At 51.0% G+C, this 285,848-nt stretch overlaps 2 protein-coding genes, 1 long non-coding RNA gene and 1 pseudogene across 29 annotated transcripts; 2 read left to right on the top strand and 2 right to left on the bottom strand.

Moving 5' to 3' along the window:
- Nucleotides 1-8,926: 8,926 nt before the first annotated feature.
- Nucleotides 8,927-54,002, bottom strand: BTBD16 (BTB domain containing 16). Of its 3 annotated transcripts, none has more exons than XM_086681076.1 (15): nt 53,954-54,002; nt 52,007-52,155; nt 48,471-48,544; nt 46,145-46,288; nt 42,408-42,497; nt 40,414-40,528; nt 36,881-36,950; nt 35,573-35,703; nt 28,416-28,535; nt 16,178-16,269; nt 15,195-15,277; nt 12,892-12,969; nt 11,652-11,750; nt 10,156-10,329; nt 8,927-9,075 (listed from the first exon to the last, which is right to left on the bottom strand). In XM_086681076.1, exons 1-15 carry the CDS (start codon nt 53,969-53,971, stop codon nt 9,007-9,009), a joined length of 1,506 nt encoding a protein of 501 aa, XP_086537202.1. In that variant the 5' UTR covers nt 53,972-54,002; the 3' UTR covers nt 8,927-9,006. The 3 variants fall into 3 exon arrangements, with proteins under 3 accessions (XP_086537202.1, XP_086537203.1, XP_086537204.1); XM_086681077.1 differs by having other exon boundaries at nt 8,927-8,963; XM_086681078.1 differs by lacking the exon at nt 12,892-12,969.
- A 9,496-nt stretch (nt 54,003-63,498) lies between these two features.
- On the bottom strand, nt 63,499-277,165 carry TACC2 (transforming acidic coiled-coil containing protein 2). Of its 25 annotated transcripts, XM_086681074.1 has the most exons (26): nt 277,014-277,165; nt 276,043-276,143; nt 261,181-261,258; nt 254,184-254,243; nt 239,264-239,376; nt 211,173-216,374; nt 210,497-210,610; nt 173,076-173,201; nt 162,204-162,338; nt 115,572-115,708; nt 103,590-104,886; nt 101,977-102,012; nt 99,548-99,608; nt 98,194-98,392; nt 90,844-90,905; nt 89,291-89,406; nt 87,979-88,150; nt 86,547-86,687; nt 85,563-85,652; nt 79,009-79,152; nt 78,471-78,547; nt 73,987-74,030; nt 68,379-68,539; nt 68,084-68,190; nt 67,560-67,680; nt 63,499-64,041 (listed from the first exon to the last, which is right to left on the bottom strand). In XM_086681074.1, exons 3-26 carry the CDS (start codon nt 261,211-261,213, stop codon nt 63,976-63,978), a joined length of 8,814 nt encoding a protein of 2,937 aa, XP_086537200.1. In that variant the 5' UTR covers nt 261,214-261,258; nt 276,043-276,143; nt 277,014-277,165; the 3' UTR covers nt 63,499-63,975. The 25 variants fall into 25 exon arrangements, with proteins under 25 accessions (XP_086537200.1, XP_086537177.1, XP_086537181.1 ...); XM_086681051.1 differs by lacking the exon at nt 101,977-102,012 and having other exon boundaries at nt 115,563-115,708; nt 210,485-210,610; XM_086681055.1 differs by lacking the exon at nt 101,977-102,012 and having other exon boundaries at nt 89,291-89,403; nt 115,563-115,708; nt 210,485-210,610.
- LOC147576207 (uncharacterized) lies at nt 213,664-218,876 on the top strand. Its single transcript, XR_015241895.1, has 2 exons — nt 213,664-213,970; nt 218,543-218,876. It is a non-coding gene; the product is annotated as an uncharacterized LOC147576207 (long non-coding RNA).
- LOC112854914 (U2 spliceosomal RNA) lies at nt 253,095-253,269 on the top strand (annotated as a pseudogene).
- Nucleotides 277,166-285,848: the final 8,683 nt, after the last annotated feature.

The following is a 285,848-nucleotide window of genomic DNA, read 5'->3' as shown; positions in this document are numbered from 1 at the left end:
CACACACGATGTTCCTTCTTCCATATTCTGTTGGCCAAAGAAAATCCTGAGGCTAGCCCAGCTCCAAGAGGGTGGAGAAACAGGCATCATCTCTTGATGGATAGAGACTGCCAAGGGGCAGGAACATGGGGAGGTAGGATTTACTGGGGCCATTATAATGATGATCTACCACAGAAGTTTACCTCCTAGGCTCACTCTTCCTCCCTCCCTCCTTCCTCCCTCCCTCCCTCCTTCCTTCCTTCCTTCCTTCCTTCCTTCCTTCCTTCCTTCCTTCCTCCCTCCCTTCCTTTCTCTCTCTCTCTTTCTTTCTTTTAATGTTTATTTTATGAGAGAGAGAGAGAGAGAGAGCGTGCGTGAGCATGAGTGGGAGAGGGGCAGAGAGAGAGGGAGACACAGAATCAGAAGCAGGATCCAGGGCTCCAGGCTCTAAGCTGTCAGCACAGAGCCCAATGCGAGGCTTGAACTCACAAACTGCGAGATCATGACCTCAGCTCAGGTCGGAGGCTACACTGACTCCCCGCTACCATTCGCTCCCCGCGAATAGTTATTTTTAAACAAACTGTTGCACCTGTGCACCCACTTCTGAAAGAGTGCACACGATATCTGTCCCGTGGCCACAGTCACACCCCTGGGTGGTGCCAGGGACGTGGCCCACGGTGGACATTCATGCAGGGCAGTTAAGGGATGGTCATTCCCTTTGCACAGAGCGGGGGTGAGCTCAGCCTCTCTCCCAGCCTGTCCTTGGGGCACCATCCCCACGGCTGTCACCCCTGCCCACGCCCCTCCCCTCTCCTCAGGTCACCCACCACCAAAGCCTCTTAAGTGTGCTCGGTCCTGCTGTGCCCCCACCCCCACTCCTTCTGCCACATATGATCCAGAATGACACTGTTTTCAGAATGCAAATTTCATCGGGTCAAGCCCAGGCTTAAAAACTCTCCAATGCTCCTGGCTGCTGTCTGAGAAAAGACCAGAATCCCTCATGTGGCTTCCAGGTCCGACTCACTCCTGGCTCCAGCCACTTCTGCTTGCTCCGCTGACTCTGTGTCGTCTGGAGGCGCCAGGCTCCCCTGCACATGTTGTCGTCTGGGCTTGAGACTTTTCCCGAGCCCCCAACTCCTCCCCTTTGCCTTTTTTAACAGCTTTATCGACATATATCGTGTATCACACAATTTACCCAGGTACAGGCAGTGGTCAACGATTCATAGCATATTCACAGAGCTGTGGATGAACACCATCAGTCCATTTTAGAACATCTGCATCACCCCAAAGAGAAATCCTGTGCCCCTGGGGCGCCTGGGTGGCTCAGCTGGTTGAGCGTCCAACTTCGGCTCAGGTCATGATCTCACGGTTTGTGAGTTCGAGCCCCGCGTCGGGCTCGGAGCCTGGAGCCTGTGTCGGATTCTGTGTCTCCCTCTCTCTCTGCCCCTCCCCGCCGCTGACTTTCTCTCTCTCTCTCAAAAATAAATACACATTAAAACAATTTTTTTATAAAAAGGTGAAAGAAATCCTGTGCCCCTTAGCAGTCTCCCCGCATCCCCCCAGCCTCAAGCACCCGCTAATGTACTTTCTGTCTCTGTTCCGGTGTCTCTGGCAAACCTGTTCTAACTCCACTCTTATTCTGCTCTCAGCCTAAGTGTCACTTCCCTGGGGAGGGTCCTTCAGGGGCCTCACTCCCCCTCCTGGGGTCTCTGTCGGCTTTCTCTGCTTTCTGCATTCACAGGACTGGGCTCCCTCTCCTCAGGGCGCCCAGGCACCCATCCCCACCGTCTCCCCCCACCCTGTAGGCTCCGTGAGGGTAGGGCTTGCGCTGTTCACCTTTGAAACCCTAACCCAAGCCTGACCCACGGCAGCAGCCGCTAGCAGTCTGTGCAATGAACGAATGAGTCAGGGAATGAAAGCACATGACTCATTCAAGGTCACCAAGCGGAGCCCGTAGGAGCCTTGTGTCCTGTATCCACCCTGCCCGGCAGGGTAGCCCCTAGCCACGTGTGACCACTGAGCGCTTGGGATGGGGCCCGTTGGATGGAGACATTCAGTGGTTAATTTTATTTCATCTTAACTTATCTGAATTTAAATGACCGTCAGCGTTGGTAGAAGAAGTCGGGGGTACCGTCGTTGTATGTACCCCCCATACAGAGCTGAATTTGCCTTCCTGGCATGAGAGCCTTTCATTCCCCCCAGCTTGGCTTCTTCCTGCCCCCCGCCCCCGCCCCGCCCCCCCAAGGTAGACTTCACCCAGCAGTCTGTAAATGTTTGGGGGGGGGGGTGGTGCCCAGGCTGAAGTTACACTCCTGGGGCCTCGGGGAGAGGCCAGGAGGCTCAGTACCCTGGAGGGTTTCCAGAAGCAGGAAGGACTTGGGGGTCCCTCCTCGGTGGGTGCAACTGTCACTTCGCTCCCACTTGCACTTGTGGCCATTTAAATACATTAAAATGACCTAAAATTAAAACTCAAGTTCTCAGTCCCACTAGCCGTATTTCAAGTGCTCCGTGGCCACACGGGGCTAGTGGCTACCATACTGGACAGGGTGGATCTAGGGCATTCCCATGATGGCAGAAAGTTCAGTGGACAGCACTGCCCCGAGGATTCCCTCACAGAGGTTTCTCCGTCTCTGTTTCCTTCAAGAGAATCTGCCGTCCCTGCCCGGTTTCTCCAGGGCTCAGGGTCCGTGGACCAGCCCCCACCACCTCCTACACCAACACCCGGCGTGCAAATGCAGCTTGGGACTTCCCCCACCCAGTCCCTCGGAAGCCCACCCACTCCCGGCAGCTCAGCAGCCCCCCGCACTTCCCCTGCCCGGCCTAGGCTCGCAAGAACAAAAACTTCCTCTCCCCTGTCCGCTCCCACAGACACACCAGTCTCCAGGATGCAAAACCCTCCAAAGAGGAGACAGGAAAAAAAAGCTCTTACTCTTTCTGATTGGTCCTCCATCCGATGAGCCTGTGGAAAGGGAAGGCAGTTCATTTCTTCCCCAGGCCCTCCTTCTCCTGGCTCCTAGGTTCATCTATCCACTTGGGTTCTCCTCCCCCCGGGGAATCAGAGGACTCAAAAGATTGCGGCTGGAAAGGTCCACCCAGGGCACCTAGTTTCACCTTGTCATTTTGTATAGGGGAAAGCAGGCCCAGAGAAAGGAAAGGAACCTGCTGGAGATCACACAGTGTCCTTCTTAACCTTCAACAGGTACAAAATGACCTCAAGCGATGAGGGAAAAGCAAGAATAAATCGTATTAAGTTCCTGCTATGCGTTGGGGGCTTTGTAAATCACGCATCGATTTATTTAACACTTACCACGGGATTACTTGCCAACTTCAGATTAGGGTCTGAGGCTCAGGGAGGTTAGGTGATTTGCCTAAGGCTACACTGAAAGTAAAGGGCAGAGCCAGGACCCAAACTCTTGACTTTAAGGCTTCAAGGTGTTGCTGCACGCAGAGCGCCTTCTGTCCATCCCTCTTGGATGCAAGGTCTGGAGAGGTGAGCCAGCTGGTGGGTGATGACAGAAGCAGAGAGGAGTTCACGGCCCTGGCACACAACAGGTTATGTTGACCAGCACTCACGGTCACTGCTGTGGGCATGTGACTGTGAGTTTTAAAATTCACAGTCTAGGGGCGCCTGGATGGCTCAGTCGGTTAAGCGCCCGACTTCAGCTCAGGTCATGATCTCGCGGTCGGTGAGTTCAAGCCCCGCATCGGGCTCTGCACTGACCGCTCAGAGCCTGGAGTCTGTTTCGGATTCTGTGTCTCCCTCTCTCTCTGACCCTCCCCCGTTCATGCTCTGTCTCTCTCTGTCTCAAAAATAAATAAATGTTAAAAAAAAAATTTAAAAAAATAAAAATAAAATTCTGTTCTAAGTTCTCATGAAGAGAAGAGCTTGTAAGATCATCCCCAAAATTTTTTTTGGCTCAAGACCCACGCTCCCCAAGTTCAGAGATTTTTCTGACGTGAACACTGTAGACGTTCAAAGGACCAGCGCCTGACGTAGGCTGTGCAAAAGTTCACTTTCAGCCACTAAGCAAGGGGGACTCCGCAAGGTGAAGTTTTGGGGTGCGAATTTCTGCGGCGAAAATCCCGGTTCCCCTTTTGGAGGCAGACCTCGCCCCCTAGTGGAAAGGGGTGGCGCCTCCTGAAAAGTTGTTTCTTTCATAGGACAGGAAATTTGGTTGTGAAACTAAAATCAGCGTGGCGAAATAGATTCACAGGTCTGGCGGAACTGTCAGATTTTCCCCACTGGGCAAGGAAGGCAGTCGGTTGTCTGTGTGGTGCCGCGGGGAACCCTGTGGTGGGAAGGACACCCTCAGGGTGGAGTCTCTGGGCGCAGGGGGTGGGGGGGTGTGCGCGGGAGGGGGGGGGGCAGACGTCCTGCGTTTGGACCTCCCAAGAAGCCTCTTAAAGCGCAGGTTCCTAGGCGTCCCCTGGACTGCAACGTCAGCCTCTGCAGCTGGGGCCTGGCCACCTCCTCTTGCACCAGCTCCCAGGGGATTCAGGTGAGGCCTTCCATCCAAAAGCCCTGGACCGGGAGACCCGCCTGCTCCCACCAGTGGGCCGATACTGCCCGCCCTCCAAGGCCCATGTATGTGCTACCTTCTCAGTGCGATCACCCTCACCCTGTCCCAAAGCCCCAGTCAGAATCGCATGGCCTTTCACATGGGACACCGCCCTACGCGGCATGGTCCTGCATGCCCCGGATGTTCAGGGCACAGTTTTATTGAGAATAAGGTAGGCGTTCATTCAATACTTGAATTAAGTACCCTAAAACATTTCGCCTCTTCTCATTGGTCATGGAGGGAAGTGGAAACACATCGGCCCTGTGGCCAGCCCTGAGTGGCCCCCAGCTCTGTCACTCTGAGGAGCCTTGGACCCCTCAGTGCCTTACTCTCTGGGGCTCAGCTTCCACTCTTACCAGATGTGGAAGGTACAGCTAACTCATGAAGGGTTAGGAGAATTCCATGAGAAGGTGGGTGGCAAGTGCCTAATGGGTCAGAGGTGCTTGGTAAGCATCTGCCAACCAGAACTGTCCCTCCAGCTCGCTGGGCCTCGGTTTCCCCCACTGTACAATGAGCAGGTAGAAATGACATCCAAGGGCCCCTCTCGTTGCCAGTCAAGTGCTTCTTCCTCCTGCCCTTCTGTTGTTGGTCCTGGAGGCAGGAGATTCCTACCCTTTCTTTGGGGGGCTGCCTTCCTCCTACATCCCGGGCTTTTGGACCCTAACGGCTTGGCTATGCACCTCAGGGAGATAGTTTTGGCATTGCTGCTTTGCGAGTTTCTCGAACTCCTGCGGGGTCCGGGATCACGAGTTTGCACGTTCCGCAGGGCTAAGCTGGCACCGTTGCATCGTTTAGATGGTGGGCGATCATCCCTGTCTCAGCAGTGTTTCCAAACAGCCTCTTCTCTCTTGGACATCTGTAGACTCACACTCGCTTTTCACAAGGTTTTAGTTCTTACGTTCGCTGTTATCCCACAGGACTCCGGAAAAGCGCCAGGAGGCCATTCTTTTTCTAGAGCCAGTATCATCACGCCCCCACACGGCTGCACAGCGGCCGGCTGTAAAGGGGCTGTCACACGCAGCAGTGGCACAGACTCACGGTCCCAAGAGGAACTGGCAATGCTCACTGAGGGGAAGTGACAGGTGACTTTTAAAGTGACAGGCAACTTGTACAACTTGGCACAATTAGTTTGGAGGTGACGCAAATGACACCATTCGCTGTCTTCTTCCCCAAATACTCGCTCCTTGGTTAAGGAAATCATTCTGTTTCATCCTTAAGAATAAAATCAAGGTTCTAAGGAAGAAGCACGGCATAGTCCCATTTTGAATGGGGAAAAAAAAAAACCCACAAAAACTGTAAGTGCACCTACAACTGATTCCAAAAGGTTGCCTGCCAGACTTGTGAGTGATGGAGATAACAAAAAATAAAATCTAATACAATAATAATGTTATATAATAATTTTACAATAAATAACATTTTATAATAAATAAATAACTTTATAATAAACATAATAAAATCCCAGCGGACTTTATTTTCTTCTTGGTATTTTCTTCTTTTTCTTTGACAAGCCTATATTATTAGAAATAACATTTCCTGTTCTAAAAAAAGAAAACTGAAACTATCACGCTTATTTGAAGACAGACCGTACCTCCCTATGAAAACATAAGTGAATCTCTTAAACAAGATGTTGAACACAAGAACAGGAGTGCACTGTGTGATACTGTTGATTGAATATTGCAACTAAATGGCCAAACTAATTAATGGTGACAGTTGGGGCAGTGTTTACTTTCGAGGCGTAGTGACTGGGAGGGTAGTAAGCAGGGGTGGGGGTGTCTGGGGTGTGGATGATGCTCTTTTGGGTTTTGATCTCGGAGCTGGTTACATGTGCGTGCTCACCGTATGTAATTCATCAAACTGCATCATAGATTTTTAGCATTGATTTTTTATTTTTTTTCAAATATCGCATCAGAAGGGTGCCTGGGTGGCTCATTCGGTTGAGCGTCTGACTGCGGCTCAGGTCATGATTTCGCAGTTTGTGAGTTCGAGCCCCACGTCGGGCTCTGTGCTGACAGCTCGGAGCCTGGAGCCTGCTTCAGATTCTGTGTCTCCCCCTCTCGCTGCCCCTCCCCTGCTCCTCTCTGTCTCTCTCTGTCTCTCCATAATAAATAAATGTTAAAAATTTTAAATATTGCATTAAAATATTATTTATCTGAATTACTGAGTACTTGGGTGCGAGGGGAGCCTCACCCTTGCCCCAGCCCTGCAGGGATGGGAAGAATTATCCATATGGGGTTTTCCAACCACCTACCCCACTGGGGCACACTTACCAACTAATCAAAAGCTTTCCTATCAGGGGCTTGTCTGGAAAGCACACAGTACTCCAGGGATTTCAAACAGAATGAATATAATACAGAGAACTGATTATGGGGATGAAGGAAGAACTAAGAAGGCAAACAGAGGATGAGATAACCCAGAGACTCACAGCAGAAGGAAGCGTGCACTGTGGCCTCTTGGCCTGAAGGGACACAGAACCAGAAGCAGGGCCATTTCATGGACGCTGGGACCATGGCAGGAGGCAGGCAGAAGCCGCTGCTGGAAAACGCCTGGCTTCTCCTAGTCTCTTGTCCTTCAAGCCTCTGTCACTACTTCCCATGGGCGGGACTTGGCCAGAAGCAAGCTGGTGAGGGAGACGGGCCAGGACTTGCAGACGGGGGGCAGGGATACCCTGGAAAATGGATCCAACTCCCAGTTCTGTGCTCCAAATCTCCCACCTTCCCACCAGCCTCCCTCCCTCCCTCCCAGGTCACTCTGCACGGGGCATCAGTCCTCTGCTGGGAAGGGGGTCCCTTCGGCCCATGTCTGATACTGAGGTGATCATTAGACAAAATTTGCCCACTTCGGTATCTGCACAGCATCAAGGATGCTCCGTCACTTTCCCAAAGACACTGGATAACATGCTGCAGTGGGTACACTTGAGATGACTCCTTGTATAACCCCATTCCCTTGAATGTGGTGGAACATGTAACTCACTTCTAGTCCAAACAACATGGGTGAGATGGTCAGATGTCACTCCCAAGATTACCTTGGTATAAGACGCTGTCTTAACAGACTGGCACAAGCAACACTCTCCTGTTGGCCTTGAAGGACAAGCAGCCATGCTTTGAAATTTCTATAGAGAAAGACTCCCAGCAGGGGACTGCAGGGGGGCCGCCAGGACCTGGGTGACCTTCTCCCAACAGCCAGTGAACAGCCAGGCCCTCAGTGATGCAGCTACAAGAAAATGAATCTGCCAACACCGTCACGAACTTGGACGTGGGCTCTCCCCCGGTCATGTCTTCAGATGAGAACACAGCCCAGCTGCCACTAGACTGCAGACTTGTGAGACCCTGAGCAGGGGACCCAGCAAAGCTGCCTGGACTCCTGACCCACAGCAGTTGTCAAACAATACCTGTCTGTTGTTTTTAGCCACTGAATTTGTGGTCCTTTGTTACGCTGCAACAGAAAACGAATCCGCAAAGTGGGGAGAAAGGCTCTCTACCTCACTTTCTCCAAACCAGTGAGCACCATTTGAAAAGGCAGATGGGAAATAAGTCACCCTGTACCTTGTAACGGCTCCCTTCCCTTCCTGCCGCCTGTTCTGGCTGAACCAAAGCTGCAGGGACAGTGGTCTGGTATGTGCTGTGTAGCAGGCAGAGACGCATCAGTGCTCCCAACTGGAGTTTGTTGTCACTGCTGATGCGCCCGTCACAGTGTCCCAGCTCAAGCAGCAAGTTAGGGCTGACCTCCGGCTGCTCTGAGGTCAAGGATGGTGAATGGACTCAGTCTGGTACTTTCCATCCACAAATGATACAAATATGGTGCTCTGGTTTGAAGGTCTCCCCAGAACCCCTATGTTGAATCTTAACCCCCAAAGGTGATGGGTATTTGGAAAGTGATTAGGTCGTGATGGCCCCATTCTAACCATTATAAAGTGACCCCACGGGGCTCCTGAGGGGCTCAGTCGGTTAAGCATCTGACTCTTGGCTCCGGCTCAGGTCACGATCTCATGGTCTGTGAGTTTGAGCCCCACATGGGGCTCTGTGCTGACAGGGCAGAGCCTGCTTGGGATTCTCTATCCTCTCTCTCTCTCTCTCTCTCTCTCTCAAAATAAAGAAATAAATTAAAAAAAAAAAAAAGTGGCCCCAGAGGCCCCCTCGCCCCTTCCACCATGTGAGGGCCCAGCGAGGAGGCAGCCGTCTGTGAACCAGGAAGCAAGTTATCACCAGCCCCCACCCTGAACGTGCCAGCATCTTGATGTTGGACACCCTGCAGAACTGTGCGCAGTAAATGTCTGCTGTTTGTGAGCCCCCCCGGCCTGTGGTTCTCTGTCACAGCAGCCCGACAGGGGGCCCAAGTTCTGCTGAGATCGCTCGCTGCCCACTAGGAAAGTCACCTGAATGCTTGAGCAGTCCCTTTAACGCCGTTTTATTTTCTTTTATGTAGACCCTGGCGAAAGAAAGAAAAATCCCACAGGTTCTTCTGGAAACTGTCAAGACATTGGGAAGAAGAATGAAAAACTTGCATAGATTGGAAGGCCCACGGTGTGGATTTTCAAGGCCTAGAAGATGAAACGGAAGAAAGCAAACGGGGCTTTTAGGATGAACACGATTGCTCTCTTGAGGCGGTGGGGGGCGGGGGGGGAGGCCTTAACAGTGGTGTAAGCAGCCATTCCCAACTCTGGTTGCACATTAGAACCGCCTAGGGAAGGTCTGTAAAGCAAACTTTAAAACATTTAAGTATGACTTAGATACAATAAAGTGCACACATCTTAAGGGTTTGGCTCGGCGAATTTTCATGAGTGAGTACACCTGGGTGACTGCCACGCCGATCACCACGGAGAACATTTCAGGCACCCCCTGAAGCCTTCACGTTCCCTCCTGGCCAATATCCTGGCGCCCCCCCCCCCCCGCCCCCACCTCCACAAAGGGAAATCGCGGTTCTGATTTCTGACATCGCAGAGAATAACTTGGGAAGCTTTAAACAACACTGATGTCGGGCCCCACCGCGGAATACATCGCCTCAGGAGCTGGGTGGCGCGCGGGCCTGTGGACCTCGCGAGCAGCCCAGCGTGCTGATTTTTGATGCGCAGCCGGGACAGGGAAGGACCCCCTGGCTTAAAGCTGAGTCCCACTCCCTGCGGGGCACCCAGGGCGGCCCCTGGACCTCCTGAAATTCACGCTCAGAGTTCCTCCTAGGACTACAGACAGGCTCTCTGGCAGACTTTGGATTTTACCCGTCAGGAGCCAGGCCAGGTACAGAATCTGCCCGGATGCTCACGCCGGCCACTGAGGCAGGTGGGCCAGGCCACGGATCTTGGGGCACGTCACAGGGGATGTCCAGGCAACAGCGGAGGCGATGGTGGCAGGCACACTCCACCAAACCTCCCCTCCTCCCAAAACAGGACCCTTTGACATTTACAAACTGGATCTGGTGTGATAGTGAGAGCTTTCCGCATCCTCGGCTTTTTATTCTAGGTTTCTCTTGAGCGTGACGTGGAGCTGTGACCATCTTTTAAGAAAGTGAGCAAGCTTCCCCTGTGGACCACTGGAGATGGAAAGCCAGTGATCGCCCAAAAAAAGGAGTGGTGGAGAGAAAGTGCAAAAAAAGACACAAAAGAGAAAAGAAGTCAAACACTCACGTGGCTTTTGCAGGACGGCTTGGAGAACCCAAACTTCTGGGTGATCTGGTTGGTCCTGAACTCCTGCCACTGGCCGTCCACCAGGGTCTGGGCTCTGATCTCGTACTTCACCAGGCGTTCCGCCCGCAGGCTGACGGGGCCGTGCTCGCAGACCACGTCACTGTGCCTCACTCTCTGCAAGGAGGGTGACCCACCTCAGGTGGAACTGAAACTGGGGTGACCCAGAGTTAGCAAAACGTGGTCCGTCGACTCTCCCGTGTAAGGTGTGCGGAGAGCAAGGGGGTGCTCCCCGCAGCCCCACCTCCTGAGAACGGCTGCCACTGCTGAGTCAGCTCGCATCTGACCCCCCCCCACCTCAAACCACCGGCGGACAGACTGGGGTCTGGCGAGCCCAGAAAAATGCCACTAAGTCAGGCTGTACCGAATTGGAACGTCTTCACTATCGCCTTGCCAGGATTTAAAAACCAATGGAGTGTGCACACGGGTATTTCGAGGGGTGTTGTTACATAATTCATCTCCTGCATCCAGTAAATTCCATCATGTAGGGAAATGCCTGAGTCACTAAAGACAAGAACTGACCCAAGGAAGAGATGTGACTCACTCAAGGGCATGGAAGGAGGTAGCGGCGAAGCTGGGGCTGAAGCTCAGGTTTCTGCAGGTGTGCATGTATCCATTTACCTGCTCACAATACAAACGCACCTCCCCGTGTTCCGGGTACTGTGATTAGTGGTGATAACAAAAAGACTAATGAGATACGGTTTCTCAAGGAGCTTGATGCCTTAGAGACTTACAAGGCAAATCCTAAGGGGAACATAGCCGTCCCTGATCATAGTGGTCACTGTCATTGTCGGCATCATCATATAGTGCCTTATGCGTCAGGCCCTGTGCCACATGCTTTGCACAAATGAACACAGTAATATTGCCCACAACCAAGTCAGGTAGGTCCTATTACCTTCCCCATCTTAAGGCTCAGGAAGCCGGACATGGGGAGGCTCACGGGCTTGTCAACATCATGCGGCTCACCAGGCAGCTTGACTTCGACTCTGCTCGAAAACACAGCACTCCTCCAAAAGCCTGTAGCAGGAGCACTGAGGCGAATCCCTCTGTCCTCCTGAATTCACCGGTGTCCTGTCCACCGCCCTGCTTTGCCTCTCTAAACAAGACCGTTCCCTCTTCCCTCCACTGAAGAATGATCATCTGTAAAGCATCGCCCATCACGCAGGAACAGAAGACGAACTGGGCCCCAAACGTAGAGTCGGAGTCTAGAATGGAACCCCAACTTTGCCAACAGGGGCCATATGGACCCTCAAACCTCCCAAGGTTGTAAAAATCAAATGGCCTCACAGGTATGAGCATAATCAGCAGTAGGCTTATAACACATTTCGTATTCGTCATTAGCTAATGATTGATCAATTATTATTAATTTCGTATGAATTGACTCTGGATCTAAAAGACTGTTTCAGAGACACAACTTTCCTGTGCGCTGTCCTTCTTACCTGCATGTAAAAACTGTAAGAGGTAGTATCATGTCTGACTCCCTTTATCTCGAAGAAGAATCCGTATATGGCGATCACTTCCGAATGAGTTGTATACTCCTAAGTTGGGAAGGATAAACAAACAACACAGTGACAGGGAAAGAAACCTTCTGTATTCAAAGGCGAGAGGACACAGAAAAAACAAATTCTAGCTGGAACAAAAGCGACTAATTTGACACACAAAAGTGACTAATTAAAACACAACGGCAATTTTAGCTCAGGAAGGGCCGAACAAACTGTAGTGACTTCACAAACCCCATGGGTTGTACTCAGTGATGATCTTAACTGCTCTGCACATCCTCTAGTGGGGAGAAGGATGCGTTAGGCATGTTCTTAGATAATCTGTGGCCTGCAGACCTCTGAAGCAAAGCATTTGCTCCAATTTGGATGGGCCTAAAAGATACTCCATATTCATGGTATTGCAAGGTGTCCTCCTGGCCCCTGGGTGTGCAGTCTGTCCACTTAGGCAGGTGTAGGCAAGCGAGGTGTAGACCCAGCCCATCCAGGCCTGACCCAGAGGGGAGTCTTTGATGATAGATTCAGAGCCCCGAGTCCCTGAAACACAACTTCTTTTGAGATCACTACTGGAGTGGCTTTCAACAACTGGGTACAGCAATTGCTTGGAGAACTGTGCCCATCCCAGGGAACCCAAGACAGAATGCAGCCACTAGCCCTGCATACACCCCTGGTGGCTGAGTGCCCACATACCTTGCAGCCAAGTTCCCTGACCCACTCTGCTTTGACCTGGGGGACCCATGAAAATACCCGCCCAGACTAGCTTCCCTTTTGTAACTGCCAACACAGGCTTGGAGTGGAATCTCTCCCGGAACTGTTGGCAAGTCTTGATGTTTGCGGGGAAGAGAACGACCCATTCATCCCAGCTTGCCCAGGCCCTTCCTGGTTTCAGAACTGAAAGTCCTGCTTCCCAGGGAAACTCCTCCATCCCCGAAAAACGAGGACAGTTGGTCCCCCTCAAGGAGAAATTTTGGATGTGCACATCAGATAAATAGATGGCCTGTCCCAGGCCCCTGTCTTGCGAATTGTTTTTCCCAGGGTGTGGTGGGAACGTGCAGAAGAGACATGACTATTTTCTTTTCTTCCCTGGCCTTCCTAACAGAGGTAAGAAGCGATTATACAAATGTCCTTAACCGAGCATGGGAGAAAACGGTCCTTCCCCTTGCTTGGGCCCAGGGGTCTGTACCTGGTTAAAGAGCAGCCCGAATCTCACAGCCTGGGTGGTAAGATCTTTAACGTGGGCCATGTCACCCCCACTCTCCAGCTGAAAGACAGGTGCACACAGTTCACTGGCAATCTGACCCTGGGACACGAGCATCTCTCCCCATCTCTGCGTCGGTTCATTGATCCCACAACCCCCACCGTGCTTGGTAGATAGCTCTGTCTCTGGATCCCACACTTGGCCATGAATCCAGTCTGCAGTATTTGTCGACGCCGACTATGTGCCAGGCACTGTGCTTAATGCTTTCAGAGAACGAGAGATGAGAACAAGAAACATTCCTGAGAATTTTCCCCGGGTAAATAAAATGTGCATATAAATAGCCTGATTGTGATGCAGAGAACGATCACGCCCATAAAGTCACAAGCGTGATCCCACATGGCGGGCTCCACGACATGGCAGGATCCCACAAGGGGCAAAAGGAAGGAGGTGGGCCGGGTCAGAAGAACATGAAGAGGGTGTGTGTGGGGGTGGGGAGGGGGAACTTCCTGAGGAGTCCAGCCCCAAGGACTGTTTCCCGCCTCCACTGTGCTCTGTTAGAGCATAGTTCTGAGTTACGTTCCAGAGAGGCTCGGTTCCATGGAGTCATTATCTGTTGTGCAGGGGCACTGGGTGCTGTGGTTTGCACATTACAATAGGTATTTGTTGGGCTGAATTGAATTTTAACTAGTGACTCATAAATCTTCGGAACTCCAACACTGCCCTACTTCATCTCTAAAAATGCACAATTGGAAACACAAGAACTACAACAGTTGGCAGAGGACAATTCACAAAGGGGGAAATGCCACTTGCAAAAATATCCGTATTTCCTAGTAATAAAGGGAATGCATATTGAGAAATGAGATTTCGTTGTTTGCCTCTCATTTGACAAAAGGGATCCGAGATAAAAACGCCCAATTTGCTGAGCGTGTACGAAGTGAAGCAAGCTCATTCATTACGGGGGGGAAGAGCGTTTTGGTCCCAAACTGTTATTACGTATCAAGAACAAAAATGAACATTCCTTTTTTGGGCCAGTATTTTCTGTTCTTGACAATCTCCTGCAAGAAAGTAATTCTAAGGATAGTAAAATAAACCATCACGTGCAAATATGTTCAGCCTACAGCCATGTCTAATAGTTAACAATTAGGAGCGTGGCACATTTTCTGCACTAAAAGAGAGGCAAAGTAGTGTTGTTTATATAGCAGATGTTCTTGGTGGAAGAGTTTGCGGCCAGTAAAACACAACGAGATCTTAGTAGTGGTTGTAGGTTGTCTTTGGGTGATGGGTCTGAGGGGTATGTCTTTTCTTTCATTCAGTTTCTCTGCATTTAAAAAACGTCATGGGAATGCAAGCTGGTGAAGCCACTCTGGAAAACGGTATGGAGGTTCCTCAAAAAACTAAAAATAGAACTACCCTACGACCCAGCAATAGCACTACTAGGCATTTATCCACGGGATACAGGTGCTCTTTCGAAGGGACACATGCACCCCCATGTTTATAGCAGCACTATCAACAACAGCCAAAGTACGGAAAGAGCCCGAATGTCCGTTGATGGATGAATGGATAAAGAAGATGTGATTTATACACACAATGGAGTATTACTTGGCAATCAAAAAGAATGAGATCTTGCCATTTGCAACTACGTGGATGGAACTGGAGGGTATTCTGCCAAGTGAAATTAGTCAGAGAAAGACAGAAATCATAGGACTTGACTCATATGAGGACTTTAAGAGACAAGACAGATGAACATAAAGGAAGGGAAACAAAAATAATATAAAAACAGGGAGGGGGACAAAGCATAAGAGACTCACAAATATGGAGAACAAACTGAGGGTTACTGGAGGGAGGGTGAGAGGGGGGAGGGGCTACATGGGTCAGGGGCACTAAGGAATCTACTCCTGAAGTCATTGTTGCACTGGATGCTAACTAATTTGGATGTAAATTAAAAAAAAATAAAATTAATAAACAAAATTTCAGTAACAAGCACAGGTTACGTGTGTGTCCATGGCGGGGGGGGGGGGGGGGGGGGGGGGCGGGGGTTGGGTCAGGAGGGCGGGGCAGCCGGTGGTCCCCAGGTCAACAGTGCACATGCCCGAAGCACCTGGCTCCGCCCAAGCCTCCTCCCTCTGCCCCGCCAGGCTTGAATCTCTCCACTCCCCTGAAGGAGGAGCCAGAAACATCCCGACCTCAAAGGCTCAGAGGTTTCAAATGCAAAACACGTCTCCAGAGAAAGCCAGGTCAGAAAAGCAATAAATTTCAATAATTGTTTCCTTGCTGAGCTGGCAACTCACTGCGTGGTAATGGTTGGCTGTAACCCGGATCAGCCAGGACTCCGGGAAGAAGTTAATGTGCCTTAACTCCTCCAGATTTTTGCCTTGGAAGAAACACAAAGAGAACATTTTTATAGATTTCTTCATAACAGAGCCGCAGAAGTCTGACTTGCAGAGAGAAAAAGGAAGACGTCAAGGGTTGAGGATTAGAGGGCCTGGCCAGGGCCCCCCCGGGGGTCACAAGGTGCGTGGGGCCCAAATGGACCGGCACAGAGCACTTTCCCCCAAAGTGTTCACGGCCCCCTGGCTGAAATCCTGCCCAGGAACGGAGGGCTGAGTTCGGATCATCAGTGTCTTTGGGAGCGTCTAGAAGCAACTTGGACAAAACTACCTGGGGTCCATCAACCATTCCTGGGTTTTAAAGCTATGCGTTTTATCTGGATAATTGGAAATGGCTTTGAAAACTTTCCCAAATGTGCTTTCATTCACAAAGGTCTGGGAGCCCCCCCCCCCCCCCCCCCCCCCCGCCCCCAGGCAGCCCCAAAACACACTCCCCAGGGGGCTTCCTCCTCTTTCCAAGTCACAGATGCCTTCCCCCAGGCCCAGCGCAGGAGGCTGAGAAAGCCAGGTCTGGCGCACAGACCCGGAGTCTCCTCCCCAACCACGGAGCAAGTGACCTGGAGGGGACGCCGCTCTAAGATGCAGGGCACGTGGCTGGATGACAATAACACAGCCCTTGGAGGCTGCACATACTTTCACAATCCATAAGTCCCTTCATCCAATATCGTATTTCACGGAAGCTCTGACCATCCCCCATTGTACAGACAGGGACACTGAGACCAGGCAGTTATGTGACTTTCCCAAAGTCACACAACTTGGAGGTGACCATGCCATATCCCAGCTGATTCCCTCGGAAAGGCCTGCGGGGTCTTTCCTGGGAGTTGCTGAGGGTGGGGCGGGTCCCCAAGAGCCTTCCCAGATGCACTCACTCAGGCAGGGCTTACCTTTGATGATGCCGTGCAGGCGCAGGCAAAGGAAAAGTGGCACCAAGCTCTGTCCCGTGTCCTGATCCAGAAAGGAACACTTCCTGGAGAAGCTGAGCCGAGGTGCAAAGAGGAACAAGAGACTGTCATTAAACCTCCTTTCTGGAATTGGCGAGGGCTAACGAGAGTCACGTCAAAGAGACTAGTGTTTTCACCAGTCAGGGGTAGATGTGCTTGGTTCTCTCTGGATGGGTGAGGCGTGCGGACGCAGAGGGCAGCTGGGACAGCCTGGGTGAAGGCTGACCGCACAGGTGATAACGAGACACTGGTCCTAGTCCCTTGCCATCCGTTGCCACGCTACGTACAGAGCAGGTGCACAGCACATACTACTGATGAAGTAAGTGACTGGCGGTAACATATGTTACTTTATGGAGGGTTTCTTTTTTTTTTTTTTTAATTTTTTTTTTTTCAACGTTTATTTATTTTTGGGACAGAGAGAGACAGAGCATGAACGGGGGAGGGGCAGAGAGAGAGGGAGACACAGAATCGGAAACAGGCTCCAGGCTCCGAGCCATCAGCCCAGAGCCCGACGCGGGGCTCGAACTCCCGGACCGCGAGATCGTGACCTGGCTGAAGTCGGACGCTCAACCGACTGCGCCACCCAGGCGCCCCACTTTATGGAGGGTTTCAAGATACATTTTCTCACTTGAGTCTCACAAACTTCTTGCGGGCCAGACAGGGCAGGTGTCATGGGCTCCATTTTGCAGATGAAAAAACAAAGGCTCAATTAGGACTTGAACGCAGGACTTTGTATTCCTCCACTACACAAGCTGCCCTTTCAATAGTGGCCAACTTAGGTCCTTCAAAAGTGCCTTCTGGTAGGGTTAAACAGAAGGAAAGCGGGTGACGAATTTCAGTAGCTGTTCTGCAGTTACCGTCGGTACTAAGCTCCAGTTAATTTCCATCCATGCTGAAAGTCGGGGCTGGGTTGAGATCAGATTCCCTTTGCGAACATGCATACACACAGACACACATCCACCATTCTTGTTTTGCAACAACTTGTTTCGTAAAAGGGTCACGTTTCATCAATGGGGACAACGGGAGTAATTTTTCCGAGTCCCTTTGGAAACTCAAAGTCATTCCCTCAAGGCAGATCCGTATGAGACCAGCCAAGGGCGCCCGCAGATTATTTTTCCATGAATCAAGAGTGATGTTCAAATCACACCCTGTCTCAGCCAGACTGAACGCACCGTTGGCCCCGTGTCCCGCTGGAGGTGCCCGCCAGCCTGCTAAGGACCATTTGCTTTCAGAAGTCCTAGGAATTTCTGGGACCCTCCGTGTCCGCGGTCCCAGGAGCTAGTTTAGGGATGCTGAGGCGCGTGGGGTGGGAGAGGGGCACAAAGACAAATGAGTTGATTCAATTCAGTGATTATTTGTTAGATGCCACTGGGTGCCAGTCTCTGGTGGTAGACAGATCAGGCGTAAATAAAGGAATGCTGATGCTTTCAGGCACAGTACAGTTCTGCTGATCCCGGAACCCGCCCTCCGTCAGCCTGCGCACATGTAGCTGGGCTAGTGTAGGCCAGGCTGGTACCCAGAGAACGTGATGTCTTAGCTGGACGGATAACACTCGCTTGTTCCCTTTCCTGCCTGTCTCTCACCATTTAACGGAGGAACAAGCTAGGTGACATCATACTGGGTGTAGGTGTCACGGAGGGAAGAAGGGGCCGAGCTGGCACAGTCCCCTCCAGCCGAGTGCTCTAGGGAATGAGCCTGCGTCCCCGGCAAGGGCACCTACGTTCTGGTACTGCCCTAAGAAGGGAGCACTTGCTGGAGCTGCCGGTTAGAGACACTTTCAGCCCAGAAAGCTGAACGGTTGAGGACAGCACGTCCCCTGCGACTCAGAAGCCCCCAGGCACCAACTCTGCAGCTTTGTGGGACGGCTACTGGGAGGGTACAGGAAGCCAAGCCGCAGAGTCTCCCTGGAAGAGGCGCTCGGACCCGACAGCCCATCAGCCAGGAACTCTCCCGACAGACCTCCCTTCCCAGAGGATTCGGGAAAGAGCTTTGCGGAGACAGGTGATTGGACTTTAAGATGCCTCCGGGTCACAGGAAAGTGGCACCGATGGTGGCTGACTTACGAGGTCATGAGTCTGCCCATCCGTTGTCTAATCATGCTTCCGTGAGCTTGGACTAGCTTCCGGTCCTGGACCAGCTGGCCATCAGTCACGTGACTGAGCCTCCCTGAGCTCCAATCTCCTTCTCTGTCAAGTGGGGACAACGGCCACGTGAGCCTCCGTGGGTATCAACGAAGAGTAAAGGTGATGGTGCTGGCACAGCTTCCGATGCCCCACAAGCACTCCGTACCGCATGATTACCACCACTGTCCTCGCGTCCCTGGGAAAGTGACCTGGACTCAAGCTGTCCAAGGGCCTGGAGTTGTTTTTGGTGGCATTCATTGTCACTGCCAGCCTCTGAATTACCCAAGCCTCGGGCCATCTCAGAGGAAGAAGATGGTGGCTTCAGCTGTTGCTTTTCTAAAATCTGAAAGCATCGGAGGGACGTGGTCCAGCACCTTGAACCAATGCACACAGCCCTGCCCTTGGAGACGGGTGAGGCCGACTGTTGCAGAGCCAGGACTCTACCTAGGCCTCCTGAGAACAGCTCAGTGCGTTTTCCATCGAACCTGGCTCCTCTCCACCGTCTGAAGGCAGAGGCATCCTCTACTCTCTGGCCCGATGATGGGCTCATTACCCCAACCCAGTGTGACAGGAAGCTAACACAAAGCTGGGGGGCCTCTTTGCCCGGCTCTGTTGGTGGGATCAAATGCTGGCCTGGCTTCCCCTGGCACTCGATGCCATCCGTGCAAAGATCCCTTTGGGTTTAGCACTGACTTTTCTGGAACGAACGTCAGGCCATGGTGTCTGCCTCCTACAGGTCTTCAAGAAACCCTTGGGGCATGACCCCTTTGGGGAGGACAGTTCATAGGTCCCTGAGACTGAAAGACAAGCCCAGGTTGGCTCTGGGTCCTGCTTTCAAGGGCCCCGGGGACAACCCCCCCCCCCCCCCCCAGACTTCCTGAAAGGCAATGCCCAGGACAAGTGTCCCTTTGACTGGCACCAGTCGTAATTTTAGAGCTGCTTTTAGCCACAACCTCTCACTTCCCCCATCCTGTCATCCGTCGGAGTCATTTATCCTTCCTGTGTGTCTGACTCAGGGCCCCATGACCCCAGCACCTCAAATTTTAGCCTTAAAATATCCACTTTGGAATTCCGACACATGATATTCCATGGATGAGCCTTGGAGACTTATGCTCAGGGAAATAAGCCCAACACGGAAGAACAAATTCTATGTGATTGCACTTACATGAGGTTCCCTAGAGGAGTTGAATTTATAGAAGCAGAAGGAGTAGTGTGCTTGCCAGGGGCAGGGGGACAGGGGAATGGAGATCCGTTAATTGTTCAACGGATAAAGTTTCAGTTTGGAAAGATAAAAACATTCTGGAGATGGAAGGCAGCGATGGTTGCACCACAGTGTGAATGTACTTAATTGCCACTCAATGACACACATGAAAGTAGTTAAAATGGCAAATTTTATCTTTTTTTTTAATTAAAAATTTTTTTTCAACGTTTATTTATTTTTGGGGGACAGAGAGAAACAGAGCATGAACGGAGGAGGGGCAGAGAGAGAGGGAGACACAGAATCGGAAACAGGCTCCAGGCTCCGAGCCATCAGCCCAGAGCCCGATGCGGGGCTCGAACTCATGGACCGCGAGATCGTGACCTGGCTGAAGTCGGACGCTTAACCGACTGCGCCACCCAGGCGCCCCTAATTAAAAATTTTTTAATGTTTATTTATTTATTTTTTTTTTTGAGAGAGAGTGCCAGTGGGGGAGGGGCAGAGAGAGAGGGAGACACAGAATCGGAAGCAGGCTCCAGCCTCTGAGTTGTCCGCACAGAGCCCGACGTGGGGCTCGAACTCATGAACTGCGAGATCATGACCTGAGCCCGAGTCGGCGGCTTAACCGACGGACGGAGCCACCCGGCGCCCCTAACAAGGCCAATTTTATCTTAATACTTTACTATCATAAAAAAAAATTAGGATTAAAACATTACTTCATTTCTGTGAAAAAATATTTGAAATAGTAGTTTTAAATTTTAAGGTGAAGCGTGAAAAAAAAACTGCACTCTTTGAGGCAATACCTCGTGATGAGAAGGGCACACGGCTTTTTTCCAGCCGTCCCTCAGTATAGACCTGGGTGCCTTCAGAAAGCCAGCAAACACAAGCCCATCCTCTAGCCTCTTAACCCCATGGTGCGGTAAATGAAACACTTCTGATGGCTGCTCCCACTGTCACCTATCAGATGTCACTGCCTTTCAGCGCCTCCCGCCAAGGGCCTTTTCTTCGAGTCCCAACGAACTTGCACCTGATGCATGGGTCTTGCTAATGTCCCTGCAGAAAGGTTAGGTTCTCGTCCAAAGACTTCCAGCCGGCTCGTGGCAGGAGCGGGACCCAGACTCAGGGCCACCATCTGCTAACATGCATCTTATTCACTGAACGTATTGTCTGTCTCTGCTTCCGAGGTCATAAACGCCGCGAAGCTGGGGCTTGGCATCTGTGTTGTTTGCTCTTGTCCTCTCGGCGCCTCTCGCAGGGCCTGGCGCTCAGCCGGCTTGCAATTTGTTGAGTGAATGAATTGGATGAGGAATCGATCCCGCCAACTCAGCAGCCTCCGTCCTGCCATCCCCTCTCTCCATGCGCCCATGTGTCTGTTCAAGGAACGCCAGCTGTCTTGCCCCAGCGCATGCACGCACACGTGCACACATGCACACACACACACACACACACACGTGTGCACACAGACCAGGCTGCTCCAGGTTGGGTTTCCTGTGCTATGGGCCTCCCTGCTGTTGCCACGCTTATTTGCCGGGTCAAGTCCTACTAGACATTCATTGAGACCCAGTTCGATGTCATCTTGACAAGAAAGTCCGTCCTAACCTTTGCCCAACGGCAGAACTGGGTCTAGAAATCCTGTGTAATGATAACCTTAGCTGCCCTCTGGAGGGACCTCTTACATCGGAGGCTCTACACTTCTTGGGCTCCTTCCACGTCTCTACTCTCATTGAAGATGACACACTGGGTCCGCCCCGTTTGGGTGGCAAGCCAAGAAGCCATGTGACCTAAGTGAAAAGTTAGTAAGGAATGGGGGTAATATTTAGGGACCTTGAAAAGAAAGGAGATTCAGCTTCCAGAAAGCCAGACTCTAGCGGAGCAGAGGCAATGTGGTCAGAGCAAAAGAAGAAATTTTAAAAAAGGCAAGAAACACCAAAGTCCAGCGATGGGAAACCCCGTTGTCCCCAAATATACCTACCCCCCTCTATAGGGCTTGGCTAATCTGAGACCAAACAATTTAATGGCGCTCATGTCCGTGACTCATGGGATATTTCAAAATGAATGTTCCGGTTAAGAGATGAGAGTTCTCACACCAGGGGTGCCCAGTTTCATGATGACTCTGTTGCCACATTTCAAATGCCACTAATTAATCACAGTAGATGCATGGCTTCTGGCCGCCCCAGCACATAGGATCACAAAGCGTCTCCCTGGAGACATCAGCAGGCTCAGGGGTCAGGGGTGCAGGCCGTGGCATGGTGGCTCTCCTCCAGGGCTCCCCTCACAGGGTCTGGGGGGAACATGGTGCTGGGTTTGTCAGGTCAGTGCCCACCCACCCAGTCAGCACATGCTCTTGTTCCCTCTGCACAGAGGAGCTCAGAGGAGGAATCTGTCCTGTGTGCAAGTGAGATCTGGGAAGGCTTCCCGGAGGAGTCCTTGGCTAGTGCTGTCAAGGTTGAATCAGATTTGGATAGGCCCCAGGAAGGAGGGGAGACTCAGCAGCAGCAGCCAGGGAAATCCAGGCGTTGGGATCATGCGGAAACTGGCTTCACTGACTGTTTTCAGTGACCTCCTTCAGGAAAGGTTGTAAGCCCATTGCTGGGACCCATCCTTGTGTCTAAGAAGGACCCACTTAGTGATTAACAAATCAGTTAAGGGCCAGAATTACAATCTGGAGAATCTTAAAATAAAGGGATGTGGGGGTGCCTGGGTAGCTCAGTCGGTTAAGTGTCCATTTCTTGGTTTCAGCTCAGGTCATGATCTCACAGTTTCATGGGTTCGAGCCCCACGTTGAGCTCTGTGCTGGCAGCATGGAGCCTGTTTGAGATTCTCTCTCTCTCCCTCTCTTCTGCCCCTTCCCCACTTGTGTTGTCTCTCTCTCTCTCAAAATAAATAAATGGACTTAAAAAAATAGAATAAAAGGACGTGTCCAAAGATCTAGAAGACCCTCCACCAATTCATTGCAGAAGGACCCTGAGCAAGTCCCTTGCCTTCCCTGGCTGTCCCTCCCTGGACGGATTTTATAGATACGCTATTGAGTGAAAGGGAAGGCAGACACGAAGAAGTGTATATCGTAAGATTCTGTTTATGCAAAGTTCAAAAGCAGCCAAGACATCTTGAAAGTAAAGGAAGCCTGGATGTTGTTTTCCTTTTTCTGGGAAAGGTGGGGACTGAGATAAGACACTTTAGGTGCCTGGTCGAGTTGGTCCCTCAGTCTGGGCCCTGCTGACACAGATGTGTGAGCTTTGTGGAAATCCACAAAGGTCTGTGCACTTTTCTGTATGTATTTTACACTTTGGTTAAAAATGTACCTTTGGGGCGCCTGGGTGGTTCAGTCGGTTAAGTGTCTGACTCTTGATTTCCGCTCAGGTCATGATCTCACAGGTCGCGGGATTGAGCGCCCCCTCCGGCTATGTGCTAACAGCTGGGAACCTGCTGTCTGCCTCTCTCTGCTCCCCACCTTCTCGCTCAAAATAAATACATAAACTTAAAAAAAAAATGCAGTTTTAAAAAAGTGAAAAACTTGCCTGCCTCTGGCCCTACTCCAATTGATGAGTTTTTACAGTTTTCCTGGACTTCTCAGACCGCTAACTGGAAAGAAATGATGACTTCTCCTCTGTGGATGGAGTCTGTGTGAGCTTTGCTTACATTTTTTGTTTTTCCTACAAGGAAATGTTAAATTTAATTCTGGCCGGTCTATTTGTTTTTCTAAATTAACCACTGCCAGAAAACAGACTGTGGGGGCCAAGGGGCGTGTGCGTGCGTGTGTGTGTGTGTGTGTGTGTGAATGCTCCCCTCCTATGCCGTTATACTCAGCCATGAAAAGAAGTTGCAAAGTGTTTGTACGTGTCTGGCTAGGTAGAGAAACTTCCCCTTCAGCTTTCTGTCAGGGTCTCTGGCATAGAACGCATGTTCTAGAACTACCGGTAGGATGAATAAAAACTTGAAAAAAAAAATCAAAGAATGAAAGAACCTGGGAGAATAAACAAGGCTTGGACCTATGTCTTTATTTGCAGGCATTGCTGGTACTGGGGTCAAGTGTTCAAATACCTTCACTCCTAGCGTGCCTTCCAGACCTTGCTAAGACACGTAAGAAAAGGGGCATCTGATCTATTTAAAAACAATTTTTTTTAGTTTATTTATTTATCTTGAGAGAGACAGAGAGCTCCAGCAAGGGAGGGGCAGAGACAGAGGGAGACTCCCGAGCCGGCTCCATGCTGTGAGCGCAGAGCCTGATGCAGGGCTCGAGCTTTCGAAACCGTGAGTTCATGACCTGAGCTGAAATCAAGAGCTGGATGCTTAGCCGACTGAGCCACCCAGGCGCCCCTACTTTTACTCAATTACTGTTCCAAACCCTCCGATGCGGGCGCCAGGCCGGCCAGGGCCACAGGCACAGCTGCAGCGTGGCCTTGTTTCCAGTGGCTCACAGATCCCCACTAGCTTGTGTTCGGGCCACTTGTCCCACTGGTGCACGTTACAAAAGTACGGTCCCATTTGGGAAGTCCCCATGTTGTGGTGGCCTCAAGATGTCCACTCTGACCACTGGGAGATCCCTCACAGATCACTCTGTCATTTACATTCTTTCATCAATACACGTAACTTTAAAAACTGGGCCAAAGACTCAGCTTCCTTGATCCTCATTCCGAAGCCTATGTACTGTCTCCCAGGGGGTCTACTCCTCTGCCTCATCTTTTAGCGTCCCTGGCATGTCCCGTGGCCACAGGGACCTGACCAGCTGTTCCCCTTGGTGCCTCATTGAGCCGTGAAGGTCAGCTCCCCTGGTGACCCGACTCTGGCCCACGCTGGCTGTGACTCCCGGCAGCCTCCCTCCTCCACTAAGAGCAGAAGTGCCTTCTCGCAGCTGCAGCCTTCAGGCCACCAGCTCCTCTGGGCCAGCAGCCCCAAGACCCTGCCCTGCTGCGGGGCAGCCCCGGGGATCTGCAGGAAGGGACAGTAAACACGGAACAAGGCACCCAGTACCCACTGCCATGTCCGGGGTAGACATCACTAACCAACCGAGACGTTATTTCTCCCCGAGCCTACAGAAAACCTTGGAACCCTTCCTTGTCTAGAACACCAAGCAGGCACCCGCCATCAGTCATCTGTCTACAGACCCTGTTATAGACAAAGTGTTCTCTGAATTTTGCATCAGCATATTACAACCCACTTCTGTGAGGGGAACCAAGCCACACAAAAACGATTGTTGGGGGCGCCTGGGTGGCTCAGTCGGTTGAGCGTCTGACTTCAGCTCAGGTCATGATCTCGCGGTCTGTGAGTTCGAGCCCCAGGTCGGGCTCTGTGCCGACAGCTTGGAGCCTGGAGCCTGCTTCGGATTCTGTGTCCCCCTCTCTCTCTGCCCCTCCCATGCTCATGCTCTGTCTCTCAATAATAAATAAATGTTAAAAAAAAAAGCGATTGCTGGAAACTCATCCTTCAGAAGCTCTTCCATGCACAGCACGGTGCCAGACAAGCTAGGGGTGTGATAAAGGCCCACAGACCCTTCCTTGAAGCTGCTCATGATGTCCCCGGGGGACATCAGTGGTCGTCAGGCTCTCAGGGGTCAGAGAGGCTCTCAGGGTAGGCCCCACCGTGGACAGACTGGCAGCGGGGGCAGAACGGGTGGGAGTTACATTAGCAGGAGAGGCAAGTGCTGATCCCTAGGCTGAGTCTGGAGACTCGGGGGACACACATTTGGGAGGTGGAGGCCATGGATGAGGGAACACCTTAAAGGTGCCACTGTTCTAGGGCAGAAGAGCGAGCTGGGATGAGAGGAGAGTCGCCCACAATCCTAAAAATGGGCACGCGGTCCTCAGAGTCGGGGGTGCGCCTGGACAGCTGCAGGGGAAGAGCCCCGAGGCCCAGACCATCTGTCTGTTCCCTGGGGCACCAAGCTTGCTGGCGGGGAAGCGGGAGGGAAGGCAGGCGCACAGGCTGCTGGGAGTCCCCCGCTGTGCTGCAGTCAGAGAACACGGGGCCCCCCAGTAGAAGATACTGGGACCAAAGGGAAACTCACAAATGGTTTCCAACAAGGAACAATGTAGCATCGGGGGCTTGGGAAATGTAGCCAGGCGTGGGAGGTGTGAGGTCAAGAGGCAACCAGCGTAGGTTCAAGAGGAATGGAAAAGCTAATGATAGTGAGGAGGAGCCCTGGGACTCCAGCTCAGGAAAACCTAGCGCACCCTACTCTCAGCGGGGGGCCACCCCCCTGAGAGCCTCATTCCCTCTGTTTCTACCGCATTAAAAACAGTTTCCACATTCCAGCTCATTTCCTACCTCCCGGTTCTAAGACATTCCCAGTATGAAAGCTAACCTGGAGCCAAAGAGCAAGTTTTCCTGGTTGTGCATGACTCACTGGAAAAAGTGTCTCTTGGGCTATTAAAAGAGTGGGGGGTGGTTAGTAAAACATTTGCGCTCAAAGCAAATTATATAGAAACTAAGCAAAGTGCATATCATCCTGGCACTGAATACCGCTTTCCCCAAATAACGAGACAGGAAAAATGGGCTCTTTAGTTAACATGGTGCACAGATGTTCCAGAAAAGGATTCACTGCTTCAGAACAATGCAAACGGAGCTTGGCTTGATCAGGTCAAGCCACTGACGAATAGGTGGAAGATGTGTTTATCTGCTAAACTCACACGTGCAAAAGGAATGGGGCCTCTTCGCTCCCTTGAACACGCCTTATGGTGCCTGGAAACCCCATTCCTGCTGAGGTGGGGAGCCGAAGCCTAAACCCGACAATGAAAGTGATGCCCGCTGTCACTTCCTCCAGGCAGACCCCCTGCGGCCCGCCTGGGACTGTCTGTAGCTGCAGGGCCACCACACTCCACAGCCAGCTTGCGTGATGTGAGCATACATACAAAGTTTTAATCGAAGCTTTATAAATTTTTTTTTTCAACGTTTTTTATTTATTTTTGGGACAGAGAGAGACAGAGCATGAACGGGGGAGGGGCAGAGAGAGAGGGAGACACAGAATCGAAAACAGGCTCCAGCCTCCGAGCCATCAGCCCAGAGCCTGACGCGGGGCTCGAACTCACGGACCGCGAGATGGTGCCCTGGCTGAAGTCGGACGCTTAACCGACTGCGCCACCCAGGCGCCCCAATCGAAGCTTTATAAAGAGGCATGAAAGGGAGCCCATAAACTACCAGTTTCGCCCTGCCCCCCACCCCGCTCCCCTGCGCCCAGGCTGCCACTGCTAATGGGGGCACTCTTGATAGGACAGATGGAAAACACTCATAGCAGAGGGCAGCACGGGGAGGGGAAGGCGCACTCCAAGTCCCCTGCTAACAACAACACTGAGCCTACAGGCAGCCTCAGGATCTTTCTGAACACAGCGCCCAGGGAGCTATTACTGAACCAGCTGAGTGGACACAAGAGAGGATATCCAATCGGCCATTCTAGGAATGGGCAGCAAAGTGTCTTGGGATTTCCGCAGGCCGGGTTCAAGTCAGACCCCGTCCCTTACCGCGTGTGTGATCTCTGACAGGGTAGTTCATTTCCACCTCAGTTTAGTCATCTGTAAAATGGGAATGACAAAGCAAGCCCCGGAGTCTTTTACAGATGAAATGAGATTATGAATAGAAAGTGCTGTCGTCGGGGCGCCTGGGTGGCTCAGTCGGTTAAGCGCCTGACTTTCGCTCCGCTCACGATCTCACGGTTCATGGGTTCCAGCCCCACATCGGGCTCTGCGCTGACAGCTCGGAGCCCGGAGCCTGCTTTGAATTGATTCTGTGTCTCCCTTTCTCTCTGCCCCTCCCCTGCTCATGCTCTCTCTCACTCTCTCGCTCACAAAAATAAACATTTTATTTTTTATTTTTATTTAAAAAAAAAAATTTTTTTTTTCAACGTTTATTTATTTTTGGGACAGAGAGAGACAGAGCATGAATGGGGGAGGGGCAGAGAGAGAGGGAGACACAGAATCGGAAACAGGTTCCAGGCTCTGAGCCATCAGCCCAGAGCCCGACGCGGGGCTCGAACTCACGGACCGCGAGATCGTGACCTGGCTGAAGTCGGACGCCAACCGACTGCGCCACCCAGGCGCCCCAAAAATAAACATTTTAAAAAAGAAAGCGCGTATCGGAATTAGTAAGCATAATTAAATGGTGTCCATTAAACTGTAGGTATTTTTTACTGAAATTTTGAGATACGCAATTTTTAGAACTTATAAGTTTAGAGAGGATAAGAAACTTGAGTTAATTCTATGAAACTTTTGTACATTCAAATGCTTTTTCATTTGTTCAGAAAATTCAGAATTTTATATGCTGTTGTGAAATATAAGTGAGGACAACCTGGTCTAATTTAGGTACCTTTTTTAAAGTTTATTTATTTATTTACTTAGAGAGAGAGAGAGAGAGTGCAAGCGAGTGGGGGAGGGGCAGAGAGGAAGAGAGAGAATCCCAAGCAGGCTCTACACTGTCAGCGCAGAGCCCGATGCAGGGCTCAAACCCAAAAATCGTGAGATCATGACCTGAGTGGAAATCAAGAGTCAGACCCTTAACCAACTGATCCACCAGGCGCCCCTAGGCACATTTAAAATACGATGTTTTTAAGGTCAGTGTGGTTTGGTAATACATTTTTCTAAATAAAAGGAATACCTCGTATAGCATGTCTTTTGCTGGACAGAACGTGTTCAGAAGCACATGAGTATCTCTTATGATCGCACCTACATGTTATTCACGTTTTCAAGTACGTGAGCCATTTCCAGCGGCTTGAAGATACCCCATAATCTTAGGCCCCATAAAGAAAATTGCATTCTGTGCACTCTAGATGATGCTATCAAAAATCATGTCATTGATGCTTTTCCTCCATGATATTATGAGTACAGAAACCCAGCGTATGTGCGTTTCATCAATCAACACAAAGTCGTGTTACCTGGTAAAAAATGCCAGCACTGTTTCCTGCACAGGAACTGTCTGCACTTTGGGGTTCAGTTGCAAGAAGACCCACAAAAGTAGCGTTTTCAGAAGATGAAACTCATTAAAAGTGAACAACCTGGCCGAAATAAGAGAAGACATTTCAGGAATAGCAAAATCTCACACGATTTGTAAGAAAACAGAAAGTCAAAAGTGAGTTGAGGTCTGAGGCAATACGACCCCCGAGTCTGTCGGTCACTTCAGCCAGAGAGAGATGAAGTGACCTTCTCAGGGTCACTGGGACAGTGAATGGCAGCGCTGGGATGTGACCCTCAGCAGCCTGACGCCCACCTGCTGTGCCACCAAAGCCACGGGCAGCATTTAAGCCCTTACCACAGACAGGTGTGTGTGAGACGCGTTTGGATGTTTCTTTCGTTTGATTCCACACAGCAATCCTGCAAAGTTGCGATACATTCCTTATATGGATATGTGAATTCAGACTGGCCCTATGTTTACTTAAAATTTTAATATTTTGTTCAGCGTGGGTTTTGAGTGGGGAGGGGCAAAGGGAAAGGGAGAGAGAGAGCATTGCAAGCAGGCTGCATGCCCAGCATGGAGCCCGACTCAAGGCTCCATCCCGGAACCATGAGATCATAACCTGAGCTGAAATAAACAGTCAGATGCTTAGCCGACCGAGCCACCCAGGCGCCCCATTCGTTCATTGTGTTTTTTTGCATTACTGTCGATTTTGAAGTATCGCACTACAATATACTTTACCTGAAGACTGAGGGTTGTTTTGTGTCCCCTTAAATTTTGCACCCGAGGTTAGTGCCTCACTCATCACCTTCTAGTCCCAGCCCCGACTGAGGGCTAAATAGCTTATCCAAGGTCACAGGATCCTGGGGTCAGACCTGGCGTGGCTCCGTTCGGCCCCACGCTGGCTGTGGAACCTCCTGCAGGCTGCTGGGCGGCCCCCCAGCCACTACGCCCTCATCTGCAGATAGTGGTGACAGCCAACGCTCAAAGTCTACGTGAGTGACAACGCTGAGTTTTCCTGTCGCTGCGGTAACAAGCTATGAACCAAGTGGCTTAAGACAACACACATGTATTATCTTACGGTTGTGGAGGTCAGAAGAATAAAAATCGATCTCACTGAGCTAAGATCCAGGGGTGGGCTGCCTTCTTTCTGGAGGCTCTATGGAAAATCATTTCCTTGCTTTTTCCAGCTTGCAGAGGCCACCCACATCCCATGGCCTGTGGCTCCTTCCTCCACCCTCAAGCCAACAGCACAGCGCCTTCCAATCAATCTCCATCTGGTTCTGATCCTCCTGCCTCCCTCTTCCATGTGGAAGGAGCCTTGTGATTATCCTGGGCCCACCTGGGTAACCCAGGACGCCCTCCCCAGCTCAAGGTCATCCATCCGCAATGTTTTTCCTCTTTGCCATGCAACCTGACAGATTCACAGGCTCTGGGGGTTGGGATGTCGACATCATCGAGCTGACCACACACGTACAGCTTGCTGAGTGCAGCGCCTGGCACCTAGGAGCGTGCTAGTGAGTGGCCGCTGGGACTCGTAAGTGGCAGGGCCAGGTCCTGGCTGCAGAACCCACGCTTGGCCTGCAGCGGCATGAGACTTCTTATCAAGAAACAAGTGGTGAGAAGGAGCGAGTGTCGCTCCCCACGGTGTCAACTCTGTAAAGGAAGGGTGTTTCCCAAAGAAGTTCTCTAAACAGCCTCCCAACAACTTGATTATCTGAGAAGTCATTTCGGTGTTTCTTAAACCCCTCGATATTTCCGGTCTTGACCACAGGAATGGCACACTGGCTTCGAAACCTGTCACGGCCTCTGCACCCGCAACTTTGAGTGGTCTTGGTGGGTGGGACCCAAGCTAAGTAGGGACTCTAAAGAACAATGGAAATGTCACCCACCCACCTTTGACACTATTTCTGATCACAGAATGTCTCTTTGCTCTGTTTTCAGGTTACCTACAGATGCATGGGCTTTGACTCTGGCCAGACAGGACCAAATTTGTCACTGTCTGGGCAATGACAGTGAGGCAGGAGGGCGGATGTCACAGCCACTTGATATGATGTGCCCACAGAGAACTCCACAGGGACACCAACCACCTCTGGGCTGGGGAGCTACATGACTCCCGGTGCAGAATCCAAGCCCAAGGTTCCCAAGCCCAGAAGGTTCTTTGGGACGTCTCCAAAGAGGAACAGGCAGCAACACAGGAGGAGTAACTGGGGCTCCGTGAATCAGGATTCTGGTTTTACTTTCATTGTGAATGGTAATTGTTCAAATAAAGCCCTGTCTTTAGACCAAGTACCAGTAAAGTATTGGCTCCTGCTCAGGACACTCAAACATATTTTCATTTACATAAGAGCCCTGATGGCCTCAATCAAAACAGAACTTACAGAGTTCTTAAACTTCCCTCGGGGAACATCTGGGCTGTTCTCCCTGTGTTTACTGGGGCTCACTAATAGCCATTGGGAGGCAACTGGCATTTGTTCTTTAAGAGAAGAATGCTTCTAACAAGGCACTGTTTGTCTTTTTTTTTTGAGAAAATTGTATGTAAATAATAAAGGCCCCCCTTTGAGTATAGAGAACGCCGTCTCAACGCAAACAAGAAACCACGAACAAGGGTACCCACGGCAGCATCGATTGCCACGACAAAAAATGAAGCAAAATAAATCAAAAGGCCATTAAGAAGGGAATGAAAAATTGCTATCTATTCATTCTATGGAACCCTGTACAACGTCAAATTTAAAATGCTAATCAGATATGTAAGTACCAATACGGAGAGAACACATCGCATCATGTTAGTGAGTAAAGTAAGCGGCAGAACATTAAGGTCACTATGAGAACATTTATTTGAAGTTTAAGCCTTTGCAAAATGTTATTTATGGACACACATATGTGTAGTAAGAATATAATCACACGGATGAGTTCATGCGAGCCCGTGACAATGGTCTGATTGTCTTTAGGGAGGGAGGGAGGGAGGCAGAGAGAATGGAAGGAGAATAAGGCTGGGGAGGGTGCACAGTCGAGTCCTGCTTTATTGGTAATGTTTTCTTTCTTATGACAAAATGTCACTGTTCATTTTGGGAAGTGGGCCCAACTGTGTTTTCTATGATCTTCCTACATTTAAAAGTTTTTTCTACAATGAAAAATAGATCCATCAATATCCTTATTGATCTTGATTATCAATAAGGAGAAATGGGCTAGGCTGGTAATGACCTGGGGTTTTGAGGTCACCTGGACCTGCATTCAAATCCCATTTCTCATGCTGCATGGAGGGAGCCTGGGTCAATCTTTGCACTTCCCGTAATCTCCATTCCACAGGTAAGAAAGCAGGTAACAGTACCCACCTCACTGGGTGGCTATAGGAATTAGGCTGATGACCCACTCAGAGTGCTCTGTATGCAACAAGTGCTCAATAGTTAGTAGGTATTGTTGCGATTAGCCAGAGAACCACCAGCTTCAGGAAGTATTACTTTTTTTCTTTTTTTAATGTTTTACTTTTTTGAGAGAGAGAGAGAGAGAGACAGAGTGCAAGTGATGAAGGGGCAGAGAGAGAGGGAGACACAGAACCCGAAGCAGGCTCCAGGCTCTGAGCTGTCCGCACAGAGTTTGACGCAGGGCTCGAACTCACAAACTGCGAGATCATGACCTGAGCCGAAGTCAGACACTTAACCTAAGACTCAGCCACCCAGGCGCCCCAGGAACTATCACGTTTGAGAGCCATGCCCCGTTCCAGATGTTAGTGGGAAAGCTGTTGGACAGGCCTGATGTGGAGGACAGGGGGGGCTTCTCTTGGGAATTCTTGAACCCTCAAGATGTGTGGTGTCCTCGACAGGAAGCCAGGGAGAAGCGGGCACACCCCCGTTGCAGGGGCGGCAAGGCAGCCTTCCTGCTGATAGGAACCAGACGGCTTGCCAAGTTTTCCATGTTCCTGAGTCTACAAGGAGCTTGGCTTCCAGAAAACTTGGAATGAAGCTTTCATAATATTAGAGTTAGTGGAACAGGGTAACCTAGTGGTGACCTCTAAAGACAAAATGAACTGAAAACCCAAGGCCCAGGCAAAGAAATTAAAACCAGAGGCCCTGGAGGCTAGTAAACCGGTGTGTATTTTATGCGAGGTCATTTATAAAATGGAGAGCAAAACCCAAAGGGAGCTGAGGTCAAAGGGACTTCAGAAAGGGAAGGTGAACAGCCCAGAAGTTGAAGCACCTGCTGAGAAGGATGTTATTCCGATGATGCTTAGAAACCCAAACACCAGGGGGTGGGCCACAGTGTACCTTCCTGGGCCCCGGGGATGCTCCATCCCCGACCTCAAGGGTTGGCGTGGCCACACGGCTGCTCTGGCGTCACGTGACTTGCCAGGACGACCCAGATCTGGTGGAGTTCTGGTTGCCGGGAAGCCTGGTCTCTGTGACGAATGAAGAGACGTTGCAGCATGGAGGGTGTGAGCCTGGACCTTGGAGCCTGAGTCCCAGGTTGGAGCCCAGCCCTGCCTTTTACTGTCCCTCTTATCTTAGGGGCAATAACTACCTATCGCATAGGGTTGTGGTGGTTGAAAGGCACAGCGCACAGGGCTGCGCACATACCCCAGTGTGCTCGGTAACAGTGAACTCGTCCAAGGGTTTGTTCTTCATTAGCTGCGGTCCAAAGTGCCAGATCCACCAGCCAACAAGTGCGCCCAGATGAGGAACCTGAGCCTGGGTGAATGTCTAACAATCCCGCCGGGCACGGGGTGCGGCCAGGCCCTGTCTTCCAGCACCCTCTGCTCCCCACCTCCCTCCAGCTTTAAAGCAGGCGGTCACTGGACATCAACAGGGCGGGTGAGGAGAATGTGCCCCGGGGAACACGAACACGAGTCTCGGAGCCGTTAGCCCAGTCTCTCCAAGGCACACGGGCCCCATGACATGCTCAAGGCCACACAGGGTCTCCTCCAGCTGCCGGGATGGCTCTGGGTTGTGTGGACACAGCTCCTGGGGGAGGGGCCCGAGGAGCAGGACCCAGTTCCCAGCTCCGTCATGTCTCTCCAAGCCTGTGAGTCTAGACGCTTGACGTGGAAGGTGCTTGACCTCTTTTCCTGCCTAGTGGACACTTTGTAAGGCCTGTTCCATCACCAAGGTTCTGGCTGTGGTCAGACAACTTTTCCCTTTTCTTGGTCAAATACTACCAGGGTGCGACAGCTCAGTCTTTCCAAGGGAGGGACAGTGTTACGAAAAGTCTAAGGGATGCCTTGTTTACCTTTTCCTCCACAGTTGTGTAACCTTTCCTCTGCCGGAGGTTGGGGAAAAGCATCAGGGAGTAGGGCAGAATGACACCAGGAGTGCCCCCCCTCCCCCAGGGCCCCAGAAGTGTTCCTGGACTGGGTTCCTGAGGTCTTCCTGCTAATATGGTCTCCTTCCACACCAGAACTCTGTTCTACCAACTGCATTTCTCTGTATGTGCGAGGGCATCACAAGCCACTTAGTAAATTCAAACCAACGGTGGAATGAATCTTTGCAGATCTAATTTCTGATATCAGAATGCTTTCCGCCACACGACCACGAGTAAACATTCCATTTCTAACATACGGCTAAAATGTTTAGTGGAATTTACTTCTCACTTTTGAAACCTACCCAAAGGGAATACAATCTCGGTACCTTGGCAATGGGTATCGAGAACCTTTTCAAGAGTCCCAAAGAGTCATGGCAAGTAAATGCAATATGTGATCTAAACCAGATCCCGCACTGGGGGAAGAAATGTTATAAAGGACGGCGCTGGGCTAATCATGTCAAGGCATTAACATCAATGCTAAATTCCCTGAAGTTGATAACTGCATTGTGATTACATTAAAAGGTTCTTTCTGTTAGGAAATAAACACTGAAGCATTTAGGAGACAGGGTACATGATGTGTGCAACTTGCTTTCAGAGGGTTCAGGAAAAACTATGTGGGTACACAGTTACACCTACAGATGCAGATGATCAAACAGACAGCAGAAACTGAACAAAATAGGGCAAAGGGTATAGAAATATTCTTTATACTGTTCTTGCCATCTTGATTTGTTAGAACTTATTTTCAAATAGAATATTTTTTAGAATGCTTTTTACCTGTGACAAAACCAGAAAGTCCTGTTGACTTAATAATGTCACTTCTAGAAATTTCATGTGGGAAGATAATCTGGGATGAAGATGGAAGGAAGTACATGAAGGAGGTCACCAAGGTGCTATTTTCATATTGATAAAACACTGGAAATAAACCTAAAAGGCCAAGAACTGGGGACGTTTCTAGGAACTGGGCTGGAGGGGAGCAGACTGGTGGGTACCAAGGAGCTCGGCAGGGCTGAGATCCAAGGTAGCCCCCGTGGGTGCCTCGTGGCTGGTGAGATGTGGGCATGCCAAAAGCTCTTTGGCTACAGATGTTCTTGGAGGGGGTCAAGAGCTGACACAACACCCTGAGTCAGAGGTCCCTGCAGTGGTCCAGACAACAGATGATGGAGATCTCTGGCTGGTGCCTGTGGAGAGAAGCCCTTAGAGACGGGCTGGGTCTGAAAGTGCTACTGACGCAGTCGGGGCAGAGGGCCACGTGATGTTCAGAAGGCCCCCCAAGATTCCAGTTTGATCAGCCGCTAAAGGAACACAGGGTGGGGGCCCCCAGGGTTGGGTTTTGTTTTAGCTCGAGTGTCAAACAGAGAGTCTGGTGTCTGGGTCACATCTGTTCAGGAGAGGGCTCAGGGCTAAAGGCAGGAATCAATTTAGGACGAGAGTGCTTATTTTCTGTTTTCTGCGTTTCCCTGTTCTCCATTTTCCACAGCGGGTGTATATTAATGTTGTCAGGATTTTTTAACATTATGTAGGCAATTACTGAATGAACCACCATGTGGGTCACGGGACAGCGGGCACCCAGAAGGTCCTCACCCCAGTGAAGGAGCGTGAGGGGTCTTGTCCCCCTCCCTACCCACAGTGCCCTGCGTTTCAGCCCCCACCCTGGCCAGCTGTTCAGGATGGTGGGGAGTTTGGGATGGAGGACGTGTAGGACACCTGGCATGGCCAGCAGGGGCATGGATGCACCCCCCTGGAGCACCCCCTTCCCAGGACCGGCCCTGCTGCCCCAGGCAGGGTGGTGGGGGCTCCTGGTACCCCCCCACCCCCAGCACAGCACCCCTGGGCACCAGCTCTGACCTGGGGGACCGCAGCACTCTGTGAAGCAGCTCCTGCGGGATTTTCCGGAGGTGGATCTGTGTCCCTACCAGAGGGACCAAGTTCATTTCCAGCCACTTCTCGCAGGCCGTGGTGAGTTGCTCTTCCTTGTACTGCGAAGGCAAGAAAAGCCAAGGATAGATAAAGCGATCCCTGAACTCTTGGCGCCCTCTGCTGGCCTGTGACGATGCGGCCTGGTGGTCTGACCACAGGACTTGCACACTGAAATCTCTGGGCTGAAGTCAGTCACAGATCATGGAAGGGCCTGCAGGGTGTACCCCAGATGGAGTGCTGAGGCTGGTGGGGGGCACATACCCTGACATCAAAGTCCAAAGGAAGTGGGAAGGTTCTCCCAGGGCCAGGGACCTTGGCAGGGTCTCAGTACGCTTTGCACGTCCTGGGGGCTACAGTCCTTCCCAGGCCAAGAGTGGCCGGAAAAGAAAATGTTGACCAGAATGCAAAGACACTGCCCACAGAGTGACTTTCTAGTTACTGATGGACGGTGGGGACACTTATTGTCTTTGACAAAATAGGCACTTCGCACGTTCTTAGCTGCCATTACGAGAGCCCTGGGACCAGCCGGTCGTGAGTGAACCAGACGTCACGGTCAGACGGGCCTGTTTCACGGGGTGAGTGCCCATCCAGGTCAACGGTAGCCTCACAGAGGAAGGCAGGGATCAGATGGCCTGGGGTTCGAGCCCAGCACTGCCACTTAGAAGCTGTCACCCTGATCAGGATGGATCAGGTGGCGTTCTCCTCTGAGAATGAGACCATTAGATGACATCATTTATTCCCGATACTGACTGTCTGCTATTCTGGTGAGAAAGACTGTGCTCGTATTTTTTCCCCCTTAGTTTTTAAGTTTTTGTTTACATTTATTATTATTATTATTATTAATATTTAATTTTTGGCTTTAAAATGTCCTTTTGTTTTTTAATTTTTTAACACTTTATTTATTTATTTATTTATTTATTTATTTATTTATTTATATTTTGAGAGAGTGAGCAAGGCGCAGAAAGAATCCCACACGGGGCAGGGAGAATGCGGAGCCCGAAGCAGGGCTCGAGCTCACCTGAAGTAGGGCTCGAACTCACGTACCAGGAGTTCGTGACCCGAGCCAAAGTCGGATGCTTAACCGGCTGAGCCACCCAGGCGCCCCTAAAGATGTCCCTTCAAAATAAAATTATTTTTCATAATTGTTTGGAGCTGGGCCTGGCGGGTAAAATCCTAGAGGCTGGGGTGCTCCCAAAAGTCCCCAGGTGCCGTATGCTCTGTCCAGGTTGTTCTCACCTTGCAGCCGGCCAGGTAAAAGCTCTTGACGGTGCTTGGCGTGAGTCCCTTCATCATCACGGCCACACACCTGCGGAGAGAGAAATGCTGTTCCTGGAGGGTCCCGAGGCTGCTTTCAGAGAAGGGGCAGCCCCAGAGGTTTCATTCAACTCCAGGATGGTGGGAGAGCTGGAAACCGAGAGTGCCAGAGGTGCGAGTCCTGCCGGCCACCAGGCACGGTGTTCTTTAGGTGCTGGCTCTTACCAGCGACAAACGGGAACAGAATTAGCTGGGCTTGGAGTTAAGGCACAGAAGTTAGTGTTCTAAGAGGCTGGCACCCTCAATCGTGCTCCCCCTTTCTCACGGTCAGACTCATCGGCCAGGCTGAACTGGAATGGCCAGGCTTCCCCAGACCAGGGGACACCAAGCAAGCCTGAAACATGCTCATATATGCATGCACGTGACAGCCCTGAGCCCAGCTGGGCCAGTGCACATATCTGATGCACGAAATCAAGGAACCGTACCAGATGGAATCGGCACACACACTCCGCATCCCCCGAAGGGCAATGGCTTCTGCTACGTGTGATTCAGACCAGGGCAGCCATCTGGGTGATTCTGCCCTTGGCTGGGAGCTCAGCCAAGATGACCTTTGAGGTCTTGTTCAGCACCTGGATTTGTGATGCTATCAGAGTGACCCACACGACATTTCTGTTCCCCTATACAAACACACCCACACGCACCCACGTACCACACACACACACACATATACACACACTGAGGCTTGTGCTGCCACATTGCGGCCAAATGTACCATCAGCCTCTTGAAGGCAGGTGAGAGCCAGCCCAGCTGTGTGCCAGGCCAACCGGGATCTGACCTGTAAGACCTGGCCACGGCTATCTGGAGAATCTTGAGCAAGGTCCATACGCCCCCGTGCAATGACGGGTCTGGCTCATTATCCCCAAAGCCCTTGCTGCTCTGACCTTGAACCAAGTTGGGGTGGAGGAAGGAAAATGAAGAACCTGTCGTTCTTGGCTTAGCCCCCAATAGCCAGGCTAGGGTTCCAAGGAAGCTGGGCCTGAGGTAGGGCAGCCAAGGCTGACAGACAGCGGCTGGAATCCCTGCTCCATGAGGGAGGCTGGCCTTCCGGCTTTGGGCCCAGAGATATTAGAGCACTAGGAAAGAGCTGCTCAGAAGTGTCCTGAGCAAGGAAGCTGGGACTTAGCAGTTTTATGAAGGCTGTATGGCACGGAACATGGGTGGTATATACAATACGAGGGAAATCTCAGCAAACCCCAGACGATCAGCCATCAACTGCAGTCTAGATTGGACTCCTTAGTCAGCCCCAGACCCTACACAATCCGGCTGTACCTACACCTGCTGGTCTCCCACCTCCCGCCACGCACCATCCAGGTCAGGCCATGCCGACACGCTGGAGCACCTTTTCAAGACTCTGGTCCCCTCAGTGTGCCCTCGGTTGTCACGTCCAGGCCTCCAAGAGCCTGCATCCCTCAGTTCATGGGACGTCTGCATCCCTCATAAGGCTTCTTGATACTCTTGATCGAGCATCTGGCCTGAGTCATTTCAGGTGCCCCAGAAATGAGACTCCTGCTCAAAAGTGTCTTTGGGGTTGAAGCTGGCTGTGTGGACTCTACGAAAGTGAATTGAAACCTGCAAGATCCTTGGGAGAGATCCTACCCCTGCCCTCTACAGAGCAGCTGATGTCCTCTCTTGTCTTGGATGGGAAGTTCATTCATCCATTCATTTCCTCAAAAGAGGATACTGAGGCGTAGAGCAGAACAAGCTTGGTGGACCATCCTTGCCCTAAATCCCCTCTCTATGTTGAATCCCAGAAGGTATTAGGAAATCAAAGACTATAAGACACCAGCTCGATGTCCGGGACATGACTGCAGGAGGCACACATCCCCGAAAAAGCCCAAGGGAAGGGACAGAATATTCTAGAAGAGTGAATCCCATCAGCAATTTTCCACTCGGTTCACCTACCCTTTCGTAAGTTACTGGAATGGAGCAGTATTACGGGATACGGAAAAGGGGGAGGTTCTAAGAACTGTTCTTGTTAATCACTGGGCCCCGTTTACTTGAAATTAATCACACATAACACAAAATGTTCCATCTGGGAATCCCCATCCTTCATTCCACTTTATTCATTTCCTGTGCCCTGGAGACCGTAGGGCAAGAAGCTTCAGAGGGCAGGGCCCTTGCCCCCTGGTCCTGGTGTCCTGGAGACGCCCAAGACGTCGTTCTTAAAGGAGCAGACAAGTGAACGAAGGTGACGGAATGAGCTGGCAGGTGACTGGCCCCAAGCAAACCTCACCTCACCAAATGCCACTGAAAGTCAGTGAAGCCCTGAACGAGCAAGCGACACTACCTCCTCAGCAGAGCAAAGCCGAAAAGGACAGTGTTAGGGGTACAGGTTCCGAGACCCCTGGCCTCCTGCGTGTTCTGGCGGCTCTACTGTGGTCTTGTGCAAGCTGCTCACCTCGTGAGGCCTCCGTTTTCTTGTCTGTGAAGTGGACATAATGATATACCACCTCTCTGCAGGGAGGATAAAGTGAGGTCACCCTCGCCAAAAGCTGAGAACCATGTCTGACCGGGGCGAAGGCCCCACCTCAAAGCCCTTCGTGCTGACATCCCCTCACCCTGAACAAAGTCCCGCGAAGTACTCAGGATGAATGTAATGAGCCCCATTTCACATCTGAGAACACTGAGGCCCCGGGAGACCAAAGAGCGGCTTATAGCAGGGCTCAGCACAGGCCCTGCTGCTCACGTCCTAGGCTGCTTCTGGCTTTGCGGAAAAAGTCTAATGAAAACTGGGAGCCTCTGAATGTCAGCCCCCAAGGCTGCATTGCACTCTTCTGCTTTCAGTACCCACACGTTCTCTTGGTGCCCATGAACCCAGGCAACCCTTAGCAGGATGAGCAGGCTTTCACATTCGATGTCCATTCCCTTGCTCGGCCCCCCCGTTCCCCTGCTCGGCCCCCCTGACAGGCAGCCCAGGTGGGTCAGTGGGGTCTGAATCCCCAAGAGAAAGGCTGTGCCCCCAGTGGGCAGCGGGACTGGTGGGCAGCTGACTTGGATCTTTGCATTTTTCTCTCTTCTGAAAGATCTACCGTGACCGTGTGTAACATTTGTAAGAATAAAAATATTACAGGGGCGTTTGGGTGGCTCAGTTAAGCGTCTGACTTCAGCTCAGGTCATGATCTCACATGACTTGCATCAGGCTCTGTGCGGACAGCTCAGAGCCTGGAGCCCGCTTCAGATTCTGTGTCTCCCTCTCTCTCTGCCCCTCCCCGCTAGCACTCTGTCTCTCAAAGATAAACAGAAAACTTTAAGAAAAAGACTGGTTTTTTTTTGAAGAATACTGAAAGAGACGGGTGGATTCGTGCCTCGGTCCCTCTGCAGACCCACAGCTCTGTGCCAAGAAACCCGGATGTTCTAGCCCATGGACAGGGGCCATTCTATGAATGGGCCAGGGGGCCCCCCCCTCTACCTTGCCCAGGGCTGGGCCTGGCCCGAGCCTTGCTATGTTTCCTTACCTTTGAAACAGGCTGCTGATCTGGAGAACGTGTGCGGAAGCCAGCACGGCCAGCACGTCGTTGACGTTCATCTCCACCTGGCTCAGGTAGAGGCTCTTCAGGGCCATGGCGAAGGCTGGGAGGAAGCATCCAAGAGAGAAAGCTGTCAGCCCGGGGCTCTGGACCCCGCGTCCCTCCCTTGCAGGTGCCCTCCTGGCTGGATGCTCAAGGGTCCCCTGGCTGTGTCGGCAGAGACGCCCTTAGAGGAAACGCACGTGCTCGGACCTGAGCACAGCTACAGCCCGGGCTCCCAGCCTCCACCAAGGAAGATGAAGCCAAAGAGAAGTGAGTTCCTGCTGAAAGAATGCGGTTTTTTTTTTTCTAATATGAAATTGTCAACTTGGCTTCCATACAACACCCAGGGCTCATCCCAACAGGTGCCCTCCTCAATGCCCATCACCCATCACCCACTTTCCCGTCCCCCCCTCCCCATCAACCCTCAGTTTGTTCTCAGTATTTAAGAGTCTCTTATGGTTTGCCTCCCTCCCTCTCTGTAACTTTTTTTTTCCCCTTCCCCTCCCCCATGGTCTTCTGGTAAGTGTCTCAGGATCCACATAAGAGTGAAAACATATGGTATCTGTCTTTCTCTGCCTGACTTATTTCACTTAGCATGATAAGTTCCGTCCACATTGCTACAAAGGGCCAGATTTCATTCTTTCTCATTGCCAAGTAGTATTCCATTGTATATATAAACCACAACTTCTGTATCCGTTTGTCAGTTGATGGACATTTAGGCTCTTTCCATAATTTGGCGATTGTTGAGAGTGCTGCTCTAAACATTGGGGTACAAGGGCCCTATGCATCAGCACTCCTGTATCCCTTGGGGAAATTCCTAGCAGTGCTATTGCTGGGTCAGAGGGTAGATCTATTTTTAATTGTGTGAGGAAACTCCATACTGTTTTCCAGAGAGGCTGCAACAGTTTGCACTGAAAGAATGCTATTCTAAACCTATCCCGGGGTCTGCGCCTCAGGGGTTCTCTGCTAACCTGGGCTCCATGGCCTGTGCAGGGAGGTGACTGCCCAAATATGTACAGAACGCTGTGTGCGCGTGGCTGTGCTTTTTTCCTCAGGAAAATCTTGTCCTCAGAGTCTGGGGTCTCCCAAAAAGTTAAGGATGCCTGGAGGGGCACCTGGGTGGCTCAGTTGGTTGAGTGTTCGACTTCAGCTCAGGTCATCATCTCACGGTCTGTGAGTTCGAGCCCCGCGTCAGGCTCTGTGCTGATGGCTTGGAGCCTGGAGCCTGCTTCAGATTCTCTGTCTCCCTCTCTGTGCCCCTCCCCACTTGTGCTCTGTCTCTCTGTCTCTCAAAAATAAATAAATGTAAAAAAAAAATTAAAAAAAAAAAGGATGCCTGGAAAGAGCCCGGATATTTTCATATCTAAGAACTAAGGTCCGGGGACCAGGGAGCAGAGGGACTGGGCTATTCCAAATTTTCCTCAATCCCAGTCAGCACTGTGTGGGAGCCAATGCACTCCGGGGACAACTGGTCTACCCGGTGCTTCTGCGGATGGCTTCCTGACCTGCACATTTGCAGACCATGACAGCATGCGACAGCATGCGACAGCACACGTGCTTCATTAAGACTGAAGTCCATTTCCAGGTGGCCAGGGTGCAGTGGGAGAGGGTGAGCTCTCTGCTGCTGGCAGCCAGCCAGGGATGGGAGTTGGTGGGAAGGGGCACACGAAGTGCTCCCTGAGGGAGGACGCACCTGAGCCTCCCTGCCTTTGGGTCTAATGAGCCTGGGACTTCCTTTCTCCTCTGCACCCTCCACACCTCTTTTCCAGGGATGAGCACCTCTCTTTAGCTGCATTCCACCGTCTCTGCTCTGCTCAGCTAGTTTTAATCAGGAAGTACTGAACACTGCCACTCATCTGTAGTTCTGTTGTTTGTTTTTAAAGCCGGGAGGGCCGTTTGTTCAATGGCATTCTTAGCCTAAAACGACAGGGGTACATTACCAACTTTAGTGACCACGGGGTCATTGATCTTCAAGGAAATGATCATCTTCTTCGTGGGGGGTCTTTCCTTGATCTTCCCAGGCAGCTGAGCTGGTAAAGGAAAAAGAAGAGGGAATGTAGGGACCTGATAGCTGCAGCAAATTGTGCCGGGTACAGGGGGAGGTCCCACGGCCCTTTTGCAACCATGACCTTGGCATTTAGCGCACCAGGTTTTGTTTCTGTTTGCTGGTTTAGAAGATGTATTTCTGAAGTGATTATTTATTTAGAAATAGTGGAAGAAGTATAAGAAGTTGTAAAAATCGTTCAGAGCTCCCGTGCACTCGTCGGCTACCTTGCCCCCCGCTCTTAAACAGCCACTGTGACGGTCAAAGCTGGGAAACCATTGCTCTCACTGCACGAGTTATTTTTTACTAGCTCCTCCCGAGCTCACTCTCTCTCCCTGCCGCCTCCCTTTCTCTCTTTAGTCTGGGAGCAGTTTGAGGGCAAGGGGTGGGCCACTGTCATCTCTGCACCCAAGCACCCAGCCCAGACCTGGCACAGGATGGGATCACAGTGACCCCCTGCTGAAGAATGAGCGTGGGAAGCAGGCACCCACCTTGGCTGTTGAAGCTTTGCCCCACGGGTGTCCAAAGAGAGGACCCCTGCCACCTAAGGCTTCCAGGAGGCAGGGGAGGGGCAGCCCGATTCACTGCCAGCCTCCCCCCGCCGCTCAGACTTATTCTAAGACGTGAGTTACACACGCCACTCTCAGCTCTCCAGCGGCATCCCACACCCTTGGTATCAAGCTGAAGCCCCTCCAGTGGCCCCAAGACGACCAGTCTCCGGCTCAGTGGACCCCAAACCTGCCTCTTTGTGGTTTGTTCCGCAGAAGAGTCGCGGGGCTCCATCCCTTCCCCATCAGGCACCCTCCTGCCTCCATATGTAATGTAGCACCCCACCCTCACCTTCCCCCCAAACTGGCTTTACTTTTCCTCCTAGACTCACTGTTACCACCACCTGCGATTACGTCACGTGCCTGCTGGTTTTTCACCCGCGGGGCCGGCACACCGGACGGTTTACTCGCCACTCCATCCCCGGGACCCGACACAGTCTCGCCCACACGGGTCCCCAGTAAATGAGTGGATTCCATCCCCAGAATCCTAAGCCTAGTGAGCTCAAGGTTGTAGGTGATGAAAAATGACACGAGTCAGGATCCAAAAAAGGATGCCACGCTGTTCAACTACGAAGACCGCAGAGAGAAAGGGAGAATAGATTCATTTTCCTCAGACGTGCAAGGCCCCCTCACCACACTCACGGCACCTGGCTCTGTTCAGGCTCTCATTTGGCAAATATTTATTGAGCCTTGTTCTCTTCTCTGAGTCATTTTTCTCCAGGATTTCAGCACCGCCTCTCGCCTGCACGCTGCATTCTGTCCACCTCCACTGGGGGCACTGACTGGGATGGCTGCACGGGTGCTGGGCACCGACGAGGCACTCCGGAAGTGGCAGTTCGTATCATCATGGGTCATGCTATTTATTGGGCTTTATCGTCATTTTGGGTTGGCTTGTCTGTCCCCCAACCTCCTGACAGAGTTCCTAGGACCATGCTTAGGAGGGGTTAAGCACCCGACATTTGTTGAAGGAAGAAAGGAATATCATTGACTGGGTCAGAGTCAGTGGAAGACAGAACTTCAACTTTCCCTCTGTTTTATGTAGAACCTCAAAATCGAATAGGAAAATAATAGCTGAATTGTGTGCTTCTGAGGTTCTCTGAAACCAAGGTGGTTCCTTTTCAGGAAAAGAGCACTGTTTCTTCCTTGGGGTTCTTCCTAGAGAAGAAGCATGTCCTGCCAAAGTACAGCTAATCCGGGACTCTCGGTGGGACAAAAATGGGCAGCTGGGGGCGCCTGGGTGGCTCAGTCGGTTAAAGCGTCCGACTTGATTTTGGCTCGGGTCGAGATCTCATGGTTCGTGAGGTTGAGCCCCGTGCCAGGCTCTGCACTCACATGCTCTCTTTCTAAATAAATAAATAATTTTTTTTTAAAGCGAGCAGCTAGGACAGCTGTGTGTGGCCGGTACAGGGGTGCTCGCAGGGGGCTGCCTCTCCCCATAGCCCACCACTCCAGGATGCAGTGCGGGTGTTCTCAGGAACCCAAAGCAGGGGTCATGAGACCAGCCATGTACTGTGAGATGCGTCCTGCTTTCCCAGGTGCACAAAGGCCGGTAGCCGTGTCCGCTGAGCATCATGCGAACATGGTTCCCAGGGCCTGGTGCACATGCTGGTGCCTGGGAAGAGACCCCGGAAAGTTGTGACAGTCCGGGCAGTGGGGATTCATCTCTGCACCTTCCCTGACGTCCCCCCAGTCAGGCCCAGCCTCTAGCAGGGGGCTTGTCTTCGCAGGGCCCAGTCTTGTCAGCGAGATCATTCTAGACATATCAAAGACCACAGCATTAACAGTCATTCCATTTTCTCTTTCCAATTCTTTCTTTTTTTTAAGCTTATTTATTTTAGAGAAAGAGCCTAAGCAGGGGAGGGGCAGAGAGAGAGAGAGAGAGAGAGAGAGAATCCCAAGCAGGCTCCACACTGTCAGCACAGAGCCCCACACGGGGTTTGAACTCCCAGACCATGAGATCATGACCTGAGCGAAAGTCGGACACTTAACCGACAGAGCCACCCAGGCGCCCACGTTCTCTTGCTTTTCAATGCACTCATGTCTGGGTCTCCATGGTCTTTCCCCGGGTGCCTCGTGAGTGTTCTGACTCGGACACAGGGGACACGGAAGGAGGACTCAGTCCCTTTCTCGAAGACACCGGGACAGACATTTGGGAAGAGTAGGGAAGATTGTGAGTGCGCGTGAGGGACGTCACCGTCCTGGGGGAATGCCGCAGCCTGCTCTCAGCTCCCAGCTCTGCGAGGAAGGACTGAGTCAGAGGCCTCCTGGCCAGGCCCTCTCTCCAGGCTCAGGGTGCGGCAGCAGCTGGGGGCTCAGCCAGCCTGTCCGGCCGGAGAATAACAGAACTTTGCTGCCACATCCTGGAAGTGCAGTCCCGTCCTGACTGGCATGCTGGCTGCCTTTGGAAACCTTGAATTTTTCCATGGTCCCTGCTTATGAGTCGTCCTGAAGTGATGCCAAACTTTATCGCCCAAAGAAGGCAGTGCATCTGGAGAAGGACTTAGGGGGCACAGAAGGGGAGCCTGGGGATTATGAGGGTTGAAAAGGACAAAAAGAAAGAAAGAAAGAAATGGCCTGAATACGTTATGGAATGACGTGAAGTTAGGAAAAGAGAAAGCAAAGGAAACATAACATCGACGTACAACATGTAAACCTCTAACCAGCATATCGGGCCAGATGTGACAACTATGCCTTCCTTCCAGAAAACTCATCAGGAGACTCCACACCACTGTTTGTTCTTCTCAAAGAAGCAGGGAGAGTCTCCACCTCAGCTGGCCAGAACTGGGTTGTTATGAGAAAAATAACTGACATTCACTGAGTGCCCAATATATGCCAGGCATTGTTCTAGAATTTCACAGGTATTACCTTCTTTTCTAGGCTTCAAAGGAACATAGTGAGAACTATTTATTATTCCCATTTTATGGCCAGAGACTGAGGTTAAATCCTGTGATGAGGTCACACCACGGGCCTTGCTCTTATCTGCCAGAGTGGCCTTGGTCTCGAAACAGATGACCAAACTCAAAGCTGGGGAGCCTCAGACCAGAGGGCATTTGGGGCTCAGTGCTGGGTGCCAGGGAGAAAATACCTCGCAGAAGACTCTCCAGTTCCTTTGTGGGCCTCTTGGTGCTCTGGGCCAGCGCCATCAGGTAGAGCTTGCTCAAGGTCTCGGACTGGAAAAGCTGGGGCTGATGGAGTTCCCATCTGGAGCCCAGACATTCGAGAATCACGTCTGAGGAGAGAACACAGTACTGAGTAAATGCTTCCACGGCGTCCCCACCAAGAGACGTGTCAATCCCCCCACCTTCCATTCAGTCACAGTCACTGAGCAGATGGGCAGCGGCTTTGCTGGGCCCTCCAGGAAGAAAACAAAAAGACAGCGCGGGCCTCAGGGCACTTGCTCCAGGGGGATATAATAAGCAGAATTACAAGGCAACACAGAAAGAGATAAGTGGCTAAGAGCAGCTGACCAACAGCTGTAGGACTCCAGAGGGACATGTGCTTTCCTCTACTTGGGGAATTGGAAAGGCTTCATGGGGAAGGGACACTGGCTGGGATATTCTTGGGGGCCTCCCCATAACTTCTCATTATGGTATGTCTCACCCTTGGCACTGATCATATTTGGGGTCAGATAATTCTCTGCTGGGAGGCTGTCCGGTTCACTGTAGGTTATTTAACATCCCTGGCTTCTACCCACTGGGTGACAGTAGCACCCTCCCCACCCCCCCCCCCAAGTTGTGACAACCCAAAATGTCTCCTGACATTGGCAAATATCCCCTGGGAAGCGATCTCACTACCCAGTCCCCTGTTGAAGCTACTGGGTATGGGTGCTTAATTTTCACCCACTTGAAAGGCGACAGCAAAGTGCAGCTCAAAGTCCTGTCACCAGGAGGCAGAGTCCTCATAAGCCTCCCTTGGAATGGGGACCACTGGAAAACCCCGCTACAGGGGTGGGACAAGATTATAAGGTAAAGGAGGCTTTTGCAAACTGTAGGGGGCTTTTTGCAAGGGGCTTTATCTCATGCTTATAGTATAGGTGATTAAAAAGAGAAAGGCTTTGGGGCGCCTGGGTGGCTCAGTTGGTTGAGCGTCCAACTTCGGCTCAGGTCACGATCTCACGGCACATGAGTTCGAACCCCACGTCGGGCTCTGTGCTGACTCAGAGCCTCGAGCCTGCTTCAGGTTCTGTATCTCCCTCTCTCCCTGCCCCTCTCCTGCTCGCACTGTCTCTCTCTCAAAAATAAATAAACATTTCAAAACATTAAAAAAAATTAAAAAATTGAAAAAGAGAGAGACCTTGATGGGAGGGCAGATGGGGGACCCAAGGATACCCGGCCAGGTGAGGCATGAGAGGCTGTGGGCAGGAGGCCTCTGCAGGCTGGACTCGTGTTAGCACAGAGCTGGTGAAAGCTCAGGTCTAGACGGGACCTCGAGGGCCATGAGCCCCCATCGACTTGTTTCTTGACTTTGCCGTTATTTTGACTGTGTGAGCTTGGGCACCTGTTTCCTCTCCTGTCACTAACATTGTCACTCACCAACTTTATGGTATTGTTTTGTGCTGCGGTTCAGAATGTGGGCTCGCATCTCAAATCTTGGGTCACCTTGGGAAACGGTCTGGTGGTGCCGGGCTAGAAAGAATCCTACTCTGTTTTGGGTGATTTCAGGCAGGAGCAGACTTGTGGATAAAGCGTGTGCCCTCACTGGACACCACTTTTGCTTTCGCGATGGCCCACGCCTGGCAGGCATCTCACTTCACCCCAGAACTCTTTTCTCTGAGCCAGGAGATGGCCCCAGACTACTCCTCAGGGCCTCAAGTCAACCAGAACCCAGAGGTGAGAAGAAATCGATTGGCCTGTCCTGGGGCAGGAGTCTGGCTCTGACCTCAGGCAGCTTTCGTGTGGGGTGGGCTTTATCTAAAAAAAAACCAAAAACTCCTTTAAGGACCTGACCTGTCCAGGCCTGATGAGGCTCAGTGAGCCTTTTCCCAGCTGGACAGACCTAGCCTGGTTCTTGATTCTAAATCAGAAAAAGTCCTCTTGGACCCATGCAAATGTGATGTCCAGGTCATGACTGGTTGGAGCTGAAAGGGACAGAGAAGAAAGAACTGTCCATCCTTGATGGAGTTTCTGTTTAGTCTACCGATCCAAAGCCTATTTATTTACACCGGCATGTCTGTCTCGACTGTGACCAATTAGCATATGAAAATATGTTTGCCAAGCCTGGTTTCACGCATCATTTCATGGCGCATTTGACAAATATTTACAGAACCTATGTGACATTAGACAGTGTGCAATGGGCAGAAGCTGAAACTCAGAGACCAGGAACCTGGCCTATCAGCGGGTTTCCTTCCGTAGAAACCACTTGCCCTGGGCGCAGCAGAATTCTGATGGAGTCCACTGGCGACAAGCACTCACCTGCCTCCCTGCTTTGGACAGGCTTGTTCTTCGAGGTCTCAGAGAAAATTTTCTGAATTTGTGAAACACATAACCTCAAGGGAAAAGGCAAACAAAAAATTCTGGAGTTAATACTGACGGTTTTCTCCAGCTGCAACACGTATCGTTCTAGTGTGAGTGTCCTCAAAGCACCTATTAATCTGTCTTATCATATCTTGCCCCTCGAGAGTTTCCTTCGGTCACCATTTCGCTGCCGGTTTGGCAAACGATAAGCTGTGTCTGATGGCTGGCTCCGAATTTCGATTCCTGTTTTCAGTTTGCGGGGAGGCTTTACCACGAAGGTATTTGAGGTTATATCTGCTTGCCTGCATGACTCCTCTTTCACTGAGGGTCTAAAATAATGTCCAGTAGCATAGAGTAGGTGCTCAACAAATATCTGCTAGAGAAAGGGAGGGAGGGTTCTGGGCATTTCTGGGAAGTCACTTACCAATCACTTACCAAGTTACTTACCAATACTTCTGTTTAGGGGTCATGCATGCCCCAGTCTCAATGTGTCCAAAAACCAAACTCAGGTTTTACCCCAAACCAGCCCTGCTCCTTCTCCGGCAAATGGCACCACCAGCCTCCAGCTGTCCAGGCCCGCATACTGAATGTTGTCACATCTGATCGCTTGCCTAGATCTGACAAATATCTTGTGAATTCATCCCTCTCTCTTTCCCCTTATTGCTGTGAGTTTCGCCCAAGCCATGATTATCACCCTGTAATCCCCGCCAGTCTCCAGTCTCCAGGGAGCTCCCCTCGGGTGTAGAGCTGAGGCTGCAGCCTGAGAACCGCGTGAAACGCACATCTGCTCTTGCCTGTCTCCTACCGAGAATCCTTCAGTGTCTCCCCAGGGCTCTCGGGGAAAGCCCACGCTCCTCGGCATGGCTAAGAAGGCCAACCAGCCAAAGGGCACATGATGACCGCATAGGGTCAGTGTCACTTTTGCCATGCTGTTTTTCCAATGGTTCCAAGAATCCTCGTGGGCCAGGGTTCACGGAGGGGGCTTGGGTGGGGGAACCTGTGTCCAGAATAATATTGACCACATGCTGCCCTTTCCAAGTGGGGAAGGTGGCTTCCGGTGACTCAGCCCCAGGAAGGCAGTGAGAGCTTGAGGTATTTATCCAACAGGAGTAGTGGACCTGACCCAAGCCAGCCTCGATCCTTCTGGTGGCTTTGGTCACACGTCTGGGAAGCGCTGGTCAAGGTCGGGGGTTCAGACTGTGATCTCAAAGTGAGGCAACGGACTTTGGAAACTGTGGGCAATGCCCATGATCTCACCTACTCTCACAGACATCACTGTCGTCGGCTGAGCCAGACAACAGAAGTAACCACATTGCCTTTGCCTGGTGTCATGGGTGCTTGCCAAGGTATACCATTTACCCTGTGGGCTCCGCAAATTTTAAGGGCTAGGTTGATTTTAGGACCATTGGAAAGTTAATGGAATAAATGCATGAGTTGTCCTCGTCACCCTTCGGGACTAGACAGCCCGGGATGAAGTGGCACATGGAAATTCTGGAGATGCGCCATTAGGCTGAGGACTCAGTTCCCCCAGTCGTGATGAAGAAATAAGAGAGTAAAAAGGGGAAATTCTCCATATATCTTATGGACATAAGGACTTCTTGCGGTGAACCACTCAAAGGGCTTTTGGCTTAATACTTGCAAAACTCCTGACGTCCTGCCCCTTGACTTTGAGTCTGGCCACGCGTCTTGCCTTGGTGTTAGTGTACGTGATGTAGCTGCAGGTCTGGAAAGCACTTGTGCACCTGGGCTTGCCTCTTGTCCTCTGTCATCACCAGCACGAGAACACACCCAGGTGAGTCCACTGTCTCTCTGGAGGAGGTCGAGAGGCTCATGGAGAAGAGCCCGTCCGCCCATGTGAGCTGAGCCTAGGTCAGCTGACCGCCGGGTACATGAGTGATGAGCCTTCCCGGAGTGCCTCCTTGCCCCAGCTGGCCTCTGGACCCACAGCTTTCTCGCATCACCAAGGAGAGAGGCCCGCCGTGTCGCTTGTGTGTGGTAGGCATGGTGTCTTGCTTTGGGGAAGGTGGTAAAAGGCAGAATGAAAAATGGGGCTGCTGGCTGGCAGAGCACAGGGCTGACACACCCCAGAATGAAATCACCAGGACCAGTAACCAAAACGGTTGCTCGGGCTATCGAGATAAAACTCCATTAATGGATCATCTAGCACGTGCTAGAACCGTGCTAGGTCTGTTCAGTGCACTGTCTGATTTAACACCCAAGATAACTTTTCAAGGAAGATGCTGTGGTCACCATTTCACAGATGAGGAAACAGGCTCAGAGAAGTTAAGCCACTGGCTGAAGGTCACACAGCTTAGTAAATGGAAGAGAAGGAATTCTAACCCTGACTGATAGGCTGTTTCTCGTAGTCCTAAAACCCAGCAGCAACCGCCATCACCCTCAGGCTTCTGTGCCCTGCCTCTCAGGCCACCACCTGAAGCTGAGCTCAGCGACTGCACAGACCAAGTTCTGGAGACTTCTGCTCCTGCTGCCCGGCTGCCCTCGTCGGTTTTCAGGATCAGTTTGCTTATATTCCCAGACCCAGCTCCACTGCCTGCTTCCCCAGCCTGGCCTTGGCACTGAGGAACACAAGGGCCTGTGACTCTAAGACTTCTTCAAACGCCTACCCAAACAAAATATGAAATAAATACAAAATAAGTTCAAGATAGCTGAAGGCTAACGCCAAACACAGCAACGCACAGCACTCGATTTTTCTAAGCCGGGGTCATCAGAGAATCGAGGCACCAAACACAGATGGATGTGATTTATCCAAATGTGTGTAATGTATGGTCACCCGTGAGGGGCTGGGGTATTGGAGCAGAGCTGGCCTGGGGGGCCTAGAAAGGGAGGATTTGGCCACTCGCTCGGCAAAGGTGGAACAAACAGCTCTTCTGTGCCAGGTGCCGCCCAGGGGCACAGGCCACGCTCAGGAAGATTCGACCGTGTGCTCAGAAGGCAGGTACTGTCAGCCCAGGGAGGGTAGTGGCACATTTATGTCCAAAGCACCAGGGAAGCGAAGTATTCCCTCTGCAGTAGGGTCCAGCTCCATGGCCCAGGCCAGGCCGGAAAGAACTTGTCACATGGAGAAGTAATGCTCCCAGCCTGCTGTGAGAACACCTTGGGAACGAGGGAGGAGCCTCCTTCTCACACATGGGGAGCCAGGACCCGGTGGAAATGCCCATTCATGAGTTCGGGTCAGACCCGCAGCCAAGACTAGCTAAGTTTCCTTTGTCAACAGCCCCATTGATAAACACAACAGAATCCTGTTAGGGTCCAAAGCTCCCAATATAAAAGAAAAATCTAGAAAAGAAAAAGAAAAAGGCCCGTGTCTCTCCATACTTTTGTCACACCGACGGACCTCCTCCGAGGAAGTCGTCCGTCCTGAAGGATGGTCCCAACGGCAGCCCAGATAACCCAGCGACCCACCTGTGGGGCACTTCTCAGAAACGCAGTTCCCCCCCAGGGCATTCCCGGCCATGATTCTTCCATCTCCCTACCTGTCTGGGTTCTTCAGAGCCTCATCAAGGTCCACGCTCAAAGCCTTGCACCTCTGCGAAAGCCCCAGCAGGTCTCCGGAGAAGGGCTTTGAGGGAAAACGCCACCGGTTTGTTGAGCCAACCATCCGGCGTTCCAGCCGAGCTCTGCGCTGCTGTCGGAAGCAAAGGAAGGGAGAAAGTCCTTTTTTAACCTCACCCACGCGCCACGTTTTCCAAATTGTGCAGCAGAAGGGAAATCAAGACACATGTGAAGACACTGGTCAACTTTCAAACGTGGCCAGGAGCCATCCTCTCCAGGCAAACATCGCATTCAGGAGATGGAGGATTTCCAGGTACCAAGTAATTTGGAATTTTAGAATCTAGGCCAGAAGGTGCCAGAGGCAACGGGGAGAGAGATGCTTTCTTTGCAAGTAGCTCTGAAGAACCCGCAAGCAAGGACAGGATGATGTGTCCAGAAACTTCCTTAAATGCTCATCCTCACGCGGGATTCTGAGAGGTTAACAAACTGAGGGGATCCGAGGTAGGGACTGCTTTTTATTGTGGCAAAATACACAAAACAGAACCTTCACCATTTTACGGCATACACCTCGGTAGCAGTTGGTCTGTTTACGAGGCCACGCGGCCCCCCTGCTATCCAGTTCAGAACATGTGCATTCCCCCAAAAGGAAATCTCATACCCATTAAGCCGTCACTCCTACTTCCCCTCCCCCAGCTGCTGGCCACCCTTCATCTGCTTTCTGCTTCTGTGGATCTGCTATTCTGAATATTTACATAAGTGGAATCATACACTATGTGGGCTTTTAGGCTTGGCTTCTTTCGTAGTGTTTTCAGTGTCGATCCCTGCTGTAGCAGGTGTCAGAATTTCACTCCCCGAATGGGAATAATATTCCGTCATATGTAGAGACGTAGAGACTGCATTGCGTTTATGCATTCGTCACCTGATGGGCACTTGAGTTGTTTCCCCCTTTTGGTGACTGTGAACGATGCTGCTGTGACCATTTGTGTGCAAGTTTCCGTTTGAACACCTGTTTTCAATTCTTTTGGGTGTGTGCTCAGGAATGGACGGCTGGGCCACTGGGAAGAGACTTTTACTGAGACATTTCCTTGAGGTCCTAGGGCTTCAGCAGTTTCCTTTATTTAAAATAATTTTTTTTAATGTTTATTCATTTTTGAGAGAGAGAGAGAGAGCATGAGCAGGGGAGGGGCAGAGGGGCAGAGAGAGAGAGAGAGAGAGGGAGACACAGAATCCGAAGCAGGCTCCAGGCTCTGAGCTGCCAGCACAGAGCCCGATGTGGGGCTTGAACTCACGAACCGTGAGATCGTGACCTGAACCGAAGTCGGACGCTTAACTGACTGAGCGACCCTTTCAGCAGTTTCCTTGGGGGAACAGTAGAATATTTGGAATATAACCTTAGACGTGGTGGCTCAAAGAAACCTCGCCAGGAAAAGTGGACCACGAGGGACCCCCCCCAGGAACGGATACAGTTGTTCCTAAGCCACGCCAGTCACCAGCAGGGTGGGGGGTGGGGAGACCAGGGGCCATGGGATGGAGAGTTTCAGGTCAAATCTTGTTATCGCCACTAGCGGGTTGTATGGCCTTAAGGCAAGTCATTTAACCTTTGAGTCTCTTGGTTTTCATATGATGACGGTGACGGTGATGAAGTTAACACGGTCAGATGAAGTTTGGGAAGGACGCTCTAGTGCCTGGAAATGGTGGGCGATGGGACAGGGTGGAGTGGGGATGGAGAGGCAGTCCCGCGCAGCGTCAGACGGGAACAGTGGCCGGCTCGGGCAGCGGGACTGCTCTGACAGCGGGGTCAGCCGGTAAAGCTGGGGGGTCCTCGGTGGTGCGACCCATCCCCCTGTGGCAACGTTGGCGGCACAGCCGCGAGCAGATGCCTCCACTGCTCCCCACCGCCTGCCCCCTGGGGAAATTCGTCTACTCACCGGATTCAGCATTTTCATGAGCGGTAGTGGCAATGACCCTCGGGCGTGCGGGGGGTGGGGGGGGGGAAGAAACACCTGGGAGAAAAAAGAGGTGAGGTTTCCATTTTCAAGAACTTTCCCAAGGGTCTCTTCTAAACCGGAGATTAGCCCGGAGATTCTGTATTCTGCCACAAGAGTAATCACGGGGAAACTTGGAGGGTGGGTTATTCAGCAAATCAAGAGAAGAATCTCGGACTTTTTAAAGGCCGCCAGGAGACTGACAAAGTTCTGCTTGTTGTGCTGGCAACGTGGCTCCAATAAGGCCAAACGGGAGAGAACCCACAGTTCTTCGCCCTTAACTAAGGGATAGGAACCGAAGGAGGTCTGTAAGTAGGCTGGTCACAGAATTTGCTATTTGTGCTGGTCCCTCGGCTTCCAGGCCTTCCTGCCTCCCAGCCTGGAGCCCCCGAAGCCCCTCCCTACCAAGCCCGGGCAGTGCCGGTCGCTAGGGACCCCCTCCTTCTCTAACGGGGATGGAAAAGCACCAGCCATACTTACTGCTCTCAAGCCCCCTCGCCGCCACGGGTGTGTTTACCGGAGAAGCTTGTGGAACAGAGACACTCTCGTTGCACCGGTCTCTGAACTACAGGCTTGCTGCGGGCCGTTCACCTTCCGACTCTGAATCCCAAGAGCGCTCATGACATCTGGGGCTCACCCTTCTCTTCTTAGGGGCCAAGGTGCTTTGGCAGGGAGAGCTTGCCCTTGGTTTCCGGGTCGTGGGCGCCATGGCAACGTCAGGGAAGGTTCCAAGCACTTCCTGTTCCAGGCCTGGTTGAGCACAGCTGGGGGCTGTGGGGGTGGTGCTCACCGAGGGGCTCTGGGAAGGGTGGCAGGTCCTAGGCCATGCTCCTCAGGGGAGCGGAGCTGTCCCTGTTTCCACGTCTCTTTACAGCAGCCGGGGTAACCCGGAAGATCCGCTAAGAGGGCCTCCGTGAAGAGTCCACCCCCAAGTCCTCAGGCCTCGTCTGTCAGAGGAGAAGATTGCACTGGAAGCTTCTCAGATCCCTCCCAGATTTGGCATTCTGGGGTGCTCTGTTTTCTAGCTCGAGTGTCCAGGAGTGTTTCGACAAAAATATTTAAATAACAAGTGGAGAGTCTGGGGGTGCCTGGGAGGGCTCAGTCAGTTGAGCGTCTGACTCCTGGTCTCGGCTCAGGTCATGAGCTCGCGGTTCGTGGGTTCGAGCCCCAAGTCGGGCTCCATGCTGACAGTATGGAGCCTGCTTGGGATTCTCTCCCTCTCTCTCTCTGCCCCTCCTGCCCTTTCATGCGCGCACACACTCTCTCTCTCCAAATAAATTTAAAAAATTGGAGAGTTTTACATTATTAAAACCATGCCTGATGATTTGTTTTGTTGATACATGATTTTTTAAAATGTTTTATTTATTTTTGAGAGAGGGAGAAGGAGGGGCAGAGAGGGGGACAGAGGATCCAAAGTGGGTTCCACACGGACACTAGGGAGCCCAATGCAGGGTTTGAACTCCTCCTCATGAATCATGAGATCATGACCTGAACCGAAGTTGGACGCTCAACCGACTGAGCCACCCAGGTGACCCTCTTGATAGATGATTTTTAATCAGCTCTCTCCGACAACTAAGAACTGCCTAAAAGTCAGGGACAAAGTCAAGAGCTTTCATTCCGGGGGCCGTGGCAGAATCTTGCAGTGCACTCCGTGACCTCGTCTGCAAAGCCCAGGCCAGAAGCCAGGAGGTGGGGTGGCGGGGCCACATCCGTCATGCCTGGGAGTCTCGGTCCATCAAAGTCCTGGACCTCCACCCCAGGGCTCACAGAAGTCCCAGCTACAGTAAGAGCAGCCTGGAGGCAGTGCAGCTCGTAAGACCCGAGACCTGTTTCCTCCAGGGTCTTCACGTGTGGCCTTTCCTGAGTCATGCAAACTATAAAGTGAAACAGGAAAGTAACTGATCTGCCTACTTGTAACGGAGTTCTAGAACTATATAAAACTCTCCACAAATAGGAGGCACCTCTAAATGTCCCTCCCTCCTCACCCTCAGATCTGTGATTCTACCTCCCCTGACCCCCACATTCTGCTCGGGAGAGTAGTTGGTTTCTGTGGGGTGTTCTCCGGTGCCTTTCCCATTCCTGTATCCCCACAGGACCCAGCAACCAAACTCAGCCCTTAGGAAGTGCTCAAAAGACATCTCTTGACTCGATAAATGGATGTACCAGTCCCTACCCACTGCTCAGCCTATGCACATGGGTGAGCACTGTGTGTGTGTGTGTGTGTATACACACGTGTTCACGTATGCATGTGTGTATCTGTTTCTGTGTGGGTCACCATCTCATGTCAGCAGATATCTGTGCACAAGTGGACAGATTTCTGCTTTGCCGCTTCTCTCCCTTCACCCCAAACTTTTCTCAGCTACCTGTCCCTGGAATGTAGGTCCCACGTAAGGTTCCAGTGAAAGAGTTTGAAATACCTTGTCCTGGACCATCTTGTCCATCATGGGCAAGCCTAGAAACACCCTCCAGGCACCCCTTCTGGGGCACAGCTGGGAGCTGGCCCTTGGGCGCTCTCTAGTGGCCACTCTAGGGAAGTGTCCCAGAGTGCCACACTCCCCAGCGCCCCTAAGCAGGACCCTGGCTTTGGTTGTGTCTATCACCCCCCACAGGCCTTCAGCTCATCTCCAAAGCCCTCTGCACATACAACCCCATAGAGCTCTGTCAAGCTGAGCTATTAGCCAAAGGCAAAGACAACTAATACAAAGAAATGGAAACAGCTCCCAGCAAGTTTCTCTGAAGGCCTCTTCCCGGTGGTGCCCCGTGTGCTGGGATATATGCCCCATGGGCCCAGCCAAGCCAGACACCCCAAGAGCAAAGGCCTTTGGGGGCTCAGACATCGAACTCCAAAGAGCACAGCTCTCAGCTAGAACCACCTCGTACCAAAATCTCCCATGCCCGGTACAGGGGGATTCTGGTGGCTTAGCCATTTTCTCGAACACCCCAGGGACAAGTTTCTCCCTCGCTTCCCAGGGAGCCCATTTCAGCCCCCTCCATCCAGTCACCCATGTGGGGGGAAGTGGGGTACCCAGGAAAGAACATCCAATTCCGACTCTGGCTCTGGGACTAGTTGTGTGTGACCCCTGGACATGACCTTAACCTCCCTAAGTGGAAAGTACACCCAGAGGCCCAGAGTCCTGGCCGTTTGGAGTGTCTTGACCTCAGAGCCTGAATGCCAGCTCTAAGGAACCTCATTCTAGAAGATTCAGGACCCAGTGGGCCTGTGTGTGCACAGTGGGAGGCTGTGAGTGCCCAAATCAGGACTGCCTGGCTCTCCGGGGTGGGGGGCTCTCTGTGCACCAGGGTCCAGGTTGCTGCAGGTGGGGTGCAGCCTGTAGACCAGACCTCTGGCTGAGGTGGCATATGAGCCAGAAGACAGGCAGGGGTTTCCACCAAGAAGCAGAGGGTGGGTCCTGCCCTTGAACGGAGTCCTGTATGGCCGGGGTGGGGTGGTCTCAGTGCTAAGTGAGGAGCCCTAGACTGGGTCAGACCCTGGCCACTGACTTGCTGTGGGGCCTCGGGGAAGCCTTCTTCTCTCTGGCTCATCGGCTCAACAAAGCTCAGACAAAACAACCGCTCAGCTCTATCCCGGCCCATCCTAGTATTCCCAGACTTCCGGGAGGGTGGGGTGATGACAAACTGGGTGGCCTAGGGCTTGCCCCATTCACACATTTAAACAAAGTTTGAGCATCAGGTTTGTGCTGGGGGTTGGGGCTAAAGGGGGAGCAAAGTAGAGGATGAGAACCACCTGTGCACTTTCAAATCCTCCCCCAACCTGGAATGTTCTTTATTTAGCCATCTTCTCTAAATTTATTTTATTGATGAAATAACACATTGGTATGCTGGTTTATTTCTAATGCACATGAGCACAAAACGTTGTCTGTGAGCTGCCCCCCCCCCCCCATCATCTTTTGTGCGCAGACGCTTTGCTTTGGGAGGTTTACCTCTGCCCTTATGACAGTACAGCGTGACGGACAAGTCAAGGGTCAAGCTCGGTGAGCTGCAGGAGTTCATGGCAGGGGCAGCCGACTACAGAAACATGTCTTTTTATCCTGATGCTCCGGCATCTTGACGTCTTGCTGACTGACCCAGGTGGGACCGTCCCTCTCAGGGTTAGTCAGTTCCTGGGGATGGTAAAACACGTGTCTATGAGCGAGACTTTTCACTTGCAAACCAACCAACCCAGAGCCCATATCCCATCACTACCTTTATTGGACTTTCACCCTTAGGACCACTGTCCCCCTATGTGAATCACCCCAGGGCCAGATATTAAACAAATACAGAGAGCCCCAGTGGCCCAGAGCCTACGGAAATGATCCAAACTAGCCGATCCTAAGCCTAGTTACCCCCCTCACCCGTTCCTTCCCTCGGAACCACAGTAAAGGCTCTTGTCCACATCCTACCCTTTCCTTGCTCCCCTGCCTCCTGACCAACTGGGATGCCTCACTCTGTGGTCTTACCCGGCATGGCGTGCCTTCTCGGGAACTGTGGGTAAGGAACGATGTCTTCAGTGGGCACTTGTCTCCCGATCTGACGGCCTCATTATGCCTGAATAATTATAAAACTTACATTTGAAAACACTGACCCAGGCCTGAGGGTTCAGAGAGGGTTTCTTGGAGGACGTGACATCAATAATGAGCCTTAAAGGGGCCCCTAGGTGGCTCAGTTGGTTAAGCGTCCAACTTCGGCTCAGGTCATGATCTTATGGTTTGTGAGTTCAAGCCCCGCATCAGGCTCTGTGCTGACAGCTTGGAGCCTGGAGCCTGCTTCAGATTCTGTCTCTCTCTCTCTCTCTCTCTCTGCCCCTCCCCTGCTCATGCTCTGTCTCTCTCTCTTTCTCAGAAATAAACATTAAAAATAATCATAATAATGAGCCTTAATGGGGCAGGGGTGGGTGTCCCGGTAGAGGGGTCAGAAGCTACGGAAGGAATGACCACGCGCTCTGATTGCACTGTAGGGCGGGAATGGGGGAAGGGGCTTTGTTTAGTCCTACCCCTTTGATCTCCAGGTTGTGTTTCCCAGTTCTTGAAAAACCCAAAAGGCAGATACGTGAATTCTCTGTGTTCTGCCATTGCTGTTCTGGCCTCGGGGACCTCAGAAGCCCAGCCAGGTGCCACCAGCCTGGGGAGATGTCACGGGTCCACCCACTGCAGAGGGAAACGTGGAGGCGAGGCGGAGCAGAGCCACTCACGCCAGCCTCACAGGGCACACGGGGGGAGCCCCGCAGCCATTCCCATCTACTGAACGGCAGGGCTTTCATGGTCCATAGAAATAGCAGCAGAGCCAGCCCAGACTCAAGGCAGGGCCACCAATCGGTCTAATTACAGGATGGATGTGAGCACCCCTACCGGCCCGAGGGCACATCCCCTTTCCGGTACCTTCTCTCCACTCCTTTTTTTCTTTTTAATATATTTTTTTTGATGTTTATTCACTTTTGAGGGAGACACAGAGAGAAACAGCATGAGTGGGGGAGGGACAGACAGAGAGGGAGACAGAATCCGAAGCAGGCTCCAGGCTCCGAGCTGTCAGCACAGAGCCTGATGTGGGGCTTGAACTCACGTACCGCGCGAGATCATGCCTCGAGCCGAAGTTGGACACGTAACCCACTGAGCCACCCAGGCGCCCCTCTCCACGCTACTTTCGACGGACGTCTTACAAAGGATGCTGTCCGCCTGGGGAACTTGCAGTCACTGGAGAGCTGAGATCCAATCCTGGCTGGCCCTTCTCCTGCCTGAGCTACTCCGTCGAATCCCCAGGTTTCTAACCCCTCTGAGCCTCTGTTTCCTTCCTGTAAAACGGAAATAAAAATAGCTCCCATTCACCGGATTGTTTCAGGGCTAGAGAGCGCAAACCCCGAGGGAGCCCTGTGGGCCTCGGGTGTACACAGCTTTCCTCCTGCCAGCCCTTCCCTGCCCGTGCACACACCTCCACCCTGCCTTCGTCGGAACACCCGCCCCCTGCCTAGTTCAATTTGTCAAGTGGAATGTCCTGGAAAGCAGAGAGGTTGGGCTAAAAAACCTGAGCATCCTCCCAACGCCGACAATTAAGTAGAAGAAGCAGCTGGAGAGCCTGAGCCCCCACTGGGGCCCATCACCTCTTCCACCTGTGTCATGCCCCTGGCGTGGCCTTGGGCCCCTCAGATCTCACACCTAAGGGGCTGAGCGCCAAACCTGAGAGAAAAAGAACCTTCTCCCCGTCTGATGGCAGCCCCCATCCCAGTCATCAGTGACCACCTGCCTCGTTTCTATCCGCCCCCCCCCACTCTGTCTTCATGGGTGATCTTAGTATCCCCGTCACACCGCCTTCAACTTGAGAGCCCTAAGGAAATGCTGACCCAGAAACAAAACGAAAAGGATGTTCAGAGCCTGAGATTTCAACGGACTTGGCAAACCGAAATTCTGAGAGGTGCTGAGCATCTCCAAGGTGGTAATGCTGGCTGCCGGGGGAGCACTGGACGGCAGGTCAGGTGCTGGCTTCTCGTGGTCGTCCCACTCAGCACAGCAAAATAATTGAAGTCCCTAGCAGCCATCACGTGGGTGAACATGTGCAAGCATGTGTGCATTATATCAAGTGAGCAAAGGACACAAAGCAGCTGATCTCAACCCATAGGGGTTCCCAAGGCCAGGCCCTCTGCACGGTGGCCCTGTGGGTAGGTCTGGTGAAGCAGCCTAGCATGCAGGTGCCTGAGGCCAAGGTAGGGCCAGGCCTTTCCAAGCTAGACCAGGCTGACAGGCAGAGTAGCCTAGCGGTAGATGTATGCCTCAAAAGGTATATACTGAATATGTGTGCGTGTTGGGTGTGTGTGTCGTGGGGGGGGCATAGTAAAAAAAATTTTTTTTAATGTTTATTTTTAAGAGAGAGAGAGACAGAGTGCGAGTGGGGGAAGGTCAGAGACAGGGAGACACAGAATCTGAAGCAAGCTCCAGGCTCCGAGCTATTAGCACAGAGCCCGACGTGAGGCTCGAAATCACAAACCGTGAGATCATGACCTGAGCTGAAGCCGGACACTCAACTGAGCCACCCAGGCACCTCCCGGGGGGTAAATTTTACTACAACCTCAGTGGAAGCCTATTTGGCAATGGGTTTCCCAAACTTTAAAAATGTGTATAACGTCCAAGAGGGGGAAAAACAGCTTGTGGTATCTGGGAGCTGGCCTGGCCCTCTTGCCGACGCCTTGCTGTTCTCCTGTCGAACGCAAACAATTTTGCCGAAAATCAGTGTCAGACTAGCTGCGCTGTGATGGGTCAAGAGAAAACAAGCCCCACCCAGAATCAGTCTGAACAGACAGAACCTGAACATTATTCAAACCCCAAAAAGGACCAAATATCCTTCCATCCTGGCTAATGCATATGAGCAACTACTGCTTCTTTACCAACTACAGCTTTGCCTTGGTCTAGCGAAGATATGAGATACCCAACCTGAGAACTGTCTCTGCCCCGAGAGCATCCAATACGCAGCAAAGCCCTGCTTCCTGCCGTCTTCCCCAGAAGCAGCTGGACCAAGTCCGAATCCTGTCCCACCTGCCTCCCAAGACGCCCTTCCGGCGGTGCCCTACAGCTCCCCCTGGTGGCTGTCCTCCCTCACCGCAACGAGCCGTAAAGCCAACTTGGACTTGGGCGGGAGTAGTGACGATGTTCACCCAGGTTATTCACTTTAAAAATTCAGCCTAAGGAAAACTCCTGTCCACAAACGTGTATGCGTAAGGCAATTCAATGCAATGTGCGTGCATAATGACAGCAAAACAATGGACACAATATGAATGTCCAGTAGCGGGCGGCTGGCTGGTTAGACACATTTTGGGTACCACGGAATACATGCAGTCATTCGAAATGATGAGAAAGAGCTGTATTTATTGATATAAAAGTTTGCATAACACGATGGTTACATTATAGTATTACACGAAGAAAAAAGGTTTACAAAACGGCACGCAGGGGGCTGCAGAACTCCAAATAATCCCGCCTTTAAAAAGATAAGTTAATAAATATTTCATACACTGAGGAAACAAGGCATAGAAAAATAAATACAAAAACATCAACAGTGATCACTTCTTGGTTTAGGGATTATGGTGCTTGCTTGTTTGTTTGTTTCATTTTCTTACCTGCATTTCTGGACTTTTTAGCAATGGAAATGTTTTGCTTAGGTAATAAGAAAAATAGAAACTTTCAAGAGCAAGAGGCTGGGCTGTTTTGAGAACACAGCTGAGATCAGAATCTGGGGTGAGGGTGGGGGAGGGGTTTGGCCTGGACAAGTGAGACTGGGGGGGCCCGGCTGAGCCGTGAGGAGGGGAGACTGGGAGACGGGACCGGGCGGAGGTGGCTGGGCGGTGGGAGGAGGCAGACCCCTGCCCTGTTAGGGGGGTTGACGGTGGGGCCAGAGGCTGGGACTCGCTTCTGGAGAGGCGGGCCGTCTTTCCTTCCTTGTGATGCCTGTCCTGTGAGGCGTCGGGTGGTCCCATGCGAGGGGAACAGCCCGTGGTCGCTGCGCCTGGGCAGGACGAGGCCGGGGGCTCGCGGCTGCTTTCCAAGCTCACACAGCACACCACCCGTCCCACGGGCACACTCGGACCCCACAAAAATGCCCACCGCAGCTGGGAGTGTGCCCTTATTTGGACACAGGGTCTTCGTAGATGTAATCGGGAATCCTGAGAGATCATCCTGGGTTTGGGGTGGGCCCGAAATCCAATGAGTGGTGCCCTTACCAGAGAGAGGAGAGGGAGTTGAGACACAGAAAAGAAAGGCTCATGAAGACAGACGCTGAGACTAGAGTGACACAGCCACCACCCAAGGGACACCAGGGACTGCTTCCAGAGGCAAGGAACAGACTCCACCTCATAGCCCCGGAGGGAAAAAAAACCCCACTGATGCTCAGATTTGGGACTTCTGGCCTCCAGAACGGTGAGAGAATACATTTCTACTGTTTTAAGCTGCTAATATGTGATGTGGTGGCAATTTTAGGAAACTAAGATACCTTCCCACCCTCTCGCTGCCCAACCTATAAGCTGGGAGAAAGTCAGGAGCCGTTAAAGAATCTACGGCCGGTGCATCCCGCCGTCATCTCCCAACTGGCCTCACTACCTGTCTCCTGTGGGTAACCGCTCGCCTGGGGCTGGTCCTTTAGAGGGAACTGGGCCATGTTTCAGGGTTGATGGTCACACACTAAAAGAATGCATAAGAAGAGGGACAGCGTGCAACTTCCCCGAGCCAGTAAAGGAAAATAGACTTTCCCGCCAAAACTCAGAAAGCGTTTGTAAAAACCAAATCTAAGCTAATTCAATACACTCCCATAAGCATTTAAAAAATAGCAAACCAATACTTCTCCTTAGCTTCCAACCTACAAACAGCCACGATAACGAAGGAAATGTTATTTAAATCTATGGACGAAGAAGTGAGCCAGACAGAGAGGAGGAAATGGCCAGATCTGATATGATTTCTAACAAAGGCGAGAAAAGACCCAACCCTTCCCAGAAAAGAAATCATAGCCACGCTTACTGCCAAGATCCAAAGAAAAAAATTTATTTACAATAGAGAATTTTATTTGAAACATGCATTTTTTTTTTAACACAAATCAGCAAACGCAGATCAAGTTTACACTCCTTAAGGCAAGAGTCCCTGTGCAAGCTGTACAAGTTCATATTAAATCCAAAAGCCGCTCACCCTGGGAACTCATGTACAGAGGGCAAGGCCAAGGTCAGCGGTTTGTCTTTTATTAGAGAATCAGACAATCTCCCTGATACAGGAACTCTGAGGTCAACTTGCTATGAATTTATACTAAGAAAATGCAAACCAATAGCAAGAAATTCTGATAGTCTCCTTGGTACTGCATACAATCAAATCAATGTCGTTTAGAAAGGAAATACAGTAGTGCATACGAAAAAGTGAAAACAGAACCTGTCCGCGTCGCTGGAAGGACGGCAGTGTGCCGACGGTCATATTGCACGCAATGGTCAAGTCCAAACATTCGGTTCAAAGTTAGCTTTTCCCCATTTTGGCAATCAGTTCATCACAAATCTTGGTGAGTTCCTCTATCTCTTTATTCTGAAAGCGAAGACAAAACAGAAAAGAAAAGGCTGCTGAAATCTCCTGGCTGTCTGAAATCAAGCCCAGCAGAATGGTCTCTGGGCTTTCCAGGGGCCCGGGTGCCCCAGGCTTCTTGGTCCCCCTGAAATTCTCCAAAGCGGTACGAGGGATGAATCAAAGCACACATCCGAGCGCTAGCTGTGACCCTGAGCAACTCACGCAACCTTTCTGAGCCTTGGTGTCCTTATCTCTGAAATGTGGATGATAACATCTGTCTGAGAAAGGAATGCGGTCAGAATGCAAAGCTCCCCAGCAGTGACCGGCACGCAGTAGGGGCTGAAGCAAGCATTGGTTCTCTTTCTTTCATTTGCCTCTGAGGGATGCGGACATGAAAGGACGGTCCAGGCTGAGCTCTTTGGTGGCTTTTTTTGAGAAATGTCACCAGGAAGCATTGAGCAATCCTACTTGAATAGGGTCTCTAGCATTTAGAGGTTGCAAAACGAGGGGGTGCTGCGGATATGGGGAGGTGGGGAGAGGGGCAGGGGCAGATGCGAGATGCTCCAGGTTCCCTCGTGCCACGCACGCTCTGCCCGTGTGCCAAAGCCGGTGGGGGGGGGGGGGGGCAGGGAGCTGACCACATGCTCAGCCCGCACCGACCAGCAGACAACACTGTCCGGGGAACGGGGATCCGACGGGATGAGTCCGTTCAAAGGCAGGTGTGGCTCTGCCCTGATGCCGACCTGCTTCGGTGGCCCATCTCGAACGGCCCTCGCCAAGGGGGCTGGATCGGTATCCCAGCAACACACCACAGCCACTTTTTCGAGGTCCCCGTGGACGGGGAGCCTCAACCTCAAGCCTCTCCCCTGGGGCTAACCCAAGACCCTTCTTTGGAAACCTCAGAACCTCCTGGTCCAGCTCGGAGCCGCGTGTCCCGTGCTTTCCGGGATGGGCTCCAGGTGCCACCCCTGAGTGTCACTACTTGGGAAGAGCCGGGCCTTCTTAGTGGAAGAGGAATTCAATCCTCACTGCAGTTCAGCCACCAGCCCCCGCCGGGAGACAGCCCCACCCGGAAGGTCACCCCGGCTCACCCCCTGCTCGAATTCACAGCCCTGAGAGCTCCGTTCGGAGAGGCGCGGAGATGCCTGCGGGAAGAGGGGTGCCCTGCAGGAACGCAGCACTGGTCGCTCATCCTGAAATTACTATTCTTGCCAACCTGTGGCTGCTGGGGCCACCCAGGATAACTTTTCATCTTACCAGCACGCTTCCTGTGTGCCAGGCACCATGCCAAACACACCCCGGGCAGCGGCCCCACTTGGTTCCCACAACAGTACCTTCGTGGGAGCCACTGTTACTTCCACTTTTCAGTGAGGAAACGGAGGCTCAGAGAGGTTACGCGTCGCGCTTAACGGAAGGTCACACAGCTGGCCAGGCTCCAAGCCTGGAGCACAGACTGAGGCCGGCCTGGCTCCTAGACGGCTTTGCTATCTCACTTATTTAGCGTAACGTCCAGCGACTGATGGCTGAGAGGCACTGGCGGACCCGCTATGGACTCCTGGAGGTTCTCCAAGCTCCGTCTTTGCAGCATCGGCCCACTGCCTAGCAAACAGCCACCATGCAGCTCAGCTCACTGGGCACCAGCCTTTCCAGCACCCTGACTGGGCAAAATGCCCAGCACCCTCACTTCAGAACTGCCTGGTGGGGAGGTGGGGGGCGGGGAGAGGATAATGCTTCTGAATCTCTTTAAAACAGAGACCGTCCCTTCTGGATCTCAGAGTCCCGTAGGGAAGAACTCAGGGGATAAATCCGTGTCTCCTCGGTTTTAGTCTCAGATGGTTGCAGATCTATTTGTATCTTTTCTGTTCTCCAAAACGGTGCACCCCACCTCGCCGTCTTCCGTGTTTTCTAGTTTGCCAGAACGTTTATCATTACCTTCATTTGGCAATGGAAGAGTCTCAACAGGCCAGGTTGCCTAGAAAACATCTATCCTGACTCGGGTTTTACCTCTACTGTTTTAGCTGACACCAGGATACAGTGCAAACACCATCGAATCCTGATGCAAACAGAAGGGAACAAACATATTGCTGCATTTTCCACCTAGAAACATCTGATGCCCAACTGCCTTAGTGCCCAAAATGCTGGGGGGAATGTGGTCTTTAACTTAAAGGAGTATTCCACTTTTCAGGAGTCACCCAATATGCCACACATGGATTATCAACATTCAAAGAATAAAAAATAAACACCCACTCGGGGCGCCTGGGTGGCTCAGTCGGGTAAGTGTCCGACTTCAGCTCAGGTCACGATCTCATGGTTCGTGAGTTTGAGCCCTGCATCGGGCTCTGTGCTGATGGCTCGGAGCCTGGAGCCTGTTTTGGATTCTGTGTGTGTGTGTGTGTCTCTCTCTCTCTGCCCCTCCTCTGCTCATGCTGTCTCTCACTCTCAAAAATTAATAAACATTAAAAAAATTTTTTTAAATCTTTAAAAGTAAACACCCACTTAACACTAACAATGCAGTGCCGCTCAAAAAATACAGACAGAATGAGTAAATGCTGGACCTGACTCTGTGCTTACTGCTAGGAACGCGGAGCAGAGCCTGGAAAATCGAGGCGGTTGAACAGACTTGGGGTATTTGGCACCGTCCAGACTTTTTCCTTCTTTCTTTTTTAAAAATACAATTCTGTCTGGCGGCCACTTGTCTTCATCCCAAAAAGAAAAGGCAAAGAACAAGAACGATCTGGAATGTGGGTTTTCTAGTGCTGAATTCTGGACAGCCAGGAAGACTGTGGACCCAGCACCATGCGATGGCACTGGTGCCATCGGCCCCCAAAGGACACCCCCGCCCCAACCGTGACTACCCATTAAGGCCCAAATGCAGGTGAAGTGATGCTACCCCAGGCCACTGGGTTCTCGGATAACCATCCAGGGGACTCCGAAGGCTCAGTGGATCAACCATATGGGTTTGTTCTGGAAACACACTCAGGGAGGGAGACTGCCTGGCCCACACTTACCCAGATTCGGACTCTTGGGCGGAAGGGGCTTCTCATTTGGACACCCGGGGAGAGGGTGTGTGCAGTGGACTGAGTGCTAGACCGGAGATCAGGACAAGCTAAGGGACCTCAGGAGGGTCCCCCCCATCCGTGGAAGCAGGCGGACATCTGGGGGACCTTTCGACCCCAACGTGGCCCGTTTTCTGCATCTGCCCCTGGCCTCTGGTGGTTACCCGATTCCCCCACCGGTAAGCGTCTAGATGCAGGGCGAAGTACAATGCCCAGCACATCGAGATTTTTCAGTAGATGTGTGACAAATGAATGGATGCTGAAAAGGGAGCGAAAACCAGCAGCAAACACCCAAGCGGACGGCAATTCCAGGAAGAGCAGAGAGGACAGTAACAGGGCTGGCCTCACACTGGATCTTCCGGATGGAGAACAAGCGTATGCTCACGAGGCATACACCTGTCCCGGGAGCCGCGGAGGCCGCAGGAAACCCCAGCCTCTGCTGATCTGAGGGTCTGACCAGCCCCACCGGCCGTCGGCTGTTACCTTCTGCTCCAGTGTCCTCTCCAGAGCGTCCACACGAAGCTGCTCCTTCCGCAGACTGGCCTGGTAGGCAGCCTGCTCCTGCTGGGCCTTGCCTCGGACCTGCGCGATCTCGGCGTTGGCCCTACGGACACAAGGGGGGGGGGGGGCGGCGGTGCTCAGAAAAGATCACCCTTCCCCGGAGACCCTTCCCACCTTCCTCCTCTCAGCTCTGGGCGGTGGGAACGGTCTGGATCCAGTTCCTGTACCAGCGGGGGTCTGCTTAGGAACCCAGGAGCACCCCCACCCTGCCCCCAACCCCCATTCCCATGAGGCCAAAATGCTTTGGGTGGGTGCCCTGGAGATTACAACAAGCACGCTCCACTTATCAAGATGCCGAGGACACTGTTATCACAAGTCACACTGGAAAAACACAGAGGGATTATCTGCTTTTTCTAAGCCAGGGTCCGTGGGGTGATTGGAGCTCCCAGCCTGCCTCGGCAGGGGGTGCCGAGAGGTCTTTGGGAGCAGACCCGAGGCCGCATTACCTGTCCAGCTTTTCCTCTGCATGCACCTTCAGGGCCTGGTACCTCTGCTCCTCTTTCTTCACCCGGGACAGGTACTCCTGGGCACATTTCTTCAGCACTTCTTCATTCTGACACGACAGAGGACAGAGGTCGTACCCACAGAAAAGACAGCCCAGGTTCTGGGAACCCCAAGAACTCCCTGATGCGCGTATAACGCTGGACAGCCAAGTCCAGTTCCCTGTGCCTTCTCTCAACCTGCGCCTCCTCCTCCCGCCCCGCACGTCCGGCCACCTGCTCGGCCCCGACACACACACACCTTGCGGAAGCCTTCAAGGACCTCCTTCATCTTCTCGTATCTCCTGAAGAGATCGGCCAGAGATTTCTCCACGGAGTTCAGGTCGGCCAGGGCTTGCTCCTTCTCCAGGACCAGCTGCTGGACAGTCTGGTGGGAGACTGACTTCTCCCTCTGCTCATCCTCTGGCAAGAGACACAAAGAACAGACGATGGGACCGGTGCATCCCAGCCTGGTCTCAGAGGCAGCCGAGGCCTCAGATCGCAGGTCAGTCTAAGCACGGGGCATCCCAGACTTGGGACGGACCCGCTCCCCGAGCCCACCCAGACCGTCTCTGAAGGCACAAAAACCCCCACAGCTCCAGCACCGCAGACCTGGGCCTTTGCAGTGTTAGAAGGGGTGGAAACCAGCCACCGTCTTCAACCTGATCAATGCAGACCCCTCAAAATCGACATTCGAGGCCCCAGGGATGCTATGTGGTTGATGGTGGCCAACAGATCCATAAGGTGGGAAAAAACTCACTACTGAATTTTGTGTTGAGCAAGATAAAAAGGTACAGGAGTCTGGGCTCCGAGGAACAGGTCTTTCTATATATTATCGACATAAAGACATGGTTATTGGAAAAGAAAAAGGTTTCACCCTTAAAACATCCCATGAACCAAGGCCCACATAACCACCAGCCCTGAAATTCTGCTTCGCACAGAAACGGACATTTCCTTGGACACAGCAAATGTTTTAACTCCGACAAAAATGGAGCTCTTTCCGTCAAAGTGACTTTCTCAGTTATGTACCTAAGAATTCTGGCCCAGTTCAGAGTGGCTGAGCCTAGTAAAAGGAACTGCTCTGTCCTCCGACCCCCACTACCATTCTACCGTGAACGTCCACGGCTCCCCACTCACTCGGGTTCCTGACACCAGGCCACCTCCCCAGAGGCGCCTTCCTGAGCATCTGCGGGAAGCGCCTCCTCCCTACTCTCCAGTCCATTCTCTTCCCAGCAGCGGTCAGACATGCATGCACACCGGTGTGCACCAGCTGTCTGTCTGCCTGGAGTGCACGCTGCGTGAGGGCAGGGTCTTAAGTCTTGCTTTGTCCACATCTTTAATCCCAGAGCCTAGGACAGCGCCTGACTCACAGGGTGCCTCAACACATCCGTGCTGTGAATGAACAAGCAGAACCTGGCAATCCAAACCCCAAAAGCCATGCTCATAACCATCTCTCTCCGCGAGCCTGTTAGTAACAGACCTGGAAGGAGGAAGCTCCCTTCCAAGAAAGGGGTGCGCTTGTGATGAGCACTGGGTATTGTATCGAAGCATTTTTACACCTGAAGCTAATATTGCACTGTATATTAACTAACTGGAATTTAAGTAAAAACTTAAAAAAAAAAAAAAAAAAAAGCAGAGGGATGCTGCTCTGGGTTCTTTCCCTTGTGTTCCTGGCGGATCGGCACTGTCCTGTCTCCTAAAGCTAGGTGTATTCTTGTTGCATGCTGTGGAGGGAAAGGGCTCAGGACAGGGGAACCACATCCTGGGTTTTAGCTTCGGCTGTGAGACAAACTCATTCAAAAGTCCTGACTCTCGGGGGCTCAGGGCCTCATTTCCAAAATGAAGGGGTTGTCACACATGAACGTGCACCTGAATCAGCGGGGGCTTGTTTAAACACAGACAGCAGCGCCCCACCCAGTGAGTTCTGATCTGGCAGGTCTGCGGTGGGGCCGAGAATCGGCATCTGTGACTAGTGCCCCGGTGATGCTGAAGCGGCTGGTCCAGGGGTCACGCTTGGAGAGCCACAGACCCGGAAGATGTCTGATGTACCTCCACCCCTGCCTCCAGAGCCCCCGCTGCCGGGGCAGAGAGGAAGGACCCAGGCGCCAGACTCTCGACTGCCCAGGTTCCGTCCTGGCTCTGACACTCACCAACTCTGCTGCCTTGGGCAGGGTTTTTAACCTCTAGGAGTCTCAGCCTCCTGAGCTGAAAGAGGGGTTCACATTACTTATCTCGTGGCATTTCAGGGAAGATTAAGTGAAAATGTGTATGAAGCCTGTGACATAATAAGAACCCAGGATCAGTGACCCATCATCAACAGCATCATGGGCACCCCCAAACTGGCGTGATGTCGCATCAATCACTCACAGAGGGGGAGCTTTTTAACACTCGGCGAGAAAAGAACCGCCCGCAATCTTGCTGCGCCCAGACTCCTAAAAGAAACGATGCTCCAGTAACCGAACACTTGTTTTTATTACGTTTTAGCTGCTTCCTTAGTCCTCGGCACATGGTACAATGCACATTCCGGGGCTGATCTGAGGCCACGTATACATTTCACTTGGCTTGTAAAAAGCCATTTATCAAACAGAGTCCATCTGATTTCCTGGATCTGAGACTTAGCTTGCCTCAGGTTTCCTGCCCTCCCCCCAAAAGGCTTGTAAAAATAGAAATTTCCCGGTTCCCAGGAGACGGAGGAGGTGAGAATGCGCCACAAATCTTCTTGCAAATTACACACGCAGTCAGGTTCTTCACATCAGGAAATCAGCCCCAAACTCAAAATGCTCCAGACTCAACAACAAAACAATGCCCTTGGAGATTTTTCTGTTTTGTTTTTCTTTTTGCAGGCAAAACACTATTAAACCATGTTTTTCGGGGGGGGGGGGAGGGGGAATGCGGCAAATACACAATAGCAAAAGTAACAAAAACAGAAACAAACAAACAAACAGACACGGGTTGCAATGGGCAGGTGTCACGTTAGGTGAAGAAGCGTTTACTTACCAGGCTTGCCTGTGTGTTTTGCAAGCAAAGGGCAAGAAGCAACAGAAAATGGAAGCAAAACAGATAATCAGGGCAGTTGTTAGGAAAGCAGAAAAAAAATCAATTGCAACAACCTGGAATGCAGAAAAGCACAGAGGTCTTTTTTTGGTTCTGAATCCTAAGTATGCAGTCTCTGAACTCAAGAGCATATTCTCTTTAGTAACATGTGACGAGAACGGACGACGATGGCAGGACACATGTCACGCTGGCGTGGAACATTTGTGACGGTTACATGGAAGCCAGAGAGCCGGGCTGCAGCCAGGAGGGGCTGGCGCAGGTGGGGTGAAGTTTTGACTTCAAAACGCTACCAATGTTCATTCTGCCTGAACTGCCAAGCTCCTGGAGCTTGAGTTTTTCCCTCCCACCAGGGATGGTGGGTAGGCGGGTGCAAAGGAGAAGAAGAGAGAGAGGAGGCTGGTATGTTTCCACGTATGGGGACCCACAGCCTGCCCAGCAAGAAGGCGGGTCCTGCCCGCAGTGACAGGGAGTCCTGGCTGTGCCTCAGCCCCACGCCATTGTCTGCAAGGACACAAGGACCTGGAAATCTGCGGTGGCCCTCATCAATGCCCTGCAGTAGTGACTGACAGGTGGCAGCCACAGACGTGCCAGCTGATGAACAAGGTCTGAAAAGTGGCTGGTGAAGGTGCCCGAGGACGGGGAACCAGGACGGGACATGCGTCACCCTGGGTGACAGTGCTGCCTGCAGCTAGGGACACCGGAGGGCGCTCACAGGGCCTCCGGCAGCGCTCAAACACCCCCAAACAGGAAAATGCTCAGAGGGGTGAGATTGAAGAGAGGGACCCTTTGGCCAAACATACCAGGTCTCCCCGGGGGAGGGGTGTGGGGGGCTGGGGGTGCGTAGCCTTAACGCCTGCGGTCTGAGCTCCACCCACTCAACCTGCCTAGAATTGAAATGTTCTCCGAACTACTCCCACCGGCAAATAGGCTACAAGGAAGTCAGAGCTGAGTAACCTTTCTGTCCAGCAGGGACGGACCACTTGCGCCAGGGAGAGAGATTCTTGCTCTTCGGTGTTTAAGAGGGAACGAATGTCTACTTGTATCAAAAATAGCCAGCCGAGGGGCGCCTGGGTGGCGCAGTCGGTTAAGCGTCCGACTTCAGCCAGGTCACGATCTCGCGGTCCGTGGGTTCGAGCCCCGCGTCAGGCTATGGGCTGATGGCTCAGAGCCTGGAGCCTGTTTCCGATTCTGTGTCTCCCTCTCTCTCTGCCCCTCCCCCGTTCATGCTCTGTCTCTCTCTGTCCCAAAAATAAATAAACGTTGAAAAAAAAAAAATTAAAAAAAAAAAAAAAATAGCCAGCCGAGTGCTAGCAGGTGGCTCCGGACGGCATTCTCTCAGGGGCAGAGGCTCCTGCCCTTTTACCCCCTCTCAACCTTGGTCCAAGTATCGCACCAAGGGCAAAAATAACAATGTAGGACTCTGAGATGCAGAAGGATATTTCCAGATGAGCCACGGTAGGTCTGGGTGACGTTTTCACAACCTAAGACTCCAGGAGGCCACACTGTGCTCAGTGTGTCAAACGCTGTATATTGGAAGACATAAATCCTCCTTCCTGACCACTTTTACAGGCAGCTTTGGTTCCAAGAGGTTTTTTCTTTTTTTAATATCTCACCCATATGTATTCATAAATTCGTATACCAATTTAATAAAGAGGTTTCATTCGATAGAAACCATACGCCACGAGCTGATCCTTAGAAACACCCAAATGGACTCTCCCTGAGATCTGGGAGAAACGGCCTCTGTTGTAATAAGTCAAAATGAAAGCCCCTTTGAATAGAAAGCCCTCAGTTGTCACCTCTTCACCATTCCCAAGGCTGCTCCCATATTTATCTTGGGACAAGCTAGAGGTGTGGTAGCATGACTCAGACCCAAACGTTTGAGAGAGAGAGGAATCATCTGTTAACCCAGCGTCCAGCTTCGACACAGAAACTGGTGTGCAGTGAGCTGGGGCTTTTACTCCATGTGTCCTCAGGAGTAAAAGATTTTTTTTTTTTTAAACTGGTATCCTGGACCTAAGCAAATAAAATAAAATAAATAAATAAAAATCTCCCCCGCCCCTGCCAAGTCATAGCATCGTTTTTGAATAGTGATCATTAGTGTGAAAATGGGCTTAGCGCTTCTGTGAGCTCTTTTCCCATTCTTCTTCTTCTTCTTCTTCTTCTTTTTTTTTTTTTTAAGTGCCAGGGGGTGTAGAACTGGCCACTTGAGGCCATTTTTTATTGGAGGCCAAAGCAGTGTCAGGACCGGCTGCCAGGGGTGGGAAGACGGATTCTGAGTCAATGCCCATCCCCGTGAGATCAGGTAACGCGCAGGGGGGCGGGGGGGGGGGGCAGGCAGGACTGACACGTGTTCCACCATCCTTGCCCTAGAACCCTGCGTGAAGGCTGAGTATCTTGTCCCTTGAGTCTAAGTTAGAGTTGAGGGATTTGATTCTTCGTCCCTCTCATGAGCCAAGAAATCCCCCAAACACCCTAGGAACCAACCCAAACCTCTTTCCCCATGAAGTGGGCAAGTCCTGGCTCGATGGTGGCCATTGAGGTAACTGCCATGGCTTCCCACAGGCACGAATGGTGCTAAGGAACATTCTAGCAGGTGTTTCCAGGAGGCCCCTAGGCTCACATTCTGGGATGCTCTGGTCCCTCGGTGAAAAGCGGTCACTTTAGCAGCACACACACTAACATCGGTCCCTCCCTGAAGGACTTCATGTTCTAAGAGGGGCCGAAGATGAACACACTCGGAGCGTCTAACTTCAAAGCCCTCCCCCCGTGGTTCAGAAGCCTCGGGGAGGCTTGAGGCCGCCAGTCAGGACACCTACCTATCATCTGAGCGATGGTCTTCTCATACTCAGCCACTATTTTCCTGTAAGGGAAGTAAAAATACGTTGGAACTGTGACAACAGAATGGCTTCTAATTGACGCTAGGGTCCCCATGCTGGACTCAGCAGCCTGACCGAGTCTTTTTTTTTTTTCTTAAAGTTTATTTATTTATTTTGAGAGCAAGGAGAGAGAGGGCGTGCGAGTGGGGGAGGGGCAGAGAGAGAGAGAGAGAGAGAGAGAGAGAGAGAGAGAGAGAGAGTCGCAAGCAGGCTCTGTACTCTTAGTGTGGAGCCCGATGGGGGGCTTGAACTCACAAACCGTGAGACCATGACCTGAGCTGAAACTGAGAGTCGGATGCTTAGCAGATGGAGCCACCCAGCCGCCCCTAAGGGACAAGTCTTATTTGTCACAGTTGGTTCACACCTCTAGGTGCACCTCTAACCCCGCCCCTCTTCTTACATACCCAAATAAGTTCATTTTCCTAGTGCATGACTCTGAACACAACATGCCCCTGGGCAAAACCTTCGATGCATCCTTACTGCTCACTGAGGAAAAAACATAAGGTCGACCCTTCAGCCTGACAATCAAAGCCTTCCAGAACCTGAGCCTGATCGCTTTCATCAACCTTACCTCCTTCCCTGCCATCTCATGAACAAAGTGGTTCAATGAGAACAAATGAGTTTTTGCCGGCTCTGGGATTTTCCACCTCCATGACCCTGCCCATGTTGTTCATTTCGCCTCTCTACTTCCACCTCTCATAGTCTTGTCTGCTTCTCAAGGTCCAATTCAAATGCCATCTCCTCCAGGAAGCCTTCCCTGATTTCTCCTCCAAACTTCAAGACATTTTATCTGAATCTTCTAAAACATTTCACACATCTGGCATCACAGTACATGAGCAGAAGCCCCTCACGGCCCAGGGGCCAGTACTTAGTCACCTACGATGGGGATGGGGGCAGACGGGGGAAGAGGAACAGCAGCACTTCTTGGATAGCCTCAAGAAACCTCAGCTACACAAAAGCACGAAGATCCCCGGCTTGTAAGACTGTCTCACTGCTGCCCCCAGGTGGAAGGACCCAGGAGTGAAGAAGCCCCCCTCTCTCTTGAAAGTCAACCTTCTGGAAGGAACCTCTCAAAAAAGACTTGAGAGTTTCACCTACATTATCCAACAGTTAATCTCCACAGGAGAGCCCAGAACGGCCCTGATTCCAGCTGGCCCTGCCTCTCCCAGCTGAGTGGCTCAGACAGGTTGGTCACAGACACTGGGGACTCAGCTGACTCCCTGGTATGGTTGAGGGTTACCCTGGACCCTGACTTTCAGGGCCGTGGGAGAACTGAATGAGGTTAAAAGACCAGTGAAAGCAGAAGGCATTCTGCAGAGTCTAAAGGCGTCGCAGCTGCTGGGTGTCTGTCCCTGGCTTCTTGACCTTGGCCCCAAGGACAGCGCCTCGACCAAAGCCAACCCACAACAAAAAAGGTGACCGCGACATGAGCCCACATGGGTTCTTTCTGAATCCTACCTACACAGAAGCACTTTGCGTTTTCTGTAATTAAACAATACCTCCTTGTACCCCTGAGTCACAAAACAGCGATGGACCCCCTGAGGCTGCCCCACCTGAACCCATCACTGGACCACAGGGGTGCGGGATGTGTCCTTCCAGAGGTGCAGGGAGACCAGGGGCCCGAAGCCGCTTCGGTGGCACTGTATTTGCAGCTCTTTCTTCCTCACAGTGAAGTGGTGCCTGATTGCCGCCAGGATTGCTGATGGGCATACTGAGGCACAGGGTGACGCCTTTTCAGAATCCCAGGGCTACAAAGCGGCCGAGCTTGGCTCCGCATCCAGACATCCGACTCTGGAGCCTTTTCATACCCCTTACTCCTCGAGGTGCTGTGATTCACCCTTCTTCACAGAGGTGGAAAGTCAGCTTACAGAGTTAAGGAACAGGCCCCAAAGCAGCTAGGAAGCGGAGCCTGACTGTCACCTGGTCTGGTCTGGCTCCAAGGTGGACAGCTGGGCCTTCAAACACGAGTGAGGCTGTGTCGGCGGGTGACTCCGGAGTCCCGCCACACTGGTTAGTCAGCAGCACTCCCTGGAGCCCCCAGAGGTACAGCTCCTCCCGAGGACGCAAAACGAATCAGGGATGGAGCTTCTAGCCTTCCCAGCATGCCCTGCTTTCATTTTCAGGGCAGGCAAAAAATGAAAGCCATGTTGTTCCCTCCTCTACTCCCCTACTGGAAAAAAAAAAAAAGAGAGAGAGAGACATAAAGGAGAGAAATTTTCAAATGACGCCACCGCAGGGCCTCAGTGTGAATGTGTGAAACAGCACGCTCGGATTAACCTCCAGAAGCGGTCACAGAAAGCATCAGTAGGAAGAAGGGACTAATAGGAGAATTTCCAGGAAGATGATATTTGACCTAGAAAACAGGGGATCCGACTACCCTAAATAATTTGCTACTTAAAACCGTAGCCAGGAATGCAGCCGATTCTGATAATTAACCAGCAGCGACTATTGCAATCAAGCGCCCTCTAAATGAACTAATCCAACCAATTTTTAAAAACTCATCTATTTTTCCCTTATTCCCAAACTCTGAGACTCAAAAACGAAGCAAGCCTATTGAGGATTTTCAATACAGCACCAGATCTTTCATCTCGTTCAAAACGATCTCTCATCTCTTCCCTTGAGACTGGAAAACCCATGTGTCAGTTCAGCTTGTGCTGAAAAAAGGCTGGTGTGTGGAGAGATGAACTGTGTTCCCAGGAGCAGTTCTCAGACCTGGCAGCAGCTGGAGCCCCGGGCAGTGCTCACTAACCTGGGATGGCCCTGGCCAAGGCTTGGGTCCAAGTTTCTTAAAAACGCCACTTGGCCATACCATTTTTAAGATCACATCCCAAGGGTAAGTTCTAGCCCAAGACATGGTTTCCTAGTCTCTAAGATGACGATGAATCACGAAGGAAAATGAAAGGCAAAAAGGTCCGTCAGACATGACGAGGGAGGCAGGCCCCTGGGTACTGTGGAAAGAGTTGGGGTTTTATGACCAGAAAGGTGGATTCAAAATCACATTCTTCTAACTAGAAGCTCCGGGACCTTGGACAAGTCACCTGACCTCGGACAAGTCACCTGACCTCTCTGAGCCCTTCCACTGTCAGATGGGGCTGATGATTGCTTCTTGAGGGGTCCGGGGAGCAACAGAGACCGTGTGCCAGAGACACGGCACATGGCACGTGATGTGATAGGCACTCAAGATGTGGTGGCTGTTACACTTCTAATACCAATGCAGCAAATGGAAATAAATCATTCGGACAAAATTCCGGAGGTAACCCAACTGCTTATCCACGGAGACTGGTGAAGTTCACTTTGTTAGAACCATACAAGGACCATTAAACCTGTTACACAATAAGGTCCAGTTGTATAAAAATCTGTCCAAGATTTACAATGTTAAAAGAGAGGGGCGCCTGCGTGGCTCAGTCGGTTAAGCGGGTTATGACTTCAGCTCAGGTGATGATCTCACAGTCTGTGAGTTCGAGCCCCGCGTCGGGCTCTGTGCTGACAGCTCGGAGCCTGGAGCCTGCTTCGGATTCTGTGTCTCCCTCTCTCTCTGCTCCTCCCCTGCTCATGCTCTGTCTCTCTCTGTCTCACAAATAAATAAAAACATTAAACAGATTTTTTACAATGTTAAAAGAGAATACAGGATAATGTACAGTTCTACTCCCCACTTTGGAAGAAAAATGGAGTCTGTATAGACACATTCACACATTTGCAATCAGAAATAGAAAATTCTTGGGGCACCTGGGTGGCTCAGTCGGTTGAGTGTCCGACTTGTGATTTTGGCTCAGATCATGATCCCAGGGTCATGAGATGGAGCCCTGCGTTGGGGAATTCTCTCTCTCCCTCTGCCCTTCTTTCTCCCCCGCTCTCTCTCTCTAAAATAAATTAAAAAAAAAAAAAAAAAAAAAAGAGCGGTGCCTGGATGGCTCAGTCAGTTAAGCATCTGACTCTTGATTTCAGCTCAGACCATGATCTCACAATTTCTGAGATCGAGCCCCCATGTCGGGCTCTGCACTGACAGCCTGCTTGGGATTCTCTCTCCCCCCTCTTCTCTGCTCCTCCCCTGCTCATGCTCTCTCTCTCTCTCAAACTACATAAATAAACTTCAGAAAAAAAAAAGGAAGAAATGGAAAATTCTTGGAAGGATATACCAGAAACGGTGGATAGCAGCTACCTGAGGGGAGTGGAATTGGAGACTGGGTGGGAAAGAGATTTGCTTTTCATCGCACAGGTATTTATTTGTTTGCAATATTTAGCTCAGGTGCATGATATTTTCATAAGAGTAACATGACGAAAAATACTTTTGCGAAAACATAAACTTTGTCTCTTAAAGAACAGGTGACTCTTGGGAAGACCTGGTTCATGGGCCACAGCAGCTCCAGCTGCTATGAGACCACAGGTGGGCCATGCCCCAGGTGCCAGGAAGCACCACAACTGACCTCATTTCCATCACCTCCCGCCTGCTTTCTTCGTATTTAGCCTTCCACTCCGAGACCTCGCTCTCCTTGGTTATGATCTGGCATCAGGGAGGAAAGAGAAAGGTGAGCTCCAGAGGAGTGAATTCAGATCTGAGCGATTCGCAGACCAAGAAGGAAACACTGAATAAATGTAGAATTCGAACTTCCCACACCAAACAATAATTGGACTCCGAGAACTTCCCCAGAGCGTGAGACAGAAATAAGCCAGATATCAGACTTCCGCAATGCCCACCAGGGAGCAACTAAAAGGCATATGCTTTTTGTTATAAATCAAACAAGGCCATAGAGGCTCATTAAACAATGGTGTCCAGGAAGATCAAAGCCCATCTGCTACCCGCCTCTGTCTGCAATGGTTGCAGAATACAGTCTGTGTCCAAAGATGCTGGCTTTGTGGACCATGGGTGTAAACATAATTTTATTTACGCGTGGCAGAGACTGGAGCCTTTCCCGGGGCGACCAGAGCTGCCCTCCTCCGAGCCACACGCATGCCACACAGTACCTCTGCTCTGGCGATCCGGAGTGCGGAGTCCAGGTCAGGCTGCTGGAATAAAAGGCCTGCGGGCTTGTCCACCTCGGCCGTCCCGATGCGGGAGTACAAGGCTGTTTTAGAGATGGAGACATCTGTTGGGTGACCAGCTTCTCTCTGTGGGATGGTTTTTAATTAGAAAAAAAAAAACACGTTAGTATCACGCATAGGACAGAGGATTTGCATTCACCCCCTCGTGAGTGGGTCAGTTGTATGGTTTTGAAACAAAGAACATCAAAAGTATGAGAAAATGCTCAGACTGATGAGTGGGGAAAGGCCGGATACAATCTATGGAAATCGATCGTTTTGCACCTGCACAGGCAGACAAAGGGGCTAATGGCAGAGGCCTCCCCAACTCCCAGCTTTCGGAGTCAAACATGTCTGGTGCCTGCTTATCACTGCCATTTATCAGACGCAGAGGCATTTAGGCACAGCGCTTAAGAACCAAGGCTGTTTTCCGGCGGGCTCCGCTCCCAAAATAAAAGCCTGATGGCGAACGATGCTGAATTCTAATCTCCATTTGCCTAGTTTTGAATAACTGCAGATCTGATCAGTGTTGCAAGACTGTCTGCATTTCAATTCGGGGAACATTCGTTCAGCCCCGTTTGAAAGGATATGTTCACACAAAGCTTAGGGCCTACCGTGGCTATCAACCAACATCACCTTCGAAAGCTAGTTTGCGGATGCCCCAAGGGAAGGGTTCCTTTGCAGTTACATCGCCTGAAGTCTGCTGTGTCAACGGCAAAACCGAAAACCGGATCGCTGACGATATCCCCACTGGCTGGTAAGACCCTCGACAGGTGGTGGGATTCCCTGCCCTCTCCCACAACTGACACTGGTTTGACTGGACAGGGCAGTCACCAGCCTCCTGGGAGGGAGGGGAGGACCACCGTTACTCTTCCTCCCTTTGCACCAAAAGCTCAGCCATTTCCAACACACTTGAGATGCGGAGTTAGGAGCATGGTCAACGGTGCAGCCGGGGCTGGTAGTCTAGTTCTTTTGTCAGAGACACCAAACCAAGCAAGCACACTCTCAGTCCTATGCATTAACCTCCTGACACCGTCATGGATGCCCAGGCAAACCGCCACCCCTGGGGACTAGAGTCCAACGCGATGTGAAGTGTCATGGTGGGGAGCCGGTCAGGGTGGGACTGCAGGTTCCTGGGGAAATTCATGAGACGTGGGCAGGGAACACAGCTCTACCCTGCTGGAGTCGAAAGAGGGATGTGCAGAAAGTACGGGGAAGACTGGTCTTATAAGCGGAAGCAGGTAAGGTTAAAGACCCGACGGTGCGGGGGGGGGGGCGCACCCGAAGGCTCTCTCTCTTCCATCCCACGAACAGGCCTGCTTACCCCCCGCTAGAGCATCAGAGGAAATGAACTTGAAATAACTTAGAAAACTCAGGCAGAAATTTAATGGATAGGACTGGAGATGACAGAGTTAGGGCCAGTTAGTCATATACATGCACAGCCATGGTTTTGGTTGTCCCAGAAGCGGGCTTGGGTTTCGCTGCCCCTGCCTGGTGTTGAGCGTTTGGGCTCCCTCTGCAGTGGGCCCCGAATGATCACTCAGAGAGGGGAGCACACGGCCCCCTGTTCCACCAGACCCTGGTGATACTCTGGTGTCTAATGGGATGCCACGATCTTTCCTTCCTCGGGTCCTAAAGAAGCCTCCAGTGCAGGACATTTGAGCAAAACCCAGGAGCTGGCAGGCTGATCTCGCAGAAGAAAGCATGCCACCAGATCAGAGCTACGGAGCCTCTCCCGTGCATGGGTTAATCTCTGCTGTTTGAAATGTTTTCAAGTCTCTACTTGTCACATGGGAAACTTCTCAGGAAGTAAAGACACAATTACACCTAGACAATAAGACTCTATTTGTATTTACGGAGAAAATTCATAAACACAAGATACTGAAGACGATGAAAAAAAACCTGTTCCTGTCACTTTTTAAGTAAAGTGTCCTTTGAAAAAATAATTAGAATAAAATTTCAAAATGGAAGGAACACTGGACAGCATCCACTCATCCTGGTCTTCTGGAAGATGAAAAAATGGGAGGATCGAAGTGATTTGGCCAAAAGGTTTCCCAGAATGAGATCCAGTTCTGACTCCAAGTAAGAGAGCTCTGTGAAGCACGAGGGGAAATGGACTAAAACTAACTTCATCGGACAGGGCAGAATTGAAATCTGACTGCTGCAGGAACTGATGCTCTTGAAGCTGCCTGAGTCCTTTGTACAACAAGGAAGGGAATGAAATATAAATAAATTGATGAGCTTGCTAAGTAAACACAATGGTTAGCACCACATACAGTGATTCACTATCACCTTTCATCCCGGCCACCTGGTGTTTTCAATAAAGGAACAGATGACTTCAGAATCCATTTGAATTACTGCCTGCGGTATCTGCACGTTAATGAAATCCAAGGTACACACTCCTGTTTTCTCTTACAACCAAGAACTATTTCTAACTGAAATAGGCTTGTGTCTCGCTGATATTTTAACATCGGGCTTAGATTAAGCTTTGTTCCTCTTGCAGAGACCCCCACTCACTGCAGCTTTGGAGAAGCCCCAAAGCCAGGAGAAATCACAGAGTGGTAACATGTGAAATGGCCCCAACTCAGAAAAAGCAGGAGCCTTTGGAATCAGCTTGCGGCCCCTCAATCCACTCACTCAGATCCTGGTTCCTGATGGGACCCTCTGGGGCACTGCCACCAGTCAGACCCGCAGACCTCATGCCTGGGGCCCTTCTGGCCTCACGGTCGTGCCACACACCCAGGCTCACAGTCCTTGTGGCCGGTTCCCTGTCTCCAGGCCTCAAGGGAAGCAAGGTGGGATCCCTGTCTAGGAGCCAGCTGTCCCCAAGAGCTGTGGGAGACGCGTGCACAGGGTGGGGGCCAGGAGTGTAGGTCAGGCTGGGAGCCCAGGGCAAGCTGGGTCAAGGTCATGGAGAGGGGGCACAGGCTGGGACGTTGGGGGTAGAGCCAGGTGGGGCCCCTCGTTGGAGCTGCTGCATCCAAATTTGCAGGCTTGGAGCTCAGGATGACACTCAGTGTGTGCCCTCACCCGCTCCCACAAGAGGTGCCACCAGCCAGTGACTGGCCGCTCCTTCCCACTGAGTCAAGACGTGGCCTCAGCCCCTCTCCACACAGGCTGCAGGCGATGACCGCAAACTCCCCAAACTGGCAAATACGAGGTGAAACCCCAGGCCAGCCCTCTGTCTCTGCTCTCCAGACTGTTCTTGCAGCTTTCGGGCATCGTGCTGGTTATTAATGTCGGGGGTGGTGGGTGGTTTCCGGACAAAGCACGAGAGAAGGAGCCTATGAGGTCAGGCCATTCGCCCGCACAGGTTGCCCCAGACCTGCCAACTTCTCCTGCCGACAAAACCCAGGCGTCTGCCTTTATCAGCCAGGACTCGTGGAGGAATCCAACGCTGCACTGGGGATCAGCACCCTTTGCCTCCCTAAGGGGCCTGTTTCTAGGACTTCCTCCGGTCCTGAAGCTTGTCATTTACATGATCCTTATTCCTACGTTACCCACACACTTCCTTCGGTCTTCGTATTTGGGTCCCCTCAACCAGAAAGGCCAACGGCTTCAGGGATCGCAACCAGTATCCGTTACGCACAAAGATGAAATCCACCCCCTCGCATGCCTTGTATCGCTTTGCAAAAGCCACACAGACAGGCCATTTATGCTCTATCTATCCTGGTTACACTCGGGGCGGCTGTACCGCACAGCTGGCCACCCTGGTCAGATTAATAACCCCAGGAGGTTACGATCGAATTCACTTCGGCCAGAAGGGGGTGGAAGAAAAACGCTAAGGAGCTACAGCCCCACACCCCGGCCCCAAGGAGTCTTCCCCGTTTCTAACATCTTCTGACTAATGAGACAGGAAACCCCACTGCAGACCTTCGAAGGTCAGCGCAGCTGGCTTTTGGTCTAAAGGGAAATGTAAAGTGAAGCTGCTTGAAGGAGCAACCAGAAATCACCGCCACCATATTTCATGTGGCTTTTCATCCCTCCAAGTGATTTCTTTTCATTCCAAGTGATTTCATTTTTGTGTTAGCAACAGTTTAAGACCATGCTGCCAAAAAGACTGGGCTATGTCACCTGCAGCTGAAATTTATGGGCAGGAAAAAAGAGCAAATTGGATACACAGCTGCTGTTTCTCTTTCTATACATCAGCAATTTCCAAAGCAGTAAAGGGGCAATCAAGCGTCTACATGAACGAGAAACCCACAGAAACCCAAAAAAGCGGCACAAGTTACTACAGCAGAGAAAAATGTTCCTTACGCTCCAAGACAGTTCTACCCCCAGGAATGTTTCTTTTAGCATACTCTTCTGAAATACATAAGGAGGTGGCTGGGGCCATCTCTCCGACCCACACGCAGTAGAGTCAGGTGACAGTATTTTCTATATGGAAATCAGGACACATGGTCTGAGACTAGGCTGTAATTGACATAAGTCAACAGCCAGCCAATCAATTACTTGCCGACTGTCATGTCTGATGCACCCTTGGAAGAAGGAGGCAGGGGTACGAGACTTTCCAGAACATTTCACACTCAATCTGAACTCTTACTAGAACATGCTCAATTCTGCCTCAAACTGCTGGACAGGAATATACTACATTTACAGTGGCCAAACTTGAAGCAATTCATTCTGTCCTCAGGCCACTACCCAAGAATATCAAGAAATAAATCTAATGGGGAAAAAAATCATCACTGCTTAATGCTTTCTAAAAATCTTTCTCGTGGAAATTAAATCCAAGCTTCTGGGTTGACCATGAGAATAAGGACATCAGCAATGTGTGTTAACATTCTCGTCCCTGCCCTGGGTCCCAGTGTTCCCAGTCTGGACACACACAGTATGACCACTTTCTCTCAGTGAGCGATGTCTCTGGGAGGGAGCCCCCCTCCTTCGCTCCAGGGAAATCACACGTGGGAGGCCCTGCGGGCAGGAGCACCACATGAACTTCTGATCCTGTATCAAGTGAGCTGTTAATTGAGACGGACAGGCAAGGGGCTCGCATTTGGAGACTGGAGTCCTCGTTCCTGCTGGGTCAGTGACTCACTGTCAGGCTTTGGACTGTTTCCATGGTTCCACTTCCCCATCTGTAAAACGGGCCCTGGACTCCCTACAGCAGAGAAGCTGTGAGATCAGAGGCAAAAGCGAAGGTGAGCTGACAAGAGCAGCTTTCATTCATTGCGCACCTACTGTGTGCCAGGCATGGCACCGTCCCACACACATCATCTATACAGCAACCTGCAAACTCGCTGTTAGTAGCCTCATCTTACAGCTGGAAAAATGGAGGCTCAGAGAGGTTCACCAACACGTTCAAGGCCAGAGTGCACTGGGCTGCCCAACTCAGGGCGGAGTGTGGGGGGTGAGCATGAAGCGGGTCCTTGGAGACCACAGCTCACTGTCAGCCCCGAGGGTTGGGCTGAACCTCACAGGGCCATAGTTTTGCACGTCTTCGGCGACTCGTTCAAACAGTTAAGAAAAGTTACGCCAAACTTGGAAGCCAGGCACAAAGATTTCTGCATGCTCGGTCAGTATCATACTCTACTCTAGAGCAGGGGTGGCCAACTACGGTGTGCGGGCCAAATGGTCCAATGTCCTATTCTGTAAAAAGGGTTTTACTGGAACACCACCATACCCATTCATGTACATATTGTCTGTGGTCGTTCTTGAGCTACAGTGGCAGAGTTGAGTGGTTGTTACAGAGACCAGATGGCCCAGAAAGCCTAAAATACTGACCATCTGCCCTTTACAGAAAAGGGTTGCTTTTCAGTAATTCTATCGACTCTGGTCTATGGGTCAATCCAATGTCTCAGGAAGGTCTTGGTTCCACTATTTACTATTGATTAGGATCCGGTCTCATTACAGTTAGATATTAACTTGTAGAAAAACAGAAAACTTGTGGGACGCCTGGGTGGCTCAGTCCGTTAACTGTCTGCCTCTTGATTTTGGCTCAAATGATCTCATGGTTTGGGAGTTCAAGCCCCGCACGGGGCTCTCTCTGAGCTGACTATGCGGAGCCTGCTTGGGACCCTCTCTCTCCCTCTCTCTCTCTGTCCTTCACCCGCTGTCTCTCTAAAAATAAATGAAACTTAAAATAAAAATAGAAAAGTTGTGAATTATTTATGTTCAGTAGAGAAGTGATTTTTACAGAAAACAAAACCTCAAAGTTTCTGTTTGTCTTGTTTAGCCGATATTAACCAGTTTTATATCGGACCGTACAATAAGACTGCATTAAGATCCTAGACTTCTTTATTCCACCGACTCTACACCGGCTTCTCATATTTTCCTCCATTCAACCAGCTTTACCAACCAACCTGCTGTTTCCTTCATCAGAGATTTAACTGGATCTTAGGGGTGAGCTCGGCGTCTACGCAAGTTATGCTTTTGGCTTTTTAGAACGTTTTAGATCACTTTGTAGAATATGGACATTGCCTGCTTGGCCAATGGTTAGCAAACAAACTTCTGGACCACACCACATTCTCAAGAGGCAGCGCACGGCAGCACCAAACCCGTACCTTGGTATCCTGGCGGCTACGGGAGGCCAGGGCAATCTGCCTGGCCAGCTTCAGGGCTTCTATCCGCATGATGGCAAACTCTAACTCCTCCTGCCCAAGGGTGGGGGGTGGGGGTGAGCAAACCGCGGGGGAAAATGCACCAAGACAGGATGTCAATGTTTTCCACATCCAAGAAATGAATGTGCCACGTGATGTCATGACAGGTACTCAGGAAAAACACACGCTCTGGCTTTCTTTCACAATTAACACCTCAGCAGATCATGAAATAAGTGTTTAATTTCTTTTCTCTTTCTTTCTTTCTTTCTAATTGCCCTTTGGAATGTCTGTCGGGAAGTATCATGTGGTCAAATATGACACGATTTTTAAAACGGGATCAAAATTTTTACTGCACTGTTTCCTTCGGTTTCTCTCCTTTCGTTGGTTTAACGTCAAGTTGGCCGACAATTTCCGTGAATGGTTTTGGATTCTCAAATGACTGCTCACGATCTCTCTAGGTTTGCCCTGAAGGTCTTAGTGTAGAGGATGTCAAATTAAGCTGTCAAATTTAAGGCACAGAGCAGCTGATTGTTTTGGTTCCAGATGTAAGGCCGAGTCCAGATGTTATCTCATTGGGAGTCTGAGCTAGCTCGCCCATATATATATAAAGAGCAGGGCGCGATGGTGATCTAATACCCTTGGTTCCGTGAATAAATCACAGAAACTGCTTTTGGGGCTATCAAAATTTCTGAAAAATGACTGTTTGGGTCCAATTTCCAAATTGAAATATAAATGGGTTGTCCCGTATGTAATCACACAATTTATATCATCTTGGCGTCTTGGATCAAGAACACCCATACATCAGTCTTTTGGGGGGGGTGGAGATTTCATGTGGAGCATTTCCAGTAACACCTCCTTAAATCCCGCCTCATTGCATGTGGGGTTCGGAGTTCATGCTCTACTGAGGTTTTCACAAACTCCCCAAAAGGTCACACGTGGGCTACAAACCTGAAGTTTCTGAGCAAATACTGGGGGGTTCTTTTCTGCTAAGTCGGGTTCCAGATAGTCAAGCGCACCACAGAGAGAGGCTGGATGAGCTAGCCTGCTGAGGAGGGCGTCAGCAGAGGCAAAGGAGCCCTCAGGAGCTGTCTGAAGGCCGGCAGAAGAGGACACAGAGGAAAAATAGAGGAGACAGAGTGATATCGATTCCAAGCAAGGACCATGCACCTATTTGCTGGACGTTTCTGACTTGAGACTAAAGAGAATGTTCGTTAGGTGCTAATACTTCCCTTTTCATCTGGACTGATTCCCACATGCTGATGATGGGCATCTGGAGACTGACAGGCCCAATGCCTTGCCCAGAAGCACAGCGTTAGGTACGTACCCTCCCACTCCACACCACCCTCACCCCCTAACCAATGGGTGGGAGGAAAGTTACCATTTACTTATTTACTTCAAAGGCTCGGGGTGAGACAAGCCAGTTGACGGGTTTTCCAAACATAATATAAGTCATCAAGAAAACACCTCCAAGTATAAATGTCATCAAAGGTTTTGGGAAAGGTCGTTTTCTAAATAACGGGAAGATGATTGCAAATGAAAACGGGTCTCTGGGTAGGTTACAAAGACTTCAACATCGGGAGCCAACTGTGTAGAAACTGAATCGTGCATGAATCCTTCCATAGAGTCTAGTTGAGAGATGGCTGGATCACATCCACTCTCTTTCTGCTTACTAATATTTTCCCGGTATCTAACGGCCACACAGCAGGTGCTCGGTAAGTGTTTGATGCATGAGATAAATGAACGGTCTGCTGATATAGAACAACAAAATTGACACTCACAGTAACTAAGTCAACAGCCTCAAACCCTCTTGGGGACTGCTAAGAGGGAGTTAAAAAAAGATGCACATAAAATTCACCTACAAAGATGGTCCATTAGATGTTCAGGGGGTCTGCTGGCTCTGCGAGGCTCCACAGGGGTTGGGAGGGGACAGGTACAGCCCTGGTCCATACACAGGAGGGATTCCCCATCACCAAGGCCCAGGAAAGCCAACTGTTCCCCAAAAGGAGTGTCCCCTGACCTGCCATTGTCTGCCCCCTGCCACGGAGCATGGAGAAGCAGGGTACAGACCGAGCACAGCTCCAAAGCCAACAGTCGAGCCCCAAGGGACTAACGTGGAAAACCAACAACCCTGAAGGCAAATAAAGCACTTCAAGAGAAGTGAGAATTTGCAAAACCCCATTGGCGAAAATGGAGAGTCACAGCTCTCTCGTGGCTACGGTGGGGGGTCTCCTAGGCTGGCTTCTGTGGTCCAGGGACTGGGTGGGGCCCCGCGCCTGGTATCGGATGAATATTGCTCTGAAGGCCTGGACCCGTTGGTGATGGGACTCAGCCGGCCCAGGCCTCACCCCAAGCGATCTCGGGCCCCTCCGACCCCACTTACAATTTCAATCGCGTCTGAAGCGGTGCCCAAGGTCATGGCCTCCAGCTCCTTCTGGGAGGATTTCTCCGGCACCTGCAAGTGTGGCTCTTGGTTGGGGGCCAGCCCTCGTGTGACGGGATGCTGGATCTTTGCCCCGGCATTCACAAGGGCTTCAGTTTCCTCAAAACTTGACCTGAGGAAGCGAAGAGCAGCTTTACTTTTTCTCGTGGGACATCCCACTGAAATCGACCAGGATGCCCCCCGTCAGTCAACATCCCAAAGGATCCTGGACTTCCAAGGCTACGTTCCCAGAGGGAAATGGGGTGGATGTCGGGTGGCCACGGAGCCTTGTGGGCCGGACAGCCTGAGGGAGAGGGTGGTCCCGCCCCACCCCGGGGTCTGCTCACGAGGGAGAGTCAGAGGCACAGATGCCACTGGTTGAGAGCACAAGCTCTGGAGTGAAGCAGCCTGCCTGACTAGGGACCGTATCTGTTTCTTTCTCTGTAGGACAGGAAGATCAAAGTGAGATGCCACTTGGCTACACTTTGACACGGTGCCCATCACCAGTATCCTTGCTGCAATAACATCACCATCGTCACGGTGGGCAGGTTCTGGAAACCAAAGCCAGAGCTTTCAGTCCCGCTCGGAGAAATGGGCAGGTAACAGGGGATGGGAGGGTCCCAAGCACAGAGGGGTGCCCACCCTTACCCCACCCAGCGCTACACAGCTCAGAACGGGGCAGCCCGACAAACGGGAACTCACACCCACACGGGCAGTAAACGTGTCCCGGGCACCACGCAGAGGCCGGCCCTGTGACTTGTGCTTTCCTTTCCACGCCTCGGTTTAATGCTCCCGATGGCAAGGGAGGACAGTCGGCCCCCTTCCCCATGGCACAGTTTGGGGGGTGCCTGTAAGACTGAGAGCCTCATTTAATTACAGGGCCAGTCTTGTTACTACCCTCACTTTACAAAGCGTGAGGACACTGTGCACAGGAGGGTCCCGTAACCCGCATCAGGTCACGCAGCCAGTAACTCAGGGTCTAAATGCAGAGGCACGCTGCCTCCCCACAGGACAAATCACAAAACAAAGTCATGTGTGCACTGGGGGGCGATCGGAGAGGCTCACGCTTTCAGCTGCTAACAGATTTCTCCTTAGGACAAAGGGCAGCTGGAAACACAGCCCCACATGTACATCCATGTGGACGGTCAGAGACCGAGATGCGGGCCGCCTGAACACATGTGAATGAAACCAAGCCAGGATAGCAGTGCCACAGGGCCCAGAGGCTTGGGGACAGCTGGCCCGACCCGCAACTCTCCCCTCGTTAAAGTCATACCCTGAACACGGCGTCGGGGACTCTGACGTCCGGACTGGGGGAGACTTGACCGGGCTCTCCTGAGAAGTGTCGAACATAAGGTACAGGGCCTGCTTCTTCGGGGCATCATCGTCCTGCTGCAGGGATCAAAGGCACATGTCAGCTCAGCTACAGGTGGCCTGAACATGCTATAGAGATCGGAAAGCAGAGCTCCTGGGGCGCTGGGTGGCTCAGTCGGTGAAGCGTCCGACTTCAGCTCATGATCTCATGGCTTTTGAGTTTGAGCCCCACGTCGGGCTCTGTGCTGACAGCTCGGAGCCTGGAGCCTGCTTTGCGTCCCGTGTCTCCCTCTCTCTCTGCTCCTCCCCTGCTCATGCTCTCTCTCTCTCTCCCTCTCTCTCTCTCAAAAATAAATAAACCTTAAAGAAAAAAGAAAGAAGGAAAGAAAGAAAGAAAGAAAGAAAGAAAGAAAGAAAGAAAGGAAGAAAAGCAGAGCTCTCTTCAATAGAACAAATAACTCATCTGGGAAAAGCCTGCGTTCTTCTTGAGCCACCAAGAAGGGAGGAGCCAGCAGGTGCCGGCCAGGAGAGAGGACAGGGAAACGGGAGGGGTAGGCAAGCCCCCCAGGCTGGGCGCTGCCCACCGCCGAATGCGGGGGGGGGGGACAAGCCCAGTGGCCCAGTGCGGTGAGCGCCTCCATCACGGTCGGTCTGCTGACTTAGAGCAAATGGTGGGTTGGACGCAGCAATCCCGGCATCCACGAATGATGTAAAGAAAGATAAAGATCCCAGCCATGTGTCCGGCCCATCAGTGTCACAGGAAGTGGCACCTGCAGGCCTCCGATGGCATCACTGGACAACAGCACAATGGAGAGGTCCTGCTCGGAACCAAGTGCCCTGGAGGCAGCAGACATTGAGCCGGGGAAGACAGACGCCCATCACAGCCACTTAAATGACAGCGGGATGGCATTGTGGGGAGAGACATGTTGCCAGAAAAGGCAGTCTTCAGTTACACAAAGCACTGAATTTGAAGACCACAGATAACAGCGTGCCTTAAAAACAACCAAAACGCTCCTCCACCTTTTCAAGGAAAGTTCTAGTTCTTTCTTAGTCCAGGGAAGTAACTCTTTTTTTTTTTTTTTAAAGTGTATTTATTTATTTATTTTGAGAGAGACAGAGCGAGAGCACGAGTGGGGGACGGACAGAGAGAGAGAAACTCAAGGTCTGCCAGTTCAGAGCCCGATTCGGGGTTCGAACTCACAAACCGTGAGATCATGACCAGAGCCGAAACCAAGAGACGCTTGCTTAACCGACTGAGGCGCCCAGGCGCTGCCCCCGCCCCCTCATGGGAAATCATTCTGCCGGAAGGCCTAACTGTATTCGATCATTTTCTGCCTGAAAATGCCATCTCAAGTGGACCGAACCACAAACTTGAGACCCCCAGTCCCAGCTCACCCTTCCTGTGCAGCCAAGGATGCTGCCGACACAGAGGACCCTGGCTTTGGGGCCTGAGCTCAGGAGGAGGCCAGTGACTACCTTTTCACAAGACAGGGAGGGAAAGCAAGCAGAACTTACAGGTAAGGAGGAACCAATTTTCTCCATGTACTCAATTTCATAGGAGTTTCTGTAATCCAACTCTGCAAAAGAAACAAAACGAGAGTTAGCATCAGGGAGAAAAAAAAGAAAAAAAAAAAAAAAAAAAGGAAAGGTTTGGGCCAGGCAGGGTGAGGTCTGGAACCAGACTCTAAACTCTGAGCCTGTCCACTGACTTGAGGTTTCCAATTCGGCTGGCAGGGGAGGCTCAGCTCAGCAACTTTCAGACCGCTCGTAAACCTCAGGCTGCAAAGGGGCTTCGGCTATTTGGGAACCTGAGAGAGCCTGAGAGAACGAACCGTGAGAGACACAGATCTGACCGCGAACAGGTCTCCGCACGATGCACTGAGTTTTCAGAACAGTGTGTGTTTTTTTTTTTTTTTAATTTTTTTTTTCAACGTTTATTTATTTTGGGGACAGAGAGAGACAGAGCATAAACGGGGGAGGGGCAGAGAGAGAGGGAGACACAGAATCGGAATCAGGCTCCAGGCTCCGAGCCATCAGCCCAGAGCCCGACGCGGGGCTTGAACTCACGGACCGCGAGATCGGGACCTGGCTGAAGTCGGACGCTTAACCGACTGCGCCACCCAGGCGCCCCTGGAACAGTGTGTTTTGAGTGTCGTTTTCCTCTGTCAGCCTCCCGGGCAACATGGAGAAAGTTCCCACATCCCGAGGATATTCTGGAACTGAGATTTTAGCCCCAGCCATATTCTGAAGCAAGGGAAGAACATACATGGTTCCTTCACTGCTGTTTGGAAGAGAAGCTTTGCAAGTCACATGGAACATTCCCCCAATTTCTGCCAGGGCCTGCAGAGCGGGTCCAAATCAGATTTTTAGATGCAAAGACGATTCAAGTCCAAAGAGGTGGAGATATGACCTATTTCAAATTGACTGGAGACCTCAGGCTGGAAAGAAAAGTCAAGAATCTTTCACTGGAGACTAGAAACCCTGACTCCCTCGGGTGTCCGGGCAGCTCCACGGGGACACCCAGTTCACCCTCAGCTGAATTCCGTGCCCAGTAACTGGATTCTGAGCACGTATGACGTGCCTCAACTGCTGGGCACTGTGGATGGAGTGGTGAACAAAACCGGAAAGGACTCTCTCCTCACAGAAGCCACATCTACAGCTACCAGATGGTTCTTTCCTACTTTCTTAAAGAAAGCCAAGAGATGACAGGTGAGCTGCTCAGAAAGCAGCTGGATAAGAGTGTCAGTGGCAATCCCTGAAGCCTAAAGCCTGAATTTGTTTTTTAATTTTTTTAATGTTTATTTATTTTAGAGAGAGAGATACAGACAGACAGACCCTGAGCGGAGAAGGGGCAGAGACAGAGGGAGACACAGAATCGGAAGCAGGCTCCAGGCTCTGAGCTGTCAGCACGGAGTCCTACACGAGGCTCAAAGTCACGAACTGCGAAATCAGGACCTGAGCTGAAGTCGGATGCTCAATGGACAGAGCCACCCAGGCGCCCCCTGAATTTTTTTTTTTCTTCAACACAAAATACAAATAGCAGTTCTGGTTATAAAGCACTTCCCCATGTATGCATTGTTGAAGTCATCGCTTAAAAAATGATCCCTTAATAGGAGCTTTAAAAGGAGATATTTCCTGGAAGACCTTCCCCAAGCCTGCAATTGTGTGGGGTCATGGCCGTATGAACTGAAGCACTTGAACATGTGGACAACTCTTCAGGAGTCCTTGAATCTCCCTGGGGAAGCCAACACATCCTTCTAGGAGGCTTGGCCTGCTCAGGGGAATGCAGCCGGTTTTGTGGGTTAATGACCAGAAAGACCTCTGCCCCGATTTGTGCGTCACTCGGGAAGAGCAGAGACCCAAAGCCAACCACACACAGCTGGGCTGGATTCAGCGTCTGTGCCTGTAATGGGAACCCGTACCGGGACTCTGACCCAGCTGAGGACATAGAAATGTTTGTTTATGAAGACTTACTATGTTCCTCATCTTACAAATGAGAGGGTAAGCCAGGGACAGTGAAAGACAAGGCGATTTCTAGGACCTCCTCCAGATCGATCACTTTCCAGATATGGGACCTCAGGACTATTATTTTATTGTCCTATTAAAGACTGTTTTAAGCTAAGAAGACAATAGTGAATCAACGGCCCCCTTCTCCAAGGTATCATTATTGTTGCCAAGGCATTATTTAACCCTAAAGTATTGAACAGAAACCCTCCAGCACACCCCACGACGGCACAGGGCACCCAGGATGCACCAAACGAGCTAAGGGCCGGCACAGAGAGACTTTCCAGGGACCTGTGGCCCTGGCTTAGTGCCCAGCTCTGGTTACCAGCTCGGCTCAGTGAAGCGTCCTGCCTGGAATCTTAGCTCGTCTCCTGGCAGCTGATCTGGGTGAGTGTCGGGTCACGGAGCTCACTTGCCTGCCTTCTTTCCTACCTGCCAAGGGGGCTTCACTTCCAGCTGCCCAGTGCCCCCGTCCCCCCCTTCAGAGGCAGCAGATGACGGTACAATAGCAGGGGGTGGTCTGGCCCCCCAGAGAAACGCCTGCTTCTTAACGTGTGTGGTTACAGGAGGCCCACACTCTATACAGGAGCTTCAGTCCCTGGTGAGGCCCGGAGGTGTTCCTTCGGACCTGAACTTGTAATCATAGCCATTTGGGGTTCTTGTTTATAATTTACCAAATGGCCAGGAAAAGATGTGAGCAAGACCAATATCAATATCGTCTCCTGTATTTTGAGGGAACACCTTCCTGAACGTCGTTTATTCAAAATCTCACTCCTCTGCTCAGAGTGCAAAGCCTCAAAGGGCAGGCTTGGAGCCGGAGCCCCATCTGGCTTCGGCCTGGGCCACACGCAGCTGGCAGGCCAGGAAGGGTCATGGGACGCCTTCACATCCAAGAGAAGAGGCTGCTCCCTAACGCGTGTGCTGCTTCAGGATGCAGAGGCCTGAAGTTATTTTTAATGGGCCCTGTCCCATCCGAGGGCTCCTTCTGGTAATTATTTCATCGAGGACAAAGCACCGGGGGAGGCCCCGATGGCCGTTCTCCTTCGACTCGCTGATGGCCAGAGCCCGGCCGGCGAGTGCCAAGATCCCCGGGCAGAAGCCGGAAGGATGCCGTCATTCCCAGGGTCGGGCAAAGCCCAACTCGCTGACTCCCTCCCATCCCCCACTGCCTTAGCTTTACAGTGGAACTCAAAGTGACTACGTTTGGCAAATGAAATGAGGTCAGAGAAAAGCCCTCCCATGGGCTATATAAACGTAAGGGTATATTACTGCTCACTGCTAAAATTTCTGGGACTTGTAACATAAGTGATGAGAGAGGAAAAGGACCATTAGGAAGGGGACAACGTCCTTGCTGTCACTCTTCTGACTGTCTGAGGTGTGACAGCAATGGTGCCTCACACTGAAGAAGAGTTAGGCTCTTGAGGAGAGTGTCTGCCCCTCTGTTGAATGCAAGAAGGCGGGGCTGATGTTGCCCCGTGTTAAGGGAGACGGGAGAGCTGGGTGACCCCCAAAGGCCCATCCAGACTGGTGAATCTAAAACACTGCTCTCTTAGGGTCTCTTGGGTCAGAGCTGGGAGAGGCCTTGGAGGTTCTGTCTCCAAACGGTTCCTAATCTCTGCATCCCTAGAGACCACGCGGACGAGGTTTATTCCCACTATGTTTCCAAAGAGTCCGCCGGGAGAGGCCATTTGCTAAGCAAGCGTTCAAAGAAAAACGCGTGTAATTGCCAATCTGAGTTTTTAATCAGTGGGAGATTGTCAGTGAGTGAGCTGGTGTAATTGTAGCCCGCACAGGTAGTTTCAATTAGCTGGGCATCTCTCTGAATGAGTTCCATCCGGGTTTCTTGAACCATTAAGACAACTTGGAGCTCTTGTGGACCTAGGTAGGGGAGTACCGATTAGCTGGACGCCCTCCTTCTACAGACAACGGAAGGAAGCCTGTGCGTGGTCACATACAAGGGCATAGTGGGGACGTTAGGAGTCAGGCAGCCGCGGTTCTATGCAGATGAGCCCCGCAACACTCTGCAAGTCGTGAGAGCGCAAAGCCTCTGTTTCCTCGCTTCGCCCCTAGGTGGAGAAGAGCAGAAATCCGCTCTCTGGGATGGAGAGAATGAAATGAAATCACATTTGCGTTACTGTTGTCCCTTGGGAAATCGGCACTGTTTAGTAAATACCTTTCCCGTTGGCAATTATTATTTCTAACTCCAAATTTCGTTTTCCGGTGATTTGTGACTTCAGCATAACAAAGACTCAATCACAGCTACGGCTCTGGCCAGGTTCTTTGTGGTGATGACATCAGCACCCCAGGTGCGTGTCTGGTGTGGCTGGACTTGACCCCATGAGGTTAACAGGAAGGACAATCTGATAGGGGTCTGTGTATCCAGTTTCTACATCCAGCTGCTGGAGGGAAGCAGACTATATTAGAAAAGTGAATGCAGGGTCAGCACCTCCTGAAATTGCAACTGTTCTGTACTCATATAGATGACAGATTTCCGATTGCCCGCCAGCTGTAATTATGGTCAGGCAGCCCGAATCTTCACGATCTTTTTCTAAGGAGGCAGGTGTAATAGGTGTTTTGTTTCAAACATATAGATTTACCTATTTGTTGAAATTTTGCAGAAAACAAGCAATGATCCAAGAGGTCACCAGGCTAGTGAGTTGTCTGTGTCGGTTCAACGTTAACGATGAAGAAACAGACGTTACCATTGAATGGGGCACCTGTTAGCTTAACAGCTACTATTCAGAGCTTTTGTATTTTCTACTAAAAATGCATGTATTTGCATCATCGTGACAGAACCGAGTGACCTCAGAGCGGCCCTGACCAAGCATGGAGGGCAGACAGCACAGAGATGTCCGGGGAAAGGCTGGAGGGCAGGGCGAGGGTGGGAGACAGGGCAGGGAACATTCCTGCCTGCAGCAGCCACTGCAGGGACAGCCGAGTGGGGGCATCCGTGGGGGAAAAGTGGTTCCATCCAGTGTGGCTCGTGGACCAGGTGCAGAGGAAAAGGAGGACTGGAGAGGGGCAAAGGGCAGGTCCCAGGGTCCCAGGGGTCAGGGAGGAGACGGTCACCGTTAAGTCTCCCAAACCCCAACCTGAAAGCCAACCGGACAGCCAACCAAAAGGGTCTGTTCCGCAGAACTCACATTGCCAAAACATCCAAGTTCACATAATTTAGATGGTCCGTTCATCTCCAAACTGTAAAGAGGCAGTGTAGTTGATGAGGGAGCATAAGGCAAGCTGACAGGCTACAAACCGCGCCCCCCACCCGCAAAACTCCCCAGGCAGGACAAGTGTGATATCCCTCAGGCACTGCTGGATGCCAAGAACAAAGGAAAGGGGAAAAACAAATGGTTAACTGATAGAGATCACAGTCCTGCAGGACCCGGAGTCTCCATCTATTTACAAATATCTTAGTAAATCACAAGAAAAAGGCACTCTTATCAATAGCCTAATCTCAGAAACCTACAGACTCTCTTTTCCGGAGCCCCACATCACCCCTCCATAGCCATGCGGGGAACAAAGGCCGAAGGAAATGGCAGATAAAACTAAATGCCCTTATCACCTGCAGCCCACTGACAAATACTTGAGGCCGGCAGAGTAAAACTTTTCTCCAGGAACTCCCTGAAGTCTTAATGCTAATCTTTGCTAGAGGGAAAAACAACCTTTACATGACAATAGCCAGGCCTCCAAGATCCTGAGAGTCTTCTTTAGCATATGAAAATCTCACTGGAAACTTCTCCTGGAACTTCACCTACCCCCCAACCCCATAGTAAATAACCAGGTGGTCCTCATGGTCCCGGGGCAGCTCTTCCTGTCCAGGGTCCTGTCCCAAGCTTTAATAAAATCACTTTTTTGCACCCAAGACATCTTCAACAATTCTTTCTTGGTCGTTGGCTCTGGACCCCACGAATCCTACCATCACCCTCAAAAACCTCATCATGGTGAGAAGACAGGCATCCAGAATCCGCCCCCGGCAAAATGAAATGGCCCTCACTGGTATCGTTCAGAGACCTTATGGGCACGAAGCTAGCCACCGAGCAGCCGATCACAGGAGAGCCTGCAGAGGAAGAAATCCAAGCTACAGCCCCCAACTACCTGCTCCCCACTTCTGCCAGTGCCCGCCCGGAGGGAGCAAGAGGGTGTTTAATGGAAGTCATGGCCCCTCATCAGCAGCAAAGAAGCAGAGATGACATTTTCACGTCATGCGACGGTCGTCGACTTGGTTTCTACTCCATGTTTTTGAATTGTTAGGGATCACGACCGGCCTTGGAAAGGGAGCCTCAGCACCATCACAACAGTCCCCACCGAGTGCTGGAGGGAAGCTCACAGCGGGGCAGGTGCAGGAAAGGCACGCAGGGCCTGGGGCAGAGCACGATCAGGCAGGGAGATGGTTTCAGGCCTCCACAGCCTTCCTAACGGGAAAGGAAGTGTGGGAGCCAATATATAGATTCAGACACTAAACAGTGTGAGTGGAATAATCAGTTTACAAAAAAAAAAACCTCTTGATTTCACCCAGTGATGCTACGCTGACTTAAGATAGGTGAATTTCTCAAGCCAAAGAATCAGGAAGAAAGCTGGAAGCTAATATGTGGAAGAGGAAGAAAGCTATTGTTGAGAAAAGCAACAGGCCTTGGGGTCTATTCAAGAAAACTGTCCTCTTTGTTGGCGAGACTGGAGTGAACCCTCTGGTTTGGGGCTTGGGTAGATGGTGTGACCACACTGTGGACCATCCCGTGGGGCTGATGAGCAGCAGTGGCACCAAAGGACCCCTGGGGAGGGGCTGACTCACACTGAGCATTCGGCTCGGACGATGCTGTCTGCAGCCAGGCGTGTGCTTCAAATTCACCCAGGCACATAAACCACAGACAATAAGCCAAGCTTGGGTAAGCTCAGGATGGGAATGACGGGGGGCGGGGGGGGGTGTACTAAGCTGACTGGCTCTCAGCTGGTGTCTCGGGGGTGGGGGCGCAGCGGGGTTCGAGCCTCAGGCTGTTTAAAAAAATTTTTTTAATAGCTATTTATTTTTGAGACAGAGAAAGACAGAGCATGAACGGGGGAGGGTCAGAGAGAGGGAGACACAGAATCTGAAGCAGGCTCCAGGCTCCAGATGTCAGCACAGAGCCCCATGCGGGGCTCGAACTCACAGACTGTGAGATCATGACCCGAGCCGAAGCCGGATGCTTAACCAACTGAGCCACCCGGGCGCCCCGAGCCTCAGGCTGTTTTCAAATGCAGACTTAGCTGGGAGGGCACCCATGGCATGGTTACCTGGCATGGAAGTTTCCTTCCTGGCCTTTTGCTCCCTAGGGACAGTGGTCTCCGAGGCAGGGTAGGGGTCCGGCTGGCCACCAAGCCGCTTACCCTCCGTGGGTGAGTTGAATTTGGTGTCATTTACGAAGGTGGACAGGTCCGAGGGCTGTGGGTAGTCCTGTTTGTCAGCCTCCAGGTCCACTGTCACACACGTCCACTTCTGGTTGGTGACCGCCAGCTTCTCCTCGTCGGTTGCATGGACCACGGCGGAGATCACCGGCGTTTCCGGGGTAGCCGCTGGAGTGGAGTCCTGGGGGCAGAAGCAAAGCAGTTGGTCTTCTCATACGGTCTCTGTGTCCCCAGCTGCACCCGACCCGTCTCTGTGTCCCCAGCTACACCCGCCCAGCCAGGTCTGGGGGGCCCCCCTAACCAGGACACGTCTCCATCACAATCCTCTGGGTCCTCGGACTCTGCCCAAAATGGTCCCAAGGAGACAAGATTCTTTCCTCTGTGACTTTCCTTTCCTGATGGCTTGTTACAGAGGGTTTCAGACAAATTAGGATTTTGTGTCGGAGTGATGTGGGGGCATTCCTGCTCGTTCAGTCCGAGAAAAATAAGGAACTTTAACTCTTGGCACTTTCATGACCGCAACTATCGAGTTATGTCTACACAGGGCTTCAGGGCCTGTGCAGCGATATCCTTAATATCGCCTGACATTCTGCATGCCTGTGGCTGCGGGATTTTTTCCATGGAGGGGGAACAGCTGAGCAGGGCAGCGGGGGAGCCCTGAGTGCTAGAGCAGAGCTGGGACCGGGACCCCAGCCCCCTCTCCTGGGGCCGGGCTAGGGTCTGCGGGGCCGGGGCCTCACTGTCTCAGAAGGGGGCCTGGTATACACGCCCGAGGCTAACCTTCCTGGGTCTGTAACGGTACAGATCTCATACAGGGGCTGGTTAGAGCGCGATGGGCACACCTGAAGGGAGGGTCGAAGCGCCTACTTCCTCAGGGCATGATTTTGATCTCCCCTGCTTGGATTTGGTTACATAATCCAGTGCTCTTGACACATAGCCCATCCTTTCTCACCATACATTCATGTGTCTCAACGGACTTTCTCAATTTGAAATTCATACACGTTCTCGGCTGATTAACTGGCAGAATGGACAAATGGGCTGGTGCGATTCCTACAGAATCCACTAACACTCGCTGAACATCTTTCTACTCGCGGGGCGCACTCTGATCTTTCCCAAAGGGAAGGGATCAAAACGGTGTCTTGCAAACAGCAAGGGACGCCCCATCCCTCCAACCCTCCAACCCTCCACCCCTCCACGTACGAGCCAAAGAGGATGCTGGAATGTGCCTGTGACGAACAGAAGAGAAACTTCGGTTGACTAGTAGGGAATCAAAACACATGAGCTCTAACTTCCCCAGGTGAGTGGCAAAATCGTATTTATCGAGGGACCATCGTACCTGAGAAGGTGGGTCAGAGAGAGGAGACCGTTTTGGCGACCTTTTCACCCTAAATGTGTCACTGGAAATAGAACGGAAAATGTCAACACAACAGGGGCACAGAACAGTCCAGAGTTCCACAGAGTGGACCCACGCCACCGTGTCTGCAGAGCGTCTGGCCCAGACCCACCCTCCAGCCCTCGCTACTCCACACCAGCTGAAAGATGTCCGTGCTGATCATTCCCACTTAACACCAGATACCGTTGCTGCCCCCGAGGGAAAGAGTCCTCGAGCTGGAAATCTTTAGAGAGATGCCATTTTGGAGAGCTGGCCCAGAAAATGAAGCTAAATTTAGCCGGATGTTCTTGTGTTAAAAAGCAGATTTGGGTGACATTAATGTATTCAGATTCATCCAAGAATGTCTGAAACCAAACGGGGCAGGGGGCAGGGATCTAGGTTCCTGACACCAGTGAAGGGGGAACCAGTTTACTGACTGGCCAGCCGACACAGCACATAATAAACAGCTGAAGGATCTGGGCAGAAACATGAAGGAATGTTCTGGGTCTTCAGGGAGAAATCCTTCCCACTCACTGGAACTCTGAGCGTAACGGATTCCTGCACCTCAGACCTGGGTGAGATTCTGACCAGAGACAGAGCCAGGGTTGAGACGATTCTTTTTAAAATTACAGTAGAATACACCTAACACACAATGTATCATCTTAAACACTCACGTTCAATAGCGTAAAGTACATTCACATTGTACAACCAATCTCCAGAACTCTTTTCAGGGATGAGGTGATTTCTCTAATGTCTATTCTCAACCATGGTTAACAACTCTTTTCCCTCTTTCTCCTTTCTATAAATAATTGGGGGCAGGTGCAGGTCACTAGAGGCAAAGGAAAATCAGATCAGACTTATGAAAGGGTCAGAAGGAAAGCATTTTTAGCATACATGGTTCCACTGAGTCCACTGAGTGGTCTGGGGTGGTGGTAGTGGGGGGGGGGTCATTTTCCAGGCAGAATGGAAGCGTTCCCACCTGCAGACGGACCCCTGGTCTCAGGCCCCTCTGCGGTATGGTCCTGCCTCCACCAAAGCAGCGGCTTTGTGGCGGGGGCGGGCATCCCCTGGCCTTAGATCCCACTACCTTTCCCTGCTCTAAATATTAACCAGATGGGGGCGCCTGGTGGCTCAGTCAGGTAAGCGTCCTGACTCTTGATTTTGGCTCAGGATAGTGAGATCAAGCCCTGCATCAGGCTCTGTACTGAGTGTGGAGGCTGCTTGGGATGCTCTCTCTCTCCCTCTGCCCTCTCCCCTGTTCGTGCTCTCTCTCTCTCTCTTAATAAATACATACATACGTACATAAATAAATAGATAATAACTGGATGGACAAAGCAATTTGGCATTCAAGTTCCTTCCCTGTGTTCTCTTCAATAAAAACGCTCCAACAATGGCATTCAGTCATGAGAAAATACTAGAAATGGTTCTTTCCAGCACTTATAGCATTTGCCATATGAGCAATACAGTCACAGCTTGAAGCATATATTTATTCATGCATATAAATATATAACTGTATATTTCAGAGTTGCTAAATGGCTCTAAAACACTAAAGAAATCCCTTGGCCAGAAGCAAGCCTGAGAGACTCCACTCTACCCCAGGGCTGCTGGACCCCTGGGACCAGGCCAGCTTCCCTTGTAAAGACAGGGAAGCAGGAAAGGTACCTGTCCTTGGGCCCCTGGGAGCCGCCCAGGACATCTCTCCTGGCCGTGGGGGCAAAGCCGTGCAGGCACGGAGACGGTTTGCTCTGCCTGCAGCGACACCCAGCAGGGTGACCCGTGCACGGACAGCATGCCGATCGACACCCAGACTGGTCCTGGGTGGTCAAGGACGTAGGCCCAGAGCAGGCTGGTGGTGGCTCTCACAGCCGTGTGCTCCACTCCGAGTCAACCCACAGGTCTCAAGGAGACACAGCCCACAGATTTCTGCTTCACACGTTAGCAGGAACAAGTGACCTCAGTCGCCGCCTGCGGTTGGCCGGATGCTTATTTCAACGTGAAGCCACACCCAGTACTTTGAAAGCAATCGCTCACTAGCTCAATTTGAAATGAAAGAATGGAATGAGAGCTTAAAAAAAAAAAAAAAATGTATGGGTTTCAGATGAAGACATCGAATATGCAAGCAGGAGAGTTCCATTCCTGACAAGCAGGCAGATGTTGGGTAATCGCATTTTCACAGCCAAGCAGTTTCACTTATGCTAATCACTACGAAACAGGAAAGTAACCTCTGCTACTGGGGAGCCCCATGCCCCGCCTCCCCGTCCCCAGGCCCAACAGAGAGATACACAAGCAGCAGCCACGGAGAAGAAATGAAAAGAGCCTGAAAGCAAAAACAAAAAGCAGGGGGAAGAAAAGCACATTCAGTGGAAGAGGCAGGTTCCGTTAAATTTACTTACAACAGAGAACACACAGACATCACATCTTCAACCATCCTAAGACAAGAAGACAAGAAAAAAGAGAGACGGACAGAAGGAACTGACAAAAAAGATCCATCTGCACACAATTGGCTACTGATGGGTTGGGACCCAAGAGGCATCCACTGTGAGTTCTGCTTGGGAGAGGGGGCCACATCCCGGCTTTTTGGAGAGGGGGCTGTCCGAGAGCACCTTCCTCTCGTGCTTCCGATCACCCCCTAAAGTGCCGGTGTTCAAAGAGCTTTGTCACATCGTGTTGGGTTCCAGGCCATCTGCACTAGAGGTGAGGACAAGAGATGGGGTGGTTTCCCTGACCTGTGTGCTCTGATGACAGGACAGACCATAACCAAACTATCTGTGCGGAAGGAGGAGGTGCGCAGTGGCTGCAGTCTGGCTCCCGTTCCAAAAATGAGGGAACGTAGCTTTGTCGTCTGAGCATTTCAGAGTTCTGTTTGAGGCTTAAAATAAAGCGTCCAACACAGATTCGATGGAATCTCTAGGAAGGGCCAGGTTGGGGAACTGATCTGAAGGTTCCTGGTTGGGGAGCCTTGGATCCCAAGACTCGCGCCTGCTTAGAGAATCTCTTCTCAGGAAGTCCCAAGTTCTTCTCAAGATAACTCCTCGGGGAGCCCAGAATGGGAAGTAAGAAGGTCTACCCTGTCTCCATTCATACCGGACAGAGGCAGAGAGGCCAGCAGCTGTGGTCTGCTCTGCTGAGTTGGTGCCAGAAGCCTGGTCGCTGTGGCCTTGTTCAGTTACTGACCCTACTTCGCATGAAGGCAGGAGAAAGGCTCTAAGTACCCTTCTCACCCAGTATGCTGGGACCCACGTCCTGGAAACGGACCCACGGCCATCCAGGTGAGAGCGCGTCTGGAGATGAATTCCAGAAGCACAGACATGTGGTTGTTAAAGGCACTCTACTTGGCAAGTGTTTGAGCACAGCTGAGCCAATTATTGGTGGCCCCCTGGGGGTCACGGGGATTTCGGGGATGGTTTCTCCCTTTCAAGTTCCCTCGATCTCTTTCTGGACCCATGGGGCCTTGGACTCTTGTCTGCAAAAGATGGTTAGGGCTGCGGTGCGAGGAAGGGCCCAGGCCAGGCCTCTCCTTCACGGGCCTCCCAGAGACTACTGGGTTTGCCTCCCGACCAACACGTTAACGGGCAGACACAAATACGACCAATTCTAACACTATTTGAAGGGTGAATCTCCCAGCTTCTAGGCCAGCCCCAAAAGTAATTCCTGTGCCAAGCAGGGAAAAGGTTAAGTCACCCAAGCACAGATGAGTTCCCTCTCGGTGGGATCTCCCACACTCCCCCGGAGTCAAATGTCAGGCCTTCAGCTCAAGGTAAAGCCTTAAACCACTGACATAACAAAGAGGCAAAAGATCAAAGACGCTAGACCCAGAGGGATTTGTGCACAGGAAATGCCACCACCGTGGGCACAGAGAGGGAGGAAAACAGGGATCGTGTTGCAAACCTGGAGGCATTATGGCAGATGGCGGAAGGGTTAGGGCAGCCGCGTTCATCCAGGCACATGACCCGGGCTCACAGCCAAGGCACAGCCCCGAGCTTACCACCTGCACCCCTGCACTTACGTCTTGAGGGGCGTCTTCTTCTTCTTGGCGGGCTTGTTCAGCCCATCCCCGTCCACTCCATTGGCTTCGATGGCACTGGCTGGGATCTCAAAGGAGGCTGGGGATTTAGAAGGTGAGGCTGGGGTTTTAGAGGACGTCTTAAAAGGGTCAATGGATTCGTCGCAGGCGTCTGCGTCAAAGTTGTAGGACTGTTGGGGCAGTTTGGGGGACTCTTGCATTTTTGAGGTGGAAGAAAAAGGGTTAAAATTGGGGTCGTCCCACTTGTCAATATCAAAGGTGTAGGTACCCTTAGCAATAGGGATGTCATTGGGTTCATCGGGGGACCGGGTAGGTGAGGCAGGAGCGTTGTCGAGTTTCTCGGGTGTTTTTTTCATCTTTGGCCTCCTTAGGGGCATTTTGGCAACCGGCTTTTTGCCTAGCTTTTTGGTAGGAGGGGGGTTTTCCTGCTGGGTGTCCCAACTTCCCTTGTCCTCAGAATAGTCAAACTCCAGCCTCACCGAGAGCCCTTTGACCGGGGAGTCCTCCTGCCCCCCACTATCTGACGGGGTCACCTCCACTGCCTCCGGAGCCGTGGCAAGAGGCAACGTCTTCCTTCCAACGGGGGGTGAGTTCTGCACTCTGCCGCTTCCGGAAGCTGGGGGGACGGCCCCTTCGGCACCCTCTGGGTCCAGAGGGCAGGCGGCCTTGGGCACAGCAGCAGGCTCCAGGGGTACCTCCTCTGCCAGGGCTGGTGCAGAAGCTTCTGTCTTGGTCTCGACTGCTCTGTTCTCCTCACTGGGGACAGGACTCTCTTCGACTGGCTCTTGTGGTGTCTCTTTCACTGGGGGGGTTTCCGTGGGTTTCTTGGTGGTCTGCTTCTTTTTTAAGGAAGGCGGCCTCGGTTTTTTAGTTCGCTTAAGGGTACTGGAGGCACTGCTTGAGCCCGCGCCGTAGGCATCTGGGGCCAGGGCCACGGCCTCGGCGTTGCCTGAGCAGGAAGCACCATCAAAGTCACTAGCTTGCAGGCTGAGAGATCGGGAGAGCGTGGACTTGGAGACGGGGACAGAATCCGTGGACTTCCTCCGGGTGTTCACTTTGCATTCCTGACTCTTAGAGTCTGAGCAGCGGGGCTCCAAGGTCTGGAAATCATCCACCAGCTCGATGGTGTCGAAGTCTAAGTTGTAAGTCCCACTGCTGGCTATAGGCTTGTCTTCATCGAAGACGGCAGAGAAGGAGTGTGACGGGGGGCGGAAGGGGCTCCCCTCCACCGAGCTGCTGCGTGGGCCATCGGGGACACAGGCTGTCTCAGAACCGCATCCTGAGGAAAAGGAGACAAAGCAGTCACCAAAGGACGAAGGACACAGGACACTGGACTGCTTTCATCTCGTGCCAGACTACCACCCTCTAGGCAGAGTCCCCAGGACCCCCGGGCCCCCACTGGGTGGGCGCGGTGCGTGGGCACAAAGTCTGCCCTCACCCATTATTGGCTCCAGACCCCAGGTAGGCTTACCCTCCGGTCCCTCATCTGTCAAATGGGAGTGACGCGGGCTGTTTGGGGGACAGCTCAAATCATTCAGTCATTCCAAAAATGTTTACCAAGTTCCCAGTTGGGACTAGGCAACATTCTGGGTGTTGGAGATTCAACAATGAACAAAACAGACAAAAATCCTTGCCCTTCCGGAAGGTACATCCTTCGGGGAGAAGACAGTTAAGAAATAAATAAACAAGCAAAATGCACAGACTGCCAGATGGTGATAGGTGATATAGAGAAAAATAAAGCCAGGGTAGGAGTGCTGCAATTTTAAAATAAAGGAGTTGGCAAAGCTCTCCAGGGAGGAAACACTTAAGCAAAGATCAGAAACATGGGAAGGGCGTGAACCAGGAGCATATCTGGTGGGGGCGTGAGGGGAGCATCATAAGCAAAAGGAACAGCAAGTGCAAAGGTCCTGGGGTAGAAGCACGCTAACGTGTTAAGGAAACCTCAGAGGCCAGTGTGACTAAAGCAAGGGAGAGGGAGACAGCCATTAGCATCATCAAGCCTGTTTTTGACTACTCGGAGCTTGTTGTGAGGAACAACTGGGAGCCTTTCTGTGGAGGCCCCCAGGCCACTGCAGCAGGACTGAGGATGCCCTGCTTGCCACCTGTCCTTATGCCAGGTGTCCCCTATAATCTCTGCCTCCAACTCTGCTTGCCACGCTCCTCTTCTTGGCCTTACCTCTAGTCCATTCCCTCTCCTCTCTTTGCTGCTTTTTTAAAAAAATTTTTAACACTTTTATTTATTATTTTTTTAATTACGTTTCTTTATTTCTGAGAGGCAGAGAGAGACAGAGCACGAGTGGGAGAGGGGCAGAGAGAAAGGGAGACACAGAACCCGAAGCAGGCTCCAGGCTCCGAGCTGTCAGCACAGAGCCCTATGAGGGGCTCGAACCCATGAACCCTGAGATCATGACCTGAGCCGAAGTTGGACACTCAACCGACTGAGCCACCCAGGCGCGCCGTTTTGCTGTTCTTGCTGGCTTCCCCACCGCCACAGCCACCGCCGTCCATGGAGGCTGCTCCTTATTTTAAAACATGCCACGCACACTCTACATGTTGGCCACGAAATGCTCCATCACCCGATGACCCCACCGTTCCATGGGGATTTGGCCAGCCTGGCCTTGGCTTGGCTACCCTGGGCTCTCCCCGTGCCAGGTGGTGCCTTTCATGCATTTCTGGGTTCACAGCTCTCCTGGGCAGTCAGGAGGCCAGAAAGTGGCCAGAGAACAAACACTATGTCACTGGACAAAGGAAGACAAATGTTGCAAAGAGGTCTGCAGAAGAAGGGATCGGAGAGTCAGCACAGGTATGGCCTGGGACGGAATCTCTAAAGTTGGGTTTCATTGATGGGGGTCATGCCCCCAGCACCCACCCCGTGCCCGGCTGGGATGGCTGCCAGATAAAATATAGGATGTTCAGTTAAAGCTGAATTTCAGATAACTGAGTAGTTTCTAGTATACATATGTCTCAGTAATTTCTTGTTTATCTGGGATTCGGTATACATATGTCTCAGTAATTTCTTGTTTATCTGGGATTCGGATTTAACTGGGTGCCCTGTATTTTTATTTGCTGAATCTGTCAGCCCTCTCTATGCCTCATCCCAGCAAATGTACAAGGTTTGGGAAATGCTCAGCTAACACTGAACCGGCCTCTCGCTGTAGATTTTCTCAGAGCAATTCATGCTCACTATTGCAAATGCCCAGGGGGTGAGTATTTTGTACACTGCTTCCGGAACTTTGCTCACAAGCATATCTTTCTCTTGAAGCACCTGGGAGAGGAAGTGCTGGGGGGGCGGGGGGGGCGGGCAGGGGATGACATCACAAGGAAAGTCCAAGCCTCCCAAGTTCAGGGACTGGTCTGGTCATCTTTGCTCTCCCTGGACTTGTCCCACTTTCTCTTGCAGGCTCCAAAAACGCCTCTAGGGGCACCTGGGTGGTTCACTCGGTTAGGCGTCTGACTTCCGCTCAGGTCACAATTTCCTGGTTCATGGGTTTGAGCCCCACATCGGGCTCTGTGCTGACAGCCTGGAGCCTGCTTCCGATTCTGTGTCTCCCTCTCTCTCTGCCCTTCCCCTGCTTGTGCTCTGTCTCTGTCTCTCTCTCTCTCTCAAAAATAAATAAAGATTAAAAAAAAAAATGCCTCTGGAAGCACATCTATTCATGGTTCAAAACTTCTTCATCTCTTCGGTGCCCAGCGCCACCCAGGCCCTACTTGGAGCAGATGGACGGAGAGCTTCCTTGAAACTTCACAGCTCTTTCCACTGAAAGATGCCTCCCTCACCTCAAAACACTCCTGCTTCCTTTCCAACTCAAAAGAAGAAGATTCCTCCCTGCTTCTTTTTTTTTATGTTTATTTATTTTGAGAAGTGGGGGAGGGCAGAGAAAGAGGATCCCAAATAGGCTGTGTGCTGTCAGCATGGGGCCTGAAGCGGGGGCTGGAACCGTGAGATCCTGACCTGAGCCAAAATCAAGAGTCAGATGCTTAACCAACTGAGCTACCCAGGCGCCCCCTGCTTCTTTCTTAAACCAACTCCCTCCTACTTCCTCCAGGGCCTGGCACCCTGAAGCACCCCATCCTCCTGCCCGGACACATGGCACAGAGGCCACAGAGGGACCAGGGGACCCAGCGGAACAGGTGCTTTCGAGTGGGCCTTGAAAGAGGGAGAAAGAACCCCAGCCCCTTCCATCATTCCCAAAGCAAGATCCACAACCGCCAGCCTCTTCTCTTTTCAGGCTGCCTCATGCCTTCCGAGGTCTTCCCGAGGTCAGGGGTCCCCCCGAATCATGCAACATGCAGCAGATATTCAGCTTAACCATCTGCTCATTGTTTGGCCCAGACCAAAACGTCCCTGCCTGAGTAACACTCTTTCCTCTTTAGAACCGATATTCACGGGGGGCACCTGGGTGGCGCAGTCGGTTAAGCGTCCGACTTCAGCCAGGTCACGATCTCGCGGTCCGGGAGTTCGAGCCTGCGTCGGGCTCTGGGCTGATGGCTCAGAGCCTGGAGCCTGCTTCCGATTCTGTGTCTCCCTCTCTCTCTGCCCCTCCCCCGTTCATGCTCTGTCTCTCTCTGTCCCAAAAATAAATAAACGTTGAAAAAAAAAAAAGAACCGATATTCACGGGCCAGGAAACCTAAACTTGCTGCAGGGTTTCTTGGCCTTGGCACTGTGGCCATTTTGGGATGGTTAGTTCTTTGACGCAAGGGGTCCTTCTGTTCACTGCAGGATGTTTAGCAGCGTCTTTGGCCTTTACCCACTAGATGCCACGGGCATGCCAACGCCAGTTGTGACAACCAAGAACGTTTCTAGAAATTGCCCAATGTCCCCGTGAGGGGCACAAGAGCCCCTGGGTGAGAACTGCTGTCCTACTGCGTGGTATTCAAGCAGGTCGCTCCACAGGGCCCATTATGGGGCTGAGGGGATGGGGGGCTGGGGGGCTTCTAAGTGCTCTTCAGAGGAACCCTGGGCAAGGTGGCTTTCTCAGACCCGAGAAAAGGTCACTGCCATGCGCGGGCCCTGATTTTCCAAAGCAAGTGTGGTCTGATTGGGTTCCCTGCCCCTCCTACCAGATTTCTAAATTCCACTCGCTGTATCTGCATGAAGACCATTCATTCATTCGCTCCACAAATAATCTGGGTTCCTCCCCCTTGTGCGCCCCATTGGTGTAGACCCGGGCAATGCCTGCCCAGGCTCCAGGTTTTGGTTCAGTCTGATAACAAAAAGAGCATCTGTGGTTCATCATATGGAGGCTTGCTAGGGGGGTTCCCAAGGGCATCACTCAGCTCGGGCCACCATAACAAAGTACCACAGAACCTCTCGATGGCAGATGGCCATCTCCTCTGTGGCCTCACACGGCCTTTTCTCCGCACGAGCTCATCCCCAAGGGCCTCTTCCTCTTCTTACACGGACGCAGTTCTATTGGATCAAGGCCCCACCCTTATGACCTCGTTTAACCTCCATCACCTCGTTGAAGGTCCTATCACACTAGGGGCTACCGCTTCAACATAAGGATTTGGGGGAACACAATGTCATCCATGAACACCAGTGCGGGGCAGTCAAATCCCCAAGCTAAGGTTAAAAACAAACGTGTGTGGAAACGAGAGGGATTTCCAAGGAAAGAGAGAAAGCTAGTAAGGGACACTTGACTCGTATCACCCTACCATCTCCAAAGGCCACATTCTGCAGCCTCGTGGGGCCGTTTCTAACTGAGCACTTACTGCCAGCTGTGCTGGTGCCTCTCTCTCCGCCCCCCCTGCCCCAGCCCCCAACTCTGGACAGGGATCCGTGGGCCCAGAGGACCAAACGTGTCAACACGTGGCACCCCAGCGCTCACACACTCTCACCTTAAGCCAACAGACCAAAGGAAATGGTCTCATCCACAGGGGGCATAGATTTACATCTTCTGGGTACCCGAACAATAATCTATTGCACTTAACAGTGTTTACTCTGGCAAAGGTCTCCATTTTAAGCAGGCTAACGAGATCTAAATGGAGCATTACTGGTCTTCATGTGGCATTTCACTGGCAGCCGTGGGCCACTCAGAGCAAGTCCAGGAGAATTCAGCACTTTCTAAACCTGCCTATCATAAGACACATCAAGACACTCGTTAAAACCCCAGCCTCCCGGCTCCAACCTGAAGCAGCAGCTTGGCACAGCTGGAGTGGGGGCTCCGAACCCCCACTTCCACAGGTGCCATGGGCAGCCATGAGAGGGAAAGTCGGGGGGCTGGGCTGGCTCACCTCACCTGTGCCCTATCAGGACCTATCCTAGCTCTGAAAACCTCCAGGGGCCACAGTTGAGTTTTTGGCCACAGAAATGGTTTGGAGGAGAAGCCTGGATCGGCCTGGATCGACCTCTCTGAGGTCAGCTCTGATCGCCTGTGGGGATTCTGCCTCTGAGACGTGAGCCATCGGGGAGGGCGGGAGTGACCACAGAGGCAGCGCGTGTGCCTGGCCAGCAAGAGAGGCAGGAGGCCCGTGGGAAGTCGGCTTCTCTTCCAAACCCACTGGATCTTCAGATTCCCACGGAGACCCTGCTGGGTCCTGAGGACCACCACCCCGGCCCCACCAACCCAGTGGGGCTGTGCCCGCTATTTCCTGGACGCGTGCACTGATCACACACAACCTCCCTTCAGATGCCAAAGGCTGAAGAGGGAGTTCTCTCTGAAAACCGGCTTATTCCCACCAGACCCCGCCTTGTGAGCAGCTAGATGAAGCGGCCCTTCTTAGGATGGGAGAGCCCTGCTAGGAGGAGCAAAAGGTGACCTCACCCCACGGGCACCCAGGAGCACTGTGGGGGCACAGTCCCCCTGGAGGGCGGTGTCCAAAGCTGGGATTTGTGCAGCTGGGGGCTGGGTCCCGGCTCTGCCTAGAACGCACCGAATGTCACTTCTCCCCTGCCCCGCTGACTGCCGCTTCCCTCCTGCCTGCTCCCCCTGCCCCGCCGGGGCTCTCCTCACACATGGCTGCCTGCCAGGCACGCCCCCGTCTGCCCCTGGCCAGGCTCACCCCCAGGAGGCTGACAGAGGTACCAGCAGGGCTAACAGCTAACAACTAACCTCGCCGTGACTCCGTGACTCCGACAGTGGCCACTCCTGCTCCTTTCAGCCTCTGTGTCCCCAGACTTCCCTCCCACCATCCCTCAAGCGTAACGGTGGGCGTGAAACCAGCAGTTCCGGAAAAGTGCTTTCTGTACAAGCGAAAGCAGATAGCATCCAGACACATCGCTAGGATGACGCCACACAACCCAGTTCTGACTCAAGCGGAGTCTGGGCTGACGAGTCCACAGGCACATAAACCCGGGCTCTGCTGCTGATCGGCTGGGTGGCCCTGGCCAAAGTCTCTTAACCCCACTGTGCCTCATTGTCACTGGCCCCGGTATCACCTCCTGGCTGCTACAGAAATTAGAGCTCATGCTTCTGACAGTGGCTGCTGCAAAGAAAATGCTCACAATTGTTACTTGTTGGTCTATTCTTTTTTTTTTTTCTTTTGAGAGCGATCAAACAAGGGGGGGGGGGAAGGGATGGAGGGAGGGAGGGAGAGAGTGAGAGAGAGAGACAACATCTTAAGCAGGTTCCATGACCAACACAGAGCCCAACGTGGGGCTCGATCTCACAACCAACATTGCAATCATAACCTGAGCTGAAATCAAGAGTCGAGTGCTTAACCAGAGGAGCGAGCCACCCCGGTGCCCCTGTTCTATTCTTAGCAAAGGTCATCTGTCACAGGGGCACCGGGGTGGCTCAGCTGGTGAAGGGTCCGACTTCTGCTCAGGTCATGATCTCACAGTTTGTGAGTTCGAGTCCTCAATCGGGCTCTCCGCTGTCAGCATAGAGCTCTTTTGTGATCCTCTGTCTCCCTCTCTCTCTGCCTCTCCCCACTCCTCAAAAATAAATAAATATTTTTAAAAAGGCATCTATAACAGGAAAACATATATGGAGCCCAGCTTAGACTCATCCCAGTAGAGAGCGAGCCACCTGCCCGGGTGTGTGGGGCCCACGAGCATCCTGAGATACTCTTGTGACTCACTGGGCCGTCAGGGGCCACTGTGCTGGACACTGAGTGCAGTCAGATCCCCTGACGAGGTCATTAAGGGAAGTCAGTGTGAGTCCGGAGGCTCAGGGCCCCTCCAGGTTCTCGGTATGCCCACCCTCCTCCCGTTTGTGACTCCTCCGAGCCTCGGCTGTAAATCAGGCCTTCTTGTGAGGCTGAAAAGGGAGAACCATAGAAGCACCTAGCACAGGGAATAGCAGCACCGGGACGTGGCAGCCGGGGGGCCCCCAACTCTTGCACATGCCACAGTGACACTCCCTGTGCCCCTGCCCCAGGCTGGGCTCCCAGATGCCTTCCTATCTCTCTGCGGGGACACCCCTGCAGAGCAACCTCAGGGGAGAAGAAGGCAAGTGACAATGAGTATGGAGACATGGTCCCCTGTGGGGACAGAAGCCACTAGGTGTGCTGAGCTCCTTTCTGAGTCAATCTGAAGACGGTGGCCACGAACCACTGTGTGGAACACAACCACTGCCTCAGCAAAGGCCACACTTTCCATGGGGCAGAGAGGAAAGACCCAGGGCACGCAGGGCAGTGTCTCCAGTCACCTCCAAGGCCCCGGTGTGGGCCTTCCCGGTGCTGGGCAGTCTCCCAGCGAGGGTAAGAAAACGGGCTTTATCCCGGAGGGGAGCAGTGTTCCCGAAGGGAGGACAACCATGGGGGGAGTCCACCTCTGGCATCATGGAAGTGCTTCCTTCACTGGCCATCTGCCTGCTGCTCACCTCACAACTGCTTGCCCATCCCCTGCCTCAGGGTACTTCAATGCACCAGCTCAGTCCACCGGCGGAGAGCAGCCCTGTCCCCAAACAGAAGGGAGTCAAGAGGTCTGGGTTCCAATCCCAGAGCCCCTCGTGTGCTGTGAGATGGAAGGCGTGGTCTGGAAGCCCCGCATCTCACTGGGGAAGCAGGTGGTTGTTACCAGACGCGCAGAGATGCTGTGAGCGCAGGGGATGAGTCTCGGCTGAGTGGGAGATGAAACGCACAAAGGACCCGGCATTGGCCCAACACACGGTGGACGCTTAAGCGGGTGCTATTACTTAATTATGGGGCATTCACTTATGTCCCTCGTTGACCGGCTTTGAGCTCTAATAACATGGCCAACATACAGCAGCCACGCGCTGCAATCTCAGAACCAGGGAAGGTCAGAAAGGGAAGGAGGTTCTTCCGGACAAGAAAACTGGGCTCAGACAAGCTTCATTCTGGCCCAGCCCCAAAGAGGGCCAGATACAGGTGAGCACACAGTATCTCCCAATCTTCTGTCCCAGGGGGCACAAACAGCTGGCAGGACCCAGGGTAAGGTAGCTGATTGTTTTGTACAATGTGGATTTCCAGGAGCGCAAATCATGTCTTTATTCACAGCCGAGGGTCTGGTCTATTATTTCATGTGGCTCTTCCGGCCCCTTTAGCAATATCCCAGGCACTCTGCAGAGGCAAACCAAACAACAGACATCCCCGCTCTGCCCTTTCTTTCCTGTGGTTCTCCGAAGGAACGTTTCTCCCTCTCTAGCCACCTCTGAAAGCAGGCACTCCCGCCTTCTCAGGCCTCTGCTGTGCCCCATGCTGTCTGCAGAATGGACAAGCAGACTTTTCTAATAACTGAAGGAAATCAAATGGATCTCTGTACAGCCCAAGCCAGGGGGGGCGTTAAGCAGTCACAATCCCAACCGTAAGAGTCCGTATTGTGTAATCCACATATATTTAGCTCCGCTGGAATTTTCTGAGAAGGAGAAGCGTAAGGTCCCTGTTCAAAGACTCCAACTGGTGGAATCAAAAGTTCCGTGGGGCCGTGACTCGTGGCAATTACCAGCTCCAACCCCTTCCGGGTGGGGGTTATCTCTTAATCCCCTACAATGCTCATTCTTTCAGAAACTGGCGTCTCAGAAAGAGGCGGGTGCTGTGTGTGTGAGTTTGTTTTTAAGGATGCAGACTGTTCTTTGCTTTGTTGAAAAGCAAGCCAGGCAGCAGGAACAAGGGCAGGCCGCAGAAAGACAAGCAGCAGCAGACCATCCCCAGACGCAGCGAGGATACGTGGCTGGAAATTCTGGAAGGTGCACGGTTGCTCACAGCAATGGCCTTCCCTGGTCACTCCCTGGTGCGTGGGGATGGTCTGTGCACTGCAATACACCATCATTTTCTGCCAAATTCTTTCCTAAAGTGCCCCACACATTATGGGCATGACTTGTACCCACACACAAAAAAGAATAGTTAATTCCTATGCACACGTTTGACCTAGGAATTATAATCTATTTGTCGTCCATGATTAGTTCTTACAATATTCTAGGAAGAGAATTTTTATATGCTTTCCAGTATGGAAGAAAAAATGGTAATGCTTAAGACTCAGCAGGCCTGGCTCCTTCTCCACCTCAAAATCAAATAAATTACAAGAATCCCCCTCTTCGGGTCCAGCACCTAGAACTGGCCATACAGAATCAGACGCTACTAGCTGATGAGCTGTCCGAGACGGGAGAATCTGAAAACTGCACTTGCCAGACAGCAGCAAAGACATCTGCCCTCCCTAAAAATGGTCCTAACCCTTTCCCCCCAGGGCAAGGGAGTGTATTTGCTTGCGGATCAGCCCTGGAGTGTCAACCCTTTCTAAAGTAAGGGTCTGTTTGAACCCAGGCAGGTATAAAGAACTCTACCCGTTTCTTTGTAAAACCAACGTCACGATCAAAATGTCATTTTATTTTACAGTTCACCTGGTTCCTGGCCAGGGCAAGAGTATGAACGGAGGCCCGGCCATCAGCCTGTTCCTTCTCCACTCACCCAAGCCCCATCCCTCACCTGGGGTGGCCTTGAGCACAGGTATGTGGACACCCCACCTGCAGGCCCCAGGCCCATCCTTGGTTCCTCCTTGGCGGAGAGATACAAACATGGGTACAGTCGGCCCCAGGGAGTGGCTGTCCCCAGGTATCCACAGTGTGGTGGAAGGGGAGGTTGGCCAGGCAGCCCCACCACATAGCAAGGGCTGTGGCTGGAGGAAAGCCAGAGTGAGGCCGTCTAAAACACAGGGCCCAAGGCAGATAGGTAGTCCAGGTTTCGGGACGGTACCGCCTGGCCCCCTGACCAGCCTGCTGGGCCATTTCTGGAACCAGCTGACTCCTGACCAGCCTCTAGAATCGGTTCTGGGACCACTTGGCCCCCTGACCAGGCTAGGGGGCCATACTTCGGGGACCACTTGGCCCCTGACCAGCCTGTGGGGCCATTTCTGGCCGTCCCCATCTCCTTCCGGGTCTCGTGTTAAACCTCCAGGCTGGAGGTGGTCCCACCCCTGCAGTATAACTGGAGGATGTATGCAGAGAGCACCAGCTAGGTGGGCAGGCTGGGGAATGAGCTCTGTCGTCCCCCCCGCCCCCACCACCTCTAGGAACCACATCTGAAAGGCACGGAAAGGTCTATGTTTGAAGTCACACTAGGGAAGAAAGTGATATGAAATCAGGTAACTTGTGATTAACGAGGAATAATGAACCATCCACGAGCGGGTTTGGCTATCTATGGCTTTCTCTTCTTTCCCATTTACCGCTTATCTCTATTCCCAAGCCCATGGGGGCTATGGTCTTTAAAAAATGCAGGTTCATGCGGGCTGTCCAGACAGAACCAGTGTTCTTACAGGGCCCAAGGGCCACATACTAGAACCCAAGATAGAATCCCAAACAGAAACCTCCCAGACCCGCTTGGCCCATCAAATCCAATTCTGGACGCCAGGTGGTTTCTCCACAGGCCTCCCCCATATGTATAATCCACTATATCTGCTCACTCTCAGTTTTCATTCACAAAACACAGCCCAGAGCAGAGGCCCCAGAGGCTGGGAGTGTCTAAAGAGCCCCAGTGACGGCCCCCTGGAGTGGGTGCCCTCCTCCGGCTGCCCCAGCCCAGGGCTGCCCCCAAACTCCCCCGGGGGAGCACCTGACCTTGGTTACCTGGTTCTTCCACAGGAGGCTGTGTGCTGATCTCAGGTTCTGGAGTGACTTCGGGGGGCGGCGGAGGTGGGGCTGGTGGGGCTTTCACAGGAGTCGTCGACTCAGGGGTCTCGAATGCTTCTTCAGAGTCAGAACTCCTGATGGAGAGAAGAGAGGAGAAACGCAAGGTTAGGTGGGGGCCAGGGCTGAGTCTGCTCTGAGGGGCCAGGGGTCAGTGCTGCTGAGGATGTGCGGCACTTTGACCCCCCACCCGGCACTGCTAGAATCAGGCTCACCCAATTCTACTGTTCCAGGACAGACGTGAGCAAAATCATTTCCCCTCATGATTCCCAAGAGGGAATCTCATTATCACCAGCTTTGTGCCCAAATGATATATGCTTTGAAACTCAGCTCTAAGAAAAATTCCTATTTCTGGCCTTAGTGGCAAATACAAACACAGGGGAATCTTTTGGTCAACGCTGACACCAATTCACTCAAACTGATATTCCCAGGAACGCATTTTGATGCCATGATTCCAACACGCTGTAGGATCCCCACTCCATGAAACCAAATCTCATATGGCCTTTCTCCACCTCGTCATTCTCTCCTGCTGCCCTTCCTTCCCAGAGCTTCTCACAACTTATTATGGATTTATTCACCTTCTAATTGTGTTAATTGTCTCTCTCATCTACTGAGCTTCAAGGCCATGATGGCAGCCAATCTGGTTTCTCACAGCATTTCTGAGCTGAAGCCAAACGGCTGTGAATAAACATCTGTTGACTGAAAGAAAGAGAGAAAGAAAGAAAGAAAGAAAGAAAGAAAGAAAGAAAGAAAGAGAAAGAAAGGAGGGAGGGAGAAAGAAAGAAAAAGAAAGAAAGGAGGGAGGGAGAGAGGGAGGAAGGAAGGAAGAAAAGAAAGAAAAAAAGAAAGAGAGAGAGGGAGGGAGAAAGAAAGAAAGAAAGAGAAAAGAAAGGAGGAAGGGAGGGAGGAAGGAAGAATAGAAAGAAAGAAAGAAAGAAAGAAAGAAAGAAAGAAAGAGAAAAGAAAGGAGGGAGGGAGGGAGGAAGGAAGGAAGAAAAGAAAGAAAAAGAAAGAAAGAAAGAAAGAAAGAAAGAAAGAAAGAAAGAAAGAAAAAGAAAGGAGGGAGGGAGAAAGAAAGAGAAAAAAGGAGGGAGGGAGGGAGGGAGGGAGGAAGGAAGGAAGAAAAGAAAGAAAAAAGAAAGAAAGAAAGAAAAAGAAAGGAGGGAGGGAGAAAGAAAGAGAAAAAAGGAGGGAGGGAGGGAGGAAGGAAGGAAGGAAAAGAAAGAAAAAGAAAGGAGGGAGGAAGGAAGAAAGAAAGAGAAAGAAAGAAAGGAGGGAGGGAGGAGGGGGAGGAAGGAAGGAAGGAAGAAAGAAAAAGGAAGGAGGGAGGGAGGAAGGAAGGATGAAAGAAAAGAAAGAAAGAAAGAAAGAAAGAAAGGAAGGAAGGAAGGAAGGAAGGAAGGAAGGAAGGAGGGAGGAAGGGAGGAAGGAAGGAAGAAAGAAAAAGAAAGGAGGGAAAGAGGTAAAGGGAAAGAAAGAAAAGAAAGAAAGAAAGAAAAGAAAAGAAAAGAAAAGAAAAAAAGAAGGAAAGCAAGCTAGCTAGCTCACTGGAGGATGTGCCAGCGGGAGACAGAAAACACAGCCTGCTGACCCCAATGATATGATAATGACCCTCACTGCTCAGCAGGATGGTCTCACCCAGAGAACTGGCCCAAAATTCCACCCAGAGGATGCCCCTCCCAGTAATGGGAGGAGGGGGGGGGGAAGGGTGGGGAGCTGCTCAACAAACTAAAGCCTTGTCCTGGGCTCCAGAAAACCCAGAGTAGATGGCCCTTCTTCATCACACCCCTTCTCCCGGGGGCTCCATTTTAAGCCAGAAAGAATGAGGCCTCCCCAGATGGTGGAGCCAGGCATGTGCCCTGAGGCCCTTGCTCAAGATGCCCAATGGTCCACGGTCCTGGCCCAAGCTTGCTCTGAGGATGCCAGTGCCCAAGAAGCAGAGCATCACCTGGGCTGATGCCCATCTCAAGATCTTTTAAATACACCAAAAGGCCACTTACTCATCTGCAACAAGAAAGGTAATTTTCAAGAGGGCAGCTACTTAAGTTCCGGGCTGACACAGTGGCCCAGCGGGTCAATCTGGGTGAAGACGTGGAATCAGAGGGTGACGGACCAGGTTAGCATCGGAGCACGAGGTGCTCACACTGCTGAGCTCTGCAAGGGTCAGAGGACTAGTGACCTCGGGAGAGGGCAGCCTCTTGCAACGACTGTCTTGCCAGCGGGCAGAGAGAGCCAGGAACCAAGCCAATCCCTCCACCGTCTGCCGGCACAGGGAAAAAGAGCCATTTGGTGAGTTCTCCTTCAGAAAAATCTACATTGATGTTTTTACAACTCGTTAGTGGCTCATTTTGTCAGTGCCAAAGACCCCCCCTCCCCCATCCCCAAGAACCCTGGCTCCTCCAGCAAAGCCACAAAGCCCTCAGGGGACCCAAAGAGATGAACAGAAACATCGGATCTGCTTTTGATGAGATCCAACGAGTTGAAGCCTGCACACTATCAAATTTCCTGAGTAAAGACTTACTCCACACAAACAGGATGGGGGCCATGCGGACCTTTTACAAACACACATTAATATTTAAAGGCCTTCGCTTTTGTGTAGGGAAGTGAAGATACACGCTTGGACAACGACAGATCGAGGTACCTGAGCTTTGCAGAGTCTGCTGATGGGCAAGAAAAACACAAGGAAGTTACACAATGGAATATCAAAGAGGAATAAGAGTCTGGATCACCCTGGGGGGTCCCGGAAGTCACCCTGCCCCCCAGCACGGAATGTGGCAGGGGCAACACTGACAAGACACACAAAGCCAACTTGCCTCTTTGCAGAACTTCCTTGGAGGGCCATCAGACTGGAGTCTCCACGGCTAGTCACTGCTGTCCACATCCACTGGGCCCATTCCACCAGAGGCCACATCCGCCAGGAGGCCAAAGCCATCTCGGCTGAAGGACGGCCTCTGTCCCCTAAATGCCCACCCCTGATTCCCTTGCCGTTGTCTCTGGGATCTTAATCTGCCCAAGATGTCAGGAAGAAGTTAGCAGCACCGCCAGTCACGGGTGCTGCGAGCTTCTCCAAAGTGCAGCAGAGACAGGGGGCGAGAGGCTGAGAGCTCTTCCCCTGGCTTCTGCAACCCTGGGCCCCGGCGATGTGCGGCTTTAGAGCGCAGAGGGACCCTGCTCTTCCCTAACAGCACAGGCAAGCAACAGGGAGGGCCGGATACTCTTGGGCTCAAGCTGCTGAATTCCAATGAGGTCTCTCCTGCTGCAGCTGCCCGGATGGCCGGAACACCTGCTCAGAAGGAACCCCCATTCACCACTGCCCAGTGAGGGAGGCAGAGGGCACATGGAGCCCCTTTGTGATTCCCTGCCTGTTTACCATGAACCATTTCTGCATCACAACGCCACGGGGCGACCGACCGGAGCACCACAAGAATGGCATTCACTTCCGGTGATGCCTGTGTTATTTTCACATTTCCGTACCCTCTCCCAGGAGCAGAGAGCAAGTTAATTAGAGGAGGCGGATGGCAGCTTTTTTAATTAGCTCTTTTTTCCCTGTTCAGTTTCCCAGAGGGCTCAGAAACATTTCCAAGAGCAGGGATTTCTGCAGTCCACCCACAAAGAGCCTGTACACAAAAATAAAGCAGCACTTTGGAGCCCCAATGCATAAAAGCAGTTCCCATCGGCTGTTTGATTTTTTTTTCTACTAGAAAAAACTAAAGTACAATAAATTCTTCGGTTAAGGCTCCACAGACTTTCAAAATGAAAGAAAAGGAAATTAACTTAATGCTGCAAAGATGCATCAGAAAGAACGCGCCACTCCAGTCTGCCAAAACGTCTCTAAATTATACGAAAATGTATTTACCAGGATATGCATATGCTATGTTCACCACATAAGTCAATATGCAAATACATGCAAATAAACCAAGAGAATGTCTTTCCATAGTGTAAAAGAGCTACGTAGCTCTTAATGTCCAGGCATGAAATATGGCCCAGCACGAAAACCTTGGTAATAGTTATCACATGCTGAACTTTCTGTAATGTGTCAGGTCACGGGTTAGGTCCATTTGTGCATTTCTCTGTAATCTTCAAAAATATCCTGCCTGGCGGTGAGCAAGCCCAATTTACAGATAGCATTACTATGGGAAGCAAAGTACTTTGCCCTTGGCCATCTAGTTAGTAAGCTACGGAAGTTGGGCTCAAATCTAGAACCGTCTGCCTATAAAATCTGTGTTCTTTTCCCTGTCTCTGTGGCTCCCAAATATTTTCAACAGCAGAACTATTCTTCCAAATGAATCCTATGCATAGAGAAAAGTTGCGTTTATTTTATAAGCTCAATTTATACTATATTCTTACTACACAGTCTATCGTTGGGAACAATAAAGCTATTTGACAAACCTGAAAATTTGACACTAGGGGTTGGGGATGCTAATTGCAGCATGAGCTCTGTCTACCGATTTCTCCCTTGGTTGCACATTATCAGGAAAAGTCCTGATGCAACCTGATGAGTGATTACAAACAACACCTGTTTTTTAACAGCTTGCCCTGTATTCTTTAATAAGGCAGAAGAGCTACCGAAGAACAAAACTAAATTAATCCATCAGCACAAGGCAATATGCTGATGGTCTCCAATGCCACCCAGCGTGGTGTGCACAGAAGGGAAGGAAAGATAGAAACGTATAATCCCAAGTACAGAGAGACCGTGCTAGCCAGCGAAACTAAACCTGTCAAGTTCCCCGGGTGTCTGTTCGTAGAGTTTTAAAGTATTTTTCAAACATTTTATCAGATTTCAGAGAATCTCTCTATAGTTCTGAAGTTCCACTGAGCACAGTTCGAAAATCTCTGCTCCACGCAATGAAGGAATCAGTCCCTCCACAGATAACATGCTGTGTTAAAACAGAGACTTATGCAAACTGTCCCCAAAGCAGGACAGCTGGCAAAGTGTAGAACCCCAGGGCCTGTTGGCCTCTGTTTTTACTTTAAATATTTTCATGTTTTACTTCCATGAACTATAACAACAAAATAGTAAAAGATCAGCACCCACACACCAATTAGTTAATGCAATACAGGTTAGCACGATATAAAATGAAGTTAGTATAATAACACATACATACACATTTACACAAAAGTATGTGTGAATGTCTATGTGTATAAACAAAACACGGGTCTCTCTTAATAAAGAGGAGCTATGAATGTAGTTTTTCAGCTTATTAAATGATCATGTTTTGCTCAAGTTGTACTGGAGGTAATTCAAGGGTTTGGGGAAATAAATCTCAAACACCACAGACTGAATCTTCCAACCCTGAAGATGGAAGAAAATTTCCCATTCCAACATGCTTATCACATCCTTTGAAACAGGCAAGGAGGGACGCATGGGTGTGGTGTCTGACTCTTGATTTCAGCTCAGGTCATGATCTCATGGTTTGTGAGTTGGAGCCCCACGTCAGGGTCTGTGCCGACAGCACAGAGCCTGCTTGGGATTCTCTGTGTCTCTCTGCCCCTCCCCTACTTGCATGCGTGCTCTCTGAAAAATAAATAAACTTCAAAAAATAAAATAAAATAAACAGGCAAGGAAACTGAGGCCAGGAGAGCTGCAGTGACTTCCCAAAGTAACCAGCCCTTTCCAGCAAGGACACGACATGACATTCCATAGAACCAGCCTGCTTTTCGTCAATAAGAGACTCCCTCCTAACCTCAGTGCCCGCCCCCACCTGGAAATCTAAAGTTACCTATACTTACATGTTATCTGATTATCAAGAAACAGTTTGTTCTTTTTAAAAAAAAATTTTTTTTTAATGTTTATTTATTTTTAAAAAAAAATTTTTTTTTTCCAATGTTTATTTATTTTTGGGACAGAGAGAGACAGAGCATGAACGGGCGAGGGGCAGAGAGAGAGGGAGACACAGAATCAGAAACAGGCTCCAGGCTCTGAGCCATCGGCCCAGAGCCCGACGCGGGGCTCGAACTCACGGACCGCGAGATCGTGACCTGGCTGAAGTCGGACGCTTAACCGACTGCGCCACCCAGGCGCCCCAAATGTTTATTTATTTTTGAGAGAGACAGAGCATGAGTGGGGTTGGGGCAAAAAGAGAGACAGAGACACAGAATCCGAAGCAGGCTCCAGGCTCCGAGCTGTCGGCACAGAGCCCGACGTGGGGCTCAAACCCGTGAACCGCCAGATCATGACCTGACCCAGAGTCAGAAGCTTAATCGACTGAGCCACCCAGGCATCCAAGAAACAGTTCATTCTTAAACATTGCTAAAGGCAAGTTCTCCTTCTAGAAAGTTACCTATCTCTATAGCAATTTCTCAGAATTCTTGTGAAAGTGAGCCTGGGGATAGAGGATTTTGTGACCACCCAGCAAGAGTGAATGGTCCCAGCACCAGCACTCTAGGGGGGGGGGCTTCCTGTGACATAAGCCCCACCCTCTCAGGTTCTGGAGGGGGGGGGGCCCACCTGAGCGAGCAGTGCAAGTACCCCCCAGCCTCCCTCCCCCTGACCAAACCCAGGGAGAGGCAACAGTGCTGGCCCAAAGCCCTGCATCCATAGGAGGCTCACGTCCTCCAGCCCCAAAGACCACCGGCCCTCCCTGAAGTGGGGGAGATCTTCCAGAAACAAAAACGGAGCTCTCGGCAGATCAGATCACCTCCTTCATCTCTGCATCTAAGAGTCTGATGGATTTGTGAGTGACAGGGTGTTTGTGAGACTGCTCTCCACTAAATTCTATTCATCAAAATATTCCACTTTAGACAGGCTTGTCAAGAAATGCGGTCCTTGCAGGAACAGGAACACGTGTGCATTCTCTCTCTCTCTCTCTCTCTCTCTCTCTCTCTCACACACACACACACACACACACACACACACACACACACACACACTTCCCTCCTGCCTAAAACAACTTGACTGGTAATTTTTTTGGGCTGACTGAACAGGGTCTTTCACTTTAATGTGCCTATCATGCGTATAGAAAAGGATTTTGTGGGGCGCCTGAGTGGCTCAGTTGGTTAAGCATCTAGCTTCGGCTCGGGTCACGAACTCGTATTTCTTGAGTTCAAGCCGCGTCGGGCTCTGTTCTGACAGCTCAGTCTGGAGCCTGCTTCAGATTCTGTGTCTCCCTCTCTCTCTGCCCCTCCCCCACTTGCACTGGGTGTCTCTCTCTCTCTCTCTCTCTCTCTCTCTCTCAAAAATAAACATTAAAAAAAAAGAAAAGAAAAGGGATTTGCTCTGCAATATCACTCCTTAACATTTAAGTCAAGGGAGAACATTATTTCAACACAACCAAGAGCTAACACCCTTCCTAGACTGTCGGGTGACTGAGTCAGGTGCCATCTTCCATGAACACAGCGCTGGGTCTGGCAAGCCAGGCTGCTGCTAGAATCTTCCAGGCTCACACTCCAGGGAAAATCAAAGCAGGTGACAGCACACTTCTCCCAAGATTCCCAGCACGTAGCGTCTGTGGGGTTTATGAGACAGCTCCCATCTTCGGATACAAGTAGCTGTCACTTGGCTACTTAGGGATACCATCAGGGCTCAAGGGATATTGGCAATCAACACACTGGCCGTTTCGAGGTTAGATAGCATCCCCGGCGAGGGAAGTGGCATGGTGAAGGCATAAAAGCACACATAAATAAACAACCCACCCAGATCCCATGGAATAGATGGGGGAGGCAGACAGAATCCCCGGAAAGGCGGTCAGGAGACCCACAAGCAATGAACGTCTACCACGGAATTCCTTCCAGCTATGTCACTCGCCATTAGAAATTTGGGGAAATGGGGGCGCCCGGGTGGCTCAGTCGGTTAAGCGTCCAATTCTTGGTTTTGGCTCAGGTCACGATCCCACGGTTCAAGCCCCACATTAAAAAAAAAGAAAGAAAGAAACTCGGGGAAGTGTAATTTGCTAGCAAACTAAGTCTTCTCTTTTATTTCATCACAGATTTGGGCATGGAGGGGAAGCTGGAGCTTATGCACGACGTGGGAGGGCCGTCCTGCCAGACCGTCTGTGGACAGAAGTGGGTCCCGGAGGACGCAGGGACTCTGAAAGTCACGCCGATCTGGACTCTATCCTTCCTTCGAGGTGTACACAACCCATAAACTCCAGGGTCAGGGGAGTGTTTCCAGAATGGGGGAGGCTCGGTGCGGCATTGTGCGTGTGTGGGTGCACACACAGGTGCCCAATGGAACATCCCATCCCCACACACTTAGTTTTAAAACGGACTTATGTGCAACGATACCAGGCGCTGAGCAAGAGAGGCTCTCCAGTGGCTGAGCGCCTTCCTGCAGGCGGTGTGAATGCAGGCTGAGTCAGCAGCCCCAGGCTGCGGATTCCACCTGTTTGTAAGCGGATCCTGGAGAGATGCCAGAATGCCAATCGAGTCTCAGGAGAAATAAAGAAAGAAGGGAGACTCGGCTACCCTTTAATTCCCTTGCCTTCTGCAATGATATCCCTGACATCTCATCTTTGTAGCTGAACTCTTGGCTTGGGTGACTTTAGTTGGAATCTTTAAACTCAGATTCTGAAAAACCTAACTGGTTTTTCAGATATTTATGGAGGCTAGCTAGAAAAAAAATAGAACACACAGAATTGAGGGAGCCTCTGAGAGGTGCCTGGGTGGCTTAGTCAGTTAAGCATCTGACTCTTGATTTTGGCTCAGGTCACGATCTCATGGTTCGTGGGTTCGAACCCCACATCAGGCTCTGTGTGGACCGTGCAGGGTCTGCTTGGGATCCTCTCTCGCCTTCTCTCTCTGCCCTTCCTCTGTTTGCTCTCTCTCTCTCAAAAAATATCATCAACTTAAAAAAAAAGGAGCTTCCAATAGGTCATCACCAAGAGGCCTTCTCTTTTCTCTAGGAACAACTCCAGACCATCCTACCTAGTCAGACCGTTAACAAGCAAACAGTATCTCACCCAGGTGAGACACAACCAGCACCCAAGTAAACACATAAATATCTCTGTTCAACCAAGCGTGCTGAAAATCCTGTATGGTACTCAGCGGAAAGCTCTTCTGGTCTTGTCCAAAAACATACTTTTCCTTCTTTTATATACTATCCTAACGGGTTTGCACTATGATTCAATGTGCGTGTGTAAATGTCCCCCAAATTCACGTTGAAACCTAATTTCCAATGGGATTAGAACAGGAGTAGGGCCCTCTTAGAAAAAGAAACCCCAGAGAACTGCCTTGTCCCCTTCGGCCATGTGACTTCACGGTAAGAACACGACCATCTATGAACAAGGAATCAGGCTCTTGCCAGTCACCAAATCTGTTGGGGCCTTGATTTTGAATTTCCCAGCCTCCAGAACTGTGGGGAATAAATGGGTACCGTTAAAGCCATCTCATCTGTGGCACTTTTGAAACTTTTTTTTACCTTTTTATTTATTTTTGAGAGACAGAGAACGAGCAAGGGAGGTGAAGAGAGAGAGGGAGACACAGAATCCGAAGCAGGCTCCAGGCTCCGAGCTGTCAGCACAGAGCCCGATGCGGGGCTCGAACCCACGAACCACGAGATCACGACCTGAGCCGAAGTCGGGTGCTTCACCGACTGAGCCACCCAGGTGCCCCATGTGGCACTTTTGTTATATCAGCCTTAACTGACGAAGACAGTTTGGTACCTAGTTTCTGAAACCAAAGCAAGTCAGAGGGGCAGAGAAGATAGGTGCACAGAGAGCATCTATCAAGACTGAGTGATCCATGACATAGAAAAACCATGAAACAAGATGCAAGTACTCAGAAGGAACTGTAATGTCTGGTCAGTCCCTAGGGTTTCCCCAGCACCTGGCAGGTAACAGCCCCTCCCTCAGCACCGCATACTGATGACGCGGGCATGGTGGGTTCACATGTACCGTCAGGAGAGCTCCAAGTAATAAGTAGGAAAAACAGCAAATTAAGGAATTGCATATAGTAGGAGCTGATCTGGGACATCATAATTATGTATAAACACAAAGAAGTATACATAAACACATAGGCCCACTTACATAACACATATATATCTACGTAGAGACAGAAATATATGCACATATAGGCAACATATATGTTGTTTTTGGATTCAGAAAAAGGTATCTCAGCACAAGTATGTGTTTGCCTTGGTAAAAGGGCGGATGCTGGCCTGAAGAGGGCAGAGCCCAACCTCGCTGCTGGGGACACCAGGGGCCTTCCCAGATCTGTTAAGCACGCCCTCCCAAGCCTATCTAGGTCCAAGATGCAAAGAACGGAACGCAGTGGGGGCCCGATTAGCTGGACTATGTCCAGGGAGACGCGGTACAAGGAAAGGAGCCAGCAAGGACTTTGGAAAAAGCGTGGCAGTGGGAACATAGCCTTCCTCTCTGCACAGCCCAGGGCAGACGCACCCACCAGGGACCTGCCCCTTCACGTGCTCCCACACCCAGTGAGAAGCATCTATTCTGGTTTTTTTTTTTTTTTTTACTTTATTTTTGAGAGAGAGAGAGAGAGAGAGAGCGCGAGCGAGCACAAGTGGAGGAGGGGCAGAGAGAAGGAGATAAAACCTGAAGCAGGCTCCAGGCTCAGAGCCGCCAACACAGAGCCCGACGCGGGGCTCGAACCCACAAACTGCGAGATCATGACCTGAGCCGAAGTCGGACACTTAACCGACTGAGCCACCCAGGTGCCCCAAGAAGCACCCATTCTGCCTCCCTGGCTCACCTTCCACACACAAGCATCCTTCTGATTTCAGGGTGGTTTCGCAGGCAGTACCTGGGCACCAGGATGGGGGCACCTCAACCAAGGACTGCCCACCCCAGCCAATTTTACACTTTGTTCCTCAGCTTCCTCACCCCTCCTCCCATCTGAACCTCACAACAGGTGAGGCATGTGGACACCATTCTATGACAATTTCAGCAGGACTTGTCTGTCACCTCTCCCCAGCCGAGCACCTGGGCAGCCGCGTCAGACACAGCAGCTACCCGCTCACAAGACGCTCACATCCTTCTGGGTCCTGAGGAAGAGAATCCGGAGCCAAAGGGCCCAGTGACTCAAGGAGGCACTCAGAGCCCGGCAGGGGCAGAGCTGAGACGAAAGCACGTGTCTTGTGCCCCTTGTCCCAAAGGAAGCAGCTTCCTCTGCGTCCCAATGGCTGGTCTGCAACTCAGTCTCCAGTACATTTGGGTGCCGTCGGTTTCCAGGGCATCCTCAGCTCCAGGGTGATGGATCAAATGGGGTTTTGGCATCTAGATCCACAACCGCCCCATGGGGGCAGCCAGCCAGGCCAGCCTGGGTCTCCTGCCCTCTGCCCTCCTCACTCCTGCCCCCCTGTTCCTCAGCCACACCTTAACCTGTCCCCTCATTTGGCCATCGAGTGTGCATCCAAGAGGCCCCGGTTCCTACAATCTACTTTGGGTAACAGGGGAGGTTGTGGGCCACCCAGACTCCTGGGGTTGGCCACATGCCCTCTGCAGGGCGGTTGGGTTAGCCCCTGAATTCTGCTGCCCGTACTGATTCACATCTTGGACCAAAGGCCATAGCATCATGGGGTCAAGGGAGACTCAAGTGCTGACTAAGCTCAAAGCAGAGTCTTTCAAAGGGGCCACGATTTGATTTCCACTCATCAGAGCAAGGGTGGCTCCAGCCTCAGCATTCCCGGCTCCTCAGTTCTTCACGTCTAAAGTGGCCTCACCTAAGTCTCTGTCTGTCTGTCTCCGTGTCTATCTTTGTGTGCCTCTGTCTCAGACTCTGAATCTGGCTGGGCCTCCATCTGCTCTGGAGTCTGTGTCTCAGGAGTTGCCTCTCTCCTCTGCCCTCCCCTCCCCCTGTGTGAGTGTGTATGTGTGTGTGTGTGTGTGTGTGTGTGTGTGTGTGTGTGTGTGAGAGCATGTATGCACATGCCCCCACCTCTTACCTCTCCATTTCCCTCCCCGTTTCTAGTCAAAAGGAGGAAAAGCATATTTGGAGGCTGTCCTGCTTATCTGAATCATGCCCTTTCTATCAATAATTAAAGCTTATGTGTTTTGACTTTGTAATTCATCATTTAAAATTTTGCCTTTAGAGTGGTCTTTTAAAGCCTTGCAAGTTATTATTAACGATAGCAATGGAGGGGTGCCTGGGTGGCTCAGTCGGTTAAGTATCTGTTGTTTTTGGCTCAGCTCATGATCTTGCAGTTCATGGGTTTCAGCCCCACATCAGGCTCTGAGCGGACAGTGCAGAGCCTGCTTGGGATTCCCTCTCACCTTCTCTCCCTGCCTCTCTCCCACTTCTCCCCACCCACCCCCTGCAAAAAAAAAAAAAAAAAAAACAAAAAACCTTAGAAAAAAAAAGCATGATGCTTCTTTAAAAAAAAATAATAGCAATGGAGAAAGGATTTGAGGGCTTTTGCTGCATTGGACATTAATATCCCTAGAGTCCTCTCTTCCTAATGTTTCAGCGTAAATTCATTACTGAGTCACACCAAGGTTGCTTTTAACAAATACATACAGTTGACCCAATGAACAATGCTGGGGTTAGGGGCACTGACGCCCCACATGCAATCAAAATCCAAGTATAACTTTTGACTCTCCAAAAACTTGACCACTAATAGCCTACTGTTGACCAGGAGGTTTACTGGTAACATAAACAGCTGGTTATCATATGTTTTGTATGTTGTATGTATTACATACCATATTCTTACAGGAAAGTAAACCAGAGGAAAGAAAATATTAAGTAAATCATAAAGAAGAGAAGATACGTTTATAGCACCAAACTGCATCAAACAACAACCACCACCACCACCACCACCACATGTATATGGGGCCACGCAGCACAAACCTGTGTTGTTCTAGGATCAGCTGTACGCACCATACGGGTAGATTTCAACCACTTTGTTAAGCCCTGAGCAGCCCAGAAAGCCTTGTGAGCTCCTTGTGAGATCCAAGCAGCTGGGATTATAAATCACAGCATCACACCCTCCTGCTGAGACCGCTGACTTTGAGCCAGCCTCCGGAGACCCTGAAGCTTTGCTAACTAAGAGAACTAAACCCAGAGAGGGTTTAGTTATCGTTAGATTTCATTTACCTAAAAATCAGTAATTCTCTGGGCCCTGCCTGGAGGTGATATTCAACCAATACCCCCCACAGCCTCTCTCCATGAATCACAAAGACAAATTCTCCCTAAAAATTCTTCCCCGGCTCTGCTAAATAAATGGCAATGTGCAGTCCACCCTGAGTCTCAACCACGATGTTGCAACTAGAAACAAAATGTACGAACCTGGCCTTGGGATGGCTGTAGTACTTTAGTAAAGCCCAACGTTTAGAAAGTTTTAAAAACCCTTTTTCTATCAATGTCTGCAAACAGTGCTTTTGTACAATAAAGAAGGAGCACTTAAATCTTTTGTCCCTTCCTTCCAATCGCTTTACAGAACCAAAAGGAAAATAGTGGCTTGTAAATAGCATGCCAGTTGCAGAGAAGTATTGTTCAACGCCTTGCAAACATGCATTCCTGAGGCATTGCCTGCATCAGGATATTTTTCACGCCATTCTCTCATATGTAATGCAGCAACAATGCTCAGTCTTTGACATGCTATTAAAGAAATTCTGAACAGATAAAGTCTGAAGTAGAGCATGCTCTTCATATATAATATCTAAATTATCTGAATCCGTTAATTTTGTAGAAGACAGCACAATATTTACAAAATATAAAAATGAGCATTTACAGATCTGGCTCCAAAACCTCATGCTCTGCCACTTGTGAGGGGGGCAACTTCGGACAGGTTCCTTCACACAACCTTGACCATGGGCCCAGCTCCTCCTCTATCCAGTGGGAGTACCACCGGCCACACAAGGTTGCTATGAGAAGTGACTCTGTACTCACACAATGCCAGGCATCTAGAAAGCGTTCACTCTCTCCGGTCCTTAATGTGTTAAAATTCTATAACCAAGATTATTGTACCTTTCACCCGAACAGAACCAGAGAAACATAAAGCATAGCCCTACTTTCTTTAAAGCCCCCTGTAGTCAGGGGACAGCTATACCAATGATTCATGAGCAAGGAGAAAAGATTATGATTTTCTTGCTCCTCCTACACACCCAACACCCCCCTCCCCTGGCTCTCTTTCACACACACACACACACACACACACACACACACACACACACACACACACGCTGCTAAAAAGGCTGTGGGCGAGGAATTGTAAAATCAAGCAATAAATTTCACTCGAGTATTTACCGAATTAATTCACAGCCACTTTGGCAGAAATTCTAATCAGCAAAGTAGATGGTGTGCTGACTTAGTTTGTTCTGGGCTCCGGGGTGCACCTAGAGTTTCTCTGTCTTGCATTCCGTCAAAGGAAGACGGACATGAAGAAGGAAGGAGGAGCCAGTAATCACAGAGCTGGAGAAAGAAGGTTCCAGGCAGAGGGAACCACAGGATGAAGGGCCCTGAGGTGGGAAGGAGCTTACCAAGTGCAAGAGGCAGCCTTAGTTATGGCCCCCAGGAGGAGGAGAGACCCAGGAGGAGGAAGTCTGCCACGAGGAGCTGGAAAGCCAGCAGAGGGCTTCAAAGGGGGAAGGACTCCCCCAGATGTATGGTCTTCAAAGGCCACCATGACTGCTCTGACAACAGCATTAGGGCAGCAGTGGGGGACTGGGGCAGAGCCCATCCGATCATCGAGGGGACAGGAGTCCAGAGACAGAAGGCGGGGCCTCACCTTGACTAGACCAGCAGTGGCAGTCAAGGTGAGGAGCGGTCAGACTCGAGACACACGTGGAAGGTTAAGGAGAAAGCTGAGATCCCAAGTGTGCTTTCAAAAAGTTTTGGCTAAAATAATAAGCATTTACTTTTTTACTGTCAGTACTATGGATGCAAGCAAGAAGATTGTTCTTCTGGACTCCAAGAGTCATCTCTTACACTGGCTGATTCAATAACGAAAGTATCAGAGCCCTAATCAGTGGTTTAAATATGACAAGGCTGATAAGGAACCTCAGATTCCAATTACATACGACGATGCTCCATCGAATGGATCCAATTTCCCACATGAAACAGGCAAACTGCCTCAAGGTTAAGGGTTTGGTGACAATAACCCAATCGACTTAAAACAGACCCTCAGAGCTGACCTTCCTGCCACTATACTACTCAATTTGATGATAAAAGGAACAGAATGAGGTAGAAATCGGACAATGGCACCTGCCTATTTCTATTCCTCAGGCCTTTCAAGCCCTCTGACTTCTAAACCAGCACCAGACTTCTCTCTCTCTCTTCTTTTTAGGACAAGGGCCGCTTTGTGCTTTGTTTTCTCACATCTCTTGCATCAAAGGCTCAAAGTTTTCCCTTATCTCAAGGTTCCTACGATTTTTAAGAGTCATGCTTCTGGCTCCAGTTGGCATCTTAATGAAAGCTGACTTAGATAATTAGGGGTTTATCTCTTCCTTTATTTGTCGCAGGCCACGTTGACAGATCAAGCCATAGAAGAAAAGGAAGGAATCAAGGAGCTCACCTCGGTTTGGGCTCCCACGGCTGGGAGGAGGTGGTGAGCGCATGTGCTCGACGCAAATGAGAAGCTGACAATTTTTGCCCAAAACGAACATGGAAAAGGTCTGACTCTTGACATTTCCACATCATGCTTCCTTCAAAAGCCAACCCCGGGGCGGGGGGTTCATCTGCTTGGTTCAGGTGGTAAAGTTCAACACAACCACTGAAAGGATTGGCCAGCTCAAGATCAGACTCGATGATGGAAATCCATCGACCAAATCATCATTCCACAGCCTCTAAACTTAAGTCAATAGAAAACCCACAGCAAAGACATCAGTGATGGAAAACCAGCATTTCTGCCAATACAAAAATACTGAGATACAGAAAAATAACCAGCCACTCATTTCCCTAGGCGCCATTTCAAGACGGAAGCCCCACAAATCCTCGTTTTTTTCGCCTAGACACCAATTTTCACCCCGGGACGTGGAAGCAATGCCTCAGAAAGAGAAGGAAGGAGAGAGATGAGGAGAGAACCCGCGTCACTCAGAGCAAGGGATTCTCAGCAGGTAGCGGGTGCTCTTCTGCGGACGTCCAGAGGTGAGCCGACCCCTCCTACCCCTGTGCATCAAGTTTTCCAGCTTAGCTCTTTCCAGGTCCCAGACAAGAGGAAATGCAGACTGCTTCCTGATGTGTGTGCCCCAGGTAAACTCAGGGCTTGGGGGGGCTCTCAAAGACTGAGATGCTGCTCCTTTGTCTACCCGGAGAATTCTGAGTGCACAGTCCGGGTCTGGAGCTCCCAAAGGAGCCTGGAGCCTGGACAACCTCGCGTCCACACCACCCCTCAAATCCCTTCTTCCTGCTGCAGAAGAATCCCACTGGCTTGGTCACAGCTCACCAGGCCTGGGCCTTAGCCTTTCCCCATTTCATTGTCCTCTCTGCTTAGAAAACCTCAGTGGGGAGCCTCCCGTCCCTTTCTAGTTTCAGAGGGTCCCGGGCACAGACCCCTCATCACCTCCTACAGCTGCATCTTCCTCTCGGGGTTGCCTTTCTCTCCCTTTCAGCCTCCCGACACACTGCTCTTTCCAAAATCCTTAGGTTCCTGGGGTGCCGGGGTGGCTCAGTCCACTGCCCCTCCTCTACTCGTGCTCTGTCTCTTTCTCTCAAAAATAAATATGAAAACTATAATAATAAAATTTAAAAAACAAAATCCTTAGGTTCCTACTGCCTTCCTTGTTAGCTAACCGGCTCCGCCTACCTGCACACACATTTTGGCTTCCTAGGGTCAGACTTGCCCTTTCGGCGGCCCTAATCTGCATGGCAAGCTACGAGGCCGTACGTTATCCAGGAAAGAGGTGAAAAACCCAAAAAACAAAAAAATTGTGTCTGTCTACACGTACAAGGAGATGCAACTCAAATGACACTGTATATTCCACTTAGAATTACAAGCACTGGGCACGTGTCCTCTTGTCCCCTCAAGAACGGCCCCGCTTCTTGCAAACAACCCCCCTGGTGGGCAGCCTCTCAGGCACCAAACCACCCACATGGGGGCATAAGACTTGGGAATTCTTTATTAACGAGGAAGGGCCTTGGGGGAGAATTTCAGAAAGCCAGTGTCCAAACAATACTGAAGAAGGCAGGCTTTTTTTTTTTTAATTTTTTTTTTTTAACGTTTATTTAGTTTTGAGACAGGGAGAGACAGAGCATAAACAGGGGAGGGTCAGAAAGAGAGAGACACAGAATCCGAAGCAGGTTCCAGGCTCCGAGCTGTCAGCACAGAGCCCGACACGGGGCTCGAACTCACAGACCGCGAGATCATGACCCGAGCCGAAGTCGGCCGCTTAACCGACTGAGCCCCCCAGGCGCCCCAGAAGGCTGGCTTTTAATTCTATACAGAAGGACCCATACAGAGGTCATCCAGTGTCTCAAGTAACAAATCTGGAAACTCTGAATTCTAGTCACTTGTGTGACACAGACCAAGAGGAAGAAACAAAGGTGGGCTGTTTTCTCCTTTTCTCCTCGAACCTAAACCCAAATCTGGTCACGTGACGCCCCTCTTAACTCCTTCAGAGGCTGTCCGAATTCCTCAGCGCCTCACGAGGCCTTCCACGACTTGGCCCCTGACGTTTTCCTCTGATCCCGCCTCCCGCTCTTGCTCTGTGCACTCAAGCCAAACCCCACACCCTGCCCTCCACCAGTCCCCCAGGCCTTTCCAGCTCCTCTGCACTTTCTCTCGCTGCTTTTTCCTGCCCAGCAGAGACCTGCTCAGAAAGGCTCAGCGGAAGTGTCCCCTCCTCCATGCAGCCCTCCATTATTTTATCCCCGCTGAACGTTTACCAGTGAAATATTACATCTGAGGGGCGCCTGGGTGGCTCAGTCGGTTAAGCATCCGACTTCGGCTCAGGTCGTGATCTTGCGGTCCATGAGTTCGAGCCCCACGTCGGGCTCTGTGCTGACAGCTCAGAGCCTGGAGCCTGTTTCGGATTCTGTGTCTCCCTCTCTCTGACCCTCCCCCGTTCATGCTCTGTCTCTCTCTGTCTCAAAAATAAATAAAGGTTAAAAAAAAATTAAAAAAAAAAAAAGAAATATTACATCTGAGTATGAGGGAAATACTGCCCAGGGCCCCTGAGAGTTGGGCAATTTATACCGTCTCCAGGAAAGCCTGTACCCAATCACCCCCATACCCCTGGTTCCCTTCCACACACCATGCCAGGATTAATTTAATCCCTGACTTTTATTATTTTTTTTATTAAAAAAAATTTTTTTTAACGTTTATTCATTTTTGAGAGAGACAGAGCATGAATGGGGGAAGGTCAGAGAGAGAAGGAGGCACAGAATCTGAAACAGGCTCCAGGCTCTGAGCTGTCAGCCCAGAGCCCGACGCGGGGCTCGAACTCACGGACCACGAGATCGTGACCTGAGCCGAAGTCGGCCGCTTAACCGACTGAGCCACCCAGACGCCCCAAGCCCTGAGCTTTAGAAGAGATGGTTACATTTGGAGAGGTTGGAGAAAACCAGTTTTCAGGAGATTATGAATATAACACAACATAGTATAGCATTGTATGATATGATACGATATAATATAAATAATATAATGTAATATAATACATATGATGTAATATGGTGTAATATAATACAATATATATTTCAAGCATAGATTGGGAAATGCACAGCATAAAGCCAGGAGAGTGAACACAGGGCGGAAAGTGTGTTATTCGAGAAAGCCCATCTGAGCAGACTGGTTTCTGAGGTTCAGCACCTTTTCACTTCACAGGCACTAAGGGGTTTCCTTGAAGAGTGACACTAATGCATCCTTTGGCACAAAGCGGCAACATTTCAGGGTTTCTTCAGCAGACTTCACTAGGAATGATGCTATATATAAAAAACTAAAACTAAAACTAAAAGCCACAGGCACAGTACTCAAACATTTTATTTGTCATTTCTTCTCCAGAGTCCCCAACATGAGCATGCATTCTTTTTTATCTGTAGACTCTGTCAGCAACAGAGAGGCGGATGGGGTATCGGCCCCATTTCACGGATGTCGTAACTGAGCCTCCAAGGGCACCGCGTGGACCCGCAATGCCACACGCCCAGGAACCCAGGACAGCTTTGCACTGAGCCAGTGCTGTGGTCCACTAGCTTTCTAAAGGTGGAATTTGTCGAACTTTGTACTGTTCCCAACAGTGGAGCTGGGCTGGCTGGTGATGACCCGTGCAGGTTCTCCCCGCTTTTTCTTGGGAGCAGTAGGTCAGTTCATCAGGCACCCCCTCAGCCCAATGCCACCCAGCTCTCTGGTCCATGTACGATATGCTGGTCACAGACAGGGACCCACAGTCACACGGTCTTCCAGTAAGGAGAAAGAACCCTCCTCTGGTCCACCGAGGTCATCTGAAGGGCCAGGGCTCAGGGCCTACATGAGGGAGGGAGAAAGTGGCCACAAGAACACTGCTGGCTACAGCCTCCGCTCAGCCCGCTGCCCTGTGCATGGGAGCAGGTGGCTGGTGACCACAGGGCCCTGGCTCGACCTCGCCGTGACTCTGGAGTCTGGGGGCAGCCCCAGGACCGTGCAGTTAGACTGGGTGCTAAGAGCTACCCCCCAGAGAGAGGTGGGCGCCAACACACCCTTGTCTCATCTGTCACCAGATCAACTGGACGTGACGGACATCAGGAACAAACACCTCTCCACGTCTCAAGCCCTGCTTTCCCTCATCCTCATAGACAGCACCTCCAGGTACCATCTGCCACCAAGGTACGCCTTGTCCTTTCTTACCTGGAGCCCTTTCCCACTGACTCCACTTCTGTCTAGCATCAGATGCCATCAACAGCAAAAATCCTGGGAGAACACTGCCGGAAGCTTCCAGCCAGGCCTGACGGCCCTCCTCCTGCCCCTGCCCCTTCCCTCTGCTTCAGGTCACGTATCTCCAGTCTGGTGACTAAAGATAGTCCCTATAGGTGTCAAAACACCTAAGAGCTGTCCCAGGAGCAGGCTCGCCTCCCACGACACCCCAGTGAGGGCAGGAGACACGAGCTGAGCTGTTCAAGACCAGTCCAGAGGCCAGCCAAGCACCCCAGTGCTCCCCAGGTTCCTCGCCTCCCCGATGTGGCTCTAGGTCCGTGCAGACAGTCCCAGAGGCCGTGGCACTCAGCTCCCCCAGCAGCTGCAGCCTTGGGTCAGAGAGGGAGCCCGAGGCAGCCCCAGGTGTAGGTCCCCTGCCGTACATCAAAGAAAGTGATTTTTTTTTCCATTTTTTTTAATGTTTATTTTTGACGGGGGGAGAGAGAGAGAGAGAGAGAGAGAGAGACAGACAGAGCACAAGCGGGGGAGGGGCAAAGAGAGAGGGGGACACATAATCCAAAGTAGGCTCCAGGCTCTGAGCTGGCAGCACAGAGCCCGACGTGGGGCTCGAACTCACAGACCGCGAGATCATGACCTGAGCCGAAGTCGGACGCTCTACCGACTGAGCCACCCAGGCGCCCCTCAAAGAAAATGATTCTAAAGGCCACCAACTCTATTGCTCTAGGTTGTTCTGGGGTTTTTCTCAGTTTTGTTTGTTTGTTTGTTTTTGTGGGGGAGAGGGGTCCTTTTTTCCAAAGCCATCTTGATAATCACTGCTGGAAGAACCCTACCTGTCAGTCATAGGACACATATATTCTCTCGTCTTTAAGTTACTTCACATGGTTTTTGTGCCTTCTACCCGAGGTACCCGGCTAAGTCCACAGGCAGAGCCCTTCTGAGGAAGGAACGTTCTGGGTGCACCTCCGCCCAGGGACAGCCCCTCAGACCCTGTGTTCCTGGTCATAAAACTTTCCGCTTAGACTTAGAGACTTTGCCAGTCACTGGTTTAGGAGGAAGCGAAACTCGATGCCGACTAGACTCGGGCGGTAGTGCCCCGGGGGCCGGGCTGGCATTACACTCCCACCCCGCTCCCTCACACACACTCTGCACTCCGGCCCCTCCTCCTCCTTCCCCAAGAGCAGAGTCCCTCGGACACTGATGCTGTGATGGCCTCTTCCCCCCAACCCTGCCCTTCAGTGTCTTGGGGCCACTCTTTCTCCCCTCGAGCATTGAGGGAAATGAACACAGTCACAGGACCCACTTCCGAACGAGGCTGGGCCAGGAAATCCCACGCACGACCTACAAGTCTACAGATGTTTTCCCTAAAGCCAGGCCAGCCTCTCCGCCTTCTTCCTGGAAAATACTCACAGGGCACGCCAGGCATGTCCCTCCAAAGTAGAACAATTAGCCACCAGCAACTTCCACCAGGGCCCTGGTGAATGGCAAACAGGAGTAACTCTCAGAAGCTGGAGCCCCTTTGATCAGACTGTTCCTGAAGGTCCAGAGACCCAGATCTGATCCCCATTAAAGATGGTGCTTGCACGGGAGAGCTCCAGGAGACACGGCGAGCCGCCACACACAGGGTGGCAAGGCTCACTGTGACACTCTCTTCCACTGGACTTTCTCCCACAGCCCAGACAGAGAGCAGCCCTAGCTTTAACAAGTGTCAAGCTTCAACCTCGACAAATGCTGTATCTGCAGCCACTGCTCACTCAGGATGAACAGAGTAAATAAACAGCCACCTTTCTTGGAAACTTATCTTTAGAACCTCCCTGAGGAGAGGGGAGGAATCAGAAAACCAAAAAAAGAAAAATGACAGTTTAGAGCAAAGACGCACGCTAACTGTGGGCTCTGTGCTGACAGCTCTGAGCCTGGAGCCTGCTTCAGATTCTGTGTCTCCCCCTCTCTGTGCCCCTCCCTCACTCACGCTCTCTCTCGCTCTCAAAAATAAACAAACATTAAAAATAATAATAATAAAAATAAATGTATTTTTTTTTTAGCAAATTGGAAGTTAATGGGAAGAGATTAAAAATTTTGACTACCTGAGTCATGCTCAATAAAGACCAGCAGGCCCTGGATGGCTCAGTCAGGTAAGCGTCCGACTCTTAAATTCAGCTCAGGTCATGATCTCACAGTTGGGGAGATCGAGCCCCGAGTCAGGCACCATTTCTCTCTCTCTCTGCCCCTCCCGGGCAGGTGCACACACTGGCACTCAAGCTCTCTATCAAAAAAAAAAAAAAAAAAAAAAGACCAGCAAGAAAGGCCTGAGTGGTGTTTCACCAATGATGTGCTTGTGGAATTTGAAACAAGGTTGCATTAAGAATAAGCCCCCTGTGACTTCTCAGGCCCTGATGGCTCAGCTATAAAGTTCTCAGACTCCGAGTCTCCACAAACACCCTGGAGTAAGTGAAGCCCAGATGCCCACGGCAAACTGGACCCAACAGTTGGCCTGAGTCATCAGCGTCAGCTGCACAGGGACACAGAGCAAACTGAGGATGAGACCTCCCCACCTCTGCCCCTACTCCTGCCCCCACCCCTGCCTCCATCCCCAGCTCCCACCTCTACCTCCCTACCCCCAGCCCCTACCCCCAGCTCCCACCCCTACCCCTACCCCTACCCCTGCCCCCACCCCCAGCCCCCACCCCTACCCCTGCCCCCACCCCTGCCTCCATCCCCAGCTCCCACCCCTACCCCTACCCCCCACCCCTGCCCCCATCCCCAGCTCCCACCTCTACCTCCTTACCCCCAGCCCCCACCCCCAGCCCCCACCCCTGCCCCCACCCCCCACCCCTGCCCCCACCCCCAGCCCCCAACCCTGCCCCCACCCCCCACCCCTGCCCCCATCTCCAGCTCCCACCTCTACCTCCTTACCCCCAGCCCCCACCCCTGCCCCCACCCCCAGCCCCCACCCCCAGCTCCCACCCCTACCCCCCACTCCCAGCTCCCACCCCTACCCCTGCCCCCACCCCTGCCCCCATCCCCAGCCCCCACCCCCAGCTCCCACCCCTACCCCTGCCCCCACCCCTGCCCCCATCCCCAGCTCCCACCTCTACCTCCTTACCCCCAGCTGCCACCCCTACCCCTAACCCCCACCCCTGCCCCCACCTCCAGCTCCCAATGCTCTGCCCAGAGCCAGAGGCTGCTGCTGCTTCCATTTAAGGACAAAGCAGAGTAAACCATGGAAGCGGCCAACCCAGAAACAACCGTTCTAAGTAAGGAGCGCTGGCAGGTGCAAAAAGAGCTCTGAGAAGCCCACCGCCCCAAAGGGTTCTTTACTTCACAGTGGCGGGGCCGGGGGTGGGGGCATGCACCTTCCTGGCCCCGGCAAGGGCGAAGAAGGCAGAAGCAAAGGTAATGCGCTGCTGTCCCCCCAGTCTCCTTGTAAGCCTCTGCAGCTCGGGCAGCAGCCGCCCTGTCCCCCTCCCCCCTCCAGGAGGAGCAGCGTCCTCAGGTGGATGGAGAGGAAGGCAGGCAAGAGACACCAGCTAAGCGACGGCCAAAAGACACGGCAGAACGGAGAGGGCTGAGTGCACAGTCCTCTAAGAAGAGCAAACCATCCAGGAGGAGAGAGGGGGAGACAGCAGGGCCATGACCTGTCACTGGGTGACCTGCCATCCGCTGCAGCCTGCAGTGCACTTGCTTGGGATGCTCTGGGCAAGGGCATCGAGGCGGAGTCATGTAGGGGAGACAGGCAGGCAGAGCACTGAACCAGCCATCCTCGTGGCAGTGGGTCCCGTCCTCACGTGGGGCCCGCAGAACCTTAACACCCGAGGTCGAGCCAAGCCTCTCCTGCCCCTCCAAGTCCCCGGCTGCAGGGCCCCTCAACACAGCTCAGTGTGGAGCAGACGTGCCTAGGATTGTTTCTGCCAGTAAGACTATCCATTTCTTCATGCATTTATTCATTTAACAAGCTGTTTACTGAGTGCGTACTACGTGCTCAGCACTGTGCTAGATACTGGGGACAAGCACAATAAATACAACGCCCTCAGGTTGCTTCTACTCTGATGAAGAACAGTTCAAAGAGACCAATCAGGGTAACCTGGGTGGCTCAGTCGGTTAGGTGTCCAAGTCTTGGTTTCGGCTCAGGTCATGATCTCACGGTTCATGAGAGTGAGCCCTGCATCGGGCTCTGTGCTGACAGCTCGGAGCCTAGAACCTGCTTCAGATTCTGTGTCTCCCTCTCTCTCTGCCCCACCCCACTCACACTCTGCCTCTCTTTCAAAAATAAACGTTAAAAAAAAGTTTTTAAATAAAAACGAGACAAATCAATAACTATATATTTTGCAGAGTATTATGAAGAACTCATACAACAGAATGATATAGAGCTGTGGTGTTCAATACAATCAATCGCCTCTTGCGATGTGTGACTATTTTAATTAAAATCCAAAATTCAATTTCTTGGGGCCCCTGGGTGGCTCAGGCGGTTGAATGTCCGACTTCGGCTCACGTCGTGATCTCACAGCTTGTGAGTTCGAGCCCCGCGTCAGACTCTGTGCTTGACAGCTCATAGAGCCTGCTTCGGATTCTGTGTCTCCCTGTCTCTCTACCCTACCCCATTGGTGCTCTGTCTCTCTCTCTGAAGCCTGAAGAGCAGAGCCCAACCTCGCTGCTGGGGACACCAGGGGCCTTCCCAGATCCATTAAGCACGCCCTCCCAAGCCTATCTAGGTCCAAGATGCAAAGAACGGAACGCAGTGGGGACCTGATTAGCTGGACTATGTCCAGGGAGACGCGGTACAAGGAAAGGAGCCAGCAAGGACTTTGGAAAAAGCATGGCAGTGGGAACATAGCCTTCCTCTCTGCACAGCCCAGGGCATTTTCTGTCTCAAAAATAAATAAACATTAAAAAAATTAAAAATAAATAAATAGATAGATAGATAACATTCAATTTCTTGGGGGTGCCTGGGTGGGGCAGTCGGTTAATTATCTGACTTCTGATTTCAGCTCGGGTTATGATCTCACAGTTCATGAGATCAGGCCGCACGTCGAGCTCTGTGCTGACAGCACGGAGCCTGCTTGGGTTTCTCTCTCTCTCTCTCTCTCTCTCTCTCCCTCTCTCTGCCCCTCCTCCCCAAAATAAATAAATAAGCTTAAACAACAACAGGTTCAAAATAAAATAAAATGCAATTGCTTGCATGCACTATCCACACTTCAAGTGCTCCACAGCCACAGGGGCTAGGTGGCTCTCATACTGGGAAGTGCAGATGACAGAACCTTCCATCATCCCAGAAGGTTCTATCGGACAGCACTGGAGAGTAACGGCAGGAAAAGCTGTCAAGATTTGAAGCTGGAGATGGTGTCCACCAGGCTGGCACGGTGCGGAATGCCTTCTGGACGACCCATAGCACGTGCAAAGGCTCTGAGGCACTTGAGCACTGCACGTTCAAAGAGCTGACAGCACTGCACGTTCAAAGAGCGGATCCCAGCGCTGTCCTGGCCAGCTGTGTGACCAGGGGGTCGGCCCGCTACAACCCACCGCCTGTTTTTGTAAGTAAAGCTTTACTGGAACACCGGTTTTCCTAATTGTCTAGGACTGCTTTCACACTTGAACAGCAGAGCTGAGTTCTTGCAACAAAGACCATATGGCCTGCAAAGTCTAAAATACTTACTACCCAGCCCTTTATGGAAAATGTTTGCTGAGCCCTTGCTGTAAGCCATCCAGAGGCCTCAGTTTCCTCACCTCTAAAATGGGGCTGGAAGTGCCTGCCTCATAGGATTAATGGATGCCATATATTTCCACAATGGAAAACATCCAGAACACAGAAGTTTCTGCTAAATCTAGTCTACTCAGGGCCGCAGAACTTTGCACTCTTGGCTTTCACGCTGCAAAATCCAGATACGTTTCCACGTCTGGCGACGCAAACAGCACACAACTGCTCTCCAGAAACAACGGCTAAAGGGAATCTGTAAATATAAACGGAACCAGGGTTCATCTGAGCCACTGCTTCCGACGCGGGATGGGTGTGTATGAGCAGTTCTGACTAAGCCAGCTCTTTGTGGCCAACCGGTCCTCCCCAGACTGCTTCCTGTCCAATCTGAAACACAAGCATTAGTCCATGAACAATTGGTTTTCACGGAGCCACTGTTTCCAATGCCTAAGTCCTCGTCATCAATCTTAAGGGGGAAAGGATGGAATTATTCAATATCCTTTGCTCACCCAGGAACGCTGGGCAATCCATCTGGCAAGAACAGCCAATCAGATGTCAGGCTAAAGTAGGTCCTGGGCAACCAAAGATACAGCCACAGAAAATACAGGCCACAGATGGTGGAAAGAAACAGGGGGATGGGGGCAGAGGGCCTATGGGGAGAGAGTGGCCCGGACTCCACCGACCCAGATGTAACACGTACCCATACTCACCCGATAAATATGCCAGCCATGTCTGCTCACCCTGTAACGACTGGGCGCTCCATCCCACTGCCCCAGCAGAAAGGGATGGCACGACTCCCTGGACAACTGGCAGCTCCCTGGAGGGCCCCGGAAGGTTCCTGCCTTCAGCTCACCTTAGCGAAAGCCTGCAAGTAAGTCCCACAGAGAAAGCAGTAAAGGACCGCAGGGGCCATGCTGGAGATACCGAGGAATGATGGCGGAGGAAAAGCGCTTGCTTTCGCCCTCAATGTTTGTGTCCCCCCAAAATCTGTATGTTGAAACTCTAACCCCCGGGGCGGTGATATCTGGAGGTAGGGCCTTTGGGAAGAAATTAGGCCAGGCCATGAGGGTGAAGCTCTCGTGAATGGTATCAGTGCCCTTAAAAGAAGACACAAGGGCGACTGGGTGGCTTAGTCGGTTAAGCGTCTGACTCTTGATTTTGGCTCAGGTCGTGATCTCGTGGTTCATGAGTTCGAGCCCCGCATCAGGCTCTGCACTGACAGAGTGGAGCCTGCTTGGGCTTCTCTCTCTCCCTCTCTCTCTATGCTGCCCCTGCTCATGTGTGCTTTCTCTCTCTCTCTCTCTCTCTAACATAAATAAACGTTTTTAAAAAAATGAAGACACATCTCTCTCTCTTTTCTCCTTCCCACCCCCATACTCCCTTCTCCGTCCTCCTCCCTCTCTCTTCCCCTCCCCCCCCCCCCCACAAAAGGATCAAATCTCTGCTTTCTCTTCTATGGCCAGGGATGCATGGAGAAGACAACCACCTCTAAACCTGGAAGTGGGTCCTCACCAGACCCCAAATCTGCCAGCACCCTGATGTGGGACTTGCAGCCTCCAGAACTGTCTGGAGACAAATGTCTGTTGCTTAAGCTCCCCGATCTGTGGTATTTTGTCATAGCAACCTGAATCAAGACAGCACCCAAGAGGTTCCCTCGGGACTCAGGCAACTCCCACTGTACAGCTAACTTTGGAGCTCATTCCATTTTAGGGGGCACAAAACTCAACTGATTCTGTCCAACGATAATATCCAAAGTGCAATCGGCTTCCTGGAACCGAGAAGCTGTCTGCAGCCCACATCAGGGATGCGGTCGCGTGAGGCAATGACTTAGCCAAGGGTCACCTCGAGAAACAAGGCTTTGAAAGAGATCCGGTGAGGCCTCCAGTCAGACAGATGCCTACCAGCAGCCCCAGCAGCCCTTTCTGGCCTTCTGAGCTACTGAAACGCCGGCAAACTTCAGGCACACAGTGTACCCACTTTGGCCACGGGCGGGTGCTTTCGTCTTCTGAGTCTTTACAGACAGGGTACCTCACCTGGAGAAACCCTCGAGGCAGGTGGGGCAGAACCAGAGTCTCTGGCCTCGGCCACTCTCTCAACTATCAGTCTTGTCCCCACCTGCTTGTCAAATCCTGGCCCAAGCCCATCAGCTTTCCCCTAGGGTGCTCCCAATCCAGTTCTCTCCTCCCGGCAGATGCCACGTCCTTCTCTTGGTGGGAGCAGAAAACCTCCATGATGAATATGCCACCATCCTGCCCCTCTCCACCCAGCCTGGCCTTTCTACTTTGCTCTACGGGGGCATGGGTCCCCCTAGCTGATCGGGAGCCCCCGGAACGGGGTGGGGGTGGGAGCTCCAATTAAACATAAGATAAAGGACTTCGTGCCGCTTCGTTCAACAGCAGCAGCAGGGCCACAAGGGGCCGCCGCCGCGGGAGGAAGGCACAGGCAGGAACAAGCAAGTCTGATCAATAGCCGAGACCACACTTAACTGTAGCACTTCCTGTCCTTTCCCTGCACTTCCCAGCGTGGCTGTGCTGGTTAGCGAGTGTTTTCTGCGGCAGATTTCTCCTCTCCCAGCTTCCCCTGTTCTGTTTGGAAACAGTGGCCACTGTTGCTACCGGAACTTCTTTCCCACACAGGAAAGAAGCAGCCAGAGAAGTGGCCAGACTTCCTCACCGACCAGGATGGAGACACTGAGCTAGCTCAGGGCTTCTCAAACTTTCTCGTCGACAGCTCAGCGGGCATCTCGACAGATCTCTGGCTCAAATGGAGAGTCTGATTCGGCCGGTCTGGGGAGGGGCCTGGGGCTGTGCATTTGTTAACAAGCCCCTCGGAGAAGGCGATGCAGCAGTTTGGGGACCACCCTGGGAGGAGCAAGGGAAGGGTCGATGCTTGAGCCTCCCCCGCCCGCCGCGGCTCCCAGCCCCACATGCCCTCCTGCCCCTCCAGGATTTAAGTTTCTACCAGCCAAGAGGGAGATCCAGGACTCTGGATCTTACCCCACCCCCCACCCCCCACCTGCGTACCCTACCGCACTCTGTACAGCGTGAAGCTACCAGGTAGGGCTACAAACGCTGCCCAAAGGCACCCCGCACCTGAAAGCAGAAGGCAAGAAAGAAATCCTGAAGCTAAAAAAATTCCTGCAGGCATTTCCACCTCATCCTGCCTCCCTCTGTCTTTTGGTTTCACTCTTCCGCGGGGGTGCCCAACTCCGGCCCATCTTTCGGCAGAGAAAAACAGACAAAGGGTTACTCTAGATTCCGGTTGTCACGGACGGTCTTACAGCAGCAGTCTACCCCAAGTTCACCTCCACCCCAGCAACCCCGACAGCAGCAGCAGCAGCTTCTTCGCCACGGACCATGTGCCGCACTGTCTTGTGCGTGCGTTTTGAGGCGCAGGGAAATACACACCAACGTGCAAGGCTTGTGCCTGTACGGAAGAGGGGTGCTCCCTTAACACACTTCTTAAAACCTCTAGACTGGAAACGAGCAACTCGGCAGTAGCAAAATAGCCCCTCGTTATTCAGACAGCAGAGATGGGGTTTTAGAGAAAAATAACTGTTGGGAATGGTACCAGCCCCAACTATGTCCCCTCTCTTCATTTTTAAAAACAAAAAAGGGTAGGGGGTGGAGGGTGGGATCTGTGAATGAGCATCCGTACTATCCTCAAGATCTCCATTTAGAGACTGCAGAAGTAGCAGTTCCGGGGAGAGATGCCTCAGGCTGGCCCACGGGAACGAACTCAACCATGCAATATTGATAAGCAGACTTCCGCACAATGTGGCCGATCAGCCTGGAGTTTTACCCAAACGCCACTATCCCCACAGGGCAGAACCAACCTGTAGGGGCCTTATCCAAAAGGCAGCTTCTGCCTAATTGAATCTCCCCAAACTCAGCCCTCAGCCAACAGAATACTGGTCATTTATTAACTCAACGGGGAAAGAGGGCGGGGATGTTGGGGACCGGTGAGCTGAATTTCCAATGGCTGAGGCGCATATTTTCCCAAGCGTGCGGTCACATTGTCTTTTCCAAGCCTCTTACGCTCTTTGACAGGCGTGAGTCCTGATACCAATTAGTTAGTGATTAGCACTGATGAACTGATTTCCAGTTCACAGACTTTTAAAAAATAGGTTGAAGTTGTTCTCTTCTGCCTAGGCTGCAGTCTTTTCTGGTGATACGTATTTCCAAGCATCTAATAATACGACACAGGGACAAAAAACAGGGTAGGCGTAGTACAAGGCTCACAGCATTAAAAAAAAAAAAAAAAAAGTCTCCAGCTTGACGTGCCTCCCGTTGTAAGATGACGTTTTCCCAAGCTACAAGGAGGAAGACAAATGATCAGTGCACACCTGCTCCTAAGTATGGTTCACTGCTAAAGAGACGGGGCCTTAGAAAACCATGAGGCTCAGCCTAGCATTACATCACCGCGCTGAGCTAGCTCCTCATTGAAGCCCAGGCGTGGGGACCAGTGAGGAAGCCCCACATGGCACCCTGTCCCTACTACAACACCCAGACCAATCCCTGCTAATCTTTTAATCTACACATCAGTGGCTCTCAGGAAGCAATCACTTTACCTACCGCCCCACCCCCAGATGCCCAGAAAATACTCTTTTCTGAAACACATTCTTCTTTTCGGGAAAGTAGAGCAGGTAAGCCTGGGATGTGGAGGCCCACCTCGGATGCCGGCCTGACCTGCTGAAATGTGCCCGGCAGCCAGATCTACCCAATAAGCCCCATCCTCCAGACATGCCTGGGAAGGAAATGGATACGACCATACAGAAATGGCAATACTAAGGATTCCAGGATAAAGGCCTCTTCTGAGCACATCAGCTCTGTGGTTTGGAGAAAAGATTGGATTCCTGAATCAATGCAGTCAAACCCTGCCTTGACCAATGGACCAATGACAAGACTTCCTCTGGCTTGACTAATAATAGCAAGCAGCCTTGTCCTCCACAATGCTCACCAGAGTGAGTATACGGATGCTTAAGCTAACAGGACTGAATGTCTACCAGCCATGATCCACACCATCTGCCTGGCCAGCCGACTGCCTGCCCCTAAACTGGTCTGTCTCCATGGGCACCAAGCTGCCACACTCAAGGGTTCTTCCCAAGAGGCCCTTGTTGATGCCCGGCTGTTCCGTTGCAGGAAATACCACTGTGCTGGGGGTGCAGAGTTAAGATGCTCATGGCAGGAGCCCCGGAACATGCACTGGGCCGCTGAACAACTGAAATCGAATGCCAGAGGGTCATTTCTGCCGGGTGGGGGGCAGGCGGGGGCAGTCCTAGGGCTGCCAGACGCTCATTCCAGAGGGAGGACTAAATGCTAAAAGGAGCAGCCACCAGGCAAAGCCATGTAAGGCTGCCGAGAACCCTGGGCCAGCCCGGGCTCCAGGCTGCACGGGCATCTGGAGAGGCGACACTAACAAAGCCCAGGCAGCCTCTCCTCCTCCCGGGTGGGGGGGGGGGGGCCCTCCGGGCGGCCCCGCGGAGCACTTACATTGCCTCGGAAGCCTCCAGGTTCGGGTCGCTGGTTGGGACTGGCTGCAGGGACTGCGACCCTCCCATCCTCGCTGCGCCCTGGCGAGCAGACTAGCCGCGAGCGGGGCCAGCGTCCTGGCGCGATTCCTCCAGCCGGGAGCCGGGACGGACCGGCCGGCGGCCGGGGCTGCTGCACTGCAGATGGGAGCAGCTGCTGGCATCCGTGGCGGTGGCGGCGGCGGCGGCGGCGGCGGCGGCGGGGAGCTGCGGCTTAGGGCCGAAGCCGGAGCCCGGGGAGCGAGCGCCGCGGAAGTGTGCGCGCGAGTGTGGCCGGCGCGCGCCTAAGAGTGTGCGCGAGTGTGGCCGGCGCGCGCGACTCTGCCCGGGGCGCGCGAGTGTGAGCGTGAGCGCCGGTGTGGTCCGAGTGGAGCTGCTCCTAAACCCCCCGGCAGCCCGGCTTCGGTGTGTGACACGGTGATGTCATCATCGCCGAGCGGCCCCGACGCCTGCATCTTCACAAAGCTCCGGCGCAGGCTCCGGAAACGGGGCCGGGGGCGGGAGCGCGAAGACCCTCCCTCTGCGTGCGCGCCGCCTCCCCCAGCCTCCCCTGCCTCGCCCCGACCGACCGCATTGTGTGGCTTTGAAATGCAAATACACTGCGGGCTGGGGAGCCCGGGGCCCCAAGGAGGGAGGGGCGTGGTGGTCTCCGCCGAGCTGACCGCAGGGAGAAGTAGGGGTATTCTCCACCGCCCCCCCCCCACCCCGCCCCCCGGCTGGCTCATCCCTCTAGAAGGAGGGGAATAGACTTTCCTCGCACCAGTGTGTGTGTGGAGGGAGAGAGGGCAGGTAAACAGGCTGCGGCGGGAAATGTGCAAGATGTGTGCGGTTTTCCAACTGTCCCCTTCTGCCTCCTTAAGGCCGGTGGCCAGACCCGGAGCCCGATGAGGCTTGTACCAGGGAGATCCCAGGGCCTGGCTCCCTGCTCACAGGCAACCCGGTCCGGTCCGGCCTCCGATTCGCTCACACAATTGGTAGGGGGTGGGCAAGGTGGAGAGAAAGAAGCCCACGGCCTGCCACAAGGTCTGCAACCCCACCTTTGGCCACCAGGTGAGTTCTCCACGGAGAAGCCCTGAGCAGGTGCTCCCCCTAACCAGAGGCCAGGCAAGCTGACAGGCCCGAGTCAAGCCCTGAAAGCCACAGGGTGACCAGGGAGAAGACAGCCTGCTGTGACCTACAACCAAAGGGCCCAACTCTGTGATTCCAAACACACCCCATCACCGCGGCCCCCGCCCTGGCTAGGGCAACAATGCCCAGCTTGCCAGGTCCCCCGCCTGGCTCCAGCTAGCTCAGAAAGGCTCAAGGCTTGGGCTCCGGGACCTTCTCACCAAAAGCTACTAGAGAAGGGTTCCATCTCTCACAGGTTCGAAAGTTTGGGGCACTCCTGGGAGCCTGACCATTTGCCCCGGCTCTACTTTCAATGCAACTGCACTGTGCGCTCCAAACACAGGCTGGCAACCGAATTAAAGCGAGCCCCTGATGATAAGCTGAAAACCCTTCTACACTTTCCCGGCATGTCTTCACCCCATGGCACAGTAAGCTTAAAATGCATCTAAACTGTGGCCAAAAGAAAAATAAAACGAACACAGAACTGCTCAAAGCATTTAGAAATTTCCTCCAATACCCTGAGTGTTTTCTGAAGCTGTGGCAAGGATGTTTGGCCAGGGACTTTTGAGGTTGCCGCTCACAACGTCAGGATAGTTCTAGACTTCGTGGCCGATCGGCTTTCTCCTGTGCCTGCTTAAGATTATTGTCAAACAAAACGCCAGAGAATCAAAACTGTTTCCCAGAACAACATGAAATTTGCAGGAAACCCGGAGGAGGTTTACTTTTGTGTTTCGATGAAGGCAGCTAATGTCAATCTCGCAGGCAGGGTAACTGTCTGGGTGGCCCGATGAGGCTTGCTCTGGAAAGCACGTCCTGGGCAGCCGTCACTCACTGTGGGCGCAGGGTGGCATCTAGGGGCAAAGACCCCATGATTTGTTCGCCTCCGGTACCCTGAGGGTTTGTTTCCCGCCAGAAAGCAGATCTCTTGGGCCCCATGTACACTTGGGAGTCCAGGCAACCTTACTGCTTGGAGCTGAAAAATTTCATAAGCACTAACCTAGACAAGATTTTGAGGAAAGCGACCCTTTCCCTGGGCACCAAGGGATGGGCTTTAGCCAAACTCAGCGCTACAAAAATGAAGAACCACAGTCAGAACTCATCAGCTTTTTGGTTCACGACACGTGAAAGCAGAGAACCATCCAAAGGTCCTCACCCTCAGCAGGTGAGGGTTTGCCACAATAACAGGAGAGGCCTTTGAAATGAGACCAGAATTCAAAGCCTGGCATCTTCTTCATTTGCGGTATAGGCTGCAGCCAACCCCTTAACCATCCTGAGCCCTGCTTCCTCAGCTGGCAGAAGAGGGAAAGTGTGGGCTTTGCAAGGTATTGGGAAATTAAAGAAAATTTTATGTATGTGTGTGTATATATATATATAGGGTCCCAGGACCAGGCCCCTAACTGGTGCTGGGCAGTGTTAACTTTCTTTCCTTCTTGACGAGAAGCATCTTCCCCTAAACGAGTGCCCTTAAGGAAATAAGGAGGCGATAAAATGAGATCCTCTTATGTAGGAATCCCAACAACTCAAATGTCATGACACAGTGACACTTCACTTAGCAGGCTGCCACCGACTTAGTGATGCCAAAAAACACCACCAAGAACACGGGGAAAAACAAATACGATGTGGGCACCGGTGAGGTGGATGCCACGGAAGTCCAAACGTCACAAGTCTTGTGTTGTGTGCTTACAGAAGAACTTCTGACATCTTCGTTTAGGGCCTCTTGATGCTCAGCTGGCACATGATTAAAACAAATTTGGTTACCTAGTAATTCAGCGGACAGAAAACGTCAAACTAAAAAAAGCAGGGGAGGGACAGCGACTCCAGAGGACAAGGGCCGCAAGGGCCTGCTGCTGTTCAGGCGCTCACGCTCCCCTCTCTACCTCTCTCTCTCTCTCTCCCTCTGATTTCGGTTCGGGTCATGATCTCACGGTTCGTGAGTTTGAGCCCCACGTCAGGCTCCGTGCAGGCAATGCAGAACCTGCTTGGGATTCTCTCTCTCCCTCTCTGTCTGCCCCTCCTGCTCGCTCTCTCTCTCTCTCTCTCTCTCTCTCTCTCAAAAATAAATAAACTTAAAAGAAAAAAGCGAAAAGATACACAAACCATTCAAGCCAGACCAAGGAAACTCAAAACAACAGCAGCCCAGAGCCATCATCCGACCCAGCGTCAATGCTCTGTAGACCCAGCCCCGGGTCATGGTTTATCACGAGAACTGCATATAACACAGACACCACCCCCTACACCCCACTCCTGCCTCACCCCCCTCCCTCCCTCACCCCATCCCACCCCAAATCGTTCCGCAAAGGTTAAATCGCGGGTTCGCACAGCGAGAAAGCACAGATTCCATCTGAAATTACTAAAATGCCAGCGGTTAGCACTCCAAGCGCTCACTCCCTCAGCTATCCACACCTGCAGTGAGCACCCACCCGGCCACGCTATTGTCTGCAGCTGAGCCTACAGACGCCATGCACGGCTCCCCTCTGCTTACTCCCGATCTTTCTTCTGGAGGTGCTGCCTTCCTTCCCATCTCTTCATTCCCAGCTGGTTCTCCAGACTTTTCCCTGCCCCAGGCACAGCGTGCTCCCTCTACAGCAAACCAGTGATCCCTGAAGCTTCTAGCAGTGGCTGCAATGAAACCGTGAACTCAGCCCCTCTTGGGGCCTCTGGATCACCGCACACATATTCCGGGACCCTGCTGGCAAGCTAAGTCCCCTTCGACCGGCCCCACTGCCGACCCTCCTACTCATGTCCCCAAGACACCCTCGAAACCTGGATAAATTGAGGGATGCACCCATGATTTCTAAAACAATTAGCAATTCAACACATATTAACACCCTTGCCATGTACCTGGCCTATAAACGTTGAGTAAGACAAGTCTGTCCTCAAGTTACTTACTGACACATACCAGAAAGATCGGCCGACCTGCCAAATCTCTGTACCTGAGAGATAAACTATGTGCTAGAGACTTTTAAATCCCACTGGGCCAACAGTCAAGGTGGGGGAGCAAGTTGAAACACCTCTGAGACTGCAAGAGAAACAAACTTGGGCCGCTCTCCCTTCGCCTGCGACCTCGGAGATGTCTCCAGTTGCCATAGCAGCCATGCTCTCCAAACAGGACCGATGGACCCCTGCACTGCTAATTAGCCCAAGCACACATGCTAAAGAAAAGTAGGTCAGATCACAGAAAATTCCATCTGGGGAACGCTAAGAATGTAAACACAGATGGAGAAGGCCCAGGTCCTGTTTCTTCAAGTTGCTGGCCTTCACCGCCATCCAGTACACCGTGGTGGGGGCTGCGGGCCGCTGCCCAAAACCGCGTGAACCTTCTCTTTAGGGAGCCGGCTCTGAGCGTACTACCACCGCCTGCTTGCGTCTTGCTCCTCCGTCTGAGGCCCCCAAAGTCCAACCCACGTCACACCACTCTGTGCTTGCTGACGTCTCCCTAAGGTTCCAGTTGCTGGGAGCTATTCCATTTCAGCCCTTGCGTGTGGCCCAAGTTCAGCGACCACACGAGAACGTGAGCCCGAGACCAGCACATCCAGCCAGCAAACAGGACCAGGTGCGGGCACGAATGGCACCCTGCTGGCACATTCCCCACCAGCTCCAACAGATCCGGGATCCTTGTCCCCGGGCGTGGGAGACACAGCTTGGATGTCACACGACCTTGCTCCAAAAGCTGACCACTGCCTTCGGGAAGAAGTCCCAATTCCATATCCTGGCCTTGATCCTGTGACACGCTCCACCCTGTACTTGAGCAGGGCCAGGGTCCTCCCTGTGACCTCGCTGCCGAGCAGGCGACCTCCCCACCTTCCCCAGCTCTCTCAATGCCTCCCAGGTATCAAGCCGCAGCCCTGGGCCAGCTCCTGGAAGGGTCAGTCCCAGCCGGCCCTCAGACTTCTCTCGACTGCTGGCAGGTGGGAGCCTTGGTGCATCCTTGTCCCATCCCACTTTATCTGTGTGTCTGCACCTGCACTCTGCTCTCCAGCCACACGGTGTGCCCTACGTACAGCCAGGGATCCATAAACACATGCGGCGTGACACCTCAGAGGGCATGGGCAAAGGTTCTGGCAAACGTCTTCAATCGTTTGATGAATAGAGAAGGGGGAGAAGACTGATGGGTTCTATCAATCTTCTAGACTCCAACATTCAACCTCACATGCTCACCCTCGGGAGCCTGAGTGGTTTTCTTGGGCTGAAGCGCAAGCTCAGGTAAAAATCCCATCCCTTCCAGAAAGTTCTCTCGCGTTCTTCTTGGAAAGGGCTGCTCTACTATATGTCTTCCTCACCATCTTCACCATATCCACATGAGACCTTCCAGAGTTCCTTCCAAACAAAGAAGTCCCCAAGACTACTCTTCATGGGGAACATTCTTTCAGTTCTGTCACAACAGAAAATGGAGGCTGTGGGTTTTACTGTTATGCCCAAAGAGGCAACCCAAAATGAGCTAGAAATCGGTCAAGAGAGAGGGGACTCACTTTTGTTTCTAAATGAAGAATGCAGGTTGCAATTTTAATCTTTGATTCCTACAAGAAGGAAGGCAGGCTGATGGGGGAAACCTCGGGGGCTATGAAAAACTTAAGTTAGTGCCAAGAAGTCTTGCATCACATGAGAAAGGAATTAGTGGCAAACAATGCACATCCAAGACGACGAAATAAGAGCCTCAAACACCTTTCTTCCTTTACCAAATCCATTCAGCTCTTTTGAGATGGAAGTTGTAGGAGATGCTCCTGAGATAAACTTTCTGGAAAATATACCCTACGTAATTTAAAAACAATTATTTTTAAGTTTATTTATTTTGAAAGAGAGAGAGAACACAAGCAGGGGGGAACAGAGAGGGAGAGAGAGAAGATCCCGAGCAGCCTCAGCACTGTTAGCACAGAGCCAGCAGGATGCAGAACTCAAACTCACAAACCGTGCGATCGTGACCTGAGCTGAAATCAAGAGTCAGATGCTTAACCGACCGAGCCACCCTGGTGCCCGCTCTACCTAATTTCAAAAAGGATTTAAGCTTCCAATTCAAGGGAGCAAAAAAAGAGGGGCACCTGGGTGGCTCAGCTGGTTAAGCGTCCGACTCTGGGTTTCAGCTCAGGTCATGATCTCACAGTTCGTGGGTTTGAGCCCCACATAGTACTCCGTGCTGGCAGTGTAAGACCTGCATGGGATTCTCTCTCCTTCTCTCTCTGCCCCTCCCCTGCTCCCCCTCACTCAAGAAAGAAAGAAAAGGAAAGGAGGGAGGAAGAAGAAACTAGAAAAGGTGTAGAAAAGCCAGAGGGGGTAAGGTTATTCCAGAAGCCCTTGTTGGAATAAGTTGCAGTCTCCCAACAGCCAAAGCAAAAAGGGAAACGATCGTGATCCGTTACGTAATTCACAACACCCAGTAAGTTTAAAAAAACAGAAGTCACTCCGCGGATGAGCAGGTGTTTCTATGACTGACACTCTCAACATATACTTTCCTGTGGGTCCTCTGCCAAGAGCCCATGAATATGGTGGCCCACGCCTTCAACAACACCCCTCCAATTTCAAAGCCTGCTTCCACGAGCAAAGCAGCAGCTACTCGGCTTCCCCCCAGCAATCGGGAAAATCAGAAAGTGAAGAGGTTCGCAGAGGATATGTTTCAAGTTGCCCCATCCCTCGGAGAGGGTCCCCACCATCCATGTTGTCACGGCAACACGGTTCTAGAAGAGGAAGCAAAGGTCAGCGTTACGAGGGTTCCGCCAACGAAACAATGCCTTGGAGCCTCAATCCCCCCTCAAAGAGGGAAGGGAGCCTGTCTGGCTCGTCTCTCAGTGACTGCCGGTGCGAGCACGATGCCACCAAGTGCAGAGGAAGCCGTAAATTTAGCAAAACATGCAGGACACCGTGAAGTCACTGAACCCGATTCCGCGGAAGTGCTCAAAAGCCACCCGAAGCCGTGACAAACGGCATTCTGTGAACGACTGAAGAAGAGACACTCAGGAAGGTGAAGAAGGCGGCTTCAGAGAGGCAATGTCAAGATCAAGGAGCTGAGAGGAGCCCTTCAGAAAACTGTTTAAGCCCCTGCGTATTTACAGAGAAGGGTCTCGGCTTCAGCAGCAAGAGTCAAATGTGAGGTGAGAACACAGCCCTGAAAACCTGTCAGAATAATAGGGGCAGAACTCTTTGTTCATTCTAAATATTAACATATGGCTATCATGAAAGCCTACATCTTAAAAAAAAAAAATGAAAGCCTACATCTTGTTAAACATAAAATAAGCCATTTTCGTAATTTTTCACGTTTTTTTTTTTTCAAGGTAAAGTCGCAATTAAACCTTTTCCCCGCTCGGGGCGCCTGGGTGGCCCAGTCGGTTAAGCGTCCGACTTCAGCCAGGTCACGATCTCGCGGTCCGTGAATTCAAGCCCCGCGTCGGGCTCTGGGCTGATGGCTCAGAGCCTGGAGCCTGTTTCCGATTCTGTGTCTCCCTCTCTCTCTGCCCCTCCCCCATTCATGCTCTGTCTCTCTCTGTCCCAAAAATAAATAAACGTTGGAAAAAAAAAAATAATAATAAATAAATAAAATAAACCTTTTCCCCGCTATTCCCATACAACTTGGACTTAGCGGATGCATTTTATGTGGCCTTTCTCAGGTAACAGTTGTCTTTAGATAATCCAGGTTGTTCCTATAACTGCCGGTATACGCTAGGTTTAAGATCACAGGCAAAAACAAACAGGGTGGCCCAAGGTGGCCATCGGGCTAAATAAAACTCTGACCTCCAAAGTTCAAGCCCGCCCTTAGACACAACGTCAAGTTTCGCTCAGACCCGGGAAGAGAGAAATGGTGGACTTGCCTGGGCCAGAGGTGACTGCCTCTGCTCCAGATCAAGAACATCACCAGTGTTACTCCTCCTTCTTCTCGGGGAAATCTTTCCAAGAACAGAAAATTCCATAAGCACTTTTCAGTGCCTGTTAAGAGAGATTAAATACTGTACTTGGTTTGAATGTTGATGTGTTAATCCACTGAGTTCCTCTAGAGCTTAAGTTAAGGTTTTAGAGGTTACTTGGTACCAGGGAAGAGAGGCCTTTGAAGAAAAACATTCAGTTGCAAGCAGAGCGGGGATCTCCCAGCTGCCCAAATCAGCAGCAGGCTGGTTTCTGAAGCCAGACTGGTGAAAGAGGTTGCGAACTTTAGGCCCCGCCACCTGCAGCAGGAGAGGGGTCCTGCCCGGGGCTCCAAAGAGGCCGGTCGGGGTGGAAATGCTCCCAAGATGAAAACACAAACAGGTGCAGCCAGAAGCTCCAAGTGCCTCGCTTCTTCTCTCACTGTGAGCAGAGAGTGGGTCCTCGTGGCTCCCCAGCAGCAGCTCCCCTCGCTAGGCAGGGCACAGGGCGGCTGGTCCGAGGGGGCACGACTCTCCGTGCCTGAGGAGCAGTGACACGGAGCCTGCCATGGGGCTGCCCTCATTGTGAGCGGTGCAGCCAAAGCCAGGCGCCGAGGACCAGAACTGCTGACTCAAGGCTCCGTGACAGAACAGAATCCAGAACGGCTGGGCCAGAAATAGCATCGTGAGCACCTACTGATAGCATAATTAGCATAGCGTCTGAGGCGTGTGCTGTGCGCTGTGTGTGTGTGTGTGTGAGTGTGCACAGACGTGTGTGTGTGTGCACGCACGCGTGTGTGCGTTACCAAGCCCTAAAAATAATACCCTCTTTTCATAACCTTCCCAGTGGGCCTGTCTGTGTAATTCCATCCACACCCTGTCTAGTCGTCGCTGGATGCAATTAGCCTGTAACTGTGTCTGAAGATAAGGGATTATTTTCCCGACATACTCAGATTTTCAGGAACTGATTTGTCCACGTGAAGACAATCTTTCCCTGACAACAGACCGACCCAATTCCTGCCTCATCCGCTGACTTTAAGGAAGCACGTGTGAGAGGTACCACCGGGTTTCCTAGCCAGCTTTCAGAGGCCGGGTACGTATTCAGTTTTGACGCAGAATACGCGCCCGCTATATTTACATGGTTTTGCATCTCTTGAAGTTATTAATCCAGAAAGAGATGAAGGGTTTCTCCTTCGCATGAGCATTTCCACGGTGCAGCGACTGCCCAGCCTGGGAACATGCCTCTGTTCTCCAACACGGCGTGGCTCCTTTGTTTCTGGGAGGTCAGCAGCTGACCAGAGGGGCCTGCTCTCACCCCTTCATCCCAGGGTAGCAACCCCCCCCCCACTGCCCCCCAGCGTCCTTAGCATCCGGTTTCTCCTTAGGAAACAAGTTTGGGCAAGGTGGGCTCCTGGAGGGCTGAAGCCACAACTCCCATATGCCCCACGGAATGCCCAGTGCTTAGCCCATAGCTGGGCACATGGGAGGCTCTTGGCCACTATGCGGACACAGGGATGGGTGGATATCCGGGTGGACAGACCCGTAATCAGGGGCACAGAGGAGAGAGGCCAAAACTGAAATTCTCTCCAACTGAGGCCAGAGCTTACGGAGAATCACGGAAATGATCCTAGGTCTTCCCACTGCTGTCACATGCAAAGCCCAGAGCCACGCCCCCCAGCTTCCCGACCTCGACCTCAGCTCCACCCCCCCATCCCCCCATCGACAAGTCTTGCTTTGCACGTGTGTGATTTTGGTGGGGAGGGGAGGGTGGGGTGCCCAGGAATGAGGTTTGAATTAAACTCACTTCCTCACTCACCTAATTCAGAAAGATTAATGGATAATAGGGGAAATTTCTCACTTACCTGAATCCTTAAACTGACTCAGAGAAGTTACTGAACCCCTCTGATCCTCAGTTTCCTCATTTGTGCAGTAAAAATCAACAGGACCTTCCCACCAACGTGGATATTGCAAGGTGTAAGTGAAATAACATACAAAATGTTCTTAGTATAGCAATGCCAGGCACACAGCAAGCGCTCAATACACGTCAGCTGCGGCTGCTGCTGTGCTGTTTCACGGAACAGCAAGAAGTCATTCTGTCCCGGGGAGCACTCAGTGTCCCTGCCTCACCGACTCTCACAGCATCCAGGGATACCAAGCCCAGAGCTCCTCATTCAGGAGGAGGAGTTAGAAGCTGGGCAGGCTCCCTGGAGGAGGAGTCTGCTGAGACACCCGACCCAAACGGTTCCCACCACAACTTTGCTCTCAGAGCTTGTAACCTCAGGCAAGGTCCTGACCTCACTGGGCCTCAGTTTTCCCATCTTTAAAATGGGGACAATAAAAAGGGGGAGGGAGGGAATCCCCCATCTTTCTAAACCTGAGAGAGGTCACAGGATCCTATGGTTTGCAAAGCCACCAGGCAAGGATGCCCAATGAGATGGATTTTTAAAGTCAGGAGAAGGGGCACTTATTCGGGGCACAAAGTGGGCAAGCCATCCCCAAAGAGCCGGCCGTCCTCTAACTTGTAGCCAGGACATGAAAAGCTGGGACTGCATGCTGGGTGGAACTGCATGGGGAATTACACCCCTGCCCTCCTGAGCCCCAGCCTTGGGCTGCACAGGGAGGAAATGCCGGTGCTAAGCCCAAGGTCCTGGGAGCCCCCGCCTGGAACCATAGCCCAGCCCAGGAATCGCTGTCCCTGCAGAGACCCCTCAGAAGTGTGGCCCATGTCTGCAGGGTATCAATACTGTATCCCCAGCAACAGCTTATGAGGCCTGCACAGAACAGAAGCTCAACAAACATGAGGGAGGGAGGGAGGAAAGAAAGAAGGAAGAAAGGGAGGGAAGGAGGGAGGAAGGGGGGAATGAAAGCCGCAAAGACAGATTCAGAGCCTCTCAGGCCCCACAGCCACTGCCCTAGTTCAGTCCACCACCACCTCCCACCTCGGCCACAGTACCAACCTCCACTGGCCCTGTGACCTCCAGCCTCTTCTCACCATCCAGGTTCCCCTTGGCCATCAGAGATTTTCCCCACCCCCAAACTCAGTCCTGACTCTCCCCTGCTTTAAAGGGGAAACAATCTAGGGCTCCTGGGTGGCTCAGTCGGTGGGTATCCAACTTCAGCTCAGGTCATGATCTCACGGTCCGTGGGTTCAGGCCCCATGTCAGGCTCTGGGCTGACAGCTCAGAGCCTGGAGCCCGCTTTGGATTCTGTGTGTGTCTCTCTCTCTTTCTCACTGCCCCTTCCCCGCTTGCACTCTGTCTCTCAAAAATTAATAAACGTTAAAAAATTAAAAAAAAAAATACCGGGGAAACAATCTTTCTTTCACACTGTGGGTCCCAGCAGACTCCTCAGTCTGGCTACAGGCTCACCCCCAAACCTGACCACCGCCTGCCATGCCTGCGTCCCTTCCCGCTAACCTCACTACTCGGCCCACAACCACCTGTGTTGCCCCCTCCAGTCCATCCAGGCCTCTCCTGACCCGCTGCCTAAATCTGCTGGGCATCACCACCTCCCCCCGAGGCTGCGGTACACAGAGCTCCCCCTCCCTGAAGTACCTTTTCCTTCTTCACCCTCAGCAAACACCTGGAAAACCCATGAAAACACGGCTCCCCCCCTTGGAAGCCTCCCCGACTCCTCCAGGCAGAGGAGACTCTCTTCTGGCTCTTCTGTTCTCAGCCAGTTGGAGAGTTTACGTGCTGGATCACTGCTGTGTCGTCTCCTCTCCCCCAGCACTCCCAGCACTGATGGATGTCAGGGGAGAGCCCGCATTAATTAAATGCCTCCCATTTGTCAAGCCCTGAGCTACATTCTTCACATACCTCATTTTCTCCTCACAATTACCTCCAAGATGTGGGTACTACTAGCCTCGTTTTAAAGATGGGCAAACGACAGCTCAGAGAGGTCAAGTAACTTGTTGAAGGTCACACAGCTCATTAACGGACCAGAGGCAAGTCTCTGCAGCTTTATGCTCCTCCCCCCGCACCACATCACACACGGGATATGGCTCAGAATCAACCCAGGACGTGTATGCCGAGCGGGAGGATGGATGGACAGGCGGATGGATGGACATATGGCGAATAAATAAAGCAGAAGACCCCACTATATGATCCACTTAGACTGAGAGCACTCATCACTTCCTGCAGCTGCTGTAGCAGGCCTGTGACTGCATCTCACGAGCTAAAGAATAAGAGAAGCTGACTAACTGACACTGGCAGGAGCCATGCTAGGCGGGGAAGGGCCCTGAGCCAGGCCTGTGCTGGTGAGAAGCCCTTCCTCCACCCCACCTCCCTGGGGCCCTGTCTTGGATTTCGGGTCTATTTCTCCACCTCCCCTCAGGCAGTCCATGACCGGCCTGCTGCTGGCAACCCCTCTCTTCCCACCTCCAGCTGGGGCTGGAGGCTCCAAGGCATATGCTTGGCTTGGAAGAAAAGCCAAACTCGAAAACTAGCACACAGCAGCCAACATAATATGGGACCACGGGGGTTACCAGGAATGGAGGGGGAGCTCCCAGACCCCGCTGCCCTGAAACCCTCCACCTTCTGGGAGCTGCGGTGGGCACCCCCGGCCATGCCCTCACTGGCTCCTCACCGAACCCCATGTCAGGTCGGACTCCCTTCCAGGCTGCCCTAGGGGTCACAAAGCTGATGCTCTGCACTTCCTCCGGGGGCACTCCAGAGAAGCCCCGCCTGGCTGCCCACCCCTCCTTTCCAGAAGAGGGAAAAAGAACTATGGGGCTAGGGTCTCCGGCCCCACCCCTCCACACCTGCTCTGCCCAGACGGAGGCGGCCAACTTCTACCTACTCCCCTGGGGAAGGAGTGGCCTCCCTCCACTGTGCTCCTCGGCCGAAGCCAGCAGGGTACAGCTTCTGGACAAGCCCGCCCAGCTGCCCCCACACCGGTTCCCATTCCTGAGATGGGCCAGCGGCCCGAAGCCCCACTCGGATGGCCTGTGCTGGTCCCGCCAGGAGGGTGACGCTCTACAGCATACCCGTGCCCGGTCTACCCTGGAAGAAGTGGGTCTTTCAGGCAGGAGAATGACTGTAATGACAGGTGGCATATGTAAATAAGGAACGAGCTGGGTCAGACCCGAGTCCGCTCGGGGAAGCTCCTGTTGCCAGAGAGCCTCAGCCTCAGCAACCCGACATCTTTAAAACACAGAGGATGGTCCCGACCCCACCTGCAGAATTAACCACTGAGCTGGGAGCTCGCACATGTGCTGGCTCCGAGGGCGAGGGCGTGGAACGCTTTTGAAGGGGTTCACGTCTCTAACCTGGGGGAAGAGGGTACCACCCCGGGTGGGGTGAGGGAGACACGCAGTCCAGCTCCTGCCAGGAAAATCCCTCAAGTCCGGGAGAAGTGTGGAGAAATCTGAGGCTGCCCGATGCAGGCAGGGCCCGGGGGACATCTCACCAAGGCCACCTGCCTGTCCCCCCCCCCTCCCCAATCCCGGGCTGCAGTTTGGGGCGGCATTTCTCAGGGGTGTTATGCCCTGGGCCTCCTGCATCAGCATGGGATCACTTCCTCCTTGCAGGAAGCTGCTTCTTAATCTCATTTCTTCCAGGTCTTTCCAGGCAGCCCTTGGCCAGGCTTCCAAGTTACCAGTTCCTGCGGGACAGCTGTCCCCGGCAGGCCGACAGGCAGGTCAGTCAGTTCTGAACAGGGATGTTGTTTGCTCAGGTTCACCCCCCTTCCCCCGCCGGCACAGGTACCAACATACCAGGCTCTTTGCCACAAGCCTCCAGAGGCTCCAAAAACCCGTGGTCAGCTGTAGCTGCCTTGGCATGAGTGAGGGCTTTGGACTTGTATTGCTAGAAATTCTTTTATCATTGACTCTCTGCCTGGCTGCAGCCTCTTAGAGCTCACCACTACAGGATGCTGTCTAGAATGCTCTTATGGGTCAGGGGGTCTGCTGAGTGTGGAGGCTGCAGAGGGCAGGGCCGGAGGCGAAGGGAAGGCCAGAAGCCCAGCCACCGCAGTGGACAGCGTCCCTCCCAGGACAAGCCCTTTGCTTCAGACAGGGTTGCACACGGAGCTCTCTCTCCTCCCCGTGGCGTCTCTCAAAGTCACATCTGTTCTCCCAAAGGCTTGTGCCCTAATGATTACCAACGGGGATGGGGGAAGGGAGGGGGTGTGAAAATTCCCAGAGAAAAGCCATTTGCACTGGAAACGTGGGGTTGTGTCATCATTTCCACAGCAGCCATTAGAAGCAGGACGAGGCAGCAGGAAGCCGCCCAGCATGCTTGCAAGAACAGAACATCTGTCCGTTTGGTAATAAGATGTGCCCCGGGCCTTCTTTGTCAAGACACCAGGCCTCACTGCCCCGCCACTCCCCTCCAAGCCCAAAGAGGAAAAGACAAAACCACAGAGGTGGGGGGAGCGGGGAGAGACTGCACCACGCGTGTGCACGGCGAAAACACAAAGAAGGCACGCCCGCTCCAGCAAGAGAAGCCTGGCTGCAAATGGGAACAGATGCACGATGTATCTCCAAACCATGAGACCAACGAGGACCTCAGACTCTCCGGCCCAGGCTCGTAAACAACTTCCATTTCAGCAAAATGAAATTTTCATCTGGGCGTTTTTGAAACTTAAGTTGAGAACCTCCGGGACCCACACCAGAGGGGAAAAGACAAGTTTTATTTGGATCCCTGGATCTAGGCCACAGCCCCGTGGCTAAAAGCAGCCAGGGAGAGAGAGGACTTAGCAAAGTCTGCAGGTGCAGTGGAGGGTGTTTTTAACCGCAGCCACGCCTGGTCTCGTCTTGGCCCTGGGCAGGACACAGAGCCTCAGGACAGTCTTGGTCAGTGCAGAATCCAGTCCTGCCCTGCCAGGCAGCTAGAGAGAGAGCCTTTAAAAATGCAAATTTGGGGCGCCTGGGTGGTTCAGTCAGTTTGAGTGTCCCGATTTCAGCTCAGGTCATGATCTCACGGTCTGTGAGTTCGAGCCCCGTGTCAGGCTCTGTGCTGACAGCTCGGAGCCTGGAGCCTGCTTCCGATTCTGTGTCTCCCTCTCTCTCTGCCCCTCCCCTGCTCATGTTCTACCTCTTAAAAATAAATAAACATTAAAAAAATAAAAACAAAAATGCACATCTGATTGTATCTCTATCCTGCCTCAGGGCTGCTGGACCCCCTCAACATAAAGCCCTGGGAGCCAATGAATGGCCCAATGGCCAAAGCTAAGATACTTTGGGCCAAAAAAAAAGAATAAAGTGTTATTTTATTATAACCCAAAGTATAAAATAGATAACCCCAAGTCCACATTGATAGAAATAAATGAGTCAATAAATCAGTAAATGGGAACTGAGGTCCCCCAATGAAGAGGGATTCTGCCAGCAGATGGCCTTCAGACTCGAGCTACAGCTTTGGCTCTTCCCTGGCTCTCCAGCCTGCTGCCCCTACCACCCCCCGCCCCCTGAAGATTTTAGACTTGCCAATTCCCCAGATTCACATGAGCCAAGTCCTTAACATGCGTTTCTCTGTCTGTATGTATATATACCTCCTATTGGATCTGTTTCTCTGGAGACCCCTGATAATACACTCACTCACGAAGGACATCCCCATGGTGACACAGACACCTGCCTGCAGGGGTAAACTCCACATCGGCTACAGCCCAAATTCATGGCATCACAGATACAGATTGTCAACACCTTGCTGGTGCCATCCCTGATGGCAGCTGAGTCCAAGGCCTAGGGGAAAGAGACCACCTGGCCCCTCCGCTCCAGCAACCGTGGAGGGAAAGTTTAGTACAATACCTGCTTAAGTCCTTGGCCAGACCCTGGCAGGAGAGAGCGGAAGCTTCTACTCCATCACCAGCTGGGGCAGAAGGCAAAGACACATGTCCTGAGGCTCGGGGAGTGAGATCCGCACAGGCAGCAGCTGGGGAGGTGCTGGGGACACAAAGGGAGAATTATTCCCAGTGGAACTTGGCTCATTAATGGCACATTCATCAGGCCCCCTCACCCCACCCAATTCACCCCACACATGTGGGATGGGCTGTTTAAAGACCCAGCACAAGGCTTCCCTCAATCCCGGGCCCGGTTCCCCGGGGCCTTTGCTTAGACACAGTGGTGGCACCCTCCGGTGCCACAGCCCCCTGGTCAGGCGTGGATGCCTCGTGTGTGAGGTTTCAGCAGAACCTGGTGTTTCCTTGGTGGAGGCAGTGCGGGTGCTCAGGACACTCTGTGAGTTGTCTTGTGTGATTTTTCTTCTGGGGAGGGGACTTTTGTATGATCATTTCGAATCATTTTTTATAGGCAGTGAATTCTGTGAATCGAGGACTACGATACAGCTTTGCAAACGCCCTGGGATACACCCCCTAAAATCCGAGGCTGATAAAAGTCAAGGCCAAAAGGCTGACAGGTAACCAAGGAACCTGCACCAGGGACCTGTGGGGACCCTTTGAGAGGTTGGGGGGGGGGGGGGGCGGGTGCTCAGAGAGCTATAGCAGAGCGGCATCCCACATTCAGTGGGTGAGCGCCCCCTGCTGGACATCCAGGGAAATACCCGGAGTGCAGAGAGGGCCCCTGGGTACCCACCTGCAAACACACCCTCAAGCAAAGAGCTCAAAACAGGTTTGATGTTCAACTCTGGCAAAAAGCAAGGCTCGCGGTGCCGTCCACAGACTAAAGCTTGGGAACAGTTTTCGGGGGGGGGGGGGGGTCGGCCCTCCCAGCCTCCCTCCAGCCGTCCACTCTGTTGCCTACAGGGAAGCTGGCAGGGCCGAAGGCAGCCCAGTTACAATTATGTGACTCAGCACCAAAGGCCTGAAACCAGGCCTGAGGTTGGAGCCAGGGTCTGAGGTTTCCGAGCCTCTGGTAGAGGGCTCATTTCTTCCCTCTGGGTGGGAACTCCTGCAGGAAGCCCCCCGGATGGCAGAAATACAGGACCCCTGGGTCTCAGTGTCAAGAATGTTCTGCTAATTTCCATCCATCTCCACCAGCTCCAGCTACGTGGTTGGCCTCCTGGTGTGGAGCACAGCTGCCAGGGGTGCCCTCACACCCCGCGCACTCTCGCTCCAATTCCCCGTCGCTGCTTAGCAGGTACTACGGGGTCCGCCTCGGCCTCAACCCCCGGTTCCACCGCCCTGGCCCTCACGTGCTCTGCTCCCACCAGGCCGGCCTCCCTCAGCGCCTACAACACGCGCCGCCTGGGCTGCTCCTGGACTCGCAGCCCTTCCCCAAGCCAGCAATCCCTCAGCCTCCGCGCCCCGGCTTGGGCATTACTAATCGACAGCCGCAAAAACAGCAGAAGCTCAACCCCACTGGGAGCTCGGTCTGGTGTGCCTGGTCCCGTGCGCCCTGTCCCTGGTACCTTATGGTAGGTGGCGGTCCAGCATGCCTGGCGCCGGGTACCTGGTCCTGTGCCAGACACTATACACATAGGACCTCGAATAACCCTCACAACAACCCTCTGAGGCAAATGTCACCACCCCCCACTTTACAAAGAAGGAAGGAAACTGAGGCGCAGAGAGTTGAGGTCGCTCAGCCGAAGTCATATAGTCGCAACATGTAGCCAGGCCGCCCGCAGTGAGCACTGGATTAACAGGCAGAGGGACAGGGAGAGATGGAGTGTCCCAACTGGGCACGAACAGGCCGGGTGTCAGGAACAGAGGCAGAGAGGGAGCCCAGGATGCCTTCTTCCCCCGTGTAATGAGGAGAAAAACAGAGACCAGAGCGTAACGACCATGGGTCAGCCTGGAGCAAGGCCAGTGCACAAGTGGACAGAAATTTACTAGTCCCCGATTTCGGTTCCTACGGGAGTGACAGTGCTCCCTCCTCGGCAAGCCCCGTAAAGATCTGGTTTGATTTAATGTGAGCTGGAGGAAGGCGATACAGACCGTGGTTCTGCTGTTTCCAGAAAACTCTGGGCAGGGGAAGGGCAGGGGAAGGTTTCCGTCTTTGAAAACGCTGGCGGAGAGAGTGGGAGACGCGGCCTGGGATCTGTGGCCCCAGAGCAAAGCCAAATCCATGGGCGAAGAGCACTGACAGTCACACTCCGCTGAGGAGCGTGCCCACAGGTGACAGGTACTTCCCTGCCCTGGGAACACTGGGGGTCCCCTCGGATCTAGCCTGGAGGCCATGGAGCCTGCGCCCTTCACCCTCCCTCCTGCTGGCCCACCACCAGGGCCACACCCTTCCCGCACCAGGCTCTCTGAGCCAAAGGTACCAAACAAATGAATCAACTGCTCTGTTAAGAACAGAGCCGCCCCCCCCCCCCCCCCCCCCCCCCCCCCCCCCCCCCCCCCGTCTCCAGCTGGCTGCTGGCCCGTTGCCAGGGGTCGGGGGGTCAGGCCCCAACAGGGAAGCGCTCAGTGACTCAGACCAGCGCCAGAAGCTGGGATTGTCCTCATCTCTCCATCACCCCTTCCTGCTGAGTCACCTCCTTCTCCTTCCGGAACCTCTCTGTCCCAGCCACCTCTGCTGGTGACGACAGCTACGACCTCTCCGAGCAGGGCTCCTGCACATCCCGCTCTGCCTGCCTCCTCTGTCCCCTCACACCTACCCCCACGGTCACCAGGATAACCCAGCTCAAGTTCTGATAAGGTCCTTCCCTGCCCTGCCTGAAAGCCTCCCAACTTTCTGCAGCCTTAGGAACCCAGGTGAAAAAAACTCCCTGGCCTCCCACACCCCATCTCTGTCCCTGTCCCCTCCCAGGTTTGTCCTCTCCCTCTCTCTGCTCCAACCCCACCAAGCTGGCCCCCTGACGCTCCAGGCTGCTTCTGTGCCTTGGCTCAAGCAGACCATGCCCCTGAATGCCTATGTCTCTCGTCCCCTCCCAGCCCACCCCATAATCATCCTGAGGGGCCACCAAACTACCCCTTCCCCAGGTGGGGGTAATGTGCCCATCCTGCATGGCCAGGCTGGGCCCGGCCCCACCTCTGAGCACCTCGTTTTCAGCTAAGGTGTCCTGCTCCCCTACGAAAGTCTCAGCCACTGTGGCCTCTCCAGCCCCCAGCACAGAGCCTGGCACGTGAACAGTGCTCAACACAGGACAGCTCCTTCCCTGCGTCCCCAACACATAGGCCACCGACAGCAGGACACCTGTGCAATCTTCTTGGAATCCCAGTCTGAGGCAGGACCAGTAACCTGACTCGAGGGCAAAATGGAATGCAAAGTGAAAATGCAGAGCGCCGCATTCCAGAAGGATCAAGAATCTCAGGATGGTGACAGCACACCATTGAAATAAGCACAGGGCCCTGGGCGACTGTCTGGGTGGCCTGCCCACAGGGCCAGCCCTGGTTCTAGACGCCAAGCAGGAACTTACACAGGGTCCCTGTACTGTCCCCCACCCCACCCCGAGCCTGAGCTGCCCCGGGGGACAGCGTTGCTTGACAAGGTGGGGACAGTTCAGCCCCTCTGTGCCAGCTTCTGTCTGTACCCAAGCCTCCCTGACCAGCAGGGGCTAGTCCTCAGACATCGCGGTCAGGGAGCCGGGCCCTTGGCAATGGCCAGCACCCCTGCCAGCCCTCAGCAGGAACTCCTGGACGGCCACCGAGCCGGCACAGAGGAGGCCAGGGCACCCCGATGCAGGCCTCACACGTGAATTCTCATTTCATTTCTGCACGGTACTTTCTCTTGCCTCGACTTCTTCTATAAAATGGGCCGGGGGTAGGGTGTCTGAAGGCCTTTTTAATAAAACTCTGAGCTCCCTTTTCTCATTTAAGGAATTAATGTTTTCCAAGCCTTAGTGGAAAAACAAAGAAGCTGAATTCACATTCACAGCATGTTTATCTTTTCGGAAGATGAAGGAAATGTTGATTTAATTTAAGCCTTTTTTGTTCAAGAGAAGAGTTAAGAAGAGGCCACATGAGCCACCACACCTCCCCTTCCAGCAGACAGACATGACTTACTGATCATGGCACTCTTTCCTGCTAGGCTCAGGTGGACAAGACCTTAGAATCCTTCCTAACGCAGACGGCGAGCCATGGCTAATGGCCAGACTTCGCCATCTCCGATTCAGTGTCTCACCCAGGTCCCCACAAACAACAACTGGTCTCCTGACCGTTTGGATGCAGTTTCCGCCCCACACAGGAACCAGAGAAACACGGACGATGTCCATCCAGGGCTTGCATTCAGCCTGACAGGCCTGTGAGTTCAGCCATGGCGAGATGATGCCAGGTAACTGTTACCTTTTGATTGCCTGTTCCGGGCTTTTGAGTCCTTCCCGGCAGATCCCCCACTGACCTGATAGCGAACTGCATTTCGGAGATCGGCCGGAGGTGCCAAGCTAAGCCCCTGTCCAAAGACAGACACCAGAGTGACCTGGCAGTCATGGAGGGCGATAATATCCCCCAAACCCCGGGCAGAACACAGCACATCCTGTCGGGCCAGATGGGCGACACCACCTTATCTCCCATTTCGTATCGCCATCTGGAAGGTATTAGCACAACAGGCTTTCCTCACAGGCTCTTGATTTTTTTCCTTCTTGAATTCCCAAGTGCACACAATCACGTAATAGGGCAAAGGCTACGGCCAAAGACTCGATTCAGATGGAAAGCCAGATACAAGCTAGAGGGGAGAAAGCACTTTGACACTGTTGCTCTGGAGAGCTAAGCTCGGCCGGTCCGGACCCCGGACAGCAGGCCAGCAGAGGCCTGTGCTTCCCTCCATAAGACAGTCTCAGCAATGGGAGATACACTCCTCGGAGATGCAGCTGCTGCAAAGCTTGAGTCCCAAGGTGCCCAGACAGGCTTGCAAACTGGCTGGAAGCTCCAAGGCAGGCCCCTCGAGCTATTTCTAGTCTCTCTCTCGAGATAAACCAGCATGTGAAACTCAGCCCATGCGAGAGTGTGAACAGGCCCTAAACATCCTGACCTTCACACGTTCAACAAGGGGGGCTGGCTCCACACAGTTAACCCTGAACTGGCTTATCAGTTCCTTCCCAGAACATTCTTACCCTGTGTCCCTCCACAAAGCAAACCTATGTTCAGAGAAGGGAAACTGCTTTTGAGCTTGACCCAAGCAGAACTCAGGCTAGTTAATAAACTAGAGGAAAGGCCATAAACACCACCCCAACGCCATTCGAGGGCCTTTGATCTGGGTCATGAATCCCCCCCAGTGGCCAATGGCTCTGGAGTTACAGAGACTGCAGAGAGGGGCATGCAGAGGACGGAGGAAACTGATCTCAGGTGGCCAAGATGTAGCGATTTATTCAGAAGGGAAAAATCTACCTACACAGATAAATTTGCTCAAGATGCATGAAAAACCAAAACAAGGACAAGGTCACGTGTCCGTCTGAGATATGAAATTGGCAGTATTTGAACCCTGCCAACATGGCAAGTTATAAGCTTCCATGTAATAGTAGCCAGCTACTTGGAAACTCAAAGGCCCTGTCCGGGCATTCAGATGCACCCCAATTTACTCAGCCAACTGGGTACTGGCTACATCAACTGGATTCGTAAACATGTACCTTTAACATACCATTTATCTATTTATTTGAGAGAGAGACAGAGAGAGAGGGAGAATGTGAGTGCGCGAGCAGGGGAGGAGGCAGAAGGAGAGAGAGAGAATCTTAAGCAGGCTTCACGTTCAGCATGGAGCCCAACACAGGGTCTGATCCCACAACCCTGGGATCATGACCTGAGCCAAGATCAAGAACTGGGATGCTGAACTGACTAAGCCACCAGGCACCCCAACACATACCTTTTAAATGACATAAAGGAATTCTGTCACTTATTTATTTTATATCAATTGTTTTTGGAATTGAGAGAAGATTTTTGCGTGATCCCTATTCCAAATTAAAAACAACAACAGCAACAATAATATGTTCACTTTGTCATGCAGTTTTTACGATATGGTGCTTGCTTAAATAAAAGTTCGGTTAAGCATTGCGAGGCAGTTGAACCCGCTCATGCATACCCACGGCTGAAAATCTTTTGGTGCAAACGGCTGCCCCCAAAATAAACGCATGGCTCGGGAGCAAGAGGAAAAACAGAAGCTGTAAATCAGCATGAATTCCCTGTCTTTCAACTTCAGAAAATTCTGAAGTTTCCGACTGTGGTAACTCCATAGCGAGGCTATGACACTGGCTGGAGCTATGCCCACTCCTGGCTCTCTCGTCTGACAGTGGGAATCAGAAACTCGAGCCACCAGCTGCTAGGGGCAGATGTCTCCAATCCTGAAGAGCTGCAGATAGCCAGACAGGTTGAGAACGGCACTGCCTTACCTCGTGGCTCTCCAGCTGTGGACCCCAGACCAGCAGCACCGTCACCTGGGATCTTTTAGGAATGCAGAGTCCTGGGCTGCTCCCCAGGCCTCCTGAGTCAGAAATTCCAGGGGCGGGGCAGCAATGTGTGCTGTAACTGGGTTATCTGGATGCACACTAGAGTCTGGCCTCCCTGGACAGGAGTCAGGTGAGTGGCTTTCCAGCTGTGTCCAAGGGAGAGCCCTCAAGGTCAAAGAGACCCCTCTGTTTGGATTCCTGGCTAAAGGAACTTCCAGGATGTAACCAGAGTGCCCCGTTTTACTCTGTTTAATAAGTGTGGTTTTATTTAAAAAACAAGTTCTGCTGCTTTAAAAACGGTCTTGAAAATACTAAACAGATGGGCCATGGACAGTGTAGTCATTTGCAGAATGTTCTCGAAGGTCTGGGCCCAGGGATGCCAACGGCAAAAAGGGAAGCTCGACCGGTTTAGAGCAGGTTCGGAGGCTCTTCCCTGGGGAAGAAGCAAAGTTTGATGTCCTCCGACGGCTTTAACAGAGAAGAAGGGGGGCGTGCGAATGCCTTTCATTGTATTTGAGAACTGCCTCAGAGATGGGGGTGCCTTTTTTTCCAATTCAGAAAGAAGACGTCTTGTAAGGGAAAGATGTGGCACCAAAGAACCAATAGGTAATCGAGAGAGAGGCAGAAGGGGGCTTAAAGCAAACCCTCCAGTTCCATGCCAAAAAAAAAAATTTTTTTAAATTTTAATTTAAATATAATTTTGAAACTTAAAGTACCAACCTACTCCTAGGGGGAGCAAACCTCTAGAGTGCACCGTCTCAGCCTTCTCTGCCCTGTTTTCTTCCCCTCTTCCTCCCCTGTCCCTACCCTACGCGGGACACGACCCGCGAGGGGATCCGAGGGTGGTGCTGTGCTTTGAATATGTGTGTCCTCCCTCAGTTCACATGTTGGAATCCTAACTCCCAATGTGCTGGAAATAGGAGATGGCACCTTTGGGATATGAGTATGTCCTGAGAGCCCCCACAAACGGGATTAGTGCCCTTATAAGAGACCCCACAGGGGGTGCCTGAGTGGCTCAGTTGGTTGAGCATCCGGCTCTTGATTTCAGCTCAAGCCATAATCTCCCAGGTCATAAGCTCAGGCCCCAAGACTGGCTCCTCACTGGCGGTGTGGAGCCTGCTTGAGATTCTCCCTCTCTCTCTCTCTCTCTCTCTCTCTCTCTCTGTCTCCCCACCCCCACCTCCCACTCTGCTCCTATTGTGCTCTCTCTCTCTCTCTCAAATTAATTAATTAATTTGAAGTCTGCAGCAAGAAGTCTGCAGCAGGGAAGAGGATCCTCACCTGACCACCCTGACAGACGTCCAGATTCCAGAACTATGAACAATACATTTCTGCTGTTTGTAAGGCCCTCGGTCTGTGGTCCTTTGTCACAGCAGCCCCAGCAGGTAAGACAGGTGGGGTGGGGCGGCAGGGCCATTTCTGAGGTTAAAAAGCAACCAGTGCCCACCTAGAATGCCCTTCGTGGTTATTCTCTGGGATCGGCAAGGTCAGGTACAGCTGATTCCTGTTACTCACAGTAGTTACATTCTATTAAGTTGTTCCGGGAGCTGAACTGTGAACCACCGTTTCCAGCAGGTAAGCTGGGTTAGGTTCCTCTAAGCCCCTGGTCACAACATTTTTGTCAACCCATCACTACGTAACCTTGTTTTCTGTGCATTTCTGTGTGAAAACATCTTATTTAATAGATATCATGGATTCATTAACATTGAATTTATAGCCAACAGCATTATAACTCACACCTGAATGAAGCTCATCTAACATGAATGAAGCTTATCTAACATGAATATTTTCTACGGAAGGCATACCACAGCCTTCTTGCGCTTAAATATGCTTCACAGCACTTCAGCACTACCTTGGGGGCCATTAAAAAATTTTTTTTTTAATCTTTTTTATTTTTGAGAGAGAGACAGACATAGCGTGAGCAGGGGAGGGGCAGAGAGAGAGGGAGACAGGGAATCTGAAGCAGGCTCCAGGCTCTGAGCCATCAGCACAGAGCCCGATGTGGGGCTCAAACTCATAGACCGTGAGATCATGACCTGAGCCGAAGTCAGACGCTTAACCGACGGAGCCACCCAGGCGCCCCCCTTGGGGGCCATTTTAAGCAGCAAGATCATGAACGAAAAAGCACAAAATTACAAAAGCCATGGCCCTGAATATACCATGCAGAAACCTGTTTCCAGTAAGAGAGCTACAATAAGAAGACAGGGCGTCTTCCTCCACCCACGCTGGGAACAAGGGCCCCAGGCAGCTCAGATTTTTGCTGCTCTGCACATGTTCACAAATGACCACAAGCCATGAGCGTTGATCTTGGGGTTACAAATAAATCTTAGGAAGGGGCAAATTCACAAATATGGAACCAGTGAATGATGAGTATTCTGTGGAAGCAGCTGGTGACCAAAGCCAGACAACCCTTGCTCCTATCAGCACTGCCTCTTTTCTACTGATTTCCAGTAAAACCAAGAAAATGAGACCCCAGACAAATGTTCAATAACGCTGGCCAGGCACCAAAGTTGCCCATTGAACTCTACCTGCACCGTTCTACGGGGAAATAAAGCCAGAAAGCTGGCCAAGTTCTCAGCACCGATAAAATCTGTACTTGACCACTGGTTCCTTCCTGCATCCTGTGATCACTCTTGGTCACGGTCAGAGGTGACACAGCCCTACAATGCGTCATCTTCCTTGGACTTGAAAGGGGCCAGTGATGTAGGCGGAACCCCGTGCACTGTGGGAGGCGGAAACTGGCTCTCCCCGCAGCCGAACACAGGCTGGCAGGCCAGCAGGACCTGCTTGGAATCCCAGTTCCACCACTCTCCAGCTACGTGTCCTTGAACACGTTAACGGAACCGAGCCTCAGTCTGCTCATACGTAAAATGGCGAAGGGGTTCCTAAGAGAACCCCTCACCTCCTAGGGGTATTTGGAGGATTTACAGAGACACTCAATGTGACATACTCAAGTGTGGTGCCTGGGGCACAGAAGGGGCCTTCAGAGCAAGCTTTAAGAGCAGTTATCACTGCCTACTGTGCGGTCTGGGACAAATCATTTAAAAGACAGTCTCAGGGGGGGCGTCTGGGTGGCTCCGTCGGTTAAGCGTCTGACTTCAGCTCAGGTCATGATCTTGCAGTCTGTGAGTTTGATCCCCACATTGGGCTCTGTGCTGACAGCTCAGAGCCTGGGGCCTGCTTCCGATTCTGTCTCTGTCTCTCTCTGCCCCTCCTCTGCTTGCACTCTGCCTCTCTCCTCTGTCTAAATAAACATTAAAAAATATTAAAAAACAAATAAAAATGAAAAAAAAAATACGGTCTCAGGGCTGGGAGGGAACTTCAGAAACACGGACAAGACCCAAAGACACGTGAGCTCTTCTGGGAGCCACAGAACCACACAGCTAAGTCGTCCTGCATCCAGCGCTCAGAGAGCTTCCGCTTGCCCCTCTGGGTCCCTCCTGTAAAATGGCCGGGGGGTGGGGGAGGTTTGGATGGATGGGTGTGCCCCACCAGCTTCCCAGCTCGGGGTCCATGGGAGCGCCTGTTCAGCACGCTCTCCCTGCTGCCATGTGGGGTCACACACTGGGGCTGCTTTACTGATATAAACATAAATTAAAACATCTGTGTATAACACCTTAAACTTATGCAACATCATATGTGAATTAAATCTCAAAAATGGAAGCGTGTGTGTGTGTGTGTGTGTGTGTGTGTATTAAATAAACCTATATGTATATATGTGGGGGGGTGGGGAGGAGCATGTGTATAGAGAGAGATAGGTGTGTGCGTGCGTGCGTGCGTGCGTGTGTGTGTGTGTGTGTGTGTGTGTGTACTGGCATCCGAGCCAAGTCCTGAGGCTGATGCTGGGCAAGCCTGTTGGAAATCAAGTGCCAGTGGGGTTATGCACAGTGTACCTGGACATCTGCAATTGCTGTGGGGTTGCCGAGGCACGTAGTGCAGGTGAGGGAAGAACCCCCGCCCCCCCTACCCCGGCAAAACCCGTCTGCCAAGCAAAGGCACAAGGACCCGGTCCCTTTCCCCATGGTGCTGCTGGCTCCCCTCTGCTCTGAGCACAGCTCTCTGCTAACCCAGCTCGTGTCCTGGGAGGTCAGAGGCAGTCAACTGAGTCATTCCTTGGAGAGATATAAATAGCACGTCCTCTCTCCCAGAGGACTTCTATTTTAAGTAGGGGCCCCTGAAGATCACAAGGGAACAGATCTCTAAATCGTTCATTGGGGCGGGGTCTTCTTGGTGTCCCCTTAGGTCCCTAAGGCCCCAAGAAGAGTCCCCAGCCCTGTGCAGCAGAGGCGTGCAAACCTACGTAGGGGTGGCGTTCACGGGAGGGGAGGGGAGTGGAGGGAGGCAGCCTCAGAGGCTGGGCCCCGGGGTCCCACCACCAGACGCAGGCCCAGCCCCCACGGTACCTCTGGGCTGTCAGGTCCCCGGAGACCTGGCTGATGGCTTCACTCTGGTGGGGAGAGGCGGCTAACAGTGGGTTTTCAAGGTCCTCGAGGGCAGCTGGCTGGATGACATCATCCGCTACAGGTGACCTAGGGAGAGGAGAGGAAAAAAGCCCAGGCTCAGAAATGTTCCTTGAAGTTTTCAATGTGTTTGAACAGCACAGTTTATCTGGACCCCCAGCAGGCCCTTTCAGGAAGGATCTGCTGCTACTCCAAGTGTGGCCCACAGGTGGCGCTGGCCCAGGAGGAGAAAACATAGAAACTGAGCCTTTAGAAGCCTGCAGGGCGACTTGATAGAGTAATTTTGTCTGTGGATCTAATAATAAAAGTCAGGATGCTGCTAAACATCCTACAATGCCCAGGACAGCCCCACCACAAAGAATTATCTGGCCCAGAGTGTCAAGTGCTCAGGAACGAGAAATCCTGGCCGGGTATCGTTTCCATTTCCTAGTAATTCATTTAATCGGTTTTGTTTGTTTGTTTTTTTAAGTTTTGAACTATATGCCTTAGAAACTTTTAAAAACCGCACTGGCCCTTCATCCACTGAGAAGGTGGATACCAGACAGCCTCCAAGAGCAGCGGGCTTTGAAAGTGCAGAGGGACACAGGTCACCGTCACAGTCTGGTCAACACAACAGCTCACTCTGCTGGGAACCCCCTTCCATAATCGGGTACATCTTACTAGTTCATCACGGAGGTCCATGAGTGTTTCTTTCTGATGAACTTGGCTCTGGGCAGTGAGGAGCAGGGCCCTCACTTTTGTCCCGTGAGCAGGCACGGATTGCAGCCTGACTCTTGCGTCGTAAACGAGGAAGAGGCGGGCCCCGTCCTCATGGAGTTTACAGTCTTAGGCGAGAGTCAGACATTTCTTGAAATGCTTGTTTAGTACCAATCGCAGTCACCACCAAGAAGGAAAGATACAGAAGGCTGTGTGAGATAAAGCCAGGAGGTCCCAGCCGGGAGACAGGGAACATTTCCTTGTTTAGGGGGTAAGGTGAGGCCACCCGGTCAGCTCGGCGATAATGAATGTTCACTAACGTGTACTGTGTGCCAGGAACTGCCAGTCTCAGTCCTCATAGATATCACCACATATGATCTTCACGACAACCCTGTGAGGTGGGTACCAACATTAACCTCACGGTAATGGGGTTTTTACAGATATGGGAACTAAGGCGCAGAGAGGCTGAATAACTTGTCCCTGGTTGCACAGCTGGTAAGGGGCAGAAGGAGGATATAAACCCAAGCCTGACTCGAGGGGCAAGGTTTTTAACCACCACTCTAGGCCGTGTCCCAAAGGTTGAAGAGTCAGAGAAAGACAGAGGGTCTGCAGCCACATATCTGAAAGCGCCGAACCAGGAAGGAGTCGGCCATTCCAGAGCAATGAACACACAAGGTCAGTGTGGCGGGAGTGTGGATGACAGAGACTGGGAAGGTCAGTGTGGCGGGAGTGTGGATGACAGAGACTGGGAAGGTCAGTGTGGCGGGAGTGTGGATGGCGGAGACTGGGAAGGGGAGGGGTGGACGGGAGCCAGGTCCCAAGGCCAGGTCAAGGGACTGGAACTAGATCCTAAGCCAAGGAATCAGCCCCAAACTTCTATCCAAGGCTCTGCCACAAAGTGCTGCCTTTGGCATTGAAATGAATGAGAGGCAGGGGGGCCCAGGGTGAATTTCCGGAAACTATGTTTTAAATGTGATGAGACCAGCACATGCCCATGACCACACCTTACTATTTATTCCCATGGACCTTGTGACATTCCCTTCTTCCTCCACGGTTCCCACCCACCGTTCCAAATCCCCCAGAACTCGATCTCGGAGCCCTGCGACCAGGCCCAAGGAGTCAGAGAGAAATGGGTACAAGGGGAAAAGGAAGGAGCCAGCTTGGAGGCGGGACGATGGCAAGGATTCTGGATCACAATTCAGAGAATACTAAAATACAGGCATTAGCGACTTTCCAAAGTCATAAAAAAATTAAAATAAAAATAATAAAAACAAAAGAAAAACCTGAATGGAAAAACATCAGCCAGGAGCTTTGGCGATACACACGGAAAGCCAGAAAAGACTTTGTTCCCTTCAACACAGCCACTGTACTTCCAAGAATTTATTTTACGATGATACGATGATTAAGGTTTGAACAAAGATGCTGATCACATCTGTGACCATAATAGCAACCCCCCCCCAAAACAAAACAAAAAAACGGGAAACAACCAAAATGTCCCACAGTAGGAGACAGTTAATCATATTAAGGCAAAGCTGTAGAACAGACTTATTGGCAGCTATTTAAAAAAATAAGGTAGATCTCCACATCCCTAGAGGTAATTACGTCCATCATTAACTAAAGAAATGTTTTTTAAACTGTCAGTAGCATGGGGGCGCCTGGGAGGCTCAGTTGGTTGAGCATCTGAGTCTTGATTTTGGCTCAGGTCATGATCTCATGCTTCGTGGGACTGAGCCCTGCATCGGGGCTCAGTCTTGACAGCGCAGAGCCAGCTTAAGATTCTCTCTCTCCCTCTCTCTTTCTGCCTCTCAAAATAAGTAAGTAAGTAAGTAAATAAATAAATAAATAAATATGCCAGTAGCATGATCCAGATCTCATGTGCACGTGTATATCAGTGTTTATATATCCGTGTGTATACATGTAGATATGTACACGTATGTACAAACACACACGCAGGAAACATGTAGCAGAGTGAACAAGCACCAAGCAAGATGCGTGCCAAAGTGTTAATAGTAATTTTCTTTCAGTAGTACAATTATGAGTGGGTTTTTTTTTTTTTTTTTTTTTTACGGTTTTAAGTCATCTCTGTGCCCAATGTGAGGCTTGAACTCACAACCCTGAGATCAAGAATCCCCTGCTCCATGGACTGTGCCAGCCAGGTGCCCCATGAGTATTTTTTCCCGTTGAACTTGTCTCTGTTTTCTAGTTCTGTGCTGACTATGCACTGCTTTTACAAGGAAAATAAATAAGAAAACATATTTAAGGACAGTTTCAAGTGCCAGGGAGCAACTTCAGTTTGTACTAACTCAGCAAAAGTTTGAAGCGATGGGACAATCAGAGTCAAGTCCCCACTTCTGTGCTGACATTTTCCACGGGCTTGTCGGCCTCGTCCCAAGGCACGAATGCAGCCATGCCTCGCTCGTCAGGCACCACTGGGGAAAATGAAGGTTCCAGTGGAGGATCTGGTGAGGAGGAGATATCTGTCTGCATATTCTGTGGGATGGCATTGTTACTTTAACTCTTTGGGAGGAATTATGTTTCAAAGCCTATCGGACACCTCTCCGATTTTTCTGAACAGAGAATCTCGAACATAATGAAATGTTTTCTCGATGACATACAATCAGCATCTTGAGTCACTATGATGTCAGTGAGGAAGTATGCCGGGGCACTAAAAGCACAATTGTACATGAAGTCAAGAGGGCTGGATTCTAGACCGGCCCCACCTTGGGATCTCAGCCAGGTGACTGCTCCATCTGTAAAAGCAAAGGCCCTGAGCTGCACCGTCACCAAGGACTCTCCCAACTCAGCCTCGCCCCTCACTCGCAGGCTGTCAGCCAGCACCTCTGTTAACCCACCTGACTCTCCTCTACTTTACGCCTTCAGTTCTCTGCTTCTCACGTGCAGACTAAGACACAAAGCTCGGGGTGTTAGAATAGTGTGTAGATCAAGAGTGAATAGGCACTGATACAGGTTTATAAACCTCCCGTACAACACAATTATAATAATTTTAAAATAAAAGTGTATGTGTGTATACACATACATACATTAGCTTGAACCACAAGAAATTACTAAAAAAAAAAAAACAAAAAAACAACATTTGTCAAATTCACATTGTACCAGCAGCTCCGAGGCCTTTGTGTCTTCCTAGTGACCCAGTCATGTTCCGGATGGCTGAGAATGGGGGAGAGCTGGCTTCTGGGGAAGTGGAGGGATTCTCATGAAGCAGCTTTTCTTGGGCCAACTGCAAGAGGCTATAAATGGCTTCTAAGTTCTCCCCGTGGTGGTGCTCGGACTAGAGCGACCGAAACATTTTTCGGAGGGAAAAAAAAAAAAATCTGTCAGAGATTTTAACCACCAGCTGCTGTCCCCAGCTGCCAGGACCAGCCCACTATAAATTTAGTCAGGCCAGCAAAGGGTTGATTTCCCGCTGGAATGTCAGGGAGGGGCCCTGGCCTCAACAAGTGCTCCTCCAGAGGGCCATGAGTCACCCGCCCTTTAGACACTGAGGCAGAGAGGACTCTGCTTCAGAAAGGAAGACAGTCACATTCTGGTCTAAAAAGCCTGCACCTCAGCTCTACGCACACACGAGGGACCTGTGCCCTGAGAAGGGCCCCGGGCTGAATCCAATGGGGATCACTAGATAATAACAATAATTAATACTAATAGCGGGAGTGGAAGGAAACTTTGGGAGATGATGGACACGTTTACGTCTTGATGGTGATGAAGCTCTCACAGGTGTGTTCTCATCCCCAAACTCAGCGAGTCGCGGACATTCAAAATGCACAGCTTTTTATGTGTCAATCGTGCCTCAGCAGAGCAGTGTCAAAAGGAAATGGGGATCGCACACTCCGGAGTTGACAGGCCAATCAAGAGCACGGGGAGTTCAAAGTCTAAAATAAAGAGAACCGGGAAGGGTGGTAACAGAACAAACTGTGGTTGAAAACCAGGGTTCTCTCAGGTGGGGCGATCTGGAACGGGGCAAGCAAAGTGCTTAGCAGTCAGACGAGTGCAAAAGGGTTTCTGGATTAAAAAGAGAATCTTCTCCCTCTTCTCTCTCTCTCTCTCTCTCTCTCTCTCTCTCTCTCTCTCTCTCGGATGGTTTGGAAGGAAAGCCACTAAGCTTCCCTTCCCTTCCCTCGGACAGGGCAAGGAAGGTCACAGGAGAAGGGACAGGGAGAGCAGCAGAAAAAGAACCACATCAAAGGTAATGGGAGCCAGGTTCTCACAGAGCATTTGCGTATACAAAAGGTGATTAGGCTCTAAAGCACTCTCGAGCAGTGTTGCAATCAGAGGCATGAGATAAACACAGAACTGGGTGTAGCAGTGTGTGTGTGTGTGTGTGTGTGTGTGTGTGTGTGTGTGCGCGCGCGCACGCGCGCACTCACATACACATACCTCTACTTCCCAGCTCCCTCTGCCCAGAGAGGTCAAAAGGACGTTAAGAATCACCTCCAAGGGGCTGCCGCTGGCCAAATCTGGGAGTATTCGGGCATAAAAAAATACAAATACTAATGGGTTCTAACCCATCCAGTAAAGTAATAATCCATGAGTTCACACAGATACCAAGATACAGACAAATGCACAAAAAGGGGAGAAGGAAAAGTTCCTGTCTCCAGTACAAGGGCAACTTGTCAAAAGCGTAGGAGGAATGATGGAAGCGAAGTCACCATTGCAGAACCATCTGGGCGGTGGTCAATTCGGGCAGCCATCAAAGGTTGCTAAGGCAGGCGGGTGGTTTAAAGAAGGAAAGGATATCGTGTGCTCTTGGATCCACTTACTGGTGGAGAAACCTGGTGGGCACCAACTTGGCCAGGCATCAACCAGGATCACTGATCCATCCCTGGCGGAGGGACGGTCATCATGCTGTGCTCTGGGACACGACCCCCCTGGGAAGAGCACAGCATCACTTCCGTGGGATGACTGACCAGAACGGCCAGCCAGAGTCTGGTCATGAGAAAACTATGGATAGACACAGGTTGGATTTTTCCAGAATGAAAGACCCGTACTCTTCAAGGTCATGAAAGACAAGGGGAGACTGAGGAATTCTCCCAGACTGAAGAGAGTCCGCAAGCTTACGTCGAGTAGGACACATGCTTCTGGACTGAATTTGGGATCAGATGGAAAAGGGGACGAGCTGGTGAGTCTGAATGGGTCCTGACGCCTGGGTGATACGGTCACACAGTGCATCTATTTCCCAGTTGGATGGCTGCATTGGCGTGATGCTGGAGTGTCCTTGTTCCGGGGGAGGCGAACACTGGAGTGTCTATTTTGGTTTGTATTTTGGAGGGTGGCAGAGTCGTGTCTGCACCTGGCTCTCGAATGATCCAGAAAAAGAGACAGGCTAATACAGGGGAGTGACCAAGCACATGTGGTGAAGCGTCAACAACGGAGGCATCCGGGCAAAGGGAATATGGGAGTTTTCTACTCTTCTTGTGGCTTTTCCGTAAGTTGAAAATTATTTCAGTAACGACAACTACTTGGGCAAAGGCACGCGGGCAAACGGCCACACCCCAGTGTCCCGGGACTCAGTTTGGGTCCTAGAGGACACACCGTGGCAAGTGATGGGGCCGCCCAGGAGGGGAGCCGTGGACGCTCATCTGGGCAGCCGGGGCCCAGGCCAGCTTGGAGAAGGCCTCAAAAGTCAGGCCAAGAATCTGCTGGCTGGGGAGCGATGGGGAACGTCCGAGATTTACGAGCAGGGGAGCAGCAGAATATTCGGCCCAACCAACTGAGCCACCCAGGTGCCCCGCAGCAGAATATTCGGGAGGTGGCGCTATGTACCAGGGTGGGGAATACGTCGAAGGGAGAAGAAATGCAAGCAAGGCCGCAGAGCAGTTCAGGTGCCGGGTCAACGTTGGATGGAACCCTGGCACCTGCAGAGGAGCTGGGGCCCGCCGTGCCACAGGCTTCGTGACGTCTGCCCAGCACCAGGCGTGTGCGGGTGCCATGGGAGAAATCAAAAGTGATTTGCATTCTGAGTATCTAATTGGCTGGAAACCACGTTAGTAACTTCACACCTTGCACTTAATACCTTAGACCTACTGTACTATTATCTACTTAAGACTTATCTTTCAGTGAAGTCAGCTGTTCCGTTTAAAAGAATATTCTGGGGCACCTGGGTGGCTCAGTCAGTTAAGCGTCTGACTCTTGATTTCCGCTCAGGTCGTGATCTCGCGGTTCCTGAGATCAAGCCGCGCGTCGGGCTTTAAACCGACAGCGCGGAATCTGCTTCGGGATCTCTCTCCCTGCCCCTCCCCAGCTCTGTCTCTCAATCTCTCCAAATAAATACATAAGCATCGAAAGAAAGCCTTGAAAGAAAACAAATGTGGTTTTGATGCGCCACCTTTCCTTTTTTCTAATACAGAGAGAGTAACAGATAGGTCATAACAGGACCAGGCAGCACCCAAGCTCGGGGCAAGGCCCCCTCGACGCCGTGCGCTGCGCTCCGGAAAACGTCGGCGCAGCTCTCACCAACACAGCTGAAACAGAGCCCCCTGCAGCTCACATCTGCTCACTCCGGTTTCAGAAAAAGCAAAGCCGGTCGTCAATCAGCAAAATGGAATCTTCTGAAATCTCACATCTTCACGAGCTGTTGGCCCGTTGCGCGCCGGGCATGACCCAGCTGGCGAAGGCCAGGCGCCACAGCCACGGCACATAACATATGGAGCACACACGCGCATCCTTTGCGGATCTCCCCGTTGGCATTTGGAGACAAAACCTTCGTCCTCTGGCCTGAGGGGCAGGATACACCTGTGCTCTGCTTCGGCTTTAGCCTGAGAAATTGTGCTCACAGGTATTCAGCTCTGTGGTCCTGGCACCTGCTCAGGACAAGCAATGCTTTGCTTTCTTTTTTAGCCCCTATGGAGAACGACTTGTCCTTTTTCTGATCTGGGAAATGATGAGGTGAGAAGGATATGACCTGGCATTCCTGAAGGCCAGGTACAGGAGTGGGGCCGAATAGATAATAGGATTCCTAAAACCAGAGTCCCACCGTGCCCGGGAGCAGAGGAGGAAGCCGACCCTGACAGATGAGGGGCCTGCCCAAGGTCTCAAGGGCACTGTTCCTACTGCCGACGACAGTATTTTAGCATGTACTAAATGTTGTAACAAATTTAAGTAATTACAATCAAAGGCTTGATAATGACAATAGTCATAAGAGAGCATTGTTAAGTGCTTTTATCTGCCACGGAGGGAAGAACTATGCACACGCTCGCTCATCCAGCCCTTAGAAGGGGTGAGGAGTGGTCAGAATTTGAGCCCAAGTCCCAAAGCACAGGATCCGGGCAACCCCACAGCGTGGGGGGCCTGGCTCGAGCTAGGAACAGGGAGAATCTCCCACACAACTCCAAGCAAAGCAACTTGCCTGTAAGATCCTAGAGCCCACGTCAGGGAGAAGAGAGATTTTCTACTCCCCGATACGAAAGTCCAGCAATCTAAAGATTTAGCCTTCGCTTAAAAAAAAAAATACTAAACATCTTCAAAAACAACTTGAGAAAATACACAGCTACTTATATTTGTATGGTACCTGAGACTTTCCCCAAAGGCTGTGTTTTGTGATTCTCCATCATCCCTATGCAGCTGGCAGAAAACTTCTTTTCTACAAAAGGAGACTGAGGCTCAAGGAACGAAGTAACTTGGCAAAGAGACACAGTGGCGAGAGCGCAGGCCTTCTGCCGCTGAGCCTGTCCCCATGACAGGAGCCCACGCTGTGTCCCAGGTCCTTCCTCCAGCGGGCATGTCACAGTTCAGCTGCACGTGGAGGCCCCTGGGGTGGCAGGGCCAACGGGGTGGGGCTGGGGTGGGGAGGGGCACTGTGGGGCAGGAAGAGCGGACAGGCCAGCAGGGGGATCACGGCTCCAGCAAGAGGGAAAGGACAATCTACCGTGTTCCCTGCTAGCTTCCCGGCCCAGAGTCAGCAAGGAAAACGCTTCTGGGGGTGAATGAGCCACTAGAGACAGAGCCACAGGGAGGCAAGCCAGCGTCATCGAAGAGGTAAATGAGCTCCAACAACGTGGGTCATACTACGCGACACTTTATAGACACTCAAAATTGAACATTTGTCCGTTTCAGTTATGAGCTGTGCTTTTCATATTTGGGGGCCAAATGTTTAAGGTGTTGAACATTTGTGGCACGCTCCCTGAAAGGAAGGCTCTGGGCCTCTGCTGATGAGTAAGGCCCCTCCCCCACTTCCCTGGGGCAGGTGGCAGGAGGCCAGAGTGGGGCCAGAAGGCAGGAGCTGGACCCACACCAGCAATAAAGAGCTGCGTGACCTTGCGGAAAGACTCCTCAGAGCCTCAGTTTCCCATCTGCCAAAGCAGGCAGTGGCTGGCCCCTGTCTGAACAGGGAGTGGCGAGGGTGGGGCCCAGTCACAGAACTTTTCTCTGGCAAAGGACCCGGCACCTGGGACGTGCTCCGCATCATGAATACAAACACAACAGGGGGCACGGCCTTCCCCACAGGACACCCGGGAAGGAAGCGCTTTGTCGCAGTCCCAGTCTGCACGCCTCCCCCTCCCCTGCCCAGGTGTGTGCCCCCAGGTGTGGGCACACCGCACAAACCCCTGGCTCCGTGTGAACGCCAGCACACGTCATGGGACGGGAAGGAATCCAGGTGGCAGCAAAGGGAATCAATGTTCATGAACATCCACTGTGTGCCAGGCACTATGCAGGCCATTTGTCACTTGAAGCAACACGACAGCCCATTTCACCAAGAGCAAATGGAGCTTCTGGGCAGGGAAGTCACTCTACCCAAAGCCACCCTGAGCCGAGCACCATCCTGGTTGCTCTGACCCCAGGCCTCGCGGGCAGACGGGTCGCGCGGCCCCAAGCAGCATCTCTCTCCAGGATGAGCCGTGAACAGTGACAGGAAAGCTGCCGGGCGGGGTCTGCCTCCCCCAGGAAAACAGGTGAGCAGCCGGCACAGGCGAGCTAGGTGAACCCTCTCCCTCCCCGGGCTGTGGGCGCCCCCTCCAGAAGAGGAGGTTTGGACAGTTCGTCGTCTCTGCTTCCTTCCAGCCCAGTGATTTTCTGACCTGCAAACCCTGAGGCTCCAGAGGTTCAGCCCCTGGCCTGGCTTGGGAGAAGGCCTGGACAGTGCCCCGTTGGCCAGGGGCCAGGTTCCTGGTTAGGATTTAAGGACGGGAGGGAGGGGGTGACCTGGTGACTCAAGGCTCCAGCTCCCAGGAGGCCTGGTGGTAGGGAGGAGGTGCGGAAGGAGACGTTTTTCTCGTCTACAACTTAATCATGCCTTAAAATCGGGCTGCCATTCCCACACCCCTTGGGGTTAATGGGCGCAAGAATGGGGGTTGATGACAAGCCAAAGGGGAGGAAGTCATTCCAGGAGGACGAGGCAAGGAGGCGGTGCCCACTGTTCTTTTCAAGAGACAATGAACTTATCCCACCCAGGTGCCGGGAAAAGCCACACGCTCAGGGGAGTGATGATGCAGTTGTCCCCCGAATCAAAGGGACAAGGCCAAGACAAGACACCTGCCAAACGGGCCAGCACTTCTGGGGTCAAGATCCTGGCCCAGGGTGCCTACTTCTCCCGAAAGCCAGTGCATGGAGCCGAACTCATTTCCACCAAAACACTGGCACAGAAATCAAACTGAGTCATCCACAGGGCGGGTGGGTGGGTAGCGAGTCTAAGTACCAGACGGCCCAGGCTCTGGAGAGGGTAGATCTGAGCCTGAGTCCAGCTCTGCCATTTACTAGCCATGTTGGCCCTGGGCAAGTTTGTTAACCTCTTGGAGCCTCAGTCTCTGACCCTGCGAAATGGGGACAAATTGTATAACTTGAAAAGATTGTTGAAAGAGATAAGAGCACGAAGCATGTGTAAAGCATGGTGTCAATCACATCACAGGGGCTCAATAGATATTTGCTGACGATATGTTTGCATGGAAAGTAGCAACAGCAGAGAGATGTTATCAGCTGCTGCCACCAGAGTGCCCTCGCTGCCACTTAATTCAGACCAGAGCCGGCTTCCTCTCTAATTTTTTCGAGCGTAAGAGCGGGCATCTCAGCTCGCACGCCGGAGTTTGAACGAATGCCTTGAGCGTTTTTACACAGACAAGGCCAAAGTTTACCTGTTGGTGTTTGTAAACCTTGCTGAATCCTCAGTTTCTTCTGACGGTCACGGATTGCTTTCCCCCTGGTTCCAAAACCACACAAGTAGCACAAATACCCGGGACAGCTCTCCCTACGCACACAGAATGCAGTGAAGCCTAGACCCTCTGCAAGGAACAAAGGCATCTACCCGCAGTTCCAGAGGGGAGGGTGGGAGACACGAGGCGGGGTCTGGTCAGCCCTCGATGAGGGAGACCCTGGCACATGGCTGACCGCCAGATACCCTGGGAGCTCGACGCAGGGAGCTGTCGAATGCAGGTTTCTGGGCGAGCTGCATTGAAGGCACACACAAGATACCGAACCTTCTTTTTTAGCAGGAAGGAGGCAGCTGGAGGGCAGGCAGCCATGGGAAGCCGAGAGTCAGAAAGATAAAAGACGGAAGGAGAAGATGTTCCTGATGCTGACATGAGCCAACCTCTTACAGCCTCTTCTCTTTGGAACGGGGCTCCCGTTGGGGGAACCATCATGATGTGAACTAAGCCCCTGCCCTCGGGAGCTGGAAGCTGGGACTGCTGGCCAGAAGCCATGGCTGTAAATGACACAGATGGCAGGGGGTGGGTGGGGGGGGGCCCACGTGGCCACAGGTGCACAGGGAGAGGGATGAGGGCGGCTGGAAACAGCCACACCTGCATATGAGCCCATGCAGCAGCTGCTTTTTCTTTCCATTTTTCTCCCCAGATTTGCTCTCTGTGGGCAGAGCTGAAGTGAGTTTCCTATTCTGTTATTTTTACTTGTTTTCTGGGCAAAATAGAAATGACCAATGAAACGGGAGGACAGACAAAACCAGAGGCTAGAGGAGCGGATTCCAAATAAGAGAACGATGTTGACTAGCACACCGTCTCATTCCCACCTAAAAATCCTAAGAGTAAAACTAAGCTCTCGGAGGGCCGCCTGCATGGCGCAGTCGGTTGAGCGTCGGCTCTTGATTGTGGCTTAGGTCGTGATCTCACAATTCGTGGGCTCAAGCCTCACCGCGGGCTCCGTGCTGACATCGCAAAGCCTGCTTCATATTCTCTCTCCCTCCCTCTGCCCCTCCACCGCTTGTGCTCGCCCGCTCCCTCTCTCTCTCCTCCCTCTCAAATAAATAAACCTTTAAAAAATAAATAAAATAAAAATAATAACAATAAAAATCAGCTCTTGGAGGTATTAGGGACTGAATCATAACCAGGTGAGAAACAGAACCAGGAATTCCTGTTTGCACAGCACGTCAGTTTGCCAGGTATTTGCGGGCACCTGATGGCACTTGCCCCCACAGTTCCATGGAGCCAGGCGGGCAGGGGTATGTGTCCCCACCACGAGGAGACGGAAATGGGGACTCAGAAATGGTTAGTGACCTGCCCGAGGGCACACAGTTGGCGAGAGTGGGGCAGAGACTCAAATATAGGAGCTCAGTCTCTAAACTGGGAGCTTTGTTTCCCCGGGTCTTCTTTTTTTCATGCCTTTTCCTTTGTCCTGAACGGTTCCGTAACCCTTGGGCCGCTCTGTCATCCCAGTGAGTTGCTGTGGAAATGATTATCGAGGTTATAGACAAAGGACCGTGACCTCGGTGAGGGACAGGGAGACAAAACCCAGCCACCGAGCCAGATTTCACATGCGTCACAGTGGGCGAGACCAGGGCACCCAGTTCTGCAGCCTTCTCCTTCTTCGCTTTGCTCCTCTGCGAGGGGAGAGTCAGAGACTCGATCACCAGCCTCCTAGACCTTCTCCTGATTGTACAAAAGGTACCAGGGCCTATAAACCCAAACCACAGTTCATCCCCGAACCATTTGCTTTTGGCTGTGGAACTGAACCTCCAAAGAACACACACACACACACACACACACACACACACACACACACGTGCTCTAAACTCAGCCCTCGGTCTCTCCCAGCCTCATCTACACCTGCAGCCTGGGGCCTCAAAAGCCCATAGACCCCCATCATGCATCTTCTAGTAGAATTGGTCTCTCCCAATTCCCCAAACCCTTGACCCTTGCAGGGTCCTCTCTAGGGGGTGCTATTGGCATTGCGGACGAGACAGTTTTTGGTTGTACAGGAATATCCCATGCACAGCATCCCAGACCCTCACCAGAGAGATATCAGTGGTGGCCTCTCTGGTCACAGTGACAAGCAAAACACCCTCGTATATTTCCAGACATCCCCTACTGGGCACTAGCCTCCTCATAAAGCCTGACCAGCGGGTGTATGTTCAGGAGTATCTCTCTCACACACACACTGCTCCTTGAAAGCAGGGCCTGTGTCTTACTCACTTCAACCACCACTGACCAACCCCCCCCGCCCCTTTCCAGGCCCGTGTCACTCCTGCAGGGTGTACTACAAGCTAGGCAGGTCCTCGTTCGAGTCGTGTCTGTCTCCATAGAAATGACAAACATAAATAACCACAGTACAAAGCAGGATGAGACCAAAGAGGCCGCAGGACTTGGCTGAAGGCACACCGCGCCAGGTGTCTGGGGTCCTGGGTTTGAGTCCCACCTTCACATGTGACTCTGGACTTGTCCGACTTTCCCTTTGGGCACCTGTAAAATGCAACTTGGATCTTCCAGTTTCCCTCCAGCTATAATCAATGTTAAGGGCTCAAACTTAGAGACAAAGAGGAAGGAGGTGAACAGAGGGACCGGGAGCAGCTTCTGTCCAGGTTTCCCAGACGGGGCGCATTTGCTCAGTGGATCTCCATAAGCGGGTGAAGCCTGTGGCGGGTCGGGCTCTAGGGTGCCTGGCCTACCTGAAGCTCGGCAAGTAACCTGCAATGAGGGACTAGCAACAATGCACGAGACGAAGAGGACGCACCGGGCACCCGAGAGTCCGGCCGTGGCATCTACACAAGGAGGGCAGCTCCTGACCTATTTCCTGCTCCGGCTCTCCTCCGAGGAGAATGCCTGAGCCCAGGGCAGAGCCTGTGAGCAGGAGCCCCAGGGGACTCACCTGCCCAGCACAACCGGTCCTGTTCTCTCCAAGACCTCACAGCCTGAGCTCCTGATCAAAGTCCACGGCTGTCGTAGTCCACTCCCCAATCCCCAGCAAACCCTTCCTTCCAGTTCCAGCTACACCAGCTTCAACAGGGCCCCTGAAAACAATCGTGAAGACTCGACTCTGAAACGTGTTAAGTGATTAGGAATGGACGAAACCACAGATGAAACCCAGCCTCGGGACATGGCCCCAGACATTTCCAAAGTCACTTCCAAATACTACAATGAAAACAGCTTTTGAAATGTGGCCTCATGGAGAATCCCAGAGAAAGAAGAACACAGAGTTCTTTGCCTTCTAACAAATCTCCGCCCTCTTCTGGCATAAGACAGAAAACAGCACCAGGACCCTTGAATCTCCAGTACCGGGCTGGTAAGAGGCTTGGGACGGCGGTAAACCCCACCCCCCCACCCCTGCACACTGTCTAACCCCCTGGGGGGCCCTTCCTGACACTGAGCTCCTATTTCCACCTCCCCAGTCCACCCTTGCCTGGAGTCACCCTTTCTCGCACTATCTCGGTTGTATTTAACCCATGGCCACAGGTCCTGTCCCAGCATCTGGCAGAGCTAGCAGATAAGAACAACAAGGATAACCCTCTGACGATGACGATGATGATGCCATTTTAAGGAAAGACCACCACTGAGAAGGACAACGAACACGGCCTGAGCTCCAAGGCAACAGCGTGCTGCAGAAAGCGCCCTCGGCCAGTGCGGGGAATCAGGACTCTGGAAGTCGCCTTTCGACGACGTCCAGAGGCCAAGGAAGACTCACGCCGCGGGGGCCCGGGAGTCAAGGACGCCCGAGGGAAGCTCCGCGGGTCACGTGTTCGCCGGAGCCCTGAAGTGCGCTCGGCCCCGCTGACGTAACTATTCGAGAATTTAAAAGTCCCCAACTCGGAGGAAATGCAGTGCAGTTTTATGGCTAATCCACGCGCCGCCGTGGCCCGCCGGGGGTGACCCCGCGCGACCGGGTGGCACCGCTCGAACTCGGGAGGAGCCCCCGCGGGGACCCCTCCCGGCGGGAACCCCACTGCGGGCGCTGACCCCGGTCCCGGACCCCAACTGCAAGCGGGGACTCCACCTATGGGCGGGGACCGCGGCCCCGGGCACGCACCCCAACCGCGGGCGAGGACCCGGCCACGCGCGCGCACTCCGACCGCGGGCGGAGACCTCGACCCTGGGCGGGGACCCCGGCCGCGGGCGCGCACCCCGAGCGGTCTCAGCGCCGGAGCGAGCCTCCTGGGCACACTCCCGGGACCCGCCGGCCGCCCCGCAGACACGCTCCTCTGCCAGCAGGGGCCACAAATGCGTGCTTCGCCTCTTTCCTGCCCGCAGCCAGTGCCTCCTGGGGAAAGCGGGGCGAGCTTCGGCTACCACTTCCAGCACGCCTTTGTCTGGCGGCCAAGGTCCTGGGGACGCCCGTCTCCTCCCTGACCCAGGGCGCCCGCCCGCCCGCCCGTGGCCGCGGCGCACTTACCCGCCCGGGGCGATCGCGGATGACTCGCGCGGAGTCGCCTTCCTTCGGGGACGCGGCTGACTTTCCCGAGCCGAGCGGCGGCGCGCGGAGTCCCCACGGCCCGGCCCGGCGACGCAAACTTTCCCGGGGCAACGGCGCGGGGCGGGCGCGGGGGCGGCGCGGCCCCCCGAGGGTCGGGCAAAGTTGCAGCACAAAAGGCCAATGACTGGGAGCGCGGCGGCGGCCGGGCCAGGCTCCTCCCCCAGCTCTCGGCGCTCCGAGCGGCCCGCGCGCGGCCAGCTGCTCGCGCAGGGCGCCCGCCGCGCTCTCCTCCCGGGCCAGGAATGCGCGGGGTCGGCGGCGGCGCGCCCGGGAGCCCCGGGGCCCCGGCGGCCGCAGAGCGAGCGGGGGACGGGCGCAGCCGGACGGACGCGGCGCGGCCCGGACGCGGCTCCCGAACGCACCGCAGGCTACTTCCAGGAGCCTTTGAGTCATGACCACTTGTTATGGGTCTGAGTTTTTCCACGGCGCTTTCCACTACGCCTGGCAAAGGCGGGGAAGGCACCGTGCGAAATGCCTGAGGCCAAGGGCGGGCCCTGGGTTCCAACCCTGCGATCGGCCCACAGCTTGGGAGCCGGGAGCAGGCCCCGGAAAAAGAAGGTGGGGATGAAATGGTGCCTCGCTTGTTCCTTGGAGCCAAATTCTGGCTCTTCTTTTTTCATCTGCGGAGACCGAACAACCCTGCCCTACCACAGATGCTTTAGAGTGCACTGTGCTCTACAGTTTGCCAAACTTGATTGCCTTCTCCTGGGCGGTTGCCCTCGGAAGTAGGCAGAGACTAAAGCCAAGCCGCTTCCCGGTATTTCCAGGGAGCCTGTGTTTCCATTTGCGACTTGTTGGTTGTAATTTTTTCCCTTATAGGGCCCCAGAGCAACTCCTGCGCTAACATCGACCTCATACCCAGAAGTGGCGCTTACCTGCCTGTACCGCCCTGAAGGCTCACCCTTCCTCTGGCTATTTCTGCAGCGAGGCAGAAAGAAGGAAAAGAATTAAGAGCCTGTGGCTATATGTGGATGCCAGGCTTCCTATTTTAAGTTCGGTTTCAAGAAAGCATTGCTATATTTTATATGCAGGGACCAAAGGGCAAGAGACTCACAAATGACTCAACGCTTCCTTTCCTCCTCTTAAAGAAACAGATGCCCTTTGGGATGAGCACTGGGGTTGTATGGAAACCAATTGGACAATAAATATCATATATGAAAGAAAGAAAGAAAGAAAGAAAGAAAGAAAGAAAGAAAGAAAGAAAGAAAGAAAGAAAGAAACAGATGCCTGAGGTTTGATGGCCCTGAATGAGAATTCCATGTAGAATAAAGAAATAGACTTTTATCACCTTCCACTAAAAAAAAAAAAAATTTTTTTTAAACACCATGCTTCTAAGAGCCACATTTCTGATGGAAATTTAAATTGATTCCTTGTTACAGACACCTAGGTGGCACCCAGGTGTCTCAGTCCGTTAAGTGCCTGACTCTTGTTTTTGGCTCAGGTTATGATCTCACGGTTTGTGGGATGGAGCCCCTTGTGGGGCTCTAGGCTGACAGCACAGAGCCTGCTTGGGATTCTCTGTCTCCCTCTCTCTCTGCTCCTCCCCTGCTCACACTCTCTCTTTCAAAATAAATGAGTGAACAAAAAAAAATTTAAATAGACTCCTTGTTCACAATGGGTATTGTACCCATTTCACAAATGTGGTAACCGAGACCAAAATCTTCTAATTTGTTTCAGTGTATACCATCCTCTATTGGAAAAGCGGGAATTGTAATGCCCAGTCTTCTGCGTCCTTGTGCCCTAATTCCAGGTCATACCCATTTATGGCAAAACAAACAAACAAACAAAAAACGCCACTCTCTACCTTGTTAAGCTCAAGCATTCCAATTAGGCAAAGAGCTAAGATGAATTTGAGGAGCTGTCCCTTCCACGTGGAACCTGCTGGATGCATCTCTTTCATGACAAAGGAAGATACCACTGGGCTTTGAAAACCCACTGGTGTGGTCAGCCAAGTGATGTCCCTGCACTGAGAATGTCCACATCTTAAGCCCCACGGTCTATGAATACGTGAATTTACATGGCAAAGGGGAATTAAGATTGTAGATGGAATTAAGGTCGCTAATCACCAGACCTTAAAATAGGGAGATTATCCTAGATTATCCAGGTGAACCCCAAGTAATCACAAGGGTCCTTGGAAGTGAAGGAGGGGGGAAGAAGAGAGGTCAGGGAAAGAAGGGTGACAATGGAAGCACAGACAGACACGTGAAGATGCTATGCTAGCTTTGAAGGGCACCGTGAGCCAATGGATGTGGTTGCAGAAAAGCAAGGAAGTAGATTTTTCCCTAGGCTTCCAGAAAGGAACACACGCCTACAGACACCGTAATTTGAATGCAGTTAAGACCCGTGTCAGACGTTTTTACCTGCAGAACTATAAGAAAATAAATTTATATTGTCTTAAGCCACTAATTTTGTGGTAATTTATTACAACAGCAATAGGAAACCAAGGCGGTAGGTATCTGGTTATTATTGTGATTTACTCTTTGTTGAAGGATTTTATGAAAGTATCTTGAATTCTAGGAATGTTTCTAGCGTCTAACATTACTCACTGCAGGAGATCACTCTGGCCGAGCAAGGCTTGTCCCTAGCACTCCTCCAAGGCATCTCCACGCTCAAACAGTGCTGTGGTGTTAGGCAACTGGCGGCCAGACAGAGCCATGGTCCAGTGTAGGATATACTCATTAGAAGACAAAGTCAAAAGGGCACCTGGGTGGCTCAGTCACTTAAGCGTCCGACTTTGGCTCAGGTCATGATCTCGCAGTTTGTGGGTTCGAGCCCTGCATCGGGCTCTGTGCTGACAGCTCAGAGCCTGGAGCCTGCTTTGGGTCGTGTGTCTCCCTCTCTTTCTTCCCCTCCCCTGCTTGTGCTCTCTCTCAAAAACAAACATTAAAAATTTTTTTTAAAAAAGAAGATGAAGTCAAGGGGGGCCTGGGTGGCTTAGTCGGTTGAGCCAACTTGATTTCAGGCTCTTGATTTCAGCTCAGGTTATGACCTCACAGTCATGAGATCGAGCCCCACATCAGGCTTGGTGCTGACAGTGTGGAGCCTGCTTGGGATTCTCTCTCTCTCTCTCTCTCTCTCTCTCTCTCTCTCTCTCTCTCTCTCCTTCTGTCTCTGCCCCTCCCCCACTGTCTCTCTCTCTTAAAATAAATAAATAAACATTAAAAAAAAAAGATGAAGTCAAGAGCTCCCTATATCACAGGAAATTGAAATTCAAATCCCACCACCCAATGGAGTTGACCCACACCAGAAATTCTCACCTGGCCCACACGGTTCTGGTCCCAGCCACAGCCAGACATGCTGCCCAGCCCGCAAAGCTGAAGCTATAGTGAACGTGCACTCCCTGTCTCCTCCTGCTGGTACAGAGGAGGAAAGATGTGTGCTTGTGCCTTGGGACTTGGGATACCCGGAGACTATAGAAAAAGATGGAATCGCAGGCAGGAAGCACGTGCCTTAGTAACTGCATCCAGGACTGAATCTTCACATCCGAAGGATTTCTTGGGGCTAAGTACAGGGCCAAGGCCTCCGCAGAAATGCTGTCTGTATGAGTGTTTTCAGCACTGTTTCGGCTGCTGCAGTGCAGCCGCTGCTAATCTCTCTTCTAGGGTTTCTGGGGTTACCTTTAAGGCTGCCCGGGAGGCACCCATAGTACCTATGACCAGAGCTCTCCCACTGTTATTTGTCATTATCTTTGGGTTCCACACAAGATTTTGTTTGGAGAGAAGGTTCGTTTGGAGAGAAGCTGGGGGGCGGGGGTGGGGGGGATAAAATGTGCCAACACTGCTTTGAAGAAAAGAACCATTGCTTTTGGAATCCTGGCATCCCACCTGAGTCTCAAGAAGGAGAGTGACACCCAAGGTCAAAGGCTGCACCGGGACCGGGCAGGTTTCCCGGAAGGAGATTTTTTTTTTTTTTTTGAAATGTAAGTAGAACGGTATAATGATATGTATCTTACCCGATTTCAGTATTATCAAGTCATGGCCATTTCTGTTTTGTTCCCATGCTCACTTCCCCGTTGCTACCCAGATTATTTTTGAAGCAAATCCTAGATATCAACATTGCATCTGTTAATATTTCTTTTTTAAAAATTTTTTTTAACATTTATTCATTTTTGAGAGACAGAGAGACAGAGCATGAGTGAGGAAGGGGCAGAGAGAGAAGGAGACGCAGAATCGGAAGCAGGCTCCAGGCTCCGAGCTGTCAGCACAGAGCCCGACGTGGGGCTCGAACTCACGAACTGCGAGATCATGACCTGAGCCGAAGTCGGATGCTCAACCGACTGAGCCACCCAGGGGCCCCTGCATCAGTTAATATTTCTGTTTGAATCTCCAAAAGGCAAGGACTGGGAAGGGAAATTTTGAAGCCTAACTCTTCCTTCCTTTTGCTCTCTCGGCCTCCCCGCAAAGGGATCAGCATTGCCGAAGGATTGCCTACGGTCTGTCAATGAGACCACCACAAACACCAGACCTATCGTCTGAAACTCAGTGCCCGTGAGACTCACTGGTCTATTGTTAAAGTGCTCCCAGAGATTCTGGTTCAGCAGGTCAGGGAAGGGGAGGCTCAAAGAATGTGCATGTTAGCAAGCATGTTCTGGGCGGAGACGCTTTCCAAACCACACTGCGAGAAACTCTGAAGCAAAGTTTGGCGGCGAGGGTCACTGGTAGTCTCCAAAAGTGAGGTTCCCTCTCCCTATTTACTGACTTGCTTATGTTCCAATAATCGTGACACATGTGACATGTGACCCTCGGCCAGTGAGACAGAAAGGGAAGTCAGCTGGGCTTATGGAGACACTGTCCTGAGTCTTCAGAGAAGACACAAGATGGTGTATCTCCCACCCAGATGTCCCCCTGCCTCTTGACGTGGTCTCGAGGGCTCATGCTTGGTGTTGCCGCAGGCAGCTTGAAACGATGACCAGGGGGACATCAGCCAACAGACCACATGTGGGTAGAAGGGCAGATGAAATGAGCTAATGAATTACTCGACCTTAACAGTGCCCTGCCTCTGGACTCCCTGCGGGTGAGGGGATGGACCTATTATGGCCGAGGTTTTCTTGTATCGGGCCATCTGTTACTTGCATCCTGAAAAGCATCCTGACGGAACGATCAACTTCAGTGATGTTGAGAAGTGCTCATTTGTTGAGAAGATACCAAACCTAAGGCTGCAGAGAGGGATGGCAAGCCACAATAAAGCAAATGAAAGACCATTAGCCAAGGGAGCCTTCTGGACTACAAAAGGCAAATTGGTGCCTAGGAAACACCCCTGCCCTGTCCACTAAAGAAGGCTTGGCTACCTGTTTGCAGTTTCCTTTAATATTCTGTTGTGGCAACGGTATTTTGCTGTGGCTGAGAAGTGACAAGCCACACGAACATGGGGAGCCAGGCTGGAAACCTGTGCCCAAACTTGCCCGACACAAAAATACCTGCAAACTAATAAAATATTCCCTGAGCATCTGCAATCACTGTCCCGGGTGCCCACGGGGGGGACAAAACCGTATAAGGCAGGACCCTGCCTGGAAAGACAGGCTCAAGCTGGAGAGGCAAGAAGCAGGAGCGAGGAACCAGGAACACCAACCAACCCCAGGGGTAACTGGCATTTGTGCCTGAAGAAGGAGAGGGTACAGTGCGTATACTAGAAGTCATTTTTTACGGACACCTGGCTGGTTCAGTGGGAAGAGCATACAACTCTTGAGCTCGGTTGGGGTTGTGAGTTCAAGCCCCACGTGGGGTGTAGAGGTTACGTCAGTAAACACAACTGAAGTTATTTCAGTAGGTTGAAAGGAACTTCCATTCTATCCCAAGACTTGCTGCTGCCCCACTGGACCAAGGGCCCCTCCCTGGACTGCCAATGCCACAATCGGATACACGGAGAAATCTGGGAAATAAGGCCGGACACTAGAAATACGCAGGGCTGGCTGGTTAACCGATGGGGAGTACGTGATATCTCCCTGGACAAAGAACACACTCGCTCTTTGCTGGGGGTGTGGGTCTAAATGGAAGTTCATGTATCTGGCTTGTTGGCGGGCACCCGAATAGGAGCTCAGGAACACTGAGCCCCTGAATGTTGTCCTCATGGAATAACAGGGCCTCTGGTCGGGGCACCTACGTGTAGCCAGACGTTGTAAACTTGGATACGCTCAAGGAGTTTCGTTCAGCCCATCAAAATCACTTATCGAGTACCTGCTATGTTGGGGCCCTGTGCAAGGTCTCTGTGCTCACTCCTAAGGTCAGACGAGGGAATGACTACTACACGATAGGGGCAAAAAGGGAATATTTCATCAGCCCTGCAAGAGGTCCAGGGAGATTTTCCAGAAGAGGGAATACTTAAGGTGAGTTGTAGAGTATAAAAAGGTGTTACCGTATTAAGATTACTCCTCTTGGGATATTTTAATAGTCATGCACTTAAAGCATATAACGAAAGAAACGTAATTAGCACACCAAACCTCTAACTTCCCAGAGATTCCCCGGGACAGAACAAAATAATACAAGGAAATACAAATGGAGCAGTAGAAAGACAAACAGTAAGTAGATAGTGATATGAGCGGTCTATAGATAAGGTAAGTCTTCAAGGTGGTACATCACTAAATGACATTGCTGAAATGTTGAGCTAAGAAAAGAAGGAAACGGGGCAGGAGAAGAAACATAGAATGCTCCAGGTAGTGAGCATGAAACCTATTCTTGAATCTACCGAGGAACATTTTGTGATAACGAAGTCTACAATTAGCTCATTCAACAAAGATTTCTTGAGCACCTTCAATGGGTTAGGTCCTCCTAGGTGCTGGCAGACAGGCGTGGACAGAAGTGACAAACCCCCTGCCTCGCGGAGAATACCTTCGGGATCCGGGCTGGTGGCCACCTACATCAATTGCCAAATGAAAGGCAAAGATGATTAGGGCCTTGAGCTGTTTTTGTCTTCTAATGCCTGTGTGCTGTCTCTTGAACCAGAGTGTGGTCGGCTTGCGGGCAGAAAACCTAGTCTCCCCCAGTGCTGCCCCTGCACGGGCTTCGTCCCTGCTGTGCTGACTGTCGGCCCACGGCTCATCCCTGCCACCTTTCCCCTCAACTGGCAGAAGGGTCCCCTCCCCCAGGACCAGCCTCCCTCAGCCTTTCCAGCTAGGACCTCACGGCACCTTAACGTCCTTCTTCTGCAGCAAGACAGATCTCAAGGCTTCCCCCAGCCACCAGAGACCCAACCCAAAAAAGCACGCTCACCTAACAGGTGATCCCCTCAGCTGCCAGCTGGGAAAGGTGGCAAAGATACCCCCCACATGACGGCTTGCTCTCCGCCTTCCCCACTCAACAATCAGATAAAGGAAACCAAAAAGGCAACTGAAAAACTTTTTTAAAACTATAGTACTCGTTAACATTTGCGAGCATTTTGCTACCCAGCTGGCACTCTGCTAAGTGGCTTTTGTCTCTTCTCTCGTTTAATGCTATGAGCCTTTGTGGCTATTGTCCTTAGCTGACAAAGGAGAAAACGGACCTGGGGGTCTCTATCCCAGCTGGCATCCAGCAGAACTACGTTCACACACAGGCTGTGTGTTTGTGAACCCAAACCCCTAACCAGTCCACACTGACCAAGAGCTAAGCTTCAAGTTATTTAAAAAAAATTTTTTTTTTAATTTATTTTTGAGACAGAGACAGAGTGCGACCAGGGGAGGGGCAGAGAGAGAGAGGAAGACACAGAATCTGAAGCAGGTTCCAGGCACAGAGCCCCATGTGGGGCTTGAACCCACGAACCGTGAGATCATGACCTGAGCCAAAGTCGGAGGCTCAACCAACTGAGCCATCCAGCCAGGCGTCCCTAAGTTACTTGTATATGCTCTGAACCTGTCAGCTGAAAATATGCCATGAGGAACCCAGGACCAGTGCCCGGCTCTGTCATGTGAGTTCAGCCATCATGCTAATAGAATAAGATGTACTTCGTAGTGAACTCTGAGGAAGTTCTGTCGTTGTTATTTGTTTGTCAGTTTTTTCTAGAAGGAATCACAGCTCTGGGCTTCTCAGAGAAGTCCTCGCATTCCACAAAGGGCTGTCCAAGCGGCGAGGTACATTCCTGAACTGCAACCCATCAAAACTTAGCTGTATGGGTGGAGAGAAATATTTGTAAGGCGGAATTCAGGCCTTCAAAAAATTCAGCCATTACCTCCGCCCATGCTAAAATGAAATGTCAGCCTGAACTCAAAAGACGTGCAGGAAATGTATGGGGCAGCTTTCCACAGGACTCCTTGACCTCGTCGAGAATTTCTAGACAGGGCCTTGGAATTTTCCTTGAGTGCACACAAAACCCACGTTGCCAGAACCTGTGCTCAGCTCGGCCCGCATTTGAACTTGGCCTTGTCCTAATTTTGTGTGAGTCACTGACCAAATGGGAAGGAAAGCTTTGCCTGCTGGACTGTCTTCCTGGGCAGAAAAGTAATCTTCTTCAGGAGTCAGAGTCCAGTATCGGTGTGATATCGGCATAATGGTTAAAAAATAAGACATTTGATGAACAGCTGTGGTGTTGTGAGGGCCCGGAGGGCTGGGAGTGAGGGGTGGTTACAGGGTGCGGTTCAGTCTACACAGATGTCTCATTTCCCCCCCCAGACAACATCAGCATCTGCAGCCCGAGTCTTTGATTGGTCTCTACACTCCTTAGACCAGCTCAAAGGTTCTCAAACTTTGCCACACAATCGAATCACCTGGGGAACTCTCAAAGTGCCCTGTGCCCCAGCCACACCCCTATATCGATTAAATCAGAAACTCTGGGAGCCCCACCCAAGCATCAATCTTTTTTACAGCTCTCTAGGAGATTTCTGTGCGCAGCCAAGGTTGAAGCCAGTGCCCTAGATCCTTGCCACTCACAGGGTGGCCCGTGAACTTAGCAGCGTCTTGAGCTCTGATGTGTGAATAAGTCACCCAACACCTTGCATGATGCTGATTCTGACTCAGCAGGCCTGGGGTAGGACCTGAGAGTTTCTGCCTGTCCAACAGGCTCCTGGGTGATGCTGAGGCTGTGAGTTTAGGGAGCCACATTGGGAAGAGCACAGCCCTAGAGCAGTGGCTCTCTGGGACCAGCCTTGCCCACTGGGGGACATTTGGCAGTTAGCTGGGGACATTTTCGATCGTCTGACTTGGAAGATGTTTCTGGCATCTAGTACTGCTTAAACATCCTACCGGGTGCAGGACGGCCCTCCACAACAACTACCCAGGCCCCGACGTCGATGGTGCCGAGGATAAGAGTCCCTGCCCCCCATCTCCTAGCACAGGACCTCTATGTAGGAGGCCCTCGGCTGGAGGGAGGGAATAAAGGCACGAGCGAATGGCTTATCGCCACCGTGATTTTGTTGTTTAGTGGAACTAACCGCGTCAACAGATAGCTTTCGAGGGATGTAGACACACCATCTACCCGCTGGACAAGATACAAGCGATCTACAAACATCCGTCGAGGGCCTACTATGCGCAGCCTACTGTGCTAAAAAAATAAGACCAGGCCCACACCTTGCTGCTCGCTCTTAAAAGTGCCAGCCCCGAGCAAGCACTTCCCACTCACTATCCCGCTGAATCCTTGAGAGGTAGGGGCTAACTTTATAACCATTTTATAGATGAGGAAACTGAGGTTTCAAGTGATTCAGCAACCCGACTGAGTCTCTGAGTCCCCGTCCCAAATAAGTGCCAGATTTGAACCCAGGTCTGTCTGGCTCAGACACCCACGCTCTTCCGTAAAGGATGAACTCCTATATGAGAAACTGTAATCTATTTGTCCCGGTCTTAAAATCGTGGTCAGGTTACAGAAAAGACTGTTGATGCTTGGGTAGGGGGTAGGAGGGAGGGACTCCTGCAGAGCTGGAGGGTTGAGAGAGCTTCACAAGCCCCACATTTGGTCTTGAACAGGAAAGTGGTCCCGAGAGGGCTGATGAGGAGGGGGAGGGGGAGGCAGAGGGTCACCCTGGGGACAAGGGCTTGTGATTCTGCTCAGCATCTCTGAGCCGTGCTGAAGTTCCTGCCTCAAACCTGTAAAGTCTGCCTCTGCCTCTGATTATATTTACACCTTTCTCCACATTTTTATGTCAAACGAGAAGAGATTTAGAAGGGAAGGCACAGAATATCCCTCACTGGACTTGGCCGATGGCTTTTCAGAACTGGGGGAAGGAGTGGAAAAGTGTCACCACCTCCCCCCGTCGGGTCAGTTAGAGCTCCCAACCCCAGAACGTGAGGGGAGCTCCTGAAAAGCAAAACGTGCCCCCCATGGGGGGCCATCTGGACCCAATAATTACTCTCCGCCGAAGATAAAATAGGAACCAAATAAGAGGTATAAACATCAACTCAACACGGAGCCTGGTGGTTTCTACCAGACAAGCTTCCCATCTTTGTGCAAAAACAAAACTAAACCCTGCAATGATCGTTAAGAGGGTTTTACCTCCCAAGACCTCACGGCCCAACTGTTTGTAAAGAAAACTTGTAGAGAAACCACTCTGAGGGTTTTCTAGTAAACTGCTCACACAGACACGGTCAGCGAGAAGGAGACGGAGCTCAAGTTTCGACAGAGCTTCCTCTAGAACTCTCGCCCGAGACTGCCCTCCCCATCAGCATCCGCACGCTCCCCAAGTCGTGGCCAATTAGAGAATCCGTGAGCGTTCCTCCAGCTCGCGTTGCGCAGCGGGTTTTCTGCAATCTGCCTGCAAATGCCACCGGCCACAAGCGAAGGAAAAGCCAGAGCCAGCAGGACACAGAGGCTGCGACGTAACTTGTTTTTGCAAGTAAAAGCTAAAGTAAGCTGGCATGTGTGGTTTTCTCAGACGTGATCCAAGGACAAGATCACTTCCCACCACTTCCACCCCTCTGCAGAAAACAATCTGGAACATCCGTTGGTACCAGGCTCACCTGGGTGGCTTGCTGCACTTGGCAGAGTCAATGCTTGCTCACTCCAGTGCCAGGGGTTGCAAAGAGCATGGTCTTGAGGCCAGAAGAACCGTATTCAAAACAAGTCGGACCAGTGGCCCCCTGACAAGCTGTGTGCCCTTAGGGAAGTCACACACCTTCTCTGGGTCTTAAGCGTCTCGACTGTAAAACGAGGGAGCTGAAGGTCCGGCAGTCCTTCCGGTTGCGATATTTCGTGACTATGAATCTCTGAGCCAGGCGTGAGGCGGTACCCGTCTCAAGGCTGAGCATCCCTGCTACCCAGAGGAGCTGGCTTCCCAGGTGGCCCGGAAAGGCCGTCTGGCCTAGAGCTGAGGCCTCACGCCCAGGCTTGGTACTCCCCGCCCTCCCACTCCGCCCTCAAAGTCTCGTTTTCTGCCAACTCTGGCCATGCATGTTCAAACACCAGGTGCTCGGTCACTTGCCAGGAAGGGTCTCCTCCTGCAGCCATTGTGCTATGATGTCTGGCAGTTAGGCAAGGACAGACAACTTTCAGCCCCGCCCCTTCCTCTAGGAGGTTTGGGATGGGCCAGCAGCTCAAAACGATGTGCCAGAAGAGTCGGGGCAATCTGTCCCATAAGATGCACTCGGAGATGCGTTCTGCTGGTGTAGCCCCAGCCGGGCTCACCCACACAGGCGCTCCCTCCCTCCCGCAAATGTTAGGTTTCAGCTACTTTACAGCCACTCTTGGCAAGAGGTTAACCCCAAAGCCCTAGTTCCCCAAGGAAAAGAATGCATTCCGCATGTGAGCTGAATGGCCTGACCTTGCGTCAAATCTAATGTTGCAACATTGAAGCCACCCCGGTGGGGAGGCTGGTGGCTGAGAGAGGAGAAGAATCTTTAGAGGGTAGTGACGGCCGTAGTCTAAAGAATCCAAGGCAGATGCAAATGAACTGCAGCACATCTCTGCTAGTTCGTGTGTCAATGAACCCGTGTTGCCAAGTAACCTGCCTTAGTAATAGTGTTATCACCGGGCACTGGGTGGCTTAGTCGGTTAAACGTCCGACTTTGGCTCAGGTCCTGATCTCATGGGTTCGCGGCTTCCAGTCCCGCATCAGGCTCTGCACTGACAGCTCAGAGCCTAGAGCCTGCTTGGGATTCTCTGTCTCCCTCTTTCTCTGCCCCTCCCCCACAGCACGCTCGCTCTCCCTTTCTCTCTCTCAAAAATACACATTTAAAATATAATAGTATTACAGTCATTCAAATTATGATGGAAATAATAATGATAGTAATAATAAAAACAATTACCCCTGATATTTAAGTGCCTACTGTGTGCCAGGCAGGAACTCTGCTAAGCTCTTTACATATATTATTTTCATGTAATCTCTGTAATATCTCCATGTGGGAGGCCCTAGCATCATACACACTTTACAGGCAAGGAAACTGAGGCTCAGTGTGGCTAAGCAACTTGCTTTGAGGCTAAGAGTCTAATGTCAGAGCCCAAAGTGAGACCCAGCATCTGCCTCTAAGTCCCGTCTGACCCGATTTTCCAGGACAGGAAGCCTCCAACTCACCTGATACCCAGTTGGGTTGAATTATTCAGCAAGCACTTATGGAGTGCCCACTGTGTGCCATGCCGAGTATCAGGTGCTGAATAACCAAGAGCCTCGTCTGCGAGGCTCACATTCCCAAAGAAACAAGCTCGTGACTTACTCTCTCGGCCACAGGCCAAGACTCCCCCCTCTCTCGAGACGACCACCAAGCACGTATCTGAGCAAGCACCCCTAAACAGAGAATTCAGAATCATAACCCAACTCCTGATCCCGTGCTGGAGGAGGGACGAGGTACAGACCCCTGGAAAGCACTAAGTGAGGAGACAGGAGCTGGTGAACAACCTGATCCCTCCGGAGTGGGTGAGCACTGAGCTAAGAGTCAATAAATCGCTGCGCTAGTCACCTGCAGCCGGTCAACCCAACTACCAATTTACCCCAGCCCTCTTTCCAGTGGCACAGCCTGTGTGCGGAGACTTTGGCTTCCCTTCTAAGCACCCGGCCTGGGTGCACGTTTGTGGGGTGACTGCTGAGCCGCTTGTGGGGGGTGGAGCTGCCTGCGGGGTTCCCTGCAGCTCAGGGACCTTGTTCATGGGCTCTCTAGGAGCCGACAGGCCCCAGCTCTATACTAGTCATAGCCACCAGCTATTGAAAGCTGGCTTGGTGCAGAGTACTCTGTGTCTTGCTTCCTGCAATCCCCATTTAAATGCCCCTTTAAGTCCCAGGAGACATCGGTGGCCCCATTTACCTGTGAAGAAGCCAAGGCCGGGAGTAGTCGCAGGACCAACCATCTGGGCCCTGAGAGTAAAGATCTGCATTTGAACTCAGGTGGCCTAACGTGCCCCCTCCCTCTGGTCTGATTTCATTTTCAGCCTCACTTCTGGCCCCTCCTCCTCTGGCCCTCCAGGCTGGCCTGGGGCAGCCTCAGGGGCCCTGCTCTCCTCCTTCCCCAGGATGGTGGGGGTGGGGGGGTCCTGGCCTGAGAACTCACCGCTGACCCACGTCCGCCAGGCACAGTGGCTCACCTGACCCGCTCCCCGGGCACAGAGGCACCCCTCCCCTGAGGTTTCTATTCCCAACCGCCCTCTGCCCACTTTGCAAAAGGAAAGGCCATTAAAAGTATCAGTACCCAGACGGGTGCCAGCGCCTTCCCTGGAAACAGAAACACTTTCACAGTCAGTGTCTGAATCAGCAGGCTGCTAAAATATTTAACGCCGGGGCGACTTAACAGGCCCTGTGCAGAAAGGGGAGGCCGAGGGGCGGTTGGCTGGGGCTGCTGCCCCCGCACACCCACGGGAAGCCTCCCCTACCTGCCACTTTCTCAGGACGAGGACGAGGCAGAGACACAAAAGCAAGACCCATCTCTGCCCTGAGCCCATTTCTGCTCCCTCACGGGCGTGGCCAGTGGGGCTGGGTGGGCAGGGAGGGTTCTAGGTTAAGTGCCACTGTTTAGCCCGGGTTACCTGAGGCCCCCTCATCAGGCTGCGGCATGAGTCACACTGGCCAAGCCGAGGCCTCTGGCTGGCCCAGCGGCAAACCTCCTTGGCTCAGGGGCTAGAGACGCCTTCTGCTGATCAGTGTTGCCGGGCGGTTGCGTGTGGCTATGCCCGAGTCTCCACTCTGCAGACAGGGCCGCCTGGCTTTCCCACTTGCAGAGCCCAGGGCAGCAAGAAGGAAACTAACGCTCACTCACCACCACCAGGCGCCCCGCCACCGGGCAGGGCTTCACGCACAGAACCTCGCGGAATCCACACCGGCTCTCATGGTGACAATCTCTTCCGTGTACAGGAAGAAAGTATGTCTTAAAGTTGGGCCGCCCCACCCAGAAGCCACTAGCCCCACTTGGCTCCTCCCAGCTTCAATTTTCAGTAAGCAAAGTTGAGTACAATTCACTTTACGGTTCCTCAGTGGCCCTGAACCACGTTGCCCTGAAACTGACCCTCGATTTTCAGGTGACCTCATTCCAGGTGCTCAGTAGCCACCTGTGGCTAGCGTCCGCCATCCCGGACAGCAGAGACAGAGGACCCTTCCATCATTGTAGAAAGTTCTTGTGGACAGCGCCGACGTAGAGAGGAACTTCTCCCAGATCCCACCTGGCCACTAAGTGAACGATTCGGGATCTAAGCTCACGCATGGAAAACTTTCCAGAAAAGAGGTTCTGGTCCCAGCTTCGGGTCTCATTAGCTCTCTGACCTTGAGCAAGCCGTGTCATCTGTCTGAGCCTCCACTTCCTCCTCTGCGACAGGCGTCTACAAACAGCACCTACTGAGGGTTGAGCTGTCAGAGAAAGAAGATGCTGGACGCGAAGGTACTTTGGCCCAGAGGGAGGAATAAGTGAGAGGAGACTCATACTGAGTTCTTGTTTGGGGTCAGACACTCCAAACAGAGTGGCTCATGCAATCCTAACAATGCAGGGAGTGCTATGTGCTCCTGTTTTACAGGGGAGTGAACAGGTTCAGAGGATGCTGCCCCCAAGGTCAGAGAGCTAGAACTTGAGCTGGACCTTGAGGTCTGTCCACTTTGAGGCCTGTGCTTGTCCACGCTAGAACAGAGAGAACTCTTCTCTCCCAGACCTAGAAGCAGATTTTGGGGGTGGCTGGCATTGCCGGGAAACACAGCCCCCCTCCCCTGGGGAAGGGTCCTTGACTCAGTTCAGGCATGGGGGGGGTGGGGTGGAATGTGCCATCAGAGGCCAGCAGGGCCCAGAATCTGGTACCAGCACTCTGCCAGTTAGCTTCTTCTCCCTTCCCTGTTTTGAGCCCTCGGGTTCCCTTCCAGCAACAATCAGCCAGAGTCTAAAATGTCCATTTCTTGGGCCGCCTGAGCGGCTCAGTCAGTTAAGCGTCCAACTCTTGATTGCGGCTCAGGTCGTGATCTCATGGTTTGTGAGATCGAGCCCCGAGCCAGGCTCTGCGCTGACAGCATGGAGCCTGCTTGGGATTATCTGTCTCCCTTTCTCTCTGCTCCTTCCCTGCTCCTGCTTTCTCACCCTCCCTCTTTCTCTCTCTCTCTCTCATTCTGTCAAAATAAATAAACATAAAAAAAAAAATAAATAAATAAAATATCCGTTTCTCCATCCCTGCGGCATCCAGGTCCGTGCAGTGGGGCTTCTGCCCATGGCAGTAATGAGAGGTTCCAGGAAGAGCAGCCAGGCCACTGTGGACACATTCATTTGGAAAATCACCGCCCAGCCCCGAAATTGACCCTGGTTTTTCAAGCGGCGGTGAGCGGCTCTTCCCCGTCTTGGGTCCAGGTGCTGCGTGACAGAGGCCACCCGGCAGAGGGGCTCAGAAACCCAGAACAGCCAGAGGCCGAGGCAGCAGAGCCAGCCCGCTGTGGCCGAGGAGGCTCCCCTGTGGGCACCCCACAAGCCAGCTTTCCGAAGCGACCTGGCGTTTCTCCAAAGCTTCACCTCCAGGAAAATGCATTTTAATTACGGAACACAAAGGCTTCACAATAGAAAGGCTACATTGTAAAAGGTCCTGTGACTTTTATATGTGATGGCTCACAATGACTGAAGTTGTGGATGCTACTATAAATGCACGTCATTTGTAGAGTCCTCAGATCCTATGGACCTTTGAACCACGCACCAAGCCCCCCATGAGCCAAGTGGTGTCAGATACGATAGACGCGGAGAGCGTAGACAGGCCGGACAGCTGGAAACCACTCTTCTCCAGTGTCAGACTCCCTGAGGCCGTCACTATCGCACATATTGTGGAATTCCACACAGCGTGTCACTATTCCACGAAATGTGACCGTGGTCACATTTTCCTTTTGCTTAATTGCCGGGATGCTTTTGAATAAATACATAGAAAATTATAATCGCGGTTCCCGTTTTCATTACCATTATTTATTTATTATGTGGTATCTTACCATATACGAGGCGTCATACCAGATGTTTTAGAAACATTCTTTTTTTTTTTTAAGACACGTTCTAATTTTATCCTAACTCCAACCCTAACAGAAAAGTGTTTTTTGTGTTGTGCCCCCCCCCCCCCCCCATTTGATAGGTATGAGAAGATCGAAAAGTTAAGCAGTGCATCCAAGGCCACACGGCCAGCAAGAGGCCGCTGGGATGTGAACGGGCGTGTCTCGCTCTACTGTCTCCTGTTTGGGAAGAGCGTAGCTCCAAGAGGAGTGCCAGAGCAAGTCTGTAACAGCCCGACCCTTCTCAAAAGGAAGTTTAAAATAACAGAACCAAAGTAACACAAACCCGAACCCAGAAGGATCTCAGCAGAGAGAGGGATCTGTTGTCCTGGCTTTATCTCCTAAGAGAACTATGCTCGAATTCTTTCTCTCTCTCTCTCTTCCTTAATTTACACAGCTGCAGCCATCCTCAAAACCTTATTCTTAAACTCGAAAACACGGTGTCACAGCTGGTAATTTTAGAAGGAGGAGGAGGAGAGAGAAGGAAGAAAGGGAGACCAAGTGGGAAGCAAGGGTGGGAGGAAGGGTAAAAACCAGCTCCAAGCCCACGGTCAGGCCAGCTAGGACTTCCTCGGCACAATGCCAGCCGTCTCCCTCCCTTCCCCCTCCTGACCTCCCTCAACTTTTCAACCCGACTGCCCTTCGCAGGCTAGCCTAGGTTTGCTCTAGGACCCTGAGCATCTGGGAATCATTTAATTCTCTCAACACACACTAATAATTGGAAATGATAGCTTTCCAACTGTTTCCCCCAAATGGAAAAGAAAAAGACCCTTGTAAATAAATATTCAGCAAAAAGCAAGCTTGGTGATATCCAAGATGTTTTTGGATTTAGTTTTCCAAGCTGGGTAGAGTTGGATTTAGTCTTCCAGAACTACATACCTGGCCATCAGCGGTATGTCATCAAAATGCCAGATTCTTGATTTCCCAGCCACGAGGAAGAGAGTCAGATGTGTACAAAGTTGAAATCAAATGGAAGCACCTTGTGTAGAGTAATCTAAAGATGAAGTGAGGCTGTCTGTGGGCCCCACACTCTCCCACAGGCAGAGACCACACAAGGGTAGGAATCAACTCCTGCTTCTCGGAACCGGGTGCCCACGGACCCCTCAGGCGTGGGGTGATGGCAAAGCCACAGGATACCCAAAGCACACCCACCCGCAGTGCCCATATGGCTTCAAAATGTGGGAAATAAAGCGATAACCATACCTGTGCTCCTGACATCTACATACGTATGGGGGTGGGGTATCAAACCATCCTGTCACTGAGACAGAAAAGAGACATTTCTAAGACACTGAACCTGATCACGGTATTGCTCTTTTCAAGTCTACAGAATCTTCAAAATTCAATCCATTCAACAGAAGCACGTCACCCGATGACCAACGAGAGTAGAAAATTTGGTTTTGATTTGCCTCGCTCTTACCGTAGCAACTTGAAACGTTAGATTTTTTAAATTGGAATACAATACAGCATGGTACACGGTGAAAGGTACTCATAAGGTTTGGCAATCACATACCGTCCCAAAAACATCCAAGTTGAAGCAGAGCCCTGTGGGCTACACACTAGGGGTGAGAAAGAATTCACTCTGTTCAGGCATTAAGATATTTTAGCAGACAAAGAATTCCGTACTAGAAAAGAAAGATAGCCAGGTTGGAACGTCAACTTTAGGAGAACAGTCTGCATGGGAAGAAACGGGGGCCATTCAGTTCACTGCACGAGGAAAGGCCACCCCACAGAGAAAGGTAACAGGGAACCTGACAGCCACTGAGCACCAGAATGTACCAGTATGTCACTGGAATCTGTGATTTCGGCCCTCACAGCAACTCCACGAGGCAGGCACTGTTGTCCTCCATCCTCATTCTACAGATGGGAAAAGTGAGTTTATGTACGTAACTAAGGGGCAGAGCTGGGGTGTGAATCTGGGGCCCCTGCTCCAAACTTGATCACCACCCCAGTTCCTGGTAGCGTCTGCTGTAGTGTGGCCACCCCACTTGCCCCAGACTGCCACTGAATGTCACCTTTGCGTGCCACACCTGCTCTGCCTGGGGTGTGCGCCCCCTGGCCTTGGCGGAACTTTCTCTGAGGCTTGCCCAGATCCACAGCACGGCTCCCTGGTGGCAAAAGGATTCACCAGAGGCACTGAGCCTCCTCCTCAAGGCAAAGAAGTGTTTCTAACGTTTGTATTAAAATTGTAGGAATGGGGGTGGGGCAGGTGGCTTAGTCGATTGAGCGTCTGACTCTTGATTTCGGCTCAGGTCGTGATCTCGCAGTTTGTGGGTTCAAGCCCCATGGGGGGCTCTGCCCTGCCGGTGCAGAACCTACTTGGGACTCTCTCTCCCTCTCTCTGCCCTTTCCCTACACACGCACTCTCTCTCTGTTTCTCAAAATGAATACATCACCTTTTAAAAAACCTCATAGGGGAGCACCTGGGTGGCTCAGTGGGTTAAGCAACCAACTTCGGCTCAGGTCATGATCTCGCAGTTTGTGAGTTCAAGCCCTGAGTCGGGCTCTGTGCTGACAGCTCAGAGCCTGGAGCCTACTTCAGATTCTGTGTCTCCCCCTCTTTCTACCCCTGCCCTGCTCACGCTCTGTGTCTCTCTGTCTCTCAATAATAAACATTAAAAAAAAATTAAAAAAAAAATAAAAAACCTCGTAGGAACGAGGTTGCTGGGCAGAGAGATGTGGGCGTTTGGGGTCCCCGTGGGAATTTTTGGACTTCTGGATCATTGTCGACAGGTGTCAGAGCTCTGGGAGGGGCTGTGGGCTGTGTCCAGTAGGACAGCATGTGGCCGTTGAACGCTTGGAATGTGGCTGGTCCAAATTGTGTGTTGTGGCACTAAAATACACACCAGTTTTCAAAGACTTAGTATGAAAACGAGAATGCAGACCATCAAATTAATCATCTTTGTATCAATCACATGTTAAAATGATAATATTTGTGATATATTAGGTTAAACAAACTATATTAGTGAAACCCATGGTACCTGGTTCTTTTTAGTTTTGGATGCGGCTAGTAGAAAATTTAAGATTACATCTGTGGCCTGTGTCCTATTTCTGTTGGAAAGAGCTGGTCTCTATCTTCCGGAGACCTCTGATGGTTCTGCTAAGCTTAAGTTGGAGTCTGTCATAAACTATTTGCTCAGATGTTGTTGTTCTCGATTCCCCGTGGGGGGGGGGGGGGGGCGCGAGGTCACCCCACCTGGCAGGATGGAGGTGAGGGCCCATCAGAATTCTTTCTGGAAACCCTCAGCCAATGAAATAGGGATAGGCCTTTTCCCCAAGAACCCAAAGTACAGGAAAGCCAGCCCTCCTCCTCATTTCCTTCAAGGACAAGGACAAGGCAGGTTCTGGAGCCAAATGATCTAAACAGAAATAGACTGTGAGCCACACATGCAAGCCAAGAATGCAAAGGCCACATATGTAATTTTAAAAGTTTTGGTAGCCACATTAGAAATAGGAAAAAGAAATACATGAAAGAAAATTTAATAATAATAACCCAATATATCAAAAATATTATTATCTTAATATATATCAACATAAACATCATTAATGATGTATTTTGTTTTTTTTTTTCACATGAAACCTTCAACATCCGGTATGTATTTTAATTTTTTTAATGTTCATTTATTTTTGAGAAAGAGAGAGAGGGAGAGAGAGTGCACGAGCGGGGAAGGGGCAGGCAGAGAGAGGGAGACAACGAATCCAAAGCAGGTCTAGGCTCTGAGCTGTCAGCACAGAGCCTGATGTGGGGCTCGAACTCACGGACTGCGAGATCATGACCTGCACTGAAGTCGGATGCTTAACCGAATGAGCCACTCAGGTGCCCACCAGTTTGTATTTTACACTCACAGCACATCACCATTCCCATGTGACAAACGGCTGTCAAATCAGATGCTACACCTCCAAGAGATTCTAAAAGTCTACCACCCGTCAGACCCTCCATCAGAGCAAAGGGAACAGAAACACTGCTCTCACCTAAATGTCATTGCTCAATAAACTGTGATAAAGTCATACAACTTCAGCCACTAAGATATGTTCGCAGCGTTTTGATGGCAGGGGCAAAACACTACAAAATGTTTAACAAGAAAAAACGGGATAAAAATACGCAAAATAAGGGGCACCTGGGTGGCTCAGCCAATTAAGTGTCCGACTTTGGTTCAGGTCATGATCTCACGGTTTGTGAGTTCGAGCCCCTCGTCAGGTTCTGTGCTGACAGCCCTGAGCCTGGACCCTACTTTGGACTCTGTGTCTCCCTCTCTCTCTCTCTCTCTCTCTTTTCCCCTCCCCGGCTCACACTCTGTCTGTCTCTCTCTCTCTCAAAAATAAATAAACATTTAAAAAAATACACAAAATAATAAGTAACAGTGATCTTTAAGGGGTGTGGTTGTGGAGCTATCTCTTATTCTTCATGCTTTTCTAATATTAATTTAGAAATTATGATTTTAAATGTTTCAATGATCATAACAACGAACCATAAATATTTCTTGAGCTACCATATGTCTGGCCCTAAGTTCTCCAAGAAGGTGATAAAACCTCCAGGGACATGGAGAAGGGTGCTAATATATCATTTGTGGGGAGGGAGAGGATTTTCCTACTTAGATATTTCTCCTGCACTTTAACTGGGAGTGTCAAAAATACACACAGGCCAGGACTGGGGCGGGGGTGGGGGGTTACGTGCTACGTCAGCAGCAGAGACAAGTGCCCAGCGCAGATGACACTTACATCTGCCCAGGGCAGCACGTGCCTGCTTCTCGCCGGCCCAGCGTTCTAAGAGGTGCCCTTGTGGGGCAGGGAAGGCAGCTGGGTGTCGGCAGAAGTGCTCAGACTCGAAAAACAGGTGATTGTGCATTCTTTCCACATGTGTGAAATATGAATCAAATCATTTATAAAATGCTTGCAGCTGTTTGGGAGGACACGCTGGGCTGCCACAGGTACTAATTTAAAGTCCACCCTGCTACACACACACACACACACACACACACACACACACACACACACACACACACAGAGCACCAGAACAGCCAAACGTTCCAGGATGGTCAATTTCCCCGGAAGGGTGAAACTTCTGAGCAGTAGGTTTTCTACAACCGCAGGTGGCATTTCACGGAGGAAAGAGCCGGCAGGAGCATGTCCCACAAGTGTGAGGGTCCAGGATTCACAGTGACCCCTTCATTTGCCCCCTAATCTCGAGATCTCTATGGAGTATGACTGGGGTTGGTGAGTAGACATTCCAGCCTCAGAGATTAAATCAGCGTTGAACCCATCTGCCTCAAAAGGCAATAAGCCAGATGAGTGGTTGTCTAGGGCTGGGGTTGGGGGGTGGCGTGTGATGTCTAAGCGGTGCAGGGTTTCTTTGGCGGGGGGGATGACAATGTTCTAAGATTGACTGGTGTGATGGTTGCACAACTCTGTGAATTAACTAAAAGCCACCGAATCGCACAGTTCAAATGAGCGAATGTGCATTACATCTCAATAACGCTGTTGTTGTTGTTGTTGTTTTTAAGGTACTAAACTCAGATGTGAAATTCACTCCATCCTGTTCATAGCAATGGAGCCCTCAGTCATCTTGGGCACTGTTTCACCTGTATAAGGAATGGGAAAGGCTGTTTGCTTCTTTCTTATATAAGGACTCGTGTGTCAGCAGATCTCTCCTCTGCAAAACACCCAATGTGTCTGCCAAAGCAAGGCCTCTTGGTTCTCCAAAGGCTGATACCTTTTTACTGACCTTTCTGCTCCTCCCACACTTCTGGCCTCGTCTGAAACGACGTTGCCCGGGACGTTTGGAGCCTCCTTCTCGGGAACTGAAAGTAAGGTGGATGGATCGGGCCTGGGGCTCTTTCTGGGATAAGGTAGAGAAAGCAATCGATGGTAAGAAGGGTATCTGTCTCCACATCCTACTGAAAAAGCCCATTTCCCAATTAAAGCTGTAAATGGTACTACCCCCAAATCCTAGACAAAAATCACCTTCCGGGAAGTCAACGGCTTGGAGATGCTTTGGGATCATTTGGGCCTCTCTGTATAAATAAATCCAGATTCAAAAGCAAATGTATCTGGGCTCCAGGAAAACATATGATTGACTCCAACCTCTGACCCAAGAGCGTGCTGCTAGCCAGTAAACATTTCACGCTCTTCAGACAGTTTTGATTAAGCGAATGGAAGGTCACGTACCGGGAATGGGACACTGGGAAAAAACAGCTCCCTGCTTCCACCATTTTGCTCACATTTTTGAAAATCGCTGCACGTCCAGAGGTGGCAAGCGAGTAAACTTAAACAGTTAAGTATGGACAACTTAGCTTTTTAAAAAAACCACCCGTCTGTTTCACTGACTCTTAAAAACCCGGGTTGGGAATCGCTCCTGAAGCTGGCCCCATGTTCCCCTGGGAGTTTGTCCTCGTCTGTACCTTTCAGCGTGGAGCGCTCCCGGGGCCTGGTTTTGCAGCTGCGGGTCCCGAGGTCCCTCAGGCTCTGGAGGTGAGGAGACTTGTAGCTTCCCGCCCCCAGCAGCGATGGGGGGCTCAGGGCCCGGCCACTCCTCAGCCTGCTGGTGCACAGACGGGCTGTCCGGGCTGTCCTCCGTGCCCGGGGCCCCATCAGAGCAGCCCGGGGCCCCGCCGGTTCCTGGCAGCGCTGGCCCAGGAGCAGCACCCAAGAGCATCCTTGGAGCACCTGTCTCGGGCGGGTCACCAGACACACGTGCCCTGGTCTCGGCTGTGCTCAGAGTGACGTCACCCTCTGCTTCCCCAGCAGCTCCTGCCACGGCGCTGGGCTCCAGGGGAGTGGCTGATGCTTCTCCAGCCTGTGGCTCTGGGGCATTTTGCGTTTCTGAGATCCCGGCACCACCCCCATGCCTCTGCTCACCCCCAAGCGTGTCGGGGGGCCAGGGTGCGCCGATGGCCTCGGCCACAATCTCCCCACGGGGAGAAGATGCTCCCGGGGCCCAGGTGAACACGGGCATGCCACTTGGACCCCCTGTGTGAGCAAAGCCCCAGGCACCGTCATCCTCTCCGGGTTGACTGTCGCCGGTGGCCGCTTCTTGGTGGTACAATCCAGGAGGAATTCTGTCTTCTGGAGCTGAGGCCCCTCCTCCGTGGCTCTGGGGAACCACCTGGAAGTCAGCAGCCTTTTCCACGGGCGTGTGCGGTACGGCTCCCGGAGAGGAGACACCCGAAGCTAATTCCCTCTGGGCCCCGCCCTGCTGTGAGTGGGCCTGGCCCCCAAGCCCCGGCTCGGCCTCCCCAGCCCCCTCTGGCTTCTCACTGTCCTCCACCATCTGTGGGACACCAGCCATTTCCTTCCCCACGCTGGCACCGGGCAGGTTCTGCTCTGCGGCTGGTGCCGCCAGACCCCGCAGCTTTCCTGGAGCGGGGTCCTGGGGGACCAGGCAGGGGACCTCAGCCTCCATAGGCAGCTCTTGTTTCTTTTCCCTTGTGCCCACCCCGAGTCCAGCAGGAAGGGCGGGGAGAGGGGCGATGACCGCTCCTTGAGTCCCGTCTGGAGGCCTCTCTGGGTGTGGCCCTGCGAGGTCCTCACCCCGCACACTCCCCTCAGCTCCTGCCTTTTCTCCCGCTGTACTCTGGGGCCGATCGGCGGTCAGGGCTCTGAGCACAGACTTCTCAAAGATCTTGGTGATGTGCTCCCTGAAGTCAGGGAGCCCAGCGATCATGCCGGTGTGCTTGGGGCTTGTATCCATGCCACCTGACACGCCCCTCCTTGGATCCTTGGAAGGTTCTACCATCTTCTCCCCGCTGCCTTCCGTCTCCTTTGCATCACCTGCCGCGCTTCCCTCACTGGCAGGGCGTGCTGGCATCTCCCCGGGCTTGGTGCCTGCACCGGGCGCTCTTGCCCCCTCCTCCCCTGTCACCTGCTTACTCTCGGTCAGAAGCGGCATCCTGTCCAGGTAGGGGACGGAGCCCGCAGGTCCCTCAAAGTTTCCGGCTTTGGGGCTTCTGCTGCCGGCTTGCACCGCAGAGATTTCGCCACCTGCTCCTGGTTGTGAGAGCGAGGCCAGCAAGCCGGCAGAAATCTTCCTGGGGGTAGCATCCTCCAAGGCGAGTGGAGACTCTTCTACGGCACAAGGTTCTGCCCCCTTCCCAGCAGCACCATCAATATCCAGGTAGGGAGTGCCGGGCGCAGCCTCTTCTGGTGGCCCCGGTGGCAGGGGTTTCTTTGGGCTGCGGACAGCCTGGGCTGCAGAAATATCCACCTTGCTCCCGGGAATGGCACCCAGGTCTCTGGCTGCGAGCAAGGCATCCCGGGAGCTGACCGAAAGCTGTTCTGCTCGGCAGGGCTCAGAGAGGGCAAAGGTAGAGGCTTCCTTCCCAGGGGAGGCGCACTGCTCAGTCTGAAGGCAGCCGCCCCACACAGCAGCTTCCGCTGGCCCCTCCAGAGCCCGCTGGACTCCCAGGTCTCCCTCCTCAGCGTGCCCACCGGCCTCAGCAGCCCCACCATCAGCACCTTGATCCTGAGCCGTGGGGAACCTTCCAAGAAGTCGTTGGGCCTCTGCATCCAAGGTTATGGGGAGCTCCATTCCCTTCGGTGGGGCCGGTGCTGGTTGCTGCCTGCCCGCCCGGGTTTCACCATTTGCCTCTCTGTCCGGGGCATCCCGGGTGGGTGTGACTCCAAGGGCGGCCGGCGGCCCGCGAGCTGCATCCAGGAGAGCTACTGAGTCAGGCCAACAAGGTGGGGTCCCCGCTGTGTTCCCACTTGCCTGCTCCGTCTCACCCAACCCCCGGAGCGGGGGCTGAGCGTCCGCGGCTTCTGAAGCTCCTGCATCACTGAGACATGCTTCTTCATGCTGACTGCTGGCTTTCAACACACCTGCCGGCTCCTGCTGGGACTTGTTCAGCCCCTGTTCGGCACAGCAATTCTCCCTTCCGCTCAAGAGACCCGCAGGAGGCGAGTCCCTGGCGGGCAGACTGCCACCGCATGCTTCCTCTTGCTCACCCTGCCCTAGCACGGGCAACCCCCGTCCCGTTGGTGCTGATGACTCTGGCTGCTCGGTCACAGGACTTTCTGGAACCATGTCCCTGGGAGCTGAACTTGGAGCATCACACAGACCGTCTTTGGGGAGCGCACGTTGAAGCTCTGATCTGGAAGCCTGCTCCTCTGTTCCATACGGAGGCAAGCACGCATCCTCCGGAGGCCCCGCAGGTATTTGAGGAGCATCTGAGCCCACGTTCCTAAAACCTAGACCCCCTGGGTAAGTCTCCTTCTCACGTTCACCGTGCTGGGGCTTCTCCCTGAGCATGTCAAAGATGGATGCTTCTGGGTCTGATTGCAAGGGCTGGAGAGGGGTCTCAGAAGACACCCAGGGCCCCTCAGAAGCAGCTCCTTGTATCCGGGGGTCCCCCAGGCAGGGCGGCTCTCCCTGCCGACCTTGCTCCAGGCTGAGCATCGCGAGCCCAGAGTCCACTGCCAAATTCTCCCCCTCGGGGGGTGGCCCATCAGCATGGACTTCCTGACCAGCTGCCTCACGCCCCAGCCCACAAGGCTGGCCCGGGGATGTCAGCAAAGCCTCCCCGGCACAGCTGCCGGGCCTCGGCGCAGATGGGGGGCTCCTCATCTTTGTCTCCGAAGTGCTCTCCGCCTCCTGGGCTTTGGGGTTGACCTCTGCAGCAGGAGCTGACAGGAAATCTGATTTCTCAGATTCTAAAGCAGGAAGATAGTCCATTCTTTCCAACCCCCCCACGTCCTGAAGGGTGTCGGGACACTGGGTCTGCAACCCTGGCCCCGCCCAGACGGCTTCTTCGGGAAGAATGTGTTCACCAGTTCCGTCCGGCCCAGGGGGCAGGAGGAGATCCTTCCCAGGGAGCTTGCGCAGGGAGCCAGAGGCATGGACCGCGTGGGCTTCTCCCATCATCCCACAGGCCACCGAGCTCCCAGCTGCATCTTTTGATGGAGAGCCAGGCCTGTCGGGGTGCCCAGGACCCTCCTTCTTGAGGGGCTGTGCTGAGTCCGTGCCGGGGTGCGCTCTGCTTTCCATGTCATGGCTTAGCTTCGAAACCTCGTCTTTTTCTACCTCTGGGTCGGGCTTGTGGCGGAAGGCCTCGGGTTGCTCTCCCCATGGGTTCTCAAGATCTCTACTGTCCAGTGGCTGTGTGACTTCTTCCTGTCCCCTAGAGTTGGCCCCAGGTGGTCTGCTCTCCTCCTCAGCCACTGCTGGGCTTTCAGGGGTCACGGCTTCATCCTTTGGCCCCAGTGACTTTCTGGCACTTTCATCTGATGCACTGCGTGGGGTGGGGGGCGGTACCTCTTGTTGGACTTCATGGTCCCTCGTTGAGAGCTCTCCCCTGTCCTCCGGGGGCACAGGGTCAGGACCCTCTCCAGGGCTCCCTTCTAGACCTTCTCCCTCATTTCTGAGATCTGATGTGTGCTTCTCCCGTCCCGTCAGCCCTTCGGCCAGATCTGTAAGAACTGGCATCGCGGTCCCGGAAACCATCTCTCTGGTCGACCAGCCGGGCTCTTCTGCAGCAGCCGAGGCCCCGGCAGCGGGCTGCAAAGTGGAGACTGAAGGTGGATGTGCATCCTCCGTCGGGGCCTGTGGGGAAGGCTCGGCGCTCACAAGCGAAGCCCCTGCGGGTCGGTTGCCTGCAGAAGCACAGACAGCTATACTGGGATCGCCTCCCATTCCCGCTGTCTCCAAGTGTCCCCGAGCACCGCTGGCATCCACGGTCTCCTTCCGAGAGTCCCCGGGCCCGGGTGCCAGCACAGGACTCAGTGAATCCCAGGGCAGCTCCGGGTGCTCCAGATGTGCTCCCATTTGCTGCTGGCAGCTTTCCCAGGAATTGGTGCCGGCCTCTCGGGCAGCCCCTGAGTTGTTCACAGTGGGGCGGCAGGCCCCGAGGAGTCCCGAGTCATCAGCTAAAGCCTGAGGCAGTGCCTCCACTTGGCAGGTTTCTCTGTCTAAGGCTCTGGGCGCCGGATCTTGTGGAGTCGGGGTCTCGGGCTTTGTGGGGGGCTCTTCCAGGCCAGCTGAGCTCTCCCCGTCTGGTTGAGCTGCGGCTGGGGCCTTCGGGGCCGCTGGTATGGAAGCCGCCCCCTGCCTGGACTCTGCGAGGGGAAGGCCACCTGCCACCTCTTTCCCTTGGGACTCGGAGCCGCCAGGCTGGCCGTCTTCTCCACAAAGCTGTCCCTTCATCAGCTCTTGAGGAGGTGCTGCTGAAATTGCTGGCAACTGGTCAGTGCTCCTGGAGGAAGATAATTTATGTCCCTCTTCCTTCAGATGTCCCCCTCTGCCCTGGGCACTGGGGACGATGGCACCCACATTGCACTGAGTAGAACTGTCCCCTTCAGGGACAAACGCTGTTGGGACATCCCCATGGGCATTTGGGGAAGGTTCCTTCCTGGGGTGTTGAATTAGGGGCCAGTCTTCAGGTGCTGCTCCGGGGCTTGGCAGGCAACCTTCCGGGGGGCCCTCGGCAATGGGCGTGGCGGCTGGGGGGCACTCAAACTCCCAGGGCACTGGTGGCCAGAGCAGTGGAGAACCTTCTGGGCCTCTGGCTTCCTGTGGGCATTTGCTCGGCCCTGTCACTTCTGGGGACAGGAAGCACGGATCCAGGCTGGCAGCACCTTCAGAAGTGGGACAGGAGCTTCGGAGCCCAGCACTGCCAACAATGAAAACATTTGATGTTTCATTCATTCTCATGGATGTGAGGCCAGAGCCCCATCACAAGCAGAATCACCCCCACCCCCACCTTTTCTCCCACTAAAGACCACAAAGCACACCATCCCCGTGCAGCTCACTCCTCGCCACGAAGAGACCTCGCTCCCCAGTCCTCCCCCTCCCATAACCATCACACAAGCCTTCGCTTTCTCCAAAAATCAATTCGGGGGCATCACACACATGCAGCTTGGAGCTTTCCGTGTTGCTCGGCTGTGAATAGGGAAATATGAAAACAAAATCCCAGTAGTCCAAAACGCAGGAGAATGAAAGTTTTTAATATGTATAAACCATAATGGAGGGTTTGAACCAGTTCCATGTAACTTACAAGGTCGGTCCTAAGTACATATGTGAACCCTTAGATGTTCAGGAAAAAGGCACAAGTGGGCAAAGCCATGCTTTGAAATAAAGAAGTATTCTTGGGTCACCTGGGTGGCTCAGTCGGTGAAGCCTCTGACTCTTCAATTTGGCTCAGGTCATGATCTTGTGGTCTGTGAGTTTAAGCCCTGAGTCGGGCTCCATGCTGACAGCACAGAGCCCACTTTTGGGATTCTCAATCTCTCCCTCTCTCTCTGCCCCTCACCCCCACTTGCACTCTAAATAAATTAATACATACATAAATACATAAACTTAAAAAAAGAGAGATAAAGGGTTATTCTTGATAAAGGTTGACTTGATTCTTTAAAAAAAATTTTTTTTAATGTTTGTTTATTTTTGACAGAGACAGAGACAGAATGTGAGCGGGTTAGGGGCAGAGAGAGAGCGAGACACAGAATCTGAAGCAGGCTCCAGGCTCCGAGCTGTCAGCACAGAGCCCGACGTGGGGCTCGAACTCATGAGCTGTGAGATCATGACCTGAGCCGAAGTCGGATGCTCAACCGACTGAGCCACCCAGGCGCCCCAAAAAAGTTGACTCGATTCTTAAATTCAACATGTGGTACTGTGAGGGGCATAATCCAAACATCAAGTCTGCTTAGGTCTGCAGTTTCTGCCTGTGACCTATATATAAAACTAAAAGCTGAATTACCTTCATACCCATATCTGTCCTAACTTGAACTTACTTTGCTGGACAGCATGTGAACCCTGCAGGCAACTTGGGGGAACGTGGCTCAGAATGATGGATTTGCTGTAGGTATCCAGCTATTGGGTTACTGTAAATTAGTTCATCACCTGCCATATCTGGACTGGGCTTTTCAATTCTACGTGGTTTTTCTTAAGCGCATTTAAAAATGTTTTTAAATAATACATGGCCAATACAAAATTTTGAAAATGTAGGAAAAATGTCTCCCACATGCTTGCCACTTGGAGTGTTCTGACGAATTTCCTTTTCTTCCTACACAAGTTTTTAAAGGATGCAGTTTTGTTATTCTGACATAGCTGTGATTCTATGTACTTGTTATGATCACATACCTTTCACTGCCAAGAGAAATTGCTCAAGACAAAGTTAATAGAAGTATGGTTTTTCCAGGGCTCTTACCATGTTTTTAAAAATTATTATAGGGAGAAAGATCTAGGGAATGGCTTTGTAAGTGTTATATATATACACATTCATGTATTCATACACCCACAGTGCTTTGCTTTTTTTAAAAATGTTTATTTTATTTTATTGAGAGAGAGAGAGAGAGAGAGAGAGAGAGAGAGAGAGAGAGTAAATGCATGTGAGCAGGGGAGGGGAAGAGAGAGAGGGGGACAGAGGATCTGAAGTGGGCTCTGTGCTGACAGCAGAGAGCCTGACATGGGGCTCAAACTCACAAACTGCGAGATCATGACCTGAGCCAAAGTCAGAGGCTCTGAGCCACCCAGGCGCCCCTCACACACCCACAGTGTTTTGAATGTGACCAGAGGAAAGATTCTACTCTACATGCTCACTTCCAAAATTCCAGCTTTGCAATGCAAGGCAATGCATATACATTCATTTATCAGGGACACACACAGTGGCAAGGTGGAAAACATTCCTGTTAAAATTTAGAAATTGCAGTGTGTCCTAAAATTTAGAAATTGCAAAATCCATATATAACCCCCAAGGTGACTGTATTTGGGGATAGGGTCACTAAGGTTAAATAAAGTCACACGAGCCGAGTCCTAATCCAACATGGGTGGTGTTCTTATCAGAAAAGGAAGAGACACCAGGAGTGCGTCACACAGACAAGAGGCCACGAGAGGACACAGCCAGGAGCCACCGTCTGCGGGCCGAGAAGAAAGGTCTCATCTGAAACCACCACCCCTACCCTTGCCATTCCAGCTCCTAGAACAGTGAGAAAATAAATTTCTTCTGCCAAAGCCCCTCAATCTGTGGCAGTGTAAGCCGACCAATACAACAGGCATACGGGTATTTATCGTACTATCCTTGCCACATTTTGAGGTTTCCAATTTTCCCAGCTGAGAAGTTGGGAACATAATGTACGCTGCCCCCAGGAATAAAAACTTCTCCAAAAGGGAACCTGAATGTTTGTGTCCCCCCAGTTCATGTGTCGAAACCTGATCCCCAAGGTGATGGTATTGGGAGGTGGGGCCTTTGGGAGGTGACTTGGTCCTGATTCTGGAGCCCCCATGAATGGGATTAGTGGCCTTATGAACGAGTCCCCGGAGAGCTCCCTTGTCCCTTTGGTCTTGTGAGGACGCAGTGAAAAAACGTCCATCCGTGAACCAGGAAGCAGGCTCTCAGCAGACGGAATCTGTTGGCACCTTGATGTTGGATATCCTGCCTCCAGAACTGTGATCAACCAATACCTGTTGTTTACGCCCCTAGTCTCTTTCCCTGACTCTATTCCAGCCTCTCCCCAGGCCCCTCACCTATGAAATGTGCTTGACATCTTCGAAGGGGGTATGTATACACCATCACAGCACCACTAATCCTTATTTAATGCCTGTTTCCACACATATAACACAGGAATGATGTGCTGAAAATATTTAAGATGGGCCCAAGAAAGAGTTGGCTACTGTCTCAACGAGATTCATGTTTTCAGACCCCTTCAGGACTGACAAGGGCAAAAAGAGAAAACTCAGGGGGTGAGTTGTCCAGACCCCTGTAATCCTCAGCTGGTCACACGGACAGCTGCGCCCAGAAAGCCCTGGCCCAGCGTTGACTCTGTCTGCCTCAGGAAGCACCAGGCTCGGAGGGCTCACAAGCCACAGGGCTGTTGGCTCATGGATTGTTCTGGAACCAACAACTCTGCACTCCACATCTGGCCAGCTTCCTTTTAACGAGCACTTTGCATTTTGTGTCCCACCCACAAACGAGGGGTCTCACCATTTAGAAGTTAATGAGATCAGTGGTGTGTAATTTGGAAATGAAGCACTCCTCCATACGTCTGATTGATCCAGAAGCACAGAACACAGCCCCCCACCCCCAACACACCGGTAATGACACAAATAAAACCACTTCCTTGTCCCCGCCTCTGACAGGAGCTGCCAGCTTAGAGGGAGTGTGTGGCTTCCCTTCAGGTAGACTGAGGGACAAGATGATAGATGCACTCAACTTGGGCACCTTGAAAACCTGTGAGTCTTATCAGACAACCACCGGGAGCAAATTCCCACCGCGCGTGGGACACACGGCTCCCCCGCCTCCCTCCTCTAATAAAAGCCCTGCTTGGGTTATTTAGCATAAGCTAAGCACCAGCAATTTCTTTGATTATCCATCTGAAGCAATTTTTAAAACCAGATTAAAGCCGCTTGTCAGAAGCAGATTTGCCCAAGGGCAGGAAAAATTCTGAGAACCGATCTGTGAGGGCTCTTCAGTAACTGAAGGTTACATAATGTCCTTTTATGCTTCAAGATTGTATCAGCATGTGTGGGACGGCCATCCAGCTCAGAATCCAAAGGCCGGCTCTTGAGGGCTGGGCAGCGTAGACCTCTCAATGGAAGCTTTGCAGCCCGAAGGGGGCGCTGCCGTTGAGTGGAAGTTGCAGGATGAGGCCCGATGCAGGCCCCTTGGTGCAGACCAGAGGCCCCCAGCACAACAAACGGAGTAGCGTGGGCTAAGAGGTGATTTCCTGCAGCAAAATTCGGAGCAGACTACAGAGGTGCAGAAAAGGCCGTCCCCACTACCCTGGCTGGAGACAATCACATCCAGATGGGCTCCTAAAGACACAGTTCTGAGGACATACGCTTGAACCACCCAGGAATGTTCAGAGAAGGAGGCCGTTTGAGGAAAAACAAGCGTGGCCCCTGAACTACCAGGGTTGAAGGGAACCAGCAAAACCATAAAGCATCACTGTCACGATGGAGAGGTGGCCACATACTGAGCATTTATCAAGGCCAGGCCCACGCTAAGCCCTTTTCAGTTACAACTGTGTTTAATGCACTCAGTAGCCCCGCAGAATGGATAGCCCTTACTGCCCACATGTAGAAATATTCCCAGAGAGGTTTAAGACTGGACTCAGGGTCTCGGAGCTCCTGATGCGAAGCAAGATCAAGCACCGCACCGCCTGGCTCCAGGGCCCTGACACCTCCCGCTTCCCTGTGCTTGCTGGCCTCACCTCTTCTGCACGGGCACTGCTTCTCCCATTCACTCTGGCTGCATTATTCTGTCTTCCGGTCTGCAGCCAGAGCGATGGCTTAGAAATAAAAGCCTGATCCCATCAGCCTCGTGGGAAGACTCTCCGATGGCTTCATTTTGCAATCAGCTGTGGCCCCAGCCTGCCTTTCCTGTCTCATCCCACTCGGAGCTCCCCATCCGTGCATCTGCCTGGAGCCCAGAGCCCAGAGCCCTCCTACTCTTCCCCAGCAGGTCTCAGTTCCACTCATCACTTGTCAACAAAGCCTTCCTGACCTCTGGGATCAGATCTTCTTTCACAGGCCCACCTAGTGATGGCTGTAGTCACAGTTGCCACAACATGGATTGATGACCATTCCCTCCACCGGAGGATAATGAAGACTGAGTCTTTTCTCTTTTCAATATTCTATCCTCAGTATGTAGGGTATAGCAAACATTGAATATATGAATGTATGAGTAGATGGATGGGTGATTGGATGAATGCTTGGGCGGATGGATCGTTGGGTGGATAGATGGTTGGGTAGATGGATGGGTGATTGGTAGATGGACGGTTGGATGGATGGATGGATAAATGAATGATTGGTGGATGGATGGTTGGTGGATGGATGATTGGGTAGGTGGATGGTTGGGTAAACGGATGGGTGAGTGAATGGATGGTTGAGTGGATGGACAGCTGGGTAGGTGGATGGGTGGATGGGCAGATACAAATAAACCCAAAACAAGGATTCCAAATATACAGAAATGCTCCCAAATCACAGTTGTTTGACTTGAACGTTAGGAATGCTCTTTTCTTCCAGGCAACCCTAGCATTCTAGTAACCTGTTTAGTCCAAACACTTCATTTTACAGATGAGGGAAATGAGGCTCAGAAAAGGCAACACACTTTTGTTTAAATGCTTCTTCCAAAGAAGTGAGGTTAAGGCCCTACGCGCACTGGTGGGTCTGATGAACTAGGGGGTGTGCTGCAAGAAATTTGTTACTAATTATAAAGTACAGAAGTCTGTGAATGATTTGTTATTTTCATAAATTAGTGCAATTTCCCCACATCACATCATCACTGTTACTCACTGCATTCCAATGTTCTTTCTAGAAAAGAAAAGCAAGGAGTAAAGAGAGATCCTGTGAGTTCAACTGCAGCCCCTGGGAACCACCAATCCTAATGCACTATCCCCAGTCGTGGCAGCTGGGGTGGTGATGAGGGGGCCCGGGGCCGGGGGCGGTCCTTGGCTGTGTGCGTTCCTGCCTCGGCCCACCAATTTGGTGTTTTTCTGACACAGCTGAGCTCTCAGAGAAGTATGACACTTCTGCCCTATTGTCCCTTAGCGTAATCTCTCGGGAGGAGGTGAGACTCCTCTGCTTGGTGACTTGGAGAAAGCGGCCCCCATAGGTACCCTTCTCCTCCCCCAGCTGCCTGCCATGTGACAACCTCTCTGGGGCTGGCCCTCCCCAGCCTTTGTGGCCCCCTGCACTTGTACACAGCCTGGCACTGGGTGTGGAGGGTTAGTTCAGGGGGCAGTATTGGGAGCAGCCATTCTGACTTGCTTCCCTGATCCCCCTCCTCCATGGTAAGACCCCCTTACTCTCCGGAACAGTGCGGACACTCTCACCGGGCTCTGTGTTAGGAACCCCCCCTCCGCCTCCCTCCGTGGAGGGGCCCCTCCCTGGGATGCATATGCTCCCTTTTCTATTCTCCTAAAGCCTGTGTGCAGACTCTCTCTCAGCACCTACACGCTGTCCTATTTGTTTGCTCACTTACTTTCCTGCTGGGTATGACCTCCTGGAGGCTAAAGGGAATTCACCTCATTTGTTTTTATATCTCGGTCTAGCACCCGTACGTACTCTGCCGAATGAATCGTGGAATGATGGAATGAGTCTATAAATGAGGAATAATTTTGTTTACTGACATAAAAACCTGCTTACTTGAGTTAAGTCCCATACTGTGAGATGGATCCCTATTCCAGGGAGTTTGGGAAAGGATTTCTGTTCTAAGTGATTTGTGCAGAGGAAAGAATTCTCAGGTTAATAAAGAGAGGGAAATTGTCAAGTCCCAACAGCTAAACATGGCTGGAACATGGCTGAGTCAGTTAAGCATCTGACTCTTGATTTTGGCGCAGGTCATGATCTCACATGTTCATGAGTTTGAGCCTTGCATCAGGCTCTGCACTGGCAGCATGGAGCCTGCTTGGGCTTCTCTCTCTCTCTCTCTCTCTCTCTCTCTCCTTCTCTCTCTGCCCCTTCACTGCTCATGCAAGCACTCTCTCTCTTTCTCAAAATAAGTAAACTTCAAAAAACAAACAAACAAAAAAACAATTAAACATGGTATTTCATGGAGAAAGCCACCCCCTCAGAAAACTCTTTGCGATTCCAGCAGATTAAGTCCAATCTACACACACGATCTTAACTTGTCCAAACAGTGCTTCCTGCACTGAGGCCTAGGAGCCCACTGACCTTAGCAGCCTTGTCAGACTCAGCTTTGTATTTTTAATCCAGTTTTAACTCTTTCTTATGCTCATTCTGTGATAGAAAAAACAAAGACCACAATGCTTGAGCAGCCCATGCAATAGGCGGAAGGAAAATATTGTTAGGTTCTAAAGAGTCATGGGGGAGAAGGATGTGTGTGTGAGAGGGTGTTTTCCTTACTATTTCATCGGCACTCTGCCACATGAACTGTTACCTGACTTCAAGGTCATGGTCGGTGTCAGTCTGCTTGTGGGAATCCATCATTCGGCATAGCATAGGGAGGAAACCCGGCAACTGAATTCCAAGGAAAATTCAAAAATGATCTTCTAACCAATTTTTTCAGCATCTTTCTCGTAGCGTCCAAAAGACAGCGGAATGACCCAATTTTGTGCTTCCCAGACTGATTGCTGGAAGGGCTGACGGATTGTTGCACACACGAGCTCACCATCGCTGGCACAAACCCATGTCTCTGTGTGTCACTCACATCTATTGTTGTCCTTCCAATGCATCTAGATAAGTCATGATCAGACCCCAATTCACTGAAATGCGTTTCTGACATAATAATTAGTTCTGATTGTTCAGACATTTCCTAATGTTCAAATACCAAAAATAAAACTACTATCCCATTAGAGAGGATATCTTTTTTATTCATAATAGAGAAAGGTCTTTGAGACTTTAATAAGCCCAAATCAAGGAATTTGGTGGAATATTTGGTAGGAATATTTTCTTAATTTTAATTTAAATCCTACTAATTATCCACGGGAAAATGCAAGCAACTGTTTTGTTTGTGTGCTTGGATCATGGGGGTATTTTTATTTTTATTTATTTATTTTTTTGTGGGGGGCAGGAAGGCGGCCAGGGTGTTTATTTTGTTTTGACATCAAGAAACAACAAATAGCGGTAAACATATTTTTGCTAACATTCCTTCTTGATAAGACTTCTAACGTGTATTAAAATCATTTTCCTGCCTTTGTCAACACAAGAAAAGTACAAAGCATTGGAATCTTCCCTTGATGATTGAAAAATCTTTCAGAGAATTTGGGGCATTCCCTGAACAAAAGATGTTATCAATGTCACCATGTGAGGCTGAACCCATGTGTACTGAGCTAAAAACTGTGAAGAAGGGTTTTTTTTCTAGAACATGTCCCAGTCACCAGCCTATTTTGTTGAGATTTTCCTCTCTATAATTCCACCAGCCTAAATGTGTGTGGGGTGGGGGGAGTTGATGAGTCAACATCACCAGAGGCCAAGCCAGTTCCATGTTGAAGACATAAAAACCATCCCAGGCTCCTTCCCAACATTAACACAGCTGCGGTGATGATTTGGGAAGATTAACTCCTCTCAAGGTTGGCATTTGAGGCCACAAACAGAAAAGAGATTACAAGTGTATGCAAAATAAGCTGCTCCTGAAAAGGAAAGAAAAACAACTCTTGCCCATGGTATCCTCTCTCTTATTATTCCTTTTCTTCTGGAAACATCTCCCTACCACTCCCAAAATAAATGCCAGGTGTTTTGCTGCACTTCCATTTAAAACTAGAGAAAGAAACTTGATACAGTGACTTTTTGGTCTTTTCAGAGAGCTTGGGTTGGAAAGTGTCATATACAGAATTATTAACAACAACGGGCGGTTGGACTAATGGGGGTTTGGCCGCTAGAAGAGACATGGGCGACAGAGGCCTGTGATCCCCAGAGATGGAAAGCAACAGAGTAAGTGCTCCTCTTACCCCAGCTAAGTCCTGAAGGATGTGGCCCAGGGAGTCCATCAGTCTCTTGGGCTTGATGAGATGGAGCTGGGCATCTGAGTGCCAGAGAAAAGAAACTTGGACAAAGAGAGAACTCTGGGGATATCCAAGTGCTGATTGGCATGTATATGTATATGAACCTGACACTAGGTTCAGACCATCAGGAAGGTTTATGGGGAAGAATCCTTAAAGCTAACACAGGGCTGGGAAAAGCTCCTGTTCCCACCAGCCACAGTGGAAAACCCCATAATTCATGGGACGTCTGTTAAAGCACGAAGAAGTGTCTTGCCTCAGTGGTGGAAAAAATGAATCCTGGGCTAAACACTGCTCTGATCCCATCTAATGAAGCCCTAAAAGGATTAGGGCGTTCCAAATAACTTAACTGCATCCCAGAGCAAAGTTCAGGAATATTTATAAGAATACAAAAATATCCAGAATCCAAAAGCATAAGGCCCCACAGTATCTGGAATTCAAAGAAGCAGGAAAATATGACCCACAATGAAAATAAAACTCAGTTAATCAAAACCAACCCAGAAATTATGCAGATGATAGAATTAGTACACAAGGACTTAAAAAAAAAATTTTTTTTTAAGTTTATTTATTTTGAGAGAGAGAAAGAAAATATGAGTCAGGAAGGGGCAGATAGAGGGGGAGAGAGAGAGAATCCCAAGCAGGCTCCACACTGTCATCACGGAGCCTGAAGCGGGGCTCGAACCCTGGAACCATGAGATCATGACCTGAGCTGAAGTCGGATGATGAACCGAGACACCCAGGTGCCCCCCTCTTTAAAAAATTTTTTTCTAAGTCTACTTACACAAGGACTTTTTAAAAAGTATTATAACTGTGTTCCATATGGTCAGGAGGCTAGAGGGAAGATTGAGCATGTTAAGTACAGATGTGGAAGACATAAAAAAGATCCCAATTAGGGGCACCTGACTGGCTCAGTCAGTGGAGCATGTGACTCTTGATATTGGGGTTGTGAGTTTGAGCCCCATGTTGGATGTAGGGATTACTTAAAACTAAAATCTTAAAAAAAAAATCCCAATCAAGTGTGTCAAGAAGAAAACTCTAATATCTAAAATGAAAAACATAGTGGGTGGGATTAGTAACAGATTAGTCCTTACAGAGAAAAAGATTAGTGAACTCGAAGACAGAGCAGTAGAAAGACTCCAAAATGAAACACACAGAGAAAAAGACAAGAATTTTTAAAAACAGAGCATCAGTGAGTTGTGAGACAATTCAAGCAGCCAAACATGTATGTAATTAGAGTCCCCAAAGGAGGGAGGGAGATTTTTAAAAACTATTTGAAGAAATAATGACTGCAAAACTTACCAAAAATGATGTAAACTATAAACCCGTAGATATAAGAATCTAACTCTCAGCACAAGAAACAAGAAGGAACTTACACCAAAGTATATCATAACCAAATTGCTTAAAACCAGTAAAAACATAACAAAACATTAAGAGCAGCCAGAGAAGGAAAGACAGAAGAACAAAAGAAAGGATGGCAGGAGTTTTTGTTGGAAACCACGCACGCTAGAGTGCAGGGGGGCAATCAATTTCAGGTAGTAAAAGAGAAAAGAACTGTCGATCAAGAACTCTTTGCCTAGCAAAAACAGCTTCCTAAAACATGGGTGAAAAGAAGGTTTTTTTTCAGACATTTAAAAGCCAAGAGAATTAAGTACCAGCAGACCTATCTTTCAAAAACTGTTGAAGGAAGTCCCACAAACCAAAAGAAAACAATACCAGATGGCCATCGGTACCTACACAAAAGAATAAGTAACAGCAGGAATGGTGACTCTGCAGGCAAATATAAGTTCTTTTTTCCTCATTATTTAAATCTCCTTTAAGAGATAGTTGGCTATGTCAAGCAAAAATAACATGTCATGGGATTTGAAACATACACAGAAATAAAATACATGACAACAAAACACAAAGGCCCGAAGGGGAGAAATAAAAATATATTGTTGTAAGACTCTACTAAATGTACATGAAATGGTGTAATAACACTTGAAATGCATCACATCAAAGATGTATAGTATAGATCCTAAAGCAATCACCTACATAACACAAATAGTTATGGCTAATAAGTTAAAAGGGAAATAAAATAGAATCATTAAAATAATGACTTTTTTTCAAAAGAAGCCAAAAAGTAGGGTAAAAGGCACAGAAAAGAGATGGAGAAAAACAAATAAGACTGTAGATTTAAACCAACCATATCGATAATCACATTAAATGTAAATGTAATAAACACTTCTGTTAAAAGGTAGTAATATTCAGAGTGGATGGCAAAAGAAAGACCCAACTATATGCTGTCTACAGAAAAAGCATTTCAAACTTTGCTTAAAAATACAAATAGATTAAAAGTAAGAGAATGAAAGGCAGGGGGAAACTATACTGTGAAAATGTTAATGAAAAGAAAGCTGCTGTGTCTGTATTATATCAGACAAAACAGATTTTGGAGCAAGGAATATTACCAGGCATAAGGAAGATCATCCTAATGATAAAAGGTTCAATTCATCAATAGGACATAAACATTCTAAAAGTCTATTTAATAACAGGGGCGACTAGGTAGCTCACTCCATTAAGCATCTGACTCTTGATTTTGGTTCAGGTCATGATCTCATGGTTTGTGAGATCAAGCCCCATGATGGGCTCTGTGCTGAAAGCATGTGGAGCCTGCTTGGGATTCTCTCTCTCCCTCTCTTTCCACTCTCCCACCACATTCTCTTTCTCTCAAAATAAATAAATAAACATTTTTTAAGTTTATTTAATAATAGAGCTTCAAAATACACAAAGCAAAACCTGATCAAAAAAAAAAAAAAAAAAAAAAGAAAGAAATGGCCAAATCCCCGGTTATAAAGTGATAGTTCCATACCCCTTTCTCAATAATTGATTGAACAAGGGACGCCTGGGTGGCTCAGTCAGTTAAGCGTCCTTAGCTCAGGTCATGATCTCACTGCTCGTGGGTTCGAGCCCTGCGTCGGGCTCTGTGCTGACAGCTCGGAGCCTGGAGCCTGCCTCAGATTCTGTCTCTCTCTGCTCCTTTCCTGCTTGTGCTCTCTCATTCTCTTTCTCTCAAATATAAAATAAAACATAAAAAAAAATAAAAAAAAATAATTGATTAAACAAGTAGATAGAAAATCAGCACAGATATAAAAGACTGGAGCAACACTATCAACCAACTTGACCCAATTGCTAAACACTACCCATTAGTGGCAGAATTATATTCTTTTCAAGTACAAATGGTACATTTAGAAAATAGACTATATTCTACCCATTTTAAAAAGTCTCAATAAATTTAAAAAGACTCAAATTATCCAAAGCATATCATCTGGCTACAGTGGAATTAAATTATAAATTAATAACAGAAAGATATCTGGAAAGTACCCAACTATTTGGATATTAAATAATACACTTCTAATAGCCCATGAGTCAAGGAAGAAATTAAAAGGAAAATTAGAAAGTATTTGAACCAATACTTGAACCAAATGAAAATTAGAACACACATGGGGCACCTGTGTGGCTCAGCTGGTTAAGCATCTGACTCTTGGTTTCAGCTCAGGTCATGATCTCACAGTCGTGAGATTGAGTCCCACGTCAGGCTCTGCACTCTCAGCATAGAGCCTGCTTGGGATTCTCTCTGCCCCTCTCTTTCTGCCCCTCCTTATGCTTTCTCTCTCTCTCTCTCAAAATAAATAAACTTGAAAAAAACATATATATATGATTAGAGTTAGGGTTAGGGTTATATATATATGGATATATATTGGATATATAAATATATATACATATACCTGAATGATATTGTGTTATGGATTTGCCAAACCCATAGACTGTACAGAGCAGAGCTTGATATAGACTGTAGATCTTAGTTAATAATGTATCAATATTGGTTCATTAGCTGTAACAAATATACCACACTAATGTAAAATGTTAATAATAAGGCAAACTGGGGCGCCTGGGTGGCGCAGTCGGTTAAGCGTCCGACTTCAGCCAGGTCACGATCTCGCGGTCCGTGAGTTCGAGCCCCGCGTCGGGCTCTGGGCTGATGGCTCAGAGCCTGGAGCCTGTTTCCGATTCTGTGTCTCCGTCTCTCTCTGCCCCTCCCCCGTTCATGCTCTGTCTCTCTCTGTCCCAAAAATAAATAAACGTTGAAAAAAAAAATTAAAAAAAAAAAATAAATAAGGCAAACTGTATAGGAGGAAGGGGGGTATATAAGAATTCTCTGTAGGGCTCGGGGCGCCTGGGTGGCGCAGTCGGTTAAGCGTCCGACTTCAGCCAGGTCACGATCTCGCAGTCCGTGAGTTCGAGCCCCGCGTCGGGCTCTGGGCTGATGGCTCGGAGCCTGGAGCCTGTTTCCGATTCTGTGTCTCCCTCTCTCTCTGCCCCTCCCCTGTTCATGCTCTGTCTCTCTCTGTCCCAAAAATAAATAAACGTTGAAAAAAAAAATTAAAAAAAAAAAAAAAAGAATTCTCTGTAGGGCTCAATTTTTCTGTAAACCTGAAACTGCTCTAAAACATAGTCTATTAATTATTTAAGTATGTAGCATATAAATACCTGTATTAGTATATTGTTTAAATATTTAAGTATATTATGCATAATATATGTATGTGTATGTTGTGTTAATATGTATGTTAACATATTTTAAAATATTTAAAAATTATATGTGTGTGTCAATATATTATTTAAATATATTACATAAATATTATTGTTTAAATATATTACATAATTATTGTTTAAATAGATTACATAAATATTTATATCAATAAATATATTGTTTGAAGATATTTAAATACATGAAAATATGTACGCACATACACACACAGCCACCACAATCAGTAAAGAATGAGGAAAATGTGAAAAGCTTGAGGGAAGCACTAATATTTTAAGAGCAATTGTCTATAGATGGTAAGTGCATTGGTGATTTTTTTTCCCCCTCACTTGTCACTTTTCTCTATTTTCCAAATTGTTGCAATGCATGGGAGATGATCTCAGGATGGAAAAATACTCCTCCTCTCCTCTTTTTAAATGCCCTGTTGAAACCAGATGAGCAGAAAGCAGACACACACCTAATTCAGCGCGTGACCTTCTTTCTCAGCCTGTATCTCAAGTCGGGAGCTCACTCCCCGCCCGCCCCCCCTCCTCTCTGTGTTTACTTCCTGCCAGAGATAAATAATGAGTCAGAAGCAGGACTGGGGACTGGCAGGGCGGAGGCTGCCCCCGGCTCCGCCTGACACACCCAGCCTTGGCAGGAGCTTGGGAGTAGATCTGGGACTTTGCAGAAGTTTGTTTGCAAGGAGGAGATTACTACTGCCTAGGAAACACGGGGCTCGGTCATGAAGAGCTGGCCCAGCCCCTGCTCATCAAACAGATCTTTTTCATTTTTCTTTTTTCTGGGTCTGCGAATGGACCTTGTTTATAGGGAAATTAAATTGAAGGACAGACCCGGGTTTCCTTCTAATTATGGAGACCACAACACAAATGTTTTCAGACCCCCCGGGAGAGCTCAGCAATAATGGGTCTGAGCCCTGGCTTCCAGAGACACCAGACCGAGCTGGACTGTGGTCCCCACTACGCCACATTTTGTCTGTGTGGGGACGAGTTTCTTAACCTCTCTGAGCCTCGATTTCCTCGTGGCCTTCCGGTCATCTGCGTGTGTCCATTCTGAGCGGTGGGTGAGGTGTGTGTTTGGGCCCTGGGTCCCCTGCCCTGCATGCAGGTGACTCAGTGGCAAGGCACAAGGGGACATTCTGGCCTGTCATTTCAAGTCCACCCTTTCATGTTTCAAACCATTTTTCTACCCTTCCCTAAGCTGCTGCTACCCAAACACCAAGAATTTTTGTTCTAAGTAAGTCTATATTTGAAAAAGTCAAGGGGTTGAGCTTAATGAATCTGCCACATCTTCTATTTCCCAGACTTAAAGAAGGTCTGGAGTTCTCTATTGAAGAGCCTAGTAAGTCTGGGGGTGTCTGTGTGGCTCAGTCAGTTAAGCATCTGACTTCGGCTCAGGTCACGATCTCACGGTTTGTGAGTTCGAGCCCCGCGTCGGGCTCTGTGCTGACAGCTCAGAGCCTGGATCCTGCTTTGGATTCTGTGTCTCCCTGTCTCTCTGCCCCTGTCCAGTTTGCACTCTCTCTCTCTCAAAAATAAACATTAAAAAGGATATTTTTTTTAAAGAGCCCAGTAAGTCCAGTCTTTCCTAAAGTCTGTTTCCTATAGATCCATAATAATTACAGCGTTCCCTCTGCCTGGAACCATCTTCTTTCCCCACAAATCCCTATTTCTATTTGGTTTCAAACACCCAGCAGCAAGGGTGCTCCCTGTGGAGGACTCTCTCCCTTCCCTCAGCAGAGCCGGGCCCTCTCTCCCACCCCGGTGCTCCCACAGAGCCTGCCTGTAGCATTTAGCTCTTCTAGAACGCTTTGTTTACATGCCTCTCTCTACAACTGGACCAATACGTCCCGTTGGTCTCTTCTGCCTCTGGCCTCCAGCTCAGAGCTCGGCCTGTGGTGAGCTGTGGACCCATGTTCGCTAAATGGAATACGGAATCTGCTCCCCATCCCCCCCCAAAAAGGATGAGGTCTGTGCAGGTGTTTAAGGGGCTGGGTGTACAGCAGGAAGTGGGCTATCCCTGAAGTACCAAAGAGAGCCCTGCTTTTCTCCCAAAGATGGAGGTCTATCCTGGGTGGCCCCGTGAGATGGGGACTGTGACAGCTCACTTTTTGGCCAGCTTCACCCAATACTGGACACTGGGTCTGCGACTGGAACTCGGCGAATATACCCGATTGGCCACTTTTTCACTTCTCAGCAAAGGGTGCTCATCGCCCAATTGCTGAAGCCAAAGTTAAAGGAATCTTCCTTGACTCTTCCCTCCCTCCTTCCAAATCCACTCCATCAACAGGTCCTGTCTCTCAGCTCCCGAATACCCAAAATATCAGAGCTGTGTCTGTTTCTCCATTTTCACCGTAATCACCTCAGTCCCGCTGTGCTCAGGATCCTCCCCAGAGGGGTGAACATTGACTCTCGGGAGGGGAAAACATCTTAGATATTACAGTGCAATTACAAGGTCATAGCTGGTCCAGTACAGAATCCAAAGACCACAATACATATACAATGTGCCTAATGGAGAGTTCTTGGGGAGAAGGCAATTAGGAACAAACTGTCTAGGAAGGTTCCTGTAGCAGGACAGAGGGAGATAATGAAACCATGACTGTGATCCCTGCCTCCTTCGAGGCACGCTGGATCCTGCCAGGGTCCTGAGTATTTCGGAACTCCCCTGCTCATGCTTCCTTCTCTGACCTCCCGGCCTCCAGTCTGGCCCCCTTGCATTCTCCACACAGCAGTCAGAGAGGTTCTATTAAAACATAAATCAGGGGCGCCTGAGTGGCTCAGTTGGTTAAGCGTCTGAGTCTTGATCTCAGCCCAGGTCATGATCTCACAGTTTGTGGGGTCCAGCCCAGAGTCAGGCTCTGCATTGACAACACAGAGCCTACTTGGGATTCTCTCTCTCTCTCTCTCTCTCTCTCTTCCCCTTCCCTGCTTCTGCTTTCTCCCTCTAAGTAAATAAATAAATCAATTAAAAAATAAAATAAAATTAAAAATAAATAAATAAATAAAATCCATTAAAAAATAAATAAATAAAAATAAATAAATAAATCCGTTCATGTCACCTAAATCTAGATCTCTTACCATGGCCTTCGGGCCCTAGTCTGGCCAATCTGGACCCTGTCCTCCTCCCCACCTCTTCCTACCTCATCAGCCTCCTTCTGTTTCTCTAACAAACCAAATTCATTCGCCCCTTACGTCCTTTCCACTGCCTGTCCCTTGACCTGGATCTTCCTCTGCCTGCCTTTTTTTTTTTTTTTAAGTTTATTTATTTTTGAGAGAGAGAGAGAGAGAGCACGTGCATGTGTGAGTGATTGGGGGAGAGGCAGAGAGAGAGGAGGAGAGAGGGAATCCCAAGCAAGTTCCTCACTGTCATCGCAGAGCCTTACACATCAGGCTCAGTCCTACGAACCGTGAGATCGTGACCTTAGTCAAAATCAAAGAGTCAGACACTTAACTGACTGAGCCATCCAGGTGCCCCCCACGCCTGGTCTCCTTTTTGCCATTCCAGACTCAGTTCATACATCACCTCCTTCTCTGAGCATCTAATCCCGAGTATCAAACTGTAGGGTTCTCAACGTCAGGTGCATCAAACCTTGGGGTGCATCAGAATCACCTGGAGGCCTTGTTAAACACAGATCCCTGGGGCCCACCTCTAGCGTTGATTCAGAGAGTCTGACCTAAGACTGAATTTCTGTCAGGTTTGCAGGGGATGTTGAGCCTGCCAATCTGGACTTCACTTTGAGAACCACGACTGAATCTGAACTAGCCACTCCCTGTCTGTGGCTGTTGACCCCAGCGCCCCATTTGGTGCCTTTTAGAGCCCTGATATTACCTGATAGTGTCTGTCTTCCTTTTGTTTCCTTGTTTAATGTCCGACTTCCTCACTACAACCTACTTACCCAGTGGGGCAGAGAGACTCCAGGGCTCTGGCTGACAGCTGTGGTCCCACCACCTAGCACAGCATCGGGCCCAGAACGGTGGCCCAGTAGATATTTGTGGGAGGAAAAAAATAGAAGAGGGGAGAGGGCAGAGGCTTAATGTACACGAATTATCCCCAAATTCTGTGCCGTAACTTGAAAGTTTACAGAAGCACAAGCAAGTTGGTATTGTTATTGGCCTGAGGGTAGCACCTTGGGCCGTGTGCTAAGACTTTGTCATAAAGATCACATGGGTGTCTTATTAAAAACAGATTGTTGGGCCTCACCCCAAATCTACTGTATCAGACTCTTCATGGGAGAGGTCAGGAAATGGAGTATTTTTAATACTTATAAGTTGGACCTGGCAATAGATGAGTATTTCAGAAATCCCCCCACTCATGAGAATCACCTAGGATGTTTATTAAACACAGATTCCTGGGGCATGTGGGTGGTTCAGTCGGTTAAGCGTCTGGCTTCAGCTCAGGTCATGATCTCGTGGTTCGTGAGCTTGAGCCCCACATTGGGCTCTGTGCTGACCATGTGGAACCTGCTTGGGATTCTCCCTCTCTCTCTCTCTCTCTCTCTCTCTCTGCCCCTCCCCTACTGGCACTCCTTCTCTCTCTCTCAAAATAAATGAATAAACTTAAAAAAAACAACAACAACTAGGGGTGCCTGGGTGGCTCAGTCAGTTAAGCGTCCAACTTTGGCTCAGGTCATGATCTTGTGGTTTGTGAGTTTGAGCCCCGCATTGGGCTCTGTGCTGACTATGCAGAACCTGCTTGGGATTCTCTCTCTCTCTCTCTCTCTCTCTGCCCCTCCCCTACTTGTGCTCTTATCTCTCTCAAAAGAAATAAATAAGCTTAAACACACACACACACACACACACACACACACACACACACCCCAAAAAACCCACAGAGTCCTAAGTTCCACATGTAGCGATTTGATTCAGAAGGACTAGGGTGGCTCTAGGAATTTATATATTTTACAAACACCCAGGTAAACCTTATGATCTGGGGAGACTGGGAAATACCACCCTAGATGATTTCATTTACTATCCTTCACCCCCACCCTGACCTTGTCCTATGCTCTTAGGTACAGTTTAAAAGTCATGAAAATAAGAGCAGTGGAATGAACTACCCCACCTGAGACTAACGTGTGAACCACCATGAGGATATTACAGAATTGGGGGCCACAATGCTCCATCAAACTATCACCCCTCCCCACACCAGGGGCCAGCTTAAATAAAAGCCAAGGTTCCCAGGACACTCCTATGGTCTTTCTTTCAATGTGTCCAGAATTGTTCATAATTTCCCTATAGTAGGTATCCCTTTAGACATCCTTGGCTCTGATGGTGGGTCCTTCTTTTGGGTTCTTGTTCCAGAACCTTAGCAGGTTCCAGAAACCTTCTTTGTCTCCATTTCCTCTGCCCACACCCAGGCAGTCACCAGGTTCTGTGGGTTCTGCCTTGGGATGGTTTCCTGGGGACCATTCCGCTGCTACAGGGACCTCCCTTATGTCCTTCCAGCCTCCCCCTCCAGCGCACCAGTCCAAGCCCCTAAATTCATCCTCTGAACTCTGTCCTCACATGCATAAATCTTTATTTAAATATAAACAAACAAGCAAACAAGCCACAAAGCCCTCCTCCAGCTTCCTGTTACTTGCAGGATAAGATCTCAACCCCTCACCTGACCTCCATATTCTCCTCCATCTGACCTCACTCCTTCTGCCTTGTTTTTAGTGAACACTCACCCCCCTCCGTCAGGGCTCACGTCCTACTCAGCCACAAAGAGACCCAATTCAGGAATTCTGCCCCACCTGGGATGGCCTCTAGAGCTGTCCCCTTTAGTTCACCCCCCACCCCTGCCAGGAGACTCTCCTTGTCCACCCCAGCCCTCAGAGAAGCCTTCTTCTCCTGAACCCCAACAGCACTGAGCCTATGGCATCACACAGCTCCAGGGAATAATGCAGTGGTTCTCATGTGTGGACCTTGGACCAACCAGCAGCATCAGCATCAGCATCAGCATCACTTGGGAACCGGTTAGAAACGCTCATCCTTAGGCCTTGGGCCACACCTACTGAATCAGAATCTCTGGAAAAGAAACCCAGCAATCTATGTTTTAACCAGCCCGGCAGGGTGATCCTGAGGCCTGCTCACGTTTGAGAACCAGTGGATAATGGTTAAGACTCCTGGCTATTGAGGGGCGCCTGGGTGGCTCAGTCAGTTAAGGGTCCAAGTTCAGCTCAGGTCACGATCTCGGGGTCTGTGAGTTCGAGACCCTCGTCGGGCTGTCAGGCTCTGTGCTGACAGCTCGGAGCCTGGAGCCTGCTTGGGATTCTGTGTCTCCCTCTCTCTCTCTCTCTGCCCCTCCCCCACTCACACTCTGTCTCTCAAAAATAAATAAACATTAAAAAATATATATATTTTTTAAAGACTCTAGGCTGTTGAGTTTCTAGCCCCTCTTCTTCAGTGACAAAGGTGCCAGAAACTCACTTAGGACTCGCTTAGGGCCTCTGCCTGAGAAACGCCAGTCAGCTCTGAACTACTCCCTGTGACCCTCCTTGGAAGTGTGAGCAGGTAGGATGCGAGAGGACAGGAAACAGCTACTACTCAGCAGTTTTTCCTGCAAAACAGTCATTTCCTCTGGTGCAACCTAATAGCTCTACTCTCTGGGGAGAAGTTGTATGGTAAGATTCATTGTGTTTTGAGTGTTTAAAAAGAAAGGGCTGTCATCCCTGGCTGGTGGTACCCAAGGAGCGAAAGGAAGGCTCGTGAGACGGTGGGCGGTGGACCCCGAACTGGGCGCAGGTACCCAGGGCAGCCATGCTCGAGGGTGGACGTTGCTGAGCAGTAAGAGGGGCACCCCGGCTTTGTCCTAGGAGCGCGGGCTCATCCTCCCTCAGGAGGCAGGGACTTGGGCAGCGATGGGCACAAGGGAGGTGCCTCCCAGCCTCTGCAGGGCTCTGAGCAAAGCGGGGCGAAGTTGCAACAGCGACACCACGTGGCGATGGGAACGCAAGGCGGATGAATTGACGTGACTCAGTCGGATGAAAAACTTTACCCCTTCGGGGATGTAGGAGCCCCATCCTTGTGTCATTCAGAGGGAGGAAAACGCTTAAGGCAGAAACAATGGACTTTCTACTACTAAATCGTAGATGACATAGGGCTCCAAGCCTCAGTTTCCCCATCTGTAGAGTGGAGAGAACGCTGTGTGGAGGGACGTTAGGCAATATTAACATATGCCTTTCCCCCTACATTCTTCCCTTGTCTCCAGGTCCAGTGGGAACCACTGCAAGCCTTTCTGTGTTTTCTCTCTGGAGTTTTTCCAATGAGAAAACACAGTATGAGGCCAATGGTTTCTTCGGTCTTTTGTAAAAACCTATCATCTCGCCTGTGAAGAGAAAATGCCGATTGTCCAACGTGGCAAAGGGAGAGATAAATGCATTGGAGCAAAACAAGAGAGCAGAGGAAAGTCTTAGAAAGTGAGGAATGTCTGAGAGTCCTTCCCTGCTCCCTGACTGTGTCCTCCCGGCCTCACCAAAGACTCCCCAGTGCCAAGAGCATCATGTAAGCAGTGCACTCCTAGGGCCTGAGGGACAGCGTGGCCTGGATCACGGGCACGGTGGCGAGGGGACAGACGACGGCCTCAACAGAGCAGGTGGGGAGGAGGGCCTTGCAAGGACGCCTGACGCGGGCATGCCCACCAGCCTGGCAGAGTAAGGACTCGGAATCGGAAATGAATTGATTTAAAGAAAATTAAAGTTCACTTTGTGCGCACAGAGCGTCTGGCGTGGTGTTGGGTGCCCATCCGCAAAATGAACACGAAACGCGGTTATTAGCATCGTCGTGGATGCCGAGGGCTGTGTGTGCCACCAGGCCAGTATCCACGGAGCCAGCTCTTGCCCTCTCTTCCTACAAATGGCCTGACTCCAGGAGCCCGCGCCCCTCTTGATGGTTTGTGGGTTAGTTAGTCCAGAGCCCTGCACCCCAGACATTCATGCGTTTGTGGAAGAGAATCTATGTTTCTAATTGTGAACAGGAAGTGGCTTCTTTGGGCTTGCTCTTAGAAGGCACCTCCTTTATGCTCATGACAATAAGAACAAAGGGAGAAATAATAATGGACTAAAGCTGAGGAACAAGAAACAAAAGCCTTTTGAGCTGCTGTTACTCTTCAGTGTAGCTGAGACCCAGGCCCCAGATATTTCCCAAGCCTCTCGAGAGATCCCGGGACCTCACAAAGAAGGGGAGGGGAGAGCCGGATCTTGGATCTCCGCCTACAGGGATTTCCCCTGCATAGAAGTCCAGAAAAGATGGGTCTCTCCCATTAGCTTCATGATCACCCAGAGCCAATTTACACAGGTCATCTGGTCTCATTAGAGTCAAATATTAAAATCTCCGTCCAGTTATCCTGATACAAAGTTCATGAAAACGAAATAGCCATGGGGGTCGAGGAGGCAAAGGAGGCCTCCCTTTTGCAGAAAACAGGGGTCAGAGGTGCCGTTCAAGGCATATTCTGTGATTCCCTCAGCAAAAAAGAACACTGTGCGCCACCATTTCCCTAAAGAAATCTAATGTTCAGGCCAAGAAGTTCAAAGTGGTTCGTCTGGAAACCCCATAGCCAGAGCCCTCCCCCCGAAAGTAATACCAGTCAGGCGTGGAAATTCCTGCCACCAGGGGTCGCTCTTACTCACCCACGACCCTCCATAGTTTAAGGCCTAAACTCTTTGGTAAAAAGACACCACAAAGCATTCATGACCTCAGATTTCATTGTCTACTGCCTGTGATGGGGAAGAAGGGGTGTCTACCTTTCAATTCATTTTTGTTCCTTGGAGCTCCTGTTGATTTATTTCTTCAAGACCAGTAATTCTAGCCTCCCGGAAGCTGGGCTGCGCGGAACCAGATCACGCACTGAACCCACCACTGACGATTAGTAACTGCCTCCAGGGCTCTTGTCCCCAGGCGGTTCTGGGGACTGAATGTTCACGTCTGCTGGCTCTCTGCTTGTGAACGCCCCCAAAACGGTGGGTGCCAAAGGCTGCATGGGAAGAGTCCATTGGGTTTCTTCCCATCGGCCATGGCAGGGAAATCGGGACCCACTCTGGGTCATAATAAGCAACGACTGACCCTGCACTGGCCTTGTTTCCCTGCACCAATGTGGCCTTTGCGATGCCTGGAATTCATCCACTAGCCTCCCTGGGACCGAGGGTACTGGCCACTTTAGTACTAGTTTGTGAATCCTGTCTCATCGGCCGGTGCCCTCATTGGCTACCATGCTGGAATATAGTCCCCGTCTCACCGCACATCAGACACCCTTCAGTAGCCTTGATCTTTTTAAGTTCTGATAATGACGATAAACAGCCCGGAGTCTTGCTGGAAAGGAACTATAATGGCTAGTTTCATTGGACAGAAAAACATATCGATTCTCTAACCATGCAGGTCAAGGCAATCACAAAGCAGTCTATGAGCCACTGCTCTGACCATCTCACCACTGAGGACCACGTCATGGGTTTTAGGGTAGATGTTCCAAAGCAAATGGAGCAGAGCAAATGCTAGGCAGGCAGTGAGCTTGCTACGCAGGGGGCCGGGTCAGTCCTCTGAACCTGGTTCCTACCTGTGTGAGTCCCCATGGTCACTGCTTCCGGACTTCTCCTCCAGGTTCCTTTTTATGTTCTGACCGTTCCCGGGTGGTTGCACAGACCCTGGACTCTGAGCCGACGAAGTTCTCTGTGCCAGAAGAAAGATAAATTGGAGAAGTCAAAGAGGAGTCCCTGAAGACACAAGAGCATTTCTCAATTGGCCACTGGCCGCATATTGAAGTGCCAGGTTGGGGGCGCCTGGGTGGCTCAGTCGGTTAAGCATCTGACTTTGGCTCAGGTCATGATCTCACGGCTCGTGGGTTCGAGCCCCGCGTCGGGCTCTGTGCTGATGGCTCAGAGCTGGAGTCTGCTTCGGATTCTGTGTCTCCCTCTCTCTCCGCCCCTGCCCTGCTCACGCTCTCTCGCTATCTTTCAAAAACAAATAAATGTTAAAAAAAATAATTTGAAGTGTCAGGTTGTTCACTTGCTTGATCATCGGGCTGAGCAATGCCCGTGTCCTGGCACCGAGTGATACACCGAGATATATGGTGACCCCTGCTCCCCTCTGATGGAGGAGAAACACAATTACACACCAGATTCCAGCTGAGTAGGACGACTGTTTCGTTATTATTATTATTTTTTTTAGTTTATTTATTTATTTTGAGAGAGAGGCAGCACAAGTGGGGGAGGGGAAGAGACAGAGGATGAGAGAGAGAGAATCCCAAGCAGGCTCTGCATTGCCAGCGCAAAGCCTGACGCGGGGCTCCAACTCACGAAGTCGCGAGATCCTGACCTGAGCCGAAATCAAGAGTCAGACGCTTAACCAACTGAACCACCCAGGCGCCCCAGGATGACTGGGGACACGTACCAGACTTTGGGGGTCATCTGCTCCCCTGGAGAAAGCGAGGATATCTGATCTAAAATCTTCAAGTGCCCAACTGGCTTGTGGCAACACCTAGATGGGAGACATTTCCCCACCCCCTCCCCATGACTTTGTGAACCAGAATCCAGCCAGAAACCTGGGGGAAAACACCGAACAGAAAAAATGATGAGCCCATGGAAACCTGGGGCCACCTGTTCAAAGCCCTAACCAGTCTGAGAGGCGGTTGCCTTTTCCTTCACTTCTACAATAAGTTCATCTGTTGGGGAATCAATTTTTAAAACCAAGATACAGGGGCGCCTGGGTGGCGCAGTCAGTTAAGCGTCCGACTTCAGCCAGGTCACGATCTCGCGGTCCGTGAGTTCGAGCCCCGCGTCAGGCTCTGGGCTGATGGCTCGGAGCCTGGAGCCCGTTTCCGATTCTGTGTCTCCCTCTCTCTCTGCCCCTCCCCCGTTCATGCTCTGTCTCTCTCTGTCCCAAAAATAAATAAAAAACGTTGAAAAAAAAATTAAAAAAAAAAATAAAACCAAGATATAAAACATATAAGGGACAGTCCAAATTTCAAATCATGGGATGGAAAGAGACGAGAGGTTTTTAAAAACCCAATGTAGGGGCACCTGGGTGGCTCAGTTAAGCGTCGGACTTTGGCTCAGGTCATGATCTCACGGCTCGTGAGTTCGAATCCCACATCGGGCTCAGTGCTGACAGCTCAGAGCCTGGATCCTACTTCGGATTCTGTGTCTCCCTCTCTCTCTCTCTCTCTCTCTCTGCACCTCTCCTACTCTCTCTCTCTCTCTCTTTCAAAAATAAATAAACATTAAAAAAATGTTTTTTAGAATTCAATTCAAAGAATGCTCATTAAAGTATAATATAAATGTCAGAAATGGAAAAAGGGTTTTTTTTTTTCTTAAACCCCAAGCAGTGTTTCCCAAAGCAGTGGTTGTCTTTGAGTTCATCTTCCCAGGAAGGCCCCACAGCCCTGCCCGTTGGGGTGCATGCAAGACTTGGGTCAACCAGGTCCTCAGCAGGACCCCCCGCAGAACCAGAGGGACGGGAACCTGGTGGGGGTTCTGTAGGACATGCGTGCAAGGGTCACCGGCAGCCTGTTTCTAGCCGCTGTGGAAGAAGGCGGCCTGCAGCGAGAGACCACTGCCAGCAGGCAGAGAGAGGCCGAGACGAGGGACAGAGGGCAGAGGTCCCAGGGCTGTGGAGGCCTTGGTTCCAGCTGGTCCTGGGGTCCAGCCCGATCTGCCCTCTTCAACCAACGATTACACAAGATCTTGAGTCCTCATTTGCCTTCACTGGCACAAGTTGCGTTTCTGTCACTTGCAACCAAAAAAGTACATTCCATAAGAGATCAGACCAGCTTTGAAGGAAACAAAGTGTTCTGTGTCAGATAAGTTTAAGAAGGGCTCATTATCTAGCCCTTTTTTGGAAATTCACAGTGCAGGGGCGCCTGGGTGGCTCAGTCAGTTAAGTGTCCGACTTGGGCTCAGGTCATGATCTCGAGGTTCGTGAATTCCAGCCCCATGTAGGGCTCTGTGCTGACAGCTCAGAGCCTGGAGCCTGCTTCAGATTCTGTATCTCCCTCTCTCTCTGCCCCTCCCCTGCTCACGCTCTGCCTCTCTCTAAAAAATAAACATTAAAAAAAATTTTTTTAAAGACATTGACAGTGCAAGGGCGCCTGGGTGGCTCATTGGGTTAAGCATCTGACTCTTGATCTCAGCTCAAGTCATGATCTCATGGTCATGAGATCCAGCCCCAAGTTGGGCCCCATGCCTGGCATGGAGCTTGCTTGAGATTCTCTCTCGCCCTCTCTCTCTCTCTGCCCCCCCTCCCCCTCTCCCTCGCTCGCATGCTCACTCTCTCTCTCTCTCTCAAAAAAAAAAAAAAAATAGAGCCTAGGGAAAGGTCTGAGAAGTTCTGTGGTAAAATAACACATTGTACTCTAGCTCAGTTTCCCCAAGTTTCTTGACCACAGCATCCTCTGTTCACGTGCCACCTGTTACCATCTCATAGAGCTAGTGCTCTTAGGTCTTAGCACAAGACCTCACTTCTTTTCACGGTGCCTAAATCCGACACGTGATCCAAGTCCACAGGGCGGGGCAGCCCCTCACCTGGGGGAGGTGGGGGGCGCCTTCGTGAAAACTGGAAGGTGGCGCTGCCCTGGGCAGGTGCGTGGCTGTGAGCAGACAGCGCCTTCATGTGAATTCGAAACAGCTTCCCTTTCCTCCAGCGGTTGCAGCTCAGACCTAGGCATTTGGCTTGTTGGGTGTTTGGGAGAAACCGGGCACGGTGAGCCCCAGGTCCTGTCCCAAGGGAGGCAGTGGAGGTGAGGCACCAGGAGATAGGCAAGAAGGGCTTCTCCGGACTTGCTGGGGCTCCCTGTGGCTGCCTGCTCCTTGTTGCTACGAATCTTCTCTCACCCCTCACAGGTGAGACCCAGAGAGAGACCCAGCCCAGCCCTGCTCAACAAAGAGAGCAACTGAAAAGACAAAAGTCCTCTCCTAAGCCCACCAATTCACCAACTGTGACCACAGGCACTGATGCAGCCACATCATTTGTTAAATTTCTCCTTTCACCCAGACCTTCCAGAAAGTATTGACCAATTTGTGGATTCATTCAATTATCTAAGATACATTCATCGAAACCCTAGCATGCACCAGAACCAGTGCTAGAAGTGGGGGCTACAAAAATCACTGAGATTCGGTCCCTGCCCTGGAGTTGTTCACAGACTAGGGAGATAGACCACTGTGCTGTGACCACAGAGGTATGAACACAGGGCCACCCAAGGGGGAGACCCAGTCCTTCCAGGAAAGGTGGATCCCCGCCCCCGCCCCCCCCCCCCCCCAACAACCTCTATCAACCTCCAGGCCAGGATTGTTGTGAATCAATTTTTGGAGCTTCTGTTGGACATCTGGGTGCAAATCATCTGTGCAGTCTGAACCTGGGATTTTCTTGAGACCTTGAATCTTGTGTTGGATGGGTGGTGTCTCTGACCTTCATACACAGCCTGAGGAACAAGTTAACTTTGGCTCTGTTTCCCCCAGCTAAGGCATGTGTCTTAGGTGTTGGCTGCTGTATTCACACAATTGGGTCCAAAGGTAAAATATAAAAGATGCCTCAACTCTCAGGGGCCGCACATTCTAGTGCTCACACGATACTACAATTAGAAACTCTCCATTCACTTTTGCTGAGAACGAATGTGGGGGGAAATAACAATAACTCGTGTTTATTGAGCACTTACTAGGTACCAGGCACCGGGCCAGTAGTCTCTATGAACCGTGTCATTGAATCTTGACAACAACCTTAAGAGCCAAGTACTATTCGTGTCCTTGTTTTAGAGCTGAGGTTTGCAGAGGGCAAGTGTTTGGCCATGCTCTCACAACAGTGGAGTCTAAGTGGACCCATTTCTCTCTGACCCCAGAGCCAGGAAAAAGGCATTTTTGTTCTATCCCTTTAGTGGGGACGTGTTGAAGGAGGTAGAGAGAACTGGGGCTGATCCCTTGACTAAAAAAGGGCTGCTGACCCCCCTGCTGGCTTGACGTACGTGATGGCTGAACCATTTCCTGAAATGAGAGCTCCTTCCTGTCCTACAGGCCTCAGTCTCCTGATCTGTGAACCAAGATGACCATCGTCCCTATTGGACAGTATCAACACAGTCCAAACTTTACATTGCTGTGAATTCAGACTCCAAAGTATTTCTGACTCTTCTAGAAGGTTCTTTACCTATATAAGACTACTACCTTCGGGTGCATGAGTTAAAAATGTTTACTATGATAACTCAAGAATGCCAATACAGAGGGAGTGACATTTTCATCTTAGTCCTGAAGTTTTAAGGTCGTAACCCAATTCCTGCGTGTCGGACTGCGACATGGGCCTCGGCTCCAAACACCTTCTATGGCCAGGCTTCCCCTTCAATCACCACATTATCTGCAATGACTTATTCTGCAAATAATTTGACAGATAAATCTCCAGCCCTTTATCCCATGATCAAGGTTACTTTAAGGTAATTCTGGAAAGACACTGACATGTCTAACGGCCCAGACAGATGCAAACAACAGATGGTGTAAGGGGACAGATCTCTGCTCTAACTAAGGGGGATAAGGGACCACGTGTTAACTTTCCTCGGGCAAAGGTAATATAACGAGGACTCAGGTTCATCTTTTAAGGCCGAGAAAGACGCTCTGCCTCTCTGCCTCTTCAGCCCCATCCCTCCTCCTAACAGAGAACTAATCTGCGAGAAGAATACCATCTCCCTCCAAACAAAACATATCTGGAGGGACTCGAAACAAAAGTGCCAGTGCTGTTGATGGGAATGTCACATTGCACTTTCCAAAGTGCGTCGACATCCATCAGATTCTTACAGAATCCCTGCGAGCTAACCAGGAAGGGAAACCATTTCCCATTTCTCAGACGGCAAACAGATTGTTCAATGGCTTGGCCAGGTCTTCTTCCTTGAAGTCCGATGCCCTTTCCACAATAGCAGTAACACCCAACGCCAGCACAGCCCTTTTTTTCTGCTGTAACAGTAACAGCAAACTTATTACTACAAACACTTTCCGTGTGCCAAGTTCCGCTCTTCTACGTGCTTTACCTATTCCAACTCATTCAATCCTCACAACCCTATTTTCCAGATAAGAACACCAAGCACAGAGAGGTTCAGCCACTTGCACCGGGTCACACAGCTTGAAAGTGATGGAGCCAGGACTCAGCCCCAGCCTCTGCTCTCGAACCCTACCTTATGTTGCCTCACCAGACACGGAAGCAGTTGCCTCTGATCCCTGCCAACTTCCTGCCACGCGCCAAGTAACTAAAACAACCAGACATTTATGAATAAGGTGGTCTGTACCAGGCTCGATTCATTGCCCAGAATAGCACCTGGCCCAGAGAGGCACCTCATAAATATTTGTTGAGTGTACGAAAAATAGACGATTCCCGTCTCGTCTGGCAGGCCCTTCTGCAAGACCGGGGGAGGCACACTCCGCCCTTGGAGCTCACTCGTCTGCCACATTTCCTTCAGCGTCTTTGAGCCCCGCTTCCAGTGCCCCCCACCCCCACCCGCCACCCACGCCAAGTCCTGCTGCTTACGGGACTACACGGGCTGCGCGGGGTCAACGGACGTCACTGCAGAACGGCACGCATGTCTAAAGTTTCCCTCCCACTTCCAAACGGCAGGCTGGACGGAAAAACTGGCAGTCGTCCGCATGACAAACTGCCTGGTCAAGCTGCGTCTTCAAATCTCTCCTTTGCTGCCACTGCTCGAGTAAACAAACAGCCTTTCTTTGGCCCCAGAATGCTCCAGAGCCCCGGGTCTATTTTAAAGCAATCTCCAAGCGGGCACAGCAACTTTCCAGTTCTAAAAACGACGCTTTATCGAGAGCTCAAGTGTCTTATGATTAAAAAAAAAAAACAACAAAACAAAAAATCCCCTGACCTTACCTCTTAAATGTTCTCCCTTCTGGCTTTACTGGTCATGCCAACAAGGAGGCTTCATTAAGCCAGTTAGATCATGACCAGAGTGTCTTGCCAACTCACCCCCTCTTTGAGCAAGCTTCTTGGGAGCAGCGTGACTGCAGGTGAATGCTGGGAAGTAGACCAAAGGTCATCCCCATGGCACTAGGAATCGGATTTCAGAAACAATGGCCAGGCTGCCAAATATGGAGGAACACGGTTCTGTGCGGGCCCGGCCGCCGCCCATCTGCCCCGTCAAGGGAAGGCGGATGCTCAGGCCACTTCTGCTGGGTCACCCCAAACGTTTTCTTCACCTCAGGGCAAAAACACAAGATAGAAGTGGCTCCCCCACCCCGGCAGCCGAGGTCACCCGGGCCTCCGGCCTCGCCTGGCAGGCACTTGGTCAGGCCGAGAGCGGGGAGGCCCCAGGAGTGGCCTTTTAGGCCTCCCCAGGTGGAATGTCTTTCAACATGAGAGGGCAGCAAACACGAACAAGCTTGGGGGTCTGAGAGGGCTGGCTTTGAAGCCCCACTCTTCCCTCAAAAGATGGGCTAAACGAGGGTCGTGTTTGCATTTTGACGCTTCTCCTTTGTGTCCGGCAGGGTCGAATCTAGGTTCTAGGTGCACACGAAGATCAAAAACCATGATATGGTGCGAGATGTTAATTTTAGCGGAAGCTGGGGGAGGAGTCGGTGCGAATTCTGTGCTATCTTTGCAACTTTTCTGCGGACCTGAAAATTTCCCACATAAAAGGTTTAATTAGGAACAAACAAACAAAAAACGACGGGGTCCCTATCCTCACAGCGAATGAATGGGAGATGCACACTCTGTGAACAATGTTTGTCTTCCTTTCCCCAAAAGCAACTGGGTCAAAATGCTAAGAGTCACCAACGAAACAAAACAAAACAAACAAAAACACAAAAAGAACCTAGGAGCCTCCAAGATGCCCGAGTTGACATGTTACGGGACATCTTTAGTCTGTAGAGAAAGAAAACCTTTGAGATGTCAAAAACATTGCCCAATATTGATGTCTTGTGTGGGTTTAATACTTCATGAGCGATGTAATTTAAAGAAGCCTAGACCGGTTTAGAAAACCCAAATCGTTGCACTTCTTGGAGGCTGTTGCTCTATCTATAAAATGGGGGCCACGAACCCGGGCTGCCTGCCCCAGTGGTTGATGGGAGAACCTTGTGGATACGACAGAGGGCTGCACAAATGGAGGGGAGGCTCTGCATTCAAAGAGTGGGGTATGTCAGAATAGCCTATCGAGTCCTGTAACATTTACTCAACTGAACTTCAAATGTAGGCAGAAACCCTGTTTCGCCCCTCTAGGATTCCTCCATTTGCTCATTTTCGAGGGAGAGCAGCATGAAGCCGGGCTCCAGAGTAAGGTGGTTACCGGTGGTTAAAAGCCAAGCTTTACCGTTTATTTGGCTGTAAGCCTTTGGGCTCTATGCCTCTGGGACCATATCTAGAAAATGGGGGTCATAATTACAGGGTTTTCAAGGTTAAATAGCATAATACATGAGAAGCACTTAACATAAGGCTAGACCATGGAAGATACTCCTATATGCTAGTTATTACCATTACAAAGAAGAAACTGACTCAAACCTCATTAACTAAGAGCCCCAGGGGCTATCACAGCATGGAGCTAAAGCAGTTAATCCGATTCTTCAGAAGATGCATCTGGCCCAAACCCAGAGCCACCATTAGCACCAAGCCTAACGGATCCCTGGGAGAAGAGACAGTGGCAGCAGACAAGTCACACTGAAGGAGCAATCCACTGTTACGAGCTTGAGTTCATCCTGGTTCACTGTCCCTTCCTTCAATTTCTTTCTCATTAAGTGCAGCGAAATCGTCCCAAATACCCACCTGCTGCCGGTAGAATATTAGAAGACGCGGCTCCTTCTAGGGCTAGTTTAATGCTGTCTGGGTGTTGGGCTCCTTGGGTCCCGCAGGAAAGAGAGAAACTCCCTCCCCAAGTAAAACCGGGGCCCCAAGCATTTGTCGCTTCAAACAATACGTGCGCATACATATGGGTCGTTTATCTATTAAGCAGAATAATCATCACGTGGTGCCTGAGCCACAGCTAACCTCAGCCTGCAGAGACATGCTCAGTCACGTTGGTGGGTGGTCCCAGACCCCGGGGTCAGCTCACGTAGCACGGGGTCCCCTGTCCTCCTGGTCCTCTGCTTCTTGGATGTGGGGGAATTCCAGAACGCGAGGCCACGCGGCTGAGGTCGCCTTCAGGAACAAACTTCAGGCCCAGGCTGCCTCTTGGATGCTGAGCCACGAACTAGAGGGGGCTGGGGGCCGCGACCTGCTCTGTGCCCTCTGAATCCTGTTTGTTTCCTGCTCCTCCCTCAGCTCTTAGCTCAAACAGCAGCTCCCCCAGGAGGCCTTCCCTGAACCCAGGGTCAGGTCAGGCGGCTCTGCACCTGTCTTCTGGCTTCATAGCATTGATCTCAGCTTCTATAGTTGAAAATCGTTTTTCTCTGAGACTCAAACTACAGAAACATCCAGAGGGTGACATTGCTTTTAAAAGGGTTTTTTAGGGGCGCCTGGGAGGCTCAGTCAGTTAAGTGTCTGACTCTTGGTTTCGGCTCAGGTCATGGTCTCGTGGTTCGTGAGTTTGAGCCCCGCACTGGGCTCTGTGCTTATGGTGCAGAGCCTGCTTGGGATTCTCTCTGTCCTTCTCTCTCTGCCCCCCCCCCCCATCTCTGTCTCTCTCTCGCAAAAGAAAGAGTTTTTTTAAATGATCATATATTTTTAAGCGAGGCCATTACAATAATGGAATTGTGTGTTCTTCTCTCCCCCCCCCACAGTGTCAGAGCCATTAATGGCTATCATGATGAGCCCAAGAAGAATCCAGAAAGTGGTAATGCAGGTGGGTTGAATGCTGCCCTTCTGCTCTGGAATCCACATGCCCGGAGCTCAGAGGTCTTCTGTGGGGCTTCCCAAAGTGAACACTTGAGTACAGAATGCTGAATGACTATGCTGGTCACCTTTCACAGCGACTTATTTCACCATCAATCCCCCCATGCAGGTCCTGATGCAGGAAACCCCAGCAAGGCTACTCTTGTCACAATGCCATCTCCACCTCTGTCCCAAAGAGGGACACGCAGACTAGGACCCGGGCACTCCCAGGGACAGCGCAGGCTCCGCTTGGCTCGGTGTTAGACATTCTGCTGACCTCTGGCCGGATCGTGCCTTCCGCCTCATGTGAGTCACCCTCCATAGCTGTGGTTCTGTATGTGGTTTCTCTTCATTCCCAACCAACACGTCTGCAGGAGAGAGAGGCCTGGGGTCTGGGTGTGGGTCACAGCCGTGCATGTTGGGGACCGGGCTGCTCTGTGCTCCCTGAGATCACCCTGCCTGCCCCAAGGCTTCAGTGAGTCAGTCACGGGAGGGAGGGAGCAGGAGTGACAACTAGAACCCAGGAGGCAGCAGCGGGCAGCCACCAGGGGCCGGCCTGGAGCTGAGAGGCCTTAGCTCATTCAATAAAGGGGTAGAATCAGTCCAGCCTGTTTGTGTGAACTTTGCCCACCAATGGCTTCTCCTCTCTTGAGACCACAGGGGGAAAAAAAATCCAGGCCATATTCCTAAATTTCAGAGTTTAAGCAGAGTTTGTGTGAATCAAAGAGGAAATAACTGACTGGTCAGCGGGATCCAGATATAGGACCACTGTGATGCTATTAAACTTGACTTGTGAGTTAAGATTAAAAGGTCACCAACAAATTCAACGATCAGTTGTTGCCAAAAAATTTCAAAAGCAAAAATCATTAAGCTAATTTGCTGGCTCACTGCCAAGAGACTATGACGAGAGGTCCTTTCATGCTTCACATCCCTGCTTCTCTCCGTGACCGCGTGAAGGTCCGGTCCCCCCAAGCACCTGCCATCCCCCAGCTCCTGTGCAGTTCAGTACATCCCCTGCCGCATCTTACCCCACTCTCCACCGCGTGTGCACCCCAATCAGCCATCAGAGGAGAGCTGCTCCCCCTCCCGCATCCTCACGATTCCCAGGTGTATCTGTTTCCATCTTCTCCCCACCATCCACAACGGCGGAGGGAACCCTGATGTAAGCCCACAACCGCTCCAATCCCATTGCCTGTCAACGGTCAAGGCCAGCCTTCCTTTGGTCCACCCATCTGTCACCTGTCCTCTGTCCACCTCTGCCTCTCTCCCTCCTTCCCACCAGCATGCAGGCATCTGGGATCTTCAGTCTTTAAACCTTCATACAACGCTCTCCACTAGCTACTGTCCCAATACTCTGATCCCTTTCCTAGAAAAATTTATTGCATTGTGGATACCCCTCTCTCTACTCCCTCTTCCTTATCTTCAGTTTCCGCTTCAGCCCTCTCCCCCCGCACACCGCATCCCTGTCATTCCACTGGGAGTGCTTACCAAGGATCTTGAGGGCAACATGAGGTTTCCCTCACATCTATGGACCCCACATCGCCAAGTCATTGGGCAGGTGTCTGCCTTGATTTCTCAGGAGTATCTGATGGCCTCCCAGGTCCCTCATTATCCTATGTCTTTGGCTACGACTCCTTCACAGACTCCTCCGTTTCCCCTTGGGCTCACATCTAAATATTAAAGGACATCTCAGGGATTAGTCCTGAGTCCCTTTCCCAGTGGCCTCCTAACTACTGTTTCTCCTCCATTTCCGCCCTCTGCCCCTTAAAGACCATTCTCCACATAACAACCACAAAGCTCTTTTTTAAAACTTCAAATCAGGGGCGTCTGGGTGGGTCAGTCAGTGAAACATCTGACTCTTGATTTCAGCTCAGGTCATGATCTCATGGTTCTGTGCTGTCAGCGTGGAGCCTGCCCGGGATTCTCTCTCCCCCTCTCTCTGCCCCTCCCCCCACTCATGTGCTTGCTCTCTCTCTCTCTCTCTCTCAAAATAAACAAATAAGTAAATGAATAAATAAATATTAAAAAAAAAATCTCAAACCACGTCCTGTGACTTCTCTGTTGAAATCTGGTGGTAAATCTGCAAGATTTACCCTCACCCACCTCCCTGGTCTCACATCCCGCCATCATCTCACCCACTCTCCTCCAGCCACACTGGCCTTCTTTGCTGATCTCGAAATACCACAAGCTCATCCCTCCCAGACATGTCACAGTTGCTCTTCCCTTTTCCAGAACGTTCCTTTTCCAGAATTTTATGTGGCTGCCTCCTTCCGGCACATCAGGTCTCTGCAGAGAGGGCTCCTCTGGCCACTTATCAAAAAGAGCCTCTAACCACAGTGAGACACCCCTCCCCACCGCCCCCCCCCCCCAGGATGGCCACTACGAAAGCAAAAACCAAAAAGAATAACAAGAGGTGGCAAGGCTGTGGGGAAATTCGAACCCATGTGCACTGTTGATGGGAATGTAAAATGGTGCAGCCATCGTGGCAAAACTTGGTGGTTTTCAAAGAATTAAACATAGCATTAACATATGATCCAGCCATTCAACTTTTGGATATATATTCCAAATCATTGAGAGCATGGAATCCCACACATTTGTACGCCCACGTTTGTAGCAGCAGCATCCAAGCGTCCATCAACAGACGTATGGATAAATAAAATGTAGAATATGTATAATGGAATCCTATTCGGCCCTAAAGAGAAAAGCTGCAACATGATGAACTTAGAAGGCATTATGTTTCAGTGAAATAAATCCGTCATTAAAGGACAGATACTGTATGATTCCACTTATATGAGGTACCGAGTGTAGTCAAGTTGATAGAGACAGAGAGTAAGATGGTGGTTGCCAAGGGCTGGGAGTGGGGAGGGCAATGTGGATTCTTGTTTAATGGACACAGAATTTCGGTTTGGGAAGATGAAAACTTTCTGGACACGGATGGCGGGGATGCTTGCCCAGCAATGTGATGTGCTTAATACCACTGAACTGTCCACCGTCCACTTAAACATGGTTGGGTTGGATGGGGCACTTGGGTGGCTTAGTCGGTTGAGCGGCCGACTTCAGCTCAGGTCAAGATCTCCCAGTTTGTGGGTTCAAGCCCAGCGTCGGTCTCTGTGCTGACCGCTCAGAGCCTGGAGCCTGCTTCGGATTCTGGGTCTCCCTCTCTCTCTGCTCCTCCCCCACTTGTACTCTGTCTCTCAAAAATGAATAAACGTTAAAAAAAATTTTTTTAAAAATTAGCGCCTGATTCCAGTTACCCCTGGAACATTTATTATGAGTGTATTTGCCTGCTGGCTCATTGTCTGTTTTTCCCTGTGGAAGGGGAAGCCGTGCCAGAGTCCATTATGGCTGAACTATTCACTGCTGATCGCAAGTGCTAGAATAGTGCCTGGGAAACAATAGGCACTTGATAAAGTCTTTTTAAAAAACATTGTATTTTGTTTACTTGTTGGTTTGTCTGTTTGCTCGCTTGCTTCTTTCTTTCTTTCTTTTTTTTTTTTAATTTTTAATGTTTATTTATCTTTGAGAGGGAGAGACGGAGCGTGAGCAGGGGAGGGGCAGAGAGAGAGGGAGACCCAGAATCCGAAGCAGGCTCTAGGCTCTGAGCTGTCAGCACGGAGCCCGACATGGGGCTCAAACTCATGAACTGTGAGATGGGGCTCGAACTCATGAACCTGAGCCCAAGTCGGATGCTTAACTGACTGAGCTACCCAGGCGCCCCCCCACTTGCTTATTTTCGAACTCCCAGCTGGATGTCAGTCCCAGGAGGCAGGGACATGGTTTGTCCAGTGCACAGCACCTACACCAGTACCAGCCACCCAGCAGAGGCTTCAAAATTGTCCCGTGAGTGAATAAAAAATCATGTCCACATCAGGGAGCCTGTCCGTGGGATCCTGAGCTCGGTAGCAAGGTGCTGTGGAAAGTCCCGAGCTGGACGGAAGAACCCAGTGCAAAAAACTCTGACCTGCCATTCTCTGTGATGCCCGGGAGACCGGGGTTCTAATCCCTGCTCTGCACTCACCCCGATGACCCACAATGATTAACCTTGGAGCCTGCTCCTTTGTCCATAAAGCAAGAGTGAGCAGCCTGGTCTGCCCACCTCACGGGATTTTGATGAGAACCCGGTGAAATCACATGTGGGCAAGGCTCCACTGTGCTCTACGCACATGATCGCATTATGTCACAACCTCAGACACTGAAACTGCTCTAGAAACATAAAGATGAATGGAAATTAAGATGGACACACTAGGGCTCCAGCAAGGCTTGACTTTAAACTCAACAAATCTTCCCCTTTCTCATTCTTGAAGCCCCCCCCCACCCCCACCCATCTCCTTCACTTGTTTTTGTGTAGAATCCTTTGCTCCAGGAACTCAGTATCCATATTGGCATCTGGCGACCTCAGTGTATGCTCAGTAACGAGACTCTGGTGGCCGGTGCCACCTCAAGGACGTGGCCAACGGGACGGGCAGCACATACCACGTTCCTATCGAAACTGCCCAGATCCTCTATTTTCCTACAAACCCCCTCAGTCCTTTATTCCAGGCGGGTCTGCAGTCTTGAAGGCATTAACCTGCCACAGCCTCTTTCACCTGGCACAGTAATAAAAACTTTCGTTTCCCATCGCTTCTCGGCCTTTTGGCTGAGATCAAGTGTAGTATCTGTTCTTATCAGTTTAAAACTCTCATTCCTTTTTATCCCCAAACTCTGTCTTCATGTTATATTTTGGCTCTGGAGCACAGAGGTCGGTTTGCGACAACGACATCCCTGTTTGATGGGACATCCAGCCACCCTCGAGGGTGCAGCTGCTGTTTCCTTAAAGCCAGGAACCTGTCCCCTAGGAGCCTAACCCTCTTCCCTAGGTGTAATGGGCTTTCAGAGCAGGTGGCATTTTATTGCTTCACACTGACCACGCCCACAAGCACACACCAACCTTGCCTGACATTCTCACCAGGAAAAATCTCCTTGAAATGGATGCAGGGCCCCGAACTTGCCCTCTTCCCCAGCAGGTGTCAAACACTTCAGCCCGAGCTTAAATTCTGAGACTCAGCCAGCTGCACAACGACGCTGACAATGGACTCAGAATGCAATCTGTTTTTTGTTTTTTTACGACACATCAGTTTTGCCCACTGGTGGTGTAGACGGGACCCCCACTCCATAAAAGCCGCACTCCAGGACAAGGGAACGCAAAGCTGATGAGTGTGGAAGGTTAGTGTTGGCTCCCAGCATCTGCGTTACGTGGAAAGCATAAGCCTCATTCAGCATCTCACAGCATAGCGCACCAAAATGTCATCTTAAAAAATCTAAACCCATATTGCCGGGGCACCCGGGTGGCTCAATCGATTAAGCATCCAATTTCAGCTCAGGTCATGATCTCGAGGTTTGTGGGTTCGAGCCCTGCATCAGGCTCTGTGCTGACGGTCGGAGCCTGCTTCCGATTCTGTGTCTTCCTCTCTCTCTGCCTCTCCCCCCGCTCATTCTCTCTCTCTCTGTCTCTCTCTTTCTAAAATCAATAAACATTAGAAAAAATTTAAGCATGTATTGCAGATTCTACTGTTTTACAACTCACTTGAGGTAGATGAAAGGAAGCGATGGGAGGAGGAGCAGCAAACCTAAAAGTGTAAAGGAACGTGCCACACGCAAAGGCTGCAAACATCTAGGTGTTAGGAAGGGGGCTGAGATGCGGACCACGCACAGCACACTTCGGGTACCTGCGCAGGCTCGGGGTTTGGAGGCCACAGGATGACGTTATGCAAGCCGGAGTTCTCTTGCTGGAAGCAAAGGAGTCCCGCCATTAGGATGGGCCGCAGGGAACAAGACCCCCCACACTACCACAGGGACAGTCTTGGCTGGTCTCTACTCCCGGGTCTGACCTGCTGGGTGTACTCCCGCCCTGCCCGTGGCTACCAGGGGACATTTGTCCCAGAGGGAAAGGCACCTGCAACCGGAGGGTATAGCGAGCAGGCAAGGGTTGGGACTGGGCAGGACTATTCTCCTCCTTTGCCCCGGTGACGTGGCTGATCCTCAATGCCAGGTCTTTAATCTGTGAACCGGACCTTCCTTCAGACCTGGGTCTTGCCTTCTAAAAGGTCACTTGTAAGCAGAAACCTGGGACGCCCAAGTGTCTCTTCACAGAGAAAGAGCCTCTGGGAGAGGCCGGGGGCCCTGGGTGGGATGGGAGGAGGGGAGGGTGGAGGCAGAGAAACTAGTTTGGAGCTGTCTGGACTGATCCAGGTGTGAGGTAAGAGGGTGTGATGGTGGGGGTGGAGAGGGAAAACTAAAACTACATCTTGGACACGTGGCACCTCTTTGTCTTTTGAGGAAGTGCTCTAAGTGGCATTGATGGAGACGTCATCAACCGAGGCTCACCTTTCCCCTGCAGGGGTGGGTGCATGACTCAGGCGGGCTAATCAGAGTGTCCACATCCAGTGGCACATGGATTGATCCCAGACAGAGCACATGACCCCATCAGGGCCAGTCCTTGGACGGTGCTAATCAGAGGCTGGATCGCCAACAAGAAGAAGCCTGGATGCCTAGAGTAGCTGGTGGCATGTTTTGTTTTGTTTTGTTTTGTTTTGTTTTGTTTTGTTTTGTTTTGTTGTTTCTGCAGGCCGAGGGGACATCCCTAAGCACTCGGGCATCACGGAGGAAAGCAGAGCAAAATCCAGAGACAGGAGATCTCCAGCATCTTCTTTTGAACCTCTGGACTCAGTGACTGCTGCAGCTAGACTCTCTCTGGACTTCCTAATCCTACGAGCCAAACAATCCTTCTCGGCCTATAGTCGTTGGAGACAGGTTTCTGTCTCTCGCAACCAAAAACAGTCCTCATTGAACAGAAATTTAAAAGGTTAAATGGCCAGGCCATTGATTTATTAATTATTAATCATAGAGTGATTTATGAAATGTGGACAAGGGGGGTGAGTGGAGTCAGAGGTGATCCCCAGATTTCTGTCTTGGATGGTAGGGTAGATCGTGGTACCCAGGAGGGGGGATTCAGAAGGAGAAGATGATTGGGGTGGGGGAGTTTAATTCAGGCTTGAGGAACAGGAAGTGACCATGGATCATTCAGGTACAGACACCCAGGAGACAGTGGAAAGATAAGTCTGGAACACCAGCCCCACGGGGGAGCCCTGATTCCTGTAGCCAAATATACTTGTGCTTTCTTTCCACTTGTTTCTCTGTGGAAGGCAAACCTTGTTCTGACCCTGGAAGCCTGAAGGCAACTCCATCATGTCCCGCTGGGTCATGTGGGGCTGAGGTTGGAGATGTGAACCAGAAGGGAACTGAGGAGGGAGAACAGGGTTTGGGGCTGGCAGGAGGTGAGAAGATCTGAAACACTGAAATATATATATTCATCGCTTGCAAGGATATAATGAGATGGACCCCCCCCCAACCCCATAGCCTGATGAGAAACGTATAAATTGGCATCACCTTTCTGGAAAGTATTTTGAATATAGCTATAGATAGATCTAGATCTAGAGCAAGAGTTTTGAAGTCACCCTTTATTTGACCTAGAAATTCCATTTCTATGGGTCTATGCCCAGTAAACCAGGCTTCAATTCTAAACAGTGTAGTTTAGTAAAGGTAATGAAAGAAAACTATAAGCCACTTTAATGTGCCTCTATTTGTGTAGAAATTCATCTCGGATTAGAGGAGTTCAGCCACTGCCCCAAGGAGTTCTCAAAGCGGTAAGACAAATATTCCTCTATTCTAGGTTTTCTCAACCTTGGCACCTTTGACATTTTGAGAAGAATAATTCTTCGTTGTGGGGGTTGTCCCCGTGCATTGAGAATATTTAGTGGCATCCCTGACCTCTACTCGCGCCTCCACTCTGGAGACGTGATACCAACCCTGCCTTCAGACATTGACAAATGTGCTGGGCGTTGGGGTGCCTGGGTGGATGCCTCAGTTGAGCATCTGACTCTTCATTTCGGCTCAGGTCATGATCTCACAGTTTGTGGGATCAAGCCCCACATCAGGTTCTGCACTGGTAGTGCAGAGCCTGCTTGGGATTCTCTCTCTCCCTCTCTCTCTGCCCTTCCCCCAATTTCATGCCCATTTTCTCTCTCTCTCTCTCAAAAATAAACAAACAAACAAACATTTATAAATAAATAAACATTTAGAAATAAATAAATAAATAAATAAATAAAATGCAAGATAGAACATTTCTTTAAGTTAGAGACTACAAAGAGGTAGGACATGAGCCAACTCCAGCCACCAGGAGCATCCTTTTGACTCACAGAATGTTCAAAAATAATTTAAATTAGTTGCCAACACTTGAAAAATTGTAAAGTTTCTTTAAACAATCTCTTCTAGAAAGTAGAAGAGGAGAAAGCACTCCCCAACTCATTTTATGACATTAGCTTTAGCGTGATACCAAAACCAGTTAAAAAAGGAAAACTACCAAGCAATATTTAACATGAATTTAGATACAAAAATCTTCAACAAAATGTTAGCAAATCAAGTCTAACAGTCTTTACAGATAATTATACACTACGACCAAGTAGGATTAATTCCGGTATCCAAGACTAGTTCAACATTTGAAAATTAACAGCGTAATCTAATATGTCAACAGCCCAAAGAAGAAAGATCATATGGCTACATCAATTCGTACAGAAAAAAAAGCATCTGAAAAAATCCAATACCTATTCATGATAAAAAATCCTCAGCAAACTAGGAATAGAGGAGCATCTTCCTTAACTTGATAAAGAGAATTTATAGCTTAGTCAGTATAGCATGCAATTCTTGCCCTCAACGTCATGAGTTCAAGCCCCACATTGGGCCTAGAGCTTACTCACAAGATAGATGGGTAGATAGATAGATAGAGTGTTTTTAAAAGAGAAAATTTATAAAAACCCGCAGCTAATATCTTACTTAACAGGGAAAGACTGAATGCTTTCCCCTCACAATTGGAAAGCAGGTGAGAATGTCCACTCAGACCATTTCCAATTAACATAGTATTGGAATTCCTAGCCACAGTAATAAGGCAAGAAAAATAAATAAAAAACATACAGAATTGAAAAAAAAGAAATGCAACCCCCCCTTTTTGCAAATTGTCTACATAGAAAATCCCAAGGAATCTACAAAAAAACTTTTGGAAATAATAAGTGAATTCAGCAAAGTCACAGGATACAAAATCAACACACAAAAAAATCAATACACTGACAATGAACGTGTGGAAACCAAAATGAAAATACTATTTATAATCACTGCAAATAAAATGAAATACTTAGGCATAAACTGAAAACATATACAGGATCTATATACTGAAATTTATGAAATGATGATAAAGAAATCAATAGGACCTATATAAATAGAGAAGCACTGGGTGTGTTCACAGACTGGAAGATTCATCATATTAAAGATGTCAATTTCTCCAGTATATCTATAGGTTTAATATTATCCATATCAAAATCCTAGTAAGGTATTCTTAGACCTAGACAAGCTTATTCTAAAATATACATGGAAAGCTTTACGCCCTAGAACAGCTAAAACAAGTTTGAAAAATAGTAAAGGGGGATGGGACTTATTATACAGCAGCAGTAATCAAGACTGTGGTATCAGCAGAAGAGTAGACATGTAGATCAGTGGAATAGAAAAGAGAACCCAGAAACAGACCCACACAAATACGACCAACTGGTTTTCGACAAAGGTGCAAAAGCAGTTTAATGGACCAAGAATAGTGTTTTCAACACATGGTAGGTACCGGAGAGATGGACATTCAATGGCGAAACAAAACAGGACAAAAACAGAAAATGAACTTCAACCTGAGTCTCAAGCCTTACGCAAAAATGGATGCAAAATGGATCACGGATTTGAATATAAAATGTAAAACTATAACACTTTTGGAAAAGATAATATAATAGGAGAAAATTTTCAGGATGTAGGGGTAGAAAAAGAATTCTTAGATTTGGCACCAGAAGCACTAGAATTGGCAGAAAAGGAAAAGGAAAAACGGATCGATTGTACCTCATAAAAACTTTTGTTCTGTAAAAGAGCCTGTTGAGGTGATGAAAAGACAAGCCATGAATGGGAGAAAATATTGCCAAATCACAATCTGACAAAGATTAGTATCTAGGCTACACCAAGACTCAACACTCAATAGTTTCTTAAAACTCCAACTAGAAAGTGGGTAGAAGACATGAACACCTATCTCACCAAAGAGAACCCATGGACAGCAACAAGCTCATGAAAGACGGTCAGCATGGCCGATCATCAGGGAAAGGCAAGTTCAAACCATAGTGACATTAGTGACATATCACAACACATATCAGAACGGTGTCACCTAACAGTGACAACACCAAATGATGGCCAGGCTGCAGAAAAACTAGATCACTCATACATTACTCATTGCTGGTGGGAATGTAAAATGGTGCAGAGATTCTATCTGACTGGCTGTTCTTTATAAAACGAAACATGCGGGGTGGCTCAGTCCGTTAAGGGTCCAACTTTGGCTCAGGTCATGATCTCACAGTTTGTGAGTTCAAGTCCTGCTTGGGGCTCTGCGCTGACAGCTTGGAGCCTGGAGCCTGCTTTAGATTCTGTGTCTCCCTCGTTCTCTGCCCCTCCCCCCACTCGCGCTCTCTCTTTCTCAAAAATGTAAATAAATAAATATTAATTTAAAAAAAAAATGGGGCATCTGGGTGGCTGAGTTGTTGAAGCATATGACTCTTGGTTTCCGCTCAGGTCATGATCTCAAGGCTTTGCTGGTTCGAGCCCCACATTAGGCTCTGTGCTGGCAGTGCAGAGCCTGCTTCGGATTCTCTCTCTCCCTCTCTCTCTGCCTCTCCCCCACTTGCGTTGTCTCTGTCTCTCTCAGAAATAAATAAATAAACTTAAAACAAAAACAAAAAACTAATCATACAACCACACATGACCCAGCCATTGTGCTCTTGGGCAATTGTGTCAGAGAAATGAAAATTTATGTTCACACACACACACACACACACACACACACACACACACACACAAACCTATATGCAAATGTTCCTGAGAGCTCTATTTGTAATCACCCCAAACTGGAAACAACAGCAAATGTTTCTATACCGTGGAGCACCACTCAGCCAGCAAAAGGAGTGAACAACTAACACAACAGCCTGGATGAATCTCAAGGAAGCCGTGTTGAGTGAAAAAAGCCAATTCCAAATGGTCCCGTATCGTGTGGTTCCATTTATATAACATTCTCAGAAAGCCAGACACAGACAGAGAGAACAAATTAGGAGTCGCCAGGGATTAGGAGAAGGGAACAGGAGGGCGGTGGGTGTGGATCTAAGGAAAATGAAAGGAATCCTTCAGGCGGGGGGAATGCTCTGTATCTTGACTGCATCAATGTCAGTCTGCACGTGCGCTGATGTTTTGCAAGATGGTACCCTGGGGGGGACTAGGTGAAGGGTGCAGGGATCTCTCTGTACGACGTCTTGCAATAGCATGCTATTGTTTACCATATCTACCATTATCTCAAAAGAAAAACTTTGATTAAAAATATTTTGCGATTTCATAGAAAAACACGCGTTTTTTACTTCTGTTGAAGAAGTTGCAAGGTCTTGGAACACTGGGCCTGCCATGGCAGCCATCAGCTGGAGGTGATGGTGGTGCCCCCTCCAGACAACAGGACAGGATCCCTCCTGTTTGCCACAGCACCTCCTTCTCTCTACTGTCTCCTAACCTGCCATTTACTACAATTACTGTTTCTGGTCTGCTCCTAAAGACTGGAGTTTGCTGCCTTTGCCCTCGATGATTCCCGTGTTCCTCCTTGGGAAAAGAAGATTGCAGGGAGGAAAAAAGCAGAGAGAAAACAGATTGCTTTGCGCTGGCTTTCAGATCCCGTTACCTCGTTCGGAAGGCTCACCACCATCGATCCAAAATTCCCACTGTGTGCGAGATGGATAGGAAAGTGTCCCCCTGGTTTTGTTCACCAGGACACTGAATTGAATCTCTCAAACTTAAAATGGATAGCTGTAAAATTTGAACATACTTCAACAACGCCAGCCTTATGCACGATTGAGCACTTAAGACTCATTCCTCAAAAGTGAAAACCCGACCTAACGTGGAAATGACAGTTCGCGTTTAATCTGCTCAACAGTGATAGAGTTTAAGATCGCTTTTTGAGGGCCACAACTATTTTGGGGAGGAGTGTGGATAAGGTTTTATTTCATCCTCCTGTGATGCATCCACACAAGGGAACAGATGGGTGGACACAATCCAGAAAAAAATATGCCAAACTCTTATTATGTCAATGTTAAAAGCAAGAAATTAACCGTTAAAGTAGTTTTTTACAGTTTATAAAATCGGGGCTAGCTTGAATGCAACAATTCTGAAAATGGGAATAAGAAATACTTATGCAGATACATGTGCCATATGGATCCAGGTATAATCTGTGTTTTTTAAATGTTTATTTATTTATTTTGAGAATGAGAGAGAGAGAGAGAGAGCGGGGAAGGGGCAGAGAGAGAGAGGGAGAGAGAGAATCCCAAGCAGACTGTCAGCGGAGAGCCCGACGCGGGGCTCGATCCCACGAACCCTGAGATCATGACCTGAGCCAAAATCAAGAGTCGGATGCTTAACCGACCGAGCCACCCACGTGCCCCAATCTGTGTTTTAGCTTGCTCCTTCCTGGATGGAGAGGAGATGCTCAGGGGGAAAAAAAAACCTAGTCAAGGTCAATCAAGCGATCCGGGTAGGTTGAGAGGGAAGCTCCCTGACACCCACCTGGTTTTCCGAGGTGCTGTTCTCATTGCCCATGGTGATTCAGGGTGCCAGCGACCCTCTGGATTTTACCAGAAGCAACTGGAAGAAATAAAAGGGTATACACATCCATAAAATTGAACAAGACCTCAGGCTTTTTTGGTCTGCCCATCAACTCAGACTCAAAAGCCAGGTGATGGGAAATGTTGATCTCTGCAGCCACATCACGGAAACTTGCCTTTGAAGGGTTTTCTTTTGTTATACGCCACCCAGACTTCTTTCCCCTGTCCGGGCTGCTGTTCTCACTCCCCACCCCAGGGGCTGGCAGACAGCTCAGAAAAATAAGTTTGTTCCTGAGTCTCCGACTTAACGTCAATGTACACGCAGAGGTGTATCTACAAATGAAGTGACAGAAGGGGCCCAGTTGCCAAGGAGAGCTTGAGAAGTGTCACTGTCGAGGTGTTTTCTGTTTCTAATTGCGCTCACTCTGGAAATCCAGAGTATGGCGGTTCCCCCATCAGGTGACCGCAGAGCCCGGTGTCGAACATTAGGAGGCGTGAAATCCACCTTGTCCGATAACGTATGGTTTTTATTTATTTATTTATTTATTTTCCAGTGTTTATTTATTTTTTTGGGGGGGGGGGAGGGCAGAGAGAGAGGTGGACTTGGCATCCAAAGCGGGCTCTGCTCTGACAGCAGACAGCCAGTGCGGGGCTCGATCTCACGAAGTGTGAGATCCGGACCCAAGAGGAAGTTGGACACTTACTAGACTGAGCCACCCAGGCGCCCCAATAACACGTGGTTTCTGTCTTTTTGGCTCAAAGCACTTGTTTCATCAAATCGGCTTTGCTTCTGCACATGTTTTTACGATGGCAGAATGGTTTTCTTGGGGAGGAGGATGGGTAGCAGGGCCCAGACAAGGAATAAAGAATCATGTAAAGCGGCCGGCCACGGGGAGGACTCTGACCCATCCCGTCGGGCTCACTTAGCAACACTGTTCATCCCCGTCTTCCTGAGGATGCTTCCCATACACAGCGAAGCCCAGGTCAGCGCCGACATCGGCTGAGTTCCAGGAGACCCCCTAACATCAGCAGGACGGGGACTCTTACCTTCCTTTTTCTAGATGGAGAAACTAAGTCACACAAAGCTTGTAAAACGTATCAGACTTTCAGAACTGGAACCTTAGAGATTACCAGTCTGTTCCATGGGGGGCGGGTACCGAAATGGGAGAAGGCAAGGGGACTTGCCAAAGACCCAGCTGGGACAAGTCAAAGCTGGTAATAGAACTCAGTCTCCTGCCTTCGAATTCAAGATTCCTTCCACAGCAGTGTGGTATCATTAGTATTTGCTCAGAAAACCTCAGTGATTGACTTACAAATAAAATTTGTCCATTGATCTGCTCATCCATTCAACCAACACTGACCGGGTGGCTACCATACGCTGTGCGTACTGAACCGTCACTGGAAAATCAAACTGAAGTATTTTGAGCAGCACAAATAAAATGCCCCCCAAACTGAGAAAATTGTGAGTGACGTCACTGTAGCGATCAATTCTCTCACTCCTAACCCTTGAGCCAAAAGGATACAAGTCCTTAACCCTTTCTTGACCTTCACTGTTTATAAGATGGGCCAAAAATAAAATGCTCACTCACAGAATGTAAAAATCGTCATGTGCTTCAAATTGATCGCTTCAGGGTGTTTTGGATGTTCATTTGGAAAATGATGACGCTTCATTAGCAAACACCATTGAATGCTACAATCATTACGCCCTTATCTATCACCGTCACATCCTCGTGCCGACCAGTTTAACCCAGACACAGGCGGAATGTCATACGGTCCAATGTCATATTAGTTTGTGAAACTCATTCGGAGGATTCAGTTGAATAATTGTATGACAGATCAGAGCCCTTGAACTAGCTTTTTACACAGGTAAACAGACTAAAGACAATGGCACAACTACTTCTGGCCCAGTGCGAATTTCAAAGCCACAGAGCGAAGGCTTGGCCGTTTCTGGAACTCTCTCCTCCGTGAGCTGCAGAACTGCCAGCCCCTCGGGCTCCCCCAGGACCAGAAAGGAAGGCGGGTACAGCTTTGCCGGCTACTTACATTCGGGGAGGGTCTGTGCGACTTGGGAGGCTGCGGGCCCACGGAAAGTCTGCTGTTCAGCAATCGGACTTTCTCCTCCTCCATTCAGAAGCAGGTGAGGCCCAAGCCGAGGCATCCGCCCACCTTCACGCAGTTGGACAAACAACCCGTCTCCACCCCGACACTGACACAAACCAGCTGCGCCTCATACCTGAGCGGCGGCTGTGCGGAGCCTCTGTGATCACACAAACGTGGAATCAGCGTTTCTGCGCCCATCGCGGCCACGGCCTTTCACGTAGAGGATTTTCCCCGTGATTACGTTAGCTGGGCTCCTTTCAGAGAAGGCTTATCCAGACTAAAACTGGGCCCGTGGCCGGATTGGCTGCACCTAAGCGATCAGAACTGCCTTGCCCGGCAAGCAGGGAGCCACGGATCACTCGCTCGCCCTTTACGCAATGGAGCAGGGACAAACCTTTCGTTGGAGAAAGGAGTAAAATGCTCAAAGGGCTTCCTGTTTATACCTGGAAATTTTCCATCCTAAATAATGTGGAAACACAGAGAAAACTTGTGGAAAACGATGACGCCAGCAGTCTGGCACCTGTTTATAGTGTGTGGCGTGGAGAATGTATTTACCGAGGCGTGGCTTGAGTTTCAACAAGCGAAGTCATAAAAGGCCGCCGGCTTGGCCGGATCCCTGATAGGCAGACCTGCCCATCGGGGCGGAGGAGGCCCCCGGGCCCTTGGGTGGGACCAAGGGGCAGCCGCCCAGGGACCCTTTTGCCCAGCAGCCTCCCAGCTCCCAGGATTGGCCAGTTATGACCAGGCAGCCATTCTTTTGTATGAATGCAGCCGGTTTTGGTTTTGTTTTTTCTCGCCCGGAAGCCTTTCCTTCTGCAGAAGCCCCTTATCCCTGCCACAGGTGCGACCCCTCCCGGGAGACAAGTTGGCATTTCCTCAAAGGCTTCCCTGGGACCAGGTGTCTTATTAAGCTCGTAAGGGTGTCAGGAGCTTCCCAGAGGGGAAAGTCGCATGTGGAGGGGATCTCTGTGCCCCCACTTCTGGTTCGAACAGAGCAGAAGTGTGTCTGTTTCAACAAACGAATGGATACTCAAATTGTGGTACACCCATTCATCGGAATATTAATCAGCCATAAAAAGGAACGAAGTTCTGACTCAGGTAACCACTCGGATGAACTTCAGAAATTTACTAAGTGAAAAAAGTCAGACACAAAAGGTCCCACGTTGTGTGATCCCACTGATACGAAAAGTCTAGAACAGCCAAGTCCAGAGGGACAGAAACCAGACTGATGGTTCGCAAGGGCTGGGGGAAGGGTGAGTAACTCCTTGATGGGTTCAGGGTTTGATTTTGTTGTGATGAAAATATTTTGGAACCAGATAGTAGTGGTGGTTGCACAGCATTGTGAGTGTGTTAAATACAACAGTTCACTTGAAAATGGTTCGTTTTACCTTGTATACATTTCAGCTCACGTTTTAAAAGCGTAGGTCTTTCACAGCTTGGGGTTCCGCATAAACTATTGTTTGAAAAAAGCGTTCCACCTGGAGGGAGGTGGCACTTGAAAACTGTCACTTTTACGTTGACAAACACCAGGTTTCTGTCCAATTAAGCATCGGTGGGATGAGAAACAAGAATGTTTGCCTTCTTCTTCCTCATCCCCACTCAAATCACAGGAGAATTTTTCTAGGGAGGAAAATCTTTTTAAGTGAGATGCCTTGGAGGAACCAATTAGAAAGGAAGAGAAGTCTCTTCAACAGGGGGGCAAACGCAGTGAAAGAGGAGGGGAGGAGGAGGGAGAGAGGACGGCCGACCAAAATAGCCGAGTCACTGAACCCGAGTTGAAGGTGGGGAATGTTCAGTATTCAATTTTCACTCGTGTACATTCAGCAGTGCAAATTGCTGAACCATCCATGAACCATGAACCATGCTTCCATGAACCATCACCTCTGTCAACTCTGGGGCTTCATGGGTGGCTGCTGCTATCACTATTGCTGCCACCATTGGTCCCTGGGCCACCGCCATCATGACTGCTGGATCCTGGGCAGAATCACTGATGCCTGTCCCACCACCACTTGCCCTGGCCGCCTCTGAGCTCCAGGGGCCGCCACCGTCAGTGGGAAAGAGAACAAATCAATACACCAACATTTCAGCTTTTGCCCCAGAAGCTGGTGCTCTTATAATGTCTTATAAGTATCTCTTATAATAAATTGCCCAGGCACAGAGGACGTGTTGAGATGTCAGGCACTATGGAATCCCGACTGTCCACATTCCTTAGCTGTGACTACCTCTCCCCAAGGCAGTACTCTAATGGGACCTCAATATCAGTCTCCTTGCCTTACCACTGTCCACATGGGTCCATGGCTGACCAGCTTCCCTCTTTGTGCTTGTCTTCTTCCAACCCGGACACTAAGCAACCAACCAGATTTCCATTTCCTGCCACGCATGGCTAAACACAGGTGTGTGCACGTTCACTCATCAATCTCCAGGATAACCTCCCTTTGGAGGCAGGGGGTTGGGATTATGGACCAGACCTTGCCGCCAGACTGTTGCACTGTGAATACTAGCTTCACCACTCACTTGATGTATAAACGCTAGTGAGTTAGTTAACTTCTATAACCTCAGTTTTGTCATCTCTAAAATGGGACTCCTAACAATACCTACCTCACATGGCTGTGATGAGTTAATTTCAGCAAAGCTCTTAGACTAGATTAAGCACGAAACTTCTGCCTATTACATTATTATTGGCAGTGGGTTTCTTTGGAGTCCCAGTAGGCAAATCCCTCAGTGGCACAAGGTTTGTATTGCCTTCTTCTTATCCCTTCAATAAAAATCAATAGATTTTTTTTCAATAGAAAAATGTTTTCAATAGAAATCGGGACATCTGCAATAAAAGCTCAGCTGAACTGACTTGTGCACTAGAAGAAACAAATGGTGGCAAATAATGTTTATTTATTTTTGAGAGAGAGAGACAGATTGTGAGTGGGGGAGGGGCAGAGAGAGAGGGAGACACAGAATCGGAAGCAGGCTCCAGGCTCCGAGCCATCAGCCCAGAGCCCGACGCAGGGCTCGAACCCACAGACCACAGGATCATGACCTGAGCTGAAGTCAGACACTTAAACTGACTGAGCCACCCAGGCGCCCCTAAAATTCATTTTTAAAAGATAATTGTTTGGGAGGATTTTCGTTTTTCAGCTGGCATATTGGTGTCCCATCATCACAACCGCAAAAGACCCCGAACACGATGGGACAGTCTTTGAGTCATTCGTTTGTTTCTTCACGCATTCTATAAATACGGAGCTTTTTTGTGTACCAAGCACTAGGTGTTCGAGTTCTCTTTGATACTTACAGTGGAGCTATGGGGTAGGTATTTTCTTTTCTTATGGATGAACACCCGAAACCCAGAGGGATCGAGTCACAGGGTCAAAGACCGGCAGAGAGCAAAAGGAAGGACGGATGGCCCCAGACCCTGCGTTCATGAAGGAAGTGATGCTACTACCTTGGAAGATTCTTCAATGCCGTTCAAAGGTAGTTGACGGCCTTTTTCTCTTGTGTCTTTTTCTGCTCATTTACTTTTGGTAGATCATGGAGTTTTTAGCTGTTTTCAACTGGAGCCGGTTAGGAGGGTCCCGGCTGATTGGGCCACCTTCTCCCTGATCTGCGGACAGGGCCAGGTTTGGGAAGGTGATTTACTGCTGTGGCTGAGATAGCCTAGCAGGGCTGGGTAGGCGGAGCATTGCTGGGAGGAGCCAAGATCACCACCGGGGAAATGGAGCCTGGGGCCAAGTGTGGAGGAGGGGAGACGGAAACGTGAGAACCAGCACAGCAGCTGATGGGTGCAGAAGCAGCCTGTGGGCGGAGGCCGCAGCTCAGAATGAGATTGCGATGTCCAGGTCAGGCCGATGTCCCATTTCATATGCTGTGTGCAGGGTGGGGAGGTGCAGGGAGCTGGGAAATCAGAGACAAGATCGTGCCAGCCTCGGTGACGACGCGGAGACTCAGAGAGGTTTTGCAACTAACCTCCACTGTCCTGTGAGAACAGCCTCTTGGAATCTGCTGATCCATCCCACCATCGTACCGAGTTTTCTATTTGGGGTTTTCTCTTCTCTTGTTTAAAAAAAAAAAAAAAATTCTTTTTTGTATGTGATAGAAATGTATCTGTTTTGGGGCGCCTGGGTGGCTCAGTCGGTTAAGCGTCCGACTTCGGCTCAGGTCATGATCTATCTCACAGTCTGTGAGTTCGAGCCCCGAGTCGGGCTCTGTGCTGACAGCTCAGAGCCTGGAGCCTGTTTCAGATTCTGTGTCTCCCTCTCTCTCTCTGCTCTTCCCCCGTTCATGCTCTGTCTCTCTCTGTCTCAAAAATAAATAAACCTTGGGGCGCCTGGGTGGCGCAGTCGGTTGAGCGTCCGACTTCAGCCAGGTCACGATCTCGCGGTCCGGGAGTTCGAGCCCCGCGTCAGGCTCTGGGCTGATGGCTCAGAGCCTGGAGCCTGTTTCCGATTCTGTGTCTCCCTCTCTCTCTGCTCCTCCCCCGTTCATGCTCTGTCTCTCTCTGTCCCAAAAATAAATAAACGTTGAAAAAAAAATTTAAAAAAAAAATAAAATAAAATAAATAAACCTTAAAAAAAAAAAAAAAGAAATGTATCTGTTTTAAAGGCTTAAGAAGTTTTGATTTTTCTTTTGCACCGAGCATGCTGGGTTGTGAGTGCTGGAGGAAACCTCGGGATCATCTTCAACACCCCCTTCGCAGACGGGGAAGCTGAGGCTGAGAGGGTAGGAAAGGATCGGCCCTCGTCTCCCAGCAAGCAGGGGCTGGGACCAGATATAGACAGGCACGCTTCTAGCAGGCAGAACCCCGCCCCCTCCCCAGCAGGCCTCTGCAGGCTCTGCAGTCACCTCCCGACCAGACCAGCAAGGTCAGATAGGACCCGCCTTCCCTGCTGTGGCATTGATTGCCCTCCGGCCGAGGTGGCATCCAGCCCAGTCAGGTCCTGTGCCAGCTGGGGATGTGGGAGGCATCGACCGACCGGAGGAGTCCGGGTTAGGCTTGCTTATTGAAGGTGAGCTCAGCTGCACCTGACCAGCAGCGACTTGGGCCGCTTGCCACACCCGGTGACCCCAGCCAGCTGCTTGTTCCCACAGATGGCCCCAGCAGGCGGGAGACCTCATCTTCCCCCCCCCCCCCACCCGTGGCTGAGTTCAGTTGTTCTAACTCCCTCCTTTGCACAGCTGAGCGTGGCGCTACTTATAGCTCTGTTATCATGTTCCTGTTTGAATACAAACAAACCGCCGTAGCCTGGGAAGGGGATTTGTTGCGAGACCTCGCTGGCCAGCTTTCTGCTCCGGCAGGGACCTGGCTGCTCTGTGGGGTTTGAGGGACGTGTGGCTCTTCCTTGCCGCTCTCCCCCAGCCTCCTATGTTCTCCCTCGCCCATCTCTGAGGGCACCGAGAAATTTCGATGGGAAAAGACAGCCTCGACGCACGTGAGGACTGAGAGTTAATCAGACATCTCCTCTCACGCCCCCGAGACCAGAGGCCACGTCCCCAGCCCTGCTCCTGGGGAGAGGCTGGGCCAGTATTCAGCTGTTGCTTCTCAGCCTCAAACCTACTGTTTCCCGGTGCTGGGGACTCTGCAAAGCCACTTCTTTGCCAGCTGCTCCTGGGAGGCCCTGCGGGAGGAGGCAGAGGCCAGAGGTGGAAGGAGGAAGGAGAGATCGCGTTCCATCCCTGTCTGTTTCCCCGGTCCTGGGAGCAGCACCCAGCCTGCAGCCTTCACCCCTGGGGGGCAGGGATCCTGTCTCCGGTTGTCCTGATGCCCACAGAGCTCGCCTCATGGCTGGGCCTCCCTCCACAGGGGTCCGGGGTTCCCTCCAAGCTTCTACTTTTTAATAATTCCAGCTTCTTTGTGCCCCATAAGCCCTAAGTGTGATATCTGCCTCCTGTAGCTACCACCTTCTGTCGCAACTCTGAGTTTGCTTTTCTGCCTTGGCATTTACTTAGACAGCCATTCTTTATGTCAGATTCTCTTTGATAGAATAACTGGGACATTTCTGTCTTCTGACTTGACTGGCTGCTACGCTGGCAGAGTTGGGATTCCAACCCAGACCTTCTTTCTCCTGGTTCAGGATTCCCTGCTCTGGAACCCGATAAACGTGTGTTCCATTCCATGAATGAACAAGGTGAGTTCCCCCCATTCATCAGTTCTGACTTTAGTTAAGATGTGGTGAGGATTCCCCACCAGCTCTGGCAACCCACGATCACCAACAGGGGCAACCTGGCTGATCTTACGGACCGCCTTCTTAGACGGTCCTCAAGGACCACCCTAAATTTAGCTTCTTCTGGAACCACACCGAATCTGCACACTTTCAGCTGCATGGCTGAGAAGTAGTTGCTGAGAACTAGCCAGCCCACAGATGGCCACAGCCCCGTGAAGGATCCCAGCCGAGAGAGACCAAGAGAAAAAAACCCAGAGGAGCCGCCGAGCCCAGCCCAAACGCCAATCCACGGGATCAGATCCTAAAGAGTTCGTGTTTTAAACCCCTAAATTTTGGGGTGATTTGTTCATGGCAAAAGCTAACTGATAAGATCTCCCCCCAGAGGGCCCATTTAACTTGCCTTCATACCAGCCTACACCCAACTGTGACTATCCATCCTGAAGATCTGTGCAGTGAAGCACAAAGGATGTCACGTGACAGACGACCGATAGATGGATCATATTCCTCTCCCGTGGTAAGATGACAGTTTACAAGCATGGCCCCTTGACTAGTGGCCCCTAGGGTCATCGTGGCTGATGCCAGACTATCCCTGCACTCTGAGGATGAAGCTCTGAGTTTACATTATAAACAGTGCCTGGCCCCTTAGCCTAAAATGGAACCATGAGGCCATATATTGGTTTGCAGTAAGAGGTCTCTTTTCTTTCTCTTTTCTTCCTGCTAAAACAGATATTTGATGACACCTTTAAATATAAGGTTCCCCTTCTTCGTGATCTTTATACAGTCCTTTGCAGGCTGGGTGTTGGCAAAACCATATTGCTTAGAAAAGCAAGCTGTTGAAACCCACAAACGTTCAGACATCAGTCGAATCCCAAAGCTAAAGTGTGCTGTCATTTTTGGAAAGCAAATCCAGTATGAACATAATTGAGAACTGCAGGCCCAGGGGAGGGTTGGGGGGTGGGGGGAGACGGGATGAGACAGGACAAAAATCTTGAGTGTGGATGAGATATCAGTGCCAATTACGGCAGGGCCAAAATGTTATACTGATGAGCTACATGTTAGAGCTGAACTAAGAAGCTGAAGATATTTGCCTTCTGCAGGACGTAATAAGTCTTTGCAAATGCAATTACTAGGCCTTGGAGAGGGTTTCAGCTACCATCAGGGAATTTTATTATGTAAAATAGAGAATCACTTTTTAAGCCATTTGTCCTTCAGACAAGTTTATTGTAGACTTCTCTTTAAAAATTTAAGGAGAGGGGGCGCCTGGGTGGCGCAGTCGGTTGAGCGTCCGACTTCAACCAGGTCACGATCTCACAGTCCGTGAGTTCGAGCCCCGCGTCGGGCTCTGGGCTGATGGCTCAGAGCCTGGAGCCTGTTTCCGATTCTGTGTCTCCCTCTCTCTCTGCCCCTCGCCCGTTCATGCTCTGTCTCTCTCTGTCCCAAAAATAAATAAACGTTGAAAAAAAAAAAAAATTTAAAAAAAAAAAAAATTTAAGGAGAGAATAATCACTATATAATTTAAAAATTCTTACAAACGAGGCTTTGTTAAGTCCCATTTGTTCCAACTATATTTCTTTTCAGCAAGAACAAAAAGGACATCTTAAGCAAATTTTCCTGTGTGTGTGTGTTTTTTAAAAATTTTTTAATGTTTACTTACTTTTTGAGAGAGAGAGAGAGAGAGAGAGAAAGCGTGAGCGGAGAGAGGGAGACACGGAATCCGAAGCAGGCTCCAGGCTCTGAGCTGTCAGCACAGAGAGCCTAATGTGGGGCCTGAACTCATGAACAGTGAGATCATAACCTCAGCTGAAGTCGGCTGCTGAACCGACTGAGCCACCCAAGCGCCCCCCTGTGTTTTTTTTTTAATTAACTTTTTTTTTTTCAACTTTTTTTTTTTTTTTTTAATTTATTTTGGGACAGAGAGAGACAGAGCATGAACGGGGGACGGGCAGAGAGAGAGGGAGACACAGAATCAGAAACAGGCTCCAGGTTCCGAGCCATCAGCCCAGAGCCTGACGCGGGGCTCGAACTCACGGACCGTGAGATCGTGACCTGGCTGAAGTCGGACGCTTAACCGACTGCGCCACCCAGGCGCCCCTTAATTAACTTTTGAGGTAGCGACCTGTCTCTCCATGTTTCCTCCCCAAAAGATATAAAACAATGAGATAGAGAAAGTAAATGTGTGCAACAACCAGACCCTCAGGATAACTTGAAGGCAGGAAGAAAGCAGAGACAGTTAAACAGCACTCTTCAGAGTAAAGTGAATAACAAGAGGAAAGTGAGACGATCCAGGGGCGTGATTTCTCATGCGCCCATCCTCTGCCCTCCACGAATCTTTGTGGAAAGTGCAGGTAGACTGCCTAATGTAGAAAAACAGTGGCTGGGGCACCTGGATGGCTCTGTCGGTTAAGTGCCCTACTCATTATTTCAGCTCAGGTCACGATCTCACTATGAGTTCAGAACCCCGAGCTGGGCTCTGTGCTTACAGTGCAAAGCCTGCTTGGGATTGTCTCTCTCTCTCTCTCTCTCTCTCAATAAATAAGTTAAAAAAAAAAAAAAGAAAAATGGAGAAGTTGGAAGGAAGCTAACGAATGATACCTTCATTGATCTACAACTATTCTCGGAATGATTAAGTTTCCTCGTTGGACTTCAGATGAGGGGCGCCACGCCTCCAGTGGACCTCAGTCCAAGTGTTGCTTCCCAAGCCCCAGCTCAGCCCCTCTCTCTCACCCCTGTTGGTTTGGTTTCTAGGACTACGTATAGTGTGAGCACTACCCGGCTTCCAGAACGTGGGCCTGAGGACGGATCTTGCCATGTATGAACACAGCTCCCAAAAGATAACTTCCTGAATTCCCTCCCAGGAGGATCTGCCCATTTGATAAGAAGGTCTGGTACTAATGACTGACTGCCCATGGGCACCGTTCCTTCTCTGTCTAGTTGCTTCTCCAAGGTTGACGTCTGTGATTAGGTCATTCCCTGCACCCCCCCCCCCCCCACCTGTTAACCAAGGGAGAGGTGTTGGCAAAAGCATCACCAGTCCCGGGGCGGGAAGACAGGCTGGCGCTGGGGGCGAGGGAAGCACACCCACCAAAGGCCGGAGAGCGCAACTGCCACCAGGTGATGCAGACAATAACATCACCGAATGTTCTCCAAAGAACTGGAACACACGAGAGGATGGTCTTGTGACTGACCAGGACTCGGGGCTTGGTCGTCTCATCTGTTTGCTATGAAATATGAGCCACAAAATGAGTCCGTCAGATCCTAACTTGAGACTCATTATCAGCTTCTAGCAGAAGCATGGTCACCGGAGCTGTTTTCTGAACCACCCAGACTAAATACGAACGCATGGTTTGTGAGCCCCCGGAGTGACCAACAAAATTATGTCCCCTGAAAATGAGCAACCTTGGCCCCACTTAAAAGTGATCACTCCAGGGGCGCCTGGGTGGCTCAGTCGGTTAAGCGTCCGACTCTTGACTTCGGCTCAGACCATGATCTCAGGGTCTGTGGCTTCGAGCCCCATATCGGACTCTGGGGACAGCGCGCGGCCTGATTGGGATTCTCTCTCCCTCTCTCTCTCACTCTCTCTGCCCCTCCCCTACTCTCTCTCTCTCAAAATAAATAAACTTAAAGAACAAAGATCACTCCAGCTGCACCCACATCCATACCCTTTACTGCCCCTTCACACATAATGAGCACAACCAGAGAGAAAGAATCTTCCATGGTCTAAGCCTTGCAACCCTGGATTTGATAAGCCTGAAAGGCAACTACTCTGAGGAGAAGCCATCCTTTGGTAGGGGCTGGGAATTTCTCTGGGGCCCCGGAAAACCGACCCACAAACCAGCTTTAGTCATTCCTGAACCGACGTGAGCAGCTCGACTACAGAAAGTTAGCTCCCTTTGCTAGAACAACATGGGCCCGTGTCGCTGGGTTTAATCTCTTTCTAATTCTTCGGCACCAATTCTGGCACCGGGCTCTGCCGAGGCTGTTCCCTGACTTGCGTGTGGAGCAGAATTTCCCCTTTTTAGGTCACAAACTCAGAGCGCTCCCTCGTCCCAGCAACTCTCTGCCCCGGGTCAATTTTCAACACCCTCCTTGACGGCATTTATGAAACGCTGGCAAGGTGGCCGCTGGGTTGACCCGTTCCTGCTCTCCACATCATTTCACGGGACTGAAACACGCTCACCAACCAGCCACAGCAGGCCAGGGGTATGGAAACACATCGACGTCCATCTCTTCTAAACACGGCTGAATTAAGGGCCATAGGACTGAGGCTGTGGACCCTCCGGTGACTCTCAAAGCATTCAGACGAGCCCGCAAAGAGTTGTCTTCCTGTGTTCGTTCCTTGGGCAGGGATGGCTGCTTCCTTGTAGTCTTGCCACCCTGGAGCATCCGACCCCCTGCCCCACCTCCTGTGTGGGGTTGGACCACCTCACCTCGGCTTCCACTCTCGGGAATTGGAGATTTGGAGCAAGGTTGCATCATAGTGAGTTTTGTTCTCTACTGGCCGATATCTCACAGTCTGGTGAATTGCACCTGTCCGGGCCCCCCAGTGTTATGCCTTACACCCCGCACACCCTGGCCCATTCAGCACACACTCTTGCATGCAGCTGGCGGGTCTCATCATTGCAATCTGCAATAACGTCCACTCCCATTGGGGCGCCTGGGTGGCTCAGTCGGCTGAGCCTCCGACATCGGCTCTGGTCATGATCTCGCAGTTCGCGAGTTCAAGCCCCGCGTTGGGCTCTGGGCTGACAGCTCGGAACCTGGAGCCTGCTTCAGATTCTGTCTCTCTCTCTCTCAAAAATAAAATAAAAAATAAACATGAAAAAATTTTTTAAAAAATCCACTCCCATAGAATCATACACTCGAGCGAGGAAATTTCAAAGGCCCGCCATTGGCCTTTGCTCTGAAAATGGCTCGTTTCTCATTCTCCCCCGTTCCCTACCCCCCACCAACCCACCTCCTAGACACTGCTGATGGCATGAGGGGTTGATTCTGGCTTAAGGTGGGCCAATCAGATTTTCTCTCTTGACATGTAATAGGGGCCCTGGAAGTCAATCAAGGGGCGGGGGCTGCGTGAGTCACAAGGCAACGAGGAATGGAGGATGGAATCCGTGCCAGAGAGACCCGGAGACTGCGCTTGATCATGTGAGGGGCGAGCAAGGTTAGGAGCCCAGCAGACACCAGCCCACCCTCAGGCCAGAAGGACGTAGGTGCTGGCTGAGAAGCCGGGACACAAGGAGTTGCTACAGCCCACAGCTACGTCTTCTCAACTGATCCCCCAGCTCGTTTCCAGGGAGTTTCTGTTCCTGGCAACCAGTGTTCCCTGACTGACACCACACTCAGAAGTTGCCCGTGACCCCCCTCCCCGCCCAGTCCCCATCCTGCTTCAGCAGCTCCGCGGCATCTGACATTGTCACCCCCGCCTTCCCCCAGTGGGTCTGTCCATTTACACAGGTGCTCCAAAACCCGATTCTCCTTGGCCTTCTCCAGTTTCTCTTCCCTGCTCTCAGGGAAGCCATTTAACAAGATCCAGGGTTTGGGGCAGCCGGGTGGCTCAGTTGGTTAAGCATCCGACTCTTGGCTTCGGCTTAGGCCATGATGTCACAGTTTGTGAGACTGAGCCCCACGTCGGGCTCTGTGTCGACAGTACAGAGCCTGCTTGGGATTCCCTCTCTCTCTCTGCCCTTCCTCCGCTCTCTCTCGCTCTTTGAAAATAATTAAATAAACATTAAGAAAAACATAAGATCCACGATTTGGTCTTAAAGCCGGGTGTCCTCAGAAGATTCCACCGGTTTCCATAGCCTCCCCTGGCCGAGTCCAGGCGGGAGCCTCCAAATCCAGGCCACCGGCGCTCACTTCCTCCCGCACCCACTGCGTTTTTAACTCTGGTGGCACTTTCTTCTTAGATGACTCACTGTCACTTAACCTCTTGAAATGTAAATTTACTTCTCTCTTGGTCAGGCCAAACTCTGTCTTGACTTTCCCATTTCCACCGACAGGACTACGCTCTTCCTGTCACATTCCCAGGGACCCTCGCGGCAATTCTGCACCATGATTGCTCCTTGGGATCTGCCCCCCCCCCCCCTCCAGCCCAGGTGCTGTGGTTGTGCGAGTGTAGCTTACAACTATATCCTCATTCCCAGCACCTGGTACAGGGGGGTCACTTGAGTGTTTGCGGAAAGAGCCCAGGGGACGAATGCGTGATAGACCGTGTTTTGATTTTCCCTCAATTTCATTCCACTTGTCTCTCCAATGCGCATCCACCAAGAACTCTGGGTTCTTCCTTCCCAGTGTGTCATTCACGGTCCCCTTCCTCCCCATTCCCTTTGCTTCTGGGTCGGCCCCTCATCACTACCCATTAGAGCTACTGCAGGAGCAAGCGGGTCTCCAGGTTGTGATGACAAAACTGACCCGTGGCATCCTAGGAAGATGGAGGCAGCAGGGGTTTCAGCTCTTCCCAAATCTCCCCGTGCAAACAGAGCACCAAGCTAGGAAACCCCAAACCTAGGGACTTCGAAAACAAAACTGGAGCATAAGGCTTTTCCTGAACATCAACCCCCAACGGCCACGAGACCCACCTGGTGTTGGTGTCCGTGCAGGAGGACGTGGAGGGAAGCAACGGGGCACGGCCAGCTGGACCCCAGAGCAGGACAATCCCGAAGTCGCCAACGGGCATTCACTGGGAAGGACAGTGTGCCGATTTGGAAGCAGCAGCTAAAACCGGAGGGGCTTTGCCCCCTCTACACACGCACATGAGGACAGTCCACACCAGTGCGTACGCGGTGTGCGTGGGATGAGGGGTGGAAGTCTGTGCGTTCCTGTTTCATGGAACATGCTATGAAATAGGACCCACAGGCGCACGTACACGCTCACGCTCCACTGTGTTTTACTCAACTGTAGGATTTTCGAATAAGGCTTAGCATTCTGCATAACCTGAGTGTGGCCTGATGATCCAGTTATAACTGACACAAGGTCAGGCTCGGAAACACACGATTTTTGTTGAAATCACATGCAACTCCGAGTTGGCAGCCACAGCATCGAAACCGGCCTGAAAAGGTACTTGTGTGGGTCCAGAGAAACACTGGCAGACGTGACTGAGTCAACACCGTCAGGAGTTTTAAAATAACTTTCCCCCCCATAAAGTCGTGGTGCGTCGGAGCCTCAGGGGCCTCTTAAATCGTCATTCCACAGAACCGTAAATACTTGAAAATCCAATTTGCAAGGGGCAGAATCATAACAGAGGCCAGAAGAATGAAATTTCATCCAGCCAAACCCTTATTTTATGAACGAGGAGACCAAGGTCCAGATCAATGGGGACTTATCCTACCAAAAGGAAACAGTAATTTACGGGAAAGAAAAAATACAGTTCATGCAGCTTCGGGGACAAGGGGGTGAAGGGCGTGGAAATAAGCACAAATGTGCCTTTAGTTTCCCTTTATAAGGAAAGAAAAGAAAGAAATGCATTTATCCCTCTAATCTCAGTAGCCAAACCAGTTTAAAGCCACACGTCGTTCAAAGGAATAAAGCCGTCAGGCTGAGACTTACTTACCCAGTATCCTCTCAGCATGAGGAGCAGAGAGCCGGGAAAAGGCCCTCTCTTCCTGATGTCAGGACTTCTCGGCACTGCCCTCCGCCCGTGGTCTGTCTTCCCCCAGGATCACATGGAAGTGTTCTATAAATGTGCATTGGCTTAAGGTTGGGAACGCTGGCCTGGGAAGCAGCAGCGTGTAAGCAATCTGACCCAGGCCAGGCGGCAGCTTTCCAGAAGCCTCTGCAGCCCTGAGGGAGGATAACAAGGGCCAGGGCGGTTGCAGGTATCGAGAGCCTGCAACTCCGTTCTCCTCACTCTGAGTTTATTTGGGATCCGAATCCAGTCTCCACTGCCTTGGGTTGCAATTTAATTTACTTGGGGGCCGTTCTATGTTTTGGCGAGGACCAGCCACTTTTCAAGACTCAGCAGCCTTAATAATAATAAAAACAAAACACACCAAAAAAAAACCCCTATAAAATGAGAAGTGCTTCCGGTTCAGCTCCCACAGACCTCATAAAATCCAGTTGTCCTTTTTGGAAATGTCACGGTGCTCCCTTGAGACAGGGAGAATGAACAATCGCTCTTAGGCCATTTCTAAATGGCAAAGCTACCTAAAATTCCGTCAGTATTTCGTGGGTCAAATGCACAACCATACAACGAAAACACAGCAACCATCAGAAAGAGTGTGGAGGTCTTTATGTACCGACCCTGAGAACTCCCCAAGATACGTAGGTAAGTGGGAGAAAAAAGTAAGGTACGGGACAGTATGTATAATATGCTATCATTTGTATAAGACAAGGTATACGTGTATGCATACATCCTATCTTATGTGTGGTATGTGAATTCTATGCTCTGAAAGAATCATACCACACGCTTATAATAAATAAATTAGTGACTCTAAAAATTCACACAAGGGGCGCCTGGGTGGCGCAGTCGGTTAAGCGTCCGACTTCAGCCAGGTCACGATCTCGCGGTCCGTGAGTTCGAACCCCGCGTCAGGCTCTGGGCTGATGGCTCGGAGCCTGGAGCCTGTTTCCGATTCTGTGTCTCCCTCTCTCTCTGCCCCTCCCCCGTTCATGCTCTGTCTCTCTCTGTCCCAAAAATAAATAAACGTTGAAAAAAAAAATTAAAAAAAAAATTCACACAAGCGACTAGTGAAGGGGGGAGCAGTTGCCGCCAGGAAGGGGCAGAAACCAGGGAACAGGGAAAGGGGGAAGATTGTCTCCTCACGTATTTCTTTTCCTATTCTAGGAATGTGACCTCATGTGTATAGTCGTTTGTCAAAGAAAAATTTTAAAGTAATCTCATTTCCATTAGAAATACTTAATTTTCAAAATTGCGATTCAGGGCACTGAATTCAATTAACCATAACGCGGGCGCACACACACACACACACACACACACGTGCGCATTTTTTTTTTTTTTTTTTTTTTTTTTACGTATTTAACGTCTTTGATTAGGTTGAAATTCCTTAAGAAGACAGAGTTTTGAAATAACAAAAATCCTGGCCTACGCAGGACCCATCTGTGAGTTCCGATCGAGGAGTCAGAGGGCTGGACGTCTGGCCCCGATGCATCTCCTCTGTAGCCATGACTTAGAGCAGGTGCCCAGGTGCCTCATCGTGTGTAAAACAGCCCCACAGCCCCTGCTCTCCGTGGGCCCAGCGTGTCCTAAGCAAGACGATGTACATAAAAGCCTCTGAAAACAGAAAGCCTTTATTCAGGAACAGAGTCGTTCACGGTGATCACATCTTGTAAGATTTTTCTGAAGTTCTTGTGTAATTCAACGCTCAGATCGTGGAAGGCAAATTCCCCCTGAGAATAAGCATCAAGGAAAAGGGGATACTTCCAGAGGGCCTGTATCTACCTTCACTCCTTAGGGCCGGCTTTTATTTTCTTACCCTGTGCAGGGCGCCTTCTTGTAGGTGACCTCCTGGCATGTCCCGGGGCGGGGTGGGCGGGGCGGGGGGCTGTGTTCAGGGTTTTCTTCTACGTCTACCTTCTGTTCCCACTTTATTAAACCAGGAGCATTTTTTAGTCCTTGCCTGAGTACCAACGCAGAACGCCTGGTTGAAAATGCTTTGAGATGTAAAAAAGTTTTGTTTTGTTTTTTTAATTTTTTTTTTATTACACTGAAATCACTAGTCAAGTCCCGGTGCCTAGGAACAGGGTGGAGGGTGGTTCCCACAATCCCAGGACAAACCGCAGACAACTGCTGGCCGGCTGACGTGGCGCCACCGTGTGGCGACTTTGCCAGTGCAGCTTCTATCGTCCGTTTGACCCGTCAGCTTTGAAAGGCTTCTCCACCAAGACACTAATTCATTAACAAAAAGCAAATAATGGTTTGAATTTGGCGAGATTTGAAATCTTTTCAAATTTGCTCATAAAGCGAGGTCTCATCAATATTTTTTTAAATTTTCATTCATTTTTGAGAGAGAGAGAGAGAGAGAGAGACAGACCAAGTGCGAGCCGGGGAGGAGCAGAGAGGGAGAAGGAGACACCGAATCCCAAGCAGGCTCCAGGCTCTGAGCTGTCAGCGTAGAGCCAGATGCGGGGCTGGAACCCATGAACCTCGAGATCATGACCCGAGCCCAAGTTGGGGGCTTAACCTACTGAGCCACCCAAGCGCCCCTCATTAATATTTTTACTGCTACATTCCTATCTTGCCCAATTCAAATTCAAATAAATGCAGCCCTACTGAAAATGACTGGCAGATGGCAGAGAACACGAGAAGAACAAAACATTTTGCAGGCAATGCTTAGAGCTGCTGGTTCTTTTAAAATTCCGAGGGGAAAATAATTCAAAGTTATGTTATGACAGTAAACAGGTGGATTTATGAAAATAAGAAGATAATGTTTACGGCCCATTATCTCCCTACGCAGTGAAAAAGAAATTCTCATTAATGAAGCAGACAGAGTTCCTCTCCTTCTAGAATTCATTGAAGTGATAGCAAAGGAATTTTTTTTTGTTGGGACCCTAATGAAGCAAACTGGGACAGAACATCAGTCAAGAGACTGCTCCATGCTTGTGGACATCAGGAAGAGGACTGAGGTCTGGTAATGGAGGTTATCAGGCCACCGCCTAGAGTTGGGGTAAGAGAGAGTGGTGGGGCTTCGACCCGAACAAGACCCAGGCTGCACTGTAGACCCAGGAGAGGCTCTGAAACACCAGGAACAATGGAGGGAAAGGGACTGGGGTTCAAAATTTGAAAATTAAAAGTTGGTATAAGCAGAGCCTGGGTTTTCACCGTGTCCTATCCCCCTGATGCCCATCGACCAGACGAAAGCAAAATCAAACAAAACCCAAACCTCCCACATAGTCCGAAATAAAAAATTGAATAGCAGGACGAAGGCAGACAAACAAACAAACAAACAAACAAAAAAACATGTCCCGAAATAGAATGAAAGAAAGATTTAAAATAGGAAAAAAATGTGACAGGCTTACAGAATCAGTCCACGAGGTCCCGCATCTCAGTAACGGAGATGCAGACATGAAACAAAAAAGTGGAAAGAAGAAATTATCAAGGAATGAATGTAAGACTATTTCCCACAGTTGAAGCAGGTGAATGTCCAGATAGAAAGGGCCCAGTAGGTGCCTGGCACAGTATCTTACAAATCCCTCATGGGTCTGCGTGTTTCTTGGGCTCTGCTAAGTGGTTCTTATGTTGAGGGAGGGCTCTCACGAAACTGTCGTCAAACAAGAGCTAGAACTGGAGCCATCTGAAGGCTCGGGGGGTTGGACGCCCAAAAGACTCACTCACATGGCTGACAGGTGACACAAGCTTTGGCTGGTAGCTCGCCCGTGACCTACACATGGCCTCTCCATGTGTCTTGGGCTTCCTCATAGTACAGAGGATAGGTTCCAAGAGTAAATGTTCCGCTAAACAGAATGTGGAAGCTGCCAATCTCTTAAGGCTTGGATCCAGAAACTGGCACTGTGTCACTCCTGTATCCTATTGGTCGGATGGTCGTGGGGCCCACATTAAAGGGGAGAAAGACATAAATCCCCTCTCTCAGTGGGAGGAGCTTCAAAGAATTCATGGCCATCTCCGAACCACCACCAGTCTCAAGTATTTCTAGAAACAGATCACAGGTCACTTATCAGTAATGAGAATCAGAACCAAACTCATTTTTCCAGAACTGTCTCCCTTGGATACCACACTCCAGCTACCTGTGCTGAAGTTTCCTGAAGTTTCCAATATGCCAGACTCCTTGAATCCTCACAGACTTCTCTTTGCCGTTGCCTCTGACCAGAATACAATTTCCCTGTATCTTCACGTGACTCAGTCCTTCTCACGATTCAAGTCTCATCTCAAATGTCACCTCAGAGAAGATGTCCTTGCCCAGCATATCTAAAATAAGTCACGATCAGCATTTACACCCTTAGCCTTGGCTACATCCTTCATAGCACTAATCATTACCAAAATGTTATTTTTGGTCTTGCTTTTGTTTATTATCTATCTCCTCTCTAAGAGCAGGGAGTTTGTCTCATTCTGCATGGTATCTCCAGCACGAAGACCAGTACCTGGAACGGGTGTTGAGTGTTTCAGAATCCGTTTCAAGCAGACAAAGAAACAATGTCTCTAAATTCCTGATGAAAAAAAAATATATATATTTTCCATTCAAAATTCTTTTTTTTTTTTTAATTTTTTTTTTTTTTCCAAACGTTTTTTATTTATTTTTGGGACAGAGAGAGACAGAGCATGAACGGGGGAGGGGCAGAGAGAGAGGGAGACACAGAATCGGAAACAGGCTCCAGGCTCTGAGCCATCAGCCCAGAGCCTGACGCGGGGCTCGAACTCCCGGACCGCGAGATCGTGACCTGGCTGAAGTCGGACGCTTAACCGACTGCGCCACCCAGGCGCCCCCAAAATTCTATATCCAGTCAAACTATGAAGCAAATGGAAGGGTGGAATGAGACATTTTTCAGATTCAAAAAACTTGCCTCAGTAAAACCAGGGCATAAACTAAGAAAGGTGTTTTTTTTTTTTCTAATGTTTATGTACTTTTGAGAGAGAGACAGGACGCGCACAGGCAGGGGAGGGGCAGAGAGAGGGGGACAGAGGATCTGAAGTGGTCTCCATGCTGACAGAAGCAAGCCTGATGTGGGGGTTGGAACTCACGAACCATGAGCTCATGACCTGAGCTGAAGTCAGACGCTCAACCGCCCCAAGCCACCCAGGCGCCCCCAAACTAAGAAAGGTTTTAAACACAGAATGTAGCAGAAGAAAGCAGGAGAGGGAAGCCCCACGGGGACAAATGTCCAGCAAGACTGGGCTTACAGCTCATCCAAATCAAGGGTGTAGACAGGGTCCTGGGACAGAGATCTCCAGAAAAAGTAGATAGTGGACTGGGTGAAGAGGTTGGACACAGTGGACAGTATATTTCTTCAAAGATGCACTCAAAGCAACTAGAAACGACAGAGGGAAGCAAAAGTTTAAGAAAGAAAATGTAGTCAGTAATCCTCTTGACCTCTAGCTCTGCAAGAAATGCTATTCACAGAAATCCAATAATAAAAACATGCTCGTTGATTTTCAGATTTGAGAATCGACCTATAGACAAAGCACAAAGTGCCTACAGGTCGTTACAGAACAGCCTGGATGATTTTGTGGCTGACCTTGTGCTGTGCTGTCCAGATGCCCCTCTAGGGCATCCCTCCCCTTCTGCCCAATCCTGCTTCCTTCCCTTCCATGACTGCACCCCTAACAAAATTCCTGCAGGCCAATGGGTGTCACAGAGAGTGACAGCTGGTGCCAGAAGCAGGGTGGTCCAAGAAAATGGACGGCAGGATAGGATCTGGGAGTGGTTTCACCTGCTACCTGACTGGCAAGGACGACACCGTCACTGATGCCCGGTGGCACACCAATTGTCCCTGGTACAATGTGGCAGTACTATTGTTAAAATTGTTGCTGGCGGTGAGCTCAGATGGTACCTCAATGAAAGAAATGTATTCGCTGCTGCGATGTATCAGGTGTTAGTGACACGAAAGGAGTAGTGGCCATAAGGCCATTGCCAAGATGACCGTTTTGGGACAAGAGAGCATATCGGTGAGAGGGATTCATCAGCAACGATAGCTAATGTGAAGGCTGGAGGCCCAAGCATGCAGCCAGCGCATGTGAAGGTTGGTTACAAACAGAAGGACGAGGCAAATAAGTAAATATGCTAACTGATGATAATGGTGACCAAGGTTTCCCACAGTTGAGAAGGGATTTGTAATATGGAAAGAGAAGGCTAGGAAAAAAAAAACCTAGAGGTGCTGTACTGGAATTAGAGGTTGGTGTAAATGTGTGGGGTTTTTTTCCCCCCTTTCTTATTTGAACACGTTTTAAATTTATCTATGTATCTATCTAGAGATAAAGATAAAAGATAAATAGGATGTGTTTATCATGTGTGAGTAGGTAAATACGAACATATATTTTCCAGCTCTGTTTCTTTGTTGTTGTTGTTTTTTCCAGAGGTCACCTTCACGTTCAATGACCAGAACAGATTTCATGGAGAAGGTGCTTTTGTTTTTTTTCAATATTTATTTTTGAGAGGCAGAGAGAGACAGAGTGCAAGCAGAGGAGGGGCAGAGAGAGAGGGAGACACAGAATCTGAAGCAGGCTCCAGGCTCTGAGCTGACAGTGGGGCTTGAACTCGTGAACTGCGAGATCATGACCCGAACTGAAATCGGACGCTTAACTGACTGAGCCACCCAGGTGCCCCATCTCTATTTCTTGAGGGGGTCTACAAGCCATGATACCCCGGCATACAAAAGTAGGAGATAGTGCCATAGTCCTGGGTTATCCCCCCACAAAATATTTATCAGCTACAAAGGGAGAAAGGATTCCTTTATGGTGAAGAAACCTGCCAGACACTGGCATGACCAGGTGATCAGGATTCACATCACCAGTGGGGCAGGTAGACCTCGCGTGCCCCTGGGGTGAAGCACCGAGAACATCGCTCCGTTCTGGTGCTACGCCTGCCAAGGATACGCGGCCTGAGTCTGGATATGAGGAAACATTGAGAAGACCCAAGTTGAGGAGAATCTACAGAAGGGAGATTCTTTACAGCTGTCAAGAGTGAAAGTAACAAGAGACCAAGGAGCTGCTCCTGCAGGAGATGAAAAAGAGAGACATCGTGTGATCCTGGATGACATCTTGGACCAGAAATGTCAGGACCCCGTTGGGACAAAAGGAGAAGTCGGAATGGGGTGTAATGACGGGATGCCAGTGTTGTAAAATGTTGATTTCCTGATAGGGGTTGTTGTGTTGTGGTTACGCAGGGAAGAGTCCAGGGTGGCGGGGTCACGCTGAGGAAAGAGGGGCATCAAGTCTACAACTTGACCCCAAATAAAGAATAGTAACAGTGAGTATCCACATGGGGTGGGGGGGGGGGCATAAATACAACTAACGACTGGGGATACGGGAGACCTTTGTATTCTTTTTTAAAAATATTTTTAAATGTTTATTTTTGAGAGAGAGATGGAGCGCAAGTAGGGAAGGGGCAGAGAGCAAGGGAGACACAGAAACTGGAGCAGGCTCCAGGCTCTGAGCTGTCAGCATGGAGCCCGGCGCGGGTCTCGAACTCACAAACCGTAAGATCGTGACCTGAGCTGAAGTCGGACGTTTAATCGACTAAGCCACCCAGGCGCCCCAAGGTCTTTCTTGTTGCAACTTCTATAAATTTCAATTTTCAAAATAAATTATTTTTTTAAATGGTGATATCTGTGCTCTCAGACCACCTGACCAAATTGTACTAACCCCCCTAAAGGCTAATGGCTTCGCTGGGCCTCTTCTGAGACCCCCACCACCCTGCCCCGCTACAGCCCTCAACTCTGCTGAAAGCACTCTAGGCTGGACAACAGTAACTCCTCTTGGATGAACCAGGGAGTGTGGCACCAGAATATTCACATGACTGGGGTACCTGGGGGGGCTCAGTCGGAGGGTCCGACTTCAGCTCAGGTCATGATCTCACGGTTCGTGAGATTGTACCCTGTGTTGGGCTCTGTGCTGACAGTGCGGAGCCTGCTTGGGATTCTCTCTCTCCCTCTCCTTCTGCCCCTCCCCTGCTCATGCTGTCTCTGTCTCTCTAAATAAATCAACTTAAAAAAAATAAGAATATTCGAATGACTGAAGAATGCCAAGGTATCATAAATGACAGCAAAAAGGTGAAAGCCACCCAAATGTCCACCAGTGGATAAACTGTAGCATATCCATACAGGGAATATTATTCAGATGATGTTACAACATGGATACACCTTGAAAACATGATGCTAAATGAAAGAAGCCAACACAAAAGACAACATGTTGATGATTCAACTTACACGAAACATCCAGAATAGACAAGTCTGTGCATACAGAGAATAGGCTAGTGTTTGCTAGGGGCTGCGAGAGCACCGGGGGAATGGGGAATAACTCCGAACGGATATGGGTATGGGTTGGGCCCCCCCCCCCCCCCGGCGAGGTGATGAAATGTTCTAGAGTTCACTCTGGTGATGGTTGTGCAACTCTTGTGAATATAATAAAAACCATTGGATCGTATACCTTAAAAGTGTGAATCTTACAGTAGGTGAATTATACCTCAATGACAAAAAGTATCTCACCCTGGCCTTCAGAGGTGAGTAAATTGTTCTGCCTCTCCATTCATCTGGTGGGTCTAAGTACGATCCCTGAACAGCAGCACGGGCATCGCCTGGGAATCAGAAGTGGACAATCAGAGGCCCCCTCCCAAAACCTACTGTATCAGAATCTGTATTTTTAAGATTAATTTTATTTATTCATTTATTTACGAGAGAGCGAGAGTGTGGGTGGGGGAGGGACAGAGGGAGAGAGAATCTTAGGCAGGCTCTACGCTCATCACGGAGCCTGATGAGG

This window comes from Puma concolor, chromosome D2 (assembly GCF_028749965.1).
Source record: "Puma concolor isolate L17-30 chromosome D2, mPumCon1.1.hap2, whole genome shotgun sequence".
Classification (NCBI taxonomy): Eukaryota; Metazoa; Chordata; class Mammalia; order Carnivora; family Felidae; genus Puma; species Puma concolor.
The sequence above is the reverse complement of the archived record's forward strand: the minus strand, read 5'-3'. Positions and strand labels throughout refer to the sequence as shown.

What these genes read in the sequence shown, in the direction of transcription:
- BTBD16 (XM_086681076.1), bottom strand. An exon ending in ACTGGAGAGTCTTCTGCGAG is followed by an intron (nt 42,498 to 46,144) that starts GTATTTTCTCCC and finishes TTCCTTTACCAG; the next exon opens with CTCAGCTGCCTGGGAAGATC. An exon ending in CCTGCACGGCATCATCAAAG is followed by an intron (nt 15,278 to 16,177) that starts GTAAGCCCTGCC and finishes GTTTCTTCCAAG; the next exon opens with GCAAAAATCTGGAGGAGTTA.
- TACC2 (XM_086681074.1), bottom strand. Translation starts at nt 261,213, where the DNA reads ATGGGCAATGAGAACAGCACCTCGGAAAACCAG. An exon ending in GGGGACCTGACAGCCCAGAG is followed by an intron (nt 162,339 to 173,075) that starts GTACCGTGGGGG and finishes TTGTGTCCCCAG; the next exon opens with CACCTCCCCAGCTGCTGCCT. An exon ending in GACCATCGCTCAGATGATAG is followed by an intron (nt 68,540 to 73,986) that starts GTAGGTGTCCTG and finishes GTCTCTTGCCAG; the next exon opens with AGGATGAGCAGAGGGAGAAG.